This window comes from Musa acuminata, chromosome BXJ1-1 (assembly GCF_036884655.1).
Source record: "Musa acuminata AAA Group cultivar baxijiao chromosome BXJ1-1, Cavendish_Baxijiao_AAA, whole genome shotgun sequence".
NCBI lineage: Eukaryota > Viridiplantae > Streptophyta > Magnoliopsida > Zingiberales > Musaceae > Musa > Musa acuminata.
In genome coordinates, this window is record NC_088327.1 from 12,014,938 (window position 1) to 12,292,240 (window position 277,303).

General features: G+C 42.7%; 33 protein-coding genes, 3 long non-coding RNA genes and 1 pseudogene across 56 annotated transcripts; 21 read left to right on the forward strand and 16 right to left on the reverse strand.

The window, feature by feature from the left end:
• Window positions 1-10,470: 10,470 nt before the first annotated feature.
• Window positions 10,471-13,051, forward strand: LOC103994957 (G-type lectin S-receptor-like serine/threonine-protein kinase At2g19130). Its single transcript, XM_065183323.1, has one exon. The coding sequence runs from the start codon at window positions 10,492-10,494 to the stop codon at window positions 12,883-12,885; it is 2,394 nt and encodes a 797-aa protein (XP_065039395.1). The 5' UTR covers window positions 10,471-10,491; the 3' UTR covers window positions 12,886-13,051.
• Window positions 13,052-19,335: 6,284 nt separating this feature from the next.
• Window positions 19,336-21,940, forward strand: LOC135673929 (G-type lectin S-receptor-like serine/threonine-protein kinase At2g19130). Its single transcript, XM_065183331.1, has one exon. The coding sequence runs from the start codon at window positions 19,357-19,359 to the stop codon at window positions 21,751-21,753; it is 2,397 nt and encodes a 798-aa protein (XP_065039403.1). The 5' UTR covers window positions 19,336-19,356; the 3' UTR covers window positions 21,754-21,940.
• Window positions 21,941-24,931: 2,991 nt separating this feature from the next.
• Window positions 24,932-26,786, forward strand: LOC135673944 (transcription factor MYB20-like). The gene is made up of 3 exons (XM_065183341.1): window positions 24,932-25,079; window positions 25,634-25,763; window positions 25,858-26,786. The coding sequence occupies exons 1-3, from the start codon at window positions 24,947-24,949 to the stop codon at window positions 26,393-26,395; spliced, it is 801 nt and encodes a 266-aa protein (XP_065039413.1). The 5' UTR covers window positions 24,932-24,946; the 3' UTR covers window positions 26,396-26,786.
• Window positions 26,787-27,482: 696 nt separating this feature from the next.
• Window positions 27,483-42,396, reverse strand: LOC103990767 (homocysteine S-methyltransferase 1). Its single transcript, XM_009410030.3, has 7 exons — window positions 42,139-42,396; window positions 39,204-39,260; window positions 37,120-37,316; window positions 34,396-34,525; window positions 29,578-29,781; window positions 29,385-29,456; window positions 27,483-27,959 (listed from the first exon to the last, which is right to left on the reverse strand). The coding sequence occupies exons 1-7, from the start codon at window positions 42,301-42,303 to the stop codon at window positions 27,816-27,818; spliced, it is 969 nt and encodes a 322-aa protein (XP_009408305.2). The 5' UTR covers window positions 42,304-42,396; the 3' UTR covers window positions 27,483-27,815.
• Window positions 42,397-58,336: 15,940 nt separating this feature from the next.
• On the forward strand, window positions 58,337-81,758 carry LOC135673951 (phosphatidylinositol 4-kinase alpha 1-like). Its single transcript, XM_065183349.1, has 26 exons — window positions 58,337-59,585; window positions 59,986-60,327; window positions 60,429-60,590; window positions 60,992-61,162; window positions 61,332-61,490; window positions 61,585-61,712; window positions 62,012-62,318; window positions 62,770-62,938; window positions 63,128-63,345; window positions 65,935-66,093; window positions 66,188-66,370; window positions 69,196-69,726; window positions 69,828-70,187; window positions 73,294-73,508; window positions 74,211-74,394; window positions 74,493-74,629; window positions 74,722-74,872; window positions 75,127-75,393; window positions 75,572-75,649; window positions 75,833-75,880; window positions 76,773-76,945; window positions 77,040-77,235; window positions 78,853-78,993; window positions 80,007-80,215; window positions 80,289-80,450; window positions 81,204-81,758. The coding sequence occupies exons 1-26, from the start codon at window positions 58,617-58,619 to the stop codon at window positions 81,460-81,462; spliced, it is 6,078 nt and encodes a 2,025-aa protein (XP_065039421.1). The 5' UTR covers window positions 58,337-58,616; the 3' UTR covers window positions 81,463-81,758.
• A 475-nt stretch (window positions 81,759-82,233) lies between these two features.
• On the reverse strand, window positions 82,234-85,857 carry LOC135673958 (large ribosomal subunit protein uL15c-like). The gene is made up of 4 exons (XM_065183355.1): window positions 85,700-85,857; window positions 85,249-85,606; window positions 82,762-82,913; window positions 82,234-82,601 (listed from the first exon to the last, which is right to left on the reverse strand). Exons 1-4 carry the CDS (start codon window positions 85,772-85,774, stop codon window positions 82,386-82,388), a joined length of 801 nt encoding a protein of 266 aa, XP_065039427.1. The 5' UTR covers window positions 85,775-85,857; the 3' UTR covers window positions 82,234-82,385.
• A 611-nt stretch (window positions 85,858-86,468) lies between these two features.
• On the forward strand, window positions 86,469-103,793 carry LOC103990738 (protein CASP). Of its 2 annotated transcripts, XM_009409995.2 has the most exons (19): window positions 86,469-86,681; window positions 89,686-89,796; window positions 90,230-90,408; window positions 90,665-90,814; window positions 93,073-93,161; window positions 93,314-93,423; window positions 93,569-93,663; window positions 94,973-95,028; window positions 96,782-96,944; window positions 97,254-97,346; window positions 98,353-98,481; window positions 98,706-98,825; window positions 99,188-99,268; window positions 100,968-101,075; window positions 101,160-101,303; window positions 101,394-101,495; window positions 102,206-102,285; window positions 103,202-103,294; window positions 103,385-103,793. In XM_009409995.2, the coding sequence occupies exons 1-19, from the start codon at window positions 86,597-86,599 to the stop codon at window positions 103,449-103,451; spliced, it is 2,055 nt and encodes a 684-aa protein (XP_009408270.2). In that variant the 5' UTR covers window positions 86,469-86,596; the 3' UTR covers window positions 103,452-103,793. The 2 variants fall into 2 exon arrangements, with proteins under 2 accessions (XP_009408270.2, XP_009408262.2); XM_009409987.2 differs by having other exon boundaries at window positions 100,968-101,303.
• A 542-nt stretch (window positions 103,794-104,335) lies between these two features.
• On the forward strand, window positions 104,336-112,211 carry LOC135673974 (uncharacterized). The gene is made up of 12 exons (XM_065183382.1): window positions 104,336-104,805; window positions 105,107-106,485; window positions 106,589-106,761; window positions 106,886-107,106; window positions 107,183-107,251; window positions 109,985-110,057; window positions 110,173-110,329; window positions 110,419-110,710; window positions 110,816-110,930; window positions 111,140-111,303; window positions 111,538-111,612; window positions 111,719-112,211. Exons 1-12 carry the CDS (start codon window positions 104,470-104,472, stop codon window positions 111,905-111,907), a joined length of 3,243 nt encoding a protein of 1,080 aa, XP_065039454.1. The 5' UTR covers window positions 104,336-104,469; the 3' UTR covers window positions 111,908-112,211.
• An 8,213-nt stretch (window positions 112,212-120,424) lies between these two features.
• LOC135680687 (BTB/POZ domain-containing protein At3g49900-like) lies at window positions 120,425-123,665 on the forward strand. Its single transcript, XM_065194795.1, has 4 exons — window positions 120,425-120,719; window positions 120,811-120,880; window positions 121,240-121,746; window positions 122,745-123,665. Exons 1-4 carry the CDS (start codon window positions 120,511-120,513, stop codon window positions 123,462-123,464), a joined length of 1,506 nt encoding a protein of 501 aa, XP_065050867.1. The 5' UTR covers window positions 120,425-120,510; the 3' UTR covers window positions 123,465-123,665.
• A 375-nt stretch (window positions 123,666-124,040) lies between these two features.
• LOC135585014 (pentatricopeptide repeat-containing protein At2g16880-like) lies at window positions 124,041-129,091 on the reverse strand. 5 transcript variants are annotated; one of them, XM_065183413.1, is made up of 3 exons: window positions 126,444-129,091; window positions 125,816-125,892; window positions 124,041-124,570 (listed from the first exon to the last, which is right to left on the reverse strand). In XM_065183413.1, exon 1 carries the CDS (start codon window positions 129,001-129,003, stop codon window positions 126,598-126,600), a length of 2,406 nt encoding a protein of 801 aa, XP_065039485.1. In that variant the 5' UTR covers window positions 129,004-129,091; the 3' UTR covers window positions 124,041-124,570; window positions 125,816-125,892; window positions 126,444-126,597. The 5 variants fall into 5 exon arrangements, with proteins under 5 accessions (XP_065039485.1, XP_065039489.1, XP_065039478.1 ...); XM_065183417.1 differs by lacking the exon at window positions 125,816-125,892; XM_065183406.1 differs by having other exon boundaries at window positions 124,041-126,012.
• Window positions 129,092-129,552: 461 nt separating this feature from the next.
• LOC135674014 (peptidyl-prolyl cis-trans isomerase CYP65-like) lies at window positions 129,553-136,611 on the forward strand. 4 transcript variants are annotated; one of them, XR_010513484.1, is made up of 14 exons: window positions 129,553-129,728; window positions 130,618-130,755; window positions 130,870-130,932; window positions 131,029-131,132; window positions 132,718-132,809; window positions 132,899-132,988; window positions 133,078-133,153; window positions 133,246-133,619; window positions 133,761-134,017; window positions 134,102-134,390; window positions 135,638-135,745; window positions 135,852-135,978; window positions 136,073-136,150; window positions 136,263-136,611. XR_010513484.1 is itself a non-coding variant. In XM_065183437.1 (13 exons), exons 2-13 carry the CDS (start codon window positions 130,628-130,630, stop codon window positions 136,075-136,077), a joined length of 1,713 nt encoding a protein of 570 aa, XP_065039509.1. In that variant the 5' UTR covers window positions 129,553-129,728; window positions 130,618-130,627; the 3' UTR covers window positions 136,078-136,611. The 4 variants fall into 4 exon arrangements, 2 of the variants coding, with proteins under 2 accessions (XP_065039509.1, XP_065039498.1); XM_065183437.1 differs by having other exon boundaries at window positions 136,073-136,611; XR_010513483.1 differs by having other exon boundaries at window positions 129,554-129,728; window positions 135,852-136,150.
• A 1,728-nt stretch (window positions 136,612-138,339) lies between these two features.
• On the forward strand, window positions 138,340-140,427 carry LOC135674038 (protein SHORT-ROOT 1-like). Its single transcript, XM_065183452.1, has one exon. It carries the CDS (start codon window positions 138,567-138,569, stop codon window positions 140,160-140,162), a length of 1,596 nt encoding a protein of 531 aa, XP_065039524.1. The 5' UTR covers window positions 138,340-138,566; the 3' UTR covers window positions 140,163-140,427.
• A 1,118-nt stretch (window positions 140,428-141,545) lies between these two features.
• LOC135585029 (uncharacterized) lies at window positions 141,546-147,754 on the reverse strand. 3 transcript variants are annotated; one of them, XM_065183470.1, is made up of 3 exons: window positions 147,454-147,754; window positions 146,216-146,709; window positions 141,546-142,628 (listed from the first exon to the last, which is right to left on the reverse strand). In XM_065183470.1, the coding sequence occupies exons 1-3, from the start codon at window positions 147,518-147,520 to the stop codon at window positions 141,780-141,782; spliced, it is 1,410 nt and encodes a 469-aa protein (XP_065039542.1). In that variant the 5' UTR covers window positions 147,521-147,754; the 3' UTR covers window positions 141,546-141,779. The 3 variants fall into 3 exon arrangements, with proteins under 3 accessions (XP_065039542.1, XP_065039534.1, XP_065039549.1); XM_065183462.1 differs by having other exon boundaries at window positions 146,216-146,789; XM_065183477.1 differs by having other exon boundaries at window positions 146,216-146,810; window positions 147,454-147,753.
• Window positions 147,755-149,559: 1,805 nt separating this feature from the next.
• Window positions 149,560-153,190, forward strand: LOC103990656 (ADP-ribosylation factor-like protein 8b). The gene is made up of 6 exons (XM_009409870.3): window positions 149,560-149,756; window positions 150,538-150,619; window positions 150,699-150,731; window positions 150,824-150,945; window positions 152,534-152,695; window positions 152,803-153,190. Exons 1-6 carry the CDS (start codon window positions 149,719-149,721, stop codon window positions 152,918-152,920), a joined length of 555 nt encoding a protein of 184 aa, XP_009408145.2. The 5' UTR covers window positions 149,560-149,718; the 3' UTR covers window positions 152,921-153,190.
• A 447-nt stretch (window positions 153,191-153,637) lies between these two features.
• On the reverse strand, window positions 153,638-156,258 carry LOC135674055 (small ribosomal subunit protein eS1-like). Its single transcript, XM_065183486.1, has 7 exons — window positions 156,153-156,258; window positions 156,013-156,060; window positions 155,805-155,910; window positions 154,660-154,797; window positions 154,406-154,591; window positions 154,116-154,316; window positions 153,638-154,011 (listed from the first exon to the last, which is right to left on the reverse strand). Exons 1-7 carry the CDS (start codon window positions 156,161-156,163, stop codon window positions 153,916-153,918), a joined length of 786 nt encoding a protein of 261 aa, XP_065039558.1. The 5' UTR covers window positions 156,164-156,258; the 3' UTR covers window positions 153,638-153,915.
• Window positions 156,259-156,869: 611 nt separating this feature from the next.
• LOC135674058 (LIM domain-containing protein WLIM1-like) lies at window positions 156,870-158,047 on the forward strand. The gene is made up of 5 exons (XM_065183494.1): window positions 156,870-157,096; window positions 157,184-157,280; window positions 157,351-157,394; window positions 157,494-157,577; window positions 157,651-158,047. The coding sequence occupies exons 1-5, from the start codon at window positions 156,962-156,964 to the stop codon at window positions 157,852-157,854; spliced, it is 564 nt and encodes a 187-aa protein (XP_065039566.1). The 5' UTR covers window positions 156,870-156,961; the 3' UTR covers window positions 157,855-158,047.
• A 110-nt stretch (window positions 158,048-158,157) lies between these two features.
• LOC135680691 (uncharacterized) lies at window positions 158,158-160,616 on the forward strand. 2 transcript variants are annotated; one of them, XR_010515507.1, is made up of 3 exons: window positions 158,158-158,359; window positions 159,684-159,782; window positions 159,866-160,616. It is a non-coding gene; the product is annotated as an uncharacterized LOC135680691 (long non-coding RNA). The 2 variants fall into 2 exon arrangements; XR_010515506.1 differs by lacking the exon at window positions 159,866-160,616 and having other exon boundaries at window positions 159,684-159,844.
• Window positions 160,617-161,666: 1,050 nt separating this feature from the next.
• LOC135680695 (uncharacterized) lies at window positions 161,667-162,834 on the reverse strand. Its single transcript, XM_065194814.1, has one exon. It carries the CDS (start codon window positions 162,628-162,630, stop codon window positions 161,710-161,712), a length of 921 nt encoding a protein of 306 aa, XP_065050886.1. The 5' UTR covers window positions 162,631-162,834; the 3' UTR covers window positions 161,667-161,709.
• A 1,353-nt stretch (window positions 162,835-164,187) lies between these two features.
• LOC135680699 (cysteine-rich and transmembrane domain-containing protein WIH2-like) lies at window positions 164,188-165,065 on the reverse strand. The gene is made up of 3 exons (XM_065194822.1): window positions 164,907-165,065; window positions 164,674-164,830; window positions 164,188-164,428 (listed from the first exon to the last, which is right to left on the reverse strand). Exons 1-3 carry the CDS (start codon window positions 164,956-164,958, stop codon window positions 164,383-164,385), a joined length of 255 nt encoding a protein of 84 aa, XP_065050894.1. The 5' UTR covers window positions 164,959-165,065; the 3' UTR covers window positions 164,188-164,382.
• A 1,128-nt stretch (window positions 165,066-166,193) lies between these two features.
• On the forward strand, window positions 166,194-168,725 carry LOC108953178 (uncharacterized). Of its 5 annotated transcripts, none has more exons than XR_010513506.1 (4): window positions 166,194-166,364; window positions 167,342-167,451; window positions 167,682-168,259; window positions 168,454-168,725. It is a non-coding gene; the product is annotated as an uncharacterized LOC108953178 (long non-coding RNA). The 5 variants fall into 5 exon arrangements; XR_010513503.1 differs by having other exon boundaries at window positions 166,195-166,364; window positions 167,290-167,451; XR_010513505.1 differs by lacking the exon at window positions 167,342-167,451 and having other exon boundaries at window positions 166,199-166,364; window positions 168,454-168,544; window positions 168,611-168,725.
• A 252-nt stretch (window positions 168,726-168,977) lies between these two features.
• LOC135674080 (uncharacterized) lies at window positions 168,978-174,056 on the reverse strand. Its single transcript, XM_065183533.1, has 10 exons — window positions 173,760-174,056; window positions 173,434-173,656; window positions 173,197-173,354; window positions 172,949-173,094; window positions 171,700-171,762; window positions 171,533-171,625; window positions 170,280-170,441; window positions 170,037-170,140; window positions 169,506-169,594; window positions 168,978-169,424 (listed from the first exon to the last, which is right to left on the reverse strand). Exons 1-10 carry the CDS (start codon window positions 174,040-174,042, stop codon window positions 169,162-169,164), a joined length of 1,584 nt encoding a protein of 527 aa, XP_065039605.1. The 5' UTR covers window positions 174,043-174,056; the 3' UTR covers window positions 168,978-169,161.
• Window positions 174,057-174,560: 504 nt separating this feature from the next.
• Window positions 174,561-175,579, reverse strand: LOC135680705 (uncharacterized). Its single transcript, XM_065194829.1, has 3 exons — window positions 175,264-175,579; window positions 174,986-175,161; window positions 174,561-174,910 (listed from the first exon to the last, which is right to left on the reverse strand). The coding sequence occupies exons 1-3, from the start codon at window positions 175,559-175,561 to the stop codon at window positions 174,737-174,739; spliced, it is 648 nt and encodes a 215-aa protein (XP_065050901.1). The 5' UTR covers window positions 175,562-175,579; the 3' UTR covers window positions 174,561-174,736.
• A 4,973-nt stretch (window positions 175,580-180,552) lies between these two features.
• On the reverse strand, window positions 180,553-182,659 carry LOC135680709 (cyclin-D2-1-like). Its single transcript, XM_065194839.1, has 5 exons — window positions 182,212-182,659; window positions 182,044-182,130; window positions 181,647-181,947; window positions 181,421-181,554; window positions 180,553-180,982 (listed from the first exon to the last, which is right to left on the reverse strand). The coding sequence occupies exons 1-5, from the start codon at window positions 182,491-182,493 to the stop codon at window positions 180,653-180,655; spliced, it is 1,134 nt and encodes a 377-aa protein (XP_065050911.1). The 5' UTR covers window positions 182,494-182,659; the 3' UTR covers window positions 180,553-180,652.
• A 5,680-nt stretch (window positions 182,660-188,339) lies between these two features.
• Window positions 188,340-189,472, forward strand: LOC135680711 (protein SOB FIVE-LIKE 5-like). The gene is made up of 4 exons (XM_065194851.1): window positions 188,340-188,876; window positions 188,944-189,036; window positions 189,116-189,190; window positions 189,262-189,472. Exons 1-4 carry the CDS (start codon window positions 188,520-188,522, stop codon window positions 189,292-189,294), a joined length of 558 nt encoding a protein of 185 aa, XP_065050923.1. The 5' UTR covers window positions 188,340-188,519; the 3' UTR covers window positions 189,295-189,472.
• Window positions 189,473-192,590: 3,118 nt separating this feature from the next.
• On the forward strand, window positions 192,591-194,882 carry LOC135674088 (protein transport protein SEC13 homolog B-like). The gene is made up of 2 exons (XM_065183542.1): window positions 192,591-192,749; window positions 193,727-194,882. The coding sequence occupies exon 2, from the start codon at window positions 193,759-193,761 to the stop codon at window positions 194,665-194,667; it is 909 nt and encodes a 302-aa protein (XP_065039614.1). The 5' UTR covers window positions 192,591-192,749; window positions 193,727-193,758; the 3' UTR covers window positions 194,668-194,882.
• Window positions 194,883-195,229: 347 nt separating this feature from the next.
• On the reverse strand, window positions 195,230-200,006 carry LOC135674092 (UPF0496 protein 1-like). 2 transcript variants are annotated; one of them, XM_065183552.1, is made up of 5 exons: window positions 199,920-200,006; window positions 199,054-199,163; window positions 198,805-198,901; window positions 198,286-198,412; window positions 195,230-198,219 (listed from the first exon to the last, which is right to left on the reverse strand). In XM_065183552.1, the coding sequence occupies exon 5, from the start codon at window positions 196,544-196,546 to the stop codon at window positions 195,380-195,382; it is 1,167 nt and encodes a 388-aa protein (XP_065039624.1). In that variant the 5' UTR covers window positions 196,547-198,219; window positions 198,286-198,412; window positions 198,805-198,901; window positions 199,054-199,163; window positions 199,920-200,006; the 3' UTR covers window positions 195,230-195,379. The 2 variants fall into 2 exon arrangements, with proteins under 2 accessions (XP_065039624.1, XP_065039630.1); XM_065183558.1 differs by having other exon boundaries at window positions 198,286-198,725.
• Window positions 199,170-207,166, reverse strand: LOC135679202 (dolichyl-diphosphooligosaccharide--protein glycosyltransferase 48 kDa subunit-like; annotated as a pseudogene).
• A 137-nt stretch (window positions 207,167-207,303) lies between these two features.
• Window positions 207,304-208,000, reverse strand: LOC135680717 (uncharacterized). Its single transcript, XR_010515513.1, has 2 exons — window positions 207,828-208,000; window positions 207,304-207,647 (listed from the first exon to the last, which is right to left on the reverse strand). It is a non-coding gene; the product is annotated as an uncharacterized LOC135680717 (long non-coding RNA).
• A 17,713-nt stretch (window positions 208,001-225,713) lies between these two features.
• Window positions 225,714-227,713, forward strand: LOC103990554 (homeobox-leucine zipper protein HOX12). Its single transcript, XM_009409746.3, has 4 exons — window positions 225,714-225,938; window positions 226,022-226,329; window positions 226,398-226,644; window positions 226,914-227,713. Exons 1-4 carry the CDS (start codon window positions 225,833-225,835, stop codon window positions 226,982-226,984), a joined length of 732 nt encoding a protein of 243 aa, XP_009408021.2. The 5' UTR covers window positions 225,714-225,832; the 3' UTR covers window positions 226,985-227,713.
• A 121-nt stretch (window positions 227,714-227,834) lies between these two features.
• LOC135674103 (deSI-like protein At4g17486) lies at window positions 227,835-231,545 on the reverse strand. 4 transcript variants are annotated; one of them, XM_065183578.1, is made up of 5 exons: window positions 231,266-231,545; window positions 230,755-230,907; window positions 229,927-230,138; window positions 229,434-229,721; window positions 227,835-228,337 (listed from the first exon to the last, which is right to left on the reverse strand). In XM_065183578.1, the coding sequence occupies exons 2-5, from the start codon at window positions 230,820-230,822 to the stop codon at window positions 228,057-228,059; spliced, it is 849 nt and encodes a 282-aa protein (XP_065039650.1). In that variant the 5' UTR covers window positions 230,823-230,907; window positions 231,266-231,545; the 3' UTR covers window positions 227,835-228,056. The 4 variants fall into 4 exon arrangements, with proteins under 4 accessions (XP_065039650.1, XP_065039658.1, XP_065039643.1 ...); XM_065183586.1 differs by lacking the exon at window positions 230,755-230,907 and having other exon boundaries at window positions 231,266-231,542; XM_065183571.1 differs by lacking the exon at window positions 231,266-231,545 and having other exon boundaries at window positions 230,755-231,148.
• A 762-nt stretch (window positions 231,546-232,307) lies between these two features.
• LOC135674123 (serine--tRNA ligase-like) lies at window positions 232,308-237,502 on the reverse strand. Its single transcript, XM_065183603.1, has 10 exons — window positions 237,238-237,502; window positions 237,068-237,138; window positions 236,814-236,975; window positions 236,634-236,739; window positions 235,966-236,159; window positions 233,581-233,684; window positions 233,295-233,478; window positions 233,037-233,216; window positions 232,659-232,862; window positions 232,308-232,555 (listed from the first exon to the last, which is right to left on the reverse strand). Exons 1-10 carry the CDS (start codon window positions 237,368-237,370, stop codon window positions 232,526-232,528), a joined length of 1,368 nt encoding a protein of 455 aa, XP_065039675.1. The 5' UTR covers window positions 237,371-237,502; the 3' UTR covers window positions 232,308-232,525.
• Window positions 237,503-238,062: 560 nt separating this feature from the next.
• LOC135585077 (uncharacterized) lies at window positions 238,063-241,723 on the forward strand. Of its 2 annotated transcripts, XM_065183627.1 has the most exons (5): window positions 238,063-238,148; window positions 239,172-239,462; window positions 239,975-240,208; window positions 241,196-241,397; window positions 241,513-241,723. In XM_065183627.1, the coding sequence occupies exons 2-4, from the start codon at window positions 239,217-239,219 to the stop codon at window positions 241,346-241,348; spliced, it is 633 nt and encodes a 210-aa protein (XP_065039699.1). In that variant the 5' UTR covers window positions 238,063-238,148; window positions 239,172-239,216; the 3' UTR covers window positions 241,349-241,397; window positions 241,513-241,723. The 2 variants fall into 2 exon arrangements, with proteins under 2 accessions (XP_065039699.1, XP_065039692.1); XM_065183620.1 differs by lacking the exon at window positions 241,513-241,723 and having other exon boundaries at window positions 241,196-241,415.
• A 569-nt stretch (window positions 241,724-242,292) lies between these two features.
• On the reverse strand, window positions 242,293-243,539 carry LOC135674125 (transcription repressor OFP7-like). The gene has a single exon (XM_065183613.1). It carries the CDS (start codon window positions 243,370-243,372, stop codon window positions 242,476-242,478), a length of 897 nt encoding a protein of 298 aa, XP_065039685.1. The 5' UTR covers window positions 243,373-243,539; the 3' UTR covers window positions 242,293-242,475.
• A 3,824-nt stretch (window positions 243,540-247,363) lies between these two features.
• On the forward strand, window positions 247,364-252,078 carry LOC135679206 (uncharacterized). The gene is made up of 2 exons (XM_065192699.1): window positions 247,364-249,713; window positions 249,821-252,078. Exons 1-2 carry the CDS (start codon window positions 247,364-247,366, stop codon window positions 252,076-252,078), a joined length of 4,608 nt encoding a protein of 1,535 aa, XP_065048771.1.
• Window positions 252,079-257,576: 5,498 nt separating this feature from the next.
• LOC103994885 (probable polyol transporter 6) lies at window positions 257,577-259,351 on the forward strand. The gene is made up of 2 exons (XM_065194862.1): window positions 257,577-257,728; window positions 257,826-259,351. Exons 1-2 carry the CDS (start codon window positions 257,626-257,628, stop codon window positions 259,256-259,258), a joined length of 1,536 nt encoding a protein of 511 aa, XP_065050934.1. The 5' UTR covers window positions 257,577-257,625; the 3' UTR covers window positions 259,259-259,351.
• Window positions 259,352-266,972: 7,621 nt separating this feature from the next.
• LOC135674134 (probable polyol transporter 6) lies at window positions 266,973-268,965 on the forward strand. Its single transcript, XM_065183635.1, has 2 exons — window positions 266,973-267,142; window positions 267,240-268,965. The coding sequence occupies exons 1-2, from the start codon at window positions 267,040-267,042 to the stop codon at window positions 268,670-268,672; spliced, it is 1,536 nt and encodes a 511-aa protein (XP_065039707.1). The 5' UTR covers window positions 266,973-267,039; the 3' UTR covers window positions 268,673-268,965.
• Window positions 268,966-274,880: 5,915 nt separating this feature from the next.
• Window positions 274,881-276,626, forward strand: LOC135680725 (probable polyol transporter 6). Its single transcript, XM_065194869.1, has 2 exons — window positions 274,881-275,032; window positions 275,130-276,626. The coding sequence occupies exons 1-2, from the start codon at window positions 274,930-274,932 to the stop codon at window positions 276,560-276,562; spliced, it is 1,536 nt and encodes a 511-aa protein (XP_065050941.1). The 5' UTR covers window positions 274,881-274,929; the 3' UTR covers window positions 276,563-276,626.
• Window positions 276,627-277,303: the final 677 nt, after the last annotated feature.

A 277,303-nucleotide genomic window follows, 5' to 3' on the forward strand; every position in this document is an offset into this window, starting at 1 on the left:
GGATCTTCCTGGGGACGCTCCTCGGGACGGCCAAGGCGGTCGACTGCGGTGGTCCGGTGGGAAGGGGGTCGTCGTTTCCTCCGGGAAGGGGCTCCTCGCCTGGGCGTTAAGTGGGAGGCCTCCGTCTTCGCACCTGCACACAGGTCGGGTCGGTAGCTCGGCCCGACCCCTCCGACGATCAAGTTAGTGATGTGGAGTGGAGTGGAGTGGTTCGATCCCCCCTTTCCTCTTCTCCTGCGAGGATATTTAAAGGGGAGTTTACCGTTACTTGATGTGCCCGCTTGCAGGGGCAGGTAGCGTCTGACACCGGCGTTGGCATGAAGGACTGAACTTAAGCAGGTCGTTAATGCGTCTCGGTCGACGTGCCGGTCAGTTTGACAATGTGCTGTCGGGTCGTGAGGCGTCATCTGAGGTAGCTGACGTCAGCCCGGGTCTTCTCATAATTGATAGGGGTAAAAACTGATTTGACATAACACCCCGAGATTTGACGTAATACACCCCCACGTCAGACACCCCTACGCGGCACACTTCCCCAGGGAGCGAGCATTAACGCCGACGCAACATGCACCCACGCCGGCCGTACCCAAACGACCTCCTCGGCCGACCCCTCATGACCGACCGAGGTAGGGGGAGGCGTTGACTGACAGTCCCCATACCCTGCAGCAGCTCGGCCTTCCATGCAACGCCCACGACGACGGCAGACGTCATCAGAGGTACGACCCTGCCCTGGCAGGATGGCACATCAGGTAACATCAAACCCACTTATAAATACCCCCTGGCCCCCAATTGGCAATTGTTCAATGACCCAGGCTTGTCGCCTCCCGACGGCGCACTCGCCGGCTCGTTACCAGTGTCACTCGAGGCCTTTCAAGACCTCGCTCACCAGGTCCGAGCTCTGACAAGCATGGTGCAGACTATCATTCCGATCGTCTCCCAGCGGACCCCTCCGCACGCAACCCGGCCTTCGCAGCAACGGGAGACCCCTGCCCGGACTCACGCGCCACTTCTAGAGCTTCCCGTCTCACCTCAAAACCCCGCAACTCGGCCTGGGAGTCGGGAAGCAGAAGACATGGCGAGCCGCCCCGAGCCTGAGGCTCCGACTGCCGACTCGACGAATGCCCTACGAGCTCAGTTGCGCCTCGTCAGTCAAAGACTCGACGAAGTGCAGCAGGAAGTTCGTAAGTCAAAAGGAGAGCTCGGAGCGGACGGACAGCAAGGATCCCCGTTCACCCCCCGAGATACAAGAGCAGGCGATCCCGCCACACTTCCGCCTCCCCTCGCTGGATGCGTATGACGGCGCCGCTGACCCAACGGACCACGTGGCCGCTTTTCGCGCCCAGATGGCGCTATACGGGACTTCTGACGCCTTAATGTGCAGAGCGTTCCCAACGACTCTGCGGGGGCCAGCCCGCGCGTGGTACAGCGGCCTGAAGCCCGGCACCGTCGCCTCCTTCGATCAGCTCGCCAAGGATTTCGAGCTTAACTTCTTGTCTTACGCCCGACCAAAGTCGTCCATGGCATTACTCCTCGGGCTCAACCAGAAGGAGGACGAGCCCCTCTCCCATTTTGTGAACCGTTTTACGACGCAAATCCGCGGATTGTCGGATGCTCACCCCTCTCTCTTGATGCAGGCATTCATGACAGGCCTGCGGCCCTCCAGGTTCTTCTGGTCGCTCGTGGAGCGACCCCGTGCCGCGATCCCAGAAATGCTCCAGCGTGCCAGTCAATTCATCGCCGCGGAGACCTGGATGGCTGGGAAGCAAGAGGAGCACAAAAAGGTCAAATCGAAGCCACCCCGACAGCAACAACCCGTCGCCTCCCGGCGAAGGTTGGACAGACCCGACCCAAGGTCTCCTCTTCCCGCCTTGAATTCATCCTGAATCGAAATATTCCTACACGAGAAAGGGAAGGGGTTACTCAAGGACCCTCACCCGATGAGGAGCCCGCGGGAGCTCGCAGACCGTTCAAGGTATTACCGATTCCATCGGCAGCATGGGCACGACACCGAGCAGTGCCGCGAATTGAAGAGGCAAATCGAGGAGCTCATCCTCAGAGGTCACCTCGGCCAGTACCTCCGACCGAACAAAGAGCAGTCACCTCGTCCGGAGGGCCCCGTCGAGCGACACATCGATGTCATAGCCGGGGGCCCCGCGTCAGGGGGAGGCTCCACGTCGAGCAGAAAGGCGTATGCCCGAGCCGCTCCCGGCGAAGCCTCGGGACACGAGCCCGAGCCCGAGATTACCTTCCCAACCGGAGCTGCTGAGCGACCCGACCACGACGACGCCCTGGTGATATCGGCCAGGGTAGCCAACGCGCACGTGAGAAGGATCATGGTCGACACGGGGAGCTCGGCCGATATACTTTACTTCGACGCCTTCCAGAAGCTCGGCTTGGCCAGGGAGAACCTGAGCCCGATGTGCTCAGCGCTCACCGGGTTCACGGGAGATTCAATATCACCCTTGAGGGCTATTACTCTACCCTTGACTCTGGGGACCCCACCGCGGTCGAAGACGGTGACAACCACTTTCCTGGTCGTCGACCTTCCCACTGCTTACAACGCCATACTCGGTCGGCCAACCCTCAACAAGGCTAGAGCCGTCGTCTCAACCTATTACCAAACCATGAAGTTCCCGACTCGTGCTGGAGTCGGAGAAGTTACGGGAAGCCCCCGAGAGTCCAGGCGGTGCTACTTGACTGTCGTTTCTTTGCACAAGAAGGCCAGGACCGAGCCACCACTGGAAGATCCGCGGGATGCAAAGAAGCTGGCTCCTCATCCCGAACCGAGGGGATCCACCGTTGACATTCTTTTGCGAGAAGCTCGGCCAGACCAGACAGTTAAGATCGGATCAAAACTGCCCGAGCAGGAATAGGAACAGCTCGTTGGTCTCCTGCGGGAAAATGCCGACGTCTACGCCTGGTCCCCATCGGACATGACGGGCGTTGACCCAGAGGTCACAGAGCATCATCTCAACATCCCACCTGGCGCTCGCCCCGTGAAGCAAAAACCCAAGCGCCAGGCCCCTGACCAAAAACGCGCCATACAAGAGGAGGTGGGCCGACTCTTAGCAGCAGGCTTCGTAGAAGAAGTCAAATATCCACAATGGCTATCCAATGTAGTCCTCGTAAAAAAACACAATGGAAGCTGGAGGATGTGCGTTGACTACACCAGTCTCAACGATGCGTGCCCCAAAGACTGCTACCCCCTCCCAAAAATCGACCAGCTGGTCGACGCCACCGCCGGGCACGCACACCTCTCTTTTATGGACGCCTATTCAGGATACAACTAGATCAGGATGGCGCCCGAAGATAGAGAACATACGGCCTTCCTCACCGATCAAGGGGTATACTTCTACAAGGTCATGCCGTTCGGGCTGAAAAATGCTAGGGCCACATACCAAAGGACGGTGAACAAGATGTTCGCCCATCAGATCGGGAGGAACATGGAAGTCTACGTAGACGATATGATTATGAAAAGCCAAGGGGCCGGAACGCACCTCGCCGACCTAGCCGAGGCGTTCGCCACACAGCGCAAGTTCGGCATGCGACTCAACCCCACAAAGTACGCTTTCGGCGTCACCTCCGGCAAATTCCTTGGGTTCATCGTACACGAAAGAGGATTTGACGTCAATCCCGAGAAGGTTCAGGCGATAATCAACATGCGGTCCCCCCGGACGATTAAAGACCTACAGCAACTTAATGGAAGGCTTGCCGCCCTGTCTCGCTTCCTCGCTCGATCGGGCGATCGCTGCCTCCCGTTCTTCAAGGCGCTCAAAAACCCGAAGAACTTCCAATGGACATCGGAATGCGAGGAGGCTTTCAGACAAGTAAAGCAGCACCTGGCCAACCTCCCCCGGCTCGCCTCTGTCTCTCCCGGCGAGAAGCTGGGCCTCTATTTGGCGGCCTCCCCGCATGCAGTCAGCTCTGTCCTGATCAAGGAAAGCTCCGGCCAACAACTCCCGGTCTACTACGTCAGCCACGTCCTGGGTGAACCCGAGGAGCGTTACCCGCTGATAGAAAAACTCGCGCTCGCCCTGGTGCTCTCGGCTCGGAAGCTGCGCCCCTACTTCCAGGCATACGCGGTGGAGGTCATCACCGACCAACCTCTTCGGCAGGTCCTAACCAAATTTGATGTTGCAGGACGACTCCTCAAATGGGCGGTAGAGCTCGGCGAGCACGATATAAGATACGTGCCCAGGACCGCCATCAAGGCTCAGGCGGTAGCCGACTTCATCGCGGAGTTAACTCAGATGGAGGACAGAGATCTCGAGCAAACCCCCGAAGCTTGGACCCTACACGTGGACGGCTCAGGCAACTCAAGGGGTGCCGGCGCGGGACTGGTTCTCCTCGCCCCTAACGGACGCTCGTTCGAGCGTTCCCTCCGCTTCGGGTTCAAAGCCACCAACAACGAGGCGGAGTACGAGGCACTCCTAGCAGGACTAAAGCTGGCCCTCGAGATGTAGGTGGCCGCAATACACGTCCTCACTGACTCGCAGCTTGTGGCCGAGCAGCTCAACGGTGGATACGAAGCTCGGGACGTGACCATGGCGAAATACCTGGCACGGGTAAGGGACCTAACCGCCAAGTTCCCTTACTTTATGTTGTCTAATATTCCGAGGGAGGAGAACGAACGAGCCGACGCGCTAGCTAAGCTGGCGTCAAAACCAACCTCCGAAGCATGGCCAAAGGTTGAGGAGCTCCCTACTCGCGCCGTTGAAGTGGCGGCTACGGCCCCAGGCAGTACGCCGATCACGTGGGTGCAGGAGCTGCTGCGCTTCAAGCGGGATGGAACCCTTCCCCTCGACGAAGTCGCAGCTCGGCGCCTGCGCCGTACTCACGCATGGTACACCGAGGAGAGCGGGCGGCTTTACAGATGGTCTTTCACCTATCCCCTTCTGCGGTGCTTGGAGCCTGACGAAGCCCAAACGGTCCTGGCCGAAACCCACGAGGGGGTTTGTGGCGAACACATTGGCGGGCAGACCTTGGCACACAAAGTACTCCGCCAAGGCTACTACTGGCCGACCATGTGCCGGGACGCGAAAGCTTACGTACAGCGGTGCGGCTCGTGCGAGCAACACGCCCGCGCACCCCGACAGCCCGCGATCCCGCTCAGCCCCATCGATTGCGCGTGGCCGTTCGCGCAGTGGGGCTTGGACCTACTCGGGCCCTTCCCACCGGCTTCTGGGCAGCGGAAGTACATAATCGTAGGAGTGGACTACTTCACAAAGTGGGTCGAGGCCGAGCCGCTGGCGACAATCACGGAACATCAGATGGAGAAGTTCGTGTGGAAAAACCTAGTGACTCGGTTTAGGTTGCCCAAGACCATTATTACAGACAACGGACCTCAGTTCGCTGGTAGAAGATTCCGAGAGTTCTGCGCCGGTCATGGCATCCAACTAAGGTTCAGTTCGGTGGCCCACCCTCAGACGAACGGGCTAGCGGAGGTAACCAAACGATCCATCTTGGACGGACTCAAAAGAAGAGTGTCCGCAGCCCGATTGGCCTGGACGGACGAACTCCCCAGCGTACTGTGGTCGCTGCGCACCACTCCCAAGGCCGCGACCGGAGAGTCCCCGTACAGCTTGACGTTCGGACCGAAGCTGTCTTGCCGCCCGAAATGGCTGTCGCCACCCTTCGGACAAGGAGCTATGATGAGGAAGTCTCGAACGAGGGACTTCGTGCCAGCCTCAACATGTTCGAGGAGCGACGCGCCGACGCGCACCTAAAAGCCCTCTCTTACCAGAGAGCCGTCGCGAGGGTCTACAATAGAAAGGTACGACCCCGACCGATCAAGTTAGGCGATCTAGTCTTGCGAAAGGCCGAGGTCAGTGACCCGACCCGAGCGAGGGGGAAGCTAGCCCCCAAGTGGTAGGGACCTTATCGAGTCACCGAAATGGTCCGACCGGGTACTTACCGGCTCACGACAATGAACGGCTCTCCCTTACCGAGAACCTGGAATGTCTGGAACCTTAAGAAGTTTTTTGTCTGAAATAAAGAAACCATTCTCGGAGGAAGTGTTTCGCCCGGAAGAGAAGAAGGCAGTAGTCGAGAGAAGAAAAAGTTTCCTTTTGCATAGATAGCTAGCCCCCAAGTAGGAGGGACCTTATCGGGTCACCGAAATGGTCCAACCGGGTTCTTACCGGCCCACGACAATGAACGGCTCTCCCTTACCGAGAACCTGGAACGTTTGGAACCTTAAGAAGTTTTTTGTCTGAAGTAAAGAAACCTTTCTCGGAGGAAGTGTTTCGCCCGGAAGAGAAGAAGGCAGTAGTCGAGAGAAGAAAAAGTGTTTCTTTTGCATAGAAAGCAAGCCCACTTACAAGACTCGACTTACAAAAAATCAACTAGCAAAAACAAAATACAAAACCCCTCTATTTTTGGGGGACCTCTAGGCGATCATCGAAGGGGACCTCCTCGGGCATGTCCACCCCCCGGTCCTCGGGATGAGGAGTGAATGGGTCCTCCTCCACCTCGAGACCTGTGTGACGAGCACGGAAACGGGACGTGGTGATACGGTATCCATACTCAAAGGACACCCGCCCCGTCCGCGTCAGCCCGAGTTCGAACCCCTCCGACCTCTTGTAGGCCTCGAGGAGCTCATTGTCTTTCGCAGGTCGAAGGCGGGCCTCCTCCGCCAGCGCCTCCGAGGCGGCCTTCGCCTCAGCCTTCGCCGCGTCCAACTTTTTGCTGAGGGCGCCCGCCTCCGTCTTCAATAAGCGGAGTTCGGTTCGCTCCACCCTCATCAGTTTCTGGAGCTCCTCGTTCGCCTTTTTTGAGGCCTCGAGCTCCGACCGGAGGCACACCGCCTCCGCTTCCGAGTCTGCCGCGCACTTCTCCGCGGCCGCCACAGCCTCCGGGCCAGCCCCGGCTTGAACCTCCGCGATCCGACGGTGGAGCTCGGCGTTGCGATTGACGAGGCCCCCAATGACTCGGCCTACGTCACACACCCTGTCCATCAGGGTCGTCGCATAGTGGAGACCCTGCATAAGGGGAAACCGGTCAGGAAGGTTGGCGTCGGACAGACGAACCAGAAAAGCGGAAGCACACTTACCCAGATCAGTGATTGGGCCGACTTGTTGAGCAATGCCTCCGAGGGCAGGACATACAAGTCCCGAGCCATATCAGGATGGAGCGCCCCTCGGAGGAACGCCGCGGAGGGATCCCCTCCGGCCCATACCTTGGACCCCCAGGACAAACCCTCCTAGCGGGCAACCAGGGGGTCGCTGAGCTCACCGGGCAGGATCTCGCTTGCCAGCCGCGTCAGGTACGGCTCCCCTTCTTCGGTAGGAAGCCGGCAGAGGTCGCACATGGAGACAGGGTGAAGACCCTTCCCGGCCGTCCGCCGACTGGGGCCAGCCCCTCCGCGACGAGAGCTCGCCTCGGGCCCCCTCGATGGGGTTGTCTTGGCCTTCTTCGAAGGGCGCCCAGCCTCGATCTCCAGCGGGGCACCCTCTGAGCCGGGTAGCGGGTCGGTCGGCGGAGCCGGAATGAGAGGTTACGGATCGGCTGACGAAGCTGGAAGGGAGGGCTCCGAACCCTGATCCCCCAGGAGCGAACGAAGGTTCACCATATCTGCAAGAAGCGGAAGAAGTTAGTACCCAAGGCCAACCACGCAAACGCTCGGACCAAACGTCATTAACGTACCCAGAGACATCGGGCTGAGGCCCGCCTCGACCAGCCATCGCTCGGTCATGGTACGGATGGCCTGCGACTTAGGGAGAATCTCTTTGAGCCTCCCCAGAGCTTGGCGCTCTGCCTTGCCCAAACAGGGGGTAGTGTTGTCGATCGTCCTCGCGGACCACCGAACCCCGAAGCCCCAGTCCCATACGCGGCTAACATAAAAAAACCTCCCCTTCCATCCCTTGTTACTGGAAGGGGCACCCCCGACTCGAAAACCCGTTCGGGCTGACAAGAAATAGCCCCACGAACCCTTACAGAGGCGATAGTAGGAGAGAAAGAGGTTAAGGGTGGGGGTGATGTTGGCGTAATGGCATTCCCCCAAGAATACCACCAGGTAACGCCAAGAGTTCGGCGCCACCTGAGACGGCGAAATCCGCCAAAAAGACAGGCAAGACACTATGAGGGGATGAAAAGGAAAACGTAAACCCGCCTCCAGGGCGTCGAGGGTCAGAGCAAACCCCTTAGGAACCGGGTCATACGCCCGCTGGCCCGGCTCAGGAGCACTGAGGATATGGTCCTCCGGGATACTATAGCGCACCCGGAGCTCCTCCAGCAAGGCCCCGCTCACGGTGGAATCAATGTCGTGCGGCCACATCAGAGCCTCAAGGGCTCGTGCCACTTCTCCATCAGAAGACTCAGCGGGGGACGGAGGAGGATTTCCCTCCCCGGCTCCGAGGACGCAAAGAGAAGAAGAGGATGGAGAGGAAGGAGGGGAAGAAGGGGGCGACATCTCAACTGACCTTAAAAAGAGGGAAAGAGTACGCAGGAGGCTAGGAAGGGGACTAGGGAAGCGACAGCGTAACTTGAGGAAGAAAATATGGCAGCGAAAGATGGAGGCGGAGTCAGGCCTCCGCTATTTAAAGGGGATGGCTCGTCAGAACCAACGCCCCTTCGCTTCCCGAGAACGGGCGGCAGCCCACTCGCGCTCGAGAAACCGTCCCGTCGCATCAGGAGACCCCCAAAAGGCGCTCCGCATTAACGAGGGCCTGACGTGGCAGCCAGTGGCAGCGCGGTGCGAAGTACGAAGGCACCTAATCATATCAGCCTCGAAAACTGGCAACTTCCAAAAGGGGCAGCCCTTTACCTTCCCCAGGAAAAGAAAAACAACCTAGCCTCCCGCACCCGCACGAAGTCAAACGGCCAATCGCCGGCCAAAAAACCAAGTACCACCTCGGTCGAAGCCTGCCTGCACCGAGCACCCCGACTCCCTCGGCGCGGCCTGCCCACCTCCGACGTGTCCCTCGGCCGCATGGTGCCCGAGACCACTTCCTCGCGTCTTGCCCGCCTGCCCGTGCTGCTCGGCCACACGACCCTCGCGACCACACCTGCGCGGTTTGCTCGCCTGCGTCGTGCTCCTCGGCGACATGATGACCGAGACCACACTTGCGCGGCCTGCCCGCTTGCGTCGTGCTCCTCACTCCCATCATCCCCGAGACACGCCGGCGCGACCGGCCCGCCTGCGTCGTGCTCGTTGGCTCCGTGTTCCCGAGACAGGGCAACGTCGCCAGTACGCCTGCGTCGTGCCCCTCGGCTCCATAAACCCCGAGGCACGCCTACACGGTCAGCCTGCCCGCGCCAAACCCCTCGGCTTCACGCCATCCGAGACCACACCTGCGCGGCCAGCCCGCCTGTGTTGTGCTCCTCGGCCCTCGGCTTTACGCCATCCGAGACCACACCTGCGCGGCCAACCCGCCTGCGTTGTGCTCCTCGGCCCTCGGCTTTACGCCATCCGAGACCGCGCCGGCGCGGCCAGCCCGCCTGCGTTGTGCTCCTCGATCCTTATGGGCTCCGTGATCCCCGAGTCCAACTCTGCTCGGCCCCCTGACTGAGTTGCGCACCTCGGTCCCACGTTGCGCGAGACACGTCCGCGCGGCCAGCCCGCCCGCGTCGTACGTCCCGGATCCGCATGAACAGCCCACCTGGAGTGAGAAGCCATGCATCGGACTCTCCGCCTGCAAAAACCGACGCATAGCTCCTTATGGGGGGGAATATGATAGGGGTAAAAACTGATTTGACATAACACCCCGAGATTTGACGTAATACACCCCCACGTCAAACACCCCTGCGCGGCACACTGCCCCAGGGAGCGAGCATTAACGCCGACGCAACATGCACCCACGCCCGCCGTACCCAAACGACCTCCTCGGCCGACCCCTCATGACCGGCCGAGGTAGGGGGAGGCGTCGACTGACACTCCCCATACTCTGCAGCAGCTCGGCCTTCCACGCAACACCCACGACGACGGCAGACGTCATCAGAGGTACGACCCTGTCCTGGCAGGATGGCACATCAGGTAACATCAAACCCACTTATAAATACCCCCTGGCCCCCAACGGGCAAAGGGGGGGACACGATCTCACTCAAAAACTCCACTCCGCATCACTGACTTGATCGTCGGAGAGGTCGGGCCGAGCCACCGACCCGACCTTTGTGCAGGTACTCAACCGAAGCTGGACCTGCTCGGCGCCGTGGAACTTCCCAGCCAGATCCCCTGCATCAGCCACCACAAGATCCCAAGGGGAGCCGCGTCTGATCCGAACCATTTGGAGCCCTGAACCAACCGCGTCGACTCCAAGGTCACGGTTAAAAAAGTTACTTACCGTAACAATAATTATTATCCTCATCAGTGCACAAGATTATTTTGTAAGTATTCTTAGTCTTATCTCTTGTTTAATTCTATTTTAATTTTTTAATTAAAAATATTTTCTTTTAGTTAGATCATAGTAATTTATTTTATTTTTCTTGTTGCTCCACCGTCCCAACGTATCAAACGTTTAAGGCCAACTAGTTACCCTGTTGTTGCAGAGCTCCACCATGTCTGCTAGGAGAAGACAAATGGCTCAGCTTCTTGCTCTCTGCTTGTCTGAATTCTTTCTTCTCTTTACCTTCAGCGCCCATACTGGTGTTGCAGATGACAGCCTCTTTCGAGGCCAGTCTCTCTCTGGAGGTCAGACCATGGTGTCCAGAGGTGGTAAGGTCGAGCTGGGTTTCTTCGCCCCAGGTAACTCTTCCAAGTACTACATAGGCATCTGGTACAAGGTGTCCAAGCAACCAGTAGTTTGGGTAGCCAACAGGGAGAAACCTGTTGCCAGTGCTTCATCTTCAGAGCTCACGCTCGCCGAAGATGGCAACCTTGTCCTCCGCCTCAAAGACTCGAAGAAACAGATTTGGTCATCCAATTCCTCGAACTCCCTTGCTTCCAACTCCACTGTCGCAGTGCTTCTTGATGATGGTAATCTTGTTCTTAAAGATAATATAACTTCTGACACCTTGTGGCAGAGCTTTGATCATCCTACCAACGCATGGCTTCCTGGAGCAAAGCTCGGATACAACAAGTTGACAGGACGAGATTGGTTCCTCACTTCGTGGAGGAACCCAGAAGACCCTTCGCCGGGAATGTTTACTATGGAGTTGGATCCGAATGGCAGCGACCAGTTGAACCTTTTGAGAGATCGGAGACAGCGCTACTGGGCCTCCGGGCTTTGCACTGGCGACACGTTTAGTGGCATCCCAGAGATAAAATCGAACCACTTCGTCGACTTCAGCCAAGTTTCCAACACGAATGTGAACGAGTTCAGCTACCGCGTCCGTGACAGCGCCGCCACACACTACATAATGCTGGATTTCACTGGTGAAATGAAGAGGCAGAAATGGGACGATGAGGCCAAAGAGATGTTGCAGTTCTGCTCGCTTCCGTGGGATCCATGTGATGTCGACGGTCGCTGTGGGCCGTTCGGTAGCTGTGACAACTTCACCTCTCCTCCCTGTCACTGTTTGCAGGGATTCAACCCACGGTCACGGAATGAATGGGCCCTGGGAGATTACACCGGAGGGTGCGTCCGAAGAACCCCTCTACGCTGTGGGGAAAGAGATGGATTCCTCGAGTTACCCAACACGCAGCTGCCCGCCAGCCCCGTGCGCATGTCAACCATCGGCGGCCGAGAAGAGTGTCGAATTGCTTGCTTGCGGAATTGTTCTTGTACTGCTTATGCTTTTCACTCCAATTGTTCGATTTGGCAGGGCGACCTTGTCAACCTCAAATATTTGGGTTCGAGCAACGGAGCAGAATCAGGAGCCATTTATGTTCGTGTTGACGCTTCAGAATTGGCGGATAATGATCATAAGAACAGGAAAAAGACGGCGACGATTGTCGTCGGTGCATTGTCAGGTATTGCTGCTATCGCTGTCGTCGTCTTGCTTTTGGCCTTGAGATACCGCAAAGGGGCAACCGTCGGAGCTTCAGAAGGCGTTCAAGGTCCTCTAATTGCATTCGACTACAAGCTCATAAGAAAAGCCACCAAGGGCTTCTCCGAGAAACTCGGGCGAGGAAGCTTCGGGTCGGTGTTCAAGGGAGAGCTGCCGGACTCAGGCGCCATAGCGGTGAAGAGACTGGAGAGCGTAAGGCAGGGGGAGAAGCAGTTCAGGATGGAAGTGAGCACCATCGGGACGATTCACCATGTCAATCTGGTCCGCCTCCGTGGCTTCTGCTGCGAAGGTGACAAGAGGCTGCTCGTCTACGACTACATGCCGATGGGCTCATTGGAATCCGTTCTGTTCGCCGATGGCCGCGAAGCTTTGGACTGGAAGAAAAGGTACGGGATCGCGCTGGGGATCGCAAGAGGCTTAGCGTATCTTCACGAGAAGTGCAGGGAATGCATCATGCACTGCGACATCAAGCCGGAGAACATACTTCTCGACATGGATATGTGTCCAAAGATCGCCGACTTCGGCATGGCCAAGCTGCTGGGCCGCGAGTTTAGCCGGGTGCTGACGACGGTGAGGGGGACCATCGGCTATCTCGCCCCGGAGTGGATCACAGGATCCGCCATCACTCCCAAAGCGGACGTTTACAGCTTCGGGCTAATGCTGCATGAGATCGTCTCGGGAAGTCGAAACACGGAGACGCGCGAAGAATGGAATCGGTTTTACTTCCCTCTTTGGGCTGCAATCAAATTGCAAGAAGGCGACACTCTGTGCTTGCTGGATCCGAGGTTGAAGGGGAAGGCGGACGAGGAGGAGCTGAGTCGAGTGTGTAGGATTGCATGTTGGTGCATTCAGGATTTGGAGTGCAGTAGGCCGAGCATGGGAGAAGTGGTTCAGCAACTGGAGGGAGTATTAGACGTCAGCATACCGCCCATCCCTGCCTTGCTAAAGAAGCTTGTGGATGATGAGTCGGCTGAGAATAACCACTACTACACCACCATCTAGAATACATACTGGTAGTAAAACGCATTATGAATAATGAATGTTGTACTGAGGTAACACGCCTTATATGCTCTGCTGTAGCGTGATAGTATTGTAATTCCGCTAATGTTACGTTGACCGAAGATGTTGAGCAAAGCTTAATTAAATAAATAAATAGTTTATTCTAGTAGTGATTGCTCATAGCATGAATTTATCTGTTTCTTTGTCACCTATAGAAGAGAAGAAAGTGGATAAATGGATCAGTCCAAATGGACGATTTAAATTACAAATATCTTTTATGAGAAAAAAAAAGAGCATTGAATTGATCTAAATACAATTGAGAAAGGCTCGTTATACGATAAAAATAATAAGTATTGATATTTGCAAAAAGAATAAAAAATGGTTTCTATTACTTACTATTCCCACTGCATCAAGCTATTAGATTCAAGTAGTCCTAATGATTAAACTTTTTAACCTTATCACGCCACCAAGATGATATCATATTAATATAGATAGATGCAGGTATGGCATCTTAATCAAACCCCAACCAATCCAAGTAGAAAATTAAATTTTGAATTGCTGAGTGATATGAAAAATGAATAACTATAACATGTTAAAAAAAATAATTTCATCGATAAAACATACCATTATTTAAAATATTATAAAATTTCACATCTTGTTGTTAGTAGTTATCATAATGCAATCAAGATTATCACGCATGAATATTTTACATTTTAAAAAAATAAATAAAAGCCATAACTTCTTAATTTTTTTCTAGATAATAGTTTTAAACACTTCCATTTTTAACTTAATTTTAGAAGAAAAAATATAATTTAGATGTAAATAACCATCCAATAAAGCTTTAGCAAATTTTAGACTATATTCTTTAAATATTTTAGACTATAAAGCTTTAGTAAATTAATCAACAAGTGCTTAGCCTTTCTATTAATACTTGTTGTTTTTAGATTCTATCTCTAACTACCGAGTACTTTATCTAAGTATACTTAGAATCACTAAAATATTTATTATTTTTAAAAAAAAATATCTTGATTTATTTCACTACTATAAATCTTGATTTATGATCTCAAAGTATATCATAAATTCAACTTTCATTATTGATGATGTAATAAAAATTTATTTTATATTTTGTTAAGAAATTATTCCTCCAACTAATATGAATATAAATCCTGAAATTAACTTTCAAGTATCGAGGTAATTTACAAAATCGATGGTGGAGCTGTCACGAAAGCGATAGGTGAAATCATTCACATCAGTGTTGCCATAGTTAACACAGGTTGTTCGATCTCGTCTCTGGGATTGTAGCAAAAGACCACTCTACTCCAAACCCCGGTGGTATAGTACCGATGTCGGCTGATCTTTCAGTAAGTAGAACCGGGCATGCAATGCCATCTGGATCGATCTTGAATGTAAACGAAGGATCTGCTCCTGAAGCTTCTCGTATCCAAGCATTGCTCTAGGGAGCCAATAGCGTATATATAGGATGATCAAAGCTTTGCTAGTATATGTTAGAATTCAAATTATCTTTCAAAAGAACATTGTCATCGTTAAGAAGCACTACGGTATCGGAGTTCGAAGTAAGGGAAGTTCCAGACTTTGTTCTTCAAGCCTGTGAGGAGGACAAGGTTGACATCTTGGGCCAGCTTGAGCTCAGAATTGGAGCATTGGCAACAGGTTTCGCCCTATTGGCTACCCAAACTATTGTTTTCTTCACACCAAATACTTGGGGTGAAGAAGCCCAGCTCAAGTTTACCATTTTTGGCCACCATCGTCTGGTCTCCATAAAGAGATTGTCGTCGCAAGAGTGTCAAATGCAACGCAAACCTGGGCCGAAAAGGGAAATGGAAGAAAAAGGGCAGGCAACCAACAACGTGTCATAAGCCAAGCCACACTTCGTCTTCTTCTTGCAGACATGGAACTCTGCAACATAGCTTATGTGGCTGTTGCAATATGACTTACCCTGCAAAGTATTGGATACGGTTGTCTTTTTATTCCCTCTCGAGTGACCAGCTATATTAATCAGTAAATCCGTATTGAAGAGCGAGTGCATTCCGCTACTCACCGGTAGTTGCATAAGCTGTGTTGCAGAGTTCATGTTTGCAAGAAGAAGAAGAAGAAGCATGGCTCGGCTCATGGCTCTCCGGTCGTCTGCTTTTTGTCTTCTCATTCCCTCCAATGCCCACGTTTGTGTTGCATATGGCGCACTCTTAGGAGGGCAATCTGTTTCTGGAGACCAGACCATGGTGTCCAGAGGTGGCAAATTCGAGCTGGGCTTCTCCTACGCCAGTCTCCGAGAAAACGGTCGTGTGGGTGGCCAAAAAGGGAGAAACCCGTTGCCAATGCTTCATCTTCTGAGTTCAAGCTCGGTGAAGACGGCAACCTCGTCTTAAACCTGTGGACCGGAGAGGTCTTCGCTGCAATGCCAGAGACGAGATCAAACAAGCTGTGTAGCTACACCGACACTACAAACATGGATGTGAATGATTTCACCTACCGGTTTCGTGACAGCTCCACCATTCCCATCCAAAACTTGATGCTAGATTTTACCGGTGAACTGAAGGGGCAGAAATGGGACGATGTCAAAGGGGAGAAGGTTTCAGTTGCAGCCGCGACTTCAACTCGCCCTTCCGTCGCTGGTTGCAGGGTTTGAAGCCAGCAGTCCTCGTGGCAGGTCACGCCGGGGAGCGTGGCAAAGGATCCCCAACGTGGTGCGGACAGCAGTTCTCTCTCTCTCTCTCTGTCTCTTGCTTGCTGCCGCAGACAGACGCATTGCAACAATGTTTTTGTGTTCTCTTTTCTTATTTCTTTATTTTTTTTTTTTAACATATTGTTGTACATCGATTCTTATGGCTATCAAACTGACGTGAGACATATGATATATAGGTTTTTTTTTAATTCAAAATCTTACGATAATTTATCAAATTTTTATCAATTAGATTAGTTTATATTTTTGATAAGTTTTATGATATATTATATGAAAAATATATCGAAAGAGAATTTCAACTCTCTATCTTTTGATAAATGGGTAAATATTAATTCAACGTATACTGAAATACCTTAAATTTGAGATCAATTACATAATAAACTATTCATCAATATCTCATAGACTCGTGATTTATGCATAAAAATTTAGATTACAATAACAATATTTTTTAAAAAAAATTATAAATCATAGTTCATCGATAATATAATTTATTTAGAGAATTTCCTTGACTCTTGTAATTCTTTGAATAAGATTGTATGATATAAAATCAACAAAATATAAAAAAGATTATATAACCTAAATGCTTAATGAAAAAATAAAATTTAAGAACAAAGTTTATCTAAGATAAATCACTTATGGTTGAAGGTATGTTTTTTTTTATTGTTCTTAGTTCCCGATACACAATTATTATGAAGATTGATTTCTCTCCTCATATAATATATAGACTCGTTTAGAGCATATTTAATCTCCTTTACAATGCTGGTTCCTCTCCTCGAATGATACGGAGATAGATCTTAAGAAGATATTTTGTCTCTTTTCAAATGTTAGTTCCCTCCTCTCATGTGATTTGGAGAGAGTAGATTTATATGCTAGAAATCCTTAGGATTTCCTTTTAGAGTAAAATATTTATGATATTACATTCTTCACCTAAATAAAAGTTTAGTTATCTAAACTTGATGTGCCTCAGTCCAAAATTAATCAAAAATATTTATTTTTATAACATCTTCAAATTCTTAAGTGGTTTTTCTCTTACTATAATAATAGTTCTTCAATTATTACACTTTGACATATATGGAATAGTCCTTCAATGCAAGGGTTAATTTTTTTTATCCATAACTATTTTGTACGTTTTGAGCTATAAGCGATCATTAGAATGAGCATTATCTATTCGAGTGTTTCTTATATTATATCATATCCCAAATACTTTCTATCACTAATATAATCCCAATGATCTATATTTTTAACCATATAAGGTTTCAGGTGACATCATCTTAGTTTTTACTTGATAGCTATTTTATAAGTGAACTCGATCAATGATAGTCTTTCACCCCAAATCATCTCAAATCAATAACACAAGCTCTAAGCATACCTTCAAGAATTTGTATATTTTTTTTTCAGATTATCCATTTATTTGTAGGTGGAAAGCTATGCTAAAATTTAAACTAGTTCTTAGAGATTTACCAAAACTCTTCTAAAAATATGAAAGGAACTCATACAATAGTCGATAATAATTTATGTAATCAAACAACCTCGTCGATATATAATTTGGCTAGGATGTTTAAGAGGGCTACCAATTTTAATAGTAAGAAAATGTGTTGACTTAGTTAAATGATTCACAATCACCAAAACAATGTTATTTCCTTTTTGAGTTTCTAACAATCCAATCATGAAATCTATTGGGATGTTTTGCCACTTTTATTTATTGAGATATAGACAAAGGCTCTAGAAAATTTCTAAATGACTTTCTATGCTCAAATAAGACATAATAAAATTTCTAAAATATGTTTATACATTTTAGTACCACTTGTATTATATATCCTATATTATGACCTTCTTTCATTATTTTTTTTTTAATTTTGATCATTAAGAACATAAAATATATTACTAAACTTTAACGAACCATCATCATGGATTTTGAACATAGAGTTCCGTCCTTCGTCACTTCAAATCTTTTTTATTTGGATATCATGTGATTGAGTATTTTTTATTGTTTTAATCAAAAGAGGCTAAATAATCATATTAATTATAAGAATATATGGTTCTTGCCGACGGGTACTCTAATATCTAATTTTTTTAAATCTTCTAAAATATATATTCGAGTGGTTATTATAGTTATTAGATTAGTTAAACTTTCCTGACTAAGTTTATCAAGAACATAATTTACTTTTTCTATGATGATACTTTAGGATTAGATCATAATTTTTCAATAGTGATGAGGATGATAATTACGATAAGACCTGCGTGACATCAACTGACACCCCACGTCTCTGTCGAGCTGACAGCGCTTGGCCCACACGGGCCGCAATGCCAACCGAGACCCATTAACAACCGCTCAGGCTCAATTCCTCACGCCACGCCAACAACAATGTCAGACATTATCAGAAGGTACGATCCTGCCCCCTACGAGCAGGCACGTCAGGTGACACTAAACTCCCTTATAAATACCCTTGCGCTCTTTAGCGCCATGGAGGGAAAAAAGAAGATGCACTAACTTAATCATCGGAGGGGTCGGGTCGAGCATCTCGACCTGACCTGTGTGCAGGGACGAAGACGAGGCGACCCTCTCCGAACGCATTGGCGAGGAGCTCCCTCCAGAAGGAAACGACGACCCACCTCCACGATCGAACCGACCCGAGTCGGCAACCTCCGTAGTCCCGAGGAATCCTCCCTTGAGAGATCCCCCGTCATCCGGACTCGAACCGAGCCGCGTCGACCCCGAGACCACGGCTTAAAGTTGTTTACACCAACAAATAGTTCTAATATTTCTTTTTTGATCTCAAATTCAAGTCCTTCCAAGTGAAATTATGCTTTACACTCTTACAATCAATGACTATCTTACTAGTACCATATGGATAATGCTCCAAATTATCAAATAAAAATTATTATTCTAATTCAGATGGTGTAGGATAATTTTGATCAGTCTAAAAGCATTAGTCAAAATTTTATCATGCTGCGTTCACACATATTTCATCATGCCCACGAAGAGTTATTATCTATAATGAAGCCTTTTTAATTTTTAATATTAATATTCTTTTTAATTTTGTTGAGAATAATTTGTTATATGCGTGCGATATATGACATTCGATCATGTGATCAAATCAACGTAACATATTAGATTGACTTAATCAATCATTTCTCAAGATATTTTATATATTAAAGAAGGTGAGTATACGTTTCCATCAATCATATGATCAGTTCATAAAATATGAGAACGTCTTTAAAGATTTTTCTGTTGTTGATCTTTTGCTTCACATGATCGATCGATCAAACAAACTTTACAAATTATTGGATGCATTCGGAGAAATAGCGGTGTTCGGATGAGATCTAACTTAGATCTGCACATCATCCATCCAATTCAATGCTTCACAACTCTCTTATTATTATGAACGGGTGACATCCAACCACTTCTCTTAGTGCAATAACTGCTAACAGAGTCTCAGCTGTTCATGTCCCATATTACCATAACTACTGATGAAATAAAACATAAATTCGTCATTTAGAAGGGGGAAAAGAAGCTGCATACCGCTTGTCATTGTCTTACTTATAATAATACCTAACACGCGTTCGATTTGAGATTTGGTTGAGAGGCCATGAGAACTTTACCTGAAGAACTCGAGACATTTTGTGACTCTTCCATCTCTACTTTGGAGAACAATGACATCTAACCACATTCTTTGATCAATACCCAATAAAATGGACTCCAGATCGAGCAGATAGATATCACTATTTTAAGGTCAACTGGTTATCCTGCTTCTGTGTTGCAGAGCTCCTCCATGTCCGCTAGGAGAAGAGATATGGCTCGGCTTATTGCTCTCTGCATGTCTGTTTTCTTTCTTCTCCTTACCTTCAGCGCCCGTACCGGTGTTGCAGATGAAAGCCTATTTCGAGGCCAGTCTCTCTCTGGAGGTCAGACCATGGTGTCCGGAGGTGGCAAATTCGAGCTGGGTTTCTTCGCCCCGGGTAACTCTTCCAAGTACTACATAGGCATCTGGTACAAGGTGTCCAAGAAAACAGTGGTTTGGGTAGCCAACAGGGAGAAACCTGTCGCTAGTGCTTCATCTTCAGAGCTCACGCTCGCCGAAGATGGCAGCCTTGTCCTCCGCCTCAAAGACTCGAAGAACCAGATTTGGTCATCCAATTCCTCGAGCCCCCTTGCTTCCAACTCCACCGTCGCAGTGCTTCTTGATGATGGTAATCTCGTTCTTAAAGATAATGTAAGTTCTGACACCTTGTGGCAGAGCTTTGATCATCCTACCAACACATGGCTCCCTGGAGCGAAGCTCGGATACAACAAATCGACGGGACGAGATCGGTTCCTCACTTCGTGGAGGAACCCAGAAGACCCTTCACCGGGAATGTTTACTCTGGAGATCGATCCGAATGGCGTCGACCAGTTCTACCTTTTGAGGGATCGGAGACATCGCTACTGGACCACCGGTGTTTGGACTGGAGAGATATTTACTGCCATCCCGGAGATGAGATCGAACTACTTCTTCAACTTCAGCCATGTTTCCAACATGATTGTGAACGAGTTCAGCTTCTACGTCCGCGACAGCGCCGCCATACACAACTTTATGCTGGATTTCACTGGTGAAATGAAGAGGCAGAAATGGGATGCGGAGGCCAAAGTGATGTTGCAGTTCTGCTCGCTTCCGAGGGATCCATGTGATGTGGAAGGTCGCTGTGGGCCGTTCGGTAGCTGCAACAACTTCAGCTCTGCTCCCTGTCACTGTTTGCAGGGATTCAACCCACGGTCTTCCAATGAATGGACCCTGGGAGACCACACCGGAGGGTGCGTCCGAAGAACCCCTCTACGCTGTGGGGACAGAGATGGATTCCTCGTGTTACCCAGCACGCAGCCGCCCGCCAACCCCGTGCGGATGTCAACCGTCGGCGGTCGTGAAGAGTGTCGAATCGCTTGCTTGAGGAATTGTTCTTGTACTGCTTATGCTTTTCACTCCAATTGTTCGATTTGGCAGGGCGACCTTGTCAACCTCAAATATTTGGGTTCGAGCAACGGAGCGAAATCAGGAGCTATTTATCTTCGTGTTGACGCTTCAGAATTGGCAGATACAACAGATCATAAGAAGAGGGAAAATACAGCGATGATTGTCGTCGGTGCAGTGTCAGGTGTTGCTGCTATCGCTGTCGTCGTCTTGCTTTTGGCCTTGAGATACCGCAAAGGGGCAACCGTCGGAGCTTCAGGAGGTGTTCAAGGTCCTCTAATTGCATTCGACTACAAGCTCATAAAAAAAGCCACCAAGGGCTTCACCGAGAAACTCGGGCGAGGAAGCTTCGGGTCGGTGTTCAAGGGAGAGATGCCGGACTCGGGCGCCATAGCGGTGAAGAGACTGGAGAGCATGAGGCAGGGGGAGAAGCAGTTCAGGATGGAAGTGAGCACCATCGGGACGATTCACCATGTCAATCTGGTCCGTCTCCGTGGCTTCTGCTGCGAAGGTGACAAGAGGCTGCTCGTCTACGACTACATGCCGATGGGCTCATTGGATTCCGTTCTGTTCGCCGATGGCCGCGAAGCTTTGGACTGGAAGAAAAGGTACGGGATCGCGCTGGGGATCGCAAGAGGCTTAGCGTATCTTCACGAGAAGTGCAGGGAATGCATCATGCACTGCGACATCAAGCCGGAGAACATACTTCTCGACATGGACATGTGTCCGAAGATCGCCGACTTCGGCATGGCCAAGCTGCTGGGCCGTGAGTTCAGCCGGGTGCTGACGACGGTGAGGGGGACCTTCGGGTATCTCGCCCCGGAATGGATCACAGGATCCGCCATCACTCCCAAAGCAGACGTTTACAGCTTCGGGCTAATGCTGCACGAGATTGTCTCGGGAAGGCGAAACACGGCAAGGTGCGAAGAATGGAATCGGCATTACTTCCCTCTTTGGGCCGCAATCAAATTGCAAGAAGGCGACACTCTCTGCTTGCTGGATCCGAAGCTGAAGGGGAAGGTGGACGAGGAGGAGCTGAGTCGAGTGTGTAGGATTGCTTGTTGGTGCATTCAGGATTTGGAGTGCAGTAGGCCGAGCATGGGAGAAGTGGTTCAGCAACTGGAGGGAGTATTAGATGTCAGCATACCGCCCATCCCCGTCTTACTTCAGAAGCTACTCGACGATGACGCGTCGGCTGGGGATAACTACTTCAGCACTATCTAGCGCACGTACTGGTGGTTAAGTTGCCATGGGAATAGTTGGCAAAGACCCTCATAATGAATAATAATAATGTTGTACTAAGATAACGTGTCTTACATGCTCTGTAGTAGCGTGATGGTATTGTAATTCTGCTATGCGCTTTGATCGAAGATCTTGTGCACATAGTTTATTTATCCTACTATATTGCTCATATCATGAATTTTTGTTTCTTTGGTAACGCATAGAAAAAAGGGGACAAATGGGTTAGAGCAAATGGAGGATTTAAATTACAGGTATCTTTTACGATAAAATGAAAGAGAACTGAATTGATCTAAATACGATTGAGAATGTTGAATTAGGTTGAAAATCAATTTTTAGGCTCGTAATTGAATAAAAATGACAATTGTTGGTAGTTATCATAATGCAATCAATATTATTGCGCATGGATATTTTACAATTTAAAAAAATGAATAAAAAGTTAAAACTCCTATAGACCTTTCCAGAGAATATATTTTAACTCTTCCAGTTTTTTAACTTAATTTTAGAAGACCAAACATAATTTAGATTAAACAACAATCCAATAAATGAGGAAAAATTATAATCAAGGAAGGCTAATCGAACTAAAATTCCTAAATTTTGAATAAAAAAATGCGATTAAACAGCGATCATCGAAAACTTCGATCAGAATAGGAAAAAAGGGAAAATAAAAATGCAAATTTGAGCTCTCAGTGATATGGCCAAAGTTTTCCACAGACGAGAAGTTCCAAAGGAGGATCATCTCTCCCCAAGGAACCCAATTGATGGCAATCTTACCGTAGCCCTCACACCTCCCTCTTCGGGGCGGGGAAGAGAGCATCCTCCAAAGGGAGATTTCCCCTTTCCCCCCGAGAAGAGGATGGTGATCCCGAAGCACCGGCAAGAAAGGGATCAACAAAACCGGGAAACCGCAGGAAGAGAACCATCCTCTTCTGGCTTCAGTTTCGGTGTGGTTAAAGCAAAATAAATCATCATCGAGCTCCAAAATGGCCTATTCTAGGAAAAAAGATCGGTCCTTTAGCGATTCATTATAACAAAAAAAAATGTAGAACCCACGAGAAAATGCGACGATCCATGAATACTTGGATGTCGCACGTCCATAGGCACCATTGACATCGATCTTGCATCTCTTCATCTGACAGTTCCTGGATCGACGGTAATCGAATCCGGGTTTCTGAGACTAAAAAGAAGAGTGCAGAAAAAGAATGAAACAAGCAACGCAACAAAACAAGAGAAACGATCAATGAGAGGTACAGAGAAGGCGAATCCAAAACCGGCGAAACATACATCGGGCGTTGGAATTCGAAGGTGAGGAGGAGAAGAGGGGCATAAGGGGATTGCGCCGAATTAGGTCGTCCTGATGGTATTTGTAATCCAGGAAAGCTTAGGGTTCCGCCGGGGAGGACCGCGGTATCATCCTCCGAAATTACCAAAACGTCCTCCACGCGTGTACTCTTTGAGATGCACATATAAATATCATTAGGGTCATCGAGATTTGTGCTCGATCAACCACATCGTACATGGGCTTCTATTCGGGCTAACCCAACCCAAAAAGCAATTTGACAGAACCTATTGTTGTCCAATTAATGCTTACCAGAAGGAATTTTCCGCATACAAAGTCTGAAATATTTATATTTGCCATTGCAAATTATATTTATATATATATGCAATGTTGACTTTGCAGAAATAGTTATTGTCGATTTCACAGTTCAACAGTTAAGTACAAGTTCTACCTAAACTTTCCTTATACAATACCCATGATGTGACATGTAGCATATGTTCTTTATGTGGATTCGAAGATGTGATATCAGAGATATGTATGCAACATTGACTTTACAGAAATATGTATTGTTGAATTCGCAGCTTGACAGTCAAGTACAGGGTTGTACCTAAACGTCCTTATACAATACCAATGATGGAGCATGTAGCATGTATTCTCTATGGGGATCGTCATATCTTAACTTGGCCTATACTTGCATGAGTTCAAATTAATCCTCTCATCTGCTCGCATAAGCCACACGAAACGCACATTTTAATTCAAATGGATTCAAGATCAAGTGGGGAAGATTTGGTGAACGAGTACAGCAAGAAGAGATCGGGAGGTACGAGATATCTTTTGTTAATCGGTGGAAAGAAGTCTCCCAACTACTATCATTGCATTTGCTGTGCAGTACGTACTTTGAATAGTCCCTGGAACTTCCTTGAGAACGACCACCATAAAAGCATACCACAACACATCTACACCTACTTAGATATTAGACAAAATCAACCGATGTTTTGGATTACTTTTGACCAAGCTGTGGATCGCACAGATGCCAGGCTTCTTCTTCTGTCGATGACTTGTGTTCAACCAGGCAATGAGTGCACGCCAAGTATTCATATGAGCTTCTCCATATTGAGTTCTTGTAGGATTTTGTTTTGCCTACACAGAAGGAGCATCTGCGTTATACGAGTCTGTCTATCTCTAGTTCTTCTTCAATCCCAGTTTGGTAGTCATTTGTAGTTTGATTAATAAACCAGCAATAGAAACTGATAACAATCTGCAGTGCTATAAATATCATGATGTGATGATATGCTGAAACATGAAGTAATGATGCTGAAAAGTCATGATGTGATAAGTTGTCTGCCAGAATGGATATCAATCTTCTATCCAAGCGTTAGATTCTGAAGCCCTTAGGTAGCATGCATTAAATATCAATTACAAGAAAGCAGCAGCTGAGTAGATTGTACACCACTTTTTCTACCTCAAGTCTCAAGGTAATTAAACTTCTTCGACTGCTTCGCTCTTTCTAGTCCAATGTCTGGTGAAATGCATCGAGACTTTGAATAGGAGTTGGTAGCCTACTCCCAATATTTTTGAGTCTTACATGATCTTGATTCTGCCTAATAACCAATACAAATAAGTTCCAGCAAGTTCTTGTTTATTCTATTGTCCGAAAGAGATGAAGCAACGCTAGTAGCTGTGGTCATCAAGCTTCTCCAACTCAGATCCTGAAGTAAGGGTCTCAGCAAAGAAAGCAAAGGTAGATGAGATGGATCTATCGTACACCTACTCACTAAATGACTACCTTGGTCACAATTCTCATTTGCCACTGTGGTATCTGCAACACGTTATAAAGGTAGGTAGCCATGCATTTCTGGGTCTCTCAGTTTCTTAAAGCTCGGAAGCAGAGAAGAAAGAATGGGGAGGAAGCCATGTTGTGAGAAGGTGGGGATGAAGAAGGGGCCATGGACTGCTGAGGAGGACAAGAAGCTGATCAACTTCATGCTTACAAATTGCCACTGCTCATGGAGAGCTGTTCCAAAGTTTGCAGGTTAATTATATGTGCTTCTTCCTCTTCATTGTTACCGTCGGCTAGCTTTCTTGCACTAAGGCTTTCGTCTTCTTTTCCTCTTTGGTTGTGTTCTTTGCTTATCTGGCTATCTTGTCTTACATTTCTGGGAACCTGTAATGTAGCTTGAGTGAGCGTCATGGAATAATGAGCTTTTTATCATCCAAAGTCGATAACAGTTGAGTAAGTAAAGATCTTGATGCATCGTAGTGAGGTCCTATAATCCAATCTTGTCATATGTTAAATTATATAGAGGAAATCACTGTGAGGATCTTGATCTCCCGAATGGTGTGAAGAACTGATAGAAGAAGACCTGCAGTTCTGTGTCTCAAAAGTTCATTGAGATGTTTGATGTGGTCATTCTATCTATGAGACCTCAAAAAGCTTAATTCCTTTTTGTCAATGATGAAGGTCGCCATCAATGTCATATTCATATGTTGCTGTTAAAAAAAGGGTCATATTAGGTCAAAGGTACATAGCTGTCTCTTTGTGTTTTGGTAGATGTATTGCGTAATGGTTGGGTGACATTGTCATAGGCCTTCTGAGGTGTGGGAAGAGCTGCAGGCTAAGATGGATCAACTATCTGAGACCTGATCTGAAGAGAGGCTTGTTATCTGAGTCTGAGGAAAAGCTGGTCATTGACCTCCATGCCCAACTTGGAAACAGGTGCCCTCTCTCTCTCTCTCTCTCTCTCTCTCTCTCTCTCTCTCTCTCTCTCTCTCTCTCTGTTATGATGTATCCTTTTGCATTTGCATCACAGGTGGTCCAAGATAGCTTCTCATCTTCCTGGAAGAACAGACAATGAGATAAAAAACTACTGGAACACCCACATCAAAAAGAAGCTGAGGAAGATGGGAGTTGACCCCCTTACCCACAAGCCCATTGGTACCACCAGCGAATGCCATGATCAAGTTCTGCCACTGCAGCAGACAGTTGACGTAGCTGAAGGATACTGGGAAGTGGAAGAAGAAGAGGAAGAAGAAAAGACCATGACAAGCTCAACCGACTACGTCACGGAGATTGATGCTTCTCTGCAGACATCGCCTGGTTTCTGCATTGAGGAAGTGCCTATGATGCAACCCCATGAAATAGTGATTCCAGAGGCATCCACCGACGACACCTCTTCCAGCTCTTCTTCTGGTCGTTCGCCGAAGACTGATGAACTTCGGCTTTCAGCAATGGAGTGGCCAGATTCCATGCACTTCTTCCCGATGGATGACTACGGTGGATGGAGCTTCAGCTCTGATCATATGCTTGAGCATCAAACCGCTACCACCGAGTATGATCCATGGAAATGATGGTCAACTGAACAGATCAAAAAGGCACATATATCAACATGAACGAGAGGATCATGGAAGGAAATAAAGATACCTCTGGTCCACGGTTCGTGCCTCAAGCCGAGCACTGACTCGTGATACACTGTGTTTCTAGGTCATCGTTGATTTTGTGCATGTAAATTAGCTTGACTGGGTGCAATCATGCTTGTAATGTACGATGTCAGACACGAGTAAGGATTTGGATGGTTTGATAAGTTGGAAAGAGGTGTTTAATGGGAATCAAGCTGTCATCGACAGGTTAAGATGTAAGGATCAAACTCTGACGAGGTTTCTGCTGATGACTCTGACTTGACGTCGGAGGACGATCCATCAGTAGCCGTTTCCGGTGGAAGTCAAAGAACAGGAAGGTGACGGAGCTTGGAAGCTGAAAGAAGAGGAAATGCAGACGTATAAAGATGTGATTCGTAAATCATGCCTTCACCTAACAAAATTTTAAATGCATAGCTCCAATAGACTGTTAAAAGTCAAACCAACCACATATTTCTAATGTGTTTTGGTGAGAAGAAGACACCCTTCTTTTTTGGTCAATTATGATTTGACTTTTAATTAACATTAGTATTTACATAATTTATATGGTTTATATGTTAAATTTAATATTGCTAGTATAAATCACTGTTAATAATGGAGGGACATATATTGTTATATCCAAGTAGGTGAGGGCAAATGTGTTACAGCTGGTTTATGCAACAAGTTATAATAGGTTACATGGGAATTGAGATCACTGTTAAATAAATATTAATTGCTAATCATCTCTCGGTTGATAATAAAATATTGTCACACAAAAAAAGATATATAATTGCAAGTAATGGCCATTACCATCTGAGGAAAACTGCCGAGAGTTGACATTGATCAGCATCTGATGACTACACCTTTTTCTCGACTTTTTTTTGAAGTTCGATTGAACTACTGTTGACAATGTTGAGTATAGAAGAGTTCCATCGTCGACACTGAAAATTTCATGCTATCCCTCCTGTCCACAATAATTCAACTCAACTTCATCATATAAGATCTAAATCATTGTGTTAGGGAAATCTAAACAGAAGAAACATAGTCTCTAGCCCTGTTTCCCTTTTCTTTTATTTCGGGAAAAACAAGGCCAAACCAATAATATATCATTCATGACAATCTGAACTGTTTACAAGACACATCAATTAAATTGGCTGAAAGGGATAACTGAAAATGAAGATAAATGTCTAAAATGTATGCCTGTGACATATTCCATTTCACCAGTTCCGTGTTGGCTGAATTGGACATCGTAAGTTACCCTACCAAACATACAAGTACAATCAAACTAGGCAAGACACCATTTTGCATATCCAAAAATTAGTCAGGACATGTTCATTGGCTAGTAACTCACGAATCTGTTAGATCCAAAAATTAGTCAGGACATGTTCTTTAGCAACTTGGAAATCGATCGTATGGTGCAAGGTGTTGTTCGACAGCATCCTCCGATAAGACTAGCACCACATTCATGCCATCTTTTTGCAAGCAATTCAAAGCTCTTTTCACCGACACGCTCTGGTTGCTGCCAGGATCAAAAGACACGATCTAAGTTGCAGGAAAGCAAAATTGAAGTGCAAAGCTTTCTGATGTCAAATTATTTACAATTCACAAGTATCATACAGTTTTTTTCTGAGATATGCAATATATTGCCGCAAAATTGTTGCATATCAGAAGCCAAAAGTCAAAAATTTTCATCTGAGGGTGAGAATTTATTTGCTGGATCATTTGATGTTTGATCTTTAGAACAACCAGTACCCAATCTACAACAGTTTGATTGCCAAAATGTTATAATGTCCGAGGTAAAGAAGCAAAGATCTAGCTGCAAACCTGCTCCAAAATTCCATCACTATCTGATGCCACTTGCTTTCAAATGCTTTACTTAGCATACTTCTTTAGGAAACAAAACTTGTATTTGATGTTTTATACGGTAACCCCCTAATTGTCAAGGATGAGACAGATCTTGTTTCAAATGCAAGCATGGAGCAACACTAACAAGGGAATACATTTGTGGAGCCTGTCCTATCAGCAGCATCGAGTCACCTCTGATCCTTGTACAGTGCCTTGTGAAAACCTAGCTTTTGAACTAGAGAAGTACTTGAAGGTTCAAGACTTAAGAACATGCTGATGTTTTACTTGAAGAAGCACAAACTTAGACCTATGAACTAGTTAGGTGCTAAACACCATAGCTTTTGCTCTTTCACATTTTTGTTTTATTAATATATACAAAAGCCAGCTAGCCTTTGACCATAGCATTTCAAATTTGGACCATTCTCTATGAAAATGTTCATGTAATTTCTTTAGTTTCTTTTGCTATTCTAATGTCATATTTATAATTAAATAGATTTTCATAATACTCATCAAGTTTCATTCATTTTCTGTATCAAATGAAATTGGATGAATCCTTCTCTTTATAAGGGAAACTCATGAACAAGAAGATCTCTCTACCATCTCAAACAGAATACCTCCTCCACGAATTTAAATATCAGGCTTGTGATTTCTAATGAGATAAATAGTTTCTCTTTCCTTTGGGATATCAAAAAAAGGTATACTGAGATATAATCTTTTCTTCTCTTTTTAATTCACTTGGCATAAATCATCAATCAGGATAATATATTTCCACAAATCCATCAGGCTGATTTCAATATATCTTTCAAATTTGTATAAGAGAAAAACTCAAACATCTAGCAAACTTCAGAACTGATATATTGAAATCAATATTAACATCATTAACAATGAGCTGGATCTTTAAACAATAATATTTCCCTCATACATTCTTCAAGAAGCCATGATAACTAATTATGATGATAACATTAACATTTCAATGATCACTGACATACTAATTTCTACTAACTCAAATCAAAAAACAAGAACCTTTTCGGGTAAGTTTAAGATCATAACAAGATTCAATAAATTGGTAAATCTGTAGTAGGTAGCATAAGAGACTTACCAGCCATCTTTTAGCCCTACCATCCCACACTTCACCACTGTTTGGATAAACAGCCAACAGTTTGTTTGTTAACTGAAAAAGAATAATTATTATATGAAAACTATTAGAATAAAACCAGATAATCAGAACCACAGACAAACAACATGATTTGAAATTTTGAACGACCAAACTAAAAGTTGCAGCAACTCCTGACCTTTTTAAATTTAAGAATAAGGTTCTCTATAAACTGTGGTGATGCACAATTTATCCCAACAATGTTGACTTTTTCATTCCTATTTAATATGTCAAGACATTCTTTAAAGTCCTCTCCAGAAGACATATGTTCACCATCCACAGAGCTGAAACAGATCCAAGATGGAATTTGGATGTTTTCTTCATCAAGAAGCTCAGCTAATGCCTGCAAGCAGCTACATGTTACTAATGATTTTATTAGAAAATGGAACTTCTATAAAATCAACAGCCATGATGACAACTTGTCAGTACTACTCATACAATGGACATTATACAAATATCAAGAGAAAAGAATATGTTCATTTAAATAGTAGAAATTACCACAATGCCCAAAATAAATGTTCGTCCTAGTCATTGTTGAGACCAGAGTGCTTACACTGTTTGTCCTGGAATCCATGTAATCACCGATAATTTCTCTCTTAACATAAATTAATTACTATAAATGATATATTGCTTTATTACTAACTTCTATATCTATGTACTATAGTTAAGGAAATAATTAAATTTAGTTTTCTTAATCACATGGATAAGTTAGGAATTCTACTAATCAATTAAATTATTAATTGATTTATTTCCTAATGAGTGATTTGATATTTAGGAAGTAAATAGTTTACATTCAATTTTTGTGTGTGAACAATAAGAGATGAATATCATATTACTTTCTTTGTGTGTGAAAGCAAACAAAAAATAAATTAAAAATTAAAATTAAATTATTACTTACCTTTCGGGGAGATCTCATCTTCTCCTATATAAAGGGGCTACTTCTTCCTCATTTTCCACTAAACCTAACAATGGGAGGATTGAGAAAATGACTTCCCAGGGAAATGATATCGAAAAAGGAATAATCGAAGAGAGATAGGATCCTTTCTTTTTCAATTAGCTTTGATTTATGTTTTGAAATCTTGATATTGAGATTATTATTATTTTATGACGCATAATGATGTTTTACTTTTGAAATTTCATGAGTAGTAAATAATGATAATTGATTTGTGATGTTATAATGATTATTTGATTTATCTCGATCTCTTGAGCTTAAGTGAATTTTAATATTGATTTAATTATTAAAATTCTTATTTTTGGATTAACATAGTAGGTCTAATTTATTTAATTAGATATATCTATGTTTCAAAAATTATGTATGAATTTCTATAATGTAATTAGTTTTAAATTTAAGATCATGAATTTAAAGTTTTAATTATGAATATGAGTCATTCATTAATAATTTTAAATGTTAAAATCTAATTTGATAAGAGGAGTCTAATTGGGGTTTGACTTGAGTCAATTTGATCGATCAGATCGAATCGACTCAACCCATGTGGTCATGTACGACCTAGCTCATGTGATCAAGTACAACCTAGCCCTTGTGACTTGGCATAACCCAACCTATGTGGCCGGGTAGAAGCCAGCCCATATAGCAAGGTACGACCCAACTCATGTGGCTAAGTACGATCTAGTCCATGTGATCATATATGACCCAGCCCATGTGGTAAGGTACGACCCTACCATGTGGCTAGGCGGGCCAACTCATGTGGTTAGATATAATTCAGTCCATGTGGCCATGTATGACCCAACTCATATGGTAAGGTACGACCCAACCATGTGGCTAGGCATCGGCCAGCTCATGCGATAGGTACGACCCAATCCATACGGTTTGATACGACCCCAACTTATGTGTCTAGGACCAACTCGCGAGCCAAGTAAGGCCTAGTTTAATAGCAAGGCTCAGCCCAACTTATAAGTGAGGCTTAGCCTAGTTCATGAAGTTAAGCCTGCCCAACTACACGATTGGCATTAGACATATAGTCGCTCTTTTTATATAACCCGTCGTACCTCAACTCAACTTAGTACTTCAAACAGGTATATGCAGTGTATGTGGAATAGGTATATGCAATGTATGTGACCCGTCCAAGAATCAGGTGGGTTGGTTCAGTTTGGGTTAGCACTATACGAGATAGTCCAATTTCCTCTCTCTCTATTGGTTCGAGCTCATTAATTGACTAAATCAAATAGGTTTGATCAGTTAAAGCTGGTTTAGAGTGATTCCACACTAACTTGACTAGTTCAAACCTATTTGACCTAATCGAGATCAATCAAATCTAAATTAGACTAGTCTAGGGTGATTCCAGACCGGTTCTATAAGGATTTGATGTTAGTTCTGTTAGATCATAATCGAATTAAGTTTGGTTTAAGTCAATTGAGCTATTTCAATTAGAGTTTTGGTTGATTGAGGACTATTGAGATATTGATATTTCATGCTTTAATGATTTGATGAATTTAAAAGTTTTATCTGAAGATGTCATTTGAAAATAATTATTGGTTTTCTATTTTCTTATATTTACGAAATTGATATGATGAGTATCATGTAGTAGATGTAACTAGACCAGTGATTTAAAAAGGCGCTCGAGCGAGGTGAGGCGAGGCCCGAGCGCCTCGCTAAACTTCCAGGCAGCGCGCTTCAAAGAGGCACCGCTTGGGCGCTCACGCCTCGCTAAACTTCCAGGCAGCGCGCTTCAAAGAGGCGCCGCTTGGGCGCTCGCCCGAGCCCAGGCGCTGGGCGCTTCGGGCAAGCGCCTGGGTTAAACCAGGCGACCGAACAAGGATTTTAAGTCTGGTTCGGTCTTCGATGGTTAGTTGGTTCAATCAAACCAACTAAAACCGATATCAGTTATCGCTGCCCAACCCTAACCCTGCTCATTGCCGCTGCCGCTCCCGCTCCCGTTGCTCGCCGCTGTCGCCGCTCCTGCTCGCCGCTGTCGCCGCTCCTGCTCCCGCTGCCGCTGTCGCCGGTCCCGCTGCCGCTACCTCCTTACACTCCCGCTCCCGCTGCCTCCTTATACTCCCGCTGCCGCTACCTCCTTACATTCCCGCTCCCGCTGCTGCTGCCGCTTCCTCTTTTCTCAGTCAACACCCCCTTACACTCTTCCTTCTTCTCCTTCTGTATACTGTTAACAGTATACAACAGTATACTGTATACTGTTAATATTGTTAGATTTATTTGAAATTATTAATTTTGATATTATGATTTTGTATCTTAGATTTTCTTAATTTAATAGTATATTTTTATTTAAAATTTTAAATAATTATATTTATTAATTATATTATATATTTTTATATTTTAGCGCCTCGCTTCGCTCGGGCGAGCGCTTAGCGCTTCGGGTGTTGGACCTTAGCGCCTTTTAGCGCCTAACGTTTTTTAAATCACTGAACTAGACTAGTAGTTCACATTAGGAGTGTAACTTGTGAAAGGAGCCACGGGCCCATCACAATGCGGAGCCACCAATGAACATAGTCTAGCAGATTTACATCATGTATGGTCTCTCATAATATTTAATCATATTGATTTCTTGATGTATGCATGAGTGATTGGATGATTGTAAATGAATGATCATGGATGTTTATATATCTCTACCAAAGGCAGGTATGGCGATTCCCTTCGGGGATTAGCAGGCCGTCAGACGTGATGGTTAGACGATTCCTCCATCCGCTGTTGGGAGGAACGTGTCCCCACTTGGGCGGGTGAGGAATACCACTCCATCTGCTGTTGGGAGTGCGATATGGATTATCTCCATCCGCTGTTGGGAGGAATCCATCCCATGGAATATGCCTCTCCATCTGTTGTTGGGAGAGTGCACCAGTGGGTGATGTACGTCTTTGTTATTATGTATGTGTTGCATGTGGCTGATGCATAATTTTATTTATTATATAAGAAATTATTATTTTTCTGATGCATAAGTTTTATGATGAATAGATATATTTTCTTATTGAATTATTGATACTTGTTTATATTTCATGAATATTGAATATTAACTTTATAATTTTTCTGAGGTTCCTACCAGTTGATGATATGTTTTTATTTTATATTTATTTTCAGAGTAATTTACTACTGTGTAATAGATCTGAAGCTTGGATGGAAGAGACTTGCGACCCTATCAAGAAGATGTTGTCATTTTTTCTGGTTAATAGAATATTTACTACTGTAAAGACAAAGATTTGAATTCAAAGACGAATGAAAAGAAAAGGAGGAAGTTTATTATATAAATTATGGATAATAAAATACAGATTTATTATTCTTTTTATAAATTCGGGATGTGACAATCTAGGACTTAAAACATGACAAAACAATTTGAACAGTATTTAGTTAAAGTACAAAGTTGCATTACCAAAGACAATAGTTAAAATTAAAGGCTCAAAAATTCTAGGTCTACCACTGAAGAAAATTCAAAATCTAAAAAAATAATACTGTTAATAAATCTAAGGTTTATCTGTTTAACCAACATGTGAATGGAGCTCATGGATGTAAATCAATAAACATGCATGAAACTTATGTCTGTATGACATCCTTCCTCATGTCCTTTTCCGTCATTACACAATCATAGAGAAAGACCCTTCCACTAATTTATGGAATATGCATTGTGCAGGAAGTTTAACGTTTTATGGGACTAGTCAACTTTCAAAATTTTCAAAATTACAAAGATCAAAGTTGACATCATAAATATGTAGATAAAATCACCCAAAAGGCAATGACACCTTAAGATTAAAAAAAAAATTATGTGATCTTTATGCAAAATGGAAAACACTTATATTTATCTGATTGAACATGAGAAAAGCTAAGCCACTTGTTGAATGGAAACCAGGCAGCATGATCTTTAAAGAAAAGCATTCCAGCCAACATCATGTGAAACGGAACAATTAGATTATCTTCTGATGAATGTATTCAAACGCTACCAAGTGGTTAGGCTCTCCAAAGACATGGCAAACAATAAGCACAGCAAAAGCAGACCTGTGCTTCAAGCTTATTAGGAATGGTTTCAAATGCCAGCAAATCTGGGCCAGCATCTACAAGAACTTGCAATCGTCGCCTGTGAAATTCTTTCAGTTTCTCCAAGTTCATATCTGGTCCATAATGCCCACTGCCATGCTTAGACAAGATGTCCATTAGACATTCAGACATATGTTTAAACAAACTAATAAAAGAAGAATAAACAAACAGATTCTCATTTTCTGTTCAAAAGTTCTTGCAGCCTATATTTCTATGAAAGTAACAAGATATTACATTTTCTTCCTTATCGCATGGAAGTTAGATGCTCTCTTGGTGATTCTGAACAGTGGATGTAACTAGGACATCATGCTTCCATACTCAATTTCAACCCAGAATCCATCTTTAACACAGGCAGGAAAGGGAGGCATCTACCAACTGGGAGAAGTCCACTTGCAATCCCATAAACATCCAGAGTATGGATCTAAAGCTTGTAGCATGCTGGTTTAGGAAACATGCACATATAGGACTTCATGCATGGGGTTCGGATGGATCCACAACTACATCATTCATGTTCAAAGACCCTCAGACCTGGGTTTGATGTGATAGCCTATGCCCCTTGGTCTGCACCCCATGTGATCATTAGTTTTTTGCAATAATGAAAAAGACAATATTGGAAAGGTAGCAAACCAGGTAGCAAACCTGGACCTATAAACAGAAAAAACTAACAAGACCATCTCAAGCTTTTGTAGTGTTCACAAGCAGATAAATTGACCTCAAAATTGATAGAAATAATAGAATATAAGAACAATAATTGAAGAAGCTTTATTGTAGAAATGAAATAGCTTTAGCTTTAATATATTAACATGTTCCCTCTCCTATTTATACAGATTAGGAGGAAGGATTTCCCTCAACAGAATAAACAGAATAGATTTCCTGTTTATTCTGTTGAGGGAAATCCTTCCTCCTAATCTGTATAAATAGGAGAGGAAACATGTTAATATATTCAAGCTAAAGCTATTTCATTTCTACAATAAAGCTTCTTCAATTATTGTTCTTATCTTCTATTATTTCTATCATGGTATCAGAGCCACTTGCCTAGAGCAAGCTCTCTTCTCGTTGTCGACTCATCTGTTGCTTCTCCACCTCCAGCGGTTCCATCGTCAGCTTTCTACTACTGCTTTTCCATCGTCAGGCTATCGGTGCGATAAATCTTTCCTCCTCGGCGAACGGTAACTATCTTCTCCACTGCCACTCTGCACCAACGTTCGTTCCCTTCCGCAGCGTCTCTAGTGCTACGCTCACCAGCATTGCCCCACCTTTCCTCCTTTGTTGTAGCCTTATTCTCTATTGTAGCATCGTTGTAGCTTCTTCCTCTTTTGTAGCTTCCCCCTCTATTACAGCTTTCTCCTCTCTCCTCTGCTGCACCTCTACTGTAGCTTCCTCCTCGGTTATAGTATCGCTGCAACATCGCTGCAACTTCCTCCTCTATTGTAACTTCCTCCTCTACTGCAGCTTATTCCTCTGCTACAGTATTGCTATAACTTTTTCTATTACTACAGCTTTCTCCTCTACTGTAGTCGTCGCCGTCGCAGTCGCAACAACAGCAACAACAGCAACAATAGCGATCTGCTCTTGCTCTACTCACGAAGCCTCTCGCTTTAAACCATTATTTACCTCGATCCAAGATTGGTATCCTTGTCAGGAGCACCATCTTACGAGGGCATGATAGAAGATAAGATTTCCTCAACAGAATAAACAGAATAGAGAGATTTCCTCATATAGTTGGGGAAATCTTATCTTCTATCAAGTTGGGAAAATCTTATCTTCTATCATGCCCCCGCAAGATGGTGCTCCTGACAAGGATATCAATCTTGGATCGATGTAAATAATGGTTTAAAGCGAGAGGCTTCGTGAGTAGAGCAAGAGCAGATCGCTATTGTTGCTGCGATTGCTGTTGCTGTGAGGGCACAGGCGTTCCTTTCGTTCTTCTTACGTCCGCCCTTCGTTCTCCTTAAGTCCGCCGACTGTTGGCAGATCAGCGAAGACTACCGCGGTGAGGAAGATGAGGATTGGCCGTGGAGCCTCTCAGGAATGTGGCTGCAGCGGCGTTGGTCGCTGGCCGAAGGCAAGGGCGAAGCTTCGCTTTTCTCAGCGGCGTTGGTCACTGGCCAAAGGCAAGAGCGAAGCTTCGCTCTTCTCAACCTGGCTCTGATACCATGATAGAAATAATAGAAGATAAGAACAATAATTGAAGAAGCTTTATTGTAGAAATGAAATAGCTTTAGCTTTAATATATTAACATGTTCCCTCTCCTATTTATACAGATTAGGAGGAAGGATTTCCCTCAACACTCTCCTATTTATACAGATTAGGAGGAAGGATTTCCCTCAACAGAATAAACAGAATATAGAGATTTCCTCATATAGTTGGGGAAATCTTATCTTTTATCAAGTTGGGGAAATCTTATCTTCTATCAAAAATATCACTTTAAGTCAATCTATCAGTGTCCATCACATAATCACAAGTGCATCTTAACTGGTATGCATGAAGTTTTGCAACCCTTCCCTCCTACTCCGATCCAAATGTATGTCTTTGCTCCATCCTTGATCATCAGTGAAGGTAATTGAACATGCTTGTGCAAGAATAGTTATGTGTAGATCACAAAAGAGCACTCTTATCTATCCAAAGACCACAGGATAATTAACTAAAGTAGTCACAGCAACTCATATGTTCTATAACAGATACCTATATTCTGAACCATCTGCAAGATAAGCTCCATAGCTCCCAATTGAAGCTGCCACCAAAGCACGAATATAGTAGTTGTCAGCATTGAGTTTCCAAAAATTATCTCGGGCTTCAAGGGCTAGTTTGACACTTTGTTGAAGTAACAACTCTCCTTCTTCAATGGAGAAACCTTTGGACAAAAATCCAGGAATTGTCGCCTGTAACAGAAGAAGGGGCAAAAGGAACCAATGACCACAAAAGAGAAAATATCAGATATACAGATGGACTAACTATTGTTCTTTGAAAAACTATGAAAGAGGTTTTGGAAGAAAATGAATGATGGAACAAATTGATCTGTCTCCAAACACACAGAACTATAAAGCCCAACATTTATCTAGATGAATATTCCAATAAACGAGAAATGGATCTACTAAGCACAAGAGAACTGATTCAACAGGTATATTGTCCTAGATACAGAAATTCAACTCAAGTTTCAATGCAGTCCTTGTGCTCCTCAAATCCTAGGAAATACAAGTTGGATTTGTCCACCTGTCCAAAAAAACTACTAAAAGAAAATAAATAGAAAACACATAGGGATACTGAGAAGAGGTTCTGTTCTACCTCCTAGTAAGTCATGATATTGAAAGATGAGAATTAAAACAAAAGGACATCATAGTTTTCCTTTGTTAGGAAGCTTTGAAGGGAACTGAAGCTGCCCTTCTATGCATGATGATCCATTCCAAAGCATATACCTGTTCTAGTGCATGTGCCATATACAGGTAGATGACAAGTGACTACTTGAATGTTGTCTCAGGTTGTAATTTGCTATGAATTGCTTTAGGGGTCAACTACTCATACTTTCTAAATTTAATTTTGTTGGGATGCTTTCTTCTGTTTATTTCTTTTGTTAAACCAAGTCTAAACATTCAGTTGTCGACAGACAAACATTTCATAAAACTGATGAAAATGGAGATACATGTTAACAGACTGCAGTTTGGTAAGTCAGCTGATACTAAGGAAAGACATTAGAGAATCGCTGATCTCTCTACAGGAGATTAGTTAACAGATGCTATTACTGGTCATGCAGTTTTGAGCCTACTGTTTAGGATGATAGACAAGAAGAACAATTCAAGATAAAGCAACCAGTTCTTTAGGAAGTCCTGTATATACCTGAAGAACACGGACAGACCACAGGATACTGAACTATGCAAGACGTAAGGGGAGAAAAATATGCAGGCACCAAATTTGGGAAGATTAATAGAAACAGATAGTTAGAAGGTCTATTTTGAAGGTCTTTTATTGGCTAATACCTAAAAGAAATTTTTAAGGGAATGTAACAGATTGGTTTCTTTTTGAGACAGTAAAGCCTTTTATTCTTGGGAGTGTTACTTTTAATGATCATAAAGGTAAAAGCATGTCATTCATTAAATATCGTAAGTATAATTACAGAAAGAAAGCCCAAACTTTCCAACATAAATTTTTCCATGCCATTCAAATATGAAAAGTCTGCAAGGATTATGAACATTTGCAGGCACTTTTCAGAATTAATGTGAACTCCTTAAGTTGTTTATGAGAATTATTCACAATTCTTTTGACTATATGATATTTTATTATAATTTTAGTAACTTATTTAAGACTATCAGAGGGACAGGACACCGGATTGCAATCATAAATTTAATAAAAGTTACTAGATACTGGTCAAAATCATGGCCATAAAGGCCTGCATTGTGCTTGCACTCCATAAACATATTACTTTTGACTTTCATCTTGAGTGAAATATTGTTGTGCTTCTTCATTTAGACAATAAAAACAACACTAAATACATATAACTATATTCTCCTAAGAATATATACATTGACACTGTAATAAACTACTCATTTTGCAGGGGATCTCATGTTCTCCACTGATCAGTAACCAAGTAAAGTCATTTCATATTGGCCATGGCATTCATATGATCATGTGTCTGACTAACAAATGAGAATCATCTTTGCCTACATATTTTAATGCAATATAAGATGAATTTTGTTGATATACATTACCCACTAGAATATAGGCATTGAGTTTTCTGATTAGAATACCAAAAGTTATTTTGTACAATCACATACCTGATAAGATGATGTCACCAGTATATCAGCACCTGCTTCAAGGTACTGAAGATGAACCTGCATGTGGTTTAAGTGCAAAATGGTTAACTGCATGATGAGAATATCTTTGAAAAATGGAGAGCTAACTTAAGGGAACAAATAGTATTACTTAGAGCAGAAAAGGAACTGCCAAAGACTTTTGGTGACATATAGCTAGAACAATAAGACATTAATTTCATAATATGTTTTTCATGTTATTTCATGTTCTATATGTCATTTAGAATAATCACATAGCACAATTGTTCTTTGGAATTGCAATTTGATTTGTCTACAAAGTGCTTTTGCAACAGGTAAGTGTCATGTTTTCTTCATCAGCATAATTGGTTATGGTAGTGACAAGATGAGCTATGCACTGCAAAACATTATTCATGTCACAATGCTAATGGTAATCTGTTCAGCTGTTGTGGATCACTTTGCTTCAGAGCTGTAAATGAGTCTGTTGACAAGTTGGATGAATGTTTGATCATGCACCTTAATACATTTTCTGGTGTAAGCATGCCTAAAGATGATTCTGCCAGTAGCCAGTAATAGAAGAAGAATGGGAGTTTTGGGATGTCAAGCTAGTAAGGAAGCTGAATTTTCTCCTTGTACTACTCTCTTTTTGGATTTATTCCTCGACTTTCTTGCATATCTCACTATTCTCTTTTGTCTCTTTGTTTAACTATGCTGTATCAGGCTATCAGCTTCATGGTAGAGCTAGAAGGTTATAAGCTTCAGAAAATTACTTATTACAAACTATATAGAAGACATATATTTGTTTGATTATGTCATAAAGCAGGTAACATCTGACAAGTTCCTCAAAAGTACGTGTTTCAACAGCACTGATGGAATGCCATATTTCATGTCTTTTACATATATCCTAATTGATATTTTTTGAATTGATACTTTTCAGTTTTCCAAATAAAGATGCAACCATCAAAGATTCGCTGGTATATGTCACATTAGAAAGGGCTTGAGATTCAGGCTTCAAAGGAGTCAAGTCAAGACTTGAAAAGAAAAAGGACATGTATTGTGAGATTGATGACTGACCACCAGCATATTCATGGTGTTCCTCTCCAGATCTCAAAATCATTTATTCATTTATCAAAGTTCTTCTTCACCATAGTAGGCTCTCCATAATACTAAGGTTTCAAATTTCACTTTCAATTAAAATGGCATATACTTTTAGTTTTTTCTTGCGTGGATGGGTTATCTACTGTTGTTACACTGAGGCCGTCGACTAACGAATCAGCTCGGCTTGGTTCAACGCCGAAAGTGCAGGTCCTTCCTAGGGAGCTGACGTGGAGAACTGTTGTAGAGAGCTGGCCTGCACGGAGCTGGCGGGAGGCACTGGCGTAGAGAGCTGGCATGAGGTGCCAACGTAGAGAGCCGGCATGGGGCGCTGGCGTAGAGAGTTGGCGCGAGGCGCCGGCATAGAGAGCTTCCCGCCTGTGGGGGGAACGAACTGGTCTGGGAGGGCAGACCGCCTTGCCCGTGGGGGAGTCGTCTTGTAGTGCCTCCTCAGTTGCGCCGGGGATCCTACACAACAAGTCAGCGCCAAGGGATGTCCCGACGTGTCCCCTCTGATGCTTAAGTCAGAAAGATGGGGAAGAAGAGAGTTAGCAATACTTAGAGAGTGTGGTGTTCACCCCTTGCCCCTGTTTGGCTTGGGACTAGGTTTTTATACCTGGGCGCCTAGCGGCGAGGACAGGGATTGGTGAGGTCCCCCCTACCCTGTTTGTCAAGGGCCATTAATGGAGGTGGCTTACCAGTGTGTCGTCCCAAGGCCGGCGTCGATGTTGGCCGGTTGGGATGGCGATCCCTGTACGGACTTTTACCCGCTTTGAGTCAAGCAAGGAGTGGTCCTTCCTTCGGTCGTCCGGAAGGGAGGTGTGGGGGAGGCGAGCCATGCCGCCGACCATTAATGCGGGGGCATGGCCCTTTCAGTGAGGAGTGGTCCTTGCGGGCTTTTTTCGGGAAGCTAGGACCGGTAGGGATCGTGGGTTGGTCCCTTGTCGGCGACTGCAGGGAGTTGGTGGGAGCTCCCATACTTTTGCTTAGATGGCCTGCTCGACCCAAGTGGCGGGATGAGTTGATAATGTTAGTACTTTCCCTATCACCTACATAATTACAGTTTATGTGAGTATGCTGAGAACAGCAAAAAATGGACTTATACTTGCCTGACATCAAAATCAAATCCAGATTTTGAAAAACAGATGTATGCCTATGTTGCAAATGAAAATAGGATTTCCTCATGTTGATAGTCAACATGATACAGGGAGAGACCTTGCTATACTCAAATAGGAAATGATCTGACGTGGCCTTTTAGTTGCCAAATGTGATCAATCGTTCATGAACAAATAAAAAGAAGCTTTTTCTTTTCCTATCTTGCTCATCTCCTTGCGCTTTGCTCCATGATACTATTTCTTCTTCAATCTGATATGTGTATACATTTATACCTCTAACAAATATTGGATATTATATGAGACACCGATATATCAAAAATGCTAGTTGCACTCAGCAATGTTTGCCGTTAGCGACGCCAATCGGGTATATGTCACATACTTTAGATACCCAATACTTCAAACCTTGCAACTTCCCAAATTTTGGTATGTCCAATACAAACGCATCAACATGTTCCTCCCGGGGATTATGTAGCGAACCTTCTCCTAGAACCTTGATACAAAATTTTGGTATGTCCCTACCCCCCCCCCGGGGATTGTGTAGCCAACCTTCTCCTAGAACCTCGATACATATTTAATATCCAAAATCACCATGAACGCCATCTATTGTCCCCAGAAAATAACGGATCTGGCATCTTCATCGTTCCCAACTTGTAGCAACAAACGTTAATTAGCGAGGGATTATAACCTAAGCTTAAACCAATCCGGTGAATCAGAAATAAGCAATGCATCACCTGTTTGATGAGGTGGGGATCTGAGATGAGGCAGCGGGCGCTCCAGAGGGGACCGTTGATGTCGGCGCCAAGCGCCTCCAGCTGCGTCGCGAGGCCTCCGTCGATTACGGCGACACCGCAGTTCCTCTCGATCAGCTCCTCAACCAGACCCGTCCTGGATCCCATCTTCCTCCTCTCCCTCTTCCTCTTCGAAACCCTCCAGCGCTAAACCAAGCGGCGGTCTCTCAAGGACGAGATGAACTGAGTCGGTGACATTCTACTGACAAAATTATAAATATGATATTTTATGAAATACTCATGTAACGCTAATATATGTTTGTGTCATGAGGACTCTTATGAGTATTTTGATTTGTAATGGATCATTTGAATCATTTATTATATGATTATTCATTGTAAAGTCGATAATTTGTATTGGCTATGAAAAGTATTTGTTGAATTGATTGTTTGTGAATCGTAAGTAAAATATTTTTTCTAGCTTATTTTTTCTTTTGTAGGTCCTAAAGGATTATAAAAGGTTTCAAAAAGGTTGGTCTTTACGTACGTATACGTAATGGAGTCACACGACTTAGACAAAACCAACTAAGTTCATGACATTTGGTATAAGAATAGGATAAGCACACATTGAAACACTTAGGTATACAAACATGGAGGACCTACCGAGGATACGTTAAGGACAACCAGCACGCATAACCATTTGAGAGAAACGGGTATGGAGGTGTAGGGAAAGTAGTCACTCAGAGGAGTAAACATATGAGATTAGCATTCAAAAGAATGGTCAACCCTTCACACGAGAGGCATCATAGGGATAAACAAATTGGGAATAATGCATAAAGCATAAAGGTTGAAATGATTGAGTTCGAGTTATAGCTCGAGATTAGCAATTATACTTGACGGTGCTCAAGGTCGAATAACATGCTGAAGGCTTCATGTGTAGTTAAGTCTTAATCAAAATGACTTGAAGTTTAATTGAGTTGGTTTTAGACCATAACCATGCCAACTTAATTAGAAGTCCATTGGGCCTGAATTAGGATTGAATTGAGCCTATTAAAAGGCCAATTTAGTGACCTGGGATTAGGTAGGCAATGGTACCGTGAGGCCCAAGCGGAAATATTGCTTGTGAGTTAGAAAGCATATATTGTATTTTTTCCAAAAATCTCGATGATAGTATTGCTAGTGTCAACAGTAGTACCGCCCAAGTCAACAGTAGTACCGCCTAAGCAGGCAATGGTACCACAAGAGCCCAGGTTCTCAAGCTCTGTACGATTGTAGTACCGCTAGTATCCCAAAAACTCGAGAATTAAATTTTTTGACTCTATTTTTAAAATCATTTTAGGTCTATAAATACCCCAATCATGCTTACTTAGTGAAAGTATAAAAATCTTGTGATTTGAAGTGTATAAACTCTCTTGAAAAGTATTGAGTCTCTTTCTCGTTAAGTTTTCTTGTAAAAGAGAGAAGTGAATGTTCTCTCCTATGCTTATGAAAAGAAGAATGGGCTAAAATAAGAGTAGTTGATCTTATCCATTGAAAAGAAGATCAATAGTGAAAACCAATGGCCTCGAGGGAAAAGGAATCGGAAGTGAACGTATGTCCGGACAACCGAACCACTATAAATCGATTTGCATTTCTTCTCTTGCCTTGATTTACTATTGCATAATGATTTACTTACTAAGCAATCCTTACTTACATTTTTTATTAATTATATCTTCGATACAGATTTATTGATCGAACTTTTAAATCCAAATTTTATTTTAAAAGTACTAATTCACCCCCCTAGTGCCTTTATGATCCTAACAAGCACCATAGAGCATTAAAACTTTCTCTTCGACATGAGAAAGATCCATATGTAAGAGACTCAAGTATGTAGTGAGTTCAACATGTTGCTAGACTTAAGAGGTGTAGTTGGGGTTGTATTAGCAAGGAGTCGCAATCTAACAAGTGCGTTTGTGGGGGCATAATAATGCACAATTTGTTCGGAAAGGTGGAGTAGTCCAAGGGATGGTGGTCTCCGAAACTTCCAAAGGGAATGATGCGTAGAGATAAGTTGCTAAAATGAGACAGATATCTGGGAGAGATAAGTCATGGTTCTCCAAAAGGAGAATCATATATAATGGATCACACATATTGAGGATGAGTACTTCAAGACAACAACTCCACAAAGCCCAACGGACCGAGCAAGCGACGAGGAGTATGCTAGTCATAGGTTTCCTGCAAGCTAATCACATGAGTGATGGCATGTGTGACTTGATATGCAGTCTTTTTTTCGTATTATATTTTAGCATTTTATTACTTTATATTGATTGTTGCATATACATATATTGTGATGTTCATAGATCTGTGCAATGAGAAGCGGATCGTGATAAGATCACGATAATATGACAAATTCACTTTTAAACATAAATTCTAAATAATCTCGATCATAGGTTACTCGAGAGAGATATTGAGATAACCGGATAGACTAGTGTGTTGTATACCCGTTTATATGATGAATACAGATGGTCTCAAAGCTGCTCGTGTGGGGACACTAGGGATACAATACAGGTGCTCATTGGAGAATGAGTTCACTGATTGATCCGCTTATAGAATGCTGGATGGCTGATGATGCCTTATTGTCATACAATAATTTCGTAGTTTCAGTGGTATATCTGGTCCTTAGACTTGAGACACCAAAAATTTCATGTATGAGTTCTTCATTCTTTGATACAAGACTTATGGGTCTGGAGGTTCCAGATCTAGCATAGCTGGTCATCGTCTTTGGTGTTCTGACCAATGTCGATGCTTTCGCGCAAAGATGGTGAACCTCGTGGCTATGCGCGGGGGGCGTTATTCGTCGGCCGCGTCGTCGCGTCAAATGGCCGAGCCAAGGGTCGGCTCGAAAGAAGCGCTAGTAGAACTCGAGGCCAGTCAGCCCCTGAAGAAATCGAAGATCGGCGTCCAGAAGGAGGATATGCCGCCACCTCGGGCCAGGGAGGTTGTTGTTGAACCAGGCCGTCGTGATCGGCGACGGGGCCCTGGTCGGGGCGAGGCCGACTCGAGCAATGAAGTGGCGGGGAAGGCGCCTCGGGAACCCTCTATCTGCGACATGTGTCACCTCCCTGCGGGAGCGCAGGACGAGCCCTATCAAGCTCGGGTGATGGGCGGACTTTCGGAGGGCCAACCCTCCAACCCGTTGGTCGCCCGGTGGGCAGGCCTGACCCACGGGGCATACCTCGAGGCGCCGGGCTAAGATCCGCCACGACCAGCCACCCCTCAGTCATTTCCCGGATAACCCAGGAGGTTGGGAGAATCTCCTTAAGCCGCTGAAGGTCCCTGCGCTCCTCGTCGTTCAGGGCTGAGGCGGTGTTGTCAATCACGCACGCCGCCCACCGAAGCTCGAAGCCCCAGTCCTCCGATCGGCAAACAAAAAAGAAACGCCCCTTCCATCCCTTATTATTGGAAGGAGCCCCACTAACTTGTTGGGAAATCATGGGGGCGACATCACATACGCAGCGGAAGAACAAGAAAACAAAATCCCCGATTCCCAAAAAGATGTTCGTCGTCGTGCGAAGATTGGTGCGTAAAATCCACGAAACATGAAACTGCGTATAGAGTAGATTGTGTTACCTAGGGAGATCGTATATCCCTGTTTCCTTGCAGATCCTTAGGAGAAGGTAAAGGAGGTCAAGCGTCCTCCTCTCTAGCGGTAATCCACACAGCAGGGTTGCGAACAAGAAAACAAAATCCCCGATTCCCAAAAAGATGTTCGTCGTCGTGCGAAGATTGGTGCGTAAAATCCACGAAACATGAAACTGCGTATAGAGTAGATTGTGTTACCTAGGGAGATCGTATATCCCTGTTTCCTTGCAGATCCTTAGGAGAGGGTAAAGGAGGTCAAGCGTCCTCCTCTCTAGCGGTAATCCACACAGCAGGGTTGCGACGACGCTCCTAAAAAACTCCAGGCCTGATCTGAGGTGGAGAGGAAGAGGAGAATAGGAAAGGCAAGCAAAGGCTCTAGCCTATGAGGCTCTGAATCCCTCCTATTTATAGAGGTCCCCTGTCAAACCCTAATGGGTCCTCCCCTAGTGGGTATTGGATCTGCATCCAATAAGACAAGGGCTCCGTCGGATATCTCATATCTGAACCTCTACTCATCGCAATGCCTACCATATGTGTGTGACCCTCTAGGCCCAATATCGAGCTGGCCGTGAGTCATACCTGTCAGAACTCCTTCTAACTCAGTGAATTATTATCTCTGTAATAATTCACTTGACTCATCGACTACGGACGTACTATGCCACTACGTTGTAGTCCCCAAACGATACAGGGGAATCCAATCCATTGGACCTGTCTGTCCTCAGTTACCGTGTACCTATAGTCCCTCATCCATCTAATATCACATAGACCATATATCGAGCATGGTGCTATCAGACCCATACGGTTTCTACTCGAGTCTCGCTCTAATCGGATTCTCCCGGAGAACTCTTTCTCTCTCAACCCGAATGACCCTGGCCAGGGATTTGTCTAAGCAAGAACACATGTATATTCCTCTCATGACGCCGAGAGTGGATGATCCTCTATCGACACTCAATAGCCCTCGTAAGGTCGACTACCACTCCCAATGACCAGCTGTACTAGATATGGGACAGCCAAACCTATAAGTCTGGTATCAAAGAGTGGAGCACTCATACAGGACATCCTTGGTGTCTCAAGTCTAAGGACCAGATACACCACTAGGACCACGGAATCGCTGTCTGACAATAAGGCATCATCAACCATCCAGCATTCCGTAAGCGGATCAATCAGTGAACTCATTCTCCAATGAGCACCTGTACTGTATCCCTAGTGTCCCTACACAAGCAGCTATGAGACCAACTGCATCCATCATATGGACGGGTATACAGCACACCAGTCTATCCGGTTATCACGATGTCCCTCTCGAGTAACCTATGACCGGGATCATTTAGGATATGTGTTTAAAGGTGAATCGATCTCATTATCGTGATCTCATCACGATCCGATTCCCATTGCACACATCCAAGGACATCACAATATATGTATGCATTTATGCAATAGTTATAAAGTGATATACGCCAAAATATAATAAGCAAAAAGATTCTGTATCAAGTCACACGTGCCATCACTCACGTGATTGGCTTGCTGGGCACCTATGACTAGCAATCTCCCACTTGACCTAAAGCCAATCACCTATGTGTCTGATCCCCATCAGACCCCTGTGACGCTCAAAGACAATCTGAGACAACGGCTTTGTCAGTGGATCTGCAATGTTATCTTCGGATGGAACTCTTTCCACTGCTACATCTCCTCGGGCTACGATCTCTCTGATAAGGTGGAACCTCCTCAGAACATGCTTAGATTTCTGATGAGACCTAGGTTCCTTTGCTTGAGCAATCGCCCCGTTGTTGTCGCAATATAGGGAGATCGGCTCCTCGCTACCCGGCACGACTCCCAAATCTGTAATGAACTTCTTCAACCAGACTCCCTCCTTTGCTGCATTTGATGCAGCAATGTACTCCGCCTCTGTGGTCGAGTCAGTAGTGGTATCTTGCTTGGAACTCTTCCAGCACACTGCTCCTCCATTCAAGGTATACACATACCCTGAATTCGACTTGCTATCATCGACATCAAACTGAAAACTTGAGTCAGTGTAGCCTTCAATCTTAAGGCTATTACCTCCATATATTAGTAAAAGATCCTTAGTCCTTCTCAAGTACTTAAGGATACACTTTACTGCTTTCCAGTGCTTCAAGCTTGAATCCGCCTGATACCTGCTCGTGACACTCAGAGCATGCGCTATATCAAGCCTAGTACATAACATGGCATACATGATAGACCCTATTGTTGAGGCATAAGGTATCATATTCATGTTTGCCCTTTCTTCTGGAGTCTTTGGGGACATACTCGTAGAAAGCGATATCCCATGTCTCATCGGTATGAGACCTCTCTTGGAATTTTCCATGCCAAACCTTTTGACAATGATTTCTATGTACCTGGACTGGGACAAGCTAAGCATCCTTTTGGATCTATCTCTATAGATTCTAATCCCCAAGATATAGGATGCTTCCCCTAAGTCCTTCATGGAGAAGTGTCTAGATAACCAAGCCTTTACTGTGGATAGCATTCCTACATCATTCATTCCCAATGATGAGGATGTCATCCACGTATAACACCAAAAAGGTGATAGCGCTCCCACTTACCTTTCTGTATACACAAGGCTCATCTTCGTTCTTAACGAAGTCATAAGATCTGATTGCCTCATCAAATCTTATGTTCCAACTTCGGGAAGCTTGCTTTAGTCCATAAATGGATCTAAGCAACCTACACACCTTATCTGGGCAGTTCTTGGACACGAACCCCTCAGGTTGCATCATATACACCTCCTTCTCGAGGTTCTCATTGAGGAATGCAGTTTTCACATCCATCTGCCATATCTCATAATTATAGTGTGCTGCAATAGCCAATAGAATTCTGGTGGATTTTAGCATTGCTACGGGTAAGAAAGTTTCATCGTAATCAACACCTTGCCTTTGACGATACCCCTTAGCCACTAACCTTGCTTTATAAGTCTCTACCTTTCCATCTACTCCGATCTTTTTCTTAAAGATCCACTTGCAACCGATGGGTACAATACCTTCGGGCGCATCAACTAGGTTCCAAACCTTGTTGGAGTACATAGAATCCATCTCAGAATTCATGGCTTCTTGCCACTTCCCGGAGTCTATACTCATAATAGCCTCATTGTAGGTCTGAGGATCAATATCCTCAACATCCTCTCCTCTAATATGTCCCACATATCTCTCAGGAGGATGAGATACTCTATCAGACCTGCGTAAAGTTGAAAATTATGTATTAGGTACCTGAACAGACTCGGGCTGTAGAGTGGTGCTTGAGCTTGGTTCTCCAACCTTGCTTAACTTTATCATTCTCCCCCTGTCTCCGCCAAGAATGTGTTCCTTCTCAAGGAACACTGCTCTCTTAGCTACAAAGACCTTTTGGTCCTCGAGATGATAGAAATAATACCCACAAGTTTCCTTGGGGTATCCCACAAATTTGCATCGCTCTGTCCTTGATTCTAACTTATCGGGGTTGTGTCTTTTAACATGGGCATGGCAGCCCCAAATCTTAACAACCTTAAGATCAGGCTTCTTCCCTTTCCATATCTCATATGGTGTAGACACTACCGACTTAGTTGGAATTCTGTTCAGAAGGTAAGCTGCGGTTTCTAAAGCATATCCCCAGAATGAGATGGGTAGGTCAGCGAAACTCATCATGGACCGTACCATATCTAATAACGTACGATTTCTCTTTTCAGAGACACCATTGAGCTGAGGTGTGTAAGGAAGTGTCCATTGGGATAATATCCCATGGTCCTTGAGGAACTGAGTAAACTCTGTACTTAAGTACTCACCTCCTCGATCTGATCGAAGAGTTTTGATACTCTTTCCAGTCTGGTTCTCCACCTCATTCTTATACTCTCTGAATTTCTCAAAGGCCTCGGACTTGTACTTCATTAAGTACACATATCCATACCTTGAGAAATAATCAGTAAATGTAATGAAGTAGGAGTAACCTCCAATGGCATGAGTTGACATGGGTCCACATACATCACTATGTATGAGTTCCAATAACTCAGTGGTTCTCTCTCCAATTCCACTAAATGGAGAGTTGATCAATTTTCCACGAATGCAAGGTTCACAAGTTGCATATGACACGTAGTCGAATGGATCTAGATATCCATCATTTAGTAACTTTTGAATCCTTCTTTCATGGATGTGACCTAGCCTACAATGCCACAGGTATGCACTGTTCACTTCATCTCGTTTCCTCTTAGACACATTTACATTCATGATATGTGGAGTAGTGTCTAACATAAATAAACCATTATGCAATATTCCTTTCGTGATGATCTTATCATCTAATAATATCGAACAACCATTGTTCTCAAAAACAAATTTATATCCACTAACTGTTAAACATGAAATGGAGATAATGTTTTTGATAATAGAAGGAACAAAATAACATGCATCTAATGCAATAAAAGCTCCACTAGGCAGATATAGGGAGACCTCGCCAATAGCTAATACAGCAACTTTTGCTCCATTACCCATCTTGAGGTCCATCTCGCCTCTCTCTAGTCTCCTAGGCCTTGCCAGAACCTGCAACGAATTGCATATATGATAAGCACTACCGGTATCCAATACCCATGTGTTATCATAAGAGTCTGACAAATGGAGACTAATCATGAATGTACCTGAAGCTTCATCAAGCTTTTGTTTCGCCCTTTCTGCAAGGTACTCTTTGCAGTTCCTCTTCCAGTGCCCATCTTTACCATAGTGGAGGCATTGACCTTTGTCCTTTACTGGGTCTTTCTTAGCAACTTTTGCTTTACCTGGTCTGCCCTTGCCCTTTCCCTTCTTAAGGGACCTTTCTGCTTTCCTTTTCTTTCTGGTCTCACCAGTGTAGAGAACTGGCTTCTCTTTCTTAATAGTACTCTCTGCCTCCCTCAACATATTGAGGAGCTCTGGGAGAGTCACCTCAAGCTTGTTCATATTAAAATTCATTATGAACTGTGAAAAGGAATCTGGTAGGGACTGAAGCACAATGTCCACACACAAGTTATCCTCTAGGACCATTCCTAGACCTGTGAGTTTCTCTATCCACTCAATCATCTTTAGGACATGGTTCTGAACCGGTGTCCCCTCAGTCATCCTAGCGCGGAAAAGGCTCTTGGATATCTCATATCGTTGAGTCCTTCCCTGTTCCTCAAACAATTTACGAACATGTAGGAGAATGGATCTGGCATCCATCTTTTCATGTTGTCTCTGTAACTCAGGAGTCATAGAGCCCAACATATAGCACTGAGCAAGAGTGGAGTCATCAATGTACTTCACATAGCGAGCGATCTCATCCTCGTTTGCCCCTTCTTCGGGCGTAGGCATCACTGAATTAAGGACGTACACGATTTTCTCCGCTGTGAGAACAATTCTCAAGTTACGGAGCCAATCCGTATAATTTGGACCAGTGAGGCGGTTGACATCAAGTATGCCACGTAAGGGATTTGAAAGCGACATTTTCTGAAAATAAAGATGCAACATAAATGAATAACATGCAGATTTTGCAAGAAATAAACTATCAAGATATGAACTTCTATCTTAATATGCTCCCACTATTTTACTAACGAGTCACATGACACCCTCAGCACGTGAAACGGAAGTCTCCGGCAGACTTCTAGTGAGGATCAGGATCCAATCAGCGTCTTAGTGTAACCTCAAGGGACTCGACCAATCACACTAAGCCTAAAAGGTAGACAACTCTTGCCGATCACAACTCCTTGTGATTCCCGTCCTGTTCGGCCTCCGAATCACCATGGCCTCGAGGGACTCGACCAACCATGATGCTCGGTTAAGTCAACACCTTCGTTACAAGATGAGTCTGATTTGATAATATACCCTCGAGGGACTCGACCAAGTATACCATGCCCTCAGGTCACCGGTGACATCTCTATGTCGTAAGCAAGATAGCGAATCGTGATATAGGTGAGTCTCGAGGGACTCGACCAACTCAACATACACCGGGAATCGGTTCCTACTTATAACGATGGAAGGCCACGTGGGTTAATCTAATTGTCTCACGTTTACCGACTTAATATTATCGAGAGATGTTTCTAAGATTTCGTCTCCTAATATGACATGTCACACATATACATATTTAATATATATCTACATCGCATGCAAATATATATACATATCTAGTATGTGTATAAGCAATCACACCAGATGATCATGGACCGCAACCTAATGTGATTAGGCCCGAGCCAGTAGGCCTAATCACTCACATCAAGATCTATGTGTGCAACGGTGCATCTCCATGCCCTGTGATCGTCTATCTCGTCCTCGTCGGTTCCGTCGACATCTTGATGCATCTTCATGCATCGCGATCGTCCGTCTCGTGGGTCCCGCTATCGCATCCATGCTCTCGCTGCGCCTCCTCATGTGATTACAATTTAATCATAGGCACGCAGGCCCGACAATAAACGAGAAATATAATGGAGGCTCGCAGACCTCAATAATAATAATCACAAGTACACACATCACACGGTCCATGATCATCCGTCCACATATCATACATCACATGTATAAATAATCATCATCATGTAGGACTACTAGATAATAATAAAAATAATAATCAACTAAACTTTTTAATTAATTAATATTTTCTGAAATCAGTGATATGTAGGGAATTTCTGAATTTATAGGGGTATTTTCGTAATTTGGACAAAAGACAGAAAATGGAATTTCTCAAATTTCGAGGGGCAAAACTGTCTTTTGCACAAAAAAACCCTAATGCCCTTTCCCCCTTTCGCTACTGCCGCCGCCGCCACCCTGCCGGCGGCGGCCTGTGCGGCGGGGCGAGGGCACTGCCCTCGCCTGCAGGTGGCACGCCCGCTGGCGGTGCTGCCGTTGCAGGTGGGCTCCCCCGCGGGCGCCGCCGCCTCCGCGGGCGGTTCTGCCGGCGGGGCAACGCCCATAGGCGGTGATGTCCCGCCGGGTGGCCGCCCTTGTGGGGGGAGGGTTTCGCCCGTGGGAGCAGCGGCGGCAGGCGTCGCTGCCCTGCGGCGGCAGACGCCACTGCCCTGTGGCGGCATGCGCCGCTTCCTTGCGGCGGCAGGCGCCGCTGCCCTGCGACGCCTCTGCCCGTGGGCTGCTAGCCCCGTCGGCAGCAAGCCTGCTGCAAGCAGGCCGCCGGCCGGCTGCTGCAGACGCAGCCCCTGTGGTGCCCGCCTTCGGCTGCGCTGCACGCACGCAGATTGAGGGCAGCAACTGTTGCTGCCCTTCCTTGTTTTTGCGTCAACGATTTTGACGTCAAAATTCTTCCTAAACACAACACACGCAGTTCAAAACCAATCATTCGCACGAACAACCTGGCTCTGATACCACTGTTGGGAAATCATGGGGGCGACATCACATGCGCAGCGGAAGAACAAGAAAACAAAATCCCCGATTCACAAAAAAATGTTCGTCGTCGTGCGAAGATTAGTGCGCAAAAATCCACGAAACATGAAATTGCGTATAGAGTAAATTGTGTTACCTAGGGAGATCGTATATCCCTGTTTCCTTGCAGATCCTTAGGAGAGGGTAAAGGAGGTCAAGCGTCCTCCTCTCTAGCGGTGATCCACACAGCAGGGTTGCGACGACGCTCCTAAAAAACTCCAGGCCTGATCTGAGGTGGAGAGGAAGAGGAGAATAGGAAAGGCAAGCAAAGGCTCTAGCCTATGAGGCTCTGAATCCCTTCTATTTATAGAGGTCCCCTGTCAAACCCTAATGGGTCCACCCCTAGTGGGTATTGGATCTGCATCCAATAAGACAAGGGCTCCGTCGGATATCTCATATCCGAACCTCTAGTCATCGCAATGCCTACCATATGTGTGTGACCCTCTAGGCCCAATATCGAGCTGGCCGTGAGTCATACCTATCAGAACTCCTTCTAACTCAGTGAATTATTATCTCTGTAATAATTTACTTGACTCATCGACTACGGAAGTACTAGGCCACTACGCCGTAGTCCCCAGACGATACAGGGGAATCCAATCCATTGGACCTGTCTATCCTCAGTTACCGTGTACCTATAATCCCTCATCCATCTAATATCCCAGAGACCGTATATCGAGCATGGTGTTGTCAGACCCATATGGTTTCTACTCGAGTCTCGCTCTAATCGGATTCTCCCGGAGAACTCTTTCTCTCTCAACCCGAATGACCCTAGCCAGGGATTTGTCTAAGCAAGAACACATGGGATATTCCTCTCATGACGCCGAGAGTGGATGATCCTCTATCGACACTCAATAGCCCTCGTAAGGTCGACTACCACTCCCAATGACCAGCTGTACTAGATCTGGGACAGCCAAACCTATAAGTCTGGTATCAAAGAGTGGAGCACTCATACAGGACATCCTTGGTGTCTTAAGTCTAAGGACCAGATACACCACTAGGACTACGGAATCGCTGTTTGACAATAAGGCATCATCAACCATCCAGCATTCCATAAGCGGATCAATCAGTGAACTCATTCTCCAATGAGCACCTGTACTGTATCCCTAGTGTCCCTACACGAGCAGTTATGAGACTAGCTGCATCCATCATATGGACGGGTATACAGCACACCAGTCTATCCGGTTATCACGATGTCCCTCTCGAGTAACCTATGACCGGGATCATTTAGGATATGTGTTTAAAGGTGAATCAATCTCATTATCGTGATCTCATCACGATCCGATTCCCATTGCACAAATCCAAGGACATCACAATATATGTATGCATTTATGCAATAGTTATAAAGTGATATACACCAAAATATAATAAGCAAAAAGATTCTGTATCAAGTCACACGTGCCATCACTCATGTGATTAGCTTGTTGGGCACCTATGACTAGTAGAACGCCACCAGATAGCGCTAGGAGTTCGGTGTCATCTGCGACGGGGAAATACACTACCACGAAATGCAAGAGGTGATGACGGGATGCAATGAAAGGCATAGCCCGGCCTCAAAGGCGTCTAAAGTCAAGGCGAAACCCTTTGGGATAGGGTCGTACGCCCGCTGCCCTGACTCAGGGGCGGTAAGCATAATAAATTCCTCCGGGATACCATAACGGCCCCGGAGGTAACCAAGTGATGACTCGTTCACAGTATAGTCGAGGTCGTGCGACCACATTAAGGCTTTGAGAGCCCTGATCACTTTTTCGTCGGATGACGAGTTGGGACTCGACGGTAGTATTTTCTCTCCGGCATCACCAGAGGTGGGTGGTGAAGAGGGCGAAGAAGTAGGGGAAGCCATCCTTACTAAACTTGGGAAGGAGGAGCAGGACAGCCGATTCGGACGAAGCAATAGGGTCCGAAGAAACAACTGGGCGAATGTAAGTAAGGGGACGTGCAGGAAGCCAACTACACGCTATTTATAGGCCAAATCCCGTCAAAACGACGACCCTTCCTCTCCTGAAACACGTTGAGTCAGGCAGACCAAAAGTCACTTCGCCATAAATATGGCTTGACGTGGCAACCAACGGGCACACGATGCAAATGTTGAAGCGCTGAACTTATCAGCCTCGAAAACCGGCGACTCCCGAAAGTGACGGTCCCCTAGGCTTCCCTAGGCGAGGAATGGCCCGGCCACCCACGCCCGTGTGTCACTAAGCAATGAACTACTGATCAAAACCAAGTTGCTCCTCGGCTGTATGCTACCCGAGACCACTACCTCTGCGCGACCTGCCCGCCTGAGTCGTGCTCCTCGGCTGTATGCTGCCCGAGACAACTATCTCTGCACGGCCTGCCTGCCCGAGTCATGCTCCTCGGCTGTATGCTGCTCGAGACCACTACCTCTGCGCGCCCTGCCCGCTTGAATCGTGCTCCTCGGTTGTATGCTGCCTGAGACCACTACCTCTACGTAGACTGCCCGCCTAAGTCATGCTCCTCGGTTGAATGCTGCCCGAGACCACTACCTCTACGCGGCCTGCTCGCCTGAGTAGTGCTCCTCGGCTGTATGTCACCCGAGACCACTACTTCTGCACGGCTTGCCCACCTGAGTCGTGCTCCTCGGCTGTATGCTGCCCGAGACCACTACCTCTGCGCGGCCTGCCCGCCTGAGTCGTGCTCCTCGGTTGTATGTCACCCGAGACCACTACCTCTACGCGACCTGCCCGCTTGATTCATGCTCCTCGGTTCCATGTTGCTCGAGACCACTACCTCTCCGTGGCTCGCCCGCCTGAGTAGTGCTCCTCGGCTGTATGACGCCCGAGACCAATACCTCTGCGCGACCTGTCTGTCCGAGTCACGCTCCTCGACCGCCTACTGCCCAGGGCTACCGCTGCACATCCAACTCTCCTTAGTTACTAAACTCCACAATTCCCACACCCTTGGTAACGGGCCGGTAACCTCCCAACAGGGATAGTTTCTTAAAGCTGAAGCCATGCCTCGGACCCCCCCCTCTTTTTCAACATCCGATGCATAGCTTCCTTCGGGGGGGGGATATGATGAGAGTAATAATGGTGATAAGACTTGGGTGACGTTAGTTGCCCCAGATGATGCCTCACGCCTCTGTTGACCCGTCAGCACCTGGTCAACGCGGACCCGAATGCCTACCAAGACACATTAACACCCTGCTCAGGCTCGATCCCTCACGCCACGCCAACGACGATGTCAGACGCTACCAGAAGTACGATCCTGCTCCCTACGAGCAGGCACATCAGGCAATGATAACCCTCATGTTCCGAGGGAGAGGAGGAGGACACGAACATAGATAAAAAACCCCCTGCAACTATTTACTAACTTGATCGTCGAAGGGGTCTGACCGAGCTCCCCCGACCCAACCTCTGTGCAGGTGCGAAGGCGGAGGTCTCCCACCAAACGCCCAGGTGACGAGTCCCCTCCCGGAGGAAACGGAGACCTCGTCCCGATCGGACCAACGTAATCGGCCACCTCAATGATCTCAAGGGTCGCCCCGGGAAGATCCCCCATCATCCGAACCCGAACCAAGCCGCGTCGACCCCGAGACCACGACTTAAAGTTATTTACACCAACAAAAATAATGACGAATTTGCCATACAAGTGACAACCTTCGTTAAAACAAACAAAGAGAATATAGTATAAATATAATTATATATAATTGATATCGTTTGATTCAATTAAAAACACATCTGATTCTAGTTATTTTTCTCCCTTTTTTTAATTATTTCTTCCTATGAGTGTAAAATCGACATTCCACACCAGATGAAATAATGATTACGTATATACAATTCATACGCTTAGTTGGTGAGGTTAGCATCATCGACTAAGGTTTTAAAGCATGACTCGACTATTAATCAAATTTAATGTATTAAATATGTCATATTTGGATTATCATGTCATTATTGGATTGATCAGTTCATGCCTCATGAAAATTTGTAGCTGTGCAAGCAAGTCGAAACTTTGCTGGAGAGGATTAATCATGTCGACACTCTTGATATGGTTTGACTCGATCTGCTCATCGCATCGGTCATTTGGATTAGGTGAGGCTACACATTAGCCGGGTCAAATTTAGATATGAAAGTTGGATGCTTTCATTTGTCGAGTTGAATGACTCGATTCATTGACACCCTTAATTACCCTTCTTATCATCATCGTTATTATTAGTATTATTTTAATTAAAGAAGGAAAATCTAAGAATTCAGTCCGCGATCAATTAATATTTTGTTATTCTTATTCATGGAGCATTATATATACATACTCATATGTCAAACCAAAATTGAGCTTGGAAACACCATTCCATGAACTTTCGAGAGATGTCAAATAGTTTCGCTGGTTAATGCATTAACTATTGATAACAAGTTCAGAATTCAAATGTCATCTCTACCACTTAACTTTGAGAAAAAAAGAGTATATATATATATTCCTCTAGCTAACATGGCATCATTTGCCATTTAAAATATAGAAAACACTATACCTTTTGAGATGCCAATTAGAATTTAAATAATTGAATCCCTTCTTGTCTACACCATTACCTTTTTTAAAAAATTATTTATAAATAATATTATTTTAATTTACATTTAAAATATAAAAATGTATTTTTTATATGATGTCAACTATAAATTAAAAATTTTGGGTTTTATAGAAATTTACATCCAACAACTAAATTACATTCAACTATATGAGAAATATTTACAAGTTTTTAGGTTTCATAGAAATATATGTAGAAGAATAAATATAAAATTCATTGATATTGAAAGTATATATATATATATATATATATATATATAGTTTTTCATTAAAGGAATAGGACTAATTATATATTATTTTTTATTTATATTTTGATATCTATACTTTTAAAAATTATATTAAGATCTCTACGTTTAGCTTCCTATATACGATTAAAAAGATAATTTCATAGGATTAAAAATCAAGAGAGAGAAATTTTATTAGAGTAACGAGATCAAATATTTTATTTTTATAAAGATAAAAATTTTAATAATAATTTTTAAAATATATGAATTAAGATGCTAAATATAACTAATTAAAAAAGGTAATTTATAATTAGTCTAAATGATTATATAAACCTTTGTCAAGCAAGCTTGGTTCTTAACGTCCGTTCATCGCCTCTGGTTTATTCTTCTCCACGACTCCCTTCTCAAAACGACTTCAACGTAAACGCGCAGCGAGACAGAGAGAAAAAGTCCAGGTCCGGATCCACTAGAAGTCACATAGCAAATAAAGCCGTTACTACCGTTCACAGCGCGACGCGTGTCCATAACACCGGATATGACGGAGCGGGTTTTAAAAGCCCTCTTGTTTTCTCATCCCATGGACACTGTCGAGAAAGGAGGGATCCTAAGAATGGCGATCGATCCCCCCTTCCGCCTTCTCCTCCACCTCCGCTTCCTCATCGCCCGTCACCAAATATAAAGGAAGGGGAGGAGGTTTGATTCCCGGTCCTTCTCTTCCGTCCCACATTTCGCCATGGAAGCCCTCGCGGAGCTCTGCGACCTCGTGGCGCAGAACCCCGACCTGTTCGCCGACAAACTTTCTTGGATCTGTTCCCGCTGCCCTCCCTCCCTCAACCGGTCCACTCCCGGCGGCGCCTCCGCGGTCCCTCCTCGCGTATCTCGCTCCCAGCTCCACGCCCTCGTCGCCCTCGTCCGTCTCCTCTCACGGTGCGCCACCGCCCCCGCCTCTGCCCGTGCTCCCCTCCTCGACTTCCTCCGCGTCGCCCCGTCCGTCGCTTTCCGCCCCTCCTTCTGGCCCCAGGCCTTCTCCTTCGACCAGATCTCCCTCTTCTTCTCGGACCTCCTCCGGTACACAGCCCAGGCTGCCGACCTCTCACCCGACCTCTCCGCCGACCTCTCCGCCTTCTTTGGTGGAACCGTCGTTGCCGTTGTCTCCATCCTCAGCGGTGGCGGCGACGGAGACCCGGCCATCGCCCGCACCTTCCTCGTCGCCATCTCCAGGAGCTGCCCCCCGATCGGTCCCGCTGAGTCTGAGCGGCTCGTCGGATGCCTCCTCGACCAATTCGCCTCCCGCGGGGCCGAAGAGGCTACATCTGTTTCCTCACTCTCCGAGAACTCGTCGTCGTGGAGCTCCTCAGTGCAGAGCACGCCGTCGAAGGGGAAGACTAAAGATGAAGATCGGGAGACCGCTGACGACGCTGCGAGCGAGGTCTCCTCTGTGACTCCTATGGGGAATGGGAGCTCGGGTGGCATTGCAGGGAGCGGTGCAGATCAATTAATATCCAATGAGGGGCCGGGAGTGGTGAGGCAGGACATGGTGGTGTTTGAGGAGGAGACCGTGGACAGGTTAGAGAAGCAGGAGATCGCATTCAGGTTATTTGGACAGATGATGGATAGAAACGGGGCGATCAACTCCGAGCATTTAGAGCAGGTTAGAAAGGTGGCCACGAAACAGATCAAGTCTTTGCCAGCATTTCTAAAGGTTAGTTTGTACCTCTTTTCCTTTTTTCTTTAATCAAAATAAACACACTCTTATACTCTTCCATCTATAACTCATGAAGGTCCTTATTTATGCTGCTTATTCAGGTATTGTTCTAAAATTACTTTCAACGAATTGTGTCATCTTTCCTGACCACAATTAGTATTAGAGTGAAATGTTTTGTATAAAAAAGGGGGGCAGCATGAATTTAAAATAATGTTTAAACTTGACCAAATCAGTACAAGAATCTTAGCTCGCCTAAAATTAAAAGTGAATTTCTAATGTTGCAAGAATTTAATAGTCTATGGTTTTTCTGATCTGAATTACTGGACTGTGATGTGTGGACGACTGCTTTTTGTTTGGTTAGGATGACTAAAGTTCCTTTTTGATTATCCACTTCCAGGTTCGAAAACGTGACTGGAGAGAACAGGGTCCACAGCTGAAAGTTAGAATAAATACAAAGTTGTCCTGTTGTCAAGCAGCAATAGTAGTGCAGATTAAGAGCCTCATCTCTCTAGATTCAGATGGGAAATCTTCCAAAGATCTATTGCGTCGAACACTTGCCTTACTCCTGGATGCTGCAGAAGCTTGCATAGTCTCTTTATGGCGAAAATTGAAAAAATGTGAGGAGCTGTTCAGCACATTACTCAGTGGAATTAGCCAAATAGCCGTGTCTCGTGGGGGCCAGCTGTTGAGAGTGTTGCTCATTCCCCTGAAGCCACTTGTCCTGACCACCTGTGCTCAGGTCTGCTTCTGGCTTTTATTGGATATGGATATTGCTCTTCTTAACCCACATCAAGTTATGAACATATATAATTAGCTTTTGGTGTTTGCTCCTTGGAACAGGCTGATATGTCAGGAAACAATCAGGGAACTATGTTTGAGACTGTCACAAAGCTATGTTGTGAAATAATTGAGTTTGGATGGAGCAAAGATAGGGCTCTTGTTGACACTTTTATCATGGGTTTAGCTTCATGCATTCGGGAAAGGAATGACTATGAGGAGCAGGTATGGAAAACTGTTCCTTCCTAGACAAAGTGGTTCTGCTTCTAACAACCCTTAGGAAGTTCAATATAGTTGTTTTTGTATATAACTGGACCAGCTTATTTATAGAGGATTACTTCGAATGATTAGATTGCCATTGACATTGCACTTCATATTTTGTAAGCTCGTTAACTTTTTAGATGAAATTAATAAAACATTAAAATTTTTTATTCCTGTAATGGATGATAGAGCTGTGCACCAGGTTGTTTTCTAATGCTAAAGTTTGTTTTAATTGCTATGCCATAATGGAGCTTTATTCGCCTATGTGGCTTTTGTTTCTTGTTTCTTGTTTCAGTGTCATTTGAGTTTTGCCTTCAGAAAACAATATATGTTGGATTCCCTACATAAACTATTTTCTGTTGCAGGATGGGAAAGAAAAACAGGCTGTTCCTGTTGTCCAGCTGAATGTCATATGTCTCCTTGCTGACTTGAGCTCGTCAGCGAATAAGTGGGAAATCGTAGACATGATTTTGCCCCTCTTCATTGAGAGTCTTGAAGAGGGAGATGCTTCCACTCCAAGTTTATTACGTCTCCGAGTATGAAACCTTGTCTCCTACGAATGTATATGCTAGTGTTTAGTGTTAAACTGTGTGTCTTGTTAGGCTTTTGTGTAGTTTTAGTTTTATCATTTTGATTTCTTCTGATGTAACTGCTGTCATCCATAGTGTGGCAATCTTGTTGAAATGATTTTCATAAATATTTCAGCTATTAGATGCCGTATCTCGCATAGCTTGTTTGGGTTTTGAGAAGTCCTATCGTGAGACGGTAGTTTTAATGACTAGAAGCTATTTGGATAAACTCAAGAATATTGGATTGACAGAAAACAAAACACTGCCCTCAGAAGCTACTACGGAGCGAGTAGAGGTCTGTTTAGTTGTTTCTTTGGACTCCATATTATGTTTTACTTCACAAACATCTAATTTGTCATTGTTTGCTAACTGCTTCAACTATATTCTAGACACTTCCTGCAGGGTTTCTTCTGGTTGCTTCTCGTCTTACCGCCGCAAAACTAAGGTCTGACTACCGCCATAGGCTATTATCTTTATGCTCTGATGTGGGACTAGCTGCTGAATCACAAAGTGGAAGGTAGGGTTTTGATGGGTGACAGGTCTTTGTGTCAATTTTGTTACACTTCATGTAGGTAGCCAAGCCTATGCACGAATCTTTTCAGGGGCTTGATGTATGGGCAGCCACCTGATTGTGGACATTGCCCCTGCTGCCCAATATGAAGGACACAGAAAATGTCAAGCACTGTTAGCTGTGTGCTCAGTCTTGTATCATAGCAACCTGTGGAACATTTGAAGTTTTGGTTATCTAAAGCTCAAGGAGTTCTTTTTATGTTTCTCTCTTTTGTTATTCTCAGTGTGATGCTTTTGATTTTGTAGGAGTGGTGCCGATTTCTTAGGGCCATTACTGCCTGCAATTGCAGAAATCTGCTCTGACTTTGATCCTGCAGCCAATGTTGAGCCTTCTCTATTAAAGCTATTTCGAAACCTATGGTTCTATATTGTTTTGTTTGGCTTAGCACCTCCGATTCAACAAAATCAGATCCAAACAAAGCCAGTATCAACATCGTTAAATACTGTGGGAAGTGTTAGCACCATACCTCTTCAAGCTGTGGCTGGGCCATACATGTGGAATGAGGAATGGTCTATGGCTGTCCGACGCATTGCAAAAGGAACACCACCTCTGGTAAGCTAATAAAAGCATCATAATACTTCTGCGGAATATCTTCATCTTACATCAGTTGTTGTACCATATCAAATACATTTAATGAAACCATTTTTCAGTTCTTGCAAGCAGATACTGCTTTTTCACATACGACATGCTAAGTTTTTTGAGTATACATGCAACATCCATCTTTTACTCTTTGAAACAAACTTGTGTGATGCTTGCAAGCTTCCTTTTTTGTTGTCCTTGTATAATTGATAACTTTTCTTCCATATCAGCTCTTTCATGTTTTAAGGTTTGCAACTGTTTTTTTGTAGGATCAAGAGTTAGTTTTTTGCAGTGACAAAAGTCTTAAAATCTGAATCATCTTATGTTAACTAGATTGCTAATTAATGATGCTAATAATTGTTATTTGTATATTTACTTGATGGATAATGGTTCTGTATTATGGCAATGGACATGTTTGTGATAGGTTGTTAGTTCAGTGAAATGGCTTGAAGATGAATTGGAGCTAAATGCACTTCACAACCCTGGAAGTCGTCGTGGCAGTGGTAACGAGAAAGCTGCTGTTGCTCAGAGAGCTGCCCTTTCTGCTGCATTAGGAGGACGAGTTGAGGTAGCAGCAATGAGCACAATTTCAGGTTCAAATGAAATCTTTGTTAAAAAGACGTTGTATTTTGCTTTACTTCTTTTTTTAATCTTTGCATCTCGTAGGATCTGATTCAAAGTGCTGTTCTGGCTATGATTGGCTTAGTAAAAAGTAGATTCATCTAGCTAGGAGAAGAGAACAATCTATACTAATATTGTTTGAATTTTTATTTGAACAACAGGTGTTAAGGCAACATATCTTCTTGCAGTAGCTTTTTTGGAGATAATACGGTTTAGTTGTAATGGTGGCTTACTCTCTGCTGACCCCTCTTCGACTACATCAAAAAGTGCGTTCAGTTGTGTGTTTGAGTATCTACTTACTCCAAACTTGATGCCTGCCGTGTTTCAATGCTTGACTGCAATCGTGCATAGGGCTTTTGAAGCAGCAGTATCATGGCTGGTAAGCTTTTGATGCTTTTTGAAATATGCACTTTCCTTTTTATATGGTGCTTTGTTTTTTACTTGAAAACTTTTATATCATACATTTATTTTATTCTGGTTGTTACTCAACTATGGATGTTGACCAGGCATCTCTCTAGTTTATTGTATGTGGTATATGGTTTCTATTATTCATCCATATGAATTGTGTCAGATGTGTCAATAAGATGAACACCAGATTCCCAGAAAACATTTTTGGATAGGTTTTAACAATAAAATGAATGACTATAAACAAACATTTTCTGATGTATTATTGCATTTTCACAACATTCTAAATCAAGTTATTTTGTCAAAGTATGCTTATTTAGTTATTTTTGTGATGTATGTTCTAACTCTTGCATTTGTCTAATATATGATCTTTTTAAACTTATTTTTGTATATGTGCCAATATATCAATCATTATACTGTCTTGTTTTTGCCAGATTAGACATGTACATAAACACATCTGAATTCATTCACACTGCTTAAATTTTTAAGTTTGCTAAATATTTTATTGATGCATTTATTTATCTATTTGCCTGTTCTTCTGATAAATTTTACATCTAATGTCAAGGAGGATCTTTATATGCTCTTTCTTAAAATGGTCAGAAAAAAGTTGCTCTCTAGTAGGCGATAATTGCGATGATCCTTGTTTATTTGAACTCATACTGTTGAGAAAAACAGCAAACGATTGATCTCCACCATGCAGGCACTTAAATTGTGCAGAGCATGAATGTTTTGCATTTAATCCCCATTCGGTTTTATAAGATTGTTGTTTGATACTTTGACCTGTTATCGAGTGAAAGTGGAAGTTCTTGAAAATATTAGTTAAGGCAAAATATTATTTTATGGTGATATTTATGGATAATAAAATAAAAAATCTTTGGATTAGGTATTATTTATGGTGTTTTTTCACCAAACCAAAAAGGCTGAAAGGAAATAAAAAGTTATTCAAGAAATGAGTGAAATTAGATGCTAGCTTTGGTTATCAGGTTATCAAGGAAATAGAAAGTAAACTGATACACCATTAACAAGTTTTATATAGGCCTACTTGAACTGTTACACTTGATTATTCAAGTTCTCATATATGCATAATTGAACTGTTACACTTCAATGTTAAGTTGCTCGTATGTGCAGACATCAAAATGGCTCAGTGTTGGCAAATGTTAAAGCATCAATATGATTTCTTTGCAAGGAATAGGCTGCAGAAGGTTATTAATTTTTAGCCATTGGAAGGATATTTAAAATATTTTTAGCATGGAATTAAGACATCTTTATAATATCGTGATCTGTGGCCGAGTCTTGGTGCATGGTGAGGTTTCTGCTGCCTGATCTAGGTGATCATGTATATAATTTCATGATTGGGGTGCCTCTTTGCTATAATTTCACGATTATCTTTCCAACAATCATTAACAATGCTATACTATAGGGGAGTTCTCTACCCAACTCTTTATTTACATATTTTTTCAGCATTGTCATCATTATTCTCTGGGCCTGTACTGTTAGCTCCTTAGTTAATATTGGTTTCCACCTCTACCTTGTGCTCATTTGACATGTCTACCAAGACTACTCTCAACCCAGAACATTTACTATAGATGAAAAATGGCACATGAGAGCTATTTCAGGAGAGAAGTCTTCATTTCTGCACAAATTTGAGATGTTCTGCTCATGGTATGCAATTTCGAATGGTACCGTTTGGTACGGGTGGTACGTACCGGTCCGACGGCATACCGGTACGCGGACCGCCCGCTACCGGACAGACCGTGCTACAGTAAGAGGAAATCGCTCGGTAAGCCCTGGTGTACCGTTTGGTATGCCCTAATGTACCGCTCGGTACGCCGGTACCGTATCATATCGAGCCAACCTTGAAACACCGGTACGGTACGGTATTGCATACCTTGGTTCTGCTTAAGGATAAAAAATCTGTTACTAAATATATACATGGTTTTTTGGATGAGGAAAGGAGCTAAAGAAGAAATTTGAAGGACAAGAAAAAATAGATACCAAGCTACGCAACCAGATGATAATCTGAGTAATATGTCTGCCACCAATAAGAGGCATTTTAATTAGACTTTTGACAACTAGATGGTGAGAGTGAGGCAAGCCTTAATCACCAATTTTATGTGATTTGATTTTCTCATATCATTAATAACCATATCATGCTACGCAACCAGATGATAATCTGAGTCTAATATGTCTGTCACCAATAAGAGGCATTTTATTAGACTTTAACAACTAGAAGGTGAGAGTGAGGCAAGCCTTAGTCACCAATTTTATGTGATTTGGTTTTCTTAGATCATTAATAACCAGCTGTTCATTTTTTCAACTGCTTAAATCTTATATCATAAATAAAAGGAATTCTAAGCTTGACATCTTGTAAAGAATCGAGTAATCAATTGCTAACTTTCATGTCAACTCTTTGGGCCTGTGACAACTGACAATATCTTAATCTAATTCGAGTGTATCATCTGGTTGTTGCATTCTATTAATTATAATTGCTACCACTGTTTTTTTTATTGGGATTGAATTGTGGCAAATTCTTATATAGTAATTAGCTTTATTGATTATCTAGGAGGAAAAAATATCTGATATAGGACAAGAAGCTGAAATAAGGGAATCGGTTCTTTCTGCTCATGCGTGCTATCTCATAAAGAATTTGTCACAAAGGGATGAACATGTCCGTGATATTAGTGTTAATTTGTTAACTCAGCTGAGAGAAAAGTTTCCACAGGTTAGTTCTCCCTTTATGTTGGCTGGATGATTCTCATACGTTTCTTGCGATCTTTCAGTTATTTTGTTGTAAAAACTGGTTGTTTTGCCTGCAGGTATTATGGAACTCTTTGTGCTTGGATTCACTTCTTTTTTCAGGTCATAATGAATTACCATCTATTCAAGTACATGATCCTGCTTGGCTTGCCACAATTCGCTCTTTATACCAAAAAATTGCTCGAGAATGGATCACTACTGCTCTTTCTTATGCTCCATGCACTACACAGGGTCTTCTACAGGTTTGCTCAAGGAATAAATAAGCTGTACTTACATGATTAGGATCTTAATGAATTTATGTCAATTGTGGTTGAAAAAAAAGCTTCTTCAGTTAGAGTTGAATTCTACTTTATGAGTTTTATGATGAGATTTATGTTTTTGTAGACTAATAACCAAGTTTTAAATACCATTCGAACATTTGATGGTACAGTCGATATGGTATTTACTGGTTTGACAATCAGCCAAGATGAGGGCTACATAATTTCTTATGATTGGTTCAATATGGGCTTTACTGTGCTGTAAAATCACTTTACCAGGTTTACTAGACCATGTTTTGCTTTTTAACAATTCTCTGTATCATTTTTTTAAATTTCTTCTTTCTTCTTTGTCTTTTCTTGATTTCTCTACTCTCTTTTTTTTCTTCCTTTATTTTTCCCCTCCTCCCCATTGCATTCACTTTTGCCTCCACCCTGCCGCATTATCGGTGTCTTCTCTTCCTTTGTACCACATCGGGCTTATTGGATGATAGTAAGCTAATTGTTACTGGTATCCACCATCAACTCCATTTTTTTTACTTCTTTTCTTATATTTCTATATTTCTTCATACCAAGTTGCCGTCTCTCCACCTCCTCTTGCTTCACTCCATCGTTTCTTGTTGCCTCGTCGTGGCCTCTCGTTCATCGCCTGATGTGTAATTCTTTGGTTTTGTTCCACATTAAATATGAGAGAGAAGTTGAGTTCACACATAGAGATAGACGAGTCTTCTACTATTAACTTGGATTTAAATATTTTATATCTATGGTTAAGACTGGTCAAATTATCCCATCGGTTGGGTTGTGACAAATAATACTTGTGGATGAGGCGTGAGGACATTGCGTGGAGCCACCACCAATAGGCGGAGACTCACATGCACTACACTAGGGTTTTTGATGAGGACATCAAGTCTTAAATGAGAGAGATGGTAATATCCTGATTTATACCTATATCAAATGTTGCAGGAACATTGGACTGGTTTATGAGGTGTTAACTTGAACTAAAACATTTTGGGCTAGTGGTTCACGTCCATTAAGGGAATGGGATAGTTATTCTAACCCGATGGGTCATGATATGATTACCTGACCTCCTCTTCTCTCTCTCTTTGCTTCTTCCGGCTGATGGCAACCAGTACTACTTCATACCAACAACCAGTATATGTAATTTCAATATCATACATGTCCGACCACCAATCAGTATTGGTACAGACTTGAGATTTAGTCCTTGGTTAGGTGTCCGTTAAATGTCTTACCACACATGTGCTAGCGTGGTCTGATCTTTCTATACATCATATTAGGTTGTATCAGAATTCATGTTGGTATGGCTGACTTTGTTGGTCCAAACTTCAATGTATAGATGCTTAACATAATCTACGGATGCTTTCAACTAGGTCCACCAGTATGTGGCTGATACATTAACAATTTTTTTGGCTCATTATTATATCCAAGATTTTTATTACTACATTTAATTGGAAGGTGTAAAGATTCAAAATATATACTCTGATTTCTAACAAAGAGGAACCTGCATATATTGGCAGTTTGATGCCAGTATATACATATGCTGGGCCATGGAGACGCAAATTTCTTTACTTACATTATATAGGATATATTATTCTCGAGGCATCCAAGTTTACTTTTATCGAAGTTGGGATTTTATGGCCTCATTGTTGTTATTTGTTGTATACAAGTTTAGTTGTAGTTTGATTTATTCTTGTGCTGGACATCTAGTCTCGACCAAATTTGTCACTTTTGTAGGGATGGGATCACAATAAAAATGCAATGAAACAGTTGACAGCTAGGTTATTTTGAAAGCCTTGTTTCACCACCCTGTTTCCTTTTCTGGACTCAAATACTTTTTCCTCAGTGTCTTCTATATTGAAGGGTCCTTGCCTGAGAAAAAGAGGCTTATGAATGTTCTTGTGATGAAAGAAAAAAAAAAAACAAAGTTGCTTGGCCTAATCTTCTTCTCTTTCATCTCTATTCTCACTTTTTTTTCTTCTTCCTTCTCATTTGCTGATTTATGAAATATTTTACTGAATTTATGCCATTGAAAATTCAATATTGTGGTAATTAAGGTTATCAACATGCTGATGATGATTCTAGACAGGTAGATTGGATGAATTTGTATTATTTGGGTTGGTTTGGATTCTCCCATGCTTAGACTTAATAAATGAAAGAATACACGATGTCTATTATGGGCGGATTAGTTAAGCATGAAGGGTTTGTCAGTCCATAGATGCTTTTCATAGTATTGAGCAGAGTTCTTGCATGAAATGACATTGGTGATAGCCTCAATTGGAAAGTCAAATTTCATTAGAACCATTTAGCAATGATCTGACCTATCTCCATTCATCTTCTGATAGAATAGCCCTAAACTAAATCAGCTTTGGTTTCCCATTGTACAATGCTAGTTAGACGTCTGTTTGAAACCTCTTAGGCAACATAATTGGTCTGCCATAACAAAAGACAAAATTTGATGCTCCAAATGGAACTTTTCTCTGTGCTGATTGGATGATTAAGCTTATATAGTTCCTTGGCGCATCACAACAATTGCATCACATTGAATACTTTTTATTTGTGAAACATTTTTGGACCAGAATGCAGGAGAGGTGTCACTATGCTCTTCTTAAGTTACTAATACACATATACATATAATGAGACATTTAATTGACATTAAGGTTTGCATATCACACAAATTATAATGAGAAATTTCTTTGGCACACTAGAGTTGTTATGCTTTTTGAATCTAGTTTCTCCATAAGAACTCTTATATAGTGTTCGGTTACACATTCTGATGTTTGACATTACAATGCCAGGAAAACCTATGCAAGCCGAATGCTTTGCAGAGGACACAACATGCATCAGATGTGGTTTCCCTTTTGTCTGAAATACGTATCTGTACAGGGAAGAACGATTCTTGGACTGGCATTAGGACGGCAAATACTCCAGCGGTTATATATTCTGCAGCAGCAGCATCAGGAGCCAAAAAGGAAGTATCGGATGGTTTTATTCTGGAAGTTCTTTCAACTGCTGTTGTGAGTGCGACAGTTAAGTGCAACCATGCTGGGGAGATTGCTGGTATGAAAAGGCTATATGAGAGTATTGGGGGTTTTCAGATGGGCATGTCTCCAGGAAGTCTGGGACTTGGTCTTGGTCAACCCATGAATGTAGGGTTACCCTCTCCGCAATTAAATCTTAAAAAGGAATCATTCAGCGAAATTCTTCTTTCGAAGTTTGTTCATCTGCTTCAGCAATTTGTTGGTACTGCTGAGAAAGGATTAGTGATGGATAAGACATTATTTCGTGAAACATGCTCTCAGGCAACTGCATTACTTCTGTCATACTTGGTAAACCTTTGAATTTCATTTTGAAGTTCTTTTTGCTAATCCTGTGTTTTGTCATTACACTGTCTCTGGCACTTATTGTTATTGATTGAGATGATGATCAGGATGCTGAGTCTAAATTGAACATGGAAGGATTTTCACAACTATTACGGCTTCTTTGCTGGTGTCCTGCTTACATCTCTACACCAGATGCGATGGAGACTGGAATATTTATCTGGACATGGCTGGTTTCTGCTGCACCTTCGCTGGGATCTCTTGTCCTCGCAGAGCTCGTTGATGCCTGGCTGTGGACAATAGATACAAAACGTGGATTGTTTGCATCAGAGATGAGAAATTCTGGTCCTGCTGCAAAATTGAGGCCGCATCTTGTTCCTGGTGAGCCTGAAGCACCAGAAGAAAAAGATCCTGTAGAAGGGCTAATTGCGCATAGGCTCTGGCTTGGTTTCTTCATTGACCGTTTTGAGGTTAGGATTGAGTTTGTGGCTATTCGTCAGTTCTCTCCTGTAGCATCCTCTATGATAGTGTAGTTAATAGAATGCTCACATGTGGATATTTAGTTTTGATTCTGAGACTGATGTAGGACAACTTAGCTCTGATGCCAAACTTGATGTCGGACAAGTTCGTGACAAGCAGAGAGAGTATTATTTTATTTAAGAATAGATGAGGGAAAAGATAAAGATTGTGAATGATAATAGAAAAAAACTAACTACTAGACTCTCTGTCTCAAGAAGTACTTCCTAGGGATAAAGACTTCACATCTCCATTTGTCTCATACATAGATGATGAAATCATATAATTGAGACAAGAAACATGGTCTTACAACACTCGTACATAATGTGAAAAAACTTATATTTATTCAATCATTCTATGATCTTTAGTTATTATCTCTTTCCATCTTATTAGAGACTCCCAAGTACATATTAAGGTAAATCAATCATCAGTTCTCTTCTTTGGAAAGATATATTCTTATTTTCTTATGAACATTCTTTGAAACTACTTGATCAGTAGATTTCCTTCTTTGTCTCTTCAATAATGATGAAACTTCTTTAAAGGAAGAAATCTTTAATACACCCTTGAAATATTCAAAGCAAGCTCAAGATATGTTTTCTTTCTTTTTACTGGGAATCTTAATTGAAGCCTAAGATTAATGTTCTTCCTTTTTTATGTTTGTTTTGTTCTCTTAAACAATTTTGGTAAGTAATTTGCCATTTGGCAACTTTACACAGCAAAAGCAGCCCTTGAACAAATAAAATTTATTCAAACAAAAAAAAATAAAAATGGTCGTGTATCATGTACTTTTATTGAATAGGAACTCATTGACTTCAATTGGATGAAATTTTGATCAACCTTAATTATAAACATGTTGGTTAAATCAACAGTTCTGATATAATTTGACATATGACTATAAAACATCTTGGTTAAATGAACAATTCTGATATAACTTGGCATAGGACTACTTGATTCTGATACCAAATCTAATGTACGACGAGCTTTGATACCATGTTCATGACAAATGAGAAAGAGTAAGGGAATAGGGAAAAGGAAAGATGATAATTGAGAAAGATGATATAAAAAAGGAAAATTATTAACCTCCTTATGTTTCAAGAAGTGATTCTCACAAGGATGATAGAATCGCAGTATCGCACCATCAAGGAAAGAAACATAGTCTCATACCACTTGCATATGTTGTGGGAATTTTTTTTTTGTTCATTCTATGTCTTTGATCTTTTGTTTCAATCCTTTTCCCTCTTTCTATAAACCCAACAAATACAACAGGAAAGAAAAATACAAAAATAAGAAAAGTATACAATTACATCATGACAAATGGATAATCTACTTCCTATATGTGTGTGTGTGTGTTTGTGTGTGTGTGTGTGTGTGTGTGTGTGTGTGTGTTTGTGTGTTGACAACTAATCTTCCTTGGCAAAATTGATTTATGGGCCTCCCTCCATTTTTGTTAATTCTTTGTCCATAGGGATGAAATCTTCAACTGAGCCCAAGATGTATTTCCTTCTTTTCCTTAGATTCTCTAACAAAGACCAAGATTAATCTCCTTTTTTCTTTGGCTCCCTTTCTTTTCTTCTTTTGGGCAATATTGGTAATTAATGTAGCATAATAGAAGATGCTACTATTTGGCAGATTATGACATTGCAAAATACCCCATGAACTAATAATATATTTTTTTAAACAAGAAATATATTTATATGTTCATGCATCATAAACAACTTTGCATTAGGTGATATAAATTCTGTTTATTTGTTATTAATGTTTAACATTACTAGAACTTCGTAGGCCTGAGTCTCCTGGCAACAGAGTCATGAGAATGGTGTTTTATTTTTATAAACCAAGTGGAATGTTAACATAATGGATTCTAGTTTGGCTAAAAGGAAAATCATGTCTTGGAGTTCTTCCAATTTTGGTTAGATTGAGAGGCTACACTCCTAAAGTTTATGAGCAACAGTTGGAGTTCCATTGATGTTTTGTGCAAATATTTAGTATTACTGCTTATATAACTCTAGTCATTCCAAATTCACCCATGAACAAATAAGTTAGACAATTCTAGTTGTTCCAAGAGTCCCACAAACAAATTTATTTACATCCTTCAATTTTTTTCTTGATGAACTAAATTGAAGTGACTTGATTTCAAATGGATAGTTGGAATTTGATAGTGAAAGGACTATCTAAATTTAATCAATAACCCAAAAGGAAAGTTCCTTATGCTCTATGTAAGCCACCCTAAAATGTCAATGTCTATTGCTCCAATCTTACTATCATATAGTCTTCTTCTGCATGTATACATGATGTCCTTTTTATTATGACTAATCAAGCTTATCCTTTGATCTTGGGTCGTCATCAAGGATTTAAATACCAATCAGATTGGTACATACTGATTGATATCTACTGGTTCGACCTAGTGCCGGTGACGACATGTTTAGCCTGATATCTATGCAATACAATTCATTTTAAAATTTTATTTATTCGATAATCCTGGGCTCAATATACTGGCATCTACTGGATTGTAAAACTGGTATCAATCCATTATTTAAATCCTTGGTCTTCATTATGTATCATGGTTGTAGTAGCTTTCAGGTAAACTTTTCTCCAGATGTTTGTAGAATGAAGTTAACTTGCTGATGAATTATCAATAGCTTTGCTCGGTGCAATACACTCATGAAATGTATCCCCTGCGGTTCTGGGTATATCTTTGAATATATCAGTTCCTATTTGTGTTCTCGTTTTCCTGTTTTTCTATTTTGTTGTAGTTGAGTCTATTATTATATTTGCTTGACCATTACCTAGCCACCTTGCTCTCCATGATGACTGAAAGTTTTGTGTTCTTCAGCTTATAACCAAGAAACCATATCGTTTGCAATGTGTCTGACACTTTAAAATTTAAATTAATACTTTAATGGAGCATCACAAAGCATGTTTTGTCATATTGCCAGAGACTTTCTTGTCGTTGGTATATACTTTTGCATAACAAAACATGGCTTCACTTATTTATTTGATATTCTTTATATGCAGCATCCACAAATCTCAGATATGTTGCACTGATTTTGTTGTTGCTAGGTTGTTCGACATGACAGTATGGAGCAACTTCTGCTTCTAGGCCGAATGTTGCAAGGGACAATGAAATCTCCTTCACATTTTTCTCACCATCCTGCTGCTGCTGGCACCTTCTTCACAGCAATGCTTCTTGGATTGAAGTTCTGCTCATGCCAGTCACAGAAAAATTTGCAGAATTCCAAGATGGGCCTTCAATTGTTGGAGGATAGGGTTTTCCGGTTAGTAGCATTGATCCTAGCATCATTTACATTAGTTCTGTATTAACCTTTTATACTGATGGCCAACAGTTTGCTAAAATGTTAATTGGTTGTTCTTTTTCAGTATACTTCTCTTGTAGTTATAGTTTGCACTGTGTAAGTAAAGGATTAGACTCATGAAAATTGTACAAGAAACTAAAGAAATTATATTTGTGAGGAACAGTTGTTTTATTTTAATCCTAAGAAAATAAAGATGATGCAAACTTTATAGCTTATACTCTACATATTGAAGAACATTCCTTGTTGCCCTCCTCAAGGAGGCCTTGGTGCTGGATGAGCCCATTTCTCGCTCAAAGGGCTGTCTGGCCAATTACTTGCAGTTTTGGTACCAATGCAGGATTCTGGTTTGCTTTGATTGAGACCCACCCAGCATGGGATATCATGCTTGTTAGAGACAGCACATCTTGATGCTTAACACGTTGTCACCTCTATGGCTCTATCTTTATGATTATATGAAAAGTTATCTATATTTTATACATTAAGATGTTCTTATGTGATGGAAAGAGTAATGATCATCCCTCCTTATTTTCTTTTATCATGAATATGCACAAGCAAGATTACTTAATTTATTGAGCATGAAGAGAAATTATCATATCTGGCTATACCCATTTTGTTATGTGTTCTGTGTGGTGCAATCAGGTGACATTATTTTGTGTATTCCAGTGCATCCTTGAGCTGGTTTGCTTATGGGCCTGAGTGGTATGAAACGAATAGTAAGAGTTTTGCTCAAAGTGAAGCCCAATCTGTTTCATTATTTGTCCATCATCTTTTGAACGAATGCGTGGATAGCATTCCAACTGATTCATCATTGAAAGGACGAGGACGTGAGAATGAATTGTTGAATATGGTATGTTTGATTTCAAGCATTCAAACTTGTAAAGTTTAATGCTGTAACGTAGTAGACCCTATTCTCTTGTCTAATTGTCTCCTCTGCATGATTTACAGACGGAACTATCCCATCCTGTATGGGGACATATGGATAACTATGCTACTGGGCGAGAAAAGCGCAAACAGTTGCTTCTTATGCTTTGCCAGCATGAATGTGACAGGCTTGAAGTCTGGGCGCAACCCTTAAATATGAAGTATTGCTCAGTAAAATGTGCTTTTGCTTTATACATTAGTGCTGCAGCAAATGTTACACTAAAAATTTAAATCTTTTCTAATGCTTCTACAGAGACAACATATCTCGTCCTAAAATTGGCTCAGATAAATGGATTGAGCATGTAAGAACTGCATTTTCTGTGGATCCCCGCATTGCTTTCTCCTTGACATTGAGGTTCCCTACAAATTCACATGTGATGTCTGAAGTAACTCAGTTGGTACAAGTATGTTTTCTGTATGCCCAAATTTTTGATTGATTATATTCCTTTCTTTTTCTCTTGTAGTTACTACATAGCTGATAGAGAAAATTTGTTCCTATATTTTGTCCTTTTGTGATTATACCATTTGTCCCTGTTTCCTTATACCGACTCTTCTAAGAGTTGTACTTGCAGATCAAACCATCACTTCTTTTGCTTCCTAATTTCTTAATATAGTTGATCTGATTTCTCCTGGCTTTTGCTCTGTCTTTTCTTCACAGGTGCACATATCAGAGATTCGTACTATACCTGAAGCATTACCATTTTTTGTCACTCCAAAGGCAATCGAAGAGAACTCAGTATTGCTGCAGCAATTACCACATTGGGCTTCTTGTTCCATCACTCAGGCTCTTGAATTTTTCAGTCCTCCATATAAGGGCCATCCACGTGTGATGGCTTATGCCATGAGAGTTCTAGAGTCCTATCCACCGGAACGTGTGACATTTTTCATGCCACAGCTGGTACAAGCTCTACGATATGATGAAGGGGTGGGTGTCCTACATGCAAAGTATTTCTGCTCTGGCTCCCTTTTGTTTTGGCATGAATTTTATGTCATAAATAGTCACCTTGTAGTTCAAGAATACAGGTCTGCCTATGTTTTTATTATGTGCGTTCATCCCCCATTTGTTTGTTTCTATACTAACGTTATTCTCTTGAATTCTGCAGAGGTTAGTTGAAAGCTATTTGCTTCGAGCTACTCAAAGAAGTAACATATTTGCTCATATCTTGATATGGCATCTTCAGGTGTTGCCTCTAACCTTAATTTTGCAACCATTTTTGTTGTTATGTTTTTTTATACACTGATCTGTGCCTAGCTAATTGTGGTTTCCTCAAACAATTAGCTCAATTTTTTGTTCTTTACAAAATCATATTGTGGGTTTCATTAAGTCTTTCTCTGATGTCAGCTCTCCAAATTTCAAATGACAGGGTGAGTCATGTTCGCAAGAATCTGGAAAAGATGTTGATGTGGTCAAGGTAGGTTATCTTTCCATGACCTTGGCTGCATTCTATAAAGCAGAAAGCAAGTGATTTTTTATACTTTCCAAAAGGATTGTGGTAGATTGCTAACCTACTTAGCTAGTAAAAAAACATTTTATCCATTATATACATACTGAATTATAAAGATGAAGCAAGATTGAGATGTCACGTATATATTATGAGATCTCTCAGGTACTTCTCATGCAATAACACAATTTCTTAGGAAGGTTTGTTTCAGTAAATGCCAACAAATAAAATGATCCATAAGATTGAAGAATAGAATAAAAATTCAGGATGAACTGGCCACTTTGACGAAATTTACTGGAGAAGGCCAAAAAGAATTGTAAACAGAACATATTAGAAAATTAAAAGAAAAATGACTTGATGAGATCACTTGGTCTACATTCTGGTCCCGTGGGTGGTGCACTTGATAGTTAAAGTCTTGCTTTTTAGTTGAAGTCCTTACACCTCAAGGCTCAATGTATGTAATGAAGGCCGTCATTTCTCCTGGACACAGATGTCAACCATCACTCATACTTGAGCTCACCTGACACAGACATCTGTTGCTTTTTGAAATTTTGGCTTGTGTCATATTTGAGCCTGTTTTCACCGAGCCCACAGTTTTCTAACATTGGATGCATTGCAAATTAACAATGTCTTTTCTTTATGTAAATTTGTTATTGTTTGTTTGTTTTTTTTTAAATACTGGGTCAAAGCATGTTGACAGGACTTTAAAGTGAAGATTGGATTCAACATTCTATTTTGCTAAAAGTTTATGCTGTCATAAACTTGTGATCCTATATAGAGTAAATCCTTATTAGAATGATTTGTAAATTACATATATTTAGTTTGTATGTTTACATGGTTCTTTTCTTGTGATCCCGTATAGAGTAATTCCTTTCAAGCAATACTTCCTGTCGTCAGACAGAAAATTATTGATGGTTTCACCTCTGAGGCCCTTGACATGTTTCGGAGAGAGTTTGACTTTTTTGACAAAGTCACATCTATTTCTGGTGTTCTCTTTCCACTACCAAAGGAGGAACGCAGAGCTGGTATCAGAAGGTATCACTTATATAGCATTGTATTTATCATTTTTTATGCCAATGTGGTTTCAGTTTAATACCATGTAAGCGGGTTACATTTGTATTTATTTCAGAGAGCTGGAGAAAATTAGTATTGATGGTGATGATCTCTATTTACCTACTGCTCCAAATAAAATTGTTCGGGGCATTCAGTTGGATAGTGGGATTCCCCTTCAATCAGCAGCAAAAGTTCCTATAATGATTACATTTAATGTTGTTGATAAAGATGGGGATCCTAATGATGTAATGCCACAGGCCTGTATTTTTAAGGTAAGTTACTGCCATAACTTATTTCTTGTTTGTCAGTCAGAGGAACCCATTTGGATTTAGAGTTAAAGTTCCTCACTGTAGATGCATTGCTTAACTCTAATCATGTTTTAGTTTAATATGCACATTCAAGACTAATAAAGTTAATTTAGATCTTAAATTTGATCATGAGGTTAGCTTGGCAGAACCTCGATACTGAATTTTCTTTCTGTACTTCATGTATGCTGGCCTCTTTGTGATCAATTCCTGTTGGAGCTTGAGATTGAATTAGATTACAGCAACTACTGTAGCCATTATTTTTTGTAGGGTTCCAGATTTCTCTCATGACATTTATTTTTTATGTGCCTCTAGATTAAGAAGTCAGTATACCAGAAATGGTTTAGGACTTCATCAGGTGGAACTTTGGCACTATATTTTTTTTTGTGGCAATGTTGCATAAGAAAACCTTGTTATATTGGCCTATAAAATATAAATCAAGAACTGAAACTAAGTGTGGCATATTTTCAAAGACATGTTTTAAGTGCTAAAAAAATTGTAAAGTTAAAGATCTTGTCTCTAATCTTACTCTACCTTACAATCTGTTATTTGCTTTGTGCACTTTGATTTATTCCTTAAGAGTTATCTTTTTTGGCTGGCTATGCTGTATATGTGCATCTTTACATGTCTTTGTTTGATATTTAAGTTTTACTAGTTTCTTTAACCAATCTGTTCTCTTGAATACTAGATTATTACATTTGTATGTGTAACTACGTTCATGCTAAAATATCACACATCCATCATCAAGCAATAACATCTATCTTGTGATGATTTTGGGTTACAAAAAATCCACTTCTCTGTAAATAGGAAGTTCTAATTTTGAAATGCATAGTTTTCCAAATGTCTATTTCAGTGTGACATCTATCATTGAAGTTCTCTACCTCATGAATGCAGCTGCTATGCTATGTATGTTCATCTGTGTTCATAAATGAAGTACTTGGAGTCAGTTAAATTCTTTTTGTTCTTTGGTTGCATTTTGTAGTTATGCTTTTGTTTTATTAATTTGCATCTCATATATTCTTACTGATGTGTCATCAAACTGCAGTTGCTAAATTTGGGCAATTAAGGCCTTTGTTGGTATAATAATCTATGATCTGAAGTTTGGTTAGAGAGGTCATGGTTTGTGTGCTTTTTGTGACAGTCCATGGCAATCCACGCTGGACAGTATGCTTTGGCACAGGATTCAAACAGGTCTGTGCTGTGCTGAGGGCACGCAGACACTCCATTGTCCTGTCACAAAGCCTGTGCCAGATGACAAAACCTCAACTGACATGTAGTGTGCTGGATATTATTGTTTCTCCCTTATGCTAGAATGATTTTGATTGGTGATGCTGCCCTAACCAGAACTCAATAGTGGGAAATAATCCATGTAGTTGGGACATTGTGGCTTCTTGTTGCCAGTGCCACGAGTCAACACTTTGCGGGAGATTATGTATTTAAGCTCATTTTAGTACTTTTGAAACTTAGTATTGGCTTAGCTAAAATCCTCCCATTGCATTTCTTTTATTTTGCTATTAATAGCACAATATAGTATATTGTATACTACCAAGTGCTGATTGCTTACAGCATTTCCTAATATTGTAGGTTGGAGATGATTGCCGACAAGATGTTCTTGCGCTTCAAGTGATTTCTTTGCTTAGGGATGTATTTGAAGCAGTTGGGTTAAACCTGTATCTGTTTCCTTATGGTGTTCTGCCAACTGATTATGAGAGGGGCATAATTGAGGTAGGATTTCCATTTATAGTTGGTATATCTATATGTGCCAAGTGCAAATACATCTCCATTTTGATCTTTGTTTCAATTATGGGTTCATAGAATTTTTATGGCTCATGATTCTACTTTTCAGATTATATTCCCTGTTTACAACATGTAGGATTACATTACCAAACCTCAAGATTTCAACTCAAGTGATGTAGGATTAAGCTTTAATGATCAGTGTCACCTGAATTCCTATGACATTCAGATTGATATATTATCACACCTTGAGACTGTTTTGTCATCCAAGCGAAATGCAACATTATGTTACTAGATGGCCACTTAGGCACTGATCAAGATGCTTGGATGCAGTTTGGCCAAAAATATATTGGAAGATGTAGCATCTAAGGTGGTGGGCTGAAGCTCCTAGGCAGTACTGCCTACCTCAAAGCTATTTGTTTGATGATTGTGCTATTCCTTCAGTTTTCATGTTCTCCTTGGAACTTTTTAATTCTCAGTAACATATTATTGCAAGGAGTCATGGTTTGGTCAGTTTGATCTTTGTAGTTCCTATATGTTTGCTTCCAACTAATTTAGGCCAGTTGTAATAGTAGTATAGAAGCAGATGGTGATATACTGTAGGAGGACCTGAGGTTGAATGTGCTGCCATCTTCTAAACATTGGATCAGCTTAATGAAAATATATGCGGAATCCAGGAACTATATTTAGGGTTCTGATATCTGTTGCACATGGTTAAAGCTTCAATTTTAGTAGTTTGGTATCTTGATTAAGCAGCACAACTTAGTGCTTTTGCTATGATGAAATATGTTTAAAACATTGAACTATGCTGTTGCTGTGCCATAAGAGTCTCCTGTTTCTTCAGAATTTGCCGTCTATCCTGTCATATGAATTGTTTGATCAGATGATTTTGTTTGCAAAGATAATTGACACCATCTTACAAAGCTGTTTCAAGTATTTTATATCAAGGGCACACTCCATATTAGATATCTCTTAAAAATTTAGTTTTTCAAAAAATCATGCAGGTTGTTCCTAATACACGGAGTAGAAACCAAATGGGGGAGACTACTGACGGTGGTTTATATGAGATTTTTCAACAAGATTATGGACCTGTAGGTTCTCCCACTTTTGAGGCTGCACGTGAAATGTTTATGATCAGCAGTGCTGGCTATGCTGTTGCCAGCCTCCTACTTCAACCAAAGGATCGACATAATGGCAATCTTCTCTTTGACAAGTATGCTCTTTAATAATTAATTCTTCCACGAGTAATTGCAAGTACTGATAGTGTAACTTATTGTAATTTACAGCAAGGGAAGGCTTGTTCACATAGATTTTGGGTTTATATTAGAAACGTCGCCAGGTAACAATATGAGATTCGAAAGTGCTCAGTTCAAACTGAGTCACGAGATGACTCAACTGCTTGACCCTTCTGGGTCAATGAAGAGTGATACCTGGAGCCAGTTTGTCAGGTAATTTGCATAAATTGCTTACATGCAATCCATATCTGCATAGACATTTTAGATAGTCGGTGACTTGAAAAAACTCAGTTTGCACTTGAGATCTATGCACCCTGACTTTGTCATCACAAATGAAAGCATATTAAATTCAGTAAATCATATTTCATATCTCTCTCTATATGGCACCTTCTGTACGTTGTCCCATTTTGATAGCATTAAGCCAATCACATGAAGTGCTACTGTTGCATTTCTGTATCATGCGAATGCTTCTTTCTCGCATTAAGATGCTCTTCACCCTGCTACCTGTATAATCTAACATTGGCTATACAGTCTCATATTCATGAAGGTCGAGTCAAGCTAACTATGGTGGCATAGTTTGTAGATCATGTCGAGGATGCTTCCCATTAGTTATGTTGTCATGCATGCTAGATTTCATCTAAACAGTTTAAGTTGTCAACTGTTGTAAAATCAAAGGTTTACCTTCAACTCACTAATTGCTTTTCCAGTCACGGTTTGTTGAAATTTAATATCTTTGTATCAATAAGAAGTACAAACGTGACACCATCAGTGAGTATCAGAAGTCATGCAGAATCACATGACCAATGATCAATTTTTAACAGACACAGAAGTGCTAATTTCCTTGTTGCATCTTCTACCATGTTTTTAGCAACGATACCACCAAGACATTTCCTATATCTTCTTTACGTTAGCCAGAAGTTGCTAAATTTCAGGTTCGAGTATTTATGTCATTTTTTATTATTTCAGCTTGTGTGTGAAAGGATACCTTGCAGCACGGCGGCATATGCATGGAATTGTTACGACTGTACTTTTGATGGTAGACAGTGGTCTACCATGCTTCAGCAGGGGAGACCCCATAGGAAACCTGAGGAAGAGATTTCACCCCGAGATGAGTGAGCGCGAAGCTGCAAACTTCATGATAAGGACATGCAACGATGCCTACAACAAGTGGACCACTGCAGGCTATGACTTGATTCAGTATTTGCAGCAAGGAATTGAAAAGTAGATCCAACCAATACCATGCATGCATTGTAATGTTCCACAGGTCAGTTTTCTTGTTAGTAACGTAAGAGTAGCATAAACCAGTCGGGAAAATTCATGGTTTCTTGAGGCTGCAAGCATTCGTGAAATTCATGTCATGGTCTGTTCAGGTGGGTGTCGAGGTATCAATGAGTGCTTATTTTTGTGCTTGCGAGGCAGTGTAACTTGCTGAAGTCAGAGGAAGAACATTGTAACATATTTATGTCATAAGGATCATGAAGACAATAGTGCAAGAAAAGAATTCTGGTTTGTCCTTGCAAATGTTGTGGCTTCACAATATCTCACATTATCATTACATAAAGAGAATGCCTTCACAGTAACAATAGTTTTCATTGTTTCAGTGGTCCTCGATTAAAGGGGTTTTCTATGTTGACCGTAGGAATGGAATTTTGTTACTAATAGTCTCAATTAATGTGAATTTTGTTATCTTATCAGTCTCAACTTCTTAAGCTGCAGTGAAATTTGTTACAAATGACGTTTCTTAATGACAGGAGGAGCAATGACAAATGATGTTAGTGAACCTAAAGAAAGACACTTCAGTGTGTCTCTCTGCACGATAAGCACAAATGCTGATCTGGTCATAATCTTATCTTCGAAGATGGATCAACGACTTACTAGGTGCATAAAAAACATTGTTTTGGTTTCAGGCTTATCTGTTTCATGATTGGAAGTTTGTCAAGCTTTGAAGTCATTAGGTCCTAATAAACCATGTTCAAACAGTATCATATATACATAGTTGAATGCAGAACTTTGAATCAAAAGCTTGCTGAAACAGATATCACATACAACATGAGCATCCTCAGAAAAATATTCAAAACAGGTTGTAGAAGAAAAAGAATCTTGTCAAGAACAAGCATCGGCAGCAATGTGGCTCATGCAGAAGCAGACTCACTCGCTACCACCACCGGCAGCCGCTGCTCTTTTCCTTGCAAAGTACTCATCTGCACGAGCAAGATTCTTTGCTACTGATGGTTTTACCCACTTCTTCCGACCAGGTAATGCAGTCAGTGTGCAACCAGCAGCTTCTAACTTCTCTTTAGCTGCTGCCGAAAAGGCACGCGCCTTTACGTTCACCTTGACAGACAAAGCCCCATCTCCGAGGATCTAAAACAACACAGACAAATAGGTGAACTCTTACTGCCAAATACTAGGATGCAAAGCAGTTTATCACCACTACTTACAACTGGAGTCTATTTCTACTTCCACCCATGAAATAAGTGAAAATATTCAGAAACAAGATGAAAGCAACAAAGAGTTCTTGTACCTTTAATGGTAAGCGTCTCTCCCTGCCAGATGGATTGATCAAGCCTTTTGCTTTTAATGATTCTAATGAGACTTCGTCTCCCTCTTCAAACCCAGCGTCTTCTATGTCTTTTAAGTTGACAGGTACAAACTTTGGTAAACCCGCATGCATGCCTAAGAAAATTAGGAAAAAATTGTCATTCATAAAACTCAGTAACAAGAGCTAGTTGCTGTAGATGGTTAGGGATAGGGTTAATTATAGATTATTCTCTGTAGTTAGCTATCTTTAGCATCATGATCCCTACACTTTAAAAATTTCCATTGACATACCTATAGTTGTGAAAGTGAAACATTTAGGTTCATTTACCGTAACACCGTTGGTTTTACCAACGAAATTATGAAAATATATGACAAAAAGATAATTTTAACATTCCAATTGGTGGTGGAGGATGACAGTGCCACTGGGGGGTGGCTGTTGTAGATGAGGAGAGCGACGACGAGAGATGAGGACCGCTCTGCATTTGCACTGACACAGTTGCCGAGCGGCGAAATGGCCGCTCAACATTTGTGTTTGCGGCCCAATCATCGCTCGGCAACTACGTCGACGCCAACGCAAATACGGAATGGCCCGCACCTCTCGTCATCACTCTCCTTATCTACAACAACTACTTATGACCCCTAACAACGGCATCGTCTGCCACCACCGACGTTGTCTATCACCACCAATTGAAATATTAAAATTATTTTTTTGCTCTTTGTTTTTTTGTTTTCATTGATAAAATTGACGACATTAGGGTAAATAAACCTAAATGTTTCACTTTTTTAACTATAAAGATGCTAATATAATTTTTTAAAGTATAGAGATCGAAATACTAAAAGCAACTAACTACATGGGGATAATTTGTAATTAGCCTTGAGGGATACAATGTTGCAAGACACCTAAAGGTGTAGAATAAAAATTCCAGCTAATTGTAATAACACAGTAAGAGTTTGCTGATCACATCTTTTTTTTTTTGTTCCTTTTCTTTTGGCCTCCAGCGCAGGTTCTGATCAAGAACCACGATTTAACACTAGGAAGATCTAGCTTCAGTAACTGTGGTCAGGTGTTGAAAGATCATAAAAAACAGATCTGACGATGATGGTTCCTGAAAAAAAAAAAATCACAGCCCCATGTTGGATGAAGCAGCAGTCTGCATTGTCAGGTTGGAGAATCTTCCAATGTTTACAGCTCTTATCTCTCATATACCAGTTTATGATGTGGTAATTAATCAGATTAAGAACCAAAGAGCTAGCAAGAAATTATCTTCTAAAATATATAATGATACCTATAAACCAATAGGTCAAATACCATCTGGAGAAAGGCTCCACAATGACAACAAATTCTAGCAAGCCTCACCAAAACAATTTAACCAAAACTTATAGAAAATTACTACATAGTATCAGCAAGGAATAAACAAATGAACAAGCTTTGGGATGGTATATTTTTGGCAACTAGGGTAGTGGGTGGAAAGTTTATTAGAGGGAAGACAATACCAAAACTGTTAGAACAGAGGGTGGGTAAAAGCCAAAAAAGAAAACTCATCTTGGTAAGTTCAAGAAATTTAAACAACTGCACAGTGAAAGAACAAAAGACAGTGGAATTTGCATGATATTGATCAACTGATAGCAGTAAACTTTTGGATTATCAGCATTTTTGTCCTAAATTGTAAAGTATCATTCCAGTGCAAATGTAATGTTTAATTACTATAAACAGTTGGCACAAGTGGTTGCATATTCCAATTACTATACAAACAGTTCTCCATTTGCAAATTGATTACATTTAGAAGGCATTAGCAGTAGCAACAAGGATAACCAACTCTAAGGTAGGTAGCAGTGCATATTCTAATGTTTGAAGGAAAAGATACAAGGTAAGTAGTCTCTCTATCTTACTAGGGGTATATCAATCAATGTTCACGTTCCAAATTCAAACACAATTCTGGCTCAAGGACACAAGACAGATAACATTTCAGCAAGTTTAGCTTGATCTTCTAAGTTAACAAAGACTATGATTCCACATAACCTCACTCCGTTAACATACCAAAACAGATTATGATGTAATAAAAGGCCATTTTTAGTCAAGACATGTAAGATTTCAGCAAGTTTAGCTTGATCTTCTAAGTTAATACAGACTATAATAAAGTAAAGAGACAGAGATCCATTTTGGTCAAGACATGTAACATTTCAGCAACTTTAGCTTGGTCTTCTAAGTTAATAAAAAGCTACAATTCCACATGACATCTCCGATTAACATACCAATACAGATAATAAAGTAAAGAAAAGGCATCAATTTTGGTCAACACATGTAAGATTTCAGCAAGTTTAACTTGGTCTTATGAATCAAGGCTAAAATTCCACATGACCTCTCCGATTAACATACCAACACAGATGATGAAGTAAAGAAAAAAGGCATCCATTTTGGAAAAATTAAGATGACGAATAAACTAGCAACGGATTCCCAAAATTGGTTTACCTCCGGCGATCCCGCGAAGCTTGGGGATGCGGCGGTAGAGCGGCATCTGCCCTCCTTCGAAGCCCTTGCGGACGCCGGGCCCGGACCTCGATTTCTGACCCCGCATGCCGAACCCGCAGCTGTTCCCCTGCCCGGCGGCGATTCCCCTACCCTTCCGCTTGTTCTTCCTCTTCGAACCGGGCTGTGGGCCCAGGTTGTTGAGCCGGAAGCGGCCCAAGGGCGCCGAGGCCTCAGGATCGGGAGTGCCGGTGGCGGCACTGCACACAACCATAGCTCGCTGCGGCCCACTTCGGAGAACAAGGCAAGATTTTGACGCAGAAAGAGATGGTAACGAGGGCCACAGAATCTTGATGTTACCCTGTGAAAGGGAAGAAAGAACGCAGATAAGCTGGAAGAGAGAGAGAGAGAGAGAGAGAGAGAGAGAGAGAGAGAGAGAGAGAGAGAGAGAGACCTTGAAGGGAGAAGCAGGCAAGCGGATGTGGGGGGCGGCGGGCGTCGTGGTGGAGAGGCTGAGGAGGGCGGCCATTTGCGCCCGGGTGGAATGGACGACGAGGGCCGAGGAGGGAAGAACGAGCGGATAAAGGGCGTGAAGAGGGAGGGATTTGTACTAAATAGATGCAAGCAGGGGTATAAATGGAAAGTAATGTAAAGTTAGAGCTTGCGCCTCGGCTTGGGCCCATGAACTTATTGGATCTATTAGAGACCATGGTGGATCCGACCCGATAATGTCCCTTCTCCAGGCCCTTCTGTCGAGCCCAATAACTTGTTCCCGACGAATAGTTGCATGAAATCACAGCCGTCCATCAAATGCTCCACTATGTCACGTGGACGGCACATTCCCGGCACTTTTCCAAACGAGGGCGGCTTCGGCCACCCAATCACAGCCGTCCATCGGATACTGCCCACCGAATGCCCATTGATAGCCGTGCATATCCCTGTAACCAAAGCGAGCTGCCTCGATCAACCGATCTGATCAAGTTGGATCACTGCCGTCCATCAAATGACGCTCACTATCACGTGTTAAGCCTGTGCAATGCCCGTGCCGAGCCCTGTTGTGACCGAGAGTTTGCCTCGACCACCCGATCTGATCGAGTGGGATCACAGTCGTCAATCGGAGATCACCCATTAGCACGTGAGATTCACGTGCTTCTTGAGTGAAATCACAGCCGTCCATCTGGTACTGTTCGATATCACGTGAGCTGCAGCTGCTCATCGCCGATTCTGTCCTGGTATTTATTGCGCTTCCACGTTAACCATCGTATATTAATCAAGCGAGAGAGAGGAGGCGGAGAAAGACATCGATCGTGTCTCAGATCTGATCCCGCTCACTTCACCGCCACCATTATCAATGGAGTCAAATCAATCCGGTTCCGAGAGAGACAAAGGGAGCAGCTTGCCGTCGTCCATCTCCGTCGTCTGCAGCTTCTGGAGAGGTACTTATTCATCGATCCCCTTATTTCCTTTTCCGGTTTCCTTCTCCCCATCTTTTTGTGTGTGATTTCTTGTGTGAGATCAATTTGTGTAGGCAGCACCGACGTTGCGGTCTAGTTGAGTCTTTTTGCCCTTAAATGTTTTTTTTTTTTTTTATCGTGTAAGGGTTCTTCTCTTTAGTTCTTGATTCCAACTTATTGGACCCGCAAGATGCGATGAGAAATGGTAATTTGCTAGGCTATGAATCTTCTTTCGGTTTACCCTTTCGATTCCCCTCTCCCTATTTCTTGATAGAGGCCGATTTTGTAGGTAGCACGATCATTGTGGTCCAGTTATGTTTCTTGCCCCTAAATATTTTTCTGTACAAGGGTTCTGTGTTTATTTCTTGATGTCAATCTATCAGATAGGCCAACAAATAAACATACTTCTGCTGAAATATAATAGATGCCCTTCACTTGAATGGGAAATGATGCCCAGCAAATAAACGTCCAATGGATGCTCAACAATCCACGAGAAAGCTAACATCCAATAACATATACTCTTTTCAGATAATTATATTATTAACCACAATTTTGGCAACAAGTAAGGTGTTTGTCATGCCTTAGATGTACCGTCCTAGCACCTAACATACATGTAGCTTGCTGCATCATTTGATACACTGAATTGATGCTTCATGATGAACCCTGTTCATTGTTGAAGTCTTTCTTTCTGCTTTCACCTTCTTCGTAATTTGTGCTAGTACAAGATTGGGATTCGTCATTTGTAGTTAGACCAAGCTTGAGGGAGCTTCTTTTGTATTCTATTTTTTAAATGATTCAAGCCTTTTTTTCTTAAACTTGTTGTTCGAACATGATATCTATGCTTATCACAAGATCTAGGTTGGAATTGTTCAGATTTAAACTGACGAAGAAGATTTAGATTTATCTTAAATATTATACTTAAATTCTACAATTGAAATGCAAATCTATATTTAGTAATTGGTGTGAAACTTTCTAATTCACATGAGTTGGTGTTCTTTGCTTGTATCTTCAAAAACAGTACGTTATTAAGAAGGTCAAATCATGTTTTTTGGGGCTAAAAATTTTAGCATTCTCCTCAGCATTCAATCTACAAAGACATTAAAGAAAAAAACACTTTGAACCCATATTGATGTGCTATTTTAACCATTATCTGTTAACTAAAAAAGTATCATGTTGTTTCTCCTTAACTAGATTGGTAACACTGCCTGAGCATGCTCATTGTTGTACTATATTCTCTATCAGTCCAAAGCCTAGATAAAGGAGGATTGTGTTAAGCAGCTGACAACCAATGTAATATTTTGTCAGATTTTGAGAAGATAAAACTGCATAGAAGGTCCTGGTTGTCACCTGGAAGTGATATTTAATATATTTACCAGCCAAATGCCTTGAAATGATATTAATTCAAATAGAGCTCGAATGTGGGAAGGATACATGTGAATTGTTATGGCTTCTATTCTACATATAATTAGGCTTTGTTAGTCTATGGATAAATCTACTACTTGGTAGTGACTGTGGTTTCTTATGGTTGGTTTGTGTTTTTTTCCCCTTTTTTGGCCTGCATTCTCAGTTTTCTAAGGTTTTTTCAGTTTGCATGAACACGCTCCGCAATTAAGAGCATTACCTATTGTACAATGTTCAACACCCAAAACACAAGTAAACCCCAATTTGGCACAATAATAGGTATTAAAGCCTAGAATTGTTTGGAGGGGAAAATAAATATTGTACCTACCGTATCATTAAAATTATTTTCTTCCCAATGCAAATTGTCCCCAACCATGGTGCTTTCTTTCAAGTAGTGATGAAGTGGGATTCCATACACATTTCAAGATGTACTGTACATTAACGGAACCAATATCGGTATTATGTTCCTTGGTTCTTATAATATTACAATATGCCTCACAATATACATATTAATGTAGAGCATATTTTTTGTCCCTCATGAGAGAGCATCGAATCAGTGGAATATCTTTTTGTATGTTGCTCAGAACTGCCACTAAAATGAGCATCAATTTGGCCTTTGGGCTTCAAATTGCCCAATGTTGCAGCCTGACTCAGAAGAATAGTGGGGGAATCACAATGTTGGTGAATGTCTCCACCCTTCAAGCTTTTCAAAATACATGTCTGTAGGAAAGCCAATGATACAAGGAGCTAACCCCCTTCCTCTTTCAGGCAGTTCAAATAAAATACTCAACTGTTGCTTAAATCAGTGCACTAGATAATGTCATTACAAGTCCATGAGGTCTCAACAAATAATGTCTTATTTCTTAGATTGTTTTATTCAATTTTCTGATCATCTTACTATCTTCTGAGTTGTTTTATATCTCAATCATATGCAAAATTTCACAGTACGTTTGGAAATGCTGAAATTGCTTAAATCGTGTCATCTTCCCATGTTTTCTACCAACACGGACGTTTGGAATTTCAGGGTTTCTCTCCCATTTTATATGTTAACAATCTTCTCCTTTGTTGTCAACTATTCTTGGAAAGTGTTCAATAGTGACCTGGGAGACTAGGGTTTGAGTCACAGAAACAGCCTCTTTGTAAAGCTGTGTCCATTGACCCTCCCTAGACCCCGCATTGGCAGGAGCCTCGTGCATTTGGCATGCAGTTCAATAGCATTCAATGTGAAATGATGAGTAGGACTGATCAGTTCTTACCATGAGTTACCACTTTGTTTCCCATGATCAAAGTTGTTTTCCAGTCTACCCTTGAAGACTTGAAGTATGGGCATGTTGGAGTCATATGGGATGTTTTCTTTAGCTTGGTGCATCTTGGTTACAAGTTAGTACTGGTACTGCATGCAAAATAAACAAACTTGAAAAACACTAATCTTTCTTTTGTATTGACAATTAAGATATATAAATTTCTGTAATCCTATATTGTTAATTTGTCTATTGCTGTTGATGTGATGGTCTGTTTATTACAGGTACATTTATCTTTGAAACTAAAAATTTAGGTTTGTATCTGTTTCATGGTTTTGTAACAGAATTTGATCTAGAAAAGGAAAGAAGTGGTCTTGATGAACAAGGGCTAAAAATCGCTGAAAACCAGGAAGTTAGTCAAAAGAACAGGCGGAAGCTTGCAGAGAGTACTCGGGGTATGTTTTATGCCAAACTACCTATTTGCCAGTGCTTAATGTTTCCCTGAATAAGCAAGGATATCCTTCTGCAACTACAACCCATGCCAGCAGGGTACTTGTTGTTGGCATATGCTGTGCCGGTGTAATGTGAACTAATAAACACCATCAGCATCTAGTGTATCCACGGTGGTGGTAAGCAATAAAAAGCCTTTTTGATGCATATAAGAGAAAAGGTCTGCTTCGACCTGCGTTGAGCAATATATGTGGTCATAAATCATGATGTTTACTTTTGTTGGCACAAGACATGCCAGCTGGCATGAATTGGCACTATGAGCATGGCTATCCTTGGTTGTGACATCCATCTCAGTCAAAAGTTTTAAGTTGGGACTCGCTAGCTTCTGATGTTTTTCTGTGGCATGGATATAAAGTATGTTCATTTTACCTTTTGCAGATTTTAAGAAAGCATCTAAAGATGAGAAGCTAAGTTTGTTTAACTCCTTACTCAAGAATTATCAAGAAGAAGTCGACAATCTTACAAAGAGAGCAAAATTTGGTGAAAATGCATTTCTTAACATATACCAGAAGCTTTATGAAGCTCCAGATCCTTATCCAGCTCTTGCTTCTTTTGCTGTAAGTTCTGTTCTATTTTACTTGAGGGTATTATTTTATGGTAATTGCAGCTTTTGCACTCCATATTTTTAGAACAGCATCAGTTTCTCACAGTTCATTACCTTTTATAGCACCTTCTGGTGTAAACTTGTGTTGGGATGTTATGTGATATTGTTCGCTTCATGCGTCTTTATGTCATCTACAAGCTGAGAAATTGTGATTGTTTTACACCATTCAATTATTCATTGCAGCCTTAATTTTGTTGGCTCTATATCAGGAGCAAGATGAAAAGCTGTCAGAACTTGAGTCTGAAAATCGAAAGATGAAGCTTGAACTTGAAGAATACAGATCTGAAGCTACTCATCTAAGGAATCAGCAAGCTACAATTAGAAGACTTGAGGATCGGAATCGCCAACTAGAACAACAGGTTAGCAGAATGCTATTTTTGCTTCTTCTTTTTTTTTCTTGTTTATCCCCTTTTTCCTTATTGACATGAGACGTGAATTTTGGCTCTTATCTTCATATAAGTTCAGTTTGCAGTTCTTTTCTAGAAATCTTGTTTTTTTCTCCACTTGCAGAGCTGGAAAATATTTAGTTTCTTGTTCATAAGCAAGCCAGAGCATTCATGACTGGTGCATATAATCAATTAATTTAAAATTTTGGTAGTTATGTATCTTTTGATTTCTTTGTGTGTAAATCAAAAATGAAATCTTGATTTCTTTTTGTGTGTAAATCAAAAATGAAATCTTGTGGTCACATTACACATTAAACCATGTGCCTGATATACAGTAATATTCCATTTTTGCTAGTTGAGGCAGTACAATTGCTCAAAGGAACTGTCGATTGCTAGTTACAAATAAGAAACCTTGGAAGGTGTTACTGTGCAAGTATCTCTTGTCATTAATTATAATCTTCAATGTCATGGAATAGTAATCTTAAAATATTGAGCCCTTCAATCTTATATCTATACCTATTGTTTTTGAGGCTGCATTTGTAGTGACTGTGCACTCAATATTGTGAAAAGTGAAATGGTGGCTCCTTATAATCTCTACGTTTGTCCCTTTTTGGAATTATATTTTTGCATGCAAGATGCAAGAAATATATTTGATGTTCCCTCTGCTGAAGTTGTTGTATGCTTAGAATTTGCAGATCCTATCGAACATATCAGAAAGCTCACCTTCTCTTTCTAGTTATTCTGAGGCTGTATCTTGATTATTAAAGATCTGCCAATTTAACTAATTTGACCCGATTTAGGGTTGAAACTTGCTTCAGAATTTAGGTTATCTGGTTTGTGCTTAATAAGCCTTAATATTGATAACTGTATTTGGTGACTCAAGGTCATAGGCAACTGACTTGGTAAGTCTCTTAGATATCAACATTCATATAACTTTCTGAGGCAGGCCTTTGGATAGTTCAAAAAATTAATTAAGCTTTGGACTTTGGACACAAACATAGATGAACAACAAAAAACAAATTGTTCGTTTTGGGAGAAATAGCTATTTGCTGTTCAATAAGATAAAGTATTATGATAGACCAACTTATTATAGCAATTAGTTCAATGCTTCTTAGTCCTTATTCTTTTATTAAGGAAAAATAAGTGCATACTCCTTGCAACTTTTTCGTCATAAATGAGCTCAAGTATCTGAGTGAGTATTCTTAGAATAATCCATCACAGCAGAATAGTAGAATTCTTTGTCAATGATTTATCTACAGAAGAATAAAAGTAGAGTTATGTTGCCTTCTTCCAAATGTTATGGTTAGACAAGCAGAGTTGATTAGGATTAGCTGTTGATGATTGCTAGAGGAAGAGCTAATAGTATTTCATATAAAACAACAACAAAAGTTTGAATGCTTTTATTTAACTAGAAAATTTACCTTTGTAGAGCCCATCGGAAAGAAAGATCCATATAGCCGACCCCAAATAGCTGGGATATCATGGCTTTTTGTTGTTGTTGGGTTTCCTTCCTTGCTATATATGATAATATGAATGGAGCAGAACAGAATTTCAGATAGAAAGAAAACCAACCTTACGAGGTGATTGAAGAGTTTGGTTCTTTCAAACTTCTGACAAGTTCTTGTGTTTAGCATGGAGTATCACACAGAATGTTGTAACCAAACTGAGGTAAACTGCATATAAACACTCCTCCAACCCTTTCTCATGGAGTTCATTTTAATGGATGAAGCAGACGAGCTGTTTTTCAGCTTCAAATAGAAGAAACAAGACAGAAAGCTAACTTTTTGGTGATGTTGCTATTGAAAAAGAAATTATTCTGAAATGAATTAGAAACCCTGAATAGTTAAAAGGTATGGATACTTTTTGAGTGGTATCTGAAGTCAGGTGACTAGTATTAGCATGGACCATTGGATTGGCCTACTATCTGGGTGAACATCATCCAAGGCTGACCTGATTTGGCCAATTTCTTGGTCTAAAGGCCAACTACTATGGTTTCAGTCTGTATCCCTCAACCTGTGAACCTTGTTTATTGGTTCACAGACAAGAATATCCAGCTGTCATGTCATACCCATGGAACTTATATGCTTGCTTCTCAATGAAATAAAATGCCTTCTGTTTTAGGCTAGAATATGTTGCCTTTTTAAGAATGCTTTATCCAAGTCCATAGTCCTTCTGAAGCACAAACTAACAATTTATGTATTTGATTGGAAAAAAAATTCAATGAATTTTAGATGGAAGAAAAAGTTAGAGAGATTGTCGAAATCAAACAACGTAGCCTTGCAGAAGAAAACCAGAAAACTCTGGAAGTCCTCAAAGAAAGGTACTTTGCTCAAAAAACTGAAAATTTATCAGGATAATTCTTTGAGATTTGAAACAGCAGAGTTTCAAGGCTTACATACATTGATAACAAACATTAACTTAATGTGACTAATGTTAATTGTTGCATGTTTCATTATCCTATTTTGGTGGCAGGGAACTTTTGTTGCAAGATCAATTACGGCAAGCCAAGGAAAGTGTGGTCAATATGCAGAAATTGCATGAGATTGCCCAAAGCCAGTTGTTTGAACTTCGTACTCAATCAGGTAATGTGCTTATGATGTTTCAGTTTTTTATTATTTTTTCCTTGGTGAACTTTTCAGCCACTATAGTGATTAGTGACTATACAAATAGATGTATGATCATTTATAAGAACCCAGAAGTCTTATCAAACTCAGTTTTCGAGTTCAGAGGAAGAAAGAGCTGCAAAGGAATCTGAGGTAAATCTCCTAATGGATGAAGTTGAACGGGCTCAAACACGGCTAGTTAGTCTGGAGAGAGAAAAGGTTAACATTTGATCCTTATCTCGGTTCCGTTTGTATGCTATGTTATGAAAAAGATGTGCATTTGGCAATTGACTATGTAATTTCACACTTGATCATGAATTATTGCATTAGTAGCAAAGGTGTTGTTTGTTTCATTTTTTGTGCTTTTGGAAATTTTTTTAGTTGGTCATGCCATCCTACCTGTCTTGTTTCTGTAGCTTGGGCAATATGTACTTACAAAAAGTGGAAACTTGCATAACCTATTATGCAAAACAAAGATCATCTTCTTCTGGTGAGACTGTGATTTAACCTAAAAGAATGGCCCAGTGCATGAGGTGCATGAGGTTCTCACCAATGTAAGGTCCTAGGAGGGCCAATGTATGCAGCCTTAGAAACTTTTTGAGTCTTGAGTTAGGGCCACTTAGGTTTCAAAGGAGCAACTCCATGTCGTCAATGCTCAGCCTTGAGCAATATAATTCTCTAGCCTTATAAAACCAATTAATGGTTGAATTGAAGATTGTGGAAGATATGGTTTGTTGTCCCTAAAACACATTCCTGTTTAGGCAAATGACAATTCATTTTTAGTGTTGCTGATATTATAGTTTCTTTTTGTTGGACACTGAAGAGGTGCTAGTTTTCTGTCTTAACAAAATAGTATGTCATGCTAGAAAGGTCACTGGATTCTACTGCCACCATGCGACAAAACAGCAATCCTTGTATCAGAAACTACTATACCATCCATGTTATGTATGCAAGTTAATTTTTCACTGTTAGAAACTAGATCAAGATAATTTGAAATTCATGTTTTGAATGGTTCAAAATATATTCTTCTTGACCTGTTCATCATGTTTGTGAATCAACATGAAATTTAGAAATTGCTAAGTCATGTTCACATCAATTTGAGTTTTATGTCATCTTAGAATTTAGTGGAAAATTAACTAATGATACTCATGACATAGTTGTGTTATCCTATATTTAGCAAGACCATGTTGAAAAATATATTTCTCTATATATCTAATACTAAATCATATTGAAAATTTTACAAGATTTCAGTTCATTTATGATGAATGTCTATGTATTTTTGTTTGAATGAACAAATTGCTCTAATATCCAATGAATTTGTCCTTATAGAATCTCTGTCAGAACGTTGTGAATGTACCTAGTTTGGAGTTGGCTCTTGATTTCACACTTGTTTCTTTTCTTTTTTTGGGGTTTGAATATTAAGACCTTTCATTTTGGAGGGCATGTTGTTAACATTCTTCTATTAGTTTATTGTCTTTCTCCTGCTAAGTTACATGTGATTGTTATTTACATTTATCTTTGTCTGCAGGGCCTTCTGCGTTCTCAGGTGCAGTCAACTGACGAAGAAAATGGAGATAAGAAAAGGTCTGATTTCTGAACTTTATTCTCCCATTTACTGGTAATGCTACTTGACTGTGTTGTCTAAGTATCCGAGTATTCTGTTGGATTATGACATAATATTGGGCTTCGATGGTGCTTCGTCGATATTGGACATGGATTAGTATTGCCATATAGTTTCGTTTAATGTCTTCCCCTTCCATCCTTTTGAGACTGTATTAAGACTTCTTGTAACTTATATCACGCTGCCTGATAATGATTATGATTCCTGGGGAATGATTACATTAAGACCAGGTGCAATCCAACATATATATGTGTTGGACACCCAGGAGTTGTCAACATATACACTGGCATAGCTAACGAGATTAGATGAGGCTCATTTGACATATTTGAATCTGAAGTCCAAGAAATATATTAGCATCACACCTCTTTCCAAGGTTTTCAATTTTGGGTACCAGACCTATCCCGATCCATGATTGGACTGATATGGGTCCCGTCCAGTCGAGCATACTGACACACAATATGCCGGGACATATCATGGTATGGTACAGAGAAAGGGGGAGGAGGAGATGGAGAGGAGGAAGAAGAATAGGAGTAGGAAGCGGAGAAGAGGAGGTGGCACGGGAGGAGAGGAAGGGAGGAGGCGATGGAGAAGAAGATGACGAGATGGCAGTGACAATGGAGAGGAGCGGAGGCAGTAGAGAAAAAGAGGAGATGATGGTGGCAAAGGAGGAAGAGGAGGAGATTACCAAGGGTTGGGGAGGCAGATGCTGGACTGAAGGGAGGTCAATAGCATGGGAGAGAGTGCACAGGTTGGGATTCGGTATTAAGGTTTTAAGTTTTTTTCTTCTTTTTTAGGTTTTAAAAATAAAAAAGGGCTAGTTTTAATCCCTTTATTGCATATGAATTGCCCGAAGTTGGACAATTGTAGATGCCGGCCCAAGCCCAGACTTGTAGATACCCAACATGTAGTGAATCTGATGAAACTGGATTCCTTGCCTCTTCCTATGTAATCGGTGCTGATAAGCTTTCAGAAGCCATGAAAAGATCTCACTGAATTTCTAATTATCTCTGTAAATTAATGATGCTAGGTCTTCTCAGCTAGTTGGTTAATCCCTCGACACAAGTTCAGCATTTTTGTGGTTCAAGTGAATATTTTGATAAATTGGATGCTTTGCTGTGACAGTGCCTGTGATGCATGTCTCCATGCTAGCACCTAAAATTTTATAGAAAAAGTTGGAAACTTGATGCTATTTATTTTCTTTTGTTCTTTGGATTTATAAGACAATAATGAAATTGAATTTAATCCTTATATTACTTGATGGTATTTCATGGAGACTTGGTTTTAGCTTTTTTAACCTTCTTGCAATCATGACAAGTTGACCTTTTATTTTTATATTTTATTCTTAAATTTTGTGAAACATTTATATATCAGTTTCTTTGACTCACTAGACATTACGATGTTGGTAGGAGCTTCATATGCTTGGCCATAATTTTTTTCCCACATGCAAATGTTTTCTTAATTAGATGTTGGAACTATTTGTTACTTAGCGAACAAGCATCATCCAGAGTGTAAGTTCTACAACTAGTATATGTTAATATTCTCATTTTTTACACGCCACATGTTTCATTGTTCACAACATTTGCTTATAGAACTAGGTAGTCGGCAACAAGTATATTGTGTGCTTGTAGTTTATTCTTGAGTTGTTTTTCTTTTTCTAGGTAAAAAAGGTACTTTTTATTTGGCTTTTTCTTGATCTTATAGAGTACTTGCTTGCAGTGATCTAGAGGTGAGCAGTATATTGGAAAGTTCCTTGAATGTAAAGGAGAAGATAATCTCTGAGTTGAATATGGAACTTCATAATATGGAAACCACGTTATCAAATGAGAGGGAGCAACACTTGAATGAGATTAAAAAGTTGAATGCACTACTCAATGAGAAGGTTATAGTTCTGTACTTTTGTCTCGACTTTTTAAGCCTATAATTTGTATAACATGAAGTAATAATTTATAATACATGTACATGCTGAAGATTATCATTCATGTATCATAGTCTGACAGAACATAGACAAAATTCATTGACTAAATCCCAATTCATTGATTTGAACTTGCAGTGGGTCAGTGACTTGGACTTGCATGTCCTTTTAGCTGATGCACATTCTTTGTTAAGAATTCATTGACTAAATCCTAAAAAGTTCTTATTAAATTGTAATAACCTGCAGTGTTAAGTCTTTCTTCTTTATTATTTGCAGGATACTGCTCTTGTGGAAATGAGAAAAGAACTTCAAGAAAGGCCAACTGCAAAATTAGTTGACGATCTCCATAAAAAAGTCAAAATTTTGCAGGTTTTTAACTGCAAGTTGATCTTTTCCCTAGAATTCTTATGTTTCTAATTGATATACCTTGTGGAAGGACATACTGTCATGTATTTCACCATATTGTTTCAGCATATATTTTTAATGTTGATGCTTAAACAGTGTTCAGTTCTATATAAGCTAGTAACAAAAACGTATCATATTTTTGGGAATCTTAAGTTGCATTTAATCTTGGAAAATTGTTATAGTCTAGTTTAAGGAAAAGAAGGTAGATTTTATGAATTAGGATTCTTGTGCTTTGTTGTTGTGTTTACTTTAAGTAATATTTACAGGTCCTCCTTATTCACAATTTATGATGTTAGCTAACAATATGTTTGTAGTAGGACCTTTTCAATATTTTTTTGTGATATGAAGTTGTCAGAAAGCATTACATTAAAGCTTTCCTTAATTTTTAAGAAGCCCTTAATAGATACAGTTAATGAAGGAGATTCTTGGTTGATGCCAAATAGTTGGAACTTGGAAGAAGTTATGATGGTTAGGACCTAGGACATGGTCACTTCATGTATCTGCATGTCGAATGATTATTCGAGTGATATTTTACATCAGATTATATATGTAAATCATGATCATTATTTCAGTCCTTGATTGACAAAAACTAAGCCAAGATTTTTAGTTTATTTTAACCACCTATAAATAACACTACTAGTGGTTCTGGTCATATTACAAAGATTAGTTGGTTGGTCAGTAACTTATTTAAATAGGTATTTCTTATGCAAAATCTTTGCTCTAATATAAAGTGTGACATGTTCCTTTTCCTGTTCTCAAAGTTCATCTATTTCATTATTGGTGTTTTATTTATAATTAGCTCAATGTCAAGTCATGCTCAAAATATACCTATTTCCAGTTACTTGTTTCTAGTACTAAGCTAGGTATCCATTTTCCTTTTGCTCTTCTTCTGTTGCATTTCAGTGATGCAATTTTTGTTTGGCTTATATGTGGTATATCAACTGTTGATTTCCACTTTTCCTTTCTTAAGGCTGTTGGTTACAACTCCATTGAGGCTGAAGATTGGGAACTCGCTACCAGTGGCGAAGAAATGAGCAAGCTGGAGTCTCTTTTACTTGACAAAAATCGAAAAATGGAGCATGAATTAACACAACTAAAGGTCTGAACCAGCATTGGTATTTGAATTTCCTACAGTGTGGTTTTACAGTATTTTATAAGTCAAAATACAAAGTCACAATAGAATTTGATTAGAGCTCCTTGTTAGTTTCTTTTGTCATACACTTGCACAATCTTTTACAGAAAATAGAAATCACCATCATGTCATTGTATTTTCTGCTATAAATAATGATTATCTCCTATCAAAAATTTTGCCTTGTTTTTAAGGTTAAAATTTCAGAGAAAACTAGTCTACTGGAAGCTGCTGAAGGTAAGATTTCAGAACTAACTGCAAAGGTGGATGAACAACAAAAGCTGATTGCAAAACTGGAAGATGACATTCTTAAGGTATTTCTCTATGAATTTCATGAAGGAATGAGTTGTGACTCCCTTACACTATTCTTGTTTCTATACCTTGTAAAAACTTTTTGTTACAAATCCGTATTTTCTATAGGTTGTTTAAGTATTGAACTTAAATATAATTCCTGTGATAATGCAGCCTTGTTTGTAGCTAGATAGCTATTGTTCTTGAAACATTCTTTCAGTAAGTTATGATGGCTTAGTTTCTATTAGAAATTTTTATTGGACCCAAAATATTCTTGCATTTAGTAAGTTACTATGGCCTAGATTCTAGCTAAAACATTGCTATTGGATCCAAAACATTCTATCACTTATCATGATATTCTTTTCCTTTGTAATATTTGTCACAGGGCTATAATTCCACTGAACGGAAAGGTTCACTTCTGAATGATTGGGATCTTCAGGAAATAGGCTCAAGTGAAGTATCTGAGGTGCTTGTCATTATTTGTTTAAATAAGATTTACTTCACTTCATTAATGCTTTCCTGTGCTATGTAGAGGTTTTCTTTCTCATTTGGAAATAATTTTTTCAGCTTATTCAAAATCCATTTTGCATTGCATAGATATTTAGTCTTTTATTTCAATGAGTAATAATAAGATGTTAAAACCCAAATATGATATTTTCTGATTTTCCTCATTTGTGAGGGATTGCCTTTTAATGCATAAAGAATTAAAATTTAGAGATCCTTTCATTCTTTAATTGTTTAGGAATCAATGTAGATGTGTGGCCACTTGTTTCAGAATGGTATGCCTATTTGGCAACTTGTTTCAAACTGTATGTCACTTCTGTGCAATTTTTCATGTTAGGTTGAATCTCTTTTTCATTTCCTGTTGCTTTTAAATTTAGTTTACTGATGCTTATTTTCTGGGGAAGTTATAAAAGTAATGCTTCCTGGGGAGTTGTTTGCCTTGCCCACCTTGAGAGAGCCCCTTTCATGTTCAAAAAGGAAAAAACGATCAAGCTTTTGAAAATGTATTAGATGATACTCTTGTTTGAGTTTTCAATTCAAAGTCCATTTAACTTTGTCTTCAAACTGACTGTTTTACTGTTTTATATTTTTACAATTCAGACGTTTATATGCAGATGGAATACAAGTTTGCTTTGTTTCTTATGTCTTCCAAGATTTAAGCAAATTAAACTGAAGAAGTAAAATGCTGAAAGTCATGTGAAGTGTTCTCTTTCTATTTATTGCCACTATTTGGCCTGTCAGTTATTCTACTAAATACAGATTTTGAGACAACTTTTGAGATTTAAAAATAATATGTTTATTATGTTTCGGAGTTTAGCCATTTCCCATCTTTTTCTTGCTGTTTGTAAGGGCCTCTGCTGGCTTCAACTTGAAGTCACTTGTTGGCCTTTGAGCTGAGATCTAGAAAGGCCTAACTTTTTTACTACTTGAGTACATAAGCTAATTAATTGAACTGAGTGAACTCAAGACCCAAGGTTCAAAAAGCATATTGGAGTGGTAATGTACCAACCAGTAATTATTGGTCTTACCAAAAATTGGCACCTGGACCAAGTAATTTCACCAGGTCCAGTTTGAGACTTTTTTTAAAATTTTTAAAATTTTTTTTTATCTATATAGCTGTCAATTCTCAGCAGTCCTCCTGTTGTCCTCTCCTGCGCTCCTCTTGTTCTCCTACTACTACTTGCATCTTCTCTCTCTTTCTGTTTGGTCCATGCCAATTGGTTCTTTTTAAGTTGTTAAGATTTATACTTTTATTACAACGCATGTCCATTTAATTTTACCTTATCTTAATTAAATCATAAGGAAATTTTATTTAGGTTGACTGGATCACTCCCGAAAATCTCTTGCATGCTTGATGTGGTGGGATCACTCCCACACATCAGGCCTGTGATCTGAATCACTCCAGAAACTTCTCCGATCCATGTTACCAACCCCAAATAATTAAGATCATTGACCCCTTTATGTTGTTGTAGATATAATAAATAAGGTTACCTATCTGGTTGTACTGACAAGTGACAAGTTATGTTTTGCAAATTTTTCTTATCTGAGATGAGTGCCATTTTACTACCTCACTAAATTGTTGTCTTGAAATCATGCTTATGCACTCCCTTGTATACACGTTTGTATTTTGAATTTATTCTTCATACCATATTTCATCTCAGGGTGCAGATCATAGGCTTATCGCTTCAGATCAAGACCAAAGTTCAATGCTAAAGGTCATATGCAATCAACGTGATCGTTTCCGAACACGCTTACGAGAAGCAGAAGAGGTATGCAATTTTACCACAGATAAGTTAAAGCTCTATACTTTATTTTTTGAACTTTTTCTTATATATTCCTGTCATATATATCAGCAAGTGAGGCAACTGAAGGAGAAGATTGGGATGCTAACTGTAGAACTGGAAAATACAAAAGCTGATAATGTAAAACTTTATGGGAAGATTCGTTATGTCCAAGATTACAGTCTTGAAAAGCTTTCTTCCAGAGGGCCTAAGAAGGTTCTGGTTACATTTTCCTGAGCCCTTTTCTTTTTTTTTAACGTTTAGCAGCCTAGCAGTAACCTTGCCATTCTTTTTTACTTATTTTAGTATGCAGAAGATGTTGAAAGTGGTTTTTCTTCTGATGTTGAGTCCAAGTACAAGAAGATGTATGAGGATGATATAAATCCTTTTGCTGCTTTCTCGAAGAAGGTAAATTGTTCTGTCTTACAAGTTTCTCTATCTCTCTGTTTCTCTGCTTTTTGGTTGCAAACACCTGAGATAGATCATAGAAAGCAAAGTAATTTAATTAAATTCCGTTCCATCTTATGTTACCAATTATCATGAATTAATTAAATGTTCTCAATGTCCTATTTTGTGCAATTGAATCTTTTTCTTTGGATGATATCTTCCTTACCAAAGTAGAGCGGTGAACTGATGGTTCGGTTATTCTCTCCCAGGATGAATTCCGAGTGGTAACATGCAATAATCTCAAGGTTTTATATTTCATTGCCACCCTTGAAGAACTCTAAAACTGGTTTCAGAAAATTTAAATATCCTAGAATAGATATGTATTTACTAAGGCCTTTCTTTAATATTCACTCTATTGCTACTGACACTAACCAAGCAGAATTATATTCCTAAATATCCTTGTTCACTTCGTTATTTCCTTAGTATGACCTCTCCTTAATGTTTTCTATTCTGGTATATCAGAGAATGAGAAGTATATTAGTTCTTTTAATTGAAATATGTATCATATGTTATTATTGCATTTACAAATTTCACAAAGGGATGTAAAATCAATATTACAGTGGAAGTTCATGTAGAACTAGGAAACTGCTTTATTTTCTTGTATATTTTGTTATTTTCATTGCTTGGAATGAATTGTCTTGGGTATTCTGAATGTCCTTTTCACAAATCAGGAAAGGGATCAACGATACAAGGAGCTTGGAATAAGAGATAAAATTACACTTAGTAGTGGGCGTTTTCTGCTTGGCAACAAGTATGCTTCCACTTTCTTTTCTAATTTAAATTATCTTCAAAATCTGCTATGTTTGGTATGCTATTTGGTGCACTTATCCTTAGCTCTCTTTCACTGTTAACCATTAATTTTAGTTGAGAATATTATGATGATTTATGTTGCATCCAGTGGTTGATGATAGTTCTTGTATATTTATATTCTATTACTTTCTAGATTTTGATTGTCAAACATCTGAGAGAAATGTGCAACAAGAATGGATAAAAATGAAAAGAAAGATGAGTACAGTTGGCCATGGGTTGAGGTGAAACCAAATTGAACTACCTGAACTCGACTGCGTTGTATTCCAATGATCAATATGATGATCCAACTTTAACTCAATCCAACTTTTGATAGCCACAAGATCTGTATATTCGACTACTTAGGTCCTAACAAATGATTAATCTTGTTGATCAGCTGGAAGTTCCAAAAGAACTTCTTGTAAGAACAGAAGAAAGTTGGGGAAAGAGGATGCTGCAGTTAAATCAGACCATTGCACAGCCAAATATACTGCTCAGAAATGAGTATGATGGTATTTTCTGTCATATTCTAAAGTTTCTTAGTCCAGTTCCACTTATCATACATTTCCTTGGCATTCCAATCATCATTCCACTCTGAAGTTGATACACTCAATGGTATTACCAACAAAAGAAATACCAAAATTCTATAGAAGAATAAACATATCCATGATTGGGAGTGATGCATGCTAACAGGTCTACCACTTGCTTTGTCTTCCCTTCTGGTGATATTTTTAGATTTGGCTCATAATTCGAGCTTTATACATTATTTAAACTGAATAAATTCCTGCCTCCTTTCTTGGTGGCAGATGTTCATGTACTTCTTTGTCTTTTCATTCATAATTGAGATTGATCTAAAACAAAATACGGATCTGCATTCACAGATATGCCCGAACATTTGTCTTCTTTTACTCCATCGGTTTGCATCTCCTTGTGTTCACATGCTTATACAGAATGTCAGCATTAAGCTATCAAAGGTAATGCAACTTATGTCGAACTTTTTCTTTAAATTATCTCTGCTGTATCTCTTCAAGTTTAGTTTTCTTAATCATCAATCTTGTGAGCAGCACTACACCTGGCCATAACGAAGCCATCCTGGATGCTGGGAACCTCACTCTATCTCATGCATTTTAATGCATATAGTGTAGTGGTGAATCAGTGGAAGTTCGGGTCTGTAGGCAACAACAACAACATCCCCTACACGGAGCCAGAATTCGTGACCAAAGCTGCCTTCTTGGATATTATGGGGAGATCATTGTACATAAAATGAGTCCGCCCCAATCCAGTTTTCATGGTCAATGAGCCTGCTTGTTGTTTTTCTTGATTGTTGAAAAGCAGAGATGTTACGATGGCATACAAAGAAAAAAAGGAACTGTTTGATTTTTCTTTAGTATACACATGAAAATTTAAGCTACGACATCATTTGCTGTAGATGCTATTCGGTTGTTTCCTTAATGCTGCTTGCAAATAGCTCAAGGCTAGTGTTGCTGTGATGAGATGATTTAGAGAAAAAGAAAACCTTCAAACCAAATCTGAGTCCAACAAGTTTGCCCAAGAATTGTTGCTCATACTGTAATTGTTCATATAAAATAGAATGGGATCTCCGGTGCATTTTATTGTCGTTTAGGGATCATTTCACTCTCTTTCAGTCTTGGAATAAATCCTAATTGCTGGCTCGTTTGATTTGCTTCGGTTGTTGGAATCAACTCATTTATCATTCCACACAATATCTCATCAGGAGAGTGACTCGATCTCTCGCAAGACAAATGTGCTTAGCGAGTCAGTTCGGACACCTTAACACACCCATCTTCGACTACGTTTGCTCAGTGCAAGTCCACACTTAGGACACGTGGAGGCCTATGTGGATGGTCCGTCGGTAAAGCTGAGTAAGTAATATTAGCCTACTAAAATAATATTAAAAGAAATTAATTACCAAAACCGGATCTCGTGTTTTAGTTAGTGTCAACCCGATTCGTCCTCATCCCGTTCCGCTATAAAGCCCGTTACGGAGCTCTCAACAACAAACAAACGAATTCCTCGGTATCGTGGGAACACCGAGCATCATCGTTCGGTTTCCGCCCCCCCCTTACATACGTTAACCCTAATTTCGCCGTCACCGTCTGTGCCCTCCTAACTCAGGACGACCCTCGGCATGGCCAGCGAGGAGTTGCCGTCGCCCACCTCGAGCCGCAAGCATCGGCGGTCCTCGGACGACCATGGGGCGGATGCCTCCTCGAAGCGGCGCAAGCACCACCATCGCCGCCACCGTCACCGCAGCAGGCACGGCCGCGAGAGCGATGACGGGATCGAGGTGGCGGATCCCGCTTCGGATCCGGAGCCCGCTTCCCTTGCCGCCATCAAGACCGTTGATGACGAGCGAGAGGAGGGGGAGATTCTTGAAGAGGATGAGGAACGAGCCGGCGTCGATGGAGGGTCGGCGCATGGGCTTAAGATCAAGTCTGACGGTGTCGATGCTTCTTCCGATCTGGTCCGTTTTGATATCCCTCGTTGCTTTTGAATCATTAGCGAGGAAATAGCTGTTCTTACTCCTTGAGATATGTACATGCGATGTATCCTCCTTGAGATATCTTTTTCCATGTTAGTTGATGTTTGCTTGATTGGGACGGTAGCTGAGAAAATTAATAGGTGGAAGACCATCTTTTCTATCCAAAAATCATATGCTCCCAATTTTCTTTCTGTTCGATTGATTGTGTTCAATTTCTTCTGAGTACCAAATGGTGATATTAGATCCATCTAGTGTTTACTATCCTTTGTTGCAAAAATTGCAGACCATGCCTGGGGCGAAAGTTGCTACATCAGGGAAAAGTTTTAAGGTGCTCATTCATAACCAGAATGGATTGACAGATTCAAAGATGTTGGAACCTGCTCCATCTTGTGAGAACTCGAGCTACACGGATCAAGCCAAGCTGAGGGGAGATATTTCAGATGGAGACACTTTTATCCGGGAGGCTGAGAATTTATCACCGAGTGATGTGGTTAAAAAAACTGTAATTCAAGGGGAAACTATATTATGCCAATTGGAATTATCAGAAAAAAATGAAATTAAGCACAAGCACACGGATAGAAATGATATAAAAATTCGGGTAAGATCAAGATCTCCAGGAGAAAGGTCTCCTGCAGCAAAGCACAGGAAAAGGGATGGCCCTGAAGACAGAGATTCTGGCAGTGTTTCGGAGAGGCTTGACTCAAAGCAGTATCCTGAATCAAGGGATTCCAGTAGAAGAGCATCTGATAAGATCAGATCGGTATCACCCAAAACCTTGCGGGATGGGTACAGAGACACCAGAATGTCTCCATCTTTCAGCAGGCAACATGACGAAGGCTATCACAGGAGCAGGTCCAGCTCCCATGATCATACAAGGAGGCGATCCTATGAAAAAGTTTTAGAACCTTCAGCTGATGGCAATGATCAAGTTGATTCACATGGAAACATGCGTGGTGATTCTGATAGGTACTGTGCTTTAGATAGGTATGCTGCTGGAAGTCAAGCAAAGGATAAAATTTTCCTTAGTGAACGAGAAAGCAGTGGCAATAGAAATGGTGACAGGCATGGAAGTCGGGAGCGTGAGAGGAACAGGGAAAGAAACAGCAGCATTGTCAGAGAAAGAGATAATGTGGACTCAAATGAAAGGCATCATAGAGAAAGAGGGAGTAGTAATTATAGCAGATACAACAGAGGGGAGGGCAGACATGGAAGTCGGGAAAGAGATAGGGAGAAGGAAAGAAACAGTAGCAGTTATAGAGACAGAGATAAGGTGGACTTGGATAAAGGGGTTCACAAACAAAGAGAGGGGAGTAGTGATTATAGCAGGTACAACAGACGGGAGGTAAATGACAGAGCAAGAGATGAACCAAGTGATATTAGGGATAAATTTTTACAAAGGGAAAGGTTAAGGGATGGTGGGCATGCTAGAGATAGAGATGGTGATGATAGAGATAAGAATAGAGCAAGGCACAAGGAAGTTTATGCGCATGAAGGTAGAAATCAAGGTGCGCAGTTGGAAACAGACAAACCAAGTAGCAGGGATAGACATAGGGAATCTAGGCATTCGAAGTATGGAGTGGAGCATCACAAGGGCATATCACGATCTAAGGATGATGGTTCTAATAAAGACAATCCTAAAGAAGACAAACAAAAGTTGATTAGGTATGACTTTGAAAAACCTTAGGCTGAACAATGTGGAAGGCTATTGTATCTTATCTTTATCTGCTTGTTTGTGTTACTCACATGATTGGTCTGATAATGCTAGGGAGGAAGAAGAAGATTACCAAGAGAAAATTGAACAGCAACTTGCCAAGCAGGATGAAGAAGATATTGACAAGATCAAAGAAGAGAGCAGGAGGAGGAGGCAAGCTATTTTGGAAAAATATCGACAACGGCATCTGCAGCAAGTTGAATCCTCATCCGATGGCAACAAGAATGGTAATTCATTAACTTCCATATAACATCTGAAGTCGAGGATAACTTTTGTTTTCATATCTTGATCATTATTTCTCCCCATATTTCTATTTTGAATGACAAAGTTATTTTTATATATAATATGAAGCTGCTGAGAAAACTTCTTTGGATAAGGAGACGTCACATGGCTTTCATGCTACCAGTGCCGATAATAAAGTTATTAGTGAAGAGCTTGAGAATGTACATCACTCTGGAGATGTATATGATGCTGATTTATCATTTACAGTGGGAAAGTCACCCATGCAAGAGGGAGATTTGACTACTAAGAAAATGAACAATGTTGGGGGACTTGGGGAGGGTACTCCAAAGGTTGTTTTTTTTCATCCTGTTGAAGTGCTTTGGTCTCGTTTCATAATGTATATTCTAATTTTCTTATTCTCTTTAGAGTGAGAGATCGGCAGACATGTTTAGTGATGACATCTTTGGGGAATCACCCGTTGGAGTGTGCAAGATGGTAAAGTTCTTTGACTCTATGTTTTTAAATGTTCAGTATAATTTGCAGTCATTTTCTTGTCAGTTTGAAACTTGTAGTAATTGTGACATAGTCTGTCAATACTTTTAAATGCTTGGCTTCATTATGAGTTGTTTCACTAGCTCTTCCAATAAATGAGATATTACATATTAAGGAATAAAATCATGCGACGATGAGCTCAGTACAATAGTATGGTTGCTCTTTTTTTACCTGGATAACCATGAATCGAGTCACGGAAAGGAACTCTCTATTTGTTGGGGTAAGTAAGGATGTGTTTATTTGTTCTCTCCTAATCCCGTATTTGTGAGAGCCTCGTATACTAGGTTCATGGCTAAGAAATAAAATTATGCGCTCGTCAATTTAGAGGAAAGGTGTAACCATGATTAGATACCAAAAATGGATACTTGTTCCTAAGATGATTTTGGTAAATATATATGCAAATATTAGCTTGCCTATGAATATTAATTTTGAAAACTTACATATAAGATGATGAATGATATATGCTGAGAATTGACTTTGGACTATTACTGATTTGCATGCAATTATGATGTAGGCCAAGTATTTATATAGAACTTGTCTAATTTGAAATAAAAGGGGAGATTCTATGATAATTGTATTTTCAATGGACGTCATTAACTATGGTAATGAGAAACATTACCACAAGTTACATGAGTATATATGTATTTTAATCTTTATCATATGATTTTAGATATTGGACATGTTAAAGATATTTGGTGATTCTGAGCTAGCTTGTCTTCTTGGGGCTTTTTTACTTTAGAAGTTGAGCACTTGAGCTATACACTGGGTTTGTTGGAAGTGAGATGGCTAGAAGGAGGCTCAAGGATAATGTTCACTTGCACCAATTAGGAAATAAGGTGGGTCAGGGATAAAAAGGTGGGTTATAAAATAAAAAAATGGAAGTGTTTCATGGAATTTTTTTCATATAATTGGATGGATAAGATCATCCAATTATTGCATATCAAAGTTCTTCTTTAATTATTGACATCTAGAGGATGAGAATTAGCAGAAGTAACGTTGTAACCCTTCCTTCTGGAAAGGGGATTGCTGGATTGGTGATGTTCATATTTCTGCATCGATGAAGAAAATATTGAAGGATTATAAATGAGCCTGATCTTTTGAGTGCCAAAACCAGTAGGATATGAGGTAGCTTCTGTGTTCATAAGGATTGATAAATAAGTCCCTGGAGAACTTGAACTTTGTTTTGCACTTTGACATATTACAATTGTGAGGTACACGGAGGATGTTAGACTGAAGCATATTTTGAAGGTTAGAGAGAGTTAGAAAGTAAAAAAAGATGAAATACTGTGTGGACTAAAGTATAAATACCCATCTTATAATAATCCTTATAGTCCTAGATTTTCTTATACAAAGGGGAGGAAAAGTAGAGACAATGTTTGTTGTTTGCATAAAAAAATGTAGGACTTGGGATTATGGATTGAAGATAAATGGAGGCTTATATGTCTGGTGGTCAAGTCTATTCAGGAGAAAAAGTCATCTTAATCCCTTCATTAAGGTATTATATCTTATGGATTCGGGTTGCACAAACTGGAACTGTAAGTGACAAGTGGGTTTTGCTTATTGATTTTCAGAGTGGTTCTCTTGCTGAAAGTTTCCTTGTTGATGAATCTTCACAACTGTAGTGGAATGATTTGTGAAAAGTCTGTGAGAACATGACAACCATGTTTTCTTTTCATTTCCTAGATTGGTCTGATTGTTGTCTTAATTGTGTTTTTTGCGGGATGCTAATTCTTTATATGCATGTGGATATCTTTTTGTTTGCATGGTTGAGGTGTGTTTAATGCAAGGATTGAAATTTTGTACTGTATCAAAATTTCGAGACTTATTCGGTATGGTACAAAATTGTATACCGAGCGGTATATTTCGGTATATCGCTCAGTATATATATATATATATATATATATATATAGGTAAACCGCTCGGTTTATCGAGCGGTTTACCAATATGCGGGGCGACATCGCCTCTCTTCTCAAGCGACGTTGCAGATAAAAAATAATAATTGCGATGTCGCCTCCCTTCTCAGGCGACGTCGCTGAGGCGACATCACAGATAAAAGAAAAATTGCAGGCAACGTCGCCCGAGAAGAGAAGAAAAAGAAAATCTTCACCTCTGTTCGTCCTGAGACACAGATGCCTCTTCTCCTGCATGCGGACGAGAAGTCATCGACAGACGAGGAGGAGAGCGGCGATCTCTAGGTTCTCCCTTTTTTTCCTATTTCTTTCTTCCCCTTCTCCCTCTTCTTTCTTCTCCCTCGGTCACCGTTGACAATAACGCCTCAATAGACGGTACCGCTCGGTAGCGAGCGGTCTGTGTACCGGTTTGCTGATGGACCGGTACATACCGCCCGGTACGAGCGGTATTATTCGGTATTGCAGGCCTTGGTTTAATGCATTCATGGTTTGATCACATGTTTATGACAAACGGTCACATGACTTCCATAACCTAGACCATTCTTTCTTCATAAGAAACTTTGATGTAATTCATTGATTTTTAGTACTTTCTTTACATGGACTTTTCATGAAATTTTGAGCATTTTCATTTCCGTTCTTTTTTTTGTTCATATATGAAGCATATTGCAAAGTGGTCAACATCGGTGGGTAGAATTGATAGCTAATGTTACTGAAATTGTCTTATTGTGTGTTGCCATTCATAGCTTATCATCTGAATTTTGTGTAGGGAAAAGGTGAAGGCCCACAAATAGATAGAAGTTTTCTCTATGACAACTGGGATGATGCAGAGGGATATTATAGTAAGTTTCTCTTTTTTTCCAAATCATCCTTTTCTCTATTTTTTCTGATTTTTCTTATTGACTGCAGTGTTTGCCTTTTCATACTTTGTAATTTGAAGCTTCTTTCTTTCTGCAGGTTACAGGTTTGGAGAAGTGCTTGATAGTCGATATGAAGTTATTGCAGCCCATGGAAAGGGTGTTTTTTCAACGGTTGTCCGTGCAAAGGATCTCAAGGCTGGGAAAGGTGACCCTGAAGAAGTAGCTGTTAAAATAATACGCAACAACGATACCATGTTAGTGGGTGATTGCTTATTTTGAGTTGGAGGAATTATTTTGAGTTTTTAAATGTGTCCATTGACTTAAGCTTGACAACTTGGCATAGGTACAAGGCTGGACAAGATGAACTTATTATTTTAAAGAAATTGGCAGGCGCTGATCCTGAGGATAGACGCCATTGTGTTAGGTTTCTCTCATCTTTCAAGTATCGAAATCATCTTTGCTTAGTTTTTGAATCTCTTCATATGAACCTTCGTGAGGTTCTAAAGAAATTTGGTCGTAATATTGGGCTTAAGCTGACTGCTGTGAGGGCTTACGCGAAGCAGCTTTTCATTGCACTGAAGCATCTGAGGAATTGTGGCGTTCTGCACTGTGATATCAAGCCAGATAACATGCTGGTATGTTTTGTCCCTTATGTTTTTCTCCTCCTATTCTGTTGGGTGTTATTAAAGACAAATTTGCAGATGTGTGTCCTTATTCTTTTATTCTGATTATATATATAGGTTAATGAGGCAAAAAATGTTCTAAAGCTTTGTGATTTTGGTAACGCTATGTTTGCGGGTAAGAATGAGATTACACCCTACCTTGTTAGCCGCTTTTACCGTGCCCCAGAAATAAGTAAGTTCCAACGCCATCAATTCTACATAAGGTGGTTCTTTTGATACTGTTTTCTGGTGCCCCTATTTGCTCTGCCTATGCTGTGTATGTGCACTAGGATGAGCTTGTGCTTGCATGTTTTGAGGCCCTATTTTCTGTATTTCTGCTGGTGGGTGTGATCATTTTGACTGCCAAGTGCTAACATACTAATGGAGTTTCTTCGTTTGCAGTTCTTGGATTGCCATATGATCATCCGATGGATATGTGGTCAGTTGGTTGCTGCCTATATGAACTTTATACGGGAAAAGTACTTTTTCCTGGTCCTTCAAACAATGACATGCTTCGACTTCACATGGAGTTAAAGGGTACTTTCCCCAAAAAGATGCTTCGGAAGGTGACACAAAAATCTGTTGGCCTTGGAACTTCTTAACAACTTTTTATTTTCTGTTTTCTTTTTACTTGGTTCACACCTCTTAGAGATATCTGGCATTGAACTCCCAAGTCTGGTGTGCAATATGTCAATGCCAGTTATTTCTGTGAAATGTTATGTGCTACTCTTTTGCAGGGTATAGATATTGTAAGTTCATATTTTGATTTTGCATCAAGTCTGATACTTCATTTTATACAGGGTGCCTTCACTGATCAGCATTTTGATCAAGACTTAAATTTTCATGCCACCGAGGAGGACCCTGTTACAAAGAAGGTATAAATTATATGTTTTGGTTGTTTTATCTGATTATGGAAAATGGAATGCAATCCATCATTTTCAGATGCTTGCATTTTAACTCTTTGTTCTTTTTTTCTCACAGCCTGTTAAGAGACTGCTTCTCAGTATTAAACCAAAGGATATTGGTGTCCTCATATCAGGCTTTCCTGGCGAAGATTCCAAAATGTTATCAAATTTTAAGGATCTTCTAGACCGAATATTTGTATTGGATCCAGAAAAGAGGATGACAATATCTCAGGCACTAAGTCATCCATTTATCACGGGCAAGTGAACTAAGATGCTGAATTTTCTGACTCTAACAATGCTGTTCAACTATGCATCTACCTTGTAAACTAAATTCATTTTCATCCATCTAATTCTTCTACATTTATCCATCTTTTCACTGCTTGGGTGGAGATTCATGGATTGTGTCGACGAGGAGTTGAAGAGATCATTGGTTTAGCCTTCCTATGTGGGGGTCCTTATCAGTGTGATGTCTGTTTCTTGTAAGATAACTTGCCAAAGGCATTTTTTCTTTTGTAAATTATTCTTGATCATGGCCTTTTCAGGATATATAGAAATTAATTATTTGTTTATAGTAGCTGCTGTTTGATATTCTTTCTTTTTTCCTCAGCGGTATTCAATTGGAGAATGGGTGATAATCTTTGAATGTATTTCTTGTGAGCTTGAAAATATCTGCAGTTTGTGTACCTAAGGGTAAAGATGATCCAACTGAATGTGCTCCTTCATGATTTCGAACTTAAACTGTCAAACTTGAAAATGTTATTGGTCAGCTCGCTGGCATATAAGAATGATGTGCCTGTTCAAATTGATGGGTTGGTTGGCCTGAATGTTCTAATATACTATATGTGATAGTTCACATCATGAAAATTTCTTTACATATCAGAACGCTTTTGGGCTTTGGAGATTCTAATTCTGTCTTTCATTCAGGGTTTTGCCAGTGCTATGTGGGTATCTGCAATGTTTTAGATGCTAAAGGCAACAAAAGAAGGTACCATAGTTTGTTTGATGGTCAACTTAGCGTGTTAAAAGAAAAGTGGCAGTAGATATTTTCTGTTTGCAAAAGAGTGTCTTTTGCACCTTAGGCTTCAGGGAAACCCTTAGAAGGGAGAAAGCAACCTTCACTTTAGACCTATGATTTGCATTTGTCTTCTAAGTTTAATCTCCATTTCCCTTTTTGATTTTGATGATATTGATATAGGCTTCCTTTTTCTTTCGCTGTAATTCAACTTGTGCCCTGTAGATTTTTTTAAAGTTAAAATGTTGTTTGTTTCTAGGAGTTCTTGTTATATAATATTGTCCTGGATAAGTTAAATCTAGATCTGATAAGCTTTAGACTGTACAACTTGAGTTGCTTTGGCAAATAAGAATTTGTGTATGCTTTTTCTAATTATTATGCAGTCCAAAGTTTTTCATGTCTGATATTTGCTTTGGTGTTTTGGAAGCCTTTACATTGGAGATTGCTGGATCAGTTGCTTGTGCTGTTGAAAGGTAATTCCCTCTTGCATTTCTTTCCCTTTTAAACAATAAGATCGTCTATGTCTCCCTTCAGGTGAAACCTTTACATTTGACAGCAGCTATATTGACATGTCACTTTCTTATCAAGTTGTCTGCTAACTTCCCTGCAATTCAATAAGTTGTTTACCTGTCCTCAGATCAAGTTTTATCGAACTAGCACTAATGAATTATGAGATTTGATTTGACTATCTAAGAATCTAGGATGATATACAGATATAGTAAATCACTGTATTCTAAGTTTGATTGCAGATATTTAATGCTTATCAAGAGTGGTGAAGTAGGTTTTTGCATTTATTTTAAAAGCAGTACCTGTTCTGGCTGGCATTCGCCATTTGTACTATTTATTTAACTGTATTAACCTACTCTTATTGCGTTGTGGTGTCCATAGAGTCCATGATGAGTAATAATTCACTTATTTTGGAAAGAAAATTAAGAAATAGTCATTATATAACTCATTATACTGGAGCAATGTTTTTAAACTGTTTAAGTGCTTATTTGATGTCTTAAAGATTACCAGATTTCCCAATATGTTATATGTGTAAATATATTTACCACCATGAAAGGTAGAGGAAGACCTAAAAAAATCTTGATAAAAACTATAAATAAATATTTAAGTACTTTTAACTTAACTAAACATATAGCTTTTTATATATCTCAATGGTAGCAAAAGATCCATGTAGCCAACCCTAACTAGTTGGGACTTATGGCCTTGTTATTGTTGTTGTCCTTGAGAGTAAACAGATTATGAAAATCGGTAAAGTTCAGAGGAGAGCAGTGAGTTAGTCTGGTAAGGAAGGATATCATTTATAGTCTCTTGACAATCAGTAATTGTGTTGGTTTTGGATGATTCAACTTGACTATTGATTTGGTTGATATTTTGAAGAATATGAATATTTGAAGATTATTTAATCCTAGTAAGATTCCTGTTATGCTATTTGCACTTCGCTATGGGTTAAAATATCATTCAGTAGTCTGACCAGTAACTTGATTTCTCCATCTATTAAACAATTTAGATCTGCCATTCTATTTAATACTTCGTAGTTTGAACATTCCATGGCATGAAATGAAACCACCCTTGGAATTGAAAGCATATTGTAACATTCTCTTTGGTTTTCATGTTGAAACAATTTCCATTAGCCTGTCCCACTGTTTTCACAAGCAGTTAAATGCACAAGGGCTGCCTGCTGGTTGGTGATTTTTATATTATTGGCATCAAAACCATGTCCATTGTTACAATGTTATACTTTTTAATGATTTAATAAGGACTGTTGGAACACTTCACTTAAATGGATGCCTTTTGTACTTCACCTAAAGGAGATATATGGAAGTTGCATGGTTTATGTTGATTTAGTTTCCATCAAAGATATATGTAGTTCAGATAACTTAAAGAAAATGTACTTATTGCATTTATTATTTGCATCCTGAAAATATTGGTCCTTGGTACAGAAATGGTAAGAAGTGAACTTGGTGGTGATTATTTTAGTAGTATATTCTATTAAGGAACATGTGTTTTCTTACAGGTAGCATGAGTATATTGTTTTTTAGATGCTAGTTGGCGAAAGTAGTGAACTTAACACTTTTTTCGTTATGGTGCTTTGGCAAATTTGGTTGCATTTTCCTTGATTAAACTTGAGCCAGCAGGATGAGATCATTGTTATTTTATCATTTAGAGAGCATCAGAAACTTCATGTTTATTTGTACAGTTTGTTTAAGCACTTAAAGCATTCTCAATTTTTGAGCCCTATTTGAAGTTGAAGAATGAGTAGCTTGGCGAAAATTTTTTGTGGGATTTTGATTTTCTAATTTATTGCCAATGCCAAGGATTGCTGTGCTGTTCGACATATATCCAAACGGATCAAATTGTTTGGTACCAAAGAGCAAGGATTTAAATATTGATTGGACCTCTTCATTCTGACCAGCATTTAATCAGTCCAGTCAAATACCAATATCAAGCAAACAGCTTGACACCGGTATAAATACATTTTTGTCTTTTATTTTTTATTTAATGATACCGAATAGTACAGGTTAGTGTACCATTTGCTACATCAGTAATGCACCAATCTGACAGGTGAGCAAAATTGGTATTGAATCATTATTTAAATCGTTGCCAAAGAGGAACCAATGCCAATCTGTGGTGTTAGGCTAATTTTTGACTAATGCTGACCGGGGCATATAATCATGCACATGCAGGAATGATGCTGACATGACCCTATTTCATGAAACAGCAATCCTTCTCAAGATTTGAAGTAGCTAATCTGTTCATGTAGTGGACGACAAAATTCTCTTTGATTCCTTGTCATAGCTCTCACTTCATTTAGATACAATCCTGCATATCTTATGTTTCTGTCACCATAAGACATAAGACTGTCATCCATTTTATCCACTTTTCTATTTCCCTATTTCCTTTCATGGCTCAGACTGCTCTGTTTTTTCCTTCAGATGTTACATCTGAAAGTTACCTCTGTCACATCTTCTATTGTTGAATCATGGTACTTTAGGCAAGTCAATCAAGAGTGAATTTTTGGTTCTGTTTGGTATGTGATGGTTATTTCCAAGGAACTGAGCCAGATGTCTTTGCTTCTTGGTTAGTTTTGTTCTGGAAGTTTAGAAAGTCAAGCAAAGATGAGGCTATTCTTTTGCTTTGTTCTTGACTAATTGAAATAGTTCACTTTTCCAGAAGTATTTGATTATCTGCAATGGGCATTTGGTCTTCAGTGAGAAAAACTTTAGATTCTCCGGACAAGAGTACTTCCTGGCAACTGGAAGGATAGAAGGCCTCTTTTTGCATCTGACTATATTTTTTTTAATATGGGGACTGAATAAGATAAATTGTAGCTTTTTTTTTTGTCTAATGATATTATATTTGTGTCCGATTTCCTGCCAAAAAGTATTTCATGAACGGTGAATTAATTCTTTAATTAGTATTTTGTTCGAAGAGTAAAAGTTAAGGTTATTTATTGATCAGCTAGCTAGTAAAATGGCAGATTATTGTGGATGCATATGTTCTCCGGCTGACTTTTCTTCTAAGCAGCATGACGAGGATTCTCAAGGTTGTGTGAAGTGTTCCTCATTTGTTCCTGGTCGATCCTGTCGATCCTTTCTACTTAAATTATCAAATTACCTCCTGGTATTAATTAATCTCTTAGTTCAACTTCTCAACTTTTAGATTATCTTTTGACTTCTAGAAGTACTTCTGGCATCACAATCCAAATTCATCCACACTTATCATAGTAGTAGCTATTTCTTAGGAAGTTCATTCATGGTCCTCAGGAGAAGCGTCTTGAGCATATGCCAGCCTCAATTGTGGATCTCAGTTGATAGGTTGATCTAATGAGCTCATTGGACAACATGGATGCCCTTGAAGTGCTAGTTGTATCGCTGGCAAACTTCGTCACCTATCTACCGAAAGGCTTGTGGACTTTGTAAGATTGTTTCGTGAGATCGCAGTAGCCCTAGAGGAATTACTGATGGATCAGAGAAAAATGCCGTAGAATGTTTTGTTTGTTTTTTGGCGGATGTAAGGTGTTCCTTACATGGAATTACATTGTTGTCTTTGTGGTTTGACAAATGCCTAGGGTTGTAACAGGATACTGCAGTGAGCTGCTGTGTTGTTGCTCCAAGCTGCGAGTCCCGCAATGTGTTAATAGTTGGCGAGGCATGATTAGGTGCCGAAAGATCTTTAGCTATTAGAAGTGAACAGAGACAGCCACATTAATCCATTGTGCATGTAATACCAATCCCACACTGTTGAACTAATAGTCGCCTCCCTTTTCTCCCTTTATCAGCCATTAATTGGCATTGGATACTTAAACTCAACAAATGGATCGTTTTTCGTTGTAAGGTTCTAAACCAATCCAGATGGGAAATTTCATATATACTGACAAAAATAAAAAGATATCAATTCTGTCCCTTCCAGAAACTTCATCATCGTACGCTCAAATATAAATGTCTTCACGCTCGCGTACCGAATAGCGCGTCGTCACAGGCGTTATGTGTCGTTTTATTCCTGTATTTGACGGTGACAGCGAGATATCACTGCTACAATCTTCGTTAAAGAGAGAGGCAAAGAAGAGGAGTGAGGGAGAGAGGGGGTGCGAATGGAGGGTGTCATACCGTTCGTAATCCACGCGATCAGAGGGCGGCGAGGGCGGAGCTCCTACCGCCGCCTCCGCACGCAGCACCTTCCGGAGCAAGAGGAGGGCGCAGCGCCGCCGCTTCCGGAACTCGTCGGAGGCTTCTCCAGCGGCTACAGCCGTGGCGATCGTCGCAGCCGGTCAGAGATCCCAGCGTCGGCGATCGAATGCCTCTGTGGCTCCCCGGATCACCGCGTTGGCCAGTCACGGAGCCTGAGGGAGGGAGGTGGTGCCCTCCTCTCCGCCGATTCATCTCATCGCCGAACGTGGCAAGATTGAGGTCTCCCCCTTTCCGAACAACCTCAAAATCCGAGGTATGATTCTTTCTATCCCATACAATATTGGCCGGAATGTGTATTCATCGGAGCCATTACCTTTATTTTTCTTCCATCATCATCACCATTTCATTTTTCGTTGTGATTGGAAGATCTCCAAGTTCTTTTGAAACTTAATTTTACCAATAAATAATATTCATCATATATGTATGAATATTCATTTGGATCTGCGAAGAACTCCGTCAAGTCAAATCCCGCATTGGTGTTGGGATTTTAATATTATTGTTATCATAGTCATGCTTCGTCTATTTTCCCAGCCAAAGTGTGAAGGAATGTGGTGCCTGCATGTGCATGTGTTACTGATCTTAGACCATTAGGAAATGATTTTTATCCCACAAATAAGAACATCAGCTTAAAAAAAAGGAAAAAATTGTAGAGCTGTAATGACAGTCTTAATCAAGAACTGGTTTAATCATTTGTAACATCAGAGTCTCTTTTCTTTTCTGTTTATGAATCTAAAGAGAGGAAAATGTTGGACTTTTTTTTTTTAATCTTTCTTTAATGCTAGAAACGAGGAGAGGAACGGGCACGAAAAATAAATTCATGACAGGATAACATCCATATAAGATGAGGTGTCACAAAATTATATCGGTTAAATATAAAAGTAAAATAAAATAAATAGATTTCATAGCATAGTGATTAGTAAAGTAATTTAATCATGACTATAATTTTATCCTGTTATTGATTGTAATGAATGAAGGAGAACAAATATCTTAACCTTGATTATTAGTAAATTGGTTATTAGTGAGGATAGCAACATAGTCTGATAGAGTCAAGTTTGACCTTATTCAAAGTAACATTCTAATTGATGTTACTTATATTCTTTTAAGTCTGATGTTACTTATATTCTTTTAAGTCGGCTTTAGTTGTATGACGTTGATATTACTAATTACGAGTGAAAAAATACGCATATTTTTAGGCATAAACATTATCATGCAATCATCAAAACTATTAGAAAAGTTGTATGACCACCGAGAAGAATAATGGAGAACCATCAAGATTTATGAAGGATTTTAAAAAAATTTATTCTAGGTAAAAAAATAAAAAAGTCACCAATTAATTGGTCTATAAATTTTAAAAACGTTAGAAATTAAAAAAGTCTTTGTCTTTTATCTTTTCTTTTGTATTAAGTATAATCATTTATTATTTCAGTATTCTAGAAATCATATTTTTAACGTGGAAAATATGTTAATTTTCTAGGAGATTATTTTTAGAAATCAATGTCTTCACTAATTGTACCAAAATTTTAAATTTTATAAATAATGAAGTTGGAAAACCGATCAAACATTTTAGATTTGAATAAAACCAATAATCATATTGATTCATCTGTCACATCGACAAGCATAACCATAGCCTTATATCATTCTACCAGAATATTTCTAAACCTGATTTCCATTATCCTATCGTATGTATTTGTCACATCGTTCGTAAGATCACATCGGTAAGATCGATAGTGTTTTAGGTGGCCTCTTGAGATCAAGATTATTGATGGAGTTAAATCACACTAACACCTATATAGCATCATCAACAAGGCATAATATCCAAATATTTGAGATCGTTACGTGAATTTCAACATTTTTACTTAATTTAAATATACTTTTTATTTATATTTATAATTTATAGTAAACTCTTTTTATACCGTAGTACTAATTCTTTCACCATTTCTAATTACAGCATTTATAGCATATATTTATCTTTGTGTTTCTTAGTTATACGATGCACATCCACTTCAACATAAACATCATATATGCCGTATATATAATTATATTTAGAAAGATAAATATCAACTTCAAGCGACACATACATGCAATTTTATCTTTTGAAGGTTTTGAAAGAGATATCTCACTCGATTAAAATTTTTTTTGAAAGAATACATGACGAAAACAAAATTCGAACACATATATTTTCCTTGTGTGAGATTTTAATAGTAAATTAATGAGAAATATTTTTGATGCAATTTTAAGGAGGGATTTAACATCTGTATCTATCTCTCTCCACCTTCCACCAAATACCACCACTCTTTCCTTGATTAGCATAGGTTCTTCGTATCACCTGCTCGTATCATTAAGGAACCTGCATCTTAAGCTCCGCATTAAAAGCCCCATCCGTATTAAGTTCAATCCCTCCACATAAATACTCAAATGCAGCATACTATTAACTAATCATGAACATGAATTTACATTTAAAATTATGATTATATTTTCTACCAATTCACTAATTTGGATATATATTCACTAAATGCAGCACTTGTGTTGGGAGTCCAATCTGCGGTTCAACCCACATCATTTAATAGAATTAAATGGAAATAAGTATCGGAATTGTAACTGTGTGTATCAAAGTTGAAGCAATTAATTGCAAAAGGTTAAGAGTTGAACCCGATTCTATCTAAAGGTTCTTCTACACATTTAATATAGCAAGTATATTCCCTCCAAATGTTCTATCAAGATCCTCTTATATATCTCACCCTCGTTACATCATAAATTACTGTGGATCGTGATTTTTTATAGTTAATTTAGGTGGATAAATTAAAATGTATTTTAATGTCTTCATGCTTAGCCAAGTAAAAGATGTTTATTCTACTAATAGCATATTTTTTGATTTTTTTATAATTATATGTTTTATCTTAAATTTAGAGAGGCCAATAGAAAATTCATCTATATATATATATATATATGATTTAATAGAAAATACGATCCGCTGCATATGTTGATTGCAATATGATTCGAGAGTCCGTCGATGTTACAGCTACGGCGAGAGCGGGAGATGGCATCGGACCCCCATTTATGATCCTCCACATGCATGCATTCAATGCCTCTCCCTATTTAACATCCATCCCTTGAAGAAACCCTAATTCGTTTCCAGGGACAACACAGTGGCGAGAGAGAGAGATGAGAGGGTGGCAAGAGCTGGGTGTGGTGGACACCATCTATGAAGATGACCAGGAAGAAGAAGAAGAAGAAGAAGAGGAGGAGGAGGCAGAAGATGAAAGCTTCAGCTCCTCCCTCGTTCCATCCGTAATCCACTCTCCATCTCCTCCTCCCCCTCCTCGTTATTTTTTGGCATCACCCCTCTCTCTACAGAGCTGGGTGGAGAAATGGTGAGCAGACCTTCTTCTCCTCCTCCCGAAACCTCCCACTGATTTGTTTGCCCGTCATAATCCAAGCACACTTCTCTTTGATGTTTCCAAGGACCGAAGCAACGGGATCGAAGGCCGACGTTCTGGTTCGTGTGCACGATCAATGCTTCCATCTTCACAGGGTAAAAATCCTTCCGCCTCAAAATTTCCCCCTTCTTTTCTCCCGTATTTTTTTATCTTAATATTCTTCACAAAATTAAACCAAAATGTTTTATTATTTATATTTTTATGAACTTCTCGGCAAATGATGACCTCCGCCGTCGATCCACCCACCATCGGATCTTGATCCAACGGTCCTTGTCATTTAGTGCCATCAACAGTTTCCCTTTACGCATTTATTGGACGACTATTAAATGGCTCCATTTTTCATTTAGTGTGCCAATTTTTTTTTGAGTTTTATTATCGTTTTTTGTCTTTTATAATTAGGAGACCGAAACCGTTATGCCGAGCGTTACTAATAGCTGTGATATCAATGAAGCAGCATCCGCTGGTAACGAACAGCGGTTACTTGAAGCGTTACTTGACGGAGAACTCCGACGTCACCGTGTCCCCGCCGTCAAGCACGACGGCGGCGACGTTCGAGGAGGTGGCCCGCTTCTGCTACGGCGGCGACGTCGCCCTGACGCCGTCCAACCTCGCGCCCCTCCGGGCGGCAGCGGAGTGGCTGGAGATGGGGGCCGACTCGGGGCTCGTCCGGCGGGCGGAGGGGTACTTCTTCCGGGAGGTGGCGGCGGACGCGGGAATCGCGGCGGAGGTGCTCCGCTCCTGCGCGGGGCTCCTCGGGGGCCCGGACGCCGAGGCCGCGGCGGCGGCGGGAGTGGCAGCTGGCTGTGTTGAGGTCCTCGCGGCGTCGGGCGACGGCGAGGAGTGGTTGGACGACATGGCGGCGCTGTCGGCGGAGGAGCTCGGGCGTATCGCCGCGGCGATGCGGGCGCGCTTCGCTGACGACCACGACCTCCTCTACAGAGTAGTCGATTACTACCTCCAAGTGAGTTTTTCCATATATTATTTATCGTAATATATTCAAATAAACTTTTATATAGCATATACGTAGATTGCTTAAAATATGATGGACATTAATCATACTTCAAATTTACCGAGATAAAACATGAATATTATAATAATTATATTTGATCATCTTTCATTTTTGTTATTGTAGTCTATTATCTATCAAACGATTAAGGAATTCGAACACTGAAATGTAGATTAATACTTGTGGCACTGAAATTTACAAGGAAGAATAAAAACAAAATTGAATGCTATTGATTATGACTAAGGCAAATGTCCTACACAAAATTAATTTAGTGACAAAGAAGATGTTGCCAATGTTGAGGAGTCAATTACTCAACATTGGTCAGAGTGGTAGGAGGAGATTTGTACTGTTGGTACTCTGAAATTTATGTGAACAGCTACAAGTAGTTGATTACAGTTGCCACTCTATCATGGCTTAGATCATTGTGTATTCCATGTTCTATTTGCTCCATAATAAATGATTGGCATATGTTAGGTGTCAGTGGGCCTATACCACGTGTACTAATTGCCAGGTTTGTACTCACTTGGAAGGGTGAGGTGTGATACTTTATTACTATATATATGCTAAGCCTAAATTTAAAAGGAAAATAAGCAAAAAATCAGTGAAGGATATGGATGTAAATTTCAAAGAGAGAGAGGGAGAGAGTTGATGTCTTGAAGTAATTCATATTATTAATTATATATATTTAAATATTTTAGGAGTATTTTATTGGTTTTAGGATTTTTGAGAGTGGAATGTTTTTATTTTCGTATTTATAAAATATTATTTCATTATTTCCAACTCTATATTATCTGATAGATAGCTGCTGCAGAAAAAATAAATAATCAAAATGAAAAAATAAAGATAAAAAAAAATGAATTGTCTTTTTTATTTTAGTAGAGTGCAGCTGTGACAGTTGATTTGAGTCGGATGACAGTTGACAGTTACGTGTGCGTGCTATCACTACTGCGCAGAACCATGAGGGGAAGCTGACGGAGGAGGAGACGAGCCGGATCTGCTGCAACGTCAACTGCGCCAAGCTCTCCCACGACATCCTCGTCCACCTCGTCCAAAACCCCCGCCTCCCCCTCCGCTTCGTCGTCCAGGCCATGCTCATCGAGCAGCTCCACACCCGCAGCTGCATCTCGGACCGCGCCACCCCATCCCCCACCGGCCCGGGGCCAATCAAGCAACGCAACCACCTCTGGAGCACCACCACCACCATCTGCACCAGCAGAAGCCACGGCGACGGGCAGCTGACGCTGGGCGCAATCCTCCAGCGCGACGCGGCCCGGCGGCAGTCGGCCCACATCCGCACCGCCATGGAGGCCACCAGCCTCCGGATCGAGAACCTAGAGCGGGACCTGGCCGGGCTGAGGCAGCGGCTGAGGTGCTCGGAGGAGAAGCAGCCGGAGATGGACTCCTTGAAGTCGGCGAGCTTCCGCGTCGTTCGGCCTCGAGGCAGCGAGCTGGAGGAAGAGCCAGCGGTGGCGGAGGCGTCGTGCGACAGGCAACCGGCGAGGAGCGGGGGAGGTTTGGGTCGGATGCTGGTGTGTGGTTTCAAGAACATGTTCAGGAAGTCTGATAGGGTCAAGGAGAGCAATGGCTCGAGCCTCGGCCAGAGCGGCGGCGGGATGGCGTTGGTGGTGAAGAAGGCGCGGCCAGGACACCGGAGGAATCGCTCCTTGGATTGATACTGAATACTGAGAGCATAATTTCTGTGTGTTTTTGTGGTTGCTGTTTGTGTTGATTTAACGATCCAAGAAGGAAAGCAAGTCCTTTCCTTCTTTTTGGTTTGTTATAGTGGCAAAGTTACAGACAGCAAAAAACAGTGTTGCAGTCGTAGTCAACAAGAAGTTAGATTGGAAACTATTTCTAGTCATCCAGACATGAACAGATTCTAATAATAAAGGAAAATTTTCACACTTCAAATTTAGACAGATTTTAGAATTGGCATCACCATGGCTGGGCACAATCACATCTCACAAACATAGGATCAAAGACACAATCACATCTGGAAAGTATTTAAACTTGTCTCTCTCAAGTATCTGGGGCCTTGGAAGCCTCTGGGATCAAGGCTAGATTCAAGCACATCCAAAGAATAAATATGTTACTGGCACCAAATGATGTGCTTTGTAATAATTCCAACACAACCACAGAAGAGACTAATTCTTTTAAAGAATATACAAGCAGCAGCCAGTCTACAATTGTTCAAAGTTTCGTATCATCATCGATAGTTACGGACGAGTATAATAATTCATATATCATGATGGCCCAAAGATTTCTACTATCATTGTCATAAAATAATCACGTCATAATCGACAGCTGACAAGAATAACTTCAAATATCATGGCACATAACAATGGGTCAAAGAATTCTGGTATTACTGTCATACAAAATAATTATGTCATAATTCGGAGATTCTATCCACTCTGGCAGAGCCTCAAACCCTTCCTCTTGTGAGGTTTATTTGCAGCTTGAATGGTAAAAACTTTCTCAAGTATTATCATACTGATGCAACATTTGTCTGCTGCCATCATTTGCAGTTTCCTCTGCCAATTAATATTCATGTTTTGTTTCAGCTAAGTCACAGGATAATGAAGGCATCCAAGGCATCCGATGACATAACATCCAATGACATAATTCACATAACATCGTTGCAGTGGCCTTCAAGGCATCCAATGACTTCATCCATGCCAGAGCAGATCAAGCCCAATCCTGACTGCCCAATCTTCTGGATCCGCCAAGTTCTATTAAGAGGTGAGCTTCTCTTAGATTGGTAGAACGGTTGGATGGAATTCTGTCGGAGCCATTGGAAAGACCAAAATCAGTGCAATAAAAAACCAGTTTGATTGATAGTTGATCATCATTAACTACAAGCTTGAACAAGAACTGTGTGAGCAAATTCTGTGCCAAAGAAGGATTATGTTATTCCAACTGTTTTTCTTCTTTTATTATTTCAAGATCTTTCTGCTAAAGCTTTCATTCAAGGACTAATATATAAAAATCAATCATTGAAGGATGAGATTCCTGTTACACATTTTGTTGCTCTGCAAATGATTTTTGGACTAGCACAGTAATCTAGACAGAACTGATACAAGTGTCTATCACATACCAGAAGTAGTAGGCAGAACAAAATAGTTTCTAAGCTCATGAACAGTTAAAGCATATATATCAAAAAATGGAAACACAAAGAAGGATTATGTTATTCCAACTGTTTTTCTTCTTTTATTATTTCAAGATCTTTCTGCTAAAGCTTTCATTCAAGAACTAATATATAAAAATCAATCATTGAAGGATGAGATTCCTGTTACACATTTTGTTGCTCTGCAAATGATTTTTGGACTAGCACAGTAATCTAGACAGAACTGATACAAGTGTCTATCACATACCAGAAGTAGTAGGCAGAACAAAATAGTTTCTAAGCTCATGAACAGTTAAAGCATATATATCAAAAAATGGAAACACAAAGAAGGATTATGTTATTCCAACTGTTTTTCTTCTTTTATTATTTCAAGATCTTTCTGCTAAAGCTTTCATTCAAGAACTACTATATAAAAATCAATCATTGAAGGATGAGATTCCTGTTACACATTTTGTTGCTCTGCAAATGATTTTTGGACTAGCACAGTAATCTAGACAGAACTGATACAAGTGTCTATCACATACCAGAAGTAGTAGGCAGAACAAAATAGTTTCTAAGCTCATGAACAGTTAAAGCATATATATCAAAAAATGGAAACACACAGTGGAACATTTTGATGCAATAACTTCACAAAAAGATGTATCTTCCAATTCAAATTCTTATGGCTGCAGATCAAAAAAGTACAACCATGGATAATACTGCCTATCCCTACAACCATTCACAAAGGATCAATGGAGCGCTCACCAAGTGGAAAACATCAACCGGATGAATAAACAACATGAAAAACTCGCATTAATCATCCAGTAAGCAAATTTGAACTGTCCTCAATCAATTAAAAAACCTCGGTCATACAAAAAGATACGTCTATGCAGATATGCAAACCGAAAAGGATGGTAGCACCTTCCTGATGTATCAGTCTCCATGCAGCAGCGAAGGACAGGATTGCCTTATGGTTGTGCCATCACCCTCTTGCTTCACTGTGACCATCATTGAGTACAAGTCAAGGTGGTAAACGATCGAGTGAGTCCCAACAAAGAGAACTATTTCAATGAGATGCCTTGCATGCCTTTGTAAGAAAGAAAACCTGAATTGATGACCTAACATTCAAACCTGAAACTGATTGAAGTCTAGGCTGCATCAATAGGTCCATACCTAGATAGGTGAATGAAGTAAAAGATCCAAGAAAAGATTACTTTTCCTCTCAAGCATCTTCATTTATTGACACCCAAAAAATGAAAGAAAGAGATTATCTATCAAAAACTTGCACAAACTCTCATTGTCCTCTGAAAACTTGAGCTGGTTCAGACTTACAAATTATATGATGATATAAGTGGTTATATGATACAAATCTCCTATTTTACTATGGCATGTTACCAAGTTGTAAATACACAACTAGGAAGCTAATAAAAAACATTATATTCGTGACAAACAAATGCAGTTTAAAAATAAAAAAGACAAATTTCAGAACAGGTAACACACATTTGATGACTATAGGAATATATATCTTGTACTGTTTAGTTTCACATACCTCAACTTGTTCAACAATTCATCATTGTTTCAAACTTTCACATCTTCAAGCTTTTATCCGATACAAAACAGGTTGATGTTCTAAGGCATGACAATATTCTGCAGTTTTCCACTGACTGCAAACACCATAGAGAAAGCATAGTGCCAAAGAATCTTTATACAGCAGCTTTGGGTAGTCTTTTTTGCCTCTTTATGAATCCCTCCATCAACGTGATGTATGTCAAACTATTGACAGGTACACCTTTTTCCATCATTTCGTCTAAAACAAGCTTAGCTTCTTTAAACCGCCCACTATTGCAGAGCTCCTTAATGTGCTGTGTGTAGATAGTGTAGCTACTACCTTTTGAATCCTCTTCCCTAAATACATTTGGTGTCATCTCTTGTTCCTTGCCTGTCCCCATTATAGAAGAGACTTCTGATGATAATGGGAATGTAAATTGTTCTGACAGTATTCCCTTCTCAACCATCTTTGACAGTGTATTCTGTGCTTCTTCTGATCTTCCTGCGTCAGAGAGTGCACATAGGATCACATTGTAAGAATAAGCATCAGACTGCAGTCCCTTCTCCTCCATGTCAGCAAAAAGTTCCATTGCTGCATCAACATTGCCTTCCTTGCAAAGCCCTTTAATTAGGGTATTGTATGTAATGACATCAACCTTCTTCCCTTTTGACACCCATGACTCAAAAAATCTGAGAGCCTTCTCCACCTTACCATCATTACACAGCCCATTCATAAGAATGTTACAAGTAATTACGTTCGGCTTGAACGAATTCTTGACCATCTGATTATGAAACTGGAAAGCTTTCTCCAAATCACCCTCCCTACAAAATCCATTGATGATAGTGTTGTACGTAGTCTCATCTGGCACCAGTCCACTCTCCACCAGCTTATTCAACATCTTAATTGCTTCTTCTATCCTACCTGACCTGCACAGTCCACCAATAACCGTGTTATAGGTTGTGACACCCGGCATAATCTTTTTCTCATTCATCTCTTCCAACAGCTTCATTGCCTCATCGAGTTTCTCATCCTTAAAGTAGGCACTGATCACTGTACCATAGCTAATTTCATCAGGCACAAAACCCCGCGTTGGTGGACTATGGAGCAGTTTGCATGCTTCGTCAAACCTCTTCTCTTTACATAGATTATGAAGAACAGTGTTGAGAGTAAAAGTATCCATCCTGAGACCTCTCCCCACCATCTCATCCATCAAGTCAAAAGCTTTCCCCATCTCCGATGCTTTACAGTAACTACTGATCAAGGTATTGTAGGTGATGAGATCCGGTGACAATCCCTCATCCTCCATCTTTCTAAGTGATGCAACAGCCTCCTCCATCTTCCCTTCCCTGCACAATCCTTTAACCATAATGTTATGTGTGACCAAATTTGGTTTCACACCCTTCTGTTGCATCTCCCCCAGTACACGATAAGCATCGGATCCACTCCTCCACTGGAAGCACCCGTTGATAAGTGTATTATACGTGATGACATCAGGGGACAAGCAAAGTTTCTCCATCTCATCCTTTAGCCTGAAAGCTTCGTCGATCCGGCCATCACGGCACAGCCCAGCAACAAGCATGTTATAGGTCCACAAGTCAGGGAGGAAGTTTGATGCGGTCATTAACTCGATTGCCATGGTGGCGTCCTTCAACCATCCAAGGCGGCAGTAGGCAGCAATGAGGGTGTTATAGGTGGACCGATTAGGAGGGACGTCCTTCGCTTTCATTTCAGCAAGCAGGTCGCGTGCTTCTTTCAGCATGCCCTTCTTGCAATAGCCGTCAAGGATGGTGTTGTAGGTGATAGTATCCGGCGTGCAGCCGAACCCAGCCATCGTGGGGAAAAGGGCAAGTGCGTCGGTGAATTGGGCACGGGAGCAGAGGCCATGAATAAGGATGTTGAAGGTGTTGACATTGGGGGAGACGCCGAGGGCGACCATGTCGTGGAATATAGACAATGGAACGGAGGACGAGATTGTAGGGGAGCGGACAAGGGAGGAGAGGAGAGAGTTGCAGGTAAGCAGGGAGGGGCGGAGGCGACGGCGGCGCATGACCAGGAAAACCTGGTAGGCGAGATGGTACTGGCGGAGGTGAGCATAGGATGCAACGGCGGTGTCAAGGAGGGACTTTGACGGCCGCGGGCTGCCGTGGAGGAGGTGGCGGTGAAGGAGGCGGCGGCGGTCGAGGGGGATGAAGGAGAGGAGGAGGGACTTGACATCAGCGAACTTCTTGAACCAAAGAAGGGGAGGGAGGAGAGCGAGGAGGGACGGTAGAAACTCCTCGGCGGCGACTGAGGAGTCGCCGGAGGGGGAAGGGAAGCTGCGTCGGAGGAGGTGGTAGAAGGAGAGGAGCGGGGCGGGTGAGGAGAAGGAGGGGGAGGCAGCGGCAGCGGAGAGTATGGGCGCGGCGAGGGAAGGGGAGAGGCGGGGGATGAAGGGGGCGAGGGCTTCGTCGAGGGGAGGGCCGGAAGGGCTCTGGGCGGCGAGGAGGATGGAGGAGACGGTCTTGATCAAATCATCGGCCTGCTGGCCCTCCGGCGGACGCAAATATGGGAGCTTTTCCATCCGTGTGGTTAGGGTTCCAAGAGTCTGCGGCAGCGAAGCCTGGCGTCCGACGGCGGAGGGAAACCGCAAGCGGCGGGACGACTGGCGTCAGCTAATCAACTACAGAACGCACAACTTGGAGATCGGACTTATTATTGGGATAAATGGGCCCATTCCGGCCCAATATAGTGCAGCCCAGTTAACCAAAAACATTTCTTCTTTATACACAATATAACATGGTGCGATGATTGGGTGCACTAAAACCCATCATGCAATATCACAAGCATGCACATGAAATTAGTAGTGTAAGAATGCCTATCTTGCTTTTCTTATCTTATGCCTATTGACTTATGTCAAAATTGAAATCAATTATTTGTGTCCAATAATTCCATTTTGATTTATCTTTTTATATGATGTAAAAGGACTTTATCGTAAAATAAAAAGATGTAAAGGACTAAATGGGCAGGAAAAAATATTATTGTAAAAATAAAAAGATGTGTGGGGCTAATATGCAAAAAGGTCAATAGGGTGGTCGAGTCCCTAAATAGTAAATAACATGACTCCTCATGGCGGTTTTATGTACCGCTGTAGACCGTCTTCGTTCTCCTCTTCCTCGAGCACGCTCTCCGCCGCAGTGCGATCGCCGCTTCCGATCCTCATCGACCGTCGACGCCGACGAATACCCCACGCCTCCGGCGCCCCCACAAGGACGTCCGCCTCAGTCACCGCCATCGCGCCTCCTTTAGGTTTTCGCTCCCCATCCTCTCCTTAGGGTTTCTTTCGCATGTGGTGGATGGTGATTGATTCGGAGCTCCCTAAGGCAAAAATTGACTTAGTTACTCCTTTTATGTTGTAATCCTGAGTGCACATCAACATTTAACGGGGATCCTTTTTCTCTTTTTTTGCTTGTTTATGTAGCTAGGGTTCAATGATGTATTCCTGTGCGAAGGTTTTACTTGTTTCAATAATTGATGCACTTGATGCTCAATTTTCTCTTTTTTTTTTGTTCCCCTGATGACTGTTTTCTTTTGTATTTATAATAATTCTTTTGGATGCTGCAGTAATCTTGTTAAATTTTATGAAATTTGTTTGGTTAGTTCTATGATTTGCTTTTCAAAGAGCAACATTACATTCCTTGATTTTTTGTGAATTGTCACCGTATTGCTAGTTTATGATGTTCTGAACTATGTTGTGCCTGTACACTTTTATCATTAGATTGATTTACTTTGTTGATTTGCTTCTGATCTGCTTTGGGGCTGTGATAAATGACAGACTTGTGGATTAAGATAATTGTTTGATTCCTGTGCATGAAAGATAAAGTAGAAGGGCACTGAGATTGCTGATGCTAGTCCAATATATGCAATAGTATATACCGTAGTATTTTTTTGGCAGCCTCTACAGCCCCACGGATTATTACCATCATTATAATCTTTGTTTCATGATCATTAGTAAAAGATTATTCAAAAATCTGATTTGGTATCTTAAATTAGAAAAGGTTATAGTTAACTTCCGATGCTTGTTCATGGATTTTCCTTCCAACAATGGTGGTGATAACATTTGAGTATGGGAATATGGCTTTTCCAATGTGTGGTTCATTCTCATCCTAATTTCTTGTCTGTTTGTGGGTATCAATAGCTAAGACAAGATGGGGAAGAAGCAACACAGCAAAGATCGGATGTTTATTACAAAGACTGAGTGGGCTACTGAGTGGGGTGGTGCCAAGCCCAAAGACAATTCTACGCCCTTCAAGCGATTACCCTTCTACTGCTGCTCGTAAGCCCCAACGCTGAAGTTTTCATTTTCTCTATCCAATTATTGAGGGCAAACTTTGTTTTTCTAGTTGGGATTTTCTTACGTTACAGTTAATGTGCTTATGTTCATGTATAGGCTTACTTTCACACCATTTGAGGACCCAGTTTGCACGGCCGATGGGAGCGTGTTCGACATAATGTTAGTCATTTCCTTTCAAAATCATAATTTTTGACTGTATGTGCTGTTGATGTTTTAAAGGAAAAAAGAGGTAAGTTTATTTTATGTTGGATACAGGAATATAGTCTCTTATATTACAAAATATGGCAAGCATCCTGTTACTGGAGCTCCTCTCAAAGAAGAAGATCTTGTTCCTCTTACTTTCCACAAGAATTCTGATGGTAGGTTCTGGCATGATTATTTCTTTAAGTTTCTTTGTCACTTTAGTGCAAGCTTTGAGGTTTGAACTGTCATAATATTTTCTGTATAGCTAGGGTGTATTTCATTCAATGACACACATGAAAATACGTAAAAATATGGTTATAAGATCTGATGAACTCGGATGATAGTAATCATGTTCAGACCATAGCCTCTAAAAGGGTTTAGAAAAATAAACTAGCTACATCTGAAAACATGAGAATCTGTTTTCTTATGGTTCCTCGGAGAATCCATGTTTAGGTAATATATAATATGCTTCAATACAAATGGAACTTATGTTAGAGTAGAGTTTTGAGATGATGAACAAAGAAGAAAGATGGGGAATATCAGTTCCACAGAAACAATTTCATCCTAACATCAACAAGGTCATGTTTTTTATAGTATTTATAGTTCAACTCTGATGCAATTTCCAAACTTGTGTCACGGAAATCTAATTTCTTTGCATCTTCAGAATTGAGAGACTGTTGCTTTTATGTTGTACCCAAGGTTCATAATTTCGTAACGTATCGGAGTATCGAGTTCAGCTTGGTATGGTACAGTATGAGTATATCGAGCAGTACGCTCTAGTGTATCGCTCGGTATATATATATGTATATATGTATGTATATATATATGTATATATATATATGTATGTATATATATATGTATATATATGTATGTATATATATATGTATATATATATGTATGTATATATATATGTATATATATATGTATGTATATATATATGTATATATATATATATAATAAAAGTTAAAAAATTCAAAAAGGGGCAACGTCGTGTTGTTTCTTCTCCCTGTGTGGGAAGAAGAAAACCTCGAAGCCTCAGGCGATGTCGCCAAGGTTTCTTCTCCCCATGCCGAGGCTTCTTCTCCTCGTGTGAATTAGGAGAAGTTGCCGACGATACCGAGGTCTCCCCGCGAAGTCTCGATGATGTCGCCGAGGTTTCTTCTCTCCATGTCGAGGCTTCTTCTCCACGCGCGGATTAGGAGAAGTCGCCGACGACGCCGAGGCCTTGTCGCCTCTGACGAGAAGGAGGCGACATCTCATCTGCAGCATCCGGCAAGGGAGGGCAACGACGGATCGGGATCGTCGAGGGAGAGCGGCGTCGGATCTCTAGGTTCTCCCTTTTCTTCTCCCTCTTCTTCTTTCTCCCTCGGCTAATACCGCCCGATAGAGGGTGGCAACGGTCGAAATCAACCGTCACCGCCCGATAGAGGGTGGCGACGGTCGAAATCAACCGTCACCGACCGATTTCGGGTGGTAACGAGGCAAAAACAGCCCCAGTCGACGATTCTGCCCTGGTAGCGGGCGGTCCGCGTAGCAGTCTATTGGCAAATTGGTACGTACCGCCCGGTACGGGCGGTATCATTCAAAATTAAGAACCTTGGTTGTACCATGACAAAAGAGTCAAGGCTCTATTACCTAAGCCTTCTATGCCTAAAACGCAATTCACAAACTATGCTGAGTTATCATTGTTGCTTTCAGATTTTATGCCATACTTCTAAAATATCTGTTCCAGGGATCTGCTACTCATTTCTGTTGATGCAGGGGAATACCATTGTCCAGTTTTGAACAAAGTTTTTACAGAATTTACACATATAGTTGCTGTAAAAACTACAGGAAATGTTTTCTGTTATGAGGTGTGCCATTTTATGTATCCTATCTGTCAATTTTTCTTGTATGAATTTGGATTACAGAGCTGAATTTCTCTTCTTGGCTGTCCAAGTAGGCAATAAAAGAACTGAACCTCAAAACAAAAAATTGGAAAGAGTTGATCACAGATGAGCCTTTCACTAAGGATGATTTGATAACAATCCAGGTACCCCATTGAAAGGAAGTTTTTTTTTTCCATTCTTGGTACCAATGTAACAGCTGATCAACTGATACTGTTTTGTTGTGTCATTTTAGAATCCTAACACACTTGACAGCAAGGTTCTTTCAGATTTTGATCATGTTAAGAATAGTCTGAAAGTTGATGATGAAGGTAAGAATCTTAGTTGTTGTTATTCCCATGAAATGGGTCTCCCATACCATTGTCAAATAGAGGAGTTAAGTTTGTCTTACTTGGTTTTGTAGATTTAAGGAGAATGAAAGAAGATCCAACCTATAATATCAATCTATCTGGTGATGTTAAACAAATGCTGCGAGAGCTTGGGACGGAAAAGGGGAAGATAGCTGCACTGCATGGCGGAGGTGGCGAAAAAGCAAGAAAAGAAAGAGCAGCTGCACTTGCTGCTATTTTAGATTCTAGATCACGTATCAAAGAGGACTCAAATTCGGGTGCGAATGGAGATTCCAATTCCATTCAGGCTTTCAGTATTGTAGATGCTGCATCTGCTTCAGTTCATGGAAGAAGTGCAGCTGCAGCAAAAGCAGCTTCTACTGATAAGACAGCTGCTCGGATTGCTTTGCACATGGCGGGTGAACGAAAACCTGTTAACGCAAAACTTGTATGCCCATTTCCATTTTCCCATGTTCTATGCAATAATTTGCCCATATATCCTACGTAATCTTGTGACCTGCTTTCTCTTGTTTTGATGCTGCTGTCACATTATATATATTGTCATCTCATGAGTTGTTGGATATTTCAGGTCAAAAGCCGTTTTACTACTGGTGCTGCTTCACGTTCATTCACATCTACTGCTTATGACCCAGTTACTAGAAATGAATTTGAATATGTTAAAGTTGAAAAGAACCCAAAGAAAAAAGGATACCTTCAGTTGCATACGACCCATGGAGACTTAAATTTAGAGTTACATTGTGATATAACTCCCAGGTCATGTGAAAACTTTATCACGCTTTGTGAAAATGGTTATTACAATGGTGTTCCTTTCCATCGCAACATTAGGTACGTACACTGATGAGTATATTTCCATTTCTTTTTTTTTGTTGCCAAAAATGGATTAAGAAGACTTATAAATATGTCATGTAGGAATTTCATGATTCAAGGTGGTGATCCCACAGGCACTGGAAAGGGAGGACAGTCTATATGGGGTAAGCCTTTCAACGATGAGCTAAATTCAAAATTACTACACTCAGGAAGGGGTGTTGTCAGCATGGCCAACAGTGGTCCCCATACAAATGGTTCCCAGTTCTTCATTCTTTACAAGTCAGCCAACCATCTGAACTTTAAGCACACAGTGTTTGGTTCTGTTGTTGGAGGATTGAGTACCCTTGCAGCAATGGAGAAGGTTCCTGTTGATGATGATGATCGGCCTCTGGTGAGTAATTTTCTTTTTCTATCTTTGTGCTGGTGGTTTATCAGATTAACATTAACCATCATGTCAATGTCAGTTGGATATAGTTTTTTCAACGAAATATTTAATCATCAGTTCTCTGAAGTCAGAAAGATTAAACAGAATATAGACATTTCGTAGTTTCTTATGTATTTAAAGATCTATACAAGGATATGATGTCTATCATAGATTTCGTTGTTTTGCTGCCAAGAAACTTTGCCAATTTGGAAAAGCTATAGATGTTTAAATAATTATTAGTTTTTGTACTGGATGATATAATCTGGAGATTGTTAGACCCAGAAGACCCTCCGAAAGCATTAAATCCAGATTTGATTGAATCTCTGATACTAGTTAGTTTTATTTTTGTTACAATCTTATCAAAATCTGCTGTGATTTATTAGTTTTCTTTAGTTTATGTCTTGTTTGGATTACTTTAGATTAGTTGTATCAGCTGAAGCCTTACTATTTTAAGTCCTCATATGGTTAGATTTAAACTTTTAGCTGTAAAGTTGGCTGATTAGTTGGGAAACCTTTTATGAAAATTCTTTCCTTATCAAGAGTCGATATAGCTTGGAACTCTTGACTATATATTGTATTAAATAGCAGGACTCCTCTATATATAGGAGGTGGAAAAGTTTGTGACCCATTTTCTGATGACATTGGGACCATTTACATCTTTTCACCCATCTGAACCGTTGTTTCTTTTCCAGAACCCTCTCCTTTCTTCCTCTGTCACTGCTATTTCTCTTTCCTGCATCCATTACAAGCTCTGTTCTGGATTATCTCGTCAATCCATTGAATTGTCTATGTTCAAGCATCCAACCGTAAAAAGAGTTCAATAGAGCTTTGCCTTCTTGAGGGAGAGGCATCTGTTATTTCATTGCTGACATGAGGTGAATACATATCTGCTGTTTATTCGATCTACATCAGAACTGTTTCTAAACTAGCATATTACAATTTTCATATTATCATGCAAACAAAAGCCCCGAGGAAGCTGTTTACTGCACGATCTGCAGTTAGCAATTTAATTTTTTGACCAGATTTTTTATGCATTTGTGCGAGTCATTTGAGCTATATGTGAAACAAATTACTCTAATGGCTCTTTTTGCTTTTCTTATTGTATCGAATTCTGTGATTAGACAAATGATTGTAACAAAAATAATCTTTGGTTTTGTTTTCTTAGATCAACATTGTATTTGTTTCATTAATTATTCTGCCTTTTTCTTTTCCAGGAGGAGATAAAGATAACAAGTGTCACCATTTTTGTAAATCCTTACTCAGAGCCAGATGAGGAGGAAGAGAAGCAACAAGAAGAAAAGAAAGCTGCTGATGATGATCATGTAAGTTCTGCTTGATATGTGTGTTTGTATTAATAATTCTTTTCTTTATGCAAACTGCATTGTGCTTTAAGATGATGCTGCATCTTGCTACTTGAAAATTTTCCAGGATAAGGTGGGCTCGTGGTACAGTAATCCAGGCACAGGAGTTACCGGTTCTGCTGGTGCCAGTGGTGGTATTGGCAAATACCTTAAACCAAGGACTTCCGCAGCCACTGATTCTGCAGGCAGAAAAGGTGCGGAATCAAACGATTTTACCAAGAAGAGAAAAGTGGATGTCTCAAGTGTAGAGTTTAAGAACTTCTCTAACTGGTAAGATTCATGTATTAGATTGAGAAAAGAGCTCCTGCTGCTGTGGTGATATACCAGTCAACTTAGGCATCAGAATCACTGTCTGCCTGTTGTCATGTATGTATTATTTACGTGCATAAGCTGAATCAAAGCGAGCTTATGAGATGATGCCGTTCATTACTTCTCTCAAGGATGCCTGACCGAGTGGATGCATGACTCATTTTAACAGCTCATGATGCTAAAGGAAGTCTGTTCAAACGCAACATGCTGCAAAATATTGATCGGTGAAGGTAACAGCTATCAGCTTGTATATCTCAGTTGCAGAATCGAAATGTGTCGGCTTTGAAGGTTATTTTGGGATCTTTAGCGGGTACAATTTTCAAACTTGTAGTGATGTAACAATTTGAAGCTGGAAGGGTATGCTCGATCAGCGGTCTGCAGTTTGTTTAAAGTTGTTGATTGATCGAAGTACTTATTTAGGCCAATGGGTGTATTATCCAAGCTTAGCACCAATTGTATCTTCACACTCTGTAGTCTGTCTCCTTACTTCATTAGCAAGTTGAAAAATGTTTTCTTAATGCCTCTCTCAAATTAATCTTTGTTGATTCATCTCTTTATGGTCATTCTGAAATATTTTATGATGGCAAGTTTTCTTGATGCCTCTCTCAAAGTAATCTTTGTTGATTCATCTCTTTACGGTCATTCTGAAATATTTTATGCTGGCAAATTTTGCTGCCGTGAAATGTGAAGCATGATGAGTGAAACTACTTTGGATTGATGCGTCGAAGCCAAAGCAATCCAGTCCAGTCTCGTGATCAATGTGATCTTTCTTTCCGCAGTGGAGCTTAGTTCTCCATCCAGTTTCTATCCATGTTTCTATCAGCTCATTTGTCTCTTCGCACAATGGGGAAGACAAAAGGAGAAAGAGAGAAGTGCACCTGAAGATGGTGGTGTTCCATTGTGTGGTTAGAACAGAGAAGACAACGACAAAGCCGTCTCGGTTTCTTGTATTCCTTCCAAACAAATGATGGCGCTCATGTTCTTTGGCTTGGATTCAAAGAAAAGCTTCCACAAACACAGTGGAGGACGCTTCCATGCGTCCATCACCCAACCCTCATGTCAGGCAAAAGACAAGAAGTGACATCCTTGGGAGTAAGAAGAGTTGGATTTCTTTTGGTCACATTGGCTGATAAAAATCTTAAATTTGATGACAGATTCATCTGAATTTTTTTTTGTTGTTTGTTTTAATCGATCTTGATTGGTTTGATTCAAATTCAAATAAGAAAAATAATTGTAGCACCAATTGTTTTTTTTTTTTTTGGGTCTTTTAATTTCTTCTTTCAAATATTGTGCACAGAAAAGAAATCATTACAAGAACTTGGCAAACGCACCTACAACAAGCTGTCCCGAGAAGGTGGTCGTGTAGGGTAGGTGTTCAAGAGCCATTGCTTTAGTGAGACACACAGCTTTAAGCCTTTACCTTGAAACGGAGACACAAAGGGAAGCAGCTGCAGACAGCACCAAAACCAAGCGAGCTGGTGAATATGATGATTGGTCGGCCCTCCTTGAGGCATGCGATTGCATAGCCATCATTCCTACCTAAATGGCCCATTTTTGAGCCAAATGGAATGTCTTCCTTGCACACCAATGGAAGACGGAGGGAGAGGGAGAGGGGGAGAGGGGAGAGGGGAGGGGTCGTCGGCCTCTGCACCCATTCAAACCACATCCAGCCTTAAAGTAATCTTTGTATCATGGGAAAAGCCAGCAAAAGAGTGGCGGAGGAGCGTGGGCATGGCGGATCCAGGGATTAGACGCAAAAGAATGTCTCGGGAGCTGCTGCTGCTGCTGCTGGGTGGTGGGCTTGTTGTTGTTGATGATGATGATGCCCCCCATGCACGCGCTCCACCTACCTTTCTCTCTCTCTCTCTCTCTGCTACTACCTGTTGCACGCCTAACACTTCCATCGCCTGCTTTCTCTGCTCTCGCTCTTCTTCCTCCTCCTCGGGCTTTTTCGTGTTCAGATGCTGTTCCACAAATATTTTCTTTGGAGCTTTGTATGTATCAGCTTTTCTTCGATCATATATATACATATATATATACATATATATATATACATATATATATTACAGGGAAAGAAGTGAGAGGAAAGTAAGCAAAAGTAACAGCAGAAGCCGAGAAAGAAATGGACTCCACCATACTCCCCCACCATGCATCGATTGCACCAAAAGGAGCATCAAAAGAAAGGCGACCCTCTTCTCCTTTCCCCATCCTCGCTCCTATGCCTCGTTAAAAAGCATGCGCTCCTCCACCCACTCACCAAAGTTAACACTTCACACCACTCCCGGATCCTCTTCCTCCTCTTCATTCTCTCTCCCATCTTCTTTTAAGCCCTACTTCACCAAAGTTGTCTTCTTCTTCTTCCTCTTCTTCTTCTGTCTTTTCTCTCTCTCTCTCTCTCTCTCTCTCTCTCTCTCTCTCTCTCTATGTGTCTACGTATCTATGTGGAAGGGTGGGGCTGAGAGATCTTCGTTAGATGGACACTTTATTTAGATTCGTTAGCCCACAGTCTTCTCACCAGCAATCTTCCTACAGCTTGAGTCGCAGCTCCAGTAGCTCGAGATCCTCTGAGGCTCCGCAGATCAACTACAAGGACTATTACTACTACTTCCATCAGGAGCAGGAGCAGCAGCAGCAGTACTACCAAGAAGAATGCGGCACCAACCATCTGGTTTACATGGATGAAGACTTCTCTTCCTCCTCCTCCTCCAAGCACTTGCACCACCCCCATCGCCCTCCCTCCTCCACCACCTCCACCACCACGCCTGCTCCTACTCCCATCTTCGACCCTGCAGACCTCTCCTTCCCTCACGACCTCAACCTCGACTTCTCCTCTCCTTCCTCGTCCGCTGTCGGCGCCTCGGGAGCCGGCGGAAGGTGGGCGTCGCAGCTGCTGGTCGAGTGCGCTCGCGCGGTGGCGGGGCGAGATAGCCAGCGGGTGCAGCAGCTCATGTGGACGCTGAACGAGGTCTCATCGCCTTATGGCGACACCGAGCAGAAGGTGGCAGCCTACTTCCTCCAGGGTTTGTTTGCCCGCCTGACGTCTTCGGGGCCCCGTACTCTGTGCAGCCTGTCCGCCGCTTCCGACCGCAACTGCTCCTTCGACTCCACCCGCCGGACCGCGCTTCGGTTCCAGGAGCTCAGCCCCTGGTCCTCCTTTGGCCACGTCGCCGCCAACGGCGCTATCCTCGAGGCCTTCCTCGATCCCTCATCCGCGTTGCAGAGGTTGCACATACTCGATCTCAGTAACACCTTCTGCACTCAGTGGCCGACGCTGCTGGAGGCGCTGGCGACGCGGTCTTCTGACGACACGCCGCACCTGACGATCACGACGGTGGTGTCGTCGGTCTCGCCGTCGTCGTCCGTGCAACGGGTGATGAAGGAGATCGGAAAGCGGATGGAGAAGTTCGCGCGGCTGATGGGCGTTCCGTTCCGGTTCAACGTCGTTCACCACGCCGGCGATCTGTCGGACCTCGACCTCGACAGCCTCGACCTCCGGGAGGGTAGCGGCGTGGCCCTCGCCATCAACTGCGTAAACGCTCTCCACGGCATCTCACCCGCGGGCCGCCGCCGCGACGAGCTAATCTCCTCTCTCCGGCGGCTCCAGCCAAGAATCGTGACGGTGGTCGAGGAGGAGGCCGACCTGGGAGGCGGGGAAGGAGGAGGGGAGGAGAAAGGGGAGGCGTTCTTGAAGGGCTTCAGGGAGAGCTTGAGATTCTTCACGGCCTACTTCGAGTCGCTGGAGGAGAGCTTCCCGAGGACGAGCAACGAGCGGCTGGCGCTAGAGCGGTCGGCGGGGCGAGCGGTGGTGGACTTGGTGGCATGCCCGGCTGCGGACTCAGCCGAGCGGAGGGAGACGGCGGCGGGGTGGTCAAGGCGGATGCGAGCGGCCGGGTTCGCGCCGGCGGCCTTCAGCGAGGACGTGGCGGACGACGTGCGGGCGCTTCTGAGGCGGTACAGGGAAGGGTGGTCGATGCGGGCAGCGGCCGAAGAATCCGAGGAGGCTGCCGGCGGAATATTCCTGGATTGGAAGGAGCAGCCGGTGGTGTGGGCGAGTGCGTGGAAGCCATGAGAGCGAAGATGGCGGGAGAGGGAAGATGGCGGGCCGAAGACCTTTTGCCACGTGCGCACGTGCGGTTATTCTTATGCTTATTTCATTTCCAAGAAGAAGTAAAGAAAAAGCACGAAATGGAATGGAATGGGAAGGAAAAAAAACCCATATTTGAAGTTTATATCACAAGTTTATTCTCATGGCAATATTTTCATTTTTCTCTCATGTTTTAGCTGCTTATTTTGTGTGAGTTTGACATTTAATTCTGCTGGTTAATTCATTGACAATTATCTTTCAGATTGCCACATGGATGTGTTATTATTATCATTATATACATATGTATGCATAGCAAAAGTACATGCAGAAGAAGGGGAAGACCAAGTTAGGACAAGAGAGCTTTTGAATGCTCAAAAGCTGAGGTAGAGGGGATTGATGATATCAGAGAAGGGAAAAGATGGGGGATGACAAGTAACAAAGAACACAGAGGTTTGCAGAGAGATGGATAAACAAATTGATAGGAGTGATTCTCTGAGGAGGTGTGTGGTGGTGGTGGTGGTGGTGGTGGTGGTGGTGGTGGTGGTGATGGCAATGGAATCTAATTATGACTTAATGCTCGAATGTAGCGAAGGATGGTGGTGTTGGTGGTAGTGGGGGTGGTCAGACCATGGCCTGCAAATCCTCATATTTATCCTTCCCCTCCTATTTCTCTTTCCTCAGAGAAAGGGAAAGAGAGTTTAGCTTTTGAGGCATATGCCTTCTCTCTCTCTCTCTCTCTCTCTCTCTCTCTCTCTCTCTCTCTCTATAGATATCTAGAGAAAGAAGGAAGAAGGAAACGAAGGAGAGCTTTTGAGACACAGGAGATGAGAAGAGAGAGGGAGCTCCTTTTGAGGGTGGGGGATATGGGCATGGATTTGTTCTCTCATTTGGAAAAGGAGTTCTTGTCTCTTTACAGTGGTTTGAGCACTCACTTTAAAGTTGCTGCTGATGAAAGGGAAAATAAAGGTTCCAACTTTACATGATAGATAGCATCAAACATATCAGCCTTACAGCCCACCTTCAGTGAGAAACATAGGAAAATTGAACATAATTATTAGCTAAATCACATCATAAAATCATGTTATTTTTGTTGTCGAATAAAAATCATGTATAATGTGTCCATTATTTCAAACACAGCCCTGCACTGGATATCACTGGAAACAAGTGTTTATGAGCAAGAAGAGTTCTGAGAAGGAACAGTATCATCACACAGCAGCAGCATGGAATCCTTGGAAGTTTGACTCCATGAATCCAAAAAAAGCAAGTTGATGATCACAGCTTTTGTTGACTTCAAAAGGATCAACAAGCAAACCAATGGACTGAACATTAAAGAGCTGACCAATTTGTAAGTTTCAACAAGCAGAGATGTGAGATGATATTTCAACCTTATAAAAGCTCCGAAATCTTTTAAAGATGTCGATCAACATAAAATTGGGCCAGTGCATATGACCTCATCGGCAAAGGGCCGATCGAACCCCCTGGTCAAGAATAATTGTTGAGAGCTGGTTGTATGATATCCTTATATACATACTACACAGAGACAACAAATAGTAGGCTAACTATTCTAACTCAGAACAAATCACAAGAAAAGAAAATTCAGGTTTACTCAGTTCTCCAACCTTCAGGCAGTTTCCATCTTTTGTGCCAATATATAGACACTCTGGACCAATGAGGGAACCCAAAGTTGTATTCTAGGGGTTCATCAGCCAATCCTCCGATGGTCAAAGGCAGCCACAAGTACCTTGAATCTTTAAGCTCAGAAGGATTCCAACGATCTGCCATAAAGACGAATGAACCTGGCAAACCTGGCAACGGTGCCACAAACGTGCTCTGAGAGAAAAATGTAGTCAGCCTAAGGACCCTGTTCCCTCCAACACAAGGATTTCCCATTGTCTCCCAAGGTCCCATGATCGACTCAGCCGCATGGGCCAAAGCTTTGTTTGGAGCCCACCCAGTACAACCAGAAGTGATCATGTAGTAGATGCCTTGATGCTTGAACAGGGCAGGGGCTTCTCGATGTCGTCCCACTAAAATCCGCCTCATAACTCTCGTTACGTTGAGATAGTCATCTGTTAATGGACCAATGTGGAGCTCGCTGTTATCTTCAGAAGAGTATATGACAAAAGCCTTTCCGTCGTCGTCCTTGAAGATGGTCATGTCCCTACTCTCACAACCATGTGGGCGCATGCTATACAGGTATGTGAAAGGGCCGGTAGGAGAGTCGCTGACAGCTACTCCCACCGCGGCTTTGGTGTAATTGGCATCATCGATGTGCATCCACATGACATACTGATCAGTCTTGTCGTTGTAGATCACTTTAGGGCGCTCGAGGACATTGGACTTGTGAAGATCATGGGTGACATTGGTTTCCACTCCTGGCAGCACAATCCCTTCATTCGTCCACATCCACAAGTCTTTTGAGGAATAGCAGCTGACTCCAATGATATCAACCTGGAGAAAAATATATGAACTAATTGAGTTAATTTTTCCCAGGAGTCCACAAGGAGAACTGAGAAGCCAGATATGTTAAAGAACAAAGAATATGCCACAAACAATTATCAACACAAAGACCGTGTTATGTTGTAGGGACGATTTCAAAGGGGTAGCCAATAAGTATAAGCTATCTTGTAACTTAGGACTGGAACCATTCCTTCAACAAATTCCATTACAGTGAATAGCTACTCCAATATAATGCCCGCCAATATAGGCCTGTCGATTGAATGACAAAAATATTATTCCCTCCCTTTTCAGGGAGATCCTACATTTTTCACTTACCATGTAAGATCCAATGACACATGGCATAAAGATCTAATCCATCATTTTAATCCTCAACCAAAAGTGCTCAAAATATTCTTTAGCACAAACTCTTCTTTGACCACTGATAGAGCACCATAAAGGCATGCTTAGTCTCAAGGCACTTTACACATAGCTGACACTTTCTCAATGGTGTGAATTTTCATTTTGGATGGCCTATTCCTTAAAGATACTGTCTTTAGTCTATACACACATCTTCAGAGTTGACATTTTAAGAAGTATAAATGGGAAAAAGTAATGAACACAACATGTAAACTAATGGAGGAAGATACATGTAACTAAAAGGGCCTATTCCTTGAAGATACTGTCTTTAGTCTATACACACATCTTCAGAGTCAACATTTTAAAAAAGTATAAATAGGAAAAAGTAATGAACACAACATGTAAACTAATGGAGTAAGATAAATGTAGCTAAAAATATAAAGACAAGCACAATAAAGGAGGCCCCGGCCAATATGTAATAAACAGGCTCTGTTTGATGTTCAAAGTTCAAACCATATCCAAGCAAAAAAACCAAGCTTTATATCGCAAGAACACCACATGCATAAGAAGCTACTCAACGATCCAACTAAAGCAACAAAAACATAACTCCTCCATCTTTTTCATTTTGTTAAAGCTGGCTTAACCAGAAAACCAATTTGTTTCACATAAATAAACAACAAACATAGAATTAAACATATGATATCTTTCTAGTTTGTCTTGTATAGACCCTTGCATACCGGATGAGACATATTCATCTCTTCATAGGAGAACAAATCTTGCAACAAAACTAGATATCGAAGCCTAGCATCCTTCTATGTCTATGCAGCCTTTCGTTTTATTAGCCATCTCTTGATACTGGAGCTTCAACTTCCAAATAAAAGATCTCAAGCATCCTCTCCAAGAGGGTCCGCAATATTTTACCAAAACTACTCATTTGATTCATTTTTTTTCTTAAGACAATAGTGGCATAGACATCAGTTATATTCATGAGAGATTTGACGTCCTCCGAAGTCCAATCAAATTCACCTAATTATCTGAAAGAATGTACATGTTATCATTTGAATCCAGCATTTCTCATACTGGAAGCATGAGTCGAGAAGATAAGAGTATCACCCAAGTTTGGCAATAGCTATGTGGTGGACTATTTTAAGATAATTGTTTTCACAAAAATATTCTGGGGAATGTACACCATTTTATATCAGTTTCAACCCATGCCATTTGAACACAGTCAAGACAGCATAAATTATCTTTGATTGCACATTTTAGGATACTTCGTCTCATAATGTGCCACCAAGAAAAAAGTAAGTAGACGAGTCTGTTGCATACATCCATTACCAATTATCCACATATGATCCCCATTAACCAAGTCTCACCACATCTTGAATAAGATTTTCTACGACAGCTACCAGATTCCAGACTTATCTATATGCCAAATTAAAGAGGTGAAAAAACTTGCCCTATCATATTCAAATAAAACTTGAAAAAGCTTGCATTGCAACTAATAAGTTGACTTGTCTCACTAAAATAACCTTTTATGGTTTACTCACAAGGACATTATGAAGTGTTGTTCATAGGATATGCTGGTTAGACTTAAGACATTGTTGTATTGGATGCCAGTATGTTACAGAAACAGTGCTTCAAATTTCGAAAGAACAGGATAATACCCCGCATAAATATGACAATTAAAAATTTAAATATTATATTTATCTGCAATAGATCTTGACATTAATCTACGAGTGTTGCAGACAGTGCTTGCACATTATAATATATCACAAATAACCAATCTATTCATCGGGAAAGAAACTATGTTTAATTAACAAAATGTTCCACAACTATACAGGAAGAAGTACTCAAGTAGTTTCAATATCTAACAGGCATCTAGCGTGGATAAGCATTTTAAAGTATTAATGTTTCGTAATACAACAGCAACAACAAAAAATCGTAATGCCCCAACTAATGTAAAACTATGTTAGGTGACTGACAAAACCAATCCCAAGCCTGGATGAAAGAGATGAAAGATTACGTTAGGCGACTAACAATCAACATAAAACTCTGTCAGATTTAGTAAACATGGATCTTAAGTATCAATGTCTCATAAAACTAGGAAAATTGTTCTCAGGAAGAAATCTGTCTTATGACAACTATAACCAAGGAATTGGACCGAAGTCGAATGATTTCATTAAATTCAACCTAAAACAGTTGAGTTATGAAAAAGATTGCATTTTTGTGAGCCTCTTTTTACCTTTGGTTTGCATGTATGTTTTTTCTTAAGCGGGAGTAAGGGGCACCATCCAGCTGTTATCGAATTGTATAACACAGGATTTTCATTAACCCAATTAAATGAAGTTCCACTTTGACATCCCAAGCATTCATTAATCAACTTTGTGTCACTAGAAAATGGAAAATGTGAAACAAAAAGAAGTTTATTGTCAAAGAAGGGAAAGAGAGCAATATTCTATTACGAAAATTATAAGAAGGTAAACACAGGATGTGCTGCACATATTAGAAGCAGCAATAACTGTAATAGGGAAAACTTGTCCAATCAAGAAGTACAATTAACTTTAATATTACATTAGGAGTTCCACAATAAAAGGACTTAACCACTGAAGATTGTGCAGAAAACAGCATAAACATGATACAAGTACTCAAATTAGGCCTCTATGATCCAGTACTGCACTATTCATGTATCAATAATCATGGGAATCAAGAGGAAGCTGTGATTGCAAATCACATGTGTATGGGGACATTCCAGATAAAAGAGATACTGTTACATCAATCACAAACATGAGGGGCACTGACGGTGCATGCAGCTCATTGCTATGATGCTGCTGAACATCAATGTTAAAGAAAAGTGTAATTTCTAGAAACACTATGCATCAAGCATCCTACCTCTAATAGATGAAAAATAAGTTGCAGCAGAAACATAGAGTAACATAGATCTAAGTAAACTGATAATTACTGTTGATGAAACAATTAAAATGTCTTGACAAGAATAAAGTGACTATAGCATACCAAAGATAATAGAATTAATTTAACTTCCAACACAAGGATGATCTGTGGTATGAAAAATACACATCAATGTATACTGCGTTTGGGTTTCTTCCAATGCCCACACAGAAGATTTACAAAAGGGTTTACGGACAGGCAGCAAGCATAGCGAAGCATATTTGTCAAGTGTCATCCAGTACTAGCGTGAAGCAAGTGAATACGAGATAAACTAAAAGCCGAAGGATTTAACTGACCCGTGCAGCTGACTTCCTGTGTGCATGATAAGTTGGGCCGTCTTTGTTCTCTCCGTACCAGTAGTATGTCTCCGTCCTGTCATCATACAGAATTCCTCCACCATGGGCTTGAATTGGATTCCCATCTGTATCCAGCCACACTCTACCCGGATAGAAATACATGCTGTTGTTCCCTTCCTTTGTTGGGCCAAATGTTGTTTTCCGGTTAGGGAAGAAAAAAGCATGCACCTCAGAAGATTCATCTAAGAACTCATCAATCACTGTAGGCGGCTTTCTTGGTCCCTTTCGCTTCAGAGCACGTGGAGACCGCCGGTCTCTAGGAGGCGAAAAATGAAATGTCACTTCTTCCACCTCTTCCAATTCCCTGATGTCAGACAGATGACTCAACGGTACAAGAACATCCTCCTCGTCATCTCGATGGATATGAGTAAAGAAATGGATCATAAGGATGAACCCCACCAGGCTCCACACAGCTAAACATGAACATCTGCTTCCTGCATTGCAACCGAAAGCAGATGATTTCCGGTGTTTGTTCTTGATCCTCATTCTTCCTTTTTCTATCTCCAAGACAATGCTGCAGTATTAAATATAAAACCTATATAGATTCAAAGGGATTCCAATTAAATTCACATCTTCATATATCTACCTCTTGCGGACACATCCTATTCAAGATCTAATCCTTATTCAGCAACAACAATCCAGCATACACTTAGTTAACTAAAGCGATGAGTGAAAACTCAGTCATGGAAAACGAAAATTCGTTGGATTGCATCCCTGCAGGGCCGAAATCGGCAGCAATAAAAGTCCTAAAAACTATGCATCTTAATCAAAATTAATTGGAAAGAAGAAAATAAGTGCCCATCGAAACTGATCACACCCAATTAACTCGTATTCCCAAAAGAGGAAATCACGAAAACTGCCTTATCGACTATGTAAACAATATGCTGTCGAGACCTCATCACAGGGAAAAAATTGGAATAATCACAGAAAAGATTTGATTTTTATTCCAGAAAAGATAAGAAGAGATGAATCAATCGAAAGGTCAAGACCTTTTTCAGGCCATCAAGATTCAAAATGGCAATCTTCCATCAGAAAAGCGAAATCACGAGGACATTCCCCTTGTGTCTCAAACAGATCACACAGATCTAATGAGGTACCAGAAACCGGCGATTCAGAATTCACTTGCCAGAAGAAGCAGGATCTTAGAAGACAAAGCGAGAGCCAGGCGTCGAACCCACCTGCCAAGATCCTGGTCATGGGACGAGAACATGGAGCAACGGCAGCTGATCTGGAAGTCTCCACCATAGTCACAACACGACCTCGACTCTTTCTCTCTCGCTCTTGTCTTCCAAGAGAGGAGTCAAACAGGGAACACCACCATGTCTCCCCGAGGGAAATAGCTGTCAGCAGGGGAGCTCGGCTCTGAAACCCTCGTTCCTCGAAAGATTGCTTGTCCTTTTAGGTAGGAGAGGGGCGCTGGGTGTGGTGGCTTAGAACCAAAGTACCCTCCTTTTAGATCTCCCCCGAGATTTCTACTAACCTTCTGACCTTTACTTGTTCCTGCTCTGGTGTTCTTACTGTTGCAGTCGCTGCTTTTCCACGTGCGTAAGTGCGCGCATCATCACATTAATACGTTTGACACTTATTTAATAATATACTAATAAATATATTTAATCTTTACAAAACAAAAACTCAATTTATTTCTCATAAATTATTGTTTTTTTTTTTTTCATGTACACATTCTATAATATATAATATACTATATCTTGTTATTATTTCTTTATATTATTATAATATATAATCTACACATTCTATAATATGTAATATACTATATATCTTGTTATTATTTCTTTATATTATTATAATATATAATATATAATATAATGGATGCATCAAATGCGAATGTGATGAAGGTTCGATCTGAGTTACATAGAATATGCAACGATTATTATTCGATGACAAACGAGACGAATCGTGAAGAGAAGGCGTAATATGTCAATTAATACTTGATGTGTTTATTTTAATAAGAATATAATCTCTATTTGGGATTTCTTACTACTAAGGAAACTATTTTTTGAGATAAGGAGAGATGTTTGTGATGCCTATACCCATAAAAGATGGAAATTATTTCATGATTATGGAATCCTACTGCTGCCATAATGTTGGACTATCACCAGAAAAAACTAAGGAAAATTAAAATTGAAAACGTTAAACACCATCATCGCATGGTTGATGAAAGTTGATTAAGATAAACTACCTCACAATTAAGGAGTTTGGTTGTTAAACATAGTGAGGCTCGAGAAATATTGGCAGATTGGCTGTGGATCGCAACACCAATCTGAGCACCAGTTTTCCTACCCGTCAGAGGTACCCCACACTCGCCTCTGGAGGAAAATGCGGGTCCCGCGCGGGCCCCACCACCCCGACGAGTTAATGTGGGTTCCACGTAGAAGCTTGAGATATATTAGCAGATTCGCCGTGGATGGCGACACCTATCTGAGCACCAGTTTTCCTACCCGTCGGAGGTACCCCACTCTCGCCTCTGGAGGAAAATGCGGGTCCCGAGCGGGCCCCACCACCCCGACGAGATAATGTGGGTTCCACGTAGAGGCTTGAGATATATTAGCAGATTCGCCGTGGATCGCAACACCAATCTGAGCACCAGTTTTCCTACCCGTACCAGGTACCCCAGTCTCGCCTCTGGAAGAAAATGCGGGTCCCTCGAGGGCCCCACCACCCCGACGAGATAACGTGGGTTCCACATAGAGGCTTGAGAAATATTGGCAGATTGGCTGTGGATCGCAACAATCTGAGCACCAGTGTTCCTACCCGTCGGACGTACCCCAGTCTCGCATCTGGAAGAAAATGCGGGTCCCGCGCGGGCCCCACCATCCCGACGAGATAATGTGGCTTCCGTGTGGGCCCAACAAAGAGGTAGGAGCGAACGCCACAGACTAAAGACGGCCTATCCGATTATCCAAATACGACATCTCCTACCCGTCTCCCGGTTGGAAGGATATGCGGGCCCCAACTCTCGCCGTTGCATGGTATGGCGAGGGTAAGTCGTAGACTCGATGGAGTGCTTACGAAAGAGATTAAACTTAATTGCCAGGATATAATGGCCTGTCCAAAACCCCAAATACGAACTCGCACCCGTTTACCTTCCCGGTAATGATACCTCGTTCTACCTTCGGAAAGAAATACGGGTCCCATGTGGCCCCAACACCAACAACCAATGCGCCTCTCACGCGTAGTTTTAAGCATTGTCCCAGGCCACCTCATAATTAACTCAATTACTAAATTTAAACCTCCCCTCTAATTTTGTCCCTCGACGGATTCAAAAAGCCTCTCTTTTCCTTTGATCAGCCGACGGTGATGCGAAGGGAGAGCGCGAGGGAGGACGACTCGAGCCTTCCTCCCCGTGATCGCCTCTTCGTTGATCCCACCAACGGGCCAGCCCCTTGCTCCTTTCCTCCGCCACTTCTTGGATCCGCCTCTCCGCCATGGGATGGTGGGAAGCTCTCCTCAACTGGCTCCGAAGGTGAGATCCGTTGCCATTCTTTTCTTCTTTTGTTCTTTTATAGCCCTTTCTATCTGGGATTGATTCAATTCTGTGGGACCGGGTTCGATTTGAATTCACCGTCCTTTTGGCGTGCGTCTGGGCTTTGTTGATGGATTATCTAGTGACAACATTTTAGGGATTTTTGGGATATGTGAATTGTGGTCTTCGACTTGAGGCTTTTGGTTGCCAAATTGGTGAGTCGTAGTTGTTGAGCTGCCATCGGTGGCGACCTGAGTAAACTACGGCTAGTCTATCGAGGGTATGATAAACCGAAGGGAAATTAATATGCGAATTGTTGAGATTTCTTTGTTCGTCTAAATTTTGTGATTTGGTTTCATTTTTTATATGGGATGCGTTAAGAATATAAAACTGTATAATTAAATGACATTGATCATAAATTTAAGAGGGTATCGGAGTGAAAGGTCCTTAGTTCAAATCTTCCCCAGACCACACATAGAAAAAATTCCTTCATTGCTTTCTTCATATTGGGTTTGAGTCAGTCCTCATCCAACATGAGGAAAAGTGTTAAGAACATAGACTTATGGATCATGTCTTATATACTGGCTTAAACTTTTAGATGGACTGATATTGATAAAAGCTCAGGAGAATGTGGCATGCCATTGTGTTAATTTGGAGACCTTGTAATACCTTATTCATGTCAAGGCCTTGGCAATTTTATACTTTCATTTGTATGTTCACAAAAGATGGCTTGTGGAAAGTGCTTTAATACAATATTTGTGAAATTTTGTTGCAAATGCAGCCTATTCTTCAAGCAAGAAATGGAGCTGTCTTTGATCGGACTTCAGAATGCTGGGAAAACTTCCCTTGTGAATGTCATTGCAGTATGTGGATATGTTCTCATGTTTCTTCGAGTGCTGGTGAATTTATTTGTGTACCTGATATATTTACTTTCTTCTGTAGACTGGTGGATATTGTGAGGACATGATTCCTACAGTGAGTAATCCCTTCAGTTAAGGTCATGTTTTATTCTAATAAACCAGCATTCTCTTGGTACTAAAATATTGTCGTTTTCACTGGATTGGTAGGTTGGATTCAATATGAGGAAGTTGACTAAAGGAAATGTTACAATCAAATTATGGGATCTCGGAGGCCAGCCTAGGTTTCGCAGTATGTGGGAGAGATATTGCCGTGCAGTCTCTGCCATTGTGTATGGTCTTACCTCCTCTCTTGGATACTCGTTTAGCTTATTTACTAAGATTCTTTTGCATCTGATATCTGTGATAAGATTGCATGTACAAATCTGTGATTTTGCCATTCTGAATTCATTCTTCTGGTGGTTTATGATTTTGAACCAAAATGGTGACAAGTGAATTGATAGCAAGACTGATATTCGCGGGATTTGAAATGTGCTATTTAAATAAATGTCTGTTTCATGTGATTTCAGTCAACATTCATGAATGGTTTCATCTGGACAATTTGCAATCATCGTCCAGGTCATCTCATCTTCTCTCTTCTAACGATATTTTTTTCCTTGGTATAGGCTTTTCTTGTCAATTCATGAATTTAGAACTTTGATACTCCTATTTCCACGAGGTACTCAGGAATTATAGTAGTCCTGTTAGTGATTATGTACAACTTTATTATGAGTAGATATGATGTCTAATTTCTAATTCAAGTGCCTATCGGGTTGTGAGGATTGTGAAATCATTAGAAGTTGAGATTTGGAAGATCTAGGTGACTCAAATCCATTTAAGGGCCAATTAGTTCTCTACTTGTGATAGTAAATGATCTGAGCTCAATGCCAAGAAGGCTCCATGGAAGTTTTGGCAAAGCCTTGTGATCATCTGTTGACCTAAGGTCAAATCTCTAAAGCTAGTGTTAGATAAAAAGTTCTATCTAAAGGACTTGTAGGTGGATAAAAAGATCCATGTTATTTTGGCATCTTAAGCTCCTGTAATTATATAATATTGTGTGACCTGATAAGATTTTAGATATAATACGACAAGCTTTGCCATGGCGAGCATTATTCATGTTTTAAATGCCTATAATTAAAAAGGTGATTAGGTAAATTATGACCACAAACAATTAAGCAACCGAAATGCCATTGGTGTAATAACCAATTTAAAGAAAACAAGGGCTTCTGTTCTTATATGATGGACACATTGAACTTGATCAAGTTCAATTTAGGTCCAGGCATCTAGCTGGTTTTACTGTTCGGTAGAAACCTGGTCAGGTCATGGTTCGATGCAGTTTTGCTTCTTCAATCCGACAGTGGAACTGAACCAGATAGGTGTTCATTTCCCAGTTTTCCTGTCGGACATGCCAGTCTGATCCAGTTCTGATAAATATGCTTCTGAAATACCTTGGTTAACAGACTGATATCTTAAACATGTGTCTACATTTTGAGAATTTTGTTTCATGATCACATTGTACAGTTTAATGCATTCAAATATTATCATGCTCGTGAAATGTAGCGCCTGCAATTTACCTGTTGCTTTCTTTGTTAACAGAAGAAGAATTCTGATGCCATTCACTCTTACCAGCAAACTAAAAGCATACATGGATTTCATCATGTTGTGCTATGTCCACATGTTCAAGTTGTGTCGGTTTCCCCATTTTTCATTTGTAGTATGATTTTTCATTTGTAGCATTTCATACGTTGCCCCAACTATATATCTTAACTGAGAATAACAGAGAAACAATCTCCATATCATGTTGCAACTGCTTTATCCAACATCTCAATTGCATGGTACAAAGAGCTTAATCTTCAATGGGAACTTCATTTTGTCTTGCAGGTATGTTGTCGATGCAGCGGACCGTGATAACTTGCCCACCTCAAGAAGTGAACTACACGATCTTTTAAGCAAGCCATCGCTCAGTGGAATCCCGTTGCTGGTGGTTGGAAACAAAATTGACAAGCCTGAAACTATGTCGAAGCAGGGCTTTACAGATGAAATGTAACAAATCACCAATTCCTCAATTGTTCTATTACTTGTCCATGGTAGAAAGGCAGGACCTGTGATGTTAGTGCTTCCCCCATTCTAACCATTGATCTGCATTGCAGGGGCCTGAGATCTATCGCGGACAGAGAAGTCTGTTGCTTCATGATCTCATGCAAGAACTCAACCAACATCGACTCTGTCATACATTGGCTTGTGAAGCATTCAAAGTCGACGAACTGAGCTCTGGGTATCGTACTATCTTGTAGCTTATCTAGGTTGCTCGTGGTTTTTTATGCTGATATCTCTCTTGGTTGGCTGAGCTTACGGCTTGTATTAATTGCCTGTTACCCAAAGGCTTATTTATATTATGTGCAACCGGTGGCTCGCACTGTTGCCATTCATGTCATGTTAAATTATTGTTCTGAATGAAATAACCTTCGCACCTCGTCAAGGTATATTGATGATATTGTATTTGCGGTACATTAGTGTGGAAAAAATCTTCTTCATTTAGGATCTTGTGAATAAAATGTTAGTCAAAGGTGTAATTGATGATATCCATACATCTATTCATTAGGATTATTTCTACATGTTTCATTGTGATTTAACAATCTACTTGTTCACAATCATAAATCATTGAACATTTTGTGATAGAATAGTTATAACCTTTGCTTATGCTCGAGTTCCTAGAGAGAAACCCTTCTCAGGTCAGTAATATGACTGACCTGGATCTGTTTTTGTTTGATATTTTCACCATTTCAGCATCATTACAAACCCAATAGACCCGAGATAGGATGCATGTAATAGTATGCATTCATATCTACTAACATCACATGACATAACAACACCTGGGCTTACATTCATCAGTTGAATGTACCAATTTGTTGGCAAATTTGTATGGATGCATGCAAACCACATGCAACAGTTCCTAACAGAAATTTATCATCAAAAGACTATCTATGAGTTAGAACAATGTTGCATAAAAGTGAAATTGGCGTTTAATGTAACACAAACAGGCTACCAATTCTCAAAAATGGGTTTAACTAAGCATTAACGGTTGACACCAGCTAATTCAAGGTCTTATAACCAACCCTCACTAAGATGCTCCAAACAATGTTGAGACATCAGCAAGAAGCTCAATAGAACACCGAAATAACTGTCAAGATCGTACCATCCCTAGGAATTTGTATCACTGTAAACTATGGTTCCAATTCTTTGTGATATGAAGGCTCATTCTTTTAGGCGCCAGCAACTTCGGATTCACCTTCCATCTGGACATCTTCTGCAGGTCTGTCCACCTTGACACCCACATCCTCCTTGTAGTCACCATGGACCTGTATCAGAAATATAGGTGCCTTGCAGTGAGATACGTGTGTCCACATTTAATGAATGCAAAGGTGATGTTTAGACTAGGGTAATTGATAAACAACAGGAGTACCTCCATAAGCTTTCCCAAGTCAAACTTGGGGGCCTTCAAGATTTTTACTTTGCGGATGTACACATTTTGGAGAGGGAAAATGCTTGAAGTTGCTTTCTCAATCTCCTTTCCAATTACATCAGGAATGAACTTCAGCACCAAATCCTTCAGATCACAGGTTGTAGCTTGATTGACCATAATTTCCCTCATTTTGCGACGTATCTGAAACAAGACGGATGACATAACCCTAAATTTCTCCAACCAAAGTTCATTGCTAGAAAACAGAAGCCTGTACAGTGAGACGAACTTACCTGTCTTATCTGACTGGATTGGGCATAACAAGTGCGCTTGACCTGGTTTGGGCGCCTCTTGGTGAAAGCAATGCAAAATAGTCGCAGAGTGTAATTGTCGGTAGTCTTCACATCAACATGTGCTTCAATCAGAGTCTGCCATTTGCGGACTATATGTCTGAGCTTGTCAGTCGTCAAGTCCATGCCCTGAAGAAGAGGAAGAGATCAACTCGAGATTCAAGAGTTACAAAATCACAGTGAAACACAAACCATACCCAGAAGTTGGTGAGAACATTTTTTCCTTGTACATCCTCTGATCGGAGCCGAATCTTCCTGTGGGCCTGGTCCTCATCATTCTGAAGGTCAGCTAAAGAGACCTCAAACACTCTGTGCTTGAGGCCCTCAGATGCAATCTGATGGAAGGAAGAAACCACTGTTGATCCAACTTATCATGGGAAGAAAAATTCAGGCATAACTGACACATCCTAGGAAAATTGATGGATAAACTATGACGGAAAAAAACCATAGATAGACTGATTTCTAAGTCATGATTGACATATAAGAAGAATGCCAGATTATACTGACAATGAAGGAAGTACAGTACTCAAGATTTTTCATAACATACAATTATTAGCCTTAAAATGGCATATGAAAGTGTTCTGGAGGGAACGGTTTGATCTTCATAATTTTTACAATAGAAATTTCATAATTTTTACAAAAAAAACTACTTGCATAAAATGTTCAACTTGATCTTCTCTAAGCTAACAATTTTTTTTGTGAACAAAGTTTTAGACACTAGTTCCATTTCAATGTTTACGCTTTCAGAAAAAGCTTTTCTGACGCTCAAAGTCCTCTCCCATCTCTTTGTATACCTTACACAAATTATTGTTCCTCAGCAATCAAAAACCCTTCCAAAGTGCATAGGTCAATTAAGAAATGCATTGGTCAGCTTGTATAATTACAGGTGATTCAACTCAATTTCCTCAGTTCCAATCCAAAGCAGTACTGTGTAAATTTACATATATTTAATTGAATTCCTCATAAACTACCAACTTAGTATCCCTCCAAGTAGAGACATTCCTTCATTCATTTCCTCATGTAAGAGCTCACCTACAAGCTCCCATGGCATCACCTCCTGTAGGAAGAGAATACAAGGCTTCCAACTCATCTCTCTCTTTATGATCTCATTCTTATAGCAAAATTCAAAGTTATTTATTATATGAGACTTTCAACAGATAAAACTTTAATACTATGGAATGAGATTCCTCTACAGTTAACAACTAATGCATTATATATATAGGAAGACAAACTTACATTTTCGGTACTCAAGTCACAAAGTTAACTAAGTTCGTGCAGAGAACACAAAGACATCAAATGGAAGAACATGAATGAAGGCAACAATTGCAGCTGCAATGCGAACCTTGGTGCCCTGCGTCCTCGAGACGAGGGTCTTCCCGATGTTCCTGACGTTGAAGACGGAGGGAGCCTTGATGTCGTACCAATCCTTCTTGGAGAAAGGGTCGACCCTGAAACAGATCCAACCGATCATCACCACTGCGCGCAACAAGGACAAGCATAGATCGAAAAAAGAGCAGCAGAAAAAAGAAGGGCATGGCATTGCAGCTTACGTCTTCTTCTTGCCTCCCTTTTTCCCCTTCGAGATCCGCTTGTTCTTCCTGCAAGGGCGATCGATATCAAAAAGAGCGACAGAGGGTAAAGAAGAAGCAGAGAAACGTCGAAGCGAGTTAGGCCGACATCCAAAACTCACCCGACAGCCATGGCTGCTGCTGCCGCTGCCGCAACCGCAAGGAGGTTTCGGCGCGACGGGCAGCGACGGAGGGAGAGAGAATTCTACCCTAGAAACCCAGCCGCTTTTATAGTCCCGCAGTCTTATTGATCCAACGGCAGAGAATCCACTATTTGGCTTAAATCAGCACGAATCTCCAAACCGAAAAAGTACGAGCTCATCCCGTTGCCGGTTCAGAATCGAACCGGTCGTAAGGTTTGATCGAACCTGATTCCTTCTATTACGATCATTATAGTTAGACGTAGGATTGCATCACAATTATGAGTCCAGATTAGGTCAGTGGTCTCGTGATAGGATCATAGCAAAGTTGGTGCGACAGCCACTGGTGGTCGGTTGGTCACCGTCACAGATTCCACCGCGATCCAATCGGAACAAGAGGGAAAGAAACCAATCGATTTCGCCCGAATCTGAAGCAACCGGCGGCAAGCGTACAAGAGAAGGAAGCATTTGGTCGACCCATCATCCATCACTGGCCTCAAGCCTGACCGCATCGTTACGATCGATGTGATCGAGGACGAAGATGTTGGAGACTGTACCAGCTGGAATTAGAAGGTGCCCCCTCAAAATAAAAGTACAAAATAGCGAACGACAATGACCAGATCCGCACATCCATGCGTTTTTTGCTTGCCTCTTCCGCAAATCCCTGCCACTGACCGCTTCCTTTTATACCAGTCCTTCTCTCCGCGCCTTCTCTGGCCCTTGGAAAAGACTAGAGGGTAGGAGGAGGAGGAGGAGGAGAGCAGCTTCTCTTGGGGATCGGAGGGCAGGCAATGGCGTTCCAGGGGACGACCACCAAGTGCATGGCATGCGACAAGACGGTGTACTTGGTCGACAAGCTCACCGCCGACAACCGCGTCTACCACAAGGCCTGCTTTAGGTGCCACCATTGCAAGGGCACCTTGAAGGTGCCTATTAGATCTCTTGCCTCTTGCGAAACCTCTCTGTTCATAAGATCACGCACATCTCTGCAACTCATTTTCTTCGATTTGCAGCTGGGAAACTATAATTCCTTTGAGGGAGTCCTGTACTGCCGACCTCACTTTGATCAGCTCTTCAAGATGACCGGCAGTCTGGACAAAAGCTTTGAAGGTGATCATCACGTCTCGCATTCCTTCTCGCCACTGTGATACCTGAAACTGCCTTCATCTTCTCTTTCCAGGGACCCCAAAGGTTGTCAAACCAGAGAAGTATGTCGATAACGAGGTAAAGTGATCGATGCATGTCGATCATCAATCTATTACTGTATCATTTGCTGCTTCTTAATCAGCTTGGACATTTTGTTTCTCTGATGATGTGCTGCAGAACGCAAACAAAGTCTCCAGTGCTTTCGCTGGCACCCAAGAGAAGTGCGTTGGATGCAGCAAGACTGTTTATCCAATTGAAAGGGTAATCTCTGATGCGCACATGCGATGAGGTTCTTAATTGTCGCAAGTATCTTAGAGTGCTGTGCCTGTTGCAGGTGACGGTCAACGGAACTGCGTACCACAAGAGCTGCTTCAAATGCTGCCATGGCGGATGCGTCATCAGCCCTTCGAACTACATCGCGCACGAGGGAAAGCTGTACTGCAAGCATCACCACATCCAGCTGTTCAAAGAGAAGGGGAACTACAGCCAGCTTGAGAACGATGAAGCAGAAGCTAAGTCAGAATCCTCTGCTGCGTAATCGATTCCTGGAAACGCATCTGTTTTGTTTGCCACAAGAGTGAGTGGTATCCTTAGCTTTTGATGCATTCTAATGCGCCTTGTGTTCTATTTGAGATATGAAGGCTCCAAATATGTATAAAGAGTTGGAGTACTTCTAATTATAAGGCCGCTTTAATGTAATATGCATATCTGAGATTTTGAGGAAAATATTAAAGAATAATTATTTGGGTAGTTAGTTGATGATGATGCGAATGATGGCCGATTTGGCGCCTATATAAGAGGGCCACTCTCTCTCTCTCTCTCTCTCTCATTTCCGCCCTTCCCTCTCTCTCCGGTGTTGAGGCTGAGATGGCCGCTCCTCTCGGGGTCCCAGGCCTATCTTCGGATCGATTCGCCCTCCCCTGCTTTGCTTCCCTCGCGCAGGCGAGATCGCTGGTACTGGACGCCCTTGTCGAGATCAAGCCCGGGGAGATCGGGATCGTTTCCGGTGTCCCTCAAGAACATCTCAACATCTCCGACGCAGGGTGACCCCTCATTCGAACCCTCTGCATTATTCTAATTTTCAGTTTCTTAGATCTGTGTTATCTGTTTGGGTTTCGAGGATCGTTTGGAGTTTGCTGATAATCTTGAATCGAATAATCGAATCCCAGATATCGAGATTAGGGCTTTCATTTTTCTTCGTTCTGTTTCGATTGTCGAGATCTCGGGTTCTTGTGATGGTAGCGTGGGATATGAATCTTGATGCCGTATTTTGCGCCTTGTCTGATCGTGTCGGATAGCTTGTTCAAACATCGTTTTGATGTCAATCATCATGAAGAATCCATACAGATCATGTGGAACCATGATTGAAGACCACATCGAGCACAGAGATAATCGACTATTCTAGAGCAAATGATTGGTATGCACGCACGACACGTATGCACACCCAAAAGAGAAAGCAATTCTAGAAGAACAGTTTTATATAACATATATACTTCTACAGTGCATTGCATCTTGGCAATAGTCCTGACACTTGTTTAAACATGAGTAAGAACATCTCAAGGATTGTGTTGGTGTGTTTTATGTGTGAAACAAGAAGGTTAAAGTCATAGGACCACTATAGAGAATAAATATATGTTGTAACTTTTAAATTTTAATTTTTTTTAGTGATCCTTGACAACAAGAGTTTCTGTCGTTACCCTGGTTGATGAGCTTAAATCATTGGTCGAAAATTCAAGTTAATAGTTATATATTTATTAGATTTTTATAAGTCAATTTTAATCTTTGCTTACTTCTAATGTGGTGAATATGTGGTTTAACTTAGTAGCAATGGAACTTCACGTCATAACATGTCCTTCGGTTTCGTCCATGATCTTTCCTAGTCAATCCTCTCACCATAGCTAGCAACAGGTTTGTTTCGATATTAATTGTCACAGTCCAACTTGTTATGAACTTGTTTGTTATGTTAATTTTCCATTAGTCCAGAATGCTTGCACCCTCAAACTCATATAGTAAATCTTAGTTTTTACCCGCTTCAGATATAGAATTAAATTAATATAGTTTAGAATAACTGAATTAAGACGGTTAAAAGAGGGACAACATGCAAAACAATCTAGCAGTGATCTTAAATATATCATACTTTATCATCTTACGATTAAACTTGGGATGAGTGCCTTGTTCATGTTTGTTATCCAAAGGAAAATGGACACCACTGCTAACACACAGAGTCATCTTCTTTTTTTTTTCCGAAAGAGAATGTTAAATTTTACCAATTAACTTCTGTGTAGCCCTAGACAACAGAAAAGTAGCCACTTAATTTTTCTGGAGCAGTTTTGAATAAATTAGGACTTATTTTTCACACTCGTGCAGGTCACAATACATTCTCCCGTTCAGACTGCAGCTTTGCAAATTTCTGGAGTTGGAAAGTGGAAATTGAGTTTTGTATCAACACAAATCAACTCAAAACCGGTTGATTTTTCGTTAAATCTCATATTTTGATGATGAAATTAATTGATAATGTTACGATCTAATCTATGTTTCGAATGACGTAGGACTAAATTCGATCAGAGGTAAATTGATTAAAGCGGGAGGAATCAGATGGTGAGTCAGAGTTGAACATATCAGAATATTGGACATCGGGCCGGAAGATCAGTCGATATGTCAACAGAAGGTTTTGATTCGTAAATTCGATCATCGGGCCAGGAAGATCGGACATTGCGCTAAGGAGATCGGATGTTGCGAGAAGACAACATGCTGATAGGGTAATACGCTGAAAGAGATGGACGATGCGTCAAAGGATCAGACGAAGCGTCGGAAGAACCAATGACATGTCGGATAATATAGGATTCGATTGTAATCGATTATGTGTAGATCGAGTTAGTTTAGAGTTTAATTGAGTCGGTTTAGAATATAATTAGGTCAACTGGGCCCAAAGTGGGATTGTTTTGGGAAGAAAACAATACATTCAATGATCCAAAAATTGGGTTAGGCGATGACACCATCGGTCCAAGCGGTGACACCACCAGTGGCTCAGTATATAAGACACGGTCTTCAAGACTATGTCAGGCGGTAGTACTACTCTCTCCCAAACTGTGTTAGGTGATGGTACCATCCAATGTGTAGGCAATGGTACCATCAGTACCAAAAAAAATCGGGATGAGATACTTTTTAGCTATTCACTTTAATACATAATTTAGATTCTGATTTAGGTTATCTTTAATAACAGCATTAGCTAGTAGGGTTAGAAATTGTATTAATGGCAGTCTGATGGACCGTAAGTCAATTAAGATTAATGATGTAAGGAGAGAGTAAAAGATTAATGAATGTTCTTGATTTGAATGAATATATTGGATTACAGATGAAAAATATAAGCATGTATTCGATCTTAAAACGTTACGACGTCTTATTGCTGTAGGATATATGTTTTCTATTCTGTGGATAGCCCATGGAGGAGTTGTGTGTATTGTGGTGATCTACGCATTACCTGGCTAACATGTGTGCGACGTAAATTCTGTCGGCGTAGAGCCGCCAAGTGTCCGCATTGTCATAATTCTTCTCATGTGGTATTAATCATTCTTCAAGGAATTTGTCGATGTTTGCTATCAACTCGTCACTTCAAAGCTTGGACATGAACTGTTGGCTTATTCCTTTACTTCCAATAAATACGTTTCAAGAGAGTTTTAAGGCAATGATCGAAGCATAAGAATACATTCGAATGTTTTGCTTTCGCAAACTATAGTCATATTTGCAAACTATAGTCAAATTTCAAGACTTAATTATCTCTTGCTGTACATGTTTGTGACCAAACATCTTTGCTAATATTTCTTTCCGCAGCCCAAATCCGGTGCAGACAGCTTAAGTAGTTGTCTACCACCAGACAGACGAGCAAGACGAGACGGGTACTTCCTTCGAGGTGAAGTAAGGATCAAAGGTGAGCCTTTTGCATTATATACTTGCAAATAATATATATATATATATATATATATATATATATATATATATATATATATATATATATATAAGCATGATTGATAATAATGCAAAAAATCTTTAATTAAGCATCATATAATTTTTTTTCTATGGATGTTGAACCTAAATTTAGAGAAATAAATACAAAGAACCACCGACTTGGTAGGAAAATACATACATGCGTGTGTAACTTTGACACAAAAAATGCCCGACTCCTGTTATTCTAGTACTCAGTTTCTGACTCGTGTTTGCATCAAAAAATGTAGGCATACGAGCAAGACACACAAATGCACATCATTCTTTTGCAATAAAATATAACTCGTCTCATTTACGCTTATATTTACTTCTTGATATCACTATAACTAGCGCTTGCTCTTGGTTTGTACTAGGTTTGCACAAGCAGGGGGACCAGAAGCAGAGAGGTTTCTCATGCTTCGCAGTAGGTGGCAGAAGCCTTGGAGATGTCAAATCTCCATGCAAAAAGATAGTCCCGCGACTGACAGAAGAGGCGAATCACGTTGCATGGCACGTTGACGAGGTTCTTCCTCCCGTTGCATGCCCACTCGATCTTCACCTTACACGAGAACCCGCTGGAGGTCTTGGGGACGGAAGAGTCCTTCACATCCAGCATCACCTCCCCGCTGATCCTCCTGGGAAGCGACTTCATCGGCAGCATGCCGCGGCCGGACAATATCATGGAGTCCAGCCAGGGACACTCCGGTTGACCCACCATCTCCTTGTAAGCCGAATTGGCGAGGCGCACCCTGTTTTGGGAGTCGGACACCACCGCCGGGAGCTCGTCGGACTCGACCTCTTCCTCCACCTCCTCAGGCCTCTTGGAAACAGGGACGGCTGGTACGGCACTGGCGTCATGGCATATGGACCCGACGCTGATGCTCGACCCCACCGGTCGCACCGGCTGGGGCACGATCACCCTTGGCTCCTGCAGCTTCTGCAGCAGGTCTTGCTCCACCAGGACCGCAGCGTCCGCCTTGGCCTCGGGCGAGAGAGGTAGGACGGTGAGGGTTGGGATGTCGCAAGCGCTCTTCTGGCAGGTGAAGGGGACGAACGTAGGGTACGTGGGGCTCAGCTGGGCCTGCGGCCCCGCGGCGGCGAGGACGGGGAGGATGCTCCTCTGACGCTTGTTCGGGTTGGGAGCGAGCTCAGCGCGTCCACGCTTTCGTGCACGGCAGGAGCGGGGAGCGCGGAGGCGGAGCGCGCCCGCTGACGTCACCTTCTGACATGTGCCCTCGGCTAGCTGTGGCCGGGGAAGCGACGGCTTAGGTGCGATAGGCCGGAATCTGGCCATGATCGCATGGGTCTTGGCCATGTCCATGGAGAGAAACATGGTCGGTAGGTTGACTGCCTTCCCTCTGTGACTGAGAGTAGCGAGTGATCCGGTGGGTTTGAATGGGGAGGCGAAAGGTTTAAGAGAGGGGGAGGAGGGCAGCAAAGCGAGCTGAGCAGGGCCTGGGTGGTGGCACGTGGGAGAGTGGCGTGGTACGTGGAGTGGAGGTTTACGAAAGCGAGACACGTAGGGTCTTTTTCTACAGCGAGGATTGGTGTTGGCAAAAGGAAGCTACGGTTACATGTGGAGCGGGGGGAGGGGAAGAGGGAGGTTCAGAAATGGCGTGACATTTATCCTGCGCCATGGGGAGGGCGAATGGGGAGCGAGCGAGCGGCGGCGTGGCGTGGTCATGCGCCATGCGTAGCGTGCACACATGGCGGCAGGCCAGGGGATGGGCCTCGGTGCTTCCGATTGGAGACGGATGGGAAGACGGAGTTAAGCGAGGAGGAAAGAAGGGGGGTTGTGACCGTGGGCGCCGTTCTCGAGGGGTGGGGGGGGGGGGGAGGGGAGGGGGGAGAGGAGAGGAGGAATGCATGGACAGGGATGTGGTCGCTGGTTGGCAAGTGTCGAGCAGAGGTGGTGGCAGAGCTTCCGTGAAGGAATAGATGCGTTCGGTTAACCGGCACGCCGGGGCGAGAAGCGTGATTTTATCGTCTTGATGATGGCTTTTGGGAGACGGCCTTTAGGTTCCACGTGCCTTCGTCCTGGGGGACGGCCTTTAGGTTTACTGGCATGGGCTGGCTGTTTGGAAAGCATACGTGTTACCTAAATATATAACAATAACAAACTTAGATAGACATTCTTTTAAACCTATCCATCATTTTCTTTCAATTAATACCAGCAAAAAAGAAAAGGGGTAGAAAATAGACCCTCCCATCTTCTCTAGAGGTTTTGCATAGGTGAGTCTGGTTTTGAATTCGGTAAGAACATATACGACAGGAGAAATTAGTCAGATGACTTCTATTCTTCCCGTCCCGAGATTAGCGAAGATGGATCTGATATTAAATCAGGCAAATAATGTAACCATATTAGGAGAAATCAGTCAAATGTCATTTCTTCTCGAGGTTAAATATTCATATATTTAGAGAGGACTGAGTGCCGTAATCATAGCACAAAATATATACTTAACTTCACCTTTTCTTTAGCTATCACAGCCTCTCTTAGAGCTGTTATATCTTAAGCTTAATATATCATCATTCAAATTGACATTTCAAAGAGAAGTCACTTAGAGCTGATAGTCCTAGTAGAGCAAATATATGATCTGATAGCTCTTCAGGTATTAGGTGATTCACCTTCTTTATGCCCTCATTTCCATTTCTTCTAGGACATAAGTATCTCCCTGTGTAGACAGCTTATTTATTGCACTGTAGTAGCTTATGTTGGATCACGCATTGTTTATTGGTTATATCGTGGATGCAATTTGTTTTTATATCTGCATTTAAATATTTACACTTGAAGATTCGTGAAATAAAGTTAGACGAATCTTTTCTTCCAGAGAGATGATGGTTCAAGAATGTTTAGCATTTATAGTCATTATCTCATTAGGGAGAGAAGAGATTCCAAAACATGGTGAAAGAAACACCATCAATCAATGTCCCAATAGCAACCAGACATGCCAAATGGCGATACAGACAGACCTACTACCAAGCTAAACAGATCCAAGTTTCTGGCGTCGGTTTAAAGCATAAGTAAATGGACACATGTTCCCCAGAGCAGAGGGCTCAATCCCTGATCATCGGCATCGAACCCGTCTCAGAAGCAAGCATCCAAAAGGCAGCAACAGCAGAGAGCGGCCAAACTGCACCATCACAAGACAAACAGCAATTAAACACCATCAGCGAGGATAGTGTAGCACATATCAACATCCGGATTTGGGTTCTCCTCAGAGGATCCGGACTCCAAAAATAAGTCCACCTCCGGGGAGCGCGCACGACAGCAGCCCCCTGTCTATCGTGCGCCAGCGACGGCGGTTGGTATCAATGCTCCGCAAGAAAAAGAAGAGAGAGAGGAGGAAACGGAGAGGGGTTCTATCTAAGCTATTACCATCCTTCGAGGAAGGAAGGCCCTTGCTGCTGCTGCTGCTGCTGCTGCGGCGGCGGTGGCTGGGCGTAAGGGGGCGGATACCCCTGCTGCGGGTAGCCCGCGGACGGGTACCCGGGAGGCGGGTATGAGTCCTTGGCGTACCCCTCCGCCGGATAACCTGCAAGATCACAATCCAGGTCTTAGTATAGAAGAAGAGAAGCCATCTGCCAGGTCATCACTGATGGATGCCTCACCCTGGGGTGGAGGGACGCCGACGGGGGGTTGCTGCTGATTGTAGTAGCTCATCCTTCCTTCCCTTGTTCGCGGCGGTCGGATCCTTCGGCTCTCTTGGAAGAAGGGTTCTGATTTATAGAATGCCGACCGGTCCCCTGCGCCATGGAGTCGGTGACCATCGTCCGTGACGATGAACCCTTCTATAGACGCGATCACGGCCGTTCATTCCATACGGAGCCCAACCCATCACCGCCCATCGGTGCTGGTGTCTGCAAAGCGGCTTGGAGGGGATCCGAAGTCATAGATGGTGGCGCGGGGAAGCCGCGTTTGTTCTGTTCGCTTCGGGGGAGGCGTATCTCGTACTTTTTAACTGATCAACAGTGTCTCACCCGGTTGGAATACCCCCTTCGTAATTGGAAGTAGGTGTGGGGTCACCCGTTGTGCTCTGAACCAGGTACGAAATCTTGGCGGGACTGTGACGATCTGGGGTATCCATTTCCTTCCCTCCGAAGGAAGGAATCAAACCGAACCGTTTGTTTGTCGGGGAATATATCCTTTACTTGAGGAAATAAGTATATCAGCAGTCCTTTTATTTGATCTGGTCCATATTTCCTCCAATATGATTTAGGAATCAAGTAAAGTGTCTCTCATTCTTTTTCCTTTTTTTTATATTCTGTTTCCCATGTCTTTAAGCCGTAGGGCTTGCGGCTCGCTTTCTACGTACAGATCGATCACATGGGAGGGAGTCCTTAAAGTTACATATACATATATAATGCATAAGGAACGTGGTTTAGGTCTCCAAGGAGGAAGAAGAAGGACGCCTTCCTTTCAAAATATTCCACGCTTGGGCTGCTCTTGTTGGAGTGCGCAATTGTGACCGGTTTCAAGCTATATATATATATATATATATATTCCCTTCAACAGCTTCTTCTGACCGTAAATTGCCTTCGCTCGACTGCAAATGGAATCCAGCCATTGAGCCGCGAGGTCATGATATTAACGTTAGCGACACATGGCAATCATCGTCTTTGGACAAACTTGAGGGCCTTCTGGAGAAGAGGAGACTTTGACCACGTTGAGGCAGCCCTTGCGGGGGTGGCGGGGCGTCTGCTTCTCTCGGGAGACCAACACCCCAGTCCGAACTCCTCTTTCTTTAACCGTATTCTTTATGACCAGCATTTCGATCTTGATATCATCACATTTCGTCCTTGAATTTAGACCCTATATATATATATATATATATATATATATATATATATACACACAATTATGGCGTGTTTCAACCTCAATCGATAAAAACCCGATAGCGAAGGCCCAAACATACGCTATGGCCCAACCGAGCCTAAATGGAGTGTGGCCCCTTTTCCACCTCCCTCTCCTACTCGATCCCTCGCCACTGCTGCGGCGATATTGGCGACGCTCGGGCAGACAGGCGATCTTCGCAACGCTTAGACTCCGGCAGCGCTCTCCAAGGCCTGGTAAGAGACGCTCCTCCTCCACGTCGCTTGTGAGCTCGGCCGGTTGTTTATAGTCTCCGATCTCCAGACTCTGCAGCGCTCTCCAAAGCGGCCCTTCCTCACTTTTCCTCGCTTGCGAGATTGGTTCTTGATAGTTAGGGTCTTGGATTCCATCTTTTTTGTCCGTCTCTTCTCCAGTCTCCCTCCAGGCTGCAATGCTCTTAATAACGTGGTAAAACCCTCTCTCCCTCGTGAGCCGGTTCTTGATGGTTAGGGTCTGGGTCGACTGTTCTACGGTTTCGATCGCGATCGCTACACGGCGTATGTATATTAGGGTTGTCTCCTACTCGATCCATCGCCGGCATCACCCTAAATATGAAAGCTCTCTCTCGCTTTGCTTCTTGAGAGTCGTGAACACCATCTTACCGAACGTGATAGTTCTTGGTAATTCTTTTTTAGTACGATTCCGATCTGTAGTTCGATTCTGTATGTTCTTGATCTTTCTGGATCATGGTCTTCTATTCGATGCCGATGAGAAGTTCTTGGTCCCCATTCCTTTGCCTGGTGGTCTTCTTGTTTGGAGATGGCGTTAGTTGAGTCTATTGCAGGTTCTGATGCTTATAGTTCCTCTTGGCACGATTCGATCTTCTGTTTAAGTCTTTCCGTTCTTCGTCTCCATGGATCTTGATTATGGTGTTATTCCTTGTGAGAAGGCTTTGTTCCCCATTCTTTCGTTATGTGTGCAGTCTTGAGCGCCTATAGTGCTGGTATTGCTTGGTGGTCTTCTTATACGAAGATGTAGTTCGTTAGGTGTACTGTGTATTTCTTTTCATGAGAGACTGACCCCATTCTGATCTGTTGGCTCATTGGGCACCAAAATGTACACTTCATGATTTTGATTGAATCATTCTTTTTCTTTTACATTAGTGTTTTTTCTTTTCGATAGAAAGTTGGTAGCTGATAAGGGACCATTTGATCGGCCATTGATGCGACCGTAGGCCCGCAAGGGATTGTCAGCTTTGAGCGATGGGTGTATCATTATGATTTTATCCTTTCGGATAAGCATGGGAGCTCCAAAAGACATCTCTGAGGGTAAAAAAGATCCAACGTAAGTCATTGGTTTCCATACTCCTTAAGACTAAATGGTCTTATGCTCCCTTATCAGTAGCTAAATACGGACTAAATGATCCCTTATCAGTAGCTATTACTTTTTTCTACTTTAAATCAAACCGATGTTTGATCACCAGCTCTATATCATATTACCTTTGTCCCTTTTAGAATTTTGTCCCCTCCTAAGTTCCTTGTGGATATCAGCTCTTGTTTGTTCTGTCTGTACAGCTGTGTAATTGATGATGTTGGACTTTGGATTATCAAAGGGCTTAGATGTGGCTACATATTAGTCGCAGGAGGCTGGTGATTTAACTTGAAAGCAATGGTTGTTACATTCCACAATCCCAGTGCAGCTTCTAGCCTCGGGAAACTTAATGATTGCCTTCTTACACCCGCAGTTATATGAAGGGTAAGGTTTTTGGATGCTTTGTTAAGTACGGAATAATGCTGGTGCTTTAACTATGGCATCTCATCTTTGAATGGATTTTCTTAAGTTATCAAGCTTCAAAGGATGGCATTGCTATGTACATCGAGCGCACTAGATGCAGCTCCATCGTCGGATCATATCAGTGTAGCTAGGTGGCACTAGATGCTATGTACAACAATCACATTGATCCTCTGTTTAAGTTGTGGTATGTGCTTGAACTTGGTTTAGTTTATTTGAACACAGGAGTCATACGGGTCATGCTGTTTGACCTGTATGATCTGATAGTAGTGGCATCTCTGAGGAAGACAAGGCTGCGAAAATTAAGACATCTACTACTGCGACTGAGGAGGCCTCGTCCTTTGCTGCTGTTATTGACAAGGTGATTTTGAAACTCTTAATGGCTTGTGGTGCACAAAATTGATTTGAAGGATTGGTTTGGCACGTAGATATATTCTTTGCAAAACAAATTACACAAATATTTAACAATCTCTTGTGGAATACAATGTTCCATGGGAATAATGGTGGTAGGTAAATTGATGATTTATTTTTTTTTTTTTTTTTTTAATCACAAAGTTACAAATTCAAGCCTGAGCAGCTGAGGAAGATGTGATGTGGATTTGTTTGGAGGCAGCTGAAGAGCGTGGATCATCGGCAAAGAAGAAAGGTGAGTTTGATACATGTGTTTTGAGTATTTCATTCTATAGTTGTTGATCGGGTCTCTGTGTTTCAGGATATGTATCCTAATCAACAACAATGTTTGTAATCTTCTAGTTGTACGAACATGGTTACGTACCTACGCTCTTTCAGTTGTTTTATTGTCATCACAAACTTGACATTCTTATGGACAGCTGGAGAGTCTTGGGGACCCCTTACCATGATTTTTGCCATTTGGCCATTTGGGGTCAGTATATATATATATATATAACTATTTAATTTTTTTAATTCTAATTCATTTCGTATAATATTTGTACAGATTTGTTAATTAAAATTTATATATGTACTATTTTTTTAATTCTAAAATAATATTTTTGATTATGAGAATATGAAATCTTCTAATTATAAAATTCAGTAAGTGTTAATCTATTAAACAAACCATCTAAATCAATCAATCGACGTAACTATTGTAATCTCTTGTCATTGACAATTGTGAATGCACGTCTAGAACATTCACGATATTGTTAATTAATGGCTCCTTCAGTCTCTCTCTCTCTCTCTCTCTCACTCTCTCTCTCACTCTCATATACTTGGACGTTTTACGGAATGACAGACCGACATGGATGCTCAAAACCATGGGAAGAGGCGTCGTCGTCGTTCACGCCGGTTATCTTGGGGGGATGGCGTCAGGTGCAGCCTCTCCACATTCTGTAGTGCCCACCTCTGGAAATCGTCAGTAGACGCCAACTCCATGAGGCCTTTCCTGGTCTGCTCCTTTGTAAATGCATCCCACTCCTCCCTCGTGTAACGCCTCCTCCCGGGGATGCGATGGAACGTGGAGCAGTAGTTGTCCTTGAGCAATATCTCTGGCGAGGGCGTCGACCTCCGCCCTGCACAAGCAGGCAGCAACGGCGCTCTCCACAAATACCAATGGTAGTGTCTCAATCAGAAATTGTGCAAGAAATGCAAACCTGAAGATGAAACCAGTTCAAAATCATCTCGAGGGTGGTCGGATGGCCAAAGTTCATCTCCTCTTCTACGAATGGGCCTGGTCATTCGCCTGAAAGTTAAAATCATCACTAGCAGCTTAGCTCATTCATTAAAGCTTGTATTTGAAAGCCCAAAAGGTTGAATTTAACAATTAAATGAAGGGAAACCATCGTGACAAGCCAGATAATGGAAATTACTCCCATGTGGATGACCATGTGGGTGACAAGCCAGACGAGACTCATTACTGGTTTTCTGTGGCAACCATTGTATTTGTTTGTCATCATTGTCCCGATAGTCATCATGCATAATCATATAAGAATGAGAGAAGAAGTCACAGGGTGCAGAGAATCATATGCATAGTCTAAAGTTTTTGGTATTCTCAATAGTGGTGGTTCAGAAGATGATGATGTTTGATGCAGAAAAAATTACTCACAAAACCATACAATCTACCACTAACTTTGCAAGGCAACATGTTCAGCTCAATATTTCCAAGAATATATGTATCAGCTTACCTGAATATGCGTCGTAAATATCGTAATCTTTTTCTCTTCGTTATAGCCAGTATACTAATAGTAAGACCTAGTATCTCTGCTGCAAAAAGAGCATCCAAAGAGCTCTACACAAAAGGGGGAGTAATAACTTCAGGAATCATCTTGGAAACAACACAAAGGATACTCCATAGTGTAAAGAAGGTGGAAGCAGCAGCTTCAACATAGTTTTAAAAGAAAAAAAAAAACTGGAAGCCAAAGAAATACCTGAAGTATTAGAACTGCAGAAAGTATCAGCGTTGCCCATTCAATAAAATAAGCGACACTAGAATCAACCGATCCTTCCTCTGTCAATACAAATTTCCGGACACCCCAATAACCAAACCAAGCCCCAGCTAACACAAGGCATACAAGAAGCAATATGACCAACTGGAGAATGGAAAATGGTAAAATTTAATATTAGTCCACCAGGAACATATCATATATAGAGAGAGAATAATAAGCAAAGGTTCTCAGCTACAATTGCTATATGTAACTGGTTATCAACAAAAGATGACTAATGAACTATCAGAGAAAGAATTACATATAAGACAAGAAGTTCCCCTTTACTTTTATAAATAAAATGGAAATACAGATATATATATATATATATATATATATATATATATATATATATCATCATTTATCAATCAACTTCTATGCTTAATTTGCTAGGGACAAAGTTCATTAAGACAGAATATTAATACATTACATCACGTAAATGTTGTCGAGGAAGACTAGGACAATAAAAATATGTACTTGACAACCTTGAATATGATCACAACCTTAAACTAAACTAAATCAAAACAAACCAAAACTAATTCTGACTAAATCACACATGCACTTGACAAATGCATTTTCTTTGTACTAAAGTTCAATATGAACAACAAATTAAACTTGGTTGCACAAATCAGGTGACATTACTAAGGGGTTATATATTACATATTGCCACCAGTTCATTCCAGATACACGCACCTGCTCATAAGTTCCAACCATCAATAATCTTGTTTCAACCATCAGGTTGGCTTAAGGAAAATTTCTACATTCACGTAAATCACAATCTTCCTTCATGACTCAACTAATTTATTCAATTAGCAGACATAAGCAACAGATTCTTGCAACTCAAAAGGACAACACAACTCTTGTTATGATAAAACATAACTAACCAAAATGAACATACCATCATAACCATTTGGTGAAACAACTACTTATTTTATATCATCATAAGATGTGCATTTTTTTCTAATTCATGATGTATCCGGATAGCTAAGATGAAACCCTTCTCTAGTTATGCTGATATATCATGCTATCAATGCACAAGTGGACAACGCATGTAATGTTATGATCCTTATTGATCTGCTAAGAATACGAACTGCAAACAATGGGAAATTTGTAAATATACAAAAAGAATCAGCTTTAAGCATTAGGCCACGATAGAACACAACTATCTAAAGCATAAAGAAAGAAAGAAACTTACATACAGGATAGTGCATGTCTTCACTAATTCCTATCTCAACAAGTATAGTTCGCAAGAATCCAGATAGATAACCAAGAAGAAAGGTCCCAACGCCAAGCTGCCAAAGCAAAACAAGATGATATTGCATCTAAGTACAAAGAATAATTGAGTGTGTAAAGTTGTAGAACTCACGATGGATGAATAAAGATATATAGCTAGTGAGCTCCTTCGTCCTGTTGGCAATAGCCTCATGCCCTATAAAGAAACCATACAAGACATGATAAGTAAACTGGAATACCTAGGCACAAATTAAACTTTACCCTATTTCATATTCAAAGCAAATCTCATATAAGCCTTGCTATATTTGCCTAACTTATATTTGATGTTTGAAAGATAAATTTAGATGTTTTAATGTATTATTTTATCTCAATATAGGCATGACCAGTATGAGATAATTTTGTTTCCCTGTCAAGAGCGGGTAAAGCAATTCCCTTTGGGGATTAGCAAACCGTCAGAGGTGACTGGACGGTTTCTCCATCCGCTATTGGGATAAACATATCCTTACTTTGGCGGGTGAAAAACATCGCTCCATCTGCTGTTGAAAGTAGCCTCCTAGTATCACTAGGCCGGATTCCAGTGGAAAGCAAACCTTCATCTACCACTAGGTGATCCATTTATACTTTATTCTTAAGTGGACAACACTATGTTTCTCAAATAAAGCACATGGCTAATTTTGATTTATATTTGATGAATAAATAAATTATAATAAATATTTATAATTTATGCATATTAATAAAATGATGTTTATTTACTTGGCTCTTGATGCACCTGTGGAAAGATGTTGTATCCTATAAAAACAAAAAATAAAAATCCTGTTCAGAAAATCCCTCAAAAGAAGAGATGAAATCATTCAAAAGAGAAAAGCTTCATTTGTTTTAGCTTGTTTGAAAAGAAGAAGAGGAGATAATATGAATCCTGTTCAGAAAATCCCTCAAAAGAAGAGATACGATGCATGAATAGCAATGACTTGAAATCATTCTCTCCATTGACAATTAAATTTGAAGCTTCTTGTCTATATACAACGATCAACTTTAACAACTTGAATACAGTCAGCAACCAGACAAGAAGATCACAAGCTGCTAGAACCACTTAAGTAATAACAGCTTACCTACTCAAACTAGCATTTCCTATGTTTTGTTCTATAGTTGCCATCAAGGAACAAGGAGAAAAGAAGCACATATATTATTTGAAGCTTATCAAGTTATGTGAGACCATTGAATGCAAATTAGACATCACTAAATTCAATAAAGAATCTAAGAGGCAAAAAAAAACTGTTCATAAATCAGGGAATGTAAAATAAACTACAGAAATAGTTATACCAACATATGAGAAGTTATGAGCTCAGTAGATTTCAGAAATAATTTATTAGATAAACAATTACCTGAAAAAGGATGACAAGCATCACCACTATGATCCCTAAGGTCATCGCACCACCGTAATAGAAGACCACTGACTCGCTCAGACTATGAGCTGCTGCCATCATAACCATCCCCAATACTAGAAAGACCAAACGATGTACCAGAAATTCTGCAAGACATATGATCGAACATGTTAACCGCCATAATCAAGAACCAGGGATAACCCCAGAACCCAAATGCGTCATCGATTCAAGAATGGGAAAACTGGCACCTTCTTCGGTTGAGACCTCAATCGATCTTGATGGGTCCGGTGGCATCCGCATGTCCAAGATCCTGTGCTCGTATGGAGACATCGATTTGACCCAAGCAGTCTTGGAGAGCTTCTGCCACTGCCCAGAGGGGCACATTCCTAACCCGATGGACATGTTCCTTCCAAGAACCCCAAATAAAAGACGTCAACGGACGATACAAGAATCGACAATAGCAAATCAGAAGAGCTAGGGTTTACTTGTGGAAGCAGATCTCGACGGTCTGGATGCGGAAGAGGGTGTCGCCTTCGTCGACGGAGACCCTGACCTTGAGCGCTCGGGGGTATTTGGAGGGGTGACGGAGCCGCGAGAAACCATGGATGTGGACGCGGTTGCAGGACAGAGCGGCGCCGGGGCGGGCGCCGGGGGAGCCTTCCACGGTGCGGCCTGGGGGCAGGACGATCTTGGAAGGGTGGGCGACGACTGCCTCCAAGAACAAGAACAAGAAGAAGTGGGATTAGAACGGCCGGCTCTCGGAGATGAGGAGTAAAGACACCAAGTACAAAGGAAGGGTGTGGTTCGTTACCCGAGACATCGTCATCCGCGACGGCGACGGAGACGGAGGAGGAGGCTGAGATCAAGAACAAGAAGACGGTGATAAGGAAGAGAAAAGGGCAAGAGAGCGGGGGACGCACGGAGCACCGCATCAGTTGTTTTGGTGTTACCGCATCGGTCGTCTTGGTGTTGCGTGTTATGCACCGGGTTCGGGGGCATATAACGTGAAGGTTCTTTCCGGCCTGGGAGCGTCCGGCCCGACTCACCCATTCTACCAGGTGATCCTCACCGTCAATCCTGCCAAAGAATGCCATTCACGGTGAGGATCATCTGGACCCACAAATGGGCCCCCTACTCCCAGAACAGGATTCCAGCTTTTCTGGACACCCACACGTAGCAATACGACTTTGACTTGGTCAACTGAGAACATACTTTGGAGTTGACCCAAATCTGACTCACATAGCATAATAAGCCTCCGATAGCCTTGTTAGGGACTATAATTCCAATTCAAATCCGCGATGCACCAACCCGGCCTAATTTGATTGGATTTGACCGGCATTGACCACAAAAAAGAGATGGATATATGATTAATATAAACAAAGATTAAAATTTTCTGTCATCAAAGCCCTTTTACTAAGCAGATGAAGCTACTGAGTCGACGAGACCATCAAGCGTATTGCAGAGGTGGTCGGAGTGCGGTGTCTTTGCAGGGAGAGGCAAAGAGACGGCGGCGTACCGAGGAAGTCGAAGCTCAAAAGTCAAAATCATTAGAACATATCTTCAGCTGGTACCAAAGCCTCCAAAACCATGAGAGCTTTTCAAGATGCGAAAACATCGGAATCAAACGAGTAAACGACAAACATACGGAGAACGCTCTTTTGTCTGCCACCATGTTTGATCCACAGCAGAATACTACGACAGATCGCGGGGAGGACAACAGAGACGACACTGCTGCTTCTGCTTCGCCTTTGCAGATGCATGTGCTCTAGAAGAGACGTAAAAAGTAGCTCAGCTTCCGACCTCGGCAATGCTCCGCAAGGCTGGCCTCCACCGCCCATGCCGTGCCGGTGCTGCTCCACCAGCTTTGGCCCTCGTTGTCCGGGTGGCGGCGGTGGTTTCCGCCGCCATCATCCCGCGCACCACCTCCTCCAGCTCTGTAGCCGCTTTTGCTTCCTCCTCCACCTTCACTCACGTCGTAAAAGAAAGAACAAGAAAGCTTGCCGGTGAAGAAATCAGTGAAGGGCAAGAAAAACATACTGTCGCCGGTGACCCGACGGGCTCGAACACTCGACGTGACTGATGCCGCCGGCCTCCGGCAGAGGCGGCGCCGCTGCCGTTTCCTCTAGTGGAACTGGAGGACGTCATCTCCGTCGGTTTCGCGAGCAGGCGACTCAGCCTGACGTGCCTCTTCGACGCAAACTCCCTCGGTACGTCTGCAACAATGAAAGGCCTCCCCGTCTCTCAATCCCAGCAATAGGAAGAAGGAGATTGAGCAGATCAAAGAGAGGCGGACAGAGGCACCGAAACCTACGCACCTTGGAAGCTGACGAGGCGGTAGACATGGCCGATGTGGAGCGTGTCGTTAGCACGGAGCAGCCTGAGGTGTTTCACCCTCGCGCCGCGGCCACCGCCGCTGTCATGACAAGCGGAGGAGGAGGCGGCGGCGGAATTCAGCGCTGAAGGAGGAGGCGCGACGATGATGACGGCCACGTAGTGGCCCGGGTTGGCTGCCATGACTTGGCTGGCTGTGAGGGACCAATACACTCTCTCCACTCTGCCTCCCGGGTGTTGGATCACCACCGTCGCCGCCTCCGCCGCTTGGCAATTCCCCATCTCTCTCCCTTTCACCTCCTCCTCCTTCCCACTTTACGTGTGCGCAGTACCGCAGAACACCGACTTCTATAGTATTTGATTGGATGAGTAATATATATGGATTGGACTATTTATGTATTTAGCTTAAATATGATCTATTAAAAAAAATAGAGACGTGTGTGGCACGTGAGAATATCGAAAAGCTCAAGTATGATTTTAAGATTTTTATGAGCATAAACTTTATCGATTTTGATCCAAATTTTATATAGAGAATCCTTGATACAAGTTCTATAATCAACACTAACGATGATGATCGCACTAATAATATAGTATTCCGGACATCAAAAAGGATGTGCAATGAGTGCTGTTATGGCCATCACAGCATCATCTTCATCATCAGCATGTCGAGAGTCACCGACACATGCAGAGTGCGACGTAAATGACTAACACTAACACAACACACCGATATTGCACTTCGAAGCTGAAGATGATCTAAAAGGCATCTGCAGACATCGTTCGACTCTAACTGGCCAAGCCAGTATACAGATTGGACACGTCTGGAATGGGTATCCGCAAGCAGTTCTGTGATGGGTTCAGGTGGGAAGAGGATTGACCTTTCGTGTGGTTTCTATCAGTCCCGAGTCGAGTAGTCACAGCTTGCTTGTTGCAGGAAAACTGCAGATTCCTTTGCGTGTTATCATGAGAAACTGATGGGGATGAGTCCATGTACTTCTCTAACTCAATACTACATTCTAGTTAAGGTTTTAGATGATGCAGACAAGTGGTAGGATGAGGAAGAAGAATAAGAGTAAAGAAGATGTACCTCTCTCACTCAATGGTCTGTGAAACTACATCCTACTTTTGAGTTTTAAGATCACCAACGGAGATGAAATAGATGCAGATTGCCATGGTTGAAGTATCTTACAGACTAGTGTGTATGTACTGTATTTGCACTTATCGGAGCCACCCAAGTATGGTGGTATTTCCTACTCTAAAATAGTTTTTCTAGTTAGCTTTTGCTTTTGTTACGAGACATTGTTGCTACCGACCGCACAAGCTCGAAATGCAAGATAGAAATATAAGAATCCATAGATATCATCCCATTAGATTATAAATTCAAACTATATGAGATAATCTTTATGATGGTATTAGAAAGATTATAAGTTCAAACTATAGTAAGCAATACCAGAGAGACATGAAATCTAGCCGAGGACGAGGAAGAACTTTTTGGGCCTTGAGGGCTTTGTTGGATCAAATTAGATTGGATCAACCAGTGCTCCTCCTCTTTGATGACTCTGTCTTCTACATCATGGAGCCACGCATGTTTCCTACGCCTGTCATGCTGCTGCATCTGCTTTGGTCATCTCTTCGGCTAAGCATGTTCTCGGATTTACGAACAGTAGATGGATAACTACAGATCACATTTGGTAATCTGTTTCAGGGGAGGAAATGACTAAAGATGCGGTCCAAATCTCGGACTTTTTTTATCTGGGATCATTTGGTAACGGGATCAGACGCAGGTGGTAAACCTTCAAGTTGCTGTCATTGACAGTTCAAAAGCTCACTGCAGGCATCGGCCAATTCACTGACAACCCTCTCTTAATAGTTGGGGGCGCTGCAGACATACGGCACAAATGAAGGAGCTTGGACCAGATCATCAAAGAAAAAGAAGAGGATCATTGAAGCGAGTTCACGAGATGCTGTGATGTGGCGTGGGGCTGTCAAGTACCTCGCCCCCACCCCCCCTCCTGTTCACTATTAATGGCAGCTATAGTTGAGCTGAAGCAGATGAGTACAGTTGGTACTGGTCAGTAATGGAGGCATTGCTCCCCAGATCATTCTATCACCACTGTTTTGGGGCAGTCTGTAACGGCAGGCAAGAAGGCAGCAGCTCAAGTTTGTGCTGTTGCTTTCGTTCTCGAGAAGCCAACGGGCTGTAGCAGCGCAGCTCATCATCAATACGATGTGGAGCATCCAACATCGCTGCTACGGCAACCCATCATGCTGCTTCGTCTCACTCTCACTCGGTCCACCAGAGAATTGAAGGTGGCTTGGTCCACGAGCCAGAAAGAAGGCACCACAGCAGCACCACTTCTGGGAAGACACATGACCATCGGCTAGAATCCAAGCAAGAATTTATGATGGAGGAGGAGGTTAATCAGTGACCGAGTCAAAGTGTCTGAGGCAGGTTGACTGACCCAGGGCTGTCAAAATGGGTGGGCCTGATGCACAGCATGGCAGGTTAATTAGGTGGCCAAGCCAGGGGTGACATGGCTGGGTGACTGGTCTTGGCCCCCTCATGCAGAGATCCCAAGGCGGTGGCACAAACCAGCCTGTGTAACAGCACCTTCTGCATGCCCCCTCAGGAGAACAGGAGTGCCATGGGAGAGGGGTGGAAGGGAGGGGGGAGGGGAATCAGAGGTTGGGTAAATATGTTTTGTCTCTTCCTTGGGCTACTTTCCATGGCGAGGCTCTTTACTGCTACTGCCACTGATCTTTCAACCAGTGCCCTCCTTGTGGGTCCTTCAGAGCTGCCGTTGCCAGGGGCTCCTCACATGCCACCCCCCTCACTCTATCCAGCCTGGACCCTGCCTTTGTCTTGTCAATTCTCTCTTGCTGCCATTGAGCCCATGGCCCTCAAATTGGCTACAACCCTGTGGCCATTCTCCAAGAAAGAAAGAGAGAGAGAGAGGATAGGGTTTCAAAGCAGAGAAAACACCTCTTGACCTTTTTTATATCCTTCTCTTCTGCCTTGGACTCTCTGGAGGGCATTGGTGGGCATAGGTGAAAGGGACCTCAAGCTATTTTATGTCATCAGTCGGGAGACTTTGGAGGATGCTGTCTCATACAACCCCACTGGTTGAAAACTTGGACCTTTGGTCTTTAAATATGTATCAATATGTCGAGTGTTCTACATAGCTCCATTTGCTAAAACATTTCATCAAACATTGGCCATTTGTCCTCCTCTCATCGACTTCATGCATGGCGCTGAATCACCAATAGCAATTGTATCACATGAACAGTCTCAGCTTTGGTTTCAAACAAAATAAAGATTCTGATGAGCACCTTCAACATTTCCTTTTGTCTCTTTTCATCTGTTTGCCAGCTCTGAGTAGCCATGTTTCTCCCGTATGGCTCACTGGGAAGGATTCAAAACACCAACTGGTTCTTTATAATATGTTCGTCTTTTTGGACCTCCATAGCATGTTCGTCTTCATAATGGTGGGGGAATTGTGTCTGATGAAGGAGAGCAGTACATTACACTTTGCATGGCAGTGAATGCTGGCGTTTTCACTATGGTACTATGGGCTGAGTGTATGGAGGGAGAATAAGCAGATTTCCAAAGAGTTAAACCTCTCCCAAAGTCGTGGCAAAGCAACATGAAGAACTGTCAACCGGAGTTCATGCGTTCAAATGGTAGTTCCAATCAAGCATTTGCGGACACTTTCCATTGCTTCATGTCTTCGTCCATTGCATACCAACCTTTTGCTTTTGTTTCCCGGTCTGCGAATATGGACATCAAACAAAACACCAATTCCCTGATGGCTGTCAGCCCCCAGTAGAACTCATGCGATGACTCCCCCCTCGGAGAGAACCTAATGATGCAGTTCTTAACACAGATTTGCGTCTTGACCTTGGATGTGTTGAGGCTATAGGTTGAGTACAGTTAAATGTGGACTTTGCTTGCACAACAGCCAACAAAAGCAGCAGTGCTAAAATAGGGGTGGCACGTATAAATGGCTCCCATGTTCCTCCTAAAGGCGAAGGGACACAAAGAAGAAAGATAAAAGGAAAAGTAGAGGAAGAGGAACACAAGCCAAAAGAAGTTGTTCTTCTGAGGTTGCGGATGGCAAGTAAAGCTCCCCCTCCCCTAATGGAGCTGCAAGACACGAGAGTAGAGCAGAGTCCTATCACACTGTTCTCTTTCTCCTCCATGCCTAGAGCGGCAATAGCTTTGCTTGGTCACTACTTGACTGAGTGCAGATCACAAAACAAAATCAAACTCATTATGTACATTGTTGCACCAAAATCTTTCCTATGGATCATAAAACGAAAACGTAGCTTTCTATCAGATTCGATAAGACCTCCACGGCTGGGTCTTCCGTCCTCCTGCTTTGGCCCAGTCAGGGAACACATTAATCCAGGCAAGCTCCCTGCGGGACCCACAAATATGGTCACGGTCATGGGGAACAGCGTTCTCTGTTGCGACCGTCGCACTCGACCCTGCGGGGGCACCACCGTGATTTGAGAATGCCGCGAAACGACGAAACGCTTCTTTTCCGTCCGCGTTCCCGCGCAATACGGTGCGCTGGCGTCCACGTGTCGCATCAGTCATATCCGGCCGTTGACTAGGCCATACCTTTGAATGTGGGACGGTCCGGATCCGATCTCATTGGGTCGTTGTCGCACTGACTTGCGCCAATTCCCCGTCCGGATCATCCACGGTCCATCAGTCGTCCATCGATCAGACGACAACAACGCGTCGGAAGATTTGGGACGGACGAGATCTCTCGACGAAGATGCGGTCGGACGGCCCCGCTGGTCCACCCAAAGGACCACAGCCTGGCGTCACATCGCGGAACTTTCACGTGATAGATATTACCACTCCCGTCTTACCCCAACTCACGGTTGCATTTCGCATCCACATCAGCGGGAAGGGGTACACCGGAAATAAAAAGATGGGTGAGAGTATCGGTTTTAGGGACGCGCCATGGGGCGTCGTTGTTGTCGTCACTGCGGCAGAGAGCCCGCGTACGGAGTGGGGCCTGAGGCGATCCACCACGTGGGCCGCACGTATTGGCCCCCAAAATCTATAAGCTCCAACATTACCGGGAATTAGGAGGCAGAAGGGCCGGCTATCGAGATCCAAAATACCAAATCTGCCCCCAGGCCAAGTTGTTTATTCACCCCAACAACATATGATTAGTATTAAACCCTCGTTCAAAAAGAATTTATTATGATAAATAAAGATAGGAGGGAGGGTCGCAGTAAACAAAAAAGAAGAGATGCACTGAAATCCAACTCTGGTCTCACACCACAAAGCTATTTAAGTATTCGATAATGATGAGATTAATCGAGGTAGACACTGGATCGGAGATTAATTAGTAGTAATTAAATACTCTTCCTTTGGGAGCAGCCGCACGTAGTGTCTGTACAGCGGTTCTCCCCGAGCCGGCGGCGCTTGGGAGGCGCCTCAGGGCGGACCGGAAGGCTGTGGGCGTCGAAGGTGGCGGCTTCGGCGGCGGACGGTAGCTGGGCAGCCGAGTCACAGCTGCCGCAGGCGGCGGCGTCGAGGACGGCCACGGGGCTCCGCGGCGGCGGCGGCGGCGGCTCCTGCGGCTCGCGCGAGGCGTACGGCGTCTTGGCCCTCGACCGAGGCGCTGACGGACACGTGTCAATCAGGTAGTCCTCCATGAGCTGGCGACACCTGCTCACCACTTGCTGCTCTCCCGAAAAGGGCGAAGAAAGAGAAATAAAGAAATAAAGTTAGGAATAAAAGCAAAAAAAGAGAGAGGGGGAAAAAAGGGCGATATTTTATTTAATTATTTTTTAAGAATTTCCGACAGTGGTCATTTACTGTCCGAATTGACCAGCATAAAGTTGCAGAACCGCGCCAAAATTCTGCGTCCGACCACCCCCGGTGAACGGTATCGCCCACCGCATGCCACACCTCCTATATTAATTGATCATTTATGTCACATATATCATTGTCGTTCATTTCCATAACAAGCCACTTTGATTTGTATCGATATATGTCATTCGTTGAAGTTTCTCATCAACTAAAATGGGAAAGAGTGGTGTATCGCTGTCAACGATGGGGGGGTGGGGGTGGAGACGGTAATCAGACAGTTAAAAGACAAAAAAAGAAAAAGGAATTACCTTGTTCACCCACTCATCGGAACAGCGCAGCACATCGGCGCTGCCTCCGGCCGATGGATCGGCCACCTCGTCAGCCGCGCACAGCGCCGCCGCGGCCGCGATCGCCGACGGCCGGTACCCCAGGAAATCCACCACTGCCGCAGAAAGAAAAAGTAAAGCCAGTTGGTGCACGCATTTGGAAGCGGACTAAAAATGGGATCTTTTTTTATCTTGGTTGGGTGGATACCGCGGAGGGAGGAGAGGATGAGGTCGGCGGCGCGGGAGAGGAGGGCGGAGGGACATGAGGGGACGAGGTGCGGGAGGAAGTCGAAAGGTGTGATGGCGCGCATGCGCCAGCCGAGGGCGGTCATGAGTAGGAGCTCCATGCGGCCGACGGTGTGGGGGTCGAATACGTAGCGCTGGTCGAGGATCTGTAGGTCCAGGAGCGACGGCACGTGCGTCTCCTCCATCTTCGCCGCCACCGAGACGCAGGCCACCGACAGCAGCTGCATCGGCCATCCTCCGCCGCTTCCCCCGTTCTCCAACCCCTTCGACCCAAACCAAAGCATGTACCATTCAGATTAGTGCTACCTACGGCGGATCAAACATGGACGCCGAATCCCCTCGACGGAATGGCAACTCACCGGGAGGGAATGGGAGGAGAGGAAGCGGTCGAGATAGTTGACAGAAAGGTAGGCCGTCAACGCCCGGAACCTGTAGAGCTCGTTCACCTACGCAAGCAGATGACACACACTCATCTACCGGATACATAGTAACCAGAGGCGACGAGGAGAAAAAAGGGAGTAACGTGCTTTAAGGATCCATTTGACGGCGTCGTGGCGGGCGGTGGCGTCGAGGGTGCGGGAGAGGAAGCGGGGGAGGTAGTCGGGGCGGGGCATGTGGTCCGTCTCCGCGGCGAGTAGGGATGCGAGGCCACGGCCATCGACGAGGGCGGAGGCGGTCGCGGGGCAGGCTGGGGCCCACTCGCTGGCAGCGACGGCGTGGTCGCGGTCCTCGCCGCCTGAGGCCACGGCGCTGGCGTCCTCGGTGCACAGAAGGTTGGAGGAGGAGAAGAAGTCCGGGGAGGGGGCCATGGGCGGGGGTGCTGTGGGCGTTTCCCGTCGTGGGGAAACGCGGGTCTGGGCATGGAAGGAGGGAGGAGGAGGTTGAAGAGTACACCCTCTCTGTCTCTCTCGCTCTCTCACGCACACATGGACAGAGGGAGAGAGACTGTGAAGACAGCAGCAGTGTAGTCCTTTTCTTCCTCCTTTGACGGCCGCTTTAGAGAGAGAGAAGACGTTTCTACGGAGTATATATACTGATATATATCCAATATATATATATATATATATATACAAGTGCGATGGGACGCAAATCCTACGGAAACACCCTTCGGGGTCCTTCGAAACCGTTCGTGCCTCTTCCCATTTTAATCTCGACCGTCCTTTTCCGAATCCAAAAAAACAGCAAAAATGATCTGATCAGGACAGATGGACGGCCGAGATTAATAGATCAAACAATTTTCTCGATAGGCTGATTAATACACTTATTTTCTCTCTCTAACGTATCTCGGGTTTTCATATTCTCCTTTCTTTTTATAATATATATATATATATATATATATATATATATATATATATATATATATATATATATGAATTTGGCATCTAAAGGAGGAGTCAAAATGGTGAAATCTTCTCCTAAATTGGGTGTTTTTGTTGTGCCAAAGTGTTGCTTGTGATTTAGGCAGTGTTTTTCTGTCGTATGCTGCACAAATCAATATGCACGATAATTTCTTTATTGAGTTCCTTCCATAACCACTCTTTGAAGTGAAATCTTTACATCACCGATATCTAAAAGCCTATAGTTTTTGTTTGATCACATAATGCATGCAATTGTTATGCAACTGTAAAAGGAATTATATGTGTATATATGGCACGAAATAATAATAATTTCTTTATTGAGTTCCATGAAATCACACATTCATTGAGCCGTCTCATTTATTATTATTTTTTATGATTAATTTACTGATTTCATGGCACAGGTTTCATATGTTTAAGGACTACTTAATGTTGCCACAACTAATCTAACATAGTAGTATTTGAATCATCCATTTGATTCACATACAAACAATCCAAATAATCTTATTTGTACTGCTTTCTTGGAAAAAAATAGATTTAGAGTCCCTGAAATATATTTTTTTCCTCTTTATGTGAATCAAATAATATATAGTTTTATATCAAATATATAGTAAATAATCAAACAATACAGGTCAATTACAAAATAAGATTTATATGAAAAAACCCTTCAATGTGAAGAAAAAAATCACACACAATATAGATCGATCTTTCATAATAAAATAAAATAATTAATTAACTACACGATATAAGAATCGTATGAAAAATAAGAAAATAGGAAGAAAAACTAAGGCAAAATTAATATCTTAAGTATCCACACTAATTAATTTAGAGAGCTTGATCTCTGAATCAAAATTAATTTTGTAAAATAATTTTCAAATCTCTCTACCATTAGTTTTGCTCATCTAAAACATATAAGATTAGTGTTCTAATTTTAATTAGCCTCATAGACCCCATCACTTAAATCATGGGTGGGACCACCCAACAAGGTGGATGACATGATGATGAGATAATCTTTCTAATCATTTGTTTTTGTTATTAATAGAAAGTGCTATCCACGTTTACGAATATTTCACATTTCTTGGATTTGATAACATAAGCTTTTGCAAGAACAGAGCAAGATGTTTACGATATTAATATGCTATCTTCAAGTATGATAATCCAGAAATCATATTACCAAGTTGCTCTCAAGTGCATTCTCTCTCCTGCTAAGACTCGAAGCTCTATGGCGTTCGGATATATCCCTCCATGCTTATAATCAATATTAACTAGAATATAAATTTTATATATATATATATATATATATATATATATATATATATATATATATAGAGAGAGAGAGAGAGAGAGAGAGAGAGAGAGAGAGAGAGAGAGAGAGGCGGGAATGAGTTGGGCACTTGAAACCCACGGGCGATCGTATGGTGCGTACTTGTGCATCGAATCAAGAGCCTCGAGGACAAGCTTTATATTTATCTTCTTAAATCAAAATAAATAGGAACGTGATCCACTGAGTCTGACTTTAAATTATGGTTTGACCCATAAATCATCGAGGAGTTTAATTTACTTTATTCTTCTTGCTCAGTTATATGGTACCGTCCGAGCTGACCCTTCAGTCTGCTGTTTCCCAGATCACTTTATTTTATTTAGACCAAAATTCAAATCAACAATATTTGAAATGATATGAATACTAAGTTTATAGAAATAATTATATCATGATATTATTAGGCAAAGCTTTACTAAAGTAAGTCATCTACTGGTACATGCAACATGTAAGATAATTGTTTAATATGTCATCAACTTGATAACATGATCCAATGGTCTCATTAAGAATCTATCTTTCACTTGATAACACGATCGAGCTTAAGCTCTTTGATGAATTAATAATGATCAGATCTCGAGGAGACACACCCCTTGACTCAGTATTTGTAGGAGCCTCGTATATTGGGTATATTGATTGATAGGTTATTGGCTTGTGTTATTACTGTCAACAACTCATCGAATAATGTTACATTTTGTAACTCCACTTTCCTTGAAAGTTTCTAAGTCAGCGCATGCATCATTAACTCAGCCATGCACGCGCGCATGCAATCATGGACGAGAGGGAGATGAGAACCAGAGAGTACCCTTCCCTCGTCAACCTTTTGTTTCCAGGTTCCCATTGCATGATTAAGGGGCACCTTGTTCTACTAGTTCAGGCCATCTAGGCTGGCTTCGTATGGACCCATTTCCTCATTGTTTGAGTGACAAAATGATGTGTTGCATCACTCGTACCAACCCAATTTGGTCTCATGCATGCATGCATGCAAGTGCCTATCGTATATATACGTCTCGTGAGCGTGGTGGTGGTCAGCACGCAGGCAGAAAGGTGTTAAAGCTGTGTGAGTGAAGCCATGGCAACGTGAGTGGCTTATAGGAATGCACAGCCATGGAGATGGAGGGACCATATCGCTTTGTTGGTGCTGAGCCACCAAATGCCGTCACTGCACGCTGTGTCGATCGTGTTCCTGTTTGGCTTTGAATTTGATGGGACTATACTTTGGATGGGCCATATCCAGAAAGGATTCACCGATGAAATCAATCATTCTTGTTGTTGTCATTGCCAACTTTTCGTGTTGCTGATGGTGCGCAGGATGGTGAGTGTGAGGAAGCAACCGGGTGAGGAAGATCTCTTTCTGTGGATCTCCAATCATCAGGCCAGCCACCTTAACCTCGATGGCTTGGAAGTTGTATGATGATCATGTTGGTGTTTGAGTTCCTTGTGGAATGGAACAAGTCAACTGGCAGCCATTGCATGCCAAGCATCTACATGTCTACTTTGATATGATCTTTCGCTCTGACACTGCCAACTTTTAGCTGCTGCCGCAGTGGTAAAAGCTCGAAAGATCGATAGATGTGGAGGAATGACCTGTGATGTTCTTGTTGATTCTGAAGCTGATACAGCAATGTATGATATTTGCAAATCTAGGGGAAGGAAACAGACGAGGAAGAAGATTGTGCTCTATGATTCCTTAGTTTCATATACAGATCTTCTCTCTCAAACACAAATTATTCTCTCCAAATCCAGCTTCCATCTTACAAGGGCAAAGAACAGGAGCCTCCATCTCCAACCCTACGTTTGCACACACAGAGAGAGAGAGAGAGAGAGAGAGAGAGAGAGAGAGAGAGAGAGAGAGAGATGGATTAACAACGAATTAACTCCATCATGTCGTACATATATTGCCCAACAGACACACGACGATCATTGCGTTGCATGCATGTCTCAATGTTCACGCATTCGATTGGACTCATCAGCTTTTCTTGCAGTTGGCTACTATTGGAGAATTGCAATTGGATCCTTTCGAACACATCGTCATCAATGTATTCCTTCTCGTCGTCTCTAATCGACATTGCAATTGCCTTTTGCCTATTACGAATACTCGATTTCAATGGGTGGGAAACAGATTGCAAGTGTGGCATTTCGGCCCAATTAAAGCCCAAGTACATGTAAGAATCATATATTATGTGCCTCGTTGCTGATCCCAAGACCTTCACAACAGTTGTTTCTCTTCTGCTATGAACAGTCTGCCTCAGTTTCCTGGATCTTGCGCTGCTAATGATGGCTGTTGAAGGATGCTCCAAGAAATCCATTCTTGTTTGGACGGCTACATGTTTGTTATGATCATAGCAAGTCCAAAAAAGGTAGAATATTCCACTCCAGTCAATCATGCATGTTTGGGATGAACACTGAAATCATTTACAGCTTCGTACTTCAATTATTACTTTCCTTGAAGTTACCCCTTCCCAGGATCAAAACTTCCACGAAAGATTAAGAAGGTCAATTATATCTTGGAGCTACGAGAAAGATGAAGGAAGGTCCCCAGAACGTGCATGGTTTGACCTACTCAGCATTGCATCAAAATGTAGCTTCTGGTGCTGATTCTTCACTTTGAATGTTCAGATTGCATGCCGCATATGTAATTCGAAGCATGTATCGGATGCGTACCTTTCAATCCATGGAGGAACAACCAGGATGCTGTGGAAGTGCCATCATGCATGGGAGGCAGCTCGACATGGTAAGCGGTAGTTTCTCTTGTCCATTTCTTTCGGAAAAGATTGCTCTTCCTTTCATGCATGGCCTGCCTCCCCTGCACAATCTATTATGTCGTGAGAGCATGCAGGGGCAGAGCAGCTTGTTTAGTCGATTTCATGGGGAAAAGCTTGCTCCTCCTTTTGCAGCCTGTGTTTCTTGCCAGGGCTACACCAAACATGAGTGCCTACCACCAATCCAAGTAAACTCTGCAATCTTAGAGCTCATCCATGTGGTTAATCAATGGAAGAATAGATTAGTAGCCTTTTCCTTGCAAGATTCACCACCATTCCAGTGAGAACTGTTTGCACATATCCTCAAAGGGGAGAATTGAATTTTGTACTGCCATGACTCAACTTCCAATGAGACAAGCTTTCATGTATCTGCACAAGAGTCAAGAAGCCACATAAACAAATCCGAGCTGTTATCCATTCAAAACATGCCTTGATTCAATAGCCAGACACAGTGGTACTGGTGGATCGGAGGACACTTGTTATGCTGTGTTGAGTACTGCTGCTATCTGCCATTTTCTGCAAGTTCCTCTCTGATTGAGGGCAGATAGGACAGAGAGATGACAACATTTCACTGGCCTGACCTGTGTTGTGTTATGGAAAAGCCAAGAAGCTTTTTACTTGAGATGTGGTGGATTACCGGCTGACCGAGGGCAGCATTTAGTCTACCGACAAGGATCGCAGCAGTGATATGCTGTCATCTCACTGCTCACCATGCACGAGATGGTGGCGACCACGACAAAGTTAATGAGCATTGCTCCCAATAGATTTATTTGTGGCCACAGTGATGACGTACGGTACGGATGCCAATGACTCTGGACGAAAGAGAGAAAGAAAGAGACTGGAATGGTGTCCGTAGCAGGCGCAGTGACTGATGTGTGACACGCCGCAGCGGCTCCGACGCTTTCTCCGTCCATTGTATGTGGCATGTGAAGCCATCATCGTATTGTGATGGGTGAGTGCTTTGATTATTGATTTTTCTTCGTTTATTTCTCAACACAATCCGGACGAGTGTAGAGAGAGAAAAGAGAGATCAGATCGAAGAGTATGAGGTATGTTCATGTCCGTACGTAGTAATTTGCATGTGTCAGAGAGAGAGAGAGAGAATAGAGAGGTGGAATGCTATTTTTGTCACCATCCCATTGGTGTGTCCATGTTCGCCGAGAAGGAGCTGAAAGCACAACTGGCAGTCTTCATTTCACCAGCACCGAGGAAAGGAGAATGGTGGGGGAGGATGGCACCTGTCATCAGCGTTGGGACAAAACTAGTCTGGGATTCCCCTTCTGCCGCTTACTAATATGTCTGCCTCTCGGAAAGCAGTCGCCAACCACAAGGAGAGGAAGCAGCGGCAGCAGCAGAAGAAGAAGAGCTACGGGTAGCAGAACTCCTCATCCTGTACTCGTCAAATGAAGCCGGGGGAGGAGGAAGAGATGAGCTCAGACTGCAGCAGTGGGTGCCAGTCCGGTTGGACTGCGTACTTGGAGGATGAGGAGGAGGAGGAGGAGGAGGACCTGTCCATGGTCTCTGACGCATCCTCTGGTCCACCGCAATTGCGCGAAGAGGATGAGCTGCGATGCCGCTGCCAACGCAAATCCAACCTCTGCGTTGGGAAGATTGGCTGCCTCTGCCCCGTCTCAGCTCCAGCTGCTGCTGCCATGGCCAGAGATGGTTGCAAGAAGAGGAGAGTCGGAGAGGAGCAACACATCGAGCACTCCTCTGTTTTGGTTGACACTGCCACCTCCCCTCTCTTCGGCTATTCCAAGGCATGTTTCGGTGCTGCACTCTACTTGTGTAATCTTGGATACTCTCATGGAACCACTTCTATTGCAGGCTCGCTTCAAAGACAACAACTACTGCTACTACCAAATGAAGCCCATCAATGCTTTGGACTTCACTCGGAGCTTCTCATCTGCTCATATTGAGGTGCACTTCTGGTTCTTCTCCTGGCTCTTCTTCTTCTTCTTTGATCCTTATTTTGGTCATGTTGCATGGCATCTTGCAGGAGAGTTCTGCGCTGCAGAAGCAAATAGGCTACCTTCAATCCTATACTCCTCTAAAGCCAACCTCAGCAAGACCAGTTAAGCTGCTGATACACACTTATCCTTTTCATCTCTCTCTCCTAAATAATTTGTTTTCTGACCACCACAGGTATCAAGGAAAGAAAGGAAAACAATTTGGTGACCAGTCTCATATCACTGTTCTCAGGAAGAAGAAGAAGGACTTGTATAGATATCGGAGAACTTTCCTTAGCTTTCTTTTGCTTATTTTACATGCTCTCTGGTGTTTTCTCTTCACCTGTCATTGCAATGGGAACAACCGGACAAAAAAGGGAAAAAAAATCATTTGTCTTCTGTTTTCACTTCTTTAATTACATATTTTGTCATGAATGAGGGTAACAAGATGAAGCTCGTGACTTGTGTTCAGTGGCTCCATGCTGAGCTCTAACCTGCTATTCTTGGAAGAAGCCACTCAGCTCTCCTCCATTCGCTTCCTCTGCCACATGCATATGGTGGCTGAGAAGAGAGCTGCACTCTGATGGACTCTCACTTTCTGTAGCAGGATAAGCAACTTGATGAGCATAATTGTGTCGAGTCACTGTTATGGAGAAAACAAAGCTGGATTCTTCCTGCTGCTGGATCTGCCATTTGTGTTGGATCAGAGGAAAACATACACATGGCAGGATGCGAAAGAGAATCCATTTGTGCTTTTGCAGTAGAAATACTAATCAAATCAAATCAACTTGTCACTTTTCCTTTCTCCAAAGAAAGAACTCACATCACTAGTTTTCTTACCTAGCAGAAGAGGCTTCAATTGGGAAATTAGTGGCTGTGATCTTGTGGATATAAAAGATGCCATAGAGCCAGATCGTGTCAAACACAAACACACCAAGCTGATGTCCATATCCGAAGTTTAAGCTTGAGATCTGTAAAGATTACATATAAATATATGGAGTCTTGTATCTATCAATTGATACATATTTTTCTGCATTAGTCTTGTAGCTATTTAGGGGGAGTCAGTCTCCTCTGCCTGCTGCTTTGCTCTTCTCATGAGTTGAATGAAAGAAAACAATCAACACAAATGAGCAGCATTTCCTCAAGCATATCAAATGGCTGCTGCCTCACTGCAGTCCATATTAGATGAGAGAATCTGAAGAGGATGAAGTCAACATCCCCTTTAGCGTCACTGACATGTGCTCCAATCTCCATGGCACTGCTCTTCCCAGCATATCCAGAGATTGCTCTACCTTCATAAATATTTTTCTCATCTTGGTCAAATGCCTGATGCCTTGACAGGGACATGAGAAGGATTTAGAACCAGATGCTCTGGATGTCCCAAAACCAGCACAAAACAACAAGCCTGCACTGGCACACACACACAAATGCTCCCATGTCCCACATGCCAACGTGTGTTTTTGGCACTACATTTCTTCTTCTTCTTCTTCTTCTTCTTCTTCTTCTTCTTCTTGATTGTAACAGGCTCTAAGTGCAATGAACTCCCCCAAAACAAGAGAAGAACCACATGAGACCACAAGTCTGACCACAATCTCCTTTGCAGTATATGCAAGTGGACAGGCTCCTTGATGTAGGTTATATAGGGTAAAACCTTAGCTGAGACTTCTTTAACATCATTTGTAAGTATCATCAGCAAAAGCAAAGACAACTCATGATTCTCCTGTGCCTGAGAGGTGTGACATGATCTTTTACATGTCCTCCACAACCCCTTTTATAAAGTCTCAAAGATGATGATCCATCCAGTCACTAGCAAATTCAAATGTTTAGACTTCACACAAATTCAAATCTGAAATGAACAGGATTGATTGCTGGTCACAACAAAACGTTCAAAGGTTCAGATTCAAACACAAGAGCTGTAGCTGAGGCCTGCTACGGGCTGCTGATAAGGTGGACTGTATACCTGAGGAGTTCTCAGGCCATTGTCTCTATCAAGAAACCTTCACGTTTCCAACCCTTCCACATCTTCCTCTCTGCACCTGATGTTGAAAATTCTTGCATTCTGTGAATGGTGGTCAATGCATGAATTAAGAATCAAGCAGCAAGCCATGGGTTGTCATCCCTCATATTGTCTCAACAACCAGCACTGGGGCCATCTCCTTGTACAAGACATTGCTCAGGAAGGAGCACTTAAATGCCAAGCATGTGGAGTTCATCAATACAGCAGCACACCTGGGACTATCTCAGCTGCCCTTTCCTCTGCCGCATCAACATCTATTAGCTCTCCTGCAGTCTTGCCATGCACGGATCTCTTCAGTGGCAACACTTGCTGGATGCAGAAGCACTTGGAAGTCAAACTAACTAATATGATTCCAATCATCTACAATTACCTTTGCTGGTGATTCCAAGGAACATGATTCAAAGAATGAAAATGAAGATCCCCAAGCACATCATATATTGTAATGGTGGAAGAAAAGTAAAGCCATGTGCCAGAAAATTCAAGATTGAATGAGTTCCTCTGAGAGATTTCATGAGTGTTGAAGCCAAACTTGCACATGCAATGGAATCAAAGTATCCAAAAATATTGGCTTGAATGCAAAACCTATTCAAGCATACAGAAATTTAAGCAGTATAATAAACAGCAGAAGACCCACTAGTATTAATGGATCTCAAACAAGAGCTTGTGCGTGCATGTTACAGGTACCTGATCACATTAAGTGCTCTTGAAAGTGCCTGCCAACCACTAAACATATGTGACGAATTCAACTTTGAAATGCAAATGGTTGTTTGGAAGCAACTTTACCTACTGAAATGATACATAGACTTACTCCTCTTTGTTACTCTGCAACACCATCTTCTCTGAACTCACTCATTTTTAGTCCCATCATCTGCTAAACAAATGTAATGAGAACATCTCTAACATGCGCATTTTTGTCATGGAAACATATCAAACATGTTCAATTGGGTTTCGAGCTTCTTCAATGCCGAACCTGATGGACTTGACCACCATCCATGGGCTTCAAATTCAACACGGCTTTGACACGCCTCTTCTTCTTCTGATGGGTTCAAGGGAGAAGCTGACTCACCTAGAGAAGTTAGATGGAGATGCCATTCACTGCATTGCAGCCTCAAAGGTCAGATACCGATGATGTTCCTGTCGACAACAATGACATTTTACAACAGCAACAACCATCTTGAGAGCTCCGGCATGGGGGAGCCGGCGATGGCGCTTTCCAAGACTCGCAGCAGCAGCAGGGGTGTGTGAATGAGGCGAGATCTAATGGGCCGAATAGGCTAATAATTTGGGCATAAGAAGGCCCGTTTAAACTTTTCGATGTATCGATCGGGTTCGGGTTGTTTTTCTTTCTTCACCCGCAAGTGCGTCAATTCGGGTTAACGGGTCAATTAAATTAAATGCCATTAGAAATAGACCTTTTTACTAAAACACCATGCTGGTCAAAGCAGTATAGTGTCTGTATTAATTTGGAGTCGAGGCTAGTCCGAGAAATATTTACAGGAAGCGAGGGCTAATTCCGGAAAACGAGCGCCCAATTCACTCGATCGCCAAACCTAAAGAAACGTCGGCTCTCTCCCGTCCTCTTTTGTCCGGCAGACGGCGCCGACGGCATCTCTCCTCTTTCTCCCCGTTGAAGAAGTTCTTCGAGGCCTTCCTTTGCTCTCCAAATCGTAAGCTTCGTCTCTCGATCGATCTGTTTGTAGTTGTTTGAGCCCTTTCAGTGGATCTCTTGCTAACCGTTACATCTTCGCAATCAATTTTCGAGAAGGCATTTCTTTTCGATCAGATCTGGATTTGGTTTTCGCAGATCTGGTGACGGGCAAACGGAATCTGGGCCCAATCGTCTTTTGCGTTGGTGAATTGCCCAACCGTTCGACGATCTGTGGTTTCCACGGTTCCGTTCATCCGATCACTTTTCCTATGTTTGTTTGACGTAGTTACTTGTGGTTCTAATGACGCGTAAATCCCTTACTGTTCAAACCGCCTTGGCTAAGTGCAGATTGCATTCATTGGCTTGTAGCGATCATAAGTTTTTGTTCGCTGATCTGATGCAAGAGTTAATATTGATTAGTTCCTGAAATTTTTGGACTTTTTTACAACAGTTATTAATATTGGCCTGATCTGGATTTGTGCAATGATTGATCTGTTCATGTTCTATTTGTGTAGCTCTATAGTTCTTTCCGTTGACTGGCTTATTTCAGTGCATATATCTTTCTCCTGTAATTAGCATATCAAAAATTCAATTCATGGCGCATATTGCCTCTCTTGTCCTTTTTGTTTTTCACATGTCAAATTGTTGCTAAATATTAGTCATATAGTACAATTTTATACACATGAAAATGTAATATTGTGTTGTTTTACTAAGTTGAAATTGTATACATCTGATTTTGGATAAAAAGGAGGAATGCCTACATTTTTGAATTTGGTTTGCTTGCACAATTTTGTACCAACAATATTGTTCCTATAGGACTTCTGAATGCTTAAGAAACATGGAAAGATAAAGAGTACTCATTTCCAAATTGTTACATCTGGTCTTGGATAATCAGAATAACATAATAGTTGCATTAGATTGAGCTGAAAGGGCTCCCTATGGTTCGAATTTGATTCGATCAGACACTTTCATACATTATTGTTTTGTTCCCAACAGAGAATTTGCAAGAGAAATACAGGACTGGAATAATGCCTTCGCAGAAAATAGAGACAGGTCACCAGGATGTCGTCCATGATGTGGCGATGGACTACTATGGCAAGCGCCTGGCTACGGCATCTTCGGATATGACGATCAAGATTGTTGGTGTGAGTGGTTCTTCGCACCAGCACCTTGCCACACTGAGTGGCCACCATGGGCCAGTCTGGCAGGTTGCATGGGCACATCCCAAGTTCGGGTCCATGATTGCGTCTTGCAGCTACGATGGCCGGGTGATCATATGGAAGGAAGGGAGCAAACCCGATGAGTGGATTCAGGCACATGTTTTCACCGAGCACAAGAGCTCTGTTAACTCTATTGCATGGGCGCCTCATGAGCTCGGCCTCTGCTTGGCTTGTGGTTCCTCAGACGGAAACATTTCAGTCTTTACTGCACGAACTGATGGTGGCTGGGACACTACGAGGATCGATCAGGCGCATCCAGTGGGTGTGACTTCGGTCACATGGGCTCCAGCTTTGGCCCCAGGTGTCCTTGTTGGTTCAGGACAGCTTGATCCTGTGCAGAAGCTTGCTTCCGGTGGCTGTGATAACACTGTTAAAGTGTGGAAGTTTTACAATGGTAACTGGAAGATGGACTGTTTTCCGGCTCTCCAGATGCATTCCGACTGGGTCCGAGATGTAGCTTGGGCACCAAACTTGGGGCTTCCAAAATCTACTATCGCCAGTGCTTCACAGGATGGAACAGTCGTCATATGGACAGTGGCAAAGGAAGGAGATCAATGGGAGGGCAAAGTTTTGAATAACTTCAACGCCCCCGTTTGGAGAGTATCATGGTCACTCACCGGAAACATTTTAGCTGTAGCTGATGGGAACAATAATGTCACATTGTGGAAGGAAGCCGTGGATGGTGAGTGGCAGCAGGTGACGACGGTTGAGCCATGAGATCGACTCCAATTTGGATTTCTAGTCATGCCAAACAGTGTCGGCTACTTGTTCCATGCTTTATTTGTTGAAAGTTTCATCAGACTTTGTGTAGTTTCTTAAGTATGTGGTTCTTGAAAAGGTCTTATTCGGACTCGGTGATGTGCTGTGATTCCTCTATTCCGACTGAAACAAAAAAGGATTTATTTCTTAGATTATCAGACAATTTATTAGTACTTGGTCTTGTGCTTTTCTTTTCTCATTTGCATATTGCACTGGCATCAGATCACAATGCATGACTAGCAAGTGTTGAGGTGGGTGATTGATGATGGTAGTCGATACATACAATCTTGTCTTGTGGTATCGGTTGTGTGTTCTGCCTAAGGTTTTCTGAACTGTGGAGTGTGTTGTTTTCATCCCATTTCAGCTTTATATTTTTGGAAAGGGTAAATGATGAATACGGAATTTGAAATCTATTGTTGTTATTATTATTTATCATTTACATGTAGTTTGCAAATAGTATATGTGCCTTATAATTATTATGTATATATATATATACATATATTAAATTTCTAAACTTGAATAAAAAGGAATAAACATGAAATTACTAATTTTGAAGGGATACATGCAATACATAAGAAGGTAGGTACAAATCAACAAGAAAATGCAAGAAATCATGTGGGGCTAACAGATGGTGAATGAGAGAATGATGGATGGCTTGGGTTTCCTTCCTTCATTCTGGATTCCTAATTATGCGCTGCAGAACCACCGTTCTGGCTCTCCTGATGTCCCTGCTGCAGCCGTCGGCCTGCTCCCCCACCTCCTCCACGTTCCTCATGAACACCTCCACCTTCTTCTTGATCTCCTCCATCGCAATCCTCACCGCCTCTGCGTCCTCCATGGCGAACTCTGCATCAGCCAGCAGCGAGGCCATCTCCATCTCCACCTTGTCGATGAGCACCCGAATGCTCTCCATGTCCTTGATGGCGACGTAGGTGCCCACCTGCATCGACCTCAGCACTTCCCGCTGCCCCTTCACCGCATTCTGGTAGTCGTGCAGCAACGAGTCGATCCACTTGCCCATCGACCCGATCGGGATCGACGCGGCGGCGGCCAGGGCCGCGGCGACCGGAGGCGCGGCCACCGCGGCCGCCACCACCGAACAGATCAGGACGGCCGCGAAGGTGGCCGCGAAGATTGTGCTCGACACGCGCCGCCATGCCTTGATGGACCTTAGCTGCTTGTCCAGCTTGTTCTTCCTCTGCTGCAGCTTCTCCAGCATCAGCAGCTGCTGCCCGTGGACGGACTGGAAGACCTGGAAGAACTCCTCGGTGAAGGGATCGCCGGCCGCCTTGAATAGCCGCAGCTCCTCCAGTGTCCTCGAGTACTTCTTCTTGGCGTCCTTTTGGGGTTCGGGTTCGGGTTCGGCTTCCTCCTCGGCGAAGTGCTGCAGGGCGACTTGGATGATCAGTTGGCCGTCGCGGGCTTTCTTGAGGCACTTCTCGAGGGCGGCGCAGAAGTCGAGGGTGTGCAGGCTGTTCTCGAAGTAGTCCTCGACGAGGCCGAACAGCTCGGGGGTCTTCCAGATGTCGCTTTTGCACTCCAGGATGACCTTCACCACCTCCTGGTTCATCTCGAGGAGGCAGCCGGTGATCTCGCGGAGGGAGTCGAGGGAGAGGGAGCGCACCTCGACGCCGAGGGCGAGGGAGGAGATGACGCGGCTGGTACACCGCTGCAGCGTGGAGTCGAAGCCCTGCAGCTCGGGGTCGAGGCGGCAGGCGGCCTCGTAGGAGCTCAGCTCCGCCATGTACCGGATGTCGGCCTTGCCGCCTCCGCCGCCGCCGCCGTCGTCCAAGAGGACCGACGGCGTGTCGGGCCTCTTGCTGTGGTGAGCGCCCATCGAAGTCGAGTTTTTTCCCGATTAAAAGCGTTAAAAGTGGAGGAAGAAGGAGAGACGATCAGCAGAAATCAAATGCAGGGGAAGGGAGAGGAAGAACAGAAAGATCAAATTTGGCTTCTCCTTCGAAGAACAAATCAAAGAAAACGAGGCGAGGGTCTATGGACTCTGAGGATGATATGACGAGGCTAAAAAGGAAGGAGAGACGAAGAGAGAAATGGGTGTTCTTTGACAGGACTAAAACCAGAAGAGAACGAAACTCGATGGGCCTTCGAGGTGTTCATATAGGAAGGAAGAAAGAAAGCAGAGAAATGTGGGAAGCCGGGGACGTGTTAACGACACAAAACATTGCCGAAGAGGCGAAGGGAAGAGGAAGCGTGTCAGTTTTGTGGACACTTCTGTACGCATGAGAAACGAGGAAAGAAAAGGAAGGCGTTGGGCAAATGGAGCTCTTGGGGAAGCAACTCCTCTCTCTCTCTCTCTCTCTCTCTCTCTCTCTCTCTCTCATTGGCCACACAGCACTACTGCCTGTAATAACATCATCCGAATCATTTGATAGTAGTATTAGAACAGTTCAAACAAGGTTACGTAGCAGCTCTGCATGCATGATGAACCTGTCCCTGTTGTCCCATTTCTGACTGTTGTTGTAGAGTTCTCACTAAAACAAGACTGATAAAATATTAAAGTTCAATGCATGCATGATTAGTTTGATGTATATGATCTCAGCTGCATGGGATTACCAGATGAGCCAACTTTAGACATTCTATTAAGCAACAACAGAGTTTTGTGTGTGAATGAATATAAGCAACGAATCTCCACTAGAGATGTTTGCTCGCCTGTTGACAATATCCTGCTAATTATTGTATACTGATAACTTGCATCAACCTGGTCAATTGCTATTTAGGTCACATGTACCTTATGAGAATTTCCAACCCTTTTTCTTTCATATATATACATATTATATATTATACATGTGATAATTCAATATTTTATCATTATTGGGTGAGCTCATACGATTTTATATTTTTGGAACGAATCCTAAAAAACATTTTTGAGAATAAGAATGATACTAGAGACTTATAAGTCTTTGATTTTCCTACTCCTTAACTAAAACTAAATGTATCAATATATATCCCAAATGAATGAATGTTGCACTGCTGCGCCGACAAACGAATCAATTTTGAGCATTCTTAAACCCTGGAATGAGATAAAGACTAAATGAGACTCAGAATAGTAGGTCAATCGCATATCATTGGCGTTGCTTGGCACAACACAAGCAAAACTAATCTAAATGGTGGGTCAATTGTGCGATTGATGATCCTCATACTATCTATGAACCGCATCCAATTCTAAGCATAACCTTGATGACCTCGTTCCAGAACCAATAATATTCCAATTTAACTTCGAAGCTAATTTTTATTTATTATTTTTAAATTTCTAAAAAAAAAATACTCCTCTGATTAGATATTTATTAAACTATTAAAAATATATATATTTATATCATTTATTAAGCTGGAGATTATGAAATCACCGAACCTTTGACCGGTTCGTCCCGGACCAGACTACCCAGGGAGGTTCGATGGTGGAGCTGATACCACGCGTGCTCCTCCTCCTCCAAGGATTTAGCAGGCCGTCGGATCGCTTTATCATCGCCGGTGCGATGTCGTTCCAAGAAGCTGCGTTTTAAAAGGAAAGAGTTGACGTCACGTAAAGACCAACCAATTAGCCTCGACGATGTTTACCTGCTTCGGAACGATGAAAGTGAATCGTCCTACTGTTTCGCCATCAGCAATTGCAAGATGAGTCGGTTTGGTCGTGGAGGCACCATCATCATCATCATCATGCATCATCATCATCATCTTGGGATGCCTGTATGAGAAACGTGAGATATCAACACCAAATCTCATCAATTTCGTACAAGCAAAGAGTTGAAAGAGAAAACAGCCAAAAAGATTGGCTGGACGACGACGACGACGACAGTGATTTGATTGTGATGAGACAGCTCATCAGAATCTACAAATATGCCCACGGCCAACAAGCAAAGATGTCGTCTATGGTTTCGATGTCATATTTCTTTGGCATGAAGACCGAAGTCAAATCGTATTAAGGAATTCCAAGTTCCACTGCGCATTAACAATCATACCACCCACTTCCAAATCATCCAAATTTGGCATTTGCTCATCTGAATAAGAAACCAAATGATAGGCTTTCGACAAAGTAAAGTCCAATCATAAATGTTTTGTCACGTAGCAGAAACAAACCTGAGTAGAACAATCCTCATGCACTGCATCATCCTTTTTCTCGACGCCTCTTCATCCTCTCTTGCCCTAGTGCTACACACCGTATATGATCTCTGCACTGGAGGTATAACACGAGGAAAATAGGAGTAAAATCATTTCAAGAAAAAAAAGTTATTAAACATAAAACCAAAGAGACTCCTTTTTTTTTTTCTTTCTATCAATGATGAAATCGCTTTAATGGAATCAAACAGGTACACAATGATCATAAACCTCCTGCCAAGTCACAGTCTTGGAGTTGGATGTTTTAATGCATACAACGTTCTCCTCCAATGCTTGCAAGACCATCAAGGTTCAGAAGAATCTACGTAGGATGGAGACACCTGATATCAAGGTTCAGAAACATCAGTGATACATCTTAAGTCTGTAACATGGCATTAGTTCGGATGATCATATCATGTCCCACTGAACACATGAATCCAATCACAAGTTCAAAGAAAGTCTTCTCTCCCACCACTTGACCATTATTGACAACAAAAAAGCTTATGTAGCATTGCTGCCAACGCTCTTGTTATTGGATAAAAGGTTCATGTAATATTTTACTAGGAGGAAAATACATCATTTTCTATTTTTTGCCAAGCTCTACCTCTTAACCCTGAACCCATAGAGTTGACATTTTTATGATCCCTATTGCTGACTCCAATTCAGTGAAGACAAGAATGTTGGCAAGTCCCAGATCCAATGGTCTTAAATAACTTAAGATCTTTGAATAGTGCAACAACCAATTTGGGCATTAAATCTGCTACCCAGAATTTCTTCAAGCCCACTCAATCTTCGACACAGGTTCACAAATCCATCACCGGCCGTCACATCTACTTGTTGTAGAGGTAAAAAATGGTGACTACGAAAAATCCCACCATCTGTCAGAAATAAAGAAAAAAAAATTTATATGTGAGGCATACTTGCCATTTTCTACAATAGTTTCTTATACATCATACATGCATAAGATAAAAACTCTGGAATGGGACATAAAATACGCAATGCCATGTATCGAAAAAGTCATTTTTGCTAGCTGTGTTGTTAGCATTATTGTTCTGATTTGCTAAAAAGCAAAACAAAGAGTTACATAGGGAACTCACAGTTGAGAATGATGCTCCGTAGTATGGAAAAGCAGTTGTTATGAATCTCTCATACTCATTGTGCCGGAAAGGTTGGACAGGTATCTGCAAAAGAACAGTTTAAATTTGATTAGGTCTGTTTATCTATATTGGGAACAAAATATAATTAAATTTATCTACAAGCCTGATGTGGCTCTAGTAGCTTTTGCTCTCCACATAGCCCTACCCCTTATCAAAATATAATTAAATTTATCATAAAAAAACTTTTCCTCTCCACATAGCCTTACCCCTTATCAGAATAGTTAAAAAGTAAGTTCTGCAGGAACTGAATGACCCTATCAATAAAAAACCTAGCTGACAAAAGTCTGTGTTTGTTTACAGTGTTTCAAAACAAATTCCTGTTCACAAGTGCACAAGTGATCTAACTAGTTCATAGTCTAGTCCATCTGCCAATCAGAGCCACTATTTGCCATGGTACTGATCACAATCTTTGGGTCATTTAACCAAGTTATGTTTCTGATGCATAGGGAAAAGAGCTATAATCAATGCAGTGATTATACCACTGAATATAAAAGTAACCACAATGTGACCCAAATCCAGTATCAGTGTAGAAAAGCACAACGTGACCCAAATCCAGACTCTCCAGTATCAGTGTAAAAAACTACCGACTCTGAAGAAATCACACACATGTTTTGAAAGTGATAGGCTTGTGTATCCAAGCTTTTGGTAATCCAGTAAGAAACTACCAACTACGGAGACATCACACACCTATTTTGAAAGTGATAGGCTTGTGTATCCAAGCTTTTGGTAATCCAGCTTAAACTGGAATACACCATAGACATCAGGAACCTTGAATGAAGTTGAATATAAGCCCTGCAACAAGAACCACAAGGATTTAGGAAACTGAAGTATTTACTGTCTGCAAGATATTTGAAGATCACAATTAGACAAATTTGAAACTGAAATGTACCTTCTGGTCAGTGGACAAGGTTTTCAATACATAGGGGCTCATCATATAAAACTGAACTTGCACATCATCTGCTAGGTATGGTTCCCAGCTTGAACCAGACCATTCATAGATTTCAACAGAATATTCCTTCACCAAAATTTCATTTAGAAAAAATACGCAAGCAACAACCTGTTTATTATTCCCTATATTCATGCTCAGAACACCAACATTTGTGGCTACAAAACAATTACCAAATCATCATTAATCCGGTACATAGATGGCTCACTTGTTTCTCCAACTTTGTGATGGTGCAAATTAACAGCCTGCATATATACAGTAGTTGGCAATGAATGCTAACAATCTTAAATAAAAATAATTGCATTTCCATAACAATATTTAATAAAATCACATCAACTTTCCAACTACATGTTGATTTCATTCAGCAAATTACGAGTGAAAATCTGTGGACGGTGATTAACTACGTTTCTAAAATCCTTCACCTTGAGATGGCCCCTTTCGTGGAAGACCCATTTGCTAATCTCTGTGACAAATTGTTCATTGCCAGACTTCTCATGCCTGCGACAGCAAGGCAAAGTTCCCCTTAGACAGTTTCTTAAATGTTTAAAACTACCTTTGCAGCCAATTGATCCAACATTTTTCAAAATTCTCAGAAAGAAAACTTGCCAATCTATATAGAAAATTTACACAAGAAGGACCACATCTATCTAATGTTGCAATAAACATGGAAGAGGATCATCATGATCACATGTCCACAGTCAGAAGTGGAGTCAGGTGTGGAGAAAAACTATATGAAGGGAAGCTATGTGAAAAGTTTCGACAGGTTTTCCTCACAATAGAATGATGTTGAATAAATAGTCAACAAATAGTTGTTTGAAATTTATGACTTCAAAGGAGAAAGTGTAATGAGAGAGAAAGAGAGAGTTTCTTTTCCTCTTGACAGTATAACTATGACAGTGAGCAAATGACCAAACATTTTCAATAATAATGTTCTTTAGATAAGAAAGCCAGCAAAGGTTTTCATATACAAGTCTAAGTTAAATTGGAATTAGTTTAGTAACAAAACAGATAAGGAGTTGTACAAATAAAGAACACTTACTTGATAGAGCTTCCAGCTTGCTGCACACGAGATTTAAAAAAGCTGATGCAACCAACATTAATTTGTTAGAATAAATTATAAGAACATTAGAACTAAGAGACAGTGATTTACCGATTGCTGAACATATCTAAAGAATCAGTGATCAAAACACAAGCATTAGTTCTTGCCTGCGGATCAAATAAAAAAGGTGAGCAGAGATTAAATTAATCTCTCAAATAATAACAATATGTAAAATATATATTTTTGATTAAATTGCTAAAGAAATTAATGCATAAGATATAATAAAGTGAGAATCAAGCATTAGATATTTGAAGCTGAAACATTTTTCGACTGAATGACAGCTTTTGGTGGTTGTGGTTCCTACCTCATGCATTGAGTTAGTTGTGTTGGATATATTCCTAATTGTACTTAACATTGAAATACAAGTTCATAGATCTGCTGCCAGAGAAATCTTTTTCTATGTTGTTGTTTAGAGGAGTTCTAATTAACAAAAGCAGGGGAGAAGTTACAGAGAATTTAGTAGCATTAAGGATATTTGCTGTTATTTCCCCAGAACAAAATAAACCTCAAAGGTCTACTGTAGAACTGGTAGTGGTTTATGGAAACATCCCAGTTTACTTCTTTAGAGTTTAGGCAGAAAATGTGACATTGGTGCTCCAAAATGCAGTTTATGTTGACACATAACACATGGCCAGAGGCAATCATGACTTTGCAACACAAAAACCAGTCAATTTTTTGAAGTTGTCTGACTTCACAATAACAATATTTGGCAGTGGTATTAATATACAATTGACTGCCAAATATGTACCAATTTCAGTAACTGCACAAGATCCTTCTTCTCATTACTTATTTTCAGTAAGAGTACCAATTTCCTAAGCCTCTTACCTTTTTCTTGTGACTTATTACATATGTCTTTATACAAGTATAACAGCATTCCATTCAAAAATAAATTCTGAAATCTGATAATAGCATTATTTATTATTTATTATTTAAAATTTCAATTCATCCCTAAATCCAAACTGAATTATACATTATTAACAAATTTTCTAACTATTTATATCTGAACAAAATATGTAGCTGCATACTGTGTATACTACGTGTAGTTTTTTCCTGCTTCAACACTGTAGCTCTTTCCAAATCATTGGGGCAATACCTTTCCGTTCATCCAAAACTACAGAAGCTTTGAATATACTGCTAGAAATCACATGAACCTAGGTTACTATAACTACAAAATATACTGGCATAGATTGGAGAAAATTTTGCTTCCAAAAAACTTAGATGAGAAAGAATGAATATAGTGAAAAAATATGACACCTAAATCTGTGAAAGTGATATAACATAATAGTTCAGTTACTCAGTATGCCATAGTTAGAGGACAAGTAATACATCAGTTAACAATAAACTGAAGCACATTACTACCTGCACTATAGAAACTAATGATATTGCAGATCCTGTAAGTGAGGAAGGCCATGAAAGCTTTGCCGATGGATTTGCAGAATATGCAGCAGGAGAGGCAGAAAGAACTTTCAACACCTGGAGCATACTTTCTGGCTCAGTAAATGGTAATTGCTATTAACAAGGTAAACTGACAAATAAAACCAGTGATATACTAAAGTCATTGAACTGGAAACAGCAAAAGAAAATAGGAAGATTTTACCAAGCTATTAGCAGCATGTAGTGAGTGGCCAATGCCTCAGAAGAGAACAGGACCCTGTGCAATAAAAAGTGTCAGAGACAGAGAACATAGTGAAGAATAATGATGTTAAGTAATTAAAAAAGAAGAGGCCAGCTGGTCATTGATTAATAATGGGCAATAAGCTATATTACGCACTATTTTATTGTCTTAGAGCATCTTACAAAGCAAACACATCATTATATCATCCACCATCACAAAAGAAATTATACCACAGGCTCAAGAGGAAATCTGAAGATGGACCACCAGCTAGAAAGCAAACTTCACCGAGGAACTTCATTGGACTGCATGGAATTTCATAATGCATTTTGCCATCTGCATATCTTAACTGAGCCTTCCCATGAGGCTTGAGGAGAAAAAAGACCTATTAATGCACCATGTTGACTTAGTGTAATCTGATAGTACGCTAGTAGCTTTAAACTTCTTTGTATTATCTCATGAGTTTTACTATAATTTCTTATTGTAAACTTCTTCATCCCTCAAAAAAGATTCCTCCTACCAGCAAAAACATACCATATGATGACCATCCAAATCTTTCTATGCCTTCGGTGGGCACTGACCATCAGGTCCTACCCAAAAATCCCAAGGACAAGCATCTAACATGGATTTGTAGATGTACATGTGGAGACTGGGGAATACATCAGAAACATGGTTTTGAATTTAGGATCATGGTTCAGGGTTGAGGGTTTAGGCATCTAACATATTCTTTTGCTGAATTGTTGGGTATATGTTGAACTAAATCAGAAACAATTGTGCTAAATGTTTGGTAAGCACAGAACTAAAACATGTTCACATATTTTGGAAAAGGTCTGCAAACAAGAGATCCAATTTGCCAATCTAATTTCTCTTCACCATCTTGTTGGACATAGACCAAAAAAACACCAATATCCAAACTTTCTCAACAGAGCAAATATTTTGTTTTTATAAATTTTTATAGTAGACAGCTTCTAGTACTAAAATGTTGGAATCTTATACAAGTACTTTCTGAAAGTAATAAAAAAAAAAGACTATCAAACATGTGTTTCACTAGTATTATACTTTTTACTTTTTACTAGTACAAAAACACAAAAGATAAGCAATGTTGCTGGGCACCATAATTTTTTTTTGTATGTGGACTTGATTATTGAGTTATTTCTATGATGGATTCCAGAAGAATGATATTTGACTTGAATTTTCTTTGATTTTTTTTTAACCATATATTGCTCATGCTTGTTCTTGTAGTTTGAATCATGTACTGTGATCACAGGGACAAAACATCATCATAAGTCCAGATGAGGTGCACCTATGCATCTGGAGCACAATGGTTAAGGTGAGATATTTGTATTGTGATACCAAAATAATATATTAGACAAATTAAGATCTCAATAGCAACAACTGCATCGACTAATGCTTAATGTTTCAAACTTTGAACGGCGAAAAGAGGGCTAAAGTAATTTATCAAGGTGCACAGATTTGGATAATACAGATAGAGAAGGATACGGAAAAAAAAGTATAGCAGGAAATTTATTTAATCACTTATAAAATATATCTAAAGAGGATTGTCAAATGTGACTGGGGATTTAATTTGAGGTACTCACAGGAAACAAAATGAAAAAATTGTGACAAAAGATTTTAATAAGCATGCTATAAAAGCCTTAAGATTTAAATAGAACAAACAGAAGGTGCATTCCAAAGTTACTAACAAAAGGTGATGAAATGCAGCCTTTTATGTAGCCCTCTTATCAGTGTTGTGTGCCTAATCACCAAAAACAAATGAAACGCTTCCGAGATCTTAGTATCATTTAGTCAAGAAGTCAAGATATATTGCTTCCTTTTCATCATCTAAAACTGAAAACAGAATGTCCAAATACCCACACAAGGAGAGAAACAAACTATTTTACCTCGATCATCCTGTCACCCAGAATCACATCGGACTTGATGAAATCATCAGAAGAAATCAACGTATGGTCACCTTCTGTCTCAGAGACTGCATAGCTAGTGTGATCAATAACCATGGCAGTGGCGTCCTGAACAGAAATCAAGATATAGATGACCAAACAAAATAAATCAAACAAAAAGAAGTACCTCATGTTCATGTGTGTGTCAACTTGCCTCATCGAAATCGACCCCACAGTCGGTCGCGATCTCCCGCATCAAGTCGGAAGCAGAGGCGTCTGCCGCCAAAATCAAATCATGCCCCGCGTCAACGAAATCCAGAACCGCCGCTAGGTCCAGCGATCCACCAAAACCTACACAGATTTCAAAAATTTTAGGCAATTCGCCTCGCATCTGATGCCAAAGATGAAGAAAAATTGTAGTGCTTGACCAAAAATCAAACAGAGTGAGGGTTATTTACGTTGGACGGACGGTGAGAAGAGGATGAGGCCGTCGTAGAGGTACTGCCCGTACCGGCGGAGCGCGCGAGAGACGGGTCATCGGCGAGCTTGAAGTCGAGCCCGTACCCTCGGGACCGGAGGGAGGAGAAGAATCGGGAGTGGGAGGACCGGACAGCAAGGTCGTCGACCAGGACGAGGAGCCGCCGATCTGTAAGACGGTCAGCGGAGAAGGCGTCGCAAGGAAGGCAGAGTCTGGAGGCCAAGAGGACGAGGACGATGGCAGAGAGGGGGGGCGGGGTAAAGCTTCGCCATTGCCGCCGGCTGCCGCTAGGGTTCTGCGGAGGCGACGGCAAACAGAAGACTCACCAAAAACCGGTCGTCGGTTACGAACCGGACGGCTCAGAAATCGGCTGGTTTCTTTCAAACAGCAAACATCAATTGACGCGACTGAGGTGTACGGCCGTGATACGCCGTCTATCGCTATCAGGGTATTGATGTATATATGCAGCTTCTGCAGGGATATATTTGGTAAACTAAAATTTAGATATATGCAATTTTGCTTATTTGATGAAAGAAATTTCACTTATGAAAGCAACTCATAATCCTTAATAAAATTTCAATTCTGATACCAAAACAACCCCCTTTTTGGATTTTTTTTTTCTAGAGGTATGTGTTTTTTTATATTTTTAATCCATATTTATTTTTACTATATTCAAATATAAAGCGAATTAATTTCTCAATTATAATATATTTCAAAATAAACTTAAAAAATATTTTTAATTATTTAAAATTTATTCAAAAACATTGTAATAAAAATAAAATTCAAAAAGTTATTATTGTTTCTAAAAGCACTTATTATATGAGTTGATTTCTATTGAATTTTGAGTTAATTTATATATATTTAAATATTTTTAAATAGACTTCTAATGCTTTCATAAGCTTTCTAAAAACTCAAAATATGTAACATGTAAATCTTATTATATAAGATTATATCAATTCATCCTATGAACCAATTATTTTATGGAGGAATATTTCAAAAATTATGAGGAATAAAGGATTTTTTTTTTTTTGAAAACATGAAGAGAGGCACTGTCTTGTAAAAAAGTAATAAAACAAAAAAAAAACTTTTGTGAAAACTTCATCCAATTGAATATGTGAAGAAATTAAACTTTTTTTAACCAATTCTGTCCCCATATCAATTATAAATTCCAATTATCAACTAAAGATCTATTTGAATGTATTGGTTGTGGCATCAGTTTCCACTCCCTAAATCTGTAGCATTTCTTCTTCTCTTCTACCTGACAAGCATAAGCAGAGCAGACCAACAATCATAAAAAGGAAGACTGTGATTGATCTTCATGTTGACTTATTTGGAAGGAAGATGTTAGATTGCGCCACAATAATGATGCTAAAAGGGAGAATTGAAGCCAGTTGATGCTCCACATGTTTCTGCAAATGCCTCCGTTGTAATCCTCTCATGCAACAATAATTTTGTGCTAATCCATGGAAGAACTCCGAATAATTTCGTGCAACTCAGTGACTCCATACAGTTCTTCAGATGCCTCGGTTTGATCTTCTCATCCAACAACGAACAGACCTCCATTAATGGCCTCCGGAGCATCGACTAATCTTTTTCCTTTTGTGGGGGAATCGACCGGTTTAACGTTCTTCCAACCTGGGTAAAACGAAGAGAAATCTAAGTTCTCTCGAAAGAAGCGTTTGAGAGAGCAGCTGAGTAGTCCGTGTCGATCTGTTTAATCTCCTTGCAATAAAAGAAGACCGCAGTTTTTCTTTCTCGTGAGCGGTCTCAGCAGACTCATGCGTCCGAGGAGAGAGAGAAGGAGAAGAGGCTGACCGTTTCGCCAAGTTCCTGCACTCGTCTCGCACCAAGGAACGTTGCATGGCCAAAAAGAAGGATTTTGGGAGGTGAAATGGAGAGGGAGGGGCTTGAACAGAGGGTGAAGGAGGGAAAGGTGCAATTTTGAGGCCGGGTGGTGGGTGGGGAGGGGGAGAGGAGAGGAGAGGGATGACTTCGGGAAGCGGGCGGCTGCCGACGTGGAAGGAGAGGGAGAACAACAAGCGACGGGAGCGGCGGCGGAGGGCGACGCCACCAAGATTTTGACCGGGCTGTGACAGTAACGAGGTCCTCGAGGCCCTCTGCCGCGAGGCCGGGTGGGTCGTCGAAGACGACGGCACCACCTACCGCAAGGTCTCTATCTCTTCGCTCTTTTTTCCCCTTCTTTTCTTCCTTCCTCTGGTCTCTCTTTTAAACTGTTGGATTATAAGAGATCAGTAGTGGCTGTGAAGGTCGACAATCATCTGAGATCACACAAGTTGTGATTTTGTCGATGAAAATGAACTCAAATTCTGATCTTGACGAGCCTTCGTCTGGAATCATGCAAGATGGACTGATCTCATCCTTTACCGATCCTATTTAATGTGTTTTGTGAGTTCAATCTTTTTATTTGAAAGCTAATTTGTGTTCTATCTGTTACAAAATAGATCTTTAGTTATGTTTCTCCTCTTTGGTTGCTAGAGGAACTCATTCAAGCCAAGATCAAAGTTTGGATTCTCGAAGTTTATGTCTCCACTGCCATAATTCTCTTTCCCTTTGATTATAGTAATGCTCAGAACATCACTCCGAGTGTGTATCTCTTCTTTCCCACTCTCCATCTTGCTTTAGGGAGAAGAGAAAGTTGCAGAACATATCACTTGAAAGTAAACCTTGAGGTCATTTAAGCTGATGAATGTTTCATGAAACAGAAAGAAAACAAAAACATCTCATGTTAAAAGACAATTTCTGGGCTGATCAGAGATTTCAGAAACAAAAATAAAGGGAAAGCATTTTGATGCATTCACTGGGTTGAAGCTTCGTCTAACTCTTCTCATCTCTCAATTCTCTGTACACTGAAGCTGATACAACATCTGAAGGTGATGAATCAGTTGGATCAAGCGGGTGGATCAACTTCCAGATGACAGCTCCAGCATCTCCAACCTACAACTTTGTCAACCCATTTGCCACTTCATCGAATGTGGTAACTTGTCCACGAGGAGAGGTGTCAGAGAGAGGGCAGGGAATTTGAATTCGGGAGGACGACAGTGAAGCCTAAGCAGGGAGAGAGGATTCATAATGTCAGTTTGGATGATCTTGAGCTCCAATTGGGAACGCTAGGCATGGTGTCAAAGTGAAATATCTCAGGTGTTTGTTCTCTGTGATTCCTGGTTTCATCCTCATGCACTGAATGCTAAGTCTGCTGAGTTATCGATATTTAGTTCACTTGCAAGAATTACTGAATTATGATGCATCGATACCGATTCTTTCGTTGCTTCGATCATGGTGTTCTGAATCAGTGGCAATTGCCGATGAGTCAAAAATCAGTGGCAATTGCCATTGATAAACCTTCGGAGTCGCAAGAAATCGCAAAATGATGTCGCGATCGTATCGTATCTTAGTTGCTTCAAGTGGAGATGTGCCAGTGCAGGATGTGAAACTTGAGGAAGCTACACTTGTGATATCAATGTGCCAAAAACTGTAAACAAGATTGATTTCTTTATGGATCTAATCTCGATTACATCACATAATACATGAATGCTAGTCTTATCTTCTTCGTGGAAAGTTACATATTTCATTGCCTCAGATAAGCTTGCATTTGCTAATGTGAGTTCAGCTAGTAATGCTGTGAGTGGCTTCTTGAAAATGAGGCTGTTTGTGATTGTAAATGGTTCCAAAAGTTTTGATACTTCAACACCAGATTGAGAACTGCTTGTGATTGATGCAACTTTCTTTTTTGTTTCATTAGATTTAGCAGTTTTAGAAAGCTGTGAAGGAAGTTGTAATTAGAAATGGTTTCCTCTGTTTCTGATCAATCCCGAAGCTTTTGTGGATGTCTGCATCAACAGGTAAGGCCTGCTTCAAGTGCACAATGTAGAATGGTGCTGAAGAGTCTTAATGATCATGACATGAAAAATCAATGTAAGAAACATATAGCTGAGATGGAAGCCGCAAGTCCACTTCATCGTCCATTTCAGTGTACCCCCTGTCATCTCAACAAGTTAATACCTTCACAAAGCTCAGCAATTTGCAGTGCCATGGTGATCACTTTGGCAGTCCAGCTTCGAGAGAGGGGTCAAATGAAACAGTATCCTTTTTCTCATGATGATCCAAAATGAGACTTGTACTCTTCTTAGGAAAGAGAATTTACGATGGAAGCACATTCGAATGCTTCACTTCCCCCCATGACAGCCATTTACAGGTTGGTAGCAAACACGTCTCAGCTATCTGCTTCGCATTGAAATGGTCAGTTCTGATGCTATCCTTGACAGTGTCAGCAGTAGAATTTCTTGGAATGCAAGCAGCTGAAAGTTTGCTGCATGCAGTACCTGTTTAGAAGTAGAAATCACACTACTTGTTTCTCAAGGCGTGTCGACTTCAAACACATCTGTGAAAGCAAGCTCTCGGAACTGAGATGTGACCGAGAAGAACCCGATTCTTAGGGAAAGAAGACAGCAGCAGCAGCAGCAGCAGCGCACCATCCATTTGTCCTTGTGTTGACATGGCCATAAGAAAAAGGCCAAGCGCGGCAACTGCAGCTCCGATTAAACTACTCCTCCCCACAAAACCACGGAAGTGACAGCTTGGAATCTGTGCAAAGCCTCCGACGCAAATGAGATCAGCTGATGGCCACGTTTCGATCCCACAATCCATGATCACCATTCTTAATGCTTCTCTCATCGTGATTAAGCATAGAATCCATCACCTGTTCATTAATTTATCCCTCCCATGGCCTCGACTTTGCTGCTAAGAATCTGCAGTAACAATAAAAAGGACACACTCTCTCTCCCTCTTTATCTCTCTACTTTGTGTGCGTTCCATGGTCCCCAACCAGCAAGCTCACCTTGCCTTGGTGATGGAGGTGGAGTTAGGGTTTAGGTGCAATCAGACAATGTAATCAAACACCTAAATCGGTTCTCCTCGACTTTGGCACCGATCCTCATCCCTAAAAAGTGGCATAAATCATGGCACAATTGGAGGAACTCCAAGAAAAAAATGAATGATCATGATAAACCTTAAGATAAAAACATGTAAATATATGGATTTGATTACCAACAAGATATACTGGTGGTTAATTGTGTGTGTTTCCCGAGGAGCATGGGTTTTGTTTAGGATAAAGAATCGAGCAACTTGATCATGATGCTTGCAGGGGTAGGATTAGGTGCACTGATTGCTTTTGTTGGTAGCCATTGATGTGGTAATAAAGTTTGGACTTTGTGATTTGGTGGGTCATTATTCAATGTTTGATGCTTACTTTGGCATGGCATCCCAAAGTTGGAAATTGGGAAACAGTGACTACAAATGTCTGGGATAAGCATAACAAGCTTTGTTTAAGGACTTAACCCTCGGCAAAAATGAGGTGTTTGGGCTTTGCATGTGAAAGGGAATCCAATACAAAAAGCATCATGATATTATTATACACAGCTACAATTCCTTCACACTCAATCTATCTTCTTCTTCTCTCTCTCAACACCAATGGCTCATCTTCTTGGAGCATGAAACTACTGTTCTCCATTCTGACCAGGAGCGTAGGTTACGTCCAGGCTCGAATGTAGTGAACAAGGAAAACGGGTATCACTCTTGCATCAACCAATCAATAGATGGAGTTCTTCCAACAACATCATGAAGACAACTCGAGGGAAGTGTCCTCGAAGCTCCATCTTGGTCTCGCCCACTGACTGCATGCATGAGGGGGACGCACACATGAGCAGTGCTTCATCGTGTCAGTCCACAAGGCAAAGAATGTGATGTAGAGGCCAACGGTGGGTTGACACATTGCCGCCTCCACCAACACCATTGCACCGATCGCTGCGACTTTTCTCCACCCGCAACATGGGGAGGCCACCACCAACACCCTTTTCATGGCATCGTCATCTTCTGATCCTTCGGGACCATCAAATCCAAGTCAAGAACAGTACCCAGCGTGTCGACCAATCCCACACCCTGGCTCATGCCCACACCATCAGCAACCACAAGAAAACAAAGGAAGAGCTGCAGTTGTACATTGCTTAGTCCCCCGTAGAGTAAAGCGAAAACATCAATAAACGTGGCCAGCTGAAGTCCATATGAAGCAAGAGACAAGCATTTCCAAGGTTGCACGAAGCCAGCCCAGCAAAGGCAAAGGTTGTATTAGGTTGAGAGGATAAGAACTGCTCAAGGAGGCAGTGCTCGAAGTGGCAGAAAGGCAGAATGCCATGGAAAGTGTGTGGAGATATTAGGCTAAGAGGATAAGAATTGCTCGAAGTGGCAGAGCAGGGAAAGACAACAGCAAATAATGGTGGCTCGAGATAATAGATTTTAGAGGATAACAAGTTCAAAGAATGACGATGCAGGGAAGGAATTCAAAGGACGGTGACCAGAAATAAAATGTGAAGAGGATAAGAACTACTGAGAGAGGGAAAAGGGTACAGCCAACCTTCCCAGCTTTCCAGTCTCCTTTCTTGCGTTCGGTGCTGCCTTGTCTCGATTCATTGCATGGAATCTACGTGCAGACTATTCTGCGCAATACACATGCCATGCGACGCCTCACGTAAGCTTTCCTACGTAATGTGACGCTGCTTCATCCTCCATGAGCCCCAACGAATCTCACCATCATCGAAGTCACAGTTCATAAGACATATTTTGGATCCAAGATACATCACAACTGATGTCACATGTCAAGTCAAAATCCATACCAAAATGCTGTTTCACCCGCATACCACCACACCAACCCGAGAATCAGCAAGGGAAAAAACCCAACACGTCAAGTCAGAATCCGTACCAAGACGTTGTTCCACATGTTCCATCTCGGGATCCTGGGGCGACGCTGTCTGACATCGCTCCGTGCATCCCAAGACAGTGGCCGGTCAGAAGTATCGTCTCAACTCTCGAAGATCAGGGGCCACGCCGAACCCGCGTGCAACCTACCCTCGTACAATAGTATAAAAGCCCATGGCCGGCATCTGGCCAAGGGGAGGCAGAAAAAACAATCTCAACCCACAACTGACTTGCTCGTCGGAGGGGCCAAAGTTGGGAATCACGTGACAAAGGCCTTTTTTACAGGCAAGCGGCTACCCACGAGCCACGAGCGCCTTGACCCGGGAATCGACATTCAGTGAATGAGGCCGAGCTGTCAACTAGCCCAGGAACAGAGGGACGTTGCTCGACCCAAACGATGCCCAAATCAAGAAACGCTGATCAACACCCCGTTGCGAAGGCCCGACTTACCTCGGCATCCAGCTCAGCCGACAAAGAACACCCGACATCGACCCGTAGACCAAGCCGTGTTGACTCAACAGCCATGGCGCATTTGTTCTCCAATATCTTTGGCGCTAGAAGGAGGGCCATGTCACAGGAGCATCTCACAGGAGCTCTCCCCGAAGGAGAACCACCGACCGATCACCCCTCTGTCGGGCCCAGAGATCAGTCCCTCCCCACCCCCAGAGACGAGGGGATCCCGGCCTCAACGCTAGATCGTTACTGATGCCCGTTCAATGACTCGGGGTTGTCGCCCCCCGAACATGCCACAGGACCCTCGGCCATATTGCCCGAGGCATTCCTCAGTCTGACCAAGCAAGTGCAAGCAATGGTAGGGATGATGCAGACGCTCGTTCCACTCATTCCTCGGATCGTGTGGCTAGCAGTTCCCGCGACTGACCCGACCCAGCAAAGGTCGAGCAGAGAGCAGGTCGGGACGGGAGAAGCCCGAGACCAAATGACAGACCCGAGAGATCCGCCCGAGCAGAACATACCTGCACCCTATCGAATCACACCGCCTCGCTCGGACCCCGACACCATATTGTCCGACTCGGCGGACGACTCGTTCAGGGTCCAATTGACCCGGGTCAACCAACTGTCACGGACAAACTTCTAAACAAGGTGTTTGATGTAATGCTTATGTATGTCCGTGTCGTTTGGCATGTTCATGCCTTGTACAACATGTAAAGGGGCGGCCGAAGGCTTAATAGTCCCATTTTAGTTGGGTTGGTGGCCTCTTTAGGCTTGTAAATAAAGGTTGTGTCATGTAGATGCTAGTCATAGGTGCCCAGCAAGCCAATCACGTGAGTGATGGCACGTGTGACTTGATACAGAATCTTTTTGCTTATTATATTATGGCGTATATCACTTTATAACTATTGCATAAATGCATATATATTGTGATGTCCTTGGATTTGTGCAATGGGAATCGGATCGTGATGAGATCACGATAATGAGATCGATTCACCTTTAAATACATATCCTAAATAATCCCGGTCATAGGTTACTCGAGAGGGACATCGTGATAACCGGATAGACTGGTGTGCTGTATACCCGTCCATATGATGGATGCAGCTGGTCTCATAGCTGCTCGTGTAGGGACACTAGGGATACAGTACAGGTGCTCATTGGAGAATGAGTTCACTGATTGATCCGCTTACGGAATGCTGGATGGTTGATGATGCCTTATTGTCAGACAGCGATTCCGTAGTCCTAGTGGTGTATCTGGTCCTTAGACTTGAGACACCAAGGATGTCCTGTATGAGTGCTCCACTCTTTGATACCAGACTTATAGGTTTGACTGTTCTCAGATCTAGTACAGCTGGTCATTGGGAGTGGTAGTCGACCTTACGAGGGCTATTGAGTGTCGACAGAGGATCATCCACTCTCGGCGTCATGAGAGGAATATCCTATGTGTTCTTGCTCAGACAAATCCCTGGCCAGGGTCATTCGGGTTGAGAGAGAAAGAGTTCTCCGGGAGAATCCGATTAGAGCGAGACTCGAGTAGAAACCGTATGGGTCTGACAGCACCATGCTCGATATACGGTCTCTGGGATATTAGATGGATGAGGGACTATAGGTACATGGTAACTGAGGACAGACAGGTCCAATGGATTGGATTCCCCTGTATCGTCTGGGGACTACGGCGTAGTGGCCTAGTACTTCCGTAGTCGATGAGTCGAGTGAATTATTACAGAGATAATAATTCACTAAGTTAGAAGGAGTTCTGACAGGTATGACTCACGGCCAGCTCGATATTGGGCCTAGAGGGTCACACACATATGGTAGGCATTGCGATGAGTAGAGGTTCGGATATGAGATATCCGACGGAGCCCTTGTCTTATTGGATGCAGATCCAATACCCACTAGGGAAAGGACCCATTAGGGTTTTGACACGGGATCTCTATAAATAGGAGGGATTCACAGCCTCATAGGCTAGAGTCTTTGCTTGCCCTTCCTATTCTCCTCTCCCTCTCCACCTCAGAGTAGGCCTGGAGTTTTGAGGAGCGTCGTCGCAACCCTGCTGTGTGGATCACCGCTAGAGAGGAGGACGCTTGACCTCCTTCACCCTCTCCTAAGGATCTGCAAGGAAACAGGGATATACGATCTCCCTAGGTAACACAATCTCTATACGCAGTTTTGTGTTTTGCGGATTTTTGCGCACCAATCTTCGCACGACGACGAACATCTTTTTGGGAATCGGGGATTTTGTTTTCTTGTTCTTCCGCTGCGCATATGATGTCGCCCCTCAATGATTTCCCAACAGTAGACACGTGCGAGAGCTTTTCGGTCTGTAATGGACCATTTTACCCTTTGTTGTGCCACTGTTCAGAGCTTGTAAAGTCTGTTTGTAATTTGCTTTGTCTATGAAGTGTTTTTCGGACATGTTTGCTTGTGGATCCCGTTTGAGGCGTTCTCTTTAACCCGTTCTCTCTTTTGTTGGTCCTAAGGGACAATGGGAGGCTTCGGGGAGGCTGACCTTTGCGGACGGACGCGCAAGGGTGCCGCACGACTTAGGCAAAACCAGCTAAGTCCGTGTCATATGGTATCAGAGCGGGACAAGCACTCATAGAAACACTTGACATGCAAATGTGGGGGACCTAGCGGGGCTGCGTTGAGGGCAGTCAGCACATGCGCGACCGTTTGAGGGAAAACGGGCATGGAGATGTAGGGAAAAGAGTCGCTCAGAGGAGCGGGCATCTGAGATTGGCATTCAGAGGAATGGCCAACCCTTCGCGCAAGAGGCACCACGAGAACAGGCAAGCTTGGAAGAATCTGGAGCGCACAAAGGTTGGGATGGCTGAGTTTGAGCTACGGCTCAACGTTGACAACTTTACTTGATGGTGCTCAAGGCAAGCGAGGCACTTGGCAAAAGGACGAGACCATGCAAAGTGGAATGAGTTGCTCAGCGACCGAAAGAGTTGTGCAAAGCTCACAGAGGTGAGGGGAATTGCTAACTCGAAGAATTCGGTACTCATGCATGGGCTTGTATGCGGACGATGGATTGTTCGTGGCCATCCCAAGGCGACCGAGACTCGGTGCCATGGAGCATTGAAACTTTCTCTTCGGCATGCGAAGGATACGTCCGGAGGAGGCTGAAGTGTGCAACGAGTTCAGCATGTTGCTAGGCCTGGAGGGGTGCAGCGGTGGCTGTATTGACGTGGAGGCGCAATCTAGCAAGTGCGTTTGCAAGAGGCAGAACAATGCACAGTTTGTTCAGCAGATCGGAGTAGTCCAAGGGGATGGTGGTCTCCGAAACGAAGAGAGATGTTGCTCCAACGGGACAGTTATCCAGGAGGGATAAGTCTCGGCTCTCCAGAGGGAGAATCATGTGAGACGGACTTCACATGTTGAGGAGGAGTACCTCACAAACAACAACTCCACGAAGCTCAATGGACCGAGCAAGCAGCGAGGAGTTGTCACATGATCTCGCTCGAGAGAATGCATGGGTGGATGCATTGCGAGATCAAGTGGGGGAGCGACCTGAAGCAACTTAAATGAAGGCACACTTAGAGTCGATATGGAGATCGGACTCAAGGGAGGGCTGACCCGTGGAATGGTGGGCGTGAGGGCCACCATCAACTCAATGCAAAAAAAAAAAAACGAGGAGCGGAGCAACTTGGGGGTAACTTGGCGAAGTACTCAAGCCGCTTGAAGGGAGCCAGCATAGAAGTTGGAACATGGAGCAGAGGCACAGTGCTTTCCTTAGACAGAGGTCAAGGACATGAACTCTTGCAGAGGCAAGAGTAAGATCATGTTGTTCCATGGGTCCTTCATTCTGACGGAGCAGACTCATCTTGCATGGTGCCAAAGACGAAGGGAGCTTCGGGGCACATGCACCTTATCTCGGAGGAGCATTTGATGGAGGAACTAAGGCGACTCAATTTACGGAGGCGAAATTGAGTTCAGAAGGCCTTAGCACGGGGCAAGAGGATGCAGAGGCGGGTACTCTTGAAGAATATGCCATAGTGTTGCCATTCGAGTTGCTATGAAGGAAGCGGTGCGCAGCGGAGATTGTGCTGGTAGGGGCAGAGGCCCAGGATCCAGGCAATGGTGCACAATTTACAGCGAAGTCGGTGGACTTCGGGAGCTTCTAGGCGACGGATTGTCCTAGAGCGGTGCTTCATCTAGGTGTGACCCAAGAGTGGGTGGATGAAGGTCGATTGCCAAAGGAGCGAACAAAATCGAAGGTGGAGGAGACCCTGCGATGTATTGGCAGAGGCCACACATGGAGGGTTCACAATTCGAGTTTATTCCACAAGGATCAGAATGCAATGGAGATGTCACCAGGAGGCGACATGGTGCAGCGGATCGTGGTGGGACAGTTCGTGGCAATGCGATACACACGACAGAGTCCCGGGAGGGACTAGATCATATGGAGGTATGATCGGGAGCTACTGGGAGCTCCGCTTTGGTGAACAACACGACGGCAAGAAGGGCTATGGATTCAAGGAGTGAAGGCCATGGTACCGCAGAGGCGGGTCTTCCGGGCGTGCACCGAATTTTGCATCGGATGATAACCTTGGTCATCAGCATATGGGGGCTGGGTTCCACCAAGGGAAAAGTTCGAATGCAAGTACCAGTGAGTCCCATGAGAGGGACTTGATCATGCAGAGGTATGATCGAAGCAGCTGGAGAGTTGGACTGCTCCAGAGCTCATATTCGCTTAAGGGAGCCCGACAAGTCAGAGGACAAGGTCGAGTAAGCGAACGTTGCTACCAAGGAAGCTAAGGAGAACAGAATCGGTGCAAACCCTACAATGTGATGGCAGAGGCCATGCATGGGAGTTGCAGTCTGTCTTTCCATCGAACAAACAGACTGCTTGGAGAACACAGAGGTGTTGAAGCAGGAGGTCGAAAGGGGCGAGGAAGCGACGACAAGTCCAGAGGGACTTAGCTACCCAAAATCAAGCAATCGGTGAGAATGGAGGTGGACTCAGCGGAGTGTCACGAAGGCATATCTACTGATTGTGAAGAAAAGGGATGTAGATGCGAGGCGACGGATAGTAGGGCCATGGGCATGGCAGCGCCATGGTACCGCAGAGGCGGGACTTCCGTCAAAGTCATTGATCCCTTGCTCTCACGGAGGGAGAGCGCTTGGTCGTGAAAGGGGCCGAGGAGGTGGAGCATGCAGAGGCAATCTCCAAGTACCGAGACAAGGCTGAAGGGCAGAGGCCAAGAAACTTCGTAAGACCGGTGTCAACAAGTTTCTCATCAAGATGGCCGTAAGTGAAGGACTTCGGGTCATGCAAGAGTGCACGACCAAGGAACGAAGCAAGCAGTACGCGGTGCTGTACCTTTGCTACTCAGTGTAGTAGGCGGCAGGGTTGATGGAGAAGACGGTACAATCCCAGAGGCGACCTCATCTATCAGAGAATTACTCCAAGTTGGGGTGAAAACTTCCTGCATTCCAGAAGTTCAATGGCATTGAGAAGGTGAATCACAGTAGCTAACTCAACGCAAGGAGTGCAAACACTTCAAGTGCTTCAGAAGTGTGAGCAAAGAGCAGGCGAAGGCCAGTAACCAGCTCGATGCATGAAGTACAACCTCGAGGAGGCGGGCGAAGTCAAGTAACCTTTGCCTTCTCAACTCTTAAGAGAATGGGCGAAACCGAGTACCCCAGTTCTCTTATCTATCCAGCAGAGGAGCTCTGCACAAGTTCAAAGACCCTTCGAAGATAATGGAAGACAATAGTTGTCAAATCCTCACCAACGGTGATCAGTGCTACTGAGAGTAGATTGTCCGCTTCATTTCCCAACGAAATGCCAATCGAAAGCGGAAGTGATGCGAACCTACTTGGATGTGACAACTAACTGAAAGAAGAGTCAATGAGCAGATTTTGTGGAGGAAGGACCCAAAACTTCAGAAGTTTGCGAGGCGATGCTCGTTAAAGCTCCAACAAGCATCCACCCAGTTCAAGCAGCATGTGGAAATTTTGAGAAACTGGCGCAGTAAGAATGGTCTTTTCCTTCATTTGGTGGATCCGCAGGAATCAACGAGGATCAACACAACTCAGCCAACCCCACACCAGAGTAAGAGTCATTGGCGAGTAGAAGCAGCATGGCGGATCAAAGGTTCGACTACTCAAAAAGAGCAGCGGAGAGCAGCTGGGAGCCAGGAGGCGCATTGCAGCTGGAGCAGAAGATTGAAGACTCAGCAAAGGCGAAGAGATGCAGTGTTCACAAAGGCTTCGACGAGGACGTCGAAGGGATAAGTGGGGGAGAATGTCACGGACAAACTTCTAAACAAGGTGTTTGATGTAATGCTTATATATGTCCGTGTCGTTTGGCATGTTCATGCCTTGTACAACATGTAAAGGGGCGGCCGAAGGCTTAATAGTCCCATTTTAGTTGGGTTGGTGGCCTCTTTAGGCTTGTAAATAAAGGTTGTGTCATGTAGACACGTGCGAGAGCTTTTCGGTCTGTAATGGACCATTTTACCCTTTGTTGTGCCACTGTTCAGAGCTTGTAAAGTCTGTTTGTAATTTGCTTTGTCTATGAAGTGTTTTTCGGACATGTTTGCTTGTGGATCCCGTTTGAGGCGTTCTCTTTAACCCGTTCTCTCTTTTGTTGGTCCTAAGGGACAATGGGAGGCTTCGGGGAGGCTGACCTTTGCGGACGGACGCGCAAGGGTGCCGCACGACTTAGGCAAAACCAGCTAAGTCCGTGTCACAACGCTTGAACGAGTTCCAACGCGAGTTCCAAAAATCGCGGAACGAGTCCAACGAAGGTGGCTCGGGTGGATCCCCTTTTCCTCAGGAAGTACAGGACAAGCCGGTACCTCTCAACTTCAGGCTGCTAGCATTGGAGACGTACGACGGCGGCTCCGATCCCGCGGAGCATGTCTCCACATTCCGGGCTCAGATGGCCCTCTATGGCACCCCCACCTCCAGAGCCCTCCCCGTCCCGAGGCGGGGGAACATCGGCCTTGATGCTGGGCGTCTTCTTCACCGATCGAAGATCCACCATCTCTGTAAAAAATATCGGTCGGTCAGATAGCTCGAGACGAGCGGACGATCCATCGTATGTGAATGGCCATACCCCCGGTGGCGGGGCTCAATTCTGCCTCGACCATCTACTCCTCGATCATCTCCTTAATTGCCCGAGAAGAGGACAAGATACCCCTCAGTCGATCCACGTCCACTATTTCTCCTGCAGAGAGCAATGGGGAGGTATTGTTAATGGTCCAGAAGGCCCACCCAGTGCTAAAACCCCATTCCCGACTACAACTGATAAAGAAGAAGCGGCTCTTCCAACCTTTGTTTTTGGAAGGTGCATCGCTAATCTTGAAACCGCTGCGGGCGATCAAGTAATACCCACCTTGCCCCCTACACAGGCGGAAGCAAGCCAAGAAGAGGGTCTTGGACAGCTCATTCCCAGCCCCCCGACACTCCCAAATAAAGGCCACCAGATAGAGCCAAGAGTTTGGCGACACCTGGGATGGCGATATTCCCTAGTGACGGAGGCAATCCTCGATGACAGGAAGCATCAGGAGCTGTAGCCCCGCCTCAAGGGCCCCCACAGTCAGCCCGAACCCATCGGGAAACTGATCGTATGGCCGCTGCCGAGGAGCGTGAAGGCCATAATACTCCAGAATGCCATAATACTCCAGAATGCGATAACGATCTCGAAGTATCCTCAAAAGATCCTCGGTCACCACCGAGTCCACATCGTGGCATGACTTGAGAGCCTCAAGTGTGGCAGAACTCCCTGAGACCTCCGAGGGAGCGCTACCTGAGGACACACTGACAACTTCATCCCGTGGACCCCCCAGAGGAAGAAGATGAAGGAGACGAAGGCGAAGATGAAGACGGAGATATCCCGACCTCAAGGTTGCAAGAAAGAAGCCGGGGCGCAGGATGAAGGATTGAAGCAAAGATGATGGCAAGCATTCCGGAAGGGACTTATGAAAGGCAGGCTACACCGCTGCAAGATGACGATTAGGCTTCCCGAGGAAAGAAATAGTCGTAGCATTGAAGACCCATCATGACCCCTCGATCCGCCAGATTCACTGACCTCGCAGCTCCCGCCAGAGGTGTCTTGTCACCCAAAAGCTCCCGCCGGAGGCCATTCGAAATGAAAAGTATTTCGCCAGGTCCCGCGTCGCTCCACCTGGCTTGCCACGTGTCACAATGGCGCCCGGGCAAAACTAGGTGCATCGCCCAATGACGCCACCAAACTTGAACCCAAGCTTAGTCACTCGACCCACAGGTTTAGATCCTGCCCGAGTGCTCCAGATCGGTTCTTGACCTGCGACCCGTCGGCACAAAACCTGAGCCCGAGCTTAGTTACTCGGCCCACAGGTTCAGCTCCTGCCCAGGTCGCTCTAGATCGATTCCCGACTTGCGACCCGCTAGCACAAAACCTGAGTCCGAGCTTAGTCACTTGGCCCATAGGTTCAAATCCTGCCCGGGTGCTCCAGATCGGTTCCCGACCTGTGACCCGCTGACACAAAACTTGAGCCCGAGCTTAGTCACTCGGCCCACATGTCCTGGGTGCTCCAGATCGGTTCCTGACCTGTGACTTGCCGGCACAAAACCTAAGCCCGAGCTTAGTCACTCGGCCCACAGGTTCAGATCCTGCCTGGGTGCTCTAGATCGGCTCCCGACCTACGACCAGTCGGCACAAAACCTGAGCCCGAGCTTAGTCACTTGGCCCACAGGTTCAGATCCTGCCCGGGTGCTCCAGATTGGTTCCTGACCTGCGACCCGTCGACACAAAACCTGAGCCCGAACTTAGTCACTCGGCCCACAGGTTCAGCTCCTGCCCGAGTCGCCCCAGATCGATTCTCGACTTGTGACCCACTAGCACAAAACCTGAGCCCGAGCTTAGTCACTAGGCCTATAGGTTCAGATCCTACCCGAGTGCTCTAGATCGGTTCCCGACCTGCGACCCGTCGGCACAAAACCTTAGCCCGAGCTTAGTCACTCGGCCCACAGGTTCAACCCCTGCCCAGGTTGCTCCAGATCGATTCCCGACTTGCCACTTGCTGACACAAAACCTGAGCCCGAGCTTAGTCACTCGGCCCATAGGTTAAGCTCCTAACCGAGTCGCTCCAGCTCGAACTCTGACTTGCAACTCGTCAAATCTCTAACCGAGTCGCTTCAGCTCGATCCCGACTTGTGACCCGTTGGCACCAAAACCCGAGCTCGAGCTTAGTTACTCGGCCCGCAGGCCAAAGTCTTCAACCGAGTCGCTCTAGCTCGATCATCGACTTGTGACTCACCGATCCCCGACTTGTGACTTGCGACTTGCTCCATCGTGATCCACGACTTGTGACTCGCCGGCCCCAATTCCAAACCGCGCCAAATCGATTATCCGACTTATGACATGTCAGTCTCGCCTCATCTGGCCCCGGCCTCCCGATCAACAGAGTCAGCCCTTCCCGAGGCATGGGGTGCTGCCCCTCCAAACACCCCACGATGAACCAATCCAAGTTCCACTCGCAAGCAATCAACACAATCGCAACAGTCCAACCCAAGCATGACTCTTGGCCCTTTTGGGACCCCACAACACGCCTTGACGGGGGGAGGGAGAAGTGATAAGACATATTTTGGGTCCAAGACACGTCACAACCGATGCCATACACCAGGTCAGAATCCGTACCACGACGTTGTTCGACCCGCGTACCACCATGCCAACTCGAGAATCAGCAAGGGGAACACTCCCGCACGCCAAGTCGGAATCTGTACCGAGATGCTGTTCCACATGTCCCATCCCGGGAACTCGGGGCGGTGCCGTCTGACACTGCTCCATGCGTCCCGAGACAGCGGCCGGTCAGAAGTGCTGTCTCAACTCTCGAAGATCAGGATCAAGGGCCATGCTGAACCCACATGCAACCTACACTCGTACAATAGTATAAAAGCCCCTGGCTGGCATCCGGCCAAGGGGAGGTAGAAAAAACAATCTCAACCCACAACTGACTTGCTCGTCGGAGGGGCTAAAGTCGAAAATCACCCGACGAAGGCCTTTTTTCCAGACAAGCGACTACCCCCGAGCCACGAGCGCCTCGACTCGGGAATCAACATTCAGTGAATGAGGGTGAGCTGTCAACCAGCCCGGGAACAGAGGGACGTTGCTCGACACAAACGACGCCTGGATCGAGAAACGTTTCTCGACGCAGACGACGCCCGGATCGAGAAACACTGATCAATACCCAATTACGAAGGCCCGACCTACCTCGGTATCCAACTCAGTCGACAGAAAACTCCCGACATCGACCCATAGACTAGGTTGTGCTGACTCACCCGCCACAGCGCATTTGTTCTCCAACAACGATCACTATAATTAACGAAGGAATCGGGTGCGAATCATCAAACACAGAGAGAGAGAGAGAGAGAGAGAGAGAGAGAGGCTGCATGCAGCAGCGAGCATGGTTGTGGACGCAGGAGGTGGCGACAAGTGGGGAGGGAGGTCCATTCCCAGCCATGGCGACAAGTGTTAAAAGCCTCCAAGGTGCTCCCCATGTGCCCTTCTCGAGTGCCCGTCGACTCCAAGTCTCCCCCCTCAACCTTTTTCTCCACCCCCATGCATCTTTTAACTTATCTGCCAACCTGCTCCTTGTTCTTGGAGTTGGAACACCAGCTAGCTTCGGCTGTGTCTGTGATGGGGGTGGCCGAGCAAGCAGTCTTCGAGTTGTCATCTTAATCAATCACTTCTTTGTCATGTGATGGTGTTTAAAGAAACACTTTAGGACATGTTTGGGTACTTTGCCACCTACTTAATCTCCATCAAGATGAGCTGATCAACACGGCGCTATATGTTTCTTGGCATCATCATCACAATTACATTAACCAGTGCACTTGACTCCCACTTTCTCAAGCACTCTACTCACTTCAGCATCCTGCCTTCATCTAACCATTTCAACTTTCAGCTGCCTTTATTATCGTATCAGTCAAAACCATTAATATAGTATGAGTTTTACCAATTTAATTCAGCAAGTACAGTGTCTTTGGCTACAAAGTATCAACTCCGTTTATAATACAAGGAAATCTAATAATCTGCCTATCTTAGGATAAGCATCTATCCATGTACTGCATTTGCATTTGACTGATTGATCCCAAACTTAAATCTCTAGTAGCTAAAGTTTGGATTGACTATTTAACCTCTATTTTTTTTTTCTCATATTTGACATTATAATGTTAAGGAATTCCATTTTATTTGCATGTTGATCATAAAATTTGCCAAAATTAATTTCAAACCTGAAAATAATTGGATGATTAACATGTTGAGGCACATATAAAAATCTCCCAAATCAAATCCAAGGATATCTCGGTTCAATATCTATGGACTCAAAAATTGAAGCTTACCTGACTTTAAAGGTGGTGTTGCTTTAATGTCGTTTACCGTGAGGTCGTTGTAGCTTGGTTGTATCTCGAAGGCTCAAGCTTATCCAGAAAATCCATAGGGGGTCATGAGAGGACACGGGAGTGGGGAGCGGATCCGGTTAGCAAGATCCCAAGGTGTGTAGAAAACCTATAGCAAAATCTCACTAAAGGTAGATTTGGTGTCGTCCCAAAGTGTGCCTTAACCTTGTTGAGGTCCCTGCACAAGTAATCATTGTCGATGGATGTTTCTGACTAGACTCACCCGATGATAAAATTATTTGGAAATGGAAATAATAGAGATGTTTGCCCCTTTAAGCTTTGGGACTGGCTTTTATACCTAGGCAATCGATGAAGTGCGGTTGATGGTTCGTCAAGAGGCCCCTTATGTAGTGTAGAGGCTTATTTATGTCGACGGTTGGAGAGCACGCTTCTCTGAGGGAAGCGTCAGGGAAGGACAATTGAGAGAGTATCGTTTGTTAGGATTGAAGCTTATTTGGGATAAGCAATGGATGGTCTCCTACGCCAGGCATCCAGAGATAAGGAAATGGATTAATGCCCCATGCCAGGCATTTAGAGGTGGCCCAGTTATCCCAGACATGTGTGCATGTTTTTTTAAAATCATGATTGACGATGGGAGACAGGTTGCTTGTTTACGATAGATGACTCATTCAAAAAAAGAAACTAAAGGAATAAGTCTCATTATAAAAGATTAATGCACACCGCAACTGGTGTGTGTGGCATGAGTTCTTCACGCATGTCATCGCTTGGTTGAAAAGTGAATAATGTACTATTTACCTAATTATTTTTCCTATCAAAACGATTAAGAAAACATATAGGGAAAAGAAAAATTCCATGCTCGACACCTCATATAGGAAAACAATATAATGATAATATTATTAAAAATATTAGAACAGTAAAATTTCTGAAATTGCCCTTGTCGCATGATTTCTATGCACGACACGTTCGGAGCAGCTGCGCATCCGACACGTGAATCCGGGCCATATGGAGGGGTAATTTCGTCAACATGAGAGAGGGGCCCGCCTGGTGTTCTAGAAATGGCATTTATGTAGATTCTATCATGGTTTAGGGGCATTCGAGTTCGCCGTCTCTTACAAAAAGCCTCGAGACAGTAGCCATGGCGTCGAACAGTTCCCCCTTCCTTCTCCTCACGTAGAGTGTCGAGGAAGACTGCCGTTGTTGTTCTTGAAGTCAACACCGAAGGGCAGTGGAAGAGAGCATTATAGGAGATGGTGAACAATGAGATGATCTCCGAGGTTGGGATGAGCCACGAGGAGGAGAAGATGCGCGTATCCTTTCTCCTCGCCTCCGAACTCCACCCTCAGATGCCTCAGGGTTAGTCCATTCATTCGTTCATCCGTTCATTCCTCGCACTCTTCCCGTGACTTCCTATCTAATGCTTGTGTTACCGATGGTAGGAGAGACGAGGGTGCGTCGGAGGAGGAAGAGGACGAAGGGCGAGGGGGCGGAAGGCGACGCGAAGAAGAGGCGGCTGAGCGACGAGCAGGTGAGGTTCTTGGAGACGAGCTTCGGGGAGGAGAAGAAGCTGGAGTTCGAGAGGAAGGTCCACCTGGCCACCGAGCTCGGCCTCGACCCCAAGCAGGTCGCCGTTTGGTTCCAGAACCGCCGGGCGCGGCACAAGAGCAAGCAGGTGGAGGAGGCCTATCTCAAGCTCAAGTCCATCCACGACGCCACCGTCGTCGAGAAGTGCCACCTGGAGACCGAGGTACATGATCTCGAATTCCCAGTCACCTTCCAATGCTGGATCGCACCGGCTGAACCAAATGATAGCAGGTGCTGAAGCTGAAAGATAAGCTTCTCGAAGCCGAAGAAGAGATCAGGAAGCTTTCCCTTGTGGCAAATGGAGGTGTCGTCGGCGGCAACGGTGGCAGCGGCGAGGTCATTGGCAGTCCCAGCTCATCAACTTTGACTTACCAGCCAGTAGTTGCAGACTTCGGAGCGGCCGAGAAGGAAGCTGAGCTGATGTACATACAGGAGTACGAATTCAACAACTCCATGATGGAGTGGGCATATTTCTATGGTATGTAAACTGCCTTATGTGATTAATCCATGTAAATTACTAGTCTTCCCCAAAGCCCATTCTCTCACTAACAGTCACAGAAATGTCCAGTTTTGGGGTCTACTTTTGTTGTATGATATAGCTAGCAGATGTTGCCCTGTAATTGTTTCTCTTCTTTCCCTTCTTCTTCTTCTTCTTCTTGTTTACTGTTGTAGAAGGTGGTGATCAGTGTTAAGCAACAAACCTGTACATTCACTCTTAGTTTACTGCCACTTCATTGCTTACCGCAGTCACGAACAGAAGTCGGCCATGTAAACTAGAAAATGGAGCTTTCTGCAACCACTGCCTGTTCCTGAGTTGATGCTGTCATGGCCTTTCTGTACTGAAAAGAATGGAAGAGACAAAGGGAAAGATGGAAGGTTTTGCAGTGGGCGTTGCTGCCTTCCAACAGAGAAACAGCCAGTCACATTGAGGGGAATGCCATGTGTTGCGGCCGGGCTTTTCGATCTTTGTCTCACGCTCGCTCTTCTGATCTCTGCCTTTACTCGACGCCACAGGCTATCCGAGTTGCCGGAGAAGGCGAGTGCACATGAGCTGCCTTCGTGTGGGGGACAGCGTTTTAACTCATGCTCTTTCTTCTTCTGCTAGCCAACGAGTGCTTCGGAACTCAACCTTATCCATCTTTTCCATAATCTGGGCGACAAAGAGATCAAGTCAGTCGCCCATCTGTGCCTTCCTCCATGTGATGATGCTTCCTTGACCCGGAAATGGCGACGCATGAGACTCTGCTGCTGCTGCAGCATTATGTGCAGAAATGTGCTTGTAGATTGTGGAATGCCATTCAGGTCTCAACTCCCATCTCATTCACTCATGCCAGAGAAGTACTCATTTACGGGCTCTTAAAGAAGATATAGTTCGATTAATGGAGATGGCATGCCCTGTGAACCTAAGCAGGTTACAGGGTTCTACTGCCTTTGGTATGACAATCCACTGAAAGATTCTGCCGATCTAATGACTGGCACAGAGCTTCCTGAATCCAAGAATTTGCTCATCCGCATCTCAAGCAACACACGAATGCTTAAGCTCAAACAGCATTTGTATTTCAAAGCCAAATTAATCCAGAACACCAAGTAGCTTATGAGCAAAAGAGCTGTACAGATACAACACGAGAAGGTTTGGAATTTTGGGGAACAGCAGCTGATGACAAAAACTTGGTACTGCTGTGACAAAATACATACATTTCAAAATGTTCAAACACAACACAGGAGGAGTTACACAAAGGTCATTTGCTCAACCTGAGGAGAGTCAGCTTTTACGGTTGAAACAACACCGATAACAGAGCAAACACTATATTTTGGGGGTTCTCCGCCTTTTATGTTCAGCTCCTATCATCATGAAAACCTTCCGAGCAGAGAGAAGGATTTCTGAAACATCTATTGATCTTTTCTTTGGATGTAGTCACAATTTTGATCATCATGATCCTTGAAAGGAAGGGCGGTGGACCTCCTGAACTGCCATGGTGGAAAACACCCTTTTAACGAAGGCAAGAAAACCGAAGGTGTGGACAAGTGTCTTGGACGCATGGAAATTGAAGATAAGCAACTGAAAGCAGTTCTAAGTCTCCTTTTCTCGCCGTCCTCGGTTGGTGAATCGGGGTCTTCGGGAGCTGCTGCTATCTTGGAAGCCTCAGGAAGAAGGCAATTGCAGAAGGAGCCTGCACAATATGCACTCAACCTAATGGTGACTTGTTCTGAGTAACTGCTAAGATAGAACTAAGAATAAGCTGACACCACATCAGTGAATTATGATTACTCAAGAGTGATGATGTTACAAAGTAAAGAATAAGAGAATATAACACAAGATAGAAATTACATTGATAGACTGATCATGGTAGACTGCCCATAGAATCCGGATCTAAGTTATGGGTTCAAACACTTTAAATAAATGTCAGAACTTTTAGATGGTAAGATGTTACGGGTACATATAATAGAAAATCCTTTGAACTTTGTAGGCACTCTCGAAACAGTATATTGAAGTATTAAACTTAGGGAGTATAAGCCCTCTTTGCCCTGATGAAACCTTCAGCACCTCGTTTGCTGAGATATCTGTTCACCTTATTTCTATGCCCTGAGATATCTGCGGAGGAACAGGTAAAGATTATGTATGTGAAATATGTCAGAGGAATTGGCTAAAAGTTTTGGTAAGAGTCTCTCATTAGCTGTAATTATGTTCAAGGAACGAAAATCCGCTCTGGCTACTTAATCAAGAGAGTATGTCTTTAAATATATCAAAATTTATGGAACTCTTCCCATGAACAGGTGCCATGAAATAGTGGCTAAAAATCTAAAAGGATTTCACTAAAGAGAAGCCACAGGGATCAATATCAGCTCTGCTGCGGTAATCTCCAACAAATTACTCGAGTAGACCAGTTCCATCAAAATTCCTGCAAGGAAGACTCCAATAGGGAACCGTTTCGTGTTTCACTTGGCATGTTGGTTGTGGCTCTGTCAAGTGTTCAAAAGAGGTGGACTCTTTCTTCTAAATTACAGAGAAAAATTTGAGTCAAAAACTTATCAGAGAAAACCCAATTTCTTCCAATCCATTTCCCTAATTGCTGCAAGAATTTTTGCTGCATATATGGTTGATCATGCAAATTAGTAATTGAATACCGATACACCGAAGATGCAGAAAAAAAAATGCTTGAGCGGTAGAGAAATATGGTGAAGTCGTCCATGACATATCGCAAACCATTTTACATTTTATAATTACAAAAAGTACAGATAAAAGTGTGAAATCAAGAAGATACATACCTATCCTCGCAAGACGATTCACCCATTTTGGAATTGAATTGCCGGTCAACTTATAAATGATGTCCTCACAGAAATGGTTGCAGTTCTTCACGATCAAATGGTAACTATCTCCATTGTAGTTTACAGACTGTACCTCCACAAACTCTCTAACTTGTCGTGGATCTAAACAAGTTGTACCCATCAATATCGATTTCCTAAACTTGAATCCCGGACATTGATGAGGCTCAACTTCAAAGACCCCGCTTGTTGGGTAGTCATGCGCTCCAAATGCATATTCAACACCGTGTACTACAAGCACATTAACAGATAAATTAACAAGTGTAACTAATTAAATATCAGTTGACAGAGAATATTATCGGTAGTTGTTTCATGAGACTTAATGGTCAAGAGTAACTTCTGTTGAATCAGAAGGAACAACCAAAAAGGAAATCACAGAATTTAGTGGGAAATCATTTATGTTATAACTAAACAAACAAGGAGCGGATAACAGCACCTTCGATCCCTGTGTGAAATACCCCAAGGCCTACCCAGTACATGTAACCATTCATCAGTGTCAAATCATATACGTTCAGATAAACTGGTGCGCTGCCTGGAGAGTGGCTAGCCGAACGAACCTTGGGGAAGAGACAGAAAGGGATGGAAGGTTTCCCGCCCAAACAAAGAGACATGAGAGACTTCCATTCCTTTGAAGTCAACTTCATCTTCCTTCAAGTTTGAAAAGAAAAGAATCAGTCAGCAAACCTTCTCAGCACATAATAGAAACAAATACGAGCAAAGAAACTCTAGAAACATACAACATGCAGTGGTGAATGGAGAACATATTACATGACATCAGATCCTTTATTTTGAAAAAGAAAAATCACTGATGACTGCAAAATATCCGAATCAAACTAGTTCTTTTATCTTTGAATAAACTAAATCAGATACTTGGCATAACATGTAAAAGGCAACAACAAGCATGGCATGGGCCTAACGCAAGATCCAAGGAGAAACCCTTATGAGCAACCCAAGAATCAATACAAGACTGTATCTTCCTCTTAGAACAGACTCGTGCAATCCAAAGTGTCTGTGGCAAAACCACTAAACAAACAAACTGGCACTAAAAATACTAAACAGTAGTGTGAATCTAACATTTCATGAGATTGTAGCAACATATTAAACTCTCCAGCAACTGGAAACGAAAAGATCAATTGTTGGAACAGAGATTAACAGAAACGCCGCTTGTATGCAACATTTGAGAGTACCACTCAAGAAAATCCATACATGGCCGGTGGATGAGAGGAAGTCATCAAGATAGATTGATAAATAATTGTGGATCTACCTCCCTGATCTTTCTTCTTCATTCTCTTTTGTCGAAAAGGTGCAATCTCGAGGCGGTGAAAGAAGCATCAAGATGGAAATATTACCACAAGATGTCTGGAAATCTTCGAACAGACTCAGATACAGCCAAGAAACCGGCAGTCAACGCACATTTCTGAGAAGAGGAGAATGATGAAGAGCCAAATCTTAAAATAAAACTCGAAACACATTTATCCGTTCAAGAAAAGCAGTCTCGGTCACAGATTCATTTCGGGAGGGAGGAAGCGGAAGAGGACAAACAAGTCCTCCCTGCGCTTCACCTGATAAAGAAGTACCACATTGCTGTGAGGTCCAGAGAATCCTATGTAAATAAGATTCAGCTTCATGCTTGTACTGATTTATTCCCCCCAAACCCCCCAAAACGAAAAAATCAAAACTTTTAAGCATACGGCTGTCCGAGAACCACTTTTTACTTAGAGAGACGATTACCTTCAGCAGAGAGAGAGAGAGAGAGAGAGAGAGAGAGAACTTACCCTCCTCTCCAAGGAGACCCGACTCAGCAACGGAGGAGGCCACCGCCGGGTACATGGAGAACGGCCATTTCGATGGGCAAAGAGGACACCACCAACTGGTCCAACTCTCTCCTCAAGAACCAACCAAAAAAACACGGACGGACAAAGAAAGAATCCACAAAGAGAAGCAAAGAACGGCCAATGCACTGGAATGGGAGATATCAGACGCTAGAGAGATGGAAAGGGAGAGATGAGAAATCTCTCAGGATTTGGAGCTGACACAGCTTTCTCCACAGCGAGTCCCTCTCTGCCACTATTCTCTTTAATTAATTAATTAATTAATTAATTAATTAAAAAGGAGTAAAACAAATAATTAGAATTTAGCTTTTATAATAATAAAAATACTGCTTTTATTGGTGAATTTAATAATGAGAAATGCCAGCGGAAAGAGACCTCTTTTTCTGATTCCAAGTGGGATTAAATTAATATTTATTAGTTCTAAGTCATCCGCAGTTGCCAATGTGCGGTGTTCGTGCATACATCCATTTAATTTATCTTAATAATATTATCCGAATAATTTGAATCATGATTTACATTTTAATTTTCTTTATTCATATAGTTAAACCCTCTTTTCTGTATCTTTTTCATATAAATTATACAGCGCCTACCACAACATCAATCTCCTAAAAAGGTTTCCAACCATCCTTACCGGTCAAACGTACTGTGGAGTTGAACGCCACAAACTCTGAGAAAGCAATAAACTCTCCACAGTTAAGACTTACTAAGACAATAAATATAAAATCAACATTTGCAATCTATACGATAAGAAACTAAATAAACTTTTTTTGCTTGAGAGTAGAAACAATGATACATTAGAATGCCTTTTTGTAACATGAAATAATGAAGAGAAATCAAAATGCAGTAGCAAATATCATGAGACTGTGTACAACCATCAATTCAGAGGATATCAAGGAAAACATGTAACATAAACAAGCGTGACATCGGATCCAATCTCTGCACTATGAAAAGAAGAGCTTTGAGAAGCATATATAAAAAATTTCACTTCAGGGTCAACGAAACTTGTCCAGGCTTGATAATTAATTAATCATATGCATGTTCATTGTGTTGAAATGTTTAACTACCAATCTCTCTTATATCAGGATTCCAACTTCTTGACAAAATCAATCGCATCAAAATAGTCAACAATGTAATCACCAAAGATTCGAAAAATCTCAAACACCATTAGGCTCTGAATGGTACTCATGTCATGCCTGCGTAAATTTACTTGCCTGCTTGTGGTCCAGCATTTTCCTGTTCAATACCAGTAGAGAGGGAAAAAACTTAGCCTGATTGGTGTTCGTTAAACAGAGCATTTGTCTGGATAAAATAAATGGGGGGGCAAAATTAAACCTACCTTGGCTTTAGACTTTTTTGTTTTGGCTTCAGGTTCTGTCTTGAAGCTAAGGAATTCTATGCCACCCATGTAGGGTTGTAAGACTTTTGGAATTTCAACTCCATGTTCGGTCTGATAGTTCTCCAAAATGCAACAAATAGTCCTTTCAGTTGCAGTTAAAGTAGAATTTAACATATGGACATACTGCTTTGCTTGCTCATCATTCTGCCAAAAGACATGAAGCAGAAATAATTTAGTGCCAATTTTCATACATAATAAACCTTAAATCAACAAAATATTGGATGCATGATGAGTTATATTTTGTCTTTTCATGAATAAAAAAAAAAGACTTTTCAAACACATTAGATAGAGTAAAAAAAGCAGTTATCGGTGTCTTGCCTTCTTTTGCCCATATCCGATCCCTAGCCTCCTGGATTGGTAGTCCGTGCAATTTGAACAAGAAACCAACTCCCTATATGTCTTTGATGCAGGAAACCACCCTTCCAAATCATACTTCTTAGCTGCTGCATCATTCAAGGCACCGGAAACTATGGCAACAACTTGATAGGGAATGTTCAGCTGAAAGAAAGTAATCCAAAAAAGTTCACATGCCTAACAGGAATACATAAAAAAAAGAGAAGTTTCACAAAAATAGACCTCCTTATAGAAATCCTCTGAATTCTTCAGCATTTCTTCATGCATCTCCCACGAGTCGCTACCATTCGGACTAGTGATGCAGAACTGCTCTACTTTTTCAAATTGGTGGACCCTGAAAATACCCAATGTGTCTCGACCATGTGAACCAGCTTCCTTCCGGAAGCAGGTTGAATACCCAGCATATCTAATACACAACAAAAATAATATCATTAATCAAATGAAATTTTATAGTCTGTGCAGACGAGTTGCAAAATTTTATAATATGGTATCACAAAACACATCATACCGTACGGGAAGATCTTGAGGATAAATTCGATCATTTAGATGGTATGCACACAATGGTTGTTCAGCAGTGGCAATCAGATATTTGTCATCTCCTTCACCCGTAACCTGGTAAAATTAAATTAACACCATGATGTCATCATCTCATGTCAACTCACATACAGGCAGCCAGAAAAAGCATGAAAAATAAAGCATGTCAATCTTTGTGGTTTTAGATATTTGCAGTGCTTGCCATTAGAATCATATAATGTGGTTAAATTAAAAAAAAAAAAAACAATCAATCCAATGACAAAAAAAATCAACTTTAAATGGACATTACAATATATTTTAAACTCCGGGAAAACATATATCCAACTGGAACCAAATTATTTAAAAAGATACCATCCCAAGCCTCTTCCGTATTTACGAAAGAAACAACTGCAAATTGATCGATATCAATGATAAGCTGCCAATGTTATTGTGGTTGTATTTTATGATCTCTTCCAGTATGCATTATTTCTGCTGATATCCCAACATGTTCATAATTTCAATATAAATCAAATATTTCAAATGTAAATATAGTCCCCCCTATGACCACAGCTCAACATCACCATCTACACGGTCACCTCTACACCATCCCATTCTTCTGACGCCACAGGTCCATCATCACAGCAACATCTCTCCACAAAAATCCAACTACCGCAGCTGCTACCTTCACCCACCACCACCATCTGCTACAACCATTGCCATGGTCTCCACTCCACCACTGTAGCAATCTAGTTATGACTACAACCACAACTGCCACCTCCTTCAAAACCATCCAGTCATCAAAACCACTACCAAGTATCATCTCCACAACAATTTGATAGCATCAAAAAATTCAAATATTAACCAACTGTTATCAATTAACATACAGGCGAATGCAGAAGTCACTAATTTCAGGAACAACTGCAAAAGTGTGAGGCAAAAATAGTATGGCCACGCTACAACGATTTGAACATGTAGCAGGGCCTGACAAGAATGAAGACAAAAATGTAGTGAAGGGTCCACTAAAACTAGGCAGGCTCTGTTAAGATAGTAGAGAATAGAAAGAACAAGCTGCATTTGCTAATTTGGGGATTGATTATATTAACTTACAACTTAAAACAAGACCACCTAGGCTTGGTAGAAAGTGATCTTCTATGATATTAATACCTTGTACGGAGTAGGTATTTTTATATGCTACTCTGAGCAAGATACTGCCGCATTGATATAGGGGTCCATTTTCAGATTTAAGCCTGTTTCCAAAACCTATGGAATATGTGCAGATAGATGGCTTAAACATTGCTATTTCTAAATGTTACTTAATTATAGGGTCGGGGATACAAAAAAGTTGAGCAATCCACTCAAAAATAACTAGGACCCAATAGAGAGAGAGAGAAAAGAAGAAAGAGAGATGAAATTAGAAAGGCATTTGATAGAGACAAAATAAAAGAAAAAGCACATCAACATGTTTAATCACTTATTTATATGGTAAGTAATAAGTTGTAGCACTCAAAAACTACTGGTAAGATTTAGAATGTTAAATGGGAATCCTGAGAGTCTAACTTAATCACATAGGACATTCAATCAACCTAAGTACTCACCAACTCCAAATGGCAAAATAATCATAATCAAAGTTATCAAAGGCTCTAGGCACGTAGAGGTTCTAAGGTCACTCAGAGCCTAGGTGTAAAAAAATGATGTTAAAATTTTATGAAAACAGGAATCGTAGTATAGATTCCTTCTCATATAATTTTAACTAATCAGCTCAGATGGTAGATTTATATCCTGCATAAGTAGGAAAATGCAATTCAATGACAAATGCAAAAAAAAGAACAACGGTGCCAGATGCAATCTTGCAGCAAAAACAAAGTAAAAGCAACAATGCCTATTTGACACAACAAAAATAGAAGAAGAAAAGAAGCAAAATCAAAATTGCAACATCAACATCGGTGCAGAGCAAACAAAACAAGACAGAAAAGGAAAGGAAGAGGATGTGTATAGGAGTAACCAAAACAAACAATGTAGCAGCAGTCTAGAAAATATAACAAAAAACGAGACCATAAATGAAAGAAGGATAATAAATAAAGCGGAGTGTAAGGAGAAGGAGAAGAGCACACTGAATTATCTTTCCAATATAAAACATTTTTCTAGACAAAATATTTTTAGCCATTTGTTGCCTTCTAATGGTCTTTTGTGCCTTCCTCCTATTCCCGATGACAAGAAGATCCTAATAAAATAAAGAACAAAGCAATCTATGTGATGTTCTGATCTTCATCAAGATATAACTCTGGACATGGTATAAAAAATGCTAAATGAAGCTATATAACTCATGTGCAACTTGCTTATTTAATGAGGCGCATCTTATTCAAGATGTTAAGATACTTGCCTTGTAAAGTTCTTCATCAAATTGAGCCAATTGAGCACATTTTGCCATTATATCTTTCCGCATGAAAAAAGGAGTCTGCATTGGTTGGTAATTTCTGCTTCTCAAAAATGCCAAACCATAGTTAATCAACGCCAAATTCAACAAGACGCCCGCTCCCTTCAGATAGAAACCTCTTCCACCAGCAACGTCAGCACCTATCAAAAGCAAGAAAATTGCATGTCACATTAATGGATGACAATCCTTTTTTTGATTAGAGGGCAGTCGCAGTCATGACGCTATGATTACAAGTCATGTTACTAGATGATAACGTTGTTGATCAGAAGCTTGTCATGGCATTATGATATTTGTCTCCATATTCCAAAATACAAATGGTTTGTAAGAACATAAATTACGTGCCATCGAGTGGATAGGATATTATACATATATGAATATACCGAGAGGTGTCTAATAAGGGAGACAAATAAATGTGCAATGGTACGTGCCATAAAGATATGAAGCTGGAAACACATGATATTCAACCTTCTCAAAGGAAATGGCTCAAGAACAAAAAAGGGAAATGGTTTAGAGTTACTAGCCAGACCTACAAAATGCATCTAATATTCATGTCTACGACTGTACACCAGTACAACAAAATGGCGGCAGTGACGAGAAGTAGTGTAAAAGAATACCCTTGTCCAAATCTACAATGTCAAGGAGCTTGACAAGGTCCACATGAATTTTCAACTTCCCTTCCGTCCGTTTCTCCCCCCAAGTCCGAATTACTGCATTCTCTGCCTGCAAAAAGGATCAATAGCTAACACAAATTTCCCATCGAAAATACAGCAGCACCCAAAGCATTATCTCCACACCTCATCATTGCTAACTGGAACAGAGTCATGAATGAGGTTGCCGATAGTCTCGAGTTTTGAATCCAGAGTAGCCTTCGCCTCCTGGACCTCCAACTCCTTCGCCGCTATCAGCTTTTTGGTCTCCTCCGTGCTACTTATCACCTCCGTCGCATCTTTCCCTGCCTATTTAACAAAAGAAACGAACTTTTCCATCAAATCGATCCAAAGCCACGGGAACAATGGCAGAACACGCAATTCTGTGCCGCAGAGCTCACAATTTTGAGATTTTTGACCTCCTTAGTGAGGCGATTGGCGTCCCTCCTCAGCCCATCGAGCTCGAATTGGCCTGAGCGCAAGAAATCAAGAAAAAAAAAGAACCTTCAATCGATCAAGAAACAAGCAGAACTTCGAAGCAGATCCAAAAAAGACAAATCGAGATCAGTACGCTGGCGCCATTCTCTGTCGAGGTGGATGATCTCCTCGACAACCTCGACGCTGGCGAACCGGCGACGCTGAGACTCGCGGACGAGGTCGGGGTCGAAGCCCTTCTCCGCCCGAAAAAGATTGATGTCCAACATAATCGAGCACAACGCCGACGGGGAGAAGGGTGGGAGGAGGGAGGGTTTAGGGGAGCCGCCCAAAGAACAACGAAGCCCTAATTCTTTGTCCGGTATTATGGGACGAAATATCGGAGCCGATACGAAATACGATACTCTGCCGATCGTCTTCTAATAACAAAGGCGTGTCGGCGAAGCCGAAATTGCATATATCCCTCCGAAATAACTAATTTTCAGATTAATTAATTATAGTTAGTATCTAAAATATTATTTTTTATCTCAAATTAAATAATATTAATTATAGCTATATATTATGGATTTTGGTTGTTCGACGCCACTGCGAAACCTTAAGGGTGAAATCGTAAATTTAAAAGTCGAAAGTCTATCCTAAAGACCGAAGCCGTAAGTACAAATCTTAAAGCTGAAAAATCTAAATCCCAACGCCGAAGGACCATTAAAGGTAAAATGGGTCGATAACGGGCTATGTCATATGAAACAAGCCGAACCAGGCCGGGCCGCAAAGGCATCCGTACACGGGTCACTACTGATGGAATCACCCTCGAACTCTTCAGGGACCGATGTGGACTCACAGCTGCGATCTTGCTGGAGCTAAAGAGGCCAACACTTCACCCATGGAAATTTCAAGGCTGACTCGGTCTATATATAAAATTTTAGGCCAATCAAACCCGGGTCGAGTCAAACCGCTCTTCTGGAAGATACTAGGTTTTGGGTTGGCTATAAATCCATTGATCGAGCTCCGTCTCTGCGGCATCGAAGCCACGATGGAACCCTCGAATAGGTAATTCTTCCGTCCTCGTTACCCTCTCCTCTTTTTCGTTTCGAATCCTTCTTAGTCTCATCTTGTTGTATTTCTTGGTGTTTAATCTTGTGAGTGATCAGAAGAAATCAAAAGAAGCGAGAACTCTGTTGAATTTTGCTTTAATAGAAATGCTTTCGTGGTAATCGTTGCACTGGAGCTCCATGAGCGAAACAATCATATGGTCTAGATATGAAGGGCTGGAAGAAAGAAGGGTTTCCAACTCTGTATTACAAATTTGTGTGTTGATGCTTCAGTTGAATTTGTGTTCGTGTTTGTCGGCACCCAAAATATTCGTGCATGCAAATGAGAAACATGGGAAATTTTTAGGATAATAGAGATTCGTACATGATTGATCATAAGCTTTTTTTTTTTCTATTGGCAAAATTATCTTTTAATTTTCCTTGCCCTTCTTGGTTTCAAAGACTGTCACTTAGCTATTTTTTATCTGAATTCCTATCTATGATCTGTGTGTTCCTCCCACGAGATGCACAGACTTGTCGTACTACGATGATATAGGGTTCGTGCAAGTACAAATTTCATGCCATTATGTCTCACTGGAAGTATAATGAAAAACCCTGGATGTGTTAGGTTATATTAAATCTCTATGTTTATAGTGTCCCGGCTTGCCTGTAATCTAACTTCTAGGTATTTTGTTTATCTGTGAACTAATATTGGTAAAATTTCTATTCTGCTTAGATAAAGAGCATTAATAAAATATGAGTTTTGTGCAGTATTTAGAGGACAAACAGTGAAAAAATGATTATGTAAGAAAAAAAGAAAGGGATTTTAGATGCAATAATAATTACCATGAAACATTGATGGATATTCAATAGTTAAAAAGACTTAAGGAGCTCAAATTAAAGGAATGCATTGATTTTTGTAGTATTGCCAAAATAAAAGTACTAAATGAAGAAAATAGATGATGATTGCACAGTAGAGTTAACGAGTTTGTACATGGATTTATAATCCTAGTAACCAGGTGACCCTTTGTTAACTTCACAGGCTTGCTAACTTCTGAAGAGTACTGGATTTGGTTTCTGGTTAAAGATGAATACCGTTCAATCTAATTTCTCTGCTAATAGAGTGGTCTCTCTGATTGGACCCACTGCAAGAAATGTCAGAACCTCTTCTTTCAGTACTGCAAGGAAGATGAAAGCTACATGTTTACATGTTTCTCCACCATTTGGTCTCCGGCAAGACAAGCTGTACCCAAGATTTGTTTATGATGTCCTGAAGAATGAAGCTTCAGTGCATGCATTTGGCAAAAATGGGGACTCTAAGAGTGAAAATGAGGTTGGTTGGTTTATTATGTTCTTTAGTTGTGCATTTATATTTTAAACTTACATAAGATAATTGCATCGTCTGTAATCATTGCACGGCATGTGATGTGTCACGTGCTATGCCGTGCAGCGTCGAGCCTTATGCCAAGCACATAATGACTTTTTTATGTGAGCACATTACAGAATACAGAAAATGTACCAATTCATAGCATAGTTTTGTTTTAAGGACACTGCTGGCAGACTTTCATCATGAAAGATTTTTTATCTTTTTGGAAATTTTTCTTAGTTTTCCTATATTCACATTGTTAGGGACATTGTGTGGTGCCTTTTCATTTGCCACCTTGCGAAAATATCCCCCTCCAGTATTCTTCTCCCTTAACTGGACAAGTGCTGAGTAAGCAGAAATTTATGTTGTAACTTAAGAATTATACTGTAGCTTAAATTTAAATTTTCTAGGTAAATATTGGAAACCCATTTAGTTTTTTTAATGTCTTTCAGTTTACCTGACATGTTTCTTTTATGCAGCCTTTTTCATTGGAATCACCAAAGAAAGCTACAGGCAATTTTAGAAGAGAGCTAACTGTGCAGGACTTGTTGAGGGAGTGGATGAAGGGAAGACAATTTGGTGGAAACGGAGGTTATGGGAATTCGTTTGGGGGTGATGGTGATCCTTCGGGTGGTCCAGAGACCAAAGGGTCTGCAGGACAATTTGATGAACTCTTTCAAGTGATCATGGCAACTATTGGTGTAATATTTCTGGTAATCAATTCTAGTCTTCTTCTTCTCTGTACAATACATGTTTTTCATAACTAAGAGGTCTTTTTTTTCATTTTAAGTGTCCAATTTTAGAAAATATTTTCAGAAGTTGCTGAGCTTTGATTATATGAACAACCTCATCTTTTTCTCGTGACTCTCATGACCCCTAACAAAGAAAAAGAACATGTTAAAAATATTTGTGTTTCATTTTTGTACTCTTACATTTGTTCTTTGTAGCATGTTGTTTCTGTATTCGTCTGTTTAGTTGCAATAAAATTTGCTTAACAGTTGGCAAGGCCTAATTAACTTATTATACCTCCCAATTAGTTCAAATGATATTTCTAGGTAAATAAATGGGAGGATCCTCATTATTTTGAGCTAAGAATTTCATAGTCAACTTTGCTATCAGGTAAAAGGTTTGAGTTTCTATCCATTTGGCCTTCTTATTTATGACATATAGTCCAAGACAGACTGTGACATGCATCTCATCTAAATGGAAATTTAAGATCAAGTTCTGCACCCATCATCAAAGCTTCAACTGTATGCCTTAGCTCAAACTCCTGATCCACCTCACGTTCTGTTGCTCGGCTAAAATTGTTGCAAATAAAAGTTGTAATATGAATCATCATATATATTAGTTTTATACATTTATTGTTGCAATGTACTGTGATAGTAAATGTGTATCTGATATGGAAATTTGAAAAGAAGTTTGGATCTGGCCTATGCAGAAGATCATTTGCACCAGCGGACTTCATCAAACATTGTTTATGCATGTGCGAATAAACACACAGACAATTAAATTGATCTGTCTGCTCCCTGCAGCTCCACCTTTATGTTTGAATTTTTGCATGTTTTTTATTGTCCTCTGGATTAATAATTTTGTAGGCTTATGCAATACTAAATGTCCACACGAAGTTTATGTATGCATGGTGTTCTTCATTATTCGGTTCAGGAACATATTGAATGATGCTTATCGTTTTGGTACTGCAGTATACCCTTATAACCCGTGGCGAGGAACTGATCCGTCTTGCTAGAGACTGCATCAAATATCTTTTAGGTGCTAAAGCCAGCACCAGGTTGATCCATTCAATGGAGAAATGGCGTAGGTTTTTTGAGATTGTCACCTGCAAGGGGGTGTTGTGAGAGAAAGATCATATACTTGGCTCATGTCAAAGATCATTCCCATGCTAAGGTGGTAGCATAAGCCTGGGTAATTGGCTCACGTAAAACAAGATCATGGACTTTCTCTTCTACTTTTTTGCAAGTATAATGAGTTTTTCTTTTTCTTTTTTTTGTGCATGTAACAGAATAAAAGCCCCTGCATAGTTTCTCCAATAGCTTGTATTTGTTCCAGATGATTGGAGAAGATCACCTTTGTTGTGGGGATTAGTCATCTCACCTACAAGAGTCGGCTTTTTTAGTGTAATGAGTTCCATTGTTCTCCTTGCACTTGTTTCTCCAATACCATGTATTTGTTCGAAATGTTAAAAGCTCATCTTTATGTTGTTGTTCGCATTAGACACCTTAGCATATCTTCATCCATAATTTCGTGCCTCATCGACTTATATTTGAATTATCGAACATACAATCATGTCTTTTTTCTCAGTTGTTTTTGTTTACTTATTTGATCAATTTTACTCAAATTTATGTAACTTGTTTGACTTGCAGAAGCTTTTTCTCAGTTGGATCACAGCCAAACTTGTGAGTAGAGCCCTTGATAATACATTCAATTTTTTTGTTGGTGCATCATACATGCTTCTTATAGTACAATGCATGATGTTTTTTATATGTATTTCTTATTGCATTCACTAAGATATAAAATGCCATTTATATTCATTCTTAGTCAAAATTATAGAATATTTTATGATACAATTTGCAATATATGTGATGATAAAATTTGCAATGTTCATAATTTGTTTACTAAAACAATTAATTTTTTATTTTTATTTTTATTTTTATTTTGTGTGCATCATAAATGTTTCTTTTAGCAAAAGAAACACCTTTTTTAATATACCATACGTGTCATAAACAGTCTCCATTGTCTTCTTATATTTGTATGTCGTCTTTACCATGAAGACATGGAAATGTACCAAACAATTAAAGGCATTCCTCACGCGTCTCATTAGCAAAGGAGAAGAAGAAGAAGATCTATTTGACAAGCGAGATAATTGTCTCATGTTTTGAAAGATATATACTATATATAGAGCCAACCATCGCTCTTTCTTCCAGTGAGTTGGAGATGCTGCACTGGATGCAATCGTAGAGAGTTCCTAGCCATGTGCCCCGACGCCCGCCGCCGAGAAGAGCGCGGCCCAGATGTCCTCGAAGGCGGCGATGATGGCGGCGTGGTGGTGGCTCGAGTTGAGGGACAGAAAGCAGCGCAACAGCTGCTCCAGCCCTGCGGCATCGAAGATCTTCTTCTCCACCACCATCTCGGCCATCGACTGCCGGAAGTCCTCCCTCGGATCCTCCGACCGCTTCACCACCGCCACTGCCGCCTCCGCCGCCCAGCTCCTCTTCGCCCTCCGCCGCCAGACAAGATTATCGCACGAGTCCACGTCCGTCGACGAGATCAGCGTCTCCTCCTCCTTCTCACTTCCGTCACCGTAGCAGCGACCGAAACACTCGCTCAGTCGCTCTTCATTCTCCTCGTCGCTGCTGAACCACCCGCTGTCCTCGTCTGCCGAGGAATTATTGCCCCATCTCCTTCTCGTGGCCTCCCTCCGCCGCCTCCGCCGGAGGCCAGCTCCCCTCCGCCTGTTCGCCTTGCGCAGAAACGCCCCTCCATCATCGGAGTCGATCTTCCGGCGCGGGGACGAGGGGACATCGCCCCCGCCGCCGGTGGTGGCCACCACGTGCCACCTCTCCTCCTCCCTCCAGAGATAACCCGGCGTCTCCCTGGCCAGGGGGAGATCATCAGCTTCGGCACCCTTCCTTGCAGCTGAAGCCATCGGCGAGCGGAATCGCCAGGGGCGGCAGCACCGAGAGGAGATCAAGGGAGGGTGGCGATGGCGGTGGTGATCGGCCAGTTGCAGCTCGACGTCGAAACCATCTGAGCCGACGCGAGAGAGACGGTACACGGGGGAGGAGGCAGCAGCATCCTTGGAACGGCAGCTCTTGAACCCAGGGAACGCGCGCCATAGCCGGAGACGGAAGCCCTTCCCCATGCTTAGGAGCAAACGACAGGTCTCCCCTCCTCAATCATACGTGCCAGAGAGGAAGAAGAAATTAGCAAGATTTATACAGTGGGACGAAGCCGGCAGCGGTCGTCTCATGCACTTCTCGACTTCGGTCTCTCAGTGGTTTTTCGTGTAGAAGACAGCAAGTTGAAGAAGACAACAAAACCAAGCATAGAAGCCGAGCTGGTTCTCATGCTACCCAACTGTAATACATCAAGCACTGACGTTGCGTCTCCCCATTTAATGATCTCTCTCCCTCTCTCTCTCTCTCTCTCTCTCTCACAATCATGGTCATGGGTTTGGTTCTCTTTTCTCCCCTCGATTACGTTTTACACGTGTCAATGCGATTGCCTATACATCAACATGGAGCGCGTTTGCCGACGGAATACGTAGCTTGAGCGTGTCAGGAATCGAGGTCGTACCCTTGACAGGTTCCGACGCAGAATCCTGGGCGAGAAAAGCGCATGTAAATTAATACATCGAAACGGATCCAGGAGAAGAACCTGATGCAGCGTTCCCGCCGGCAACCATCGTATCCTCCAATGAATTTCTGCCACGCACGTAGAAGAATGGATGACGGGCCACCTGTCTACACGCGGTGCTCGGTCCCGAGCTGCGCGGTGTTCACCGAAAGGGTCGCGATCCCTCTTCGAACCAACAGCTAAATAAGTCACAGGCTGAGCCCGGGCAACGGTGACGCGCGCGCGCCCCCCGACCGACACGCGCCCGCACGGAGGCCACGGCGTGACGGGGCGACGAGCCCCACGTGACATCGTCCGTCCGACGCAGATCGGTCGGCCCCTCCCGTCGAATCGCGTCAAGAGTGGACGGCTATGATTGAGACATGCCAGGCTACGCTGCAGGCGAGGCGTCACGTAAGACAGCAACGTTCGTACGATAAGAATTATGCGGACAAGAGATCAGCCGTTCACGTCGAACTCTAAGAGGTGATCCGACCGTCTATTTTCTCGATGGCATCGAGATCCGTGCTAGTATCAGAGACGTGAACCATCGTCCGGCTTCGCTTCTCGTCTTTCAAGGTTTACGCTGACGTTGTGGCTGAGCTGTTACCTTGTGAGCTACGACCGTTCAAGTCAAAGTAGCTTACGCCAATGGTTTGTGTCACCAATGATATACTTGGGATTGTATCGTATTTAGGAAATCAAATTGCGTCAGGCTATAAACAAATTGGGGTCTTGATAGGTTTTGGGTGTTAATTATACTTTGTTGGTCGAAGAAGGCTCGATTATATGAGACATGAACATTTATATCCCTTTTTATTGTTTCTAATAAGATCTTGTCAGTTGATTTGGTTGACATCTTAATTATCAATGGGATGAATCAAATCCACCACTAACTACAAATTGATTGAAATTATTGCTCGTCTTTTTTTTCTAGTGTGTGTCATGTGATTTTATTGTGTGAATGATTGAAAGTTCCTTAAGAGTTAGGTTGAAGGAACTTATGTCCAACTTGACATATAATGGATAAGGAAATATAATTTCATTAATTATTTTTTGATTGTTGAGATTTTTCTGGACTCCAAAATTTATTTGTTTTCTGTGTGTGTGAGTGACTAGTGGTGTCGGAAACTATTGCATTAGAAAATGTTATTATTATTAATAGCAGGATATTAAGATCAAATCTCATCTTCTTATTTATGCTTTACAAAAAGAAGAAAGAAAAAACTACTATATTGAGTTTTGAATATGATTTGAAAAAAATCTGAAGGAATAATTTGTTATAAATTGTTCAAATTAAAAAGAAAAAAGAATTTCTTTTCAAAAGATTTATTTGAAAAGATGTTTTCTTTTATAGTTATTTTTCAAAGGTTGTCTTTTGAGAAAAAATCTATAAATAGATATTTGAGGGTAAATTATTATGACATCTTTTTCATATTCTTCTTCTTTACTCTCCAAGTGATTGAATTAGATATTTTCTAATTCCTCTTTGAAGATTCTTTATTGTTTGTTTAATACAGATCTTTTAAAGATTTATCATATCTACTAAAAATATTTACATCAAACCCATAGCAATCTTGTTGAGAAGAGGGTGCAAATATCATTTTTAGGAAATTGTTTATACACGTTTCAAGCTTAAATATCTTTCCTAAAGTATTCTTGATCTTTGGTTTATTATTTGTTTCCATAGTGTTTTTATCATCTTCTTTGTCGTATTTTCCCAACATAATTTTAAGTTTTTATAGAGTATTCTTCGCTACGATGATTAACTCTCAATCAAGATTATACAAAATAATATTAATGATGTCATGAGATATGATTATAATTCGATTAAAAAATATGTCATAAAAGAATCATCCTTAATTTTTCTCAGTTAATGTGTTTTTTTGTTTGAAAAAATAGTATCATAATTGTTTTATCGAGAAATATATTTATCATAACATATTGTATGATTGTATAATTGAGAAGAATGTTACAATCAATCATAATAGATTGACTCCATAATCAACTTGCAATGGCCAAACCATTTTATGCTTCTGATTACTTAGGCTATCAATAATTTTACTTAGGCAGAGAGAGAGAACAGGAACAGTAGATTTTTTATATTTTATTAATTAATTCATTCAGTTTTAAATAAAAAATTATTATTAAAATAAATTAATAATATCATAGCTACACCATCTCATATTCTTATCTCATTCCTCATTTAGACGATACGAAAATAGATTTTTAATAAGACTAAATAATATTATCAAATTTTAATAAGACTAAATAGATTCTTATCTCATAATTAATCCATTCAACTTTTAATAAGACTAAATAATATTATCAAATTTTATAAATTATTATTATTATTATATTTAAATACAAATATATTCAATTATAAAATAATAAAAAAATACAAATATAAATGCAATCAAATATATCCAAATAGCTCTATAAATCAATAATTTTCTCCAATAATCTTATTTTTTCAATTTTCATGCTTAGTTACACGTGCAAGATAGATCCTATGTAAAAATATATATATATGAAGTGTCTAGCAATAAAAACTTAAAAATAACTGATGTAAATCTTCATTAGGATTTTGAACATTTGATAAAATAGTTTATTTACATTTACTATTATTTTTAATAAAATTTTAAATATATTAAAATTTTTTAAAACGAGATTAATTTAGTGGTTAATGTTGGACTGTTAAAGTTATCGGTATTAGATTTAATTCTCAAATATATATATTATCGATAAATATTATTATATATAATATAATATAATATAATATAATAATATAAATAGGTGAGGACTGTTAGGAGATAGGGCAAAAATGGCAGCGCGCCACGTCAGCACGCCAGGTGGACACATTGCCCGAGGAGGCAAGCATTTACGCCGACTCGACGTGTGCCGACGTCACCAGCCCTCAGTCGACCACCTCAGCTGTAGCTCCGTGCGCTTGACCGAGGCACGGGAGCACACCGACCGAGGCTCGCCCATACCCTACGGTAGCCCGGTTCTCCACGCGACCCCAGTGGCCGTGTCAGACGCCACGTGAGGTATTGTCCTGCCCCTGCAAGCGGGCACGTCAGGTAACATTAAAGCTCATCTATAAATACCCCCGGGTTCTAAGCAAAGAAGGAGGAGACTGGGAGAACTCACTCAGACACAAAACACTCAGAGGCTCTTCTTCTGCCTCACCCACAATCCCCTCCACATCTTTCTCTAATTTGATCGTCGGAGGGGTCGGGCCGAGCTCCCGGTTCGACCTGTGTGCAGGTGCGAGACGGTGTTGCCTCTTCCTGAAGTTGCGGCGGAACTGTCTCCCGACCCGAACCGCCGACCCGACCTCCCGACCCGAGCCATCGACCCGAACCACGGTGCTAGGCCGCCGGGAGACCCCGAGGAGCTGCGCACGAGATCCCCGACATCCGGACCCCAGAACCAAGCCGCGTCGGCCCCGAAGCCACGGCTAAAAAAGTTACTTACCGTAACAGATTGGCGCTAGAAGGAGGGCCGGCGTCCAAATGTCAAGCGATCAGCAAATTTACCCCGGCGGATCCTCAAATGCGGAGCTCCCCGCCTTAGGGGAACGGCGTGACGAGACCCACGACGAACGCCCCGTAGCGGTGTCAGAACGCTACTGGCGACTGTTCAACGACCCAGGCTTGTCACCCCCTGGCGGCACACCCGCCGACTCCTCGCAAGTGTCGCCCGAGGCCTTTCATGACCTCGCCCACCAGGTCCGAACTCTGACAAGCATGGTGCAGACCATTGTCTCCCAACGAACCCCTCCGCGTGCGGCGAGGCCCTCGCGGCAACAGGAGACTCTCGCCCGGACCCACGCACCGCCCCCAGAACTTCCGGGCTCGCCTCGAAACCCCACAACCCGACCGGGGAGCACGGAAGCCGAGGGCACGGTGAGCCGCCCCGAGCCCGAGGCCCCGACTGCTGACTCGACGAACGCCCTACGGGCCCAGCTGCGCCTCGTCAGTCAAAGGCTGGACGAGGTACAACATGAGGTTCGTAAGTCAAAAGGAGAACTCGGGACGGACGGACACCAAGGATCTCCGTTCACCCCCGAGATACAGGATCAGGCGATCCCGCCACACTTCCGCCTCCCTGCCCTGGACGCGTATGACGGCGCAACCGACCCCGCGGACCATGTGGCCGCTTTCCGGGCCCAGATGGCGCTATTCAGGACTTCAGACTCCCTGATGTGCCGGGCGTTCCCGATGACCTTGCGAGGACCAGCCCGCGTGTGGTACAGCGGCCTGAAGCCAGGGACCATCGCCTCCTTCGACCAGCTCGCCAAGGATTTCGAGCTTAACTTCCTAGCGTACTCCCGACCAAAGCCATCCATGGCGTTGCTCTTGGGGCTCAACCAGAAGGAGGACGAGCCCCTTTCTCACTTTGTGAACCGGTTTACGACGCAAATCCGTGGATTATCGGATGCTCACCCCTCTCTCTTGATGCAGGCCTTCATGACCGGCCTGCGGCCCTCCAGGTTCTTCTGGTCCCTCGTGGAAAGGCCCCCCGTCGCGGTCCCTGAGATGCTCCAACGGGCCAGCCAGTTCATCGCCGCAGAAACCTGGATGGCGGGAAGGCGAGAAGAGCACAGAAAGGTCAAGTCGGAGCCGCCCCGACACCAGCAACCCACCACCTCCCGGCGAAAGTTGGACAGGCCTGACCCAAGGCCTCCTCTTCCCGCCTTGAACTCTTCCCGGACGGAGATATTCCTACACGAAAGGGGGAAGGGGCTGCTCAGGGACCCCCACCCGATGAAGAACCCGCGAGAGCTCGCAGACCGCTCAAAGTACTGCCGATTTCATCGTCAGCACGGGCACGACACGGAGCAGTGTTACGAGCTAAAAAGACAAATCGAGGAGCTCATCCTCAGAGGCCATCTCGGCCAGTACCTCCGGCCGAGCAAAGAGCAGTCTCCTCGTCCGGAGGGCCCGGTTGAGCGACACATCGATGTCATAGCCGGGGGCCCCGCATTCCGAGGAAGTTCTATGTCGGGCAGGAAGGCCTATGCCCGGACCGCCCCCGACGAAGCCTCGGGGCGTGAGCCTGAACCCGAGATCACCTTCCCAACCGGAGCCGCCGAGCGACCCCACCACGACGACGCCCTGGTGATATCGGCCAGGGTAGCCAACGCGCAAGTGAGAAGAATCATGGTCGACACGGGGAGCTCGGCTGACATACTCTACTTTGGCGCCCTCCAGAAGCTGGGCCTAGCCGGGGAAAATTTAAGCCCAATGTGCTCGGCGCTCACCGGCTTCACGGGAGATTCGATATCACCTCTGGGAGCCATTACCCTACCTCTGACTCTGGGGACCCCGCCGAAATCAAAGACTGTCATGACCACTTTTCTAGTGGTCGACCTTCCCACCGCTTATAACGCCATACTTGGTCGGCCGACCCTCAACAAGGTTAGAGCCGTCGTCTCGACCTACTACCGGACCGTCAAATTCTCGACACGGGAGGGGGTCGGGGAAGTCACCGGAAGCCCCCAAGAGTCCAAGCGCTGCTACCTTACCTCCGTTTCATTGGGCAAAAGGACTAGGGGAGAGGCGCCTCTAGAAGATCCCCGGGAGGCAAAAAAGCCGGCCCACCCTGAGCCGAGGGGGTCCACTGTTGACGTCCCCTTGCGGGAAGCACGGCCGGATCAGACGGTCAAGGTCGGATCAGAGCTGCCCGAGCAGGAACGGAAACAGCTCGTCGGTCTTCTGCGGGAAAATGCCGACATCTTCGCCTGGTCTCCATCGGACATGAAGGGAGTCGACCCCAAGGTCGCGGAGCATCATCTCAATATCCCACCTGACGCCCGTCCGGTAAAGCAAAAGCCCCGACGCCACGCACCTGACCGGCAACGTGCCATACAAGAAGAGGTGGACCGACTCTTGGCGGCCAGCTTCATAGAAGAGGCCAAGTATCCTCAGTGGTTGACTACACCAGTCTCAACGGTGCGTGTCCTAAAGACTGCTACCCCCTCCCGAAGATCGACCAGCTGGTCGACGCGACAGCAGGGCACGCGCGCCTCTCTTTCATGGACGCCTATTCAGGATACAACCAGATCAGGATGGCGCCCGAAGACAGGGAATGCACGGCCTTCCTCACCGATCAAGGGATATACTTCTACAAGGTCATGTCGTTCGGGTTGAAAAACGCCGGAGCCACATACCAGAGGACGGTAAACAATATGTTTGCCCCCCAGATCGGGAGGAACATGGAAATCTATGTGGACGACATGACTGTGAAAAGCAGAAAGGCCAGAACACACCTTGCCGACCTAGCCGAGACCTTCGCCACGCTACGCAAATTCGGCATGCGGCTCAACCCCACGAAGTGCGCTTTCGGCGTCACCTCCGGGAAGTTCCTAGGGTTCATTGTACACCAGAGAGGAATCGACGCCAACCCAGAGAAAGTACAGGCAATAATCGATATGCAGTCCCCCCGGATAGTTAAAAACCTGCAGCGACTCAACGGTAGACTTGTCGCCCTGTCTCGCTTCCTCGCCCGATCGGGCGATCGCTGCCTCCCTTTCTTCAAGGAGCTCAAAGACCCGAAGAATTTCCAATGGACATCGAAATGCGAGGAGGTTTTCAAACAGATGAAGCAGCACTTGGCCAGCCTCCCTCGACTCGCCTCCGTCATTCCCGACGAGAAGCTGGGACTCTATCTGGCGGCCTCCCCGCACGCAGTTAGCTCCGTCCTCGTCAAGGAAAGCTCCGGTGCACAACTCCCGATATACTACGTCAGCCACGTCCTGAAAGGACCTGAGGAGCGTTACACGCCGATAGAAAAACTCGCACTCGCCCTGGTGCTCTCGGCTCGAAAGTTGCGCCCCTACTTCCAAGCGCACTCGGTGGAAGTCGTCACCGACCAGCCCCTCCGGCAGATCTTAACAAAGTTCGATGTTGCAGGTCGGCTCCTCAGATGGGCGGTGGAGCTCGGAGAACATGATATCAGCTACGTGCCCAGAACCGCCATCAAGGCCCAGGCGGTAGCCGACTTCATCGTGGAATTGACTCGGATGGACAAAGACCTCGAGCGAACTCCTGAGGCTTGGACCCTACACGTGGACGGCTCGGCCAGCTCAAAGGGTGCCGGAGCTGGGCTGGTCCTTCTCGCTCCCGACGGACGCTCATTCGAACGCTCCCTCCGCTTCGGGTTTAAAGCCACCAACAATGAGGCGGAGTACGAAGCGCTCCTAGCCAGATTAAGGCTGGCCCTCGAGATGCAGGTGGCCGCAATACACGTCCTCACTGACTCGCAACTCGTGGCCGAACAGCTCAGCGGTGTATACGAAGCTCGTGACGCGACCATGGCCAAATATCTAGCGCGGGTAAGGGATCTAACCGCGAAATTCCCTTACTTCACATTATCTAATTTTCTGAGGGAGGAAAACGGACGAGCCGACGCGCTCGCTAAGCTGGCGTCAAGACGAACCCCCGAAGCATGGCCGGAGATAGAGGAGCTTCCCGCTCGCGCCATTGAGGTAGCAACCACGGCCCCGGGCGGCGCGCCGACCACGTGGGTGCAAGAGCTGCTGAGCTTCAAGCGAGATGGAGCTCTCCCCCTCGACGAAGTCGCAGCTCGGCGTCTGCGCCGCACACACGCGTGGTACACCGAGGAAAGTGGTCGGCTTTACAGACGATCCTTCACCTACCCCCTCCTGAGGTGTTTGGAGCCTGACGAAGCCCAGACCGTCCTGGCTGAAACTCACAAGGGGATCTGCGGCGAACACATTGGCGGGCGGACCCTGGCGCACAAGATACTACGCCAAGGCTACTATTGGCCAACCATGTGTCGAGACGCAAAAGCTTACGTACAGCGGTGCAGCTCGTGCCAGCAACACGCCCGCGCGCCCCGACAGCCTGCGATCCCCCTCAGTCCCATCGACTGCGCATGGCCGTTCGCCCAGTGGGGACTGGACCTCCTCGGCCCCTTTCCACCGGCCTCTGGGCAGCGGAAGTATATAATCGTGGGAGTGGACTACTTCACAAAGTGGGTCGAGGCCGAGCCACTGGCCACAACTACGGAACACCAAATGGAGAAATTCGTTTGGAAAAACCTTGTGACCCGGTTCGGGTTGCCCAGAGCCATTGTCACCGACAACGGACCTCAGTTCGCCGGCACGAGGTTCCGGGAATTCTGCGCCGGTCATGGCATTCAACTGAGGTTCAGTTCGGTGGCCCACCCTCAGACGAACGGGTTGGCCGAGGTAACCAACTGATCCATCTTGGATGGCCTCAGAAGAAGAGTGTCCGCGGCCCGATCGACCTGGACGGACAAGCTCCCCAGCGTGCTGTGGTCGCTACGCACCACCCCCAAGGCTGCGACCGGAGAATCCCCCTATAGCCTGACTTTCGGAACCGAAGCCGTCCTACCGCCCGAGATGACTGTCGCTACGCTTCGGACAAGGAGCTATGACCAGGAGGCCTCGAACCAGTGACTTCGCGCCAACCTCGACGTGCTCGAGGAGCGACGCGCCGATGCACACCTGAAGGCCCTCTCTCACCAGAGAGCCGTCGCAAGGGTCTACAACAGAAAGGTGCGACCCAGGCCAATCAGGTTAGGCGATCTAGTCCTACGAATGGCCGAAGTCAGCGACCCGACCCGAACGAGGGGGAAGCTGGCCCCCAAGTGGGAGGGACCTTACCGGGTTACCAGCATGGTTCGACCAGGTACTTATCGACTCACAACGATGGACGGTTCCTCCCTGCCGAGGACATGGAACGTCCAGAACCTTAAAAGGTTCTTCGTCTGAGGCCAAGGCCCCAAGTTGAAGTTGTGCAATTTTCGGAGCTTAAAAGACGCTGGAAAAAGATTCTTTTATTTATGAAGCATGGGATTACAAGACCCAACTTTCGAAGCAGAAAGACGTACTGGGAGGAGGTTTTCTTTACAAAGCAAGGGGCTACAACCGCAACCAGACCCGAAGGTCACGAAAATTACGAAATGCGGAAGCTGCTCGGCTGAGCTGACCTCCAGACCGCCCTAACTGTCAGATCCTCCCATGCCATCATCGAAGGGAACTTCCTCCGGCATGTCCACATCCAAATCCTCAGGATGCGAGACAAACGGATCCGCCTCCACTTCCAGCCCGGGATGGCTCGTCTGGAACCGGCCAAGGGTGATTCGGTACCCATACTCGTAGGTAACCTGCCCCGACCGAGCCAGCCCGAGCTGGAAGCCCGGGGACTGTTTATAAGCCTCGATTATCTCCTTCTCTTTCTCCGGCCGCCCCTCCCGCTCGGCCGCCAGGGCTTCTGAAGCCCCCTTCACATCAGCCAGTGCGCCCTCCAGCCGCTGGGTCAGGACGACTGCCTCGTCTCGGGCCAGACGAGCCTCTGACTGTGCCCCCTCCAGGAGTCCCCGGAGATTGCCTTTATCCTCCGCGGCCGCCTTCGCCTCGGACTTTAAGCGAAGGACCTCGGCCTCCAGCGCCAACGCACGCTTGTCGGCCGCCCCTACCTCAGCTCGCAGACGCATCGCCTCCTCCTCGAGCTTCGAGGAGCGCTGCTCGGCCGCCGCAACCGCCTCCGGAGCCGCCCCGGCCCGCACCTCCTCGAGCTGTTTGCGCAGCTCGGCGTTGCGGTCGCACAGAATTCCAAGGGCCCGACCCGCGTCGCGGACCCGGTCTGCCAGTGCCATCGCGTAGTGCTGGCCCTGCAAGAAGAAAGTCAGAACGACCCTTGGGAGCACCACAAGCAGGAAGCCGACAGCATAACACTTACCCACAACAGCGACTTCACCGACTTCCCGAACAGGACGTCGGACGGCAGAGTGTACATCTCGCGGGCCAGATCAGGGTGCAGCCCCCCTCGGACAAACGCGACCGCGGTCTCCCCGTCGGCCCAGACCCGGGTCCCGCGGGTCAGCCCCCCCCACCGGGCTACCAACCGGTCAGAAGGTTGGCCCTCAGAAAGTTCGCCCATCAGGCGTGCATGGTAGAAGTCGTTCGGCGGGCCCGCCGGAAGACGGCACAAGTCCCGGATCGAGGGCTCCCGAGGCGCCTTTCCTGCGACCACGTTGCTCGGGCCTGCCTCGCCCCTACCTCGCCCTCCTCGCCTATCGCGCGAGCCCGACTCCGCCGCCTCTGCGCTCTCCTGAGCCCTTGGGGGAGTCGGTTTCCTCGGAGCTACGAAATGCGTCCTCCACGCACCACGGCAAGGTTCACCATCTCTGCACAAACACAACGACCTCGGTTAGTATCCCAAAAGAAAAAAAGAAGAAAAGCAAAACTGGAAGGCCCACCGCCACCTTCTTAGGGCATACCTCGAGGTACTGGGCTCAAGCCCGCCTCGACCAGCCACGCCTCGGTCATCTTTCGAATGACTCGAGAAGAAGGGAGGATCTCCTTCAATCTTCGAAGGGCTCGGAGCTCCCCCTCGTCCAGGGCCGGGCAATATTAACGACTGCGCGCACCGCCCACCGGAGCCCGAAGCTCCAACTCCTCGGATGGCAAACGTAGAAGAAGCGCTCCTTCCACCCCTTGTTGCTGGAAGGAGCCCCACTGACACGGAAACCCGGTCGGGCGGACAAATAATAGCCCCCTGACCCTCTGGATAGACGGAAATAGGAGAGGAAAAGGGACCGGCTCGGGGTGATCTGGGCATAATAGCATTCCCCAAGGAACACCACCAGATAGCGCCAAGAATTCGGCGCCATCTGGGAAGGGGAAATGCGCCACCACGAGACGCAGGCGGTAATGACGGGGTGGAACGGAAGGCGCAGCCCGGCCTCAAAGGCGTCTACTGTTAGGGCGAAGCCCTTGGGTATAGGGTCATACGCCCGCTGCCCCGGCTCGGGGGCAATGAGCATGAACTCCGCCGGGATATCGTAATGGTCCCGGAGGAGGCCGAGCGACGACTCGCTCACGGTGGAGTCGAGGTCGTGCGGCCACATAAGCGATTCGAGGGCTTTGGTGGCCCTTTCCTCGGACGACGAGCGGGAGCTCGCCAACGCCACCTCCTCACCGGCGGCACCGGGAAGAGGAGGCGGAGAAGGAGGGGAAGCCATCCTTACCGAACTTTTGGGAAGGAAGGGCGGCTGAAGAAGTGCTGGACTAGGACACCCAAAGAAGGGATTCAAGCAGAAGCAGGTACCAAGAAGTGAAAGGGACCGACGGAGCGCTACTTATAGCCTGTTTCCCGCCGAAACGGCGACCTTTCCTCTCCTGAGCCACGCTGCGAAGATGCAAAAGTCGCATCGCCATAACTTCGGCCGGTGCGGCCATTAATTGCGACGCGGTACGAAGTACGGAGCCCCTAATCATATCAACCTCGAAAACCGACGACGCCTGAAAAGCACGGCCCTTTGACCTTTCCCAGGCGAAAGGCGACCCGGCCGCCCGCGCCCGCACAATGGTCAAAACGACCTAATGCTAATCGAAAGTCAAGTATCGCTTCGGTCACATTACGCCCGAACCCATCACCTCGGCCGCGGCCCACCTGCATCAAAGCGCCTCGGTCAATCTACCCCGAGTCACACCTGCGCGGTCACCCTGCCTGTTGTGCTCCTCGGCTCTCTGACTCTGCACCACCCCGAGTCACACCTGCGCGGTCACCCCGCCTGCGTCGTGCTCCTCGGCCCTCGGCTCTGCGCCATCCCGAGACCACACCTGTGCGGTCACCCCGCCTGCGTCGTGCTCCTCGGCCCTCGGCTCTGCGCCATCCCGAGACCACACCCGCGCGGTCACCCCGCATGCGTTGTGCTCCTCGGCCTTCGGCTTTATGCCATCCCGGACACACCTGTGCGGTCACCCCGCCTGCGTTGTGCTCCTCGGCCTTCGGCTTTACGCTATCCCGGGACCACACCTGCGCGGTCACCCCGCCTGCGTCGTGCTCCTCGGCCCTCGGCTCTACGCCATCCCGAGATCACACATGCACGGTCACCCCGCCTGCATTGTGCTCCTCGGCCCTCGGCTCTACGCCATCCCGAGATCGCACATGCGCGGTCACCCCGCCAGCATTGTGCTGCTCGGCCCTCGGCTCCACGCCATCCCGAGACCACACCTACGCGGTCACCCCGCCTGCGTCGTGCTCCTCGGCCCTCGGCTCTGCGCCGTCCCGAGACCACACCTGCGCGGTCACCCAGCCTGCGTCGTGCTCCTCAGCCCTCGGCTCTACGCCATCCCGAGATCACACATGCGCGGTCACCCCGCCTGCATTGTGCTCCTCGGCCCTCGGCTCCACGCCATCCCGAGACCACACCTGCGCGGTCACCCCGCCTGCGTTGTGCTCCTCGGCCCCCGGCTCCCGAGGCGCGCCTGCGCGGTTCACCCGCCTGCGTCGTGCTCCTCGCCCCCGCGGCTCCGATCTCCCCGAAACTGCGTCCACACGGCCAGCCTACCTGAAGACAGAAGCCATGCATCGGACTTCCCCTACGTGACAACCGACGCATAGCTCCTTTCGGGAGGGGAATATGATAAGGGCAAAAATGGCAGCACGCCACGTCAGCACGCCAGGTGGACACATTGCCCGAGGAGGCAAGCATTTACGCCGACTCGACGTGCGCCGACGTCACCAGCCCTCAGCCGACCACCTCAGCTGTAGCTCCGTGCGCTTGACCGAGGCACGGGAGCACACCGACCGAGGCTCGCCCATACCCTGCGGCAGCCCGGTTCTCCACGCGACCCCAGTGGCCGTGTCAGACGCCACGTGAGGTATTGTCCTGCCCCTGCAAGCGGGCACGTCAGGTAACATTAAAGCTCATCTATAAATACCCCCGGGTTCTAAGCAAAGAAGGAGGAGACTGGGAGAACTCACTCAGACACAAAACACTCAGAGGCTCTTCTTCTGCCTCACCCACAATCCCCTCCATATCTTTCTCTAATTTGATCGTCGGAGGGGTCGGGCCGAGCTCCCGGCCCGACCTGTGTGCAGGTGCGAGACGGTGTTGCCTCTTCCTGAAGCTGCGGCGAAACTGTCTCCCGACCCGAACCGCCGACCCGACCTCCCGACCCGAGCCATCGACCCGAACCACGGTGCTAGGCCGCCGGGAGACCCCGAGGAGCTGCACCCGAGATCCCCGACATCCGGACCCCAGAACCAAGCCGCGTCGGCCCCGAGGCCACGGCTAAAAAAGTTACTTACCGTAACATTATCCATTCCCGTCCCAAAGGGGGACATGTCGGCAGGATTCTTATTTTGACTTTCTTTACGTTTGAGTATGAACGAAAGAGGGCAAGTCAATCTTTTGCTTTTAATGTTCGATTGATATTAGGAAATTGATAATACCATAATGCTTTTTCCATGTAAGTATGAACAAAAGATGGCAAGTCAATCTTTTGCTTTTTCATATCCAATTGATGTCTAGAAAATTGATGACACCACAATCCTTTTTGCTCATTTTCTATTCATTTCCATAGAGATCGGTATGATGTAAAGAATCTTAGAAACCGCTCCCTTTTGTGTCAACAAATATAATAGGTTTTCGATTTCCGATTCCATGGACAAAATAGTAGACACATCGAAGAAGGTCACAAGACATGCACAACGAATGGATAAGAATCGATTAACGGATGGCCAGCCTGCGGTGGGATCTACGTAGAACCCTACAGCTCCCCGCAGATCGGATGGCTTGTGGTCATCGTGCTCTTTCCACGTAAACTCACTTTCGGATCAGTGTCTACCGATCCATAATTAAGATATTGTCGTTGAGCTTTGGTCTATATATATAAGAGATTGCAGAAGCTATTGCATCGACACAGAGAGAGAGAGAGAGAGAGAGAGAGAGATTGCAGAAGTTATTGCATCGAGAGAGAGAGCGAGAGAAGATGGAGGGACAGGGAGAGAGCGGTGTGTCGGCAAGAGGAGCGAAAACGTATGCCTTTGCCTGTGCTATCATCGCTTCCATCATCTCCATCTTGATGGGCTACGGTGATCTGTTCTCTCCTCCTCCCTCCATCTCGTTCCTTTTTAATTGGTTGCGTGCATGCAATGCGCGCGTGTTGAATGATGATCGATGGATGCGCAGATACCGGAGTGATGAGCGGCGCCATGCTGTTCATGAAGGAGGATCTCAACATACAGGATGAGCAGGTGGAGGTGCTTGCGGGGATCATGAACATATGCGCGTTGGTCGGATCCTTGACCGCCGGGAGGCTGTCCGACTGGATCGGCCGGCGCTACACCATCGTCGTTGCCTCCATCATCTTCTTCGTAGGGGCGGTCTTGATGGGCTTGGGTCTCAACTACGGCATGCTCTTCTCCGGGAGGTGCATCGCGGGCGTCGGGGTCGGCTACGCCTTGATGGTCGCTCCTGTGTACTCGGCGGAGATCTCTTCCCCGTCCTCCCGCGGCTTCCTCACCTCCCTCCCGGAGATCTGCATCAGCGCCGGCATTCTGCTCGGGTACGTCTCCAACTACTTCCTGCGGCACCTCCCGCTGAAGTACGGCTGGCGTTTGATGCTCGGCGTCGCCGCGGTGCCTTCGGTCATGCTGGCCGTGGGGATTCTGGCCATGCCGGAGTCACCGCGGTGGCTGGTCATGCAAGGCCGCCTCAGGGACGCCCGGGAGGTGCTGCTGCGGGTGTCGAACACGAAAGAGGAGGCGGAGCTGAGGCTACGGGAGATAAAGGCGGCCGCGGGCGTCGACGAGAGCTGCACCGACGACGTCGTCGAGCCGGTCGCCACGCACCGCGGGGAGGGCGTCTGGAAGGAGTTGCTGCTCCGGCCCACCCCTGCGGTGAGGCGCATCCTCATCGCCGCCCTCGGCATCCATTTCTTCGAGCACGCTACCGGGATCGAAGCCGTGGTGCTCTACACCCCGAGGATCTTCAAGAAGGCGGGGATCAGCAGCAGGAGCAAGCTCCTGTTCGTCACCATGGGCATGGGGGTCACCAAGACGGCCTTCATCCTGGTGGCCACCTTCCTGCTGGACAAGGTGGGCAGGAGGCCCCTGTTGCTGACGAGCGTGGCCGGGATGATCCTGTCCCTCTCGAGCTTGGGGATCGGGCTCACCATGGCGGATCACAGCCAGCAAACGCTGCCATGGGCGCTCGGCCTCTGCATTGCCTCCCTGCTCTTGTTCGTGGCCTTCTTCTCCGTCGGCCTGGCGCCCGTCACCTGGGTCTACAGCTCGGAGATATTTCCCCTGAGGTTGAGAGCACAGGGAGCCAGCATGGGGGTGGCTGTGAACAGGCTGATGAATGGAACGGTGTCCATGACCTTCATCTCTCTCTACAAGGCCATCACCATCGGTGGTGCCTTCTTCCTCTTCGCAGGCATTGCGGTCTTGGCCTGGATCTTCTTCTTCTTCTGCTGCCCCGAGACGAAGGGGGTGTCCCTGGAGAGGATCGAGGAGGTCTTCAGCAAGGGATGCGATGGAAGCTCAGTGGCCGAGGTCGAGGGAGTTGCCATGGCGAATGTAGCTTCTCCAAATGGTCACCTAAAATCATCCAAGTCATGATACCATACTATTCTGCTTCCCCAAGATGATATATATAGAAATGAATAGAAAATGACAAAGCCGATGCTTCGTTCAGCACGTCAATTTTAGTGACTTAAATAGCATTACACATTGGTGCATTTGGTAGATAGAAAATTGTTGTTACCTTCTGCCATTCACTAGAGTGACAATACGGTTTGGTTCTTGTACTAGAAGCCCAAGTGAATCGTCTGGTTGTGATTAGAGCATGCGGCTAAAGTGATAGGTGGACTCTTAAAGCTTTGATGGCTCCTAATGCAACCATGTCAAAGTACGATTCGTCCACCAAAGGAAGTTCAGAGTCGTCCCGAAATGCGCCTTGGTCTTGTTTGATGATGCACCACGTCGCCCCGAGATGCTTCTTAGATATGTCGGGGGATATCCTGACTTGACCCCTCTGACTCTTAAGTTAGTAGAGAAAGTGAATAGGGTTTAGTAGAGCTCAAGAGAGTTTAGGTTAAGTCTGCATGTCCCATCTAGTTTCGAGAACCGATTTTTATACCTAATTTTATCGATGAAGGATGGTTGGCTGCTCATCCCCTCTTGAGCTTCTCATACCATCAAAGGTCTATTTATGTCGATGGCTACAACACATCTTCTTATTTGTTATGTCTAGGAAGAACAATTTATTTATGTCGATGGCTACAAAACACATCTTTATAAGACAATTTATATAAACTATTTGTTGTTATTCCTCATCTTGAACATAAAAGATATGTAGCAAAACAAAAAATAAGAACAAAATGACACCCTCTTCTCTTCTTCCATGCGGAAACAGATTCGGCTCCTTTGATGGATAGGAATCTAAAGCTTGCAGCTACTCAAACAATCGGATTATGATGTTGCAAACATGCAATGGAATATAATATGCATATAAAGATAACATGGTTTGACTCTAATGGATAGGAAGATGCGTATACTGCAAGAGAGCTTTCCAAGGTCACCAAAAGCCAGATCAAAAGTTTACTACAAGATATTTTTGTTTGCATGCTTCTCTTCTTGGCGATCTCATTGACCTAAAAAGATTCTCCTCTCGCATGCTCCTGATAGAAACTCTTGTTATTGTTCCACTATGACTTGTGTAGTTTTCTACCCAATCTGATGAGTTTTAGGGTTTGTGATCGCTTTCCGATGCAAAGGTTCCACAACCTTTTTTTGTAGGAAAGCAATGTTTCCTTTAATATGTCAGCTTGATGTCTTAAATATATATTTTTATTTTATTAAACATTATTATATAGCGGTGTCAATTTTAAATTCGATATGATGACATAAATGCACTTAACTTCAAAGTGATATAATTAGCCATAGGATGTTTTCAAGTAAATTATGATTGAAAATAGATGTAATTTTTATTATTTGACATATCTAAACTTTTTTGTTTATTATTGTTTCTAAAACTTATTTTAAAAATTGATTAGGAGTTTGAGTCGAGATCCTTCGATGCTCAAGTTAGGACATTTTTTATAATACTCCTTCGATGCTCAAGTTAATAAGTGGTTCAGATGATTCGGGTAGCATTTAAGATAGAGAGTTGTGTGCTAGGAACATACTCAAGGGGTTATTTCACAATGGACTTCATTAGTTATTATTTTCATAGTAAGCGCTAGCACTTTTCTCAAGTTTCTCTGCAATCATGGTTTGTTGAACTTGTGATGTGATAATACTTGTCCCGTTACTCCACGTGGTGCTGATCGGGTGTCAATCGTTTGACGTCGATGTGTCAGTCGCATTGTTATGCTTCGAACAATAATACTTGTCCCGTTACTCCACGTGGTGCTGATCGGGTGTCAATCGTTTGACGTCGATGTGTCAGTCGCATTGTTATGCTTCGAACAATAATATTATTATTATTTAGTTCTATCACCTTTTGCGTGATTTGTAACGATGAATAAATTGATGAAATTTGTCGTTAACATTCTGATCAACCCAATATGGTCTGGATCTATATGTGCAAGGTTGTCTGAGGTGAAAACGTTCAGCTCTCAAGATGCTCTCCATTTTATTATGTTAAAGATGAGCTTTTCATTACGTGGAATAGTCCATGAAATATTCTTTGGTGGGGTAGCCCCCGATTGCCTCCAATAATATCTCTTTAGCCTATTATCTATACGGGTGACAAGGGAGGAACAATCTATAATTTTTTGCTTTAGATATTTATTCATGTCGATGGATGGGTAGAGGGTAACCTCTATTTTCTCCTTCCACCCTGGACACCATATAACGATCATATATTGGATGACGATTGATTGATAGTATACTCCTTATCAGATTGAAATTATTGGTTATTCTTTTTTTCCTACTATGTGGTATATGATTTTAGTTAAAAAAAAAAAAAGAAATCTCAAAGTGCTACTAATAATAATTCAAAACAAAATTTATGAGCTTCAAAATCTTTTTTCATCTTCTCTTTTATCTCTAATCCATAACTCAAAACAGTTGTATGAAAGATAGGAAGATAGAATAAGACAAATCTAATTTTCTTATAGATCGGTATCTCTACAATGTTTGAATATGACGACAATGCGCTTATAGATCAGATAAAGGATTTTAGAGTAGCTTCAAAAGATACCTATCATAAATTTGATCTATTATTATTTGATTTTATTTTTTATATTAATATTTTTTATATAACAGTAGCATATTATGATTTTTATGCTTATAATTAATATCAGAGTTATGTTTTGAAATAAAATATTTTATATCATAAAATTATTTCAGATCTATTTTGTATTTAGATATGTTTGTTAGTAGCTTAAAAAATGTATTATTTGGTTTTGATTTATGAGGTTTAAACAATATATTTGTATTATCAATATGCTTTTATATTTAGTCTATTCTATTACATACTTGCAAGCAATGTGAAGTTCCTCGTGATTGATTTATTGACCACTATCGATAACTTATTATCAGCGATAGTATTATTGAGGGTAGCAACATCCAATGGTCGCCAGCCTAATCATAAGCAACAACTATATATATAACGAAAGCATCATCAATTATAACATTCGACGATGGCCAACCTGCCTTAGTCATAAGTGGTTGCAACTATTAGAAAATCTGGAGCGACATCATATGTGTAGTGAAAGAACAAAAACAAAAATCCCAGAATTTTTCATAAAAAAGAACGTTTCATCGTTGTACAAAAATTGATGCATAAAAACCCGCAAAATTGAAAAACTACACACGTAAGAAAATTATATTACCTAAGGAGATTATATATCCCTAAATTCCTATAAATATATAGGGGAGAATGAAGGAGGTCAACTGTCCTCCTCTCTAGTGGTGATCCATATGATAGGGGCTGCGAAGACGTTCCTCAAATCACTGCACAGATCTCCTCCTCGAGCATATCATGCAATCAAGAAGGGGCCGACCCTTCTAGCTATTAACATGCCCCAAATAGGAGTTACAGGTTGAGGAGGAGAATAGGAGATGATAGCCAAAATAGGTCTAGCATATGGCCCTTTGGTTTCATACTATTTATAAAGGTCTTATATCAACTTAACCTCAATGGACATTGCCCTATTGGGTATTGGATCTCCATTTAACTATCCAATTCCCTTATATTAGTGGGTCTCTATCCAATAATCTCTCATTGGCTTTTATTGGATCTCATAGGATCCAATAATTTATGAGCCTACTGGATATCATATAAGATATGAACTATAGTGAATATCTCATATCTGAACCTCTACTCGTCACAACACATGTTACATGTGTGTGACCCTCTAGGCCTAATATCGAGCTAGCCGTGAGTCATACTTATTTGAACTCCTTCAGGCTTAGTGAATTATTATCTTCATAATAATTCACTCGACTCATCGACTACAGACGTACTAGGCTACTGCATCATAGTCCCTAGATGATACACGGAAATCCAATCTTTTGAACATATCTATATTCAGTTATCATGTATCTATAGTCTCATATTTATCTAATACCCCAGAGATTATATACCGGGCATGGTATTGTCATGCCCATACAGTTTCTATTCGAGTCTCGCTCTAATTGGATTCTCCTAGAGAACTCTTTCTCTCTCAATCCGAATGACCTTGGTTAGGGATTTATTTGAGCAAGAACACATGATATTTTTCTCATGACACCGAGAGTGGATGATCCTCTATCGATACTTAATAGTTCTCATAAGGTTGGCTGCCACTCTTGATAACCAGCTATGTTATATTTGAAACTTCCTAGCCTATAAGTTTGGTATCAAAGAGTGGAGTACTCATACAGGATATCCTTGGTGTCTCATGTCTAAGGACTAGATACACCACTATGACTACGAAATCGCTGTATGACAATAAATTATCATTAACCATCCAACATTCCATGAGCGGATCAATCAGTAAACACATTCTCCAATGAGCACCTGGATTGTAGCTCTAGTATCCTCACATGAGTAGCTATGAGACCAGCTGCCTCCATAATATGGATGGGTATACAACACTGTCGAAAAATCTTGGGGGCGACAACACATACGCAACGGAAGAATAGAAAACAAAATCCTCAATTCTCAAAGATATGTTCGTCGTCATGCGAATATTGGTGCACAAAATTTCATAAAACTTAAAACTGCGTATAAAATAGATTGTGTTACCTAGGGAGATCATATATCCCTAAATCCCTGTAGATCTTTAGGAAAGGGTGAAGGAGGTCAAACGCTCTCCTCTCTAGCGGTGATCTACACAACAAGGCTACGATGACGCTCCTCAAAACTCCAGGCCTGCTTTAAGGTGTAGAGGAGGAGGAGAATAGGAGATGCAAGCAAAGGCTCTAGCCTATGAACTATTGAATCCCTCCTATTTATAGATGTCCCTTATCAACTTAACCATAATGGATCCTCCTCTATTAGGTATTAGATCTTCATCCAACTACCCAAGCCTCTTAAATTAGTGGATCTCTATCCAATAATATCTCATGAGCTCTTATTAGATCTCGTTCATGGGATCCAATAATTAAAGGGCTTATTGGATATCCAATAAGATAGGGGCTCCGGCGGATATCTCATATCTGAACCTCTACTCATCGCAACACCTACCATATGTGTGTAACCTTCTAAGCCCAATATTGAGTTGGCCATGAGTCATACCTGTCAGAACTCTTTCTGGCTCAGTGAATTATTATCTTCATAATAATTCACTCGACTCATCGACTACAAACGTACTAAGCCACTACGCCGCAGTCCCCAAATGATACAGGGGAATCTAATCCATTGGACTTGTCTGTCCTCAATTACCATGTATCTACAGTCCCTCATTCATCTAATATATCAGAGACCGTATACCGGGCATGGTGCTAAGACCCATATGATTTCTATTCGAGTCTTGCTCTAATCGGATTCTCCCGAAGAACTCTTTCTCTGTCAATCCGAATGACCCTGGCTAGGGATTTGTTTGAGCAAGAACACATGAGACATTCCTCTCATCACACCGAGAGTGGATGATCCTCTATCGACACTCAATGGCCCTCGTAAGGTTGACTACCACTCCCGAAGACCAATTGTGCTAGATCTGGGACATCCAAACCTATAAGTCCAGTATCAAAGAGTGGAGCACTCATATAGGACATCCTTGGTATCTCAAGTCTAAGTACCAGATACACCACTGAGACCATGGAATCGCTGTTTGATAATAAGGCATTATCAACGATCCAGCATTCTGTAAGCGGATCAATCAGTGAACTCATTCCCAAATGAGCACCTGTATTGTATCCCTAGTGTCCTCACATGAGCAGCTATGAGACCAGCTGTATCCATCATATGAACGGGTATACAACACACCAGTCTGTTCGGTTATCTTGATTTCCCTCTCGAGTAACCTATGACCAGGATTATTTAGGATCTGTGTTTAAAGGTGGATCGGTCTCATTATCATGATCTAATCACGATCTGATTCCGATTACACAGATCCAAAATATAATAAGAAAAAATACTACGTGTCAAGTTACACATGCCATCACTCACATGATTAGCTTGCAGGGCACATATGACTACTAGTCTCCCACTTGACTTAAAGTCAATCACCTATGTGTCTGATCCTTATCAGGCCCTTGTGACGCTTAAAAACAATATGAGATAATGACTTTGTCAATGGATCTGCAATGTAATCTTCGGATAGAACTCTTTCCACTCCTATATCTCCTCGGGTCACGATCTCTCTGATTAGGAGGAACCTCATCAGAACACTTCTGATGAGATCCGAGTTCCTTCACTTGAGTAATCGCCCCGTTGTTGTCGCAATATAAGGAAATCGGCTCCTCGCTACCCGGCATGACTCCCAGATCTGTGACGAACTTTTTCATCCAAACTCCATCTTTTGCTGCCTCTATGGTCGAGTCAGCAGTGATATCTTGCTTGGAACTCTTCCAGCACACTACTCCTCCATTCAATGTGTACACATACTCCGAATTCGACTTGCTATCATCGATATCAGATTGAAAACTTGAGTCTATGTTGCCTTCAACCTTGAGGTTACTACCTCCATGTACTAGTAAAAGATCCTTAGTCTTTCTCAAGTACTTAAGGATACACTTTACTGTTTTCCAGTACTCCAAGACTGGATCCGCTTGATACTTGCTCGTGACACTCAGAGCATGCGTTATATCAGGCCTGGTACATAGCATGACATACATGATAGACTCCATTATTGAGGCATAGGGTATCATATCCATGTTCGCCCTTTTTTCAAGAGTCTTTGGGGACATACTCCTAGAAAACGATATCCTATGTCTCATCGATATGAGATCTCTCTTGGAATTTTTTATATCAAACCTTTTGACAATGATGTTTATGTACCTGGATTGAGACAAGTCAAGCATCCTCTTGGATCTATCTCTATAGATATGAATTTCTAAGATATACGATGATTCCCCGAAGTCCTTTATAGAGAACTGCCTATAAAACTAAGTCTTTACTGTGGATAGCACTTCTACATCATTCTCAATAATAAGAAGTCCTCCACATATAACACCAAGAAGATGATAACGCTCTTAGATATATTAGATATATTAAAACAAATTTAATATGAGATTAATTTAGTAATTAATGTTAGAATGTTAAAGTTATCGGTATGGGATATAATTCTCAAACATGCATATATATTATCGACAAATATTACTTAATATAATATAATATTAAAAGCAGGTGACGACTGTTCCGGAGATAAGATGGCGAGTGCCCTAACCGTCGCCGTCTCCATTCCCGTCGCAAAGGGGCACATGCGCGCAGGATTATTTTGACTTCTTTAAGTATGAACAAAAGATGGAAAAGTCAATATTTTACTTTTTGATATCCAATTGAAATTTCGGAAATTGATAATACCACAATCCTTTTTGCTCATTTTCTATTCATTTCCATAAAGATCTTTATGATGTAAGGAATCTTAGAAATCGCTCCCTTTTGCGCCAATAAATATAATAGGTTTTCGATTTCCAATTCCATGGACAAAATTGTAGACACATCGAAGAAGGTCACAAGACATGCACAACGAATGGATAAGAATCGATTAACGGATGGCCAGCCTGCGGTGGGATCTACGTAGAACCCTACAGCTCCCCGCAGATCGGATGGCTTGTGGTCATCGTGCTCTTTCCACGTAAACTCACTTTCGGATCAGTGTCTACCGATCCATAATTAAGATATTGTCGTTGAGCTTTGGTCTATATATATAAGAGATTGCAGAAGCTATTGCATCGACACAGAGAGAGAGAGAGAGAGAGAGAGATTGCAGAAGTTATTGCATCGAGAGAGAGAGCGAGAGAAGATGGAGGGACAGGGAGAGAGCGGTGTGTCGGCAAGAGGAGCGAAAACGTATGCCTTTGCCTGTGCTATCATCGCTTCCATCATCTCCATCTTGATGGGCTACGGTGATCTGTTCTCTCCTCCTCCCTCCATCTCGTTCCTTTTTAATTGGTTGCGTGCATGCAATGCGCGCGTGTTGAATGATGATCGATGGATGCGCAGATACCGGAGTGATGAGCGGCGCCATGCTGTTCATGAAGGAGGATCTCAACATACAGGATGAGCAGGTGGAGGTGCTTGCGGGGATCATGAACATATGCGCGTTGGTCGGATCCTTGACCGCCGGGAGGCTGTCCGACTGGATCGGCCGGCGCTACACCATCGTCGTTGCCTCCATCATCTTCTTCGTAGGGGCGGTCTTGATGGGCTTGGGTCTCAACTACGGCATGCTCTTCTCCGGGAGGTGCATCGCGGGCGTCGGGGTCGGCTACGCCTTGATGGTCGCTCCTGTGTACTCGGCGGAGATCTCTTCCCCGTCCTCCCGCGGCTTCCTCACCTCCCTCCCGGAGATCTGCATCAGCGCCGGCATTCTGCTCGGGTACGTCTCCAACTACTTCCTGCGGCACCTCCCGCTGAAGTACGGCTGGCGTTTGATGCTCGGCGTCGCCGCGGTGCCTTCGGTCATGCTGGCCGTGGGGATTCTGGCCATGCCGGAGTCACCGCGGTGGCTGGTCATGCAAGGCCGCCTCAGGGACGCCCGGGAGGTGCTGCTGCGGGTGTCGAACACGAAAGAGGAGGCGGAGCTGAGGCTACGGGAGATAAAGGCGGCCGCGGGCGTCGACGAGAGCTGCACCGACGACGTCGTCGAGCCGGTCGCCACGCACCGCGGGGAGGGCGTCTGGAAGGAGTTGCTGCTCCGGCCCACCCCTGCGGTGAGGCGCATCCTCATCGCCGCCCTCGGCATCCATTTCTTCGAGCACGCTACCGGGATCGAAGCCGTGGTGCTCTACACCCCGAGGATCTTCAAGAAGGCGGGGATCAGCAGCAGGAGCAAGCTCCTGTTCGTCACCATGGGCATGGGGGTCACCAAGACGGCCTTCATCCTGGTGGCCACCTTCCTGCTGGACAAGGTGGGCAGGAGGCCCCTGTTGCTGACGAGCGTGGCCGGGATGATCCTGTCCCTCTCGAGCTTGGGGATCGGGCTCACCATGGCGGATCACAGCCAGCAAACGCTGCCATGGGCGCTCGGCCTCTGCATTGCCTCCCTGCTCTTGTTCGTGGCCTTCTTCTCCGTCGGCCTGGCGCCCGTCACCTGGGTCTACAGCTCGGAGATATTTCCCCTGAGGTTGAGAGCACAGGGAGCCAGCATGGGGGTGGCTGTGAACAGGCTGATGAATGGAACGGTGTCCATGACCTTCATCTCTCTCTACAAGGCCATCACCATCGGTGGTGCCTTCTTCCTCTTCGCAGGCATTGCGGTCTTGGCCTGGATCTTCTTCTTCTTCTGCTGCCCCGAGACGAAGGGGGTGTCCCTGGAGAGGATCGAGGAGGTCTTCAGCAAGGGATGCGATGGAAGCTCAGTGGCCGAGGTCGAGGGAGTTGCCATGGCGAATGTAGCTTCTCCAAATGGTCACCTAAAATCATCCAAGTCATGATACCATACTATTCTGCTTCCCCAAGATGATATATATAGAAATGAATAGAAAATGACAAAGCCGATGCTTCGTTCAGCACGTCAATTTTAGTGACTTAAATAGCATTACACATTGGTGCATTACATAGATACACAATTAACTATATTTTATGCTCAATCTAAAAGCATTCTATATAGGTCACATCAAAGTCCAACCTCAACTAAATAAATATCGGCGGTCGCATTCATGTATTATGAAGTAAATTGAGATACCGAAAGGTCTTCTTCGCAATGGTATTAATGTTTTCTTGAGCATTAATGGTGGCTACAGATCAGACCTACTAATATATAGATTGATCGTTGTTTCACATACGTACTTGGCATCATTGGTTCCATTCTTTATTAGTTCAATGATTTAGATGCTGATAGCATTTCCATCTTCCAATCTATTATTTTCACATTCTGATACATCAAACCATTGTCTTTGTATAGATTATATATACTGCGCCATCACTATAAATAATGTTATTTCTATGACTCCGATCATGTCATTCAGATGGAGATGAGGAGAAAGATAATAACATCCACATAAAATTAAGTTCCTAATATGATTATAATTATGATAACACATACGATATTATTACGTAGGTAGTCAATATGGATTATTTCCTAATGCTATCGAATTAGGTCTTGATCAGACCAAATCATGTTGGTGCACCAAAATTCTACATTTAGACTCTTGAATAATAAATAAATTAAACTTAATATTATCTTATTTTAGAAAGAAATATCATCAAATATGCATGAAAAATAAAGGATTAGTTTTGTAAGGTTACCCTGAAAAGATCATATCACAATTCATAAAAATAGAAAAAGGTTCATGACATTCACAGAGCATAAAGAAAATGATACAAACATGCAATGGAATACAATATGCATATAAAGATAACATGGTTTGACTCTTAAGGGATAGGAAGATGCGTATACTTCAAGAGGGCTTTCCAAGGTCACCAAAAGCCAGACCAAAAGTTTACTACGAGATATTTTTGTTTGCATGCTTCTCTTCTTGGTGATCTCATTGACCTAAAAAAGATTCTCCCCTCGCATGCCCCTGAAAGGAACTCTTGTTATTGATCCACTATGACTTGTGTTGTTTTCTACCCAATCTGATGAGTTTTAGGGTTTGTGATCGCTTTTCGATGCAAAGTTTCCACAACCTTTTTTGGTAGGAAAGCAAAGTTTCCTTTAATATGTCAACTTGATGCCTCAAATATCTATTTTATTTTTTGAACATTGTTTTTAAAAATTAAAAATATAGAAAAAAAATTAAGAAAATGACTATTGAAAGTGATTGTTATATGACGGTGTCAATTTTAAATTCCGTATGATAACATAAATGCACTTAACTTCAAAGTGATATAATTAGCCATGGGATATTTTCAAGTAAATTATGGTTGAGAATAGATGTAATTTTTATTATTTGACATAATTAATTAATTATTTATTTATTTTACTAAAACTTATTTTAAAAATCGATTAGGAGTTTGAGTTAACACTATATATATATATATATATAATGTGAAAATTTGATTTTTTGAGCTCGAGTTGATTTGGATCCAATTGGGGTCCTTCCTTCAAGTCAATCTTGAGTCAAATCTTTCCAACAGCAAATGAATTTGTGTCGATGCCTATGAGATTGCATCAGGGCATTTCGTACAATACCAATTTGATGCGAGTTAATAAGTGGTTAAGATGATTCGACTAGTGTTTGAGATAAAGAGTTATGCGCTGAGAACATACTCAATGAGCTATTTTGTAACGGACTTTATTAGTCATTATTTTCGTAGTAAGTGCTAGCACCTCTCTCAGATATATCCGCAATCATGACTTGTCAAACCTGTGATGTGATAATGTCTATGCCGTTACATCACATGATGCTGGTTGGGTGTCAGTCATCTGACACTGAAGTGTCGATCGCATTGTTATGCCTCGAATAATAATATTATTATTTTTTATTTGTAAAATTGAACAAAATGATGAAATTTGTCATTGATGTTTTGATCGGCCAATATGGTCCGGAACCATATGCACAGTGTTATCCAAGGTGGAAACATCAAGCTCACGAGGTGTCACTTACACGAAGATCGAGATCAAAAGAGGTTTCTCTCTCCGATGTCTAAGTTAGTAATCTAAAATATATAAGTATGGATGCAAGTGGTCAAAAAGATGATCTCCTTTTTATTACGTTGCAGATAAACTTTTCATTACGTGGAATAGTTCATGAAATATTCTTTAGTGAGACAATCTCTAATTGCCTCCAACAATCTCTCTTTATCCTATTATCTATGTAGGTGACAAGGGAGGAACAACCCATGATTTTTTGTCTTGGATATTTATTCACGTGGGTGGATGAGTATAGGGTAGCCTCTATTTTCTCCTTTAACCTGGACACTATATGACGGTCACGTGTTGGATGACGATTGACTGATGATATACTCCCTATCCGATTGAAATTATTGGTTATCATTTTTTTTAGATATATGATTTTAGTCAAAAAAAAAAGAAATCTCAAAGTGCTACTAATAATAATTCAAAACAAAATTTAGGAGCTTCAAAATCTTCTCTTTGTCCCTAATCCATAACTCATAACGATTGTATGAAAGATATGAAGAGAGGATAACACAAGTCTAAATTTCTTGTAGATCAGTATCTTTATAGCTTTCGGATCTTACATTTATAGATAGATAAAAGGCCTTTAGAATAGCATCAAAAGGTATATATCATATATTCGATATATTATTATTTGATTTTATTTTCTGACATTAAAGTATTTTATATAACAATAGCATATTATGATTCTTATGCTTACAATTGATGTTTTAAAATAAAATACTTTATATTATAAAAGTATTTCAAATCTATTTTGTATTTAGATATGTTTGTTAGTAGCTCACGAAAAGGTATTATTTGGTTTTGATTTATGATGCTTGAACGATATATTTGTATTGTCAATATACTTTTATATCTAGTCCATTCTATCACATACTTATAACCGATATGAGATTCCTGATTTATTGACCACTATCGATAATTTGTTATCGGTGATAATATTATTAAGGGCAGTAAACTTCAGCGGTCGCTAGCCTAATCACGAGCAACGACTGCATACACAGCAAAAGCACCATAGATTGCAACAATCGACAACAACCAACTTGCCTTAGTCGCAAGTGGTTGCAATAACACAATAACTATCACTGCATGCGACAACTACATCAACGCCATTGCAGTGTTTGCTGGTCATAGCTGGCATCGACTGGATGCCAAAGGCCATGGTTCCCAACGACTACGTGATAGACGATCGATGCACCGCTAGCGAAACCCACATGTGTAGGTAGGACAACGGCCACGCCACGTGTGTAGGCACAACGACGACCACACCTCGCCCAACGCCAACGGAAGGAAAATGAGAATTAGGGTTCTTAGAAAAGGATATTTTTACCCTTTGAATATTTAAAAAATATTTCAATCTATGTTATTAAATTTTATCTTCTAGTGATGCTCTTTAAAAAATAGATATTTCCATTATAATTTTACCCTTTGGAAGTTAAAAATTTATGACTTATGTCCTCAGATAATTAAATTGATTACTTTGATTTATTTTAATCAAATATTTTATTCGAACTTAATCATAACTATATTTTGAATGCTTGATTAAATTTAGATTCTATCAATAAGTTTTGACTAAATTTGAAGAAAGTCAAATTTTGATTAATTTTTATTTTGATCAATTTTAATTTTGACGGACCTAATCGGGTAAATGGTTGATTCAAATTTATGAGCCCAATTTAGATAATCTAATTCTAGGACTGTCCTCAGGAGGGCGTAGCAATCTTTCGGGCATGCACGGTTAAGAGCGGTGTAGTCAATGCACATTCTCTAATTTCCATTAGATTTTTTGACGAAGACTACATTGGATAGCCATCGGGGATAATTTACTTCGGTTATGAACCCTGCCTCCAACAGACGATCCACCTCATTGCTTGTAACACCCTTGATTAGTCATGACGTAGAGCCACCACTGGGCTACGCCTCACATGCACTATGTTAGGGTCTGATCTGGGTTATGTTGGGCCTTGACGAGGATATCAAGCCTTTTAGTGGGGGTGATTGTAACACTCTTGATTAGTCCCACATCGAAAGTGGGCAAGATTAAGATTGACTTATAAGGGTCTGATGAGTGTATTATTATTAACTTCAGTTTAAGCATTTTGGTCAGTGATTTAGACCAAACGAAGTTGATAGGCTAGTTAGCCCATCAGGTTCGGGTCGTGATATTGCTGACCACTCTTTGTCGATCGGGAGTGAACCTTTGAATCCAAGTAACATTGCCTTGACTCCCAAGGATCACTCCTCACTTCTCTTTGTTGAAAACTTTACGTTGAGATGATAGCTCTTAATTTGTTGAAGGTAGCCATCACAATTTTGGACCTCGGCTCTTCCCCAATGATGACTGGTAAGGTCGTACTACCGAGGGGCAAGATAGAATCTTCGGTGAACCTGGTGAGAGCCGAGGTCTTAGGGACGAGGTCTCTTTTGGTCAAGTCGAGCTTTTGGAAGGCATTGAGATACAAGACATCGGTTGAGCTTCCGGTGTCTACTATTATCCTTTTGACATGGGCATTGGCAATCCTGACTGAGATTACCTATGCGTCATTGTGGTCAGGGTGCTCAGCTTCTCCCAGTGTGAAGGTGATGTCAGGCTCGTCTCGTTGCCTAGGACACTTTTCCACGATTGCTTGGGTGTACGATTTTCGTCCCGACGCGCTATCGCCTCCGGAAGCCAGACCACCGATGATGACATCAATCAATTTTTCTACGAGGCCCGGGGGGGTGCGGGGAAGATTCTCGTTGCTCACGGTCGAGGTACTCTCCCCATAGCAACATGATGTTAAGGTCAAATATTGTCTTTCCGTTTATATTTTACAAAAAGAAGAAAAAAAGAAAAAGCTATTATATTGAGTTTTGAATATAGTTTGAAAAAAAATCTACAAGGAATAATTTTAAGTTTCTGTAGAGTATTCGTCACTATGATGATTAACTCTCAAGCTTACACAAAATAATCATTGGAATATATATTAATGATGTCAGGTGCTATGTCTATAATTTGATTAAAAAAAATGTCAAAAAAAATTTTCATCCTAAATAAAAGTTTAATTTTTCTTAGTGCGATTTTTTTGTTTGAAAAAAGATTATCATAATTGTTATATCGAGAAAGATGTTTATTATAACATAACATAGTGGATTTTGTATAATGAGAAGAATGTTACAATCAATCATAATAGATTGACTCCATAACACAGATGATCAACTTGTAATGGCCAAAGCATTTTATGCTTCTGATTACATAGGCCATCAATAATGTTACTTAGGAGAGAGAGAGAATAGGAACAGTGGATTTTTTATATTCTTCTAATTAATTCATTAAATTGCAAATAAAAAATTATTATTAAAACTAATATTATATTAATAATATCGGTGTTATCTCAAAGTGCTACCTCATCATCTCGAGAAATTTTATTTACGGCGGAGGAACAATAGATTTTTCATACTCTCTTGATTAATCTATTCAATTTTGAATAAGATAAACTATTATCAAAACTAATTAATAATATCAAATATTTTAAATAGTAAAAAATAGTTTGTGATATTTAAATATAAACATATTCAAATATATACAAGTATAAACACAATCAAATATATCCAAATAGAACTATAAATCAATAATTTTCTCCATGAACATCATTTTTTTCAATTTTCATGCATAGATATAGGTGCAAGATAGATCTTATGTAAATAATATATATATATATATATATATATATATTTATCTTTATGATGTAAGGAATCTTAGAAACCGCTCCCTTTAATTGCATGTACAAAATAGTAGACATATTGAGGAAGGTCACAAGACATGCACAGCATGAAAACGAATGGGAAAGTGGTATAGTGGATAAGAATCGATTAACGGATGGCCAGCCTGCAGTGGGATCTTCGTAGAACCCTACAGCTCCCCGCAGATCGGATGGCTTGTGGTCATCGTGCTCTTTCCACGTAAACTCACTTTCGGATCAGTGTCTACCGATCCATAATTAAGATATTGTCGTTGAGCTTTGGTCTATATATATAAGAGATTGCAGAAGCTATTGCATCGACACAGAGAGAGAGAGAGAGAGAGAGAGATTGCAGAAGTTATTGCATCGAGAGAGAGAGCGAGAGAAGATGGAGGGACAGGGAGAGAGCGGTGTGTCGGCAAGAGGAGCGAAAACGTATGCCTTTGCCTGTGCTATCATCGCTTCCATCATCTCCATCTTGATGGGCTACGGTGATCTGTTCTCTCCTCCGCCCTCCATCTCGTTCCTTTTTAATTGGTTGCGTTCATGCGATGCGCGCGTGTTGAATGATGATCGATGGATGCGCAGATACCGGAGTGATGAGCGGCGCCATGCTGTTCATGAAGGAGGATCTCAACATACAGGATGAGCAGGTGGAGGTGCTTGCGGGGATCATGAACATATGCGCGTTGGTCGGATCCTTGACCGCCGGGAGGCTGTCCGACTGGATCGGCCGGCGCTACACCATCGTCGTTGCCTCCATCATCTTCTTCGTAGGGGCGGTCTTGATGGGCTTGGGTCTCAACTACGGCATGCTCTTCTCCGGGAGGTGCATCGCGGGCGTCGGGGTCGGCTACGCCTTGATGGTCGCTCCTGTGTACTCGGCGGAGATCTCTTCCCCGTCCTCCCGCGGCTTCCTCACCTCCCTCCCGGAGATCTGCATCAGCGCCGGCATTCTGCTCGGGTACGTCTCCAACTACTTCCTGCGGCACCTCCCGCTCAAGTACGGCTGGCGTTTGATGCTCGGTGTCGCCGCGGTGCCTTCGGTCATGCTGGCCGTGGGGATTCTGGCCATGCCGGAGTCACCGCGGTGGCTGGTCATGCAAGGCCGCCTCAGGGACGCCCGGGAGGTGCTGCTGCGGGTGTCGAACACGAAAGAGGAGGCGGAGCTGAGGCTACGGGAGATAAAGGCGGCCGCGGGCGTCGACGAGAGCTGCACCGACGACGTCGTCGAGCCGGTCGCCACGCACCGCGGGGAGGGCGTCTGGAAGGAGTTGCTGCTCCGGCCCACCCCTGCGGTGAGGCGCATCCTCATCGCCGCCCTCGGCATCCATTTCTTCGAGCACGCTACCGGGATCGAAGCCGTGGTGCTCTACACCCCGAGGATCTTCAAGAAGGCGGGGATCAGCAGCAGGAGCAAGCTCCTGTTCGTCACCATGGGCATGGGGGTCACCAAGACGGCCTTCATCCTGGTGGCCACCTTCCTGCTGGACAAGGTGGGCAGGAGGCCCCTGTTGCTGACGAGCGTGGCCGGGATGATCCTGTCCCTCTCGAGCTTGGGGATCGGGCTCACCATGGCGGATCACAGCCAGCAAACGCTGCCATGGGCGCTCGGCCTCTGCATTGCCTCCCTGCTCTTGTTCGTGGCCTTCTTCTCCGTCGGCCTGGCGCCCGTCACCTGGGTCTACAGCTCGGAGATATTTCCCCTGAGGTTGAGAGCACAGGGAGCCAGCATGGGGGTGGCTGTGAACAGGCTGATGAATGGAACGGTGTCCATGACCTTCATCTCTCTCTACAAGGCCATCACCATCGGTGGTGCCTTCTTCCTCTTCGCAGGCATTGCGGTCTTGGCCTGGATCTTCTTCTTCTTCTGCTGCCCCGAGACGAAGGGGGTGTCCCTGGAGAGGATCGAGGAGGTCTTCAGCAAGGGATGCGATGGAAGCTCAGTGGCCGAGGACGAGGGAGTTGCCATGGCGAATGTAGCTTCTCCAAATGGTCACGTAAAATCATCCGAGTCATGATACCATACTATTCTGCTTCCTCAAGATGATATATGTAGAAATGAATAGAAAATGACAAAGCCGATGCTTGGCTGGCTTTTATACTTATATTTTATCGGTGAAGGGTGGTTGGCTGCTCCTCCTTAAGCTTTTAGTATCATCAAATGTTCATTTATTGAATAATCTTTCTGTCCGTTATGCAAGGAAGAACAACTAGGAGTGCGGGGTCTGTTAGGGTAGGGCATGCTTTAAACATATATGGGATGGGATGGGGATTAAACATATATGTTATCAAAAATTAATGCTACATGCGATTAAGCGTGCGACCTTTTTTGAAATATGATCGAGGGCAACAAATTATTCAGGACCGATGACACGATCGAGGGGAAGCTAAGAGGACGGGTTTGGTCTGTTGGGCTGATGGCCCATATTCAACCAATGTGGGCTTTATCAGCCCACAGCTCACACCCCCTCTTAACCTAACCCTAATTAAGATTAGGGGGGTGTGGTGGCTGTGTTTTAGAGGCAGATTAAAACTATAAAAAGGCAGCAACGAGGCAGATCTTTATAGCGACGAGATTCCAAAGAGAAGAAGGAGAACAAGGCAGAAGAGGAAGAGAAAGAAAGGGAAGAAGACAAGGACAACGCAGAGAGACTGTTCACAATCATCTAGCAGTGTTCTCATCTCAGGTTAGATCAAATCTATAGTAGGCTCTTGCTGTGATTACTTGGGAGGTTTTAGATATTGTGGGCAGTAACGTG

Bases quoted from the DNA above. Each gene is read 5' to 3' on its own strand.
- LOC135680705 (XM_065194829.1), bottom strand. From the start codon at position 175,561: ATGGGGAATTGCCAAGCGGCGGAGGCGGCGACGGTGGTGATCCAACAC. The intron at 175,162-175,263 runs GTGCGTAGGTTT...TCATTGTTGCAG, and splicing joins CCGCCTCGTCAGCTTCCAAG to ACGTACCGAGGGAGTTTGCG. The intron at 174,911-174,985 runs GTATGTTTTTCT...ACGTGAGTGAAG, and splicing joins CCGTCGGGTCACCGGCGACA to GTGGAGGAGGAAGCAAAAGC.
- LOC103994885 (XM_065194862.1), top strand. From the start codon at position 257,626: ATGGAGGGACAGGGAGAGAGCGGTGTGTCGGCAAGAGGAGCGAAAACG. The intron at 257,729-257,825 runs GTGATCTGTTCT...ATGGATGCGCAG, and splicing joins CTCCATCTTGATGGGCTACG to ATACCGGAGTGATGAGCGGC.
- LOC135674123 (XM_065183603.1), bottom strand. From the start codon at position 237,370: ATGTTGGACATCAATCTTTTTCGGGCGGAGAAGGGCTTCGACCCCGAC. The intron at 233,479-233,580 runs GTATGATGTGTT...GTTGTGTATTAG, and splicing joins CCTCAAGATCTTCCCGTACG to ATATGCTGGGTATTCAACCT. The intron at 233,217-233,294 runs GTCTATTTTTGT...ACTTTCTTTCAG, and splicing joins CAGAGGATTTCTATAAGGAG to CTGAACATTCCCTATCAAGT.
- LOC135673974 (XM_065183382.1), top strand. From the start codon at position 104,470: ATGGCCAGCGAGGAGTTGCCGTCGCCCACCTCGAGCCGCAAGCATCGG. The intron at 110,330-110,418 runs GTTAGTGGGTGA...AACTTGGCATAG, and splicing joins ATACGCAACAACGATACCAT to GTACAAGGCTGGACAAGATG. The intron at 110,711-110,815 runs GTATGTTTTGTC...TTATATATATAG, and splicing joins TCAAGCCAGATAACATGCTG to GTTAATGAGGCAAAAAATGT.
- LOC135674014 (XM_065183426.1), top strand. From the start codon at position 130,628: ATGGGGAAGAAGCAACACAGCAAAGATCGGATGTTTATTACAAAGACT. The intron at 134,018-134,101 runs GTACGTACACTG...TATGTCATGTAG, and splicing joins CCTTTCCATCGCAACATTAG to GAATTTCATGATTCAAGGTG. The intron at 135,746-135,851 runs GTAAGTTCTGCT...AAAATTTTCCAG, and splicing joins AAGCTGCTGATGATGATCAT to GATAAGGTGGGCTCGTGGTA.
- LOC135674125 (XM_065183613.1), bottom strand. From the start codon at position 243,372: ATGGGGAAGGGCTTCCGTCTCCGGCTATGGCGCGCGTTCCCTGGGTTC.
- LOC135585077 (XM_065183627.1), top strand. From the start codon at position 239,217: ATGAATACCGTTCAATCTAATTTCTCTGCTAATAGAGTGGTCTCTCTG. The intron at 239,463-239,974 runs GTTGGTTGGTTT...TCTTTTATGCAG, and splicing joins ACTCTAAGAGTGAAAATGAG to CCTTTTTCATTGGAATCACC. The intron at 240,209-241,195 runs GTAATCAATTCT...TTGGTACTGCAG, and splicing joins CTATTGGTGTAATATTTCTG to TATACCCTTATAACCCGTGG.
- LOC135679206 (XM_065192699.1), top strand. From the start codon at position 247,364: ATGTCAAGCGATCAGCAAATTTACCCCGGCGGATCCTCAAATGCGGAG. The intron at 249,714-249,820 runs GTGCCATACAAG...CGTGTCCTAAAG, and splicing joins CCACGCACCTGACCGGCAAC to ACTGCTACCCCCTCCCGAAG.
- LOC135673944 (XM_065183341.1), top strand. From the start codon at position 24,947: ATGGGGAGGAAGCCATGTTGTGAGAAGGTGGGGATGAAGAAGGGGCCA. The intron at 25,080-25,633 runs GTTAATTATATG...ACATTGTCATAG, and splicing joins AGCTGTTCCAAAGTTTGCAG to GCCTTCTGAGGTGTGGGAAG. The intron at 25,764-25,857 runs GTGCCCTCTCTC...TTTGCATCACAG, and splicing joins CATGCCCAACTTGGAAACAG to GTGGTCCAAGATAGCTTCTC.
- LOC135680695 (XM_065194814.1), bottom strand. From the start codon at position 162,630: ATGTTTCTCTCCATGGACATGGCCAAGACCCATGCGATCATGGCCAGA.
- LOC135673929 (XM_065183331.1), top strand. From the start codon at position 19,357: ATGTCCGCTAGGAGAAGAGATATGGCTCGGCTTATTGCTCTCTGCATG.
- LOC135680709 (XM_065194839.1), bottom strand. From the start codon at position 182,493: ATGGCCCCCTCCCCGGACTTCTTCTCCTCCTCCAACCTTCTGTGCACC. The intron at 182,131-182,211 runs GCACGTTACTCC...CTGCTTGCGTAG, and splicing joins CCGTCAAATGGATCCTTAAA to GTGAACGAGCTCTACAGGTT. The intron at 180,983-181,420 runs GTAATTCCTTTT...TCGGGAGAGCAG, and splicing joins CCGATGAGTGGGTGAACAAG to CAAGTGGTGAGCAGGTGTCG.
- LOC135674080 (XM_065183533.1), bottom strand. From the start codon at position 174,042: ATGGCATTCTTTGGCAGGATTGACGGTGAGGATCACCTGGTAGAATGG. The intron at 173,355-173,433 runs GTAAACCCTAGC...GGTTCTTGGAAG, and splicing joins GTCGAGATCTGCTTCCACAA to GAACATGTCCATCGGGTTAG. The intron at 170,442-171,532 runs GTATGTAAGTTT...TCCATTCTCCAG, and splicing joins GTGAAGACATGCACTATCCT to TTGGTCATATTGCTTCTTGT.
- LOC135674055 (XM_065183486.1), bottom strand. The intron at 154,592-154,659 runs GTATGGTTTGTG...CCTCTTCTTCAG, and splicing joins ATGTTCTCACCAACTTCTGG to GGCATGGACTTGACGACTGA. The intron at 154,012-154,115 runs GTACTCCTGTTG...TTTCTGATACAG, and splicing joins ACTTGGGAAAGCTTATGGAG to GTCCATGGTGACTACAAGGA.
- LOC135585014 (XM_065183417.1), bottom strand. From the start codon at position 129,003: ATGGAAAAGCTCCCATATTTGCGTCCGCCGGAGGGCCAGCAGGCCGAT.
- LOC103990738 (XM_009409987.2), top strand. From the start codon at position 86,597: ATGGAGTCAAATCAATCCGGTTCCGAGAGAGACAAAGGGAGCAGCTTG. The intron at 98,826-99,187 runs GTATTTCTCTAT...TATTTGTCACAG, and splicing joins TGGAAGATGACATTCTTAAG to GGCTATAATTCCACTGAACG. The intron at 101,304-101,393 runs GTTCTGGTTACA...TACTTATTTTAG, and splicing joins CTTCCAGAGGGCCTAAGAAG to TATGCAGAAGATGTTGAAAG.
- LOC135585029 (XM_065183462.1), bottom strand. From the start codon at position 147,485: ATGTTCTCGTCCCATGACCAGGATCTTGGCAG. The intron at 146,790-147,453 runs GTGGGTTCGACG...TTAATACTGCAG, and splicing joins CATGACCAGGATCTTGGCAG to CATTGTCTTGGAGATAGAAA. The intron at 142,629-146,215 runs GTCAGTTAAATC...ATTTTTCTCCAG, and splicing joins ACAGGAAGTCAGCTGCACGG to GTTGATATCATTGGAGTCAG.
- LOC135680687 (XM_065194795.1), top strand. From the start codon at position 120,511: ATGAGAGGGTGGCAAGAGCTGGGTGTGGTGGACACCATCTATGAAGAT. The intron at 120,720-120,810 runs GTGAGCAGACCT...GATGTTTCCAAG, and splicing joins CAGAGCTGGGTGGAGAAATG to GACCGAAGCAACGGGATCGA. The intron at 121,747-122,744 runs GTGAGTTTTTCC...ACTACTGCGCAG, and splicing joins TAGTCGATTACTACCTCCAA to AACCATGAGGGGAAGCTGAC.
- LOC135680725 (XM_065194869.1), top strand. From the start codon at position 274,930: ATGGAGGGACAGGGAGAGAGCGGTGTGTCGGCAAGAGGAGCGAAAACG. The intron at 275,033-275,129 runs GTGATCTGTTCT...ATGGATGCGCAG, and splicing joins CTCCATCTTGATGGGCTACG to ATACCGGAGTGATGAGCGGC.
- LOC135674038 (XM_065183452.1), top strand. From the start codon at position 138,567: ATGGACACTTTATTTAGATTCGTTAGCCCACAGTCTTCTCACCAGCAA.
- LOC103994957 (XM_065183323.1), top strand. From the start codon at position 10,492: ATGTCTGCTAGGAGAAGACAAATGGCTCAGCTTCTTGCTCTCTGCTTG.
- LOC135673951 (XM_065183349.1), top strand. From the start codon at position 58,617: ATGGAAGCCCTCGCGGAGCTCTGCGACCTCGTGGCGCAGAACCCCGAC. The intron at 73,509-74,210 runs GTTAGTAGCATT...TGTGTATTCCAG, and splicing joins TTGGAGGATAGGGTTTTCCG to TGCATCCTTGAGCTGGTTTG. The intron at 75,394-75,571 runs GTGGGTGTCCTA...TGAATTCTGCAG, and splicing joins CTCTACGATATGATGAAGGG to AGGTTAGTTGAAAGCTATTT.
- LOC103990767 (XM_009410030.3), bottom strand. From the start codon at position 42,303: ATGGGATCCAGGACGGGTCTGGTTGAGGAGCTGATCGAGAGGAACTGC. The intron at 37,317-39,203 runs GTATGTGATTGT...CTTCTGTTACAG, and splicing joins TGGTGACATCATCTTATCAG to GCGACAATTCCTGGATTTTT. The intron at 29,782-34,395 runs GTCTGCTTTTGC...AGCTGCTTGCAG, and splicing joins CTAATAAGCTTGAAGCACAG to GCATTAGCTGAGCTTCTTGA.
- LOC135680711 (XM_065194851.1), top strand. From the start codon at position 188,520: ATGAAGCCGGGGGAGGAGGAAGAGATGAGCTCAGACTGCAGCAGTGGG. The intron at 188,877-188,943 runs GCATGTTTCGGT...CTTCTATTGCAG, and splicing joins CTCTCTTCGGCTATTCCAAG to GCTCGCTTCAAAGACAACAA. The intron at 189,037-189,115 runs GTGCACTTCTGG...GGCATCTTGCAG, and splicing joins TCTCATCTGCTCATATTGAG to GAGAGTTCTGCGCTGCAGAA.
- LOC135674058 (XM_065183494.1), top strand. From the start codon at position 156,962: ATGGCGTTCCAGGGGACGACCACCAAGTGCATGGCATGCGACAAGACG. The intron at 157,281-157,350 runs GTGATCATCACG...TTCTCTTTCCAG, and splicing joins TCTGGACAAAAGCTTTGAAG to GGACCCCAAAGGTTGTCAAA. The intron at 157,395-157,493 runs GTAAAGTGATCG...GATGTGCTGCAG, and splicing joins AGAAGTATGTCGATAACGAG to AACGCAAACAAAGTCTCCAG.
- LOC135680699 (XM_065194822.1), bottom strand. From the start codon at position 164,958: ATGAGCTACTACAATCAGCAGCAACCCCCCGTCGGCGTCCCTCCACCC. The intron at 164,831-164,906 runs GTGAGGCATCCA...GTGATCTTGCAG, and splicing joins CGGCGTCCCTCCACCCCAGG to GTTATCCGGCGGAGGGGTAC. The intron at 164,429-164,673 runs GTAATAGCTTAG...GTGATGGTGCAG, and splicing joins CCTTCCTTCCTCGAAGGATG to TTTGGCCGCTCTCTGCTGTT.
- LOC135674088 (XM_065183542.1), top strand. From the start codon at position 193,759: ATGCCTTCGCAGAAAATAGAGACAGGTCACCAGGATGTCGTCCATGAT.
- LOC103990554 (XM_009409746.3), top strand. From the start codon at position 225,833: ATGGTGAACAATGAGATGATCTCCGAGGTTGGGATGAGCCACGAGGAG. The intron at 225,939-226,021 runs GTTAGTCCATTC...TACCGATGGTAG, and splicing joins CCACCCTCAGATGCCTCAGG to GAGAGACGAGGGTGCGTCGG. The intron at 226,645-226,913 runs GTATGTAAACTG...TGCTTACCGCAG, and splicing joins GGAGTGGGCATATTTCTATG to TCACGAACAGAAGTCGGCCA.
- LOC135674134 (XM_065183635.1), top strand. From the start codon at position 267,040: ATGGAGGGACAGGGAGAGAGCGGTGTGTCGGCAAGAGGAGCGAAAACG. The intron at 267,143-267,239 runs GTGATCTGTTCT...ATGGATGCGCAG, and splicing joins CTCCATCTTGATGGGCTACG to ATACCGGAGTGATGAGCGGC.
- LOC135674092 (XM_065183552.1), bottom strand. From the start codon at position 196,546: ATGGGCGCTCACCACAGCAAGAGGCCCGACACGCCGTCGGTCCTCTTG.
- LOC135673958 (XM_065183355.1), bottom strand. From the start codon at position 85,774: ATGGCCGCCCTCCTCAGCCTCTCCACCACGACGCCCGCCGCCCCCCAC. The intron at 85,607-85,699 runs GTCTCTCTCTCT...TCCCTTTCACAG, and splicing joins TGCCTGCTTCTCCCTTCAAG to GGTAACATCAAGATTCTGTG. The intron at 82,914-85,248 runs GTAAACCAATTT...TAATTTTCTTAG, and splicing joins GCTTCGCGGGATCGCCGGAG to GCATGCATGCGGGTTTACCA.
- LOC103990656 (XM_009409870.3), top strand. From the start codon at position 149,719: ATGGGATGGTGGGAAGCTCTCCTCAACTGGCTCCGAAG. The intron at 149,757-150,537 runs GTGAGATCCGTT...TTGCAAATGCAG, and splicing joins CTCCTCAACTGGCTCCGAAG to CCTATTCTTCAAGCAAGAAA. The intron at 152,696-152,802 runs GTAACAAATCAC...TCTGCATTGCAG, and splicing joins CAGGGCTTTACAGATGAAAT to GGGCCTGAGATCTATCGCGG.
- LOC135674103 (XM_065183578.1), bottom strand. From the start codon at position 230,822: ATGCTTCTTTCACCGCCTCGAGATTGCACCTTTTCGACAAAAGAGAAT. The intron at 229,722-229,926 runs GTGCTGTTATCC...ATGTGCTTGTAG, and splicing joins ATTTCACACAGGGATCGAAG to TACACGGTGTTGAATATGCA. The intron at 228,338-229,433 runs GTATGTATCTTC...CATATTGTGCAG, and splicing joins GAATCGTCTTGCGAGGATAG to GCTCCTTCTGCAATTGCCTT.